Source organism: Ursus americanus, chromosome 2 (assembly GCF_024610735.1).
Source record: "Ursus americanus isolate L20-20 chromosome 2, mUrsAme1.1.p, whole genome shotgun sequence".
NCBI classification, from domain to species: domain Eukaryota; kingdom Metazoa; phylum Chordata; class Mammalia; order Carnivora; family Ursidae; genus Ursus; species Ursus americanus.
In genome coordinates this window covers 37,468,761-37,748,675 of record NC_142128.1, presented here as the reverse complement: position 1 = coordinate 37,748,675, position 279,915 = coordinate 37,468,761, and the positions used below count along the sequence as shown (strand labels likewise).

General features: G+C 49.1%; 11 protein-coding genes, 3 long non-coding RNA genes, 1 other non-coding gene and 1 pseudogene across 32 annotated transcripts; 9 read left to right on the top strand and 7 right to left on the bottom strand.

Annotated features, from left to right (window-relative positions):
- The first annotated feature begins 10,136 nt into the window (after nt 1-10,136).
- On the top strand, nt 10,137-11,075 carry OR2C1 (olfactory receptor family 2 subfamily C member 1). Its single transcript, XM_045784564.2, has one exon. It carries the CDS (start codon nt 10,137-10,139, stop codon nt 11,073-11,075), a length of 939 nt encoding a protein of 312 aa, XP_045640520.1.
- Nucleotides 11,076-14,735: 3,660 nt separating this feature from the next.
- LOC148110546 (uncharacterized) lies at nt 14,736-23,120 on the top strand. The gene is made up of 4 exons (XR_015720793.1): nt 14,736-14,820; nt 19,463-19,539; nt 20,934-21,055; nt 22,747-23,120. It is a non-coding gene; the product is annotated as an uncharacterized LOC148110546 (long non-coding RNA).
- LOC123783668 (zinc finger and SCAN domain-containing protein 32-like) lies at nt 17,338-28,357 on the bottom strand. The gene is given in 5 exon segments (XM_087871219.1): nt 17,338-18,788; nt 18,790-19,483; nt 23,684-23,849; nt 26,300-26,774; nt 28,260-28,357. Coding segments are annotated over 4 exon segments (1,446 nt in total). The 5' UTR covers nt 26,723-26,774; nt 28,260-28,357; the 3' UTR covers nt 17,338-18,625.
- A 231-nt stretch (nt 28,358-28,588) lies between these two features.
- Nucleotides 28,589-37,213, top strand: ZNF174 (zinc finger protein 174). Its single transcript, XM_045784561.2, has 4 exons — nt 28,589-28,610; nt 29,057-29,693; nt 30,744-30,966; nt 34,022-37,213. The coding sequence occupies exons 2-4, from the start codon at nt 29,286-29,288 to the stop codon at nt 34,606-34,608; spliced, it is 1,218 nt and encodes a 405-aa protein (XP_045640517.1). The 5' UTR covers nt 28,589-28,610; nt 29,057-29,285; the 3' UTR covers nt 34,609-37,213.
- A 10,798-nt stretch (nt 37,214-48,011) lies between these two features.
- Nucleotides 48,012-56,383, bottom strand: ZNF597 (zinc finger protein 597). 2 transcript variants are annotated; one of them, XM_045784479.2, is made up of 4 exons: nt 56,106-56,383; nt 55,922-56,007; nt 54,935-55,061; nt 48,012-53,043 (listed from the first exon to the last, which is right to left on the bottom strand). In XM_045784479.2, the coding sequence occupies exons 2-4, from the start codon at nt 55,952-55,954 to the stop codon at nt 51,932-51,934; spliced, it is 1,272 nt and encodes a 423-aa protein (XP_045640435.2). In that variant the 5' UTR covers nt 55,955-56,007; nt 56,106-56,383; the 3' UTR covers nt 48,012-51,931. The 2 variants fall into 2 exon arrangements, with proteins under 2 accessions (XP_045640435.2, XP_045640434.2); XM_045784478.2 differs by having other exon boundaries at nt 56,178-56,382.
- Nucleotides 56,384-56,589: 206 nt separating this feature from the next.
- Nucleotides 56,590-93,093, top strand: NAA60 (N-alpha-acetyltransferase 60, NatF catalytic subunit). 4 transcript variants are annotated; one of them, XM_045783855.2, is made up of 6 exons: nt 56,590-56,732; nt 86,300-86,415; nt 88,915-89,044; nt 90,398-90,494; nt 91,505-91,739; nt 92,794-93,093. In XM_045783855.2, exons 2-6 carry the CDS (start codon nt 86,306-86,308, stop codon nt 92,948-92,950), a joined length of 729 nt encoding a protein of 242 aa, XP_045639811.1. In that variant the 5' UTR covers nt 56,590-56,732; nt 86,300-86,305; the 3' UTR covers nt 92,951-93,093. The 4 variants fall into 4 exon arrangements, with proteins under 4 accessions (XP_045639811.1, XP_045639812.1, XP_045639810.1 ...); XM_045783854.2 differs by lacking the exon at nt 56,590-56,732 and adding an exon at nt 70,118-70,274; XM_087871096.1 differs by lacking the exon at nt 56,590-56,732 and adding an exon at nt 70,129-70,274 and having other exon boundaries at nt 86,196-86,415.
- Nucleotides 93,094-98,584: 5,491 nt separating this feature from the next.
- C2H16orf90 (chromosome 2 C16orf90 homolog) lies at nt 98,585-100,072 on the bottom strand. Its single transcript, XM_087871115.1, has 3 exons — nt 100,012-100,072; nt 99,160-99,513; nt 98,585-98,742 (listed from the first exon to the last, which is right to left on the bottom strand). Exons 1-3 carry the CDS (start codon nt 100,055-100,057, stop codon nt 98,585-98,587), a joined length of 558 nt encoding a protein of 185 aa, XP_087727241.1. The 5' UTR covers nt 100,058-100,072.
- Nucleotides 100,073-104,630: 4,558 nt separating this feature from the next.
- On the top strand, nt 104,631-134,665 carry IFT38 (intraflagellar transport 38). Of its 7 annotated transcripts, XM_087871059.1 has the most exons (15): nt 105,304-105,452; nt 108,006-108,054; nt 108,137-108,248; nt 109,169-109,253; nt 110,331-110,510; nt 113,371-113,466; nt 115,960-116,043; nt 118,225-118,358; nt 120,646-120,787; nt 122,831-122,903; nt 123,771-123,848; nt 127,848-127,955; nt 130,270-130,325; nt 130,563-130,619; nt 133,660-134,665. In XM_087871059.1, the coding sequence occupies exons 3-15, from the start codon at nt 108,148-108,150 to the stop codon at nt 133,804-133,806; spliced, it is 1,341 nt and encodes a 446-aa protein (XP_087727185.1). In that variant the 5' UTR covers nt 105,304-105,452; nt 108,006-108,054; nt 108,137-108,147; the 3' UTR covers nt 133,807-134,665. The 7 variants fall into 7 exon arrangements, with proteins under 7 accessions (XP_045639887.1, XP_045639886.1, XP_045639889.1 ...); XM_045783931.2 differs by lacking the exons at nt 105,304-105,452; nt 108,006-108,054 and adding an exon at nt 104,631-105,135; XM_045783930.2 differs by lacking the exon at nt 108,006-108,054 and having other exon boundaries at nt 105,297-105,452.
- A 2,406-nt stretch (nt 134,666-137,071) lies between these two features.
- On the bottom strand, nt 137,072-169,828 carry NLRC3 (NLR family CARD domain containing 3). 2 transcript variants are annotated; one of them, XM_045784024.2, is made up of 19 exons: nt 169,521-169,828; nt 157,526-157,617; nt 156,995-157,056; nt 156,563-156,746; nt 154,717-156,466; nt 153,692-153,778; nt 150,982-151,065; nt 150,407-150,490; nt 148,853-148,936; nt 146,930-147,013; nt 146,164-146,247; nt 145,586-145,669; nt 144,995-145,078; nt 144,467-144,550; nt 142,413-142,496; nt 141,919-142,002; nt 141,219-141,302; nt 140,711-140,794; nt 137,072-140,406 (listed from the first exon to the last, which is right to left on the bottom strand). In XM_045784024.2, the coding sequence occupies exons 4-19, from the start codon at nt 156,720-156,722 to the stop codon at nt 140,316-140,318; spliced, it is 3,096 nt and encodes a 1,031-aa protein (XP_045639980.2). In that variant the 5' UTR covers nt 156,723-156,746; nt 156,995-157,056; nt 157,526-157,617; nt 169,521-169,828; the 3' UTR covers nt 137,072-140,315. The 2 variants fall into 2 exon arrangements, with proteins under 2 accessions (XP_045639980.2, XP_087727166.1); XM_087871040.1 differs by lacking the exons at nt 156,995-157,056; nt 157,526-157,617; nt 169,521-169,828 and adding an exon at nt 147,483-147,566 and having other exon boundaries at nt 156,563-156,752.
- Nucleotides 151,020-153,700, top strand: LOC123783347 (uncharacterized). Its single transcript, XR_006777187.2, has 3 exons — nt 151,020-152,881; nt 153,022-153,125; nt 153,499-153,700. It is a non-coding gene; the product is annotated as an uncharacterized LOC123783347 (long non-coding RNA).
- On the bottom strand, nt 163,917-163,989 carry TRNAK-CUU (transfer RNA lysine (anticodon CUU)). The gene has a single exon. It is a non-coding gene; the product is annotated as a tRNA-Lys (tRNA).
- A 3,061-nt stretch (nt 169,829-172,889) lies between the features above and the next one.
- SLX4 (SLX4 structure-specific endonuclease subunit) lies at nt 172,890-193,793 on the bottom strand. 3 transcript variants are annotated; one of them, XM_087871034.1, is made up of 15 exons: nt 193,706-193,793; nt 191,207-191,911; nt 189,571-189,795; nt 187,374-187,563; nt 186,286-186,498; nt 184,393-184,601; nt 183,975-184,291; nt 183,180-183,420; nt 182,628-182,716; nt 181,586-181,732; nt 180,764-180,933; nt 177,517-179,762; nt 175,379-175,478; nt 174,437-174,853; nt 172,890-173,996 (listed from the first exon to the last, which is right to left on the bottom strand). In XM_087871034.1, the coding sequence occupies exons 2-15, from the start codon at nt 191,547-191,549 to the stop codon at nt 173,606-173,608; spliced, it is 5,298 nt and encodes a 1,765-aa protein (XP_087727160.1). In that variant the 5' UTR covers nt 191,550-191,911; nt 193,706-193,793; the 3' UTR covers nt 172,890-173,605. The 3 variants fall into 3 exon arrangements, with proteins under 3 accessions (XP_087727160.1, XP_087727153.1, XP_087727162.1); XM_087871027.1 differs by having other exon boundaries at nt 193,623-193,765; XM_087871036.1 differs by having other exon boundaries at nt 189,571-189,792; nt 193,623-193,765.
- On the top strand, nt 180,927-188,922 carry LOC148110545 (uncharacterized). The gene is made up of 2 exons (XR_015728166.1): nt 180,927-181,443; nt 183,892-188,922. It is a non-coding gene; the product is annotated as an uncharacterized LOC148110545 (long non-coding RNA).
- A 19,882-nt stretch (nt 193,794-213,675) lies between the features above and the next one.
- Nucleotides 213,676-218,824, top strand: LOC123783346 (cytochrome c oxidase subunit 7C, mitochondrial pseudogene; annotated as a pseudogene).
- Nucleotides 218,825-232,744: 13,920 nt separating this feature from the next.
- Nucleotides 232,745-235,813, top strand: DNASE1 (deoxyribonuclease 1). Of its 2 annotated transcripts, none has more exons than XM_045784034.2 (9): nt 232,745-233,064; nt 233,515-233,662; nt 233,992-234,107; nt 234,235-234,318; nt 234,496-234,611; nt 234,751-234,863; nt 234,935-235,089; nt 235,333-235,429; nt 235,549-235,813. In XM_045784034.2, exons 2-9 carry the CDS (start codon nt 233,516-233,518, stop codon nt 235,600-235,602), a joined length of 882 nt encoding a protein of 293 aa, XP_045639990.1. In that variant the 5' UTR covers nt 232,745-233,064; nt 233,515; the 3' UTR covers nt 235,603-235,813. The 2 variants fall into 2 exon arrangements, with proteins under 2 accessions (XP_045639990.1, XP_045639992.1); XM_045784036.2 differs by having other exon boundaries at nt 232,757-233,064; nt 233,992-234,080.
- On the bottom strand, nt 235,740-279,488 carry TRAP1 (TNF receptor associated protein 1). 4 transcript variants are annotated; one of them, XM_087871052.1, is made up of 19 exons: nt 279,332-279,488; nt 257,865-258,029; nt 256,610-256,692; nt 255,318-255,458; nt 252,762-252,833; nt 251,185-251,345; nt 249,925-250,034; nt 249,338-249,411; nt 248,380-248,535; nt 246,569-246,689; nt 246,258-246,327; nt 243,723-243,870; nt 241,758-241,943; nt 241,221-241,359; nt 240,565-240,650; nt 239,951-240,096; nt 236,285-236,357; nt 236,076-236,187; nt 235,740-235,992 (listed from the first exon to the last, which is right to left on the bottom strand). In XM_087871052.1, the coding sequence occupies exons 1-18, from the start codon at nt 279,405-279,407 to the stop codon at nt 236,116-236,118; spliced, it is 2,079 nt and encodes a 692-aa protein (XP_087727178.1). In that variant the 5' UTR covers nt 279,408-279,488; the 3' UTR covers nt 235,740-235,992; nt 236,076-236,115. The 4 variants fall into 4 exon arrangements, with proteins under 4 accessions (XP_087727178.1, XP_087727179.1, XP_045639984.1 ...); XM_087871053.1 differs by lacking the exon at nt 236,076-236,187 and having other exon boundaries at nt 239,951-240,109; XM_045784028.2 differs by lacking the exon at nt 236,076-236,187.
- Between the last annotated feature and the right edge of the window lie 427 nt (nt 279,489-279,915).

Here is a 279,915-nt window from a genome sequence, read left to right as displayed (position 1 = left end):
GAACATGTGACCTGGGAGTTAAGCCAAGTGTTCTTATACATGGCATTGGAGCATCATCCATAAAAGAAAAACACAAATACACTGGACCCTGTTAAAATTTTTTACATTTCCCATGAAAGGTACCATTAAAATACTGAGAAGACTGCTTTGGGAAAGAGTCTTGTAGTTCCACAGAAGGTTAAACATCCATATGAGCCAACAGCTCCCAAACTAGGTATGTATCCAAAAGAAATGAAAACACAGCCACATGAGAACCTGTTCACAAATGTTCATAGCAGCATTATTCACAGTAGCCGGAAGTGGAAACAAGCTGAGTGTCCATCAGAAATGAAAGGAATGGAGTACTGATTTATGCCATAACATGGGTAAACCTTGAAAAACATGATGCCAATTGAAAGAAACCAGCTACAAAGGGCCACATACTATATGAGTCCTTTACATGGAATGTTCAGAATAAGTAAATCTATACAGACAGAAAGTAGACTGGTTGTTGTCTTGGGTACAGGTGGGAAGGTTCGGCCAAAATGGCAATAGCTATGAAGTTTCTTTTAGTAATTATGAGAATGTTCTAAAATTGATTATGAAGATGGATTGTACAACTCTATGAATATACCAAAGTCTATCAATGGCACACTTTAGGTAAATAATATTGTGTCTGAATTTTTCAATAAAGCTGTTATTAAAAATAAGGATAAAAGGGCAAGCTATTGACTGGAGAAAATATTTGCAAATCACCTAACTGACAAAGGACTTGTATCTAGAATATATGAATAAATCTCAAAACTGAACCATAAGTAAAGAATTCAATTTTATTTTATTTTTTAAAAAATTTTTAAAAAATATTTTATTTATTTATTTGACACAGAGAGAAGAGAGACAGCCAGCGAGAGAGGGAACACAAGCAGGGGGAGTGGGAGAGGAAGAAGCAGGCTCCTAGCAGAGGAGCCTGATGTGGGGCTCGATCCCAGAACGCCGGGATCACACCCTGAGCCGAAGGCAGACGCTTAACGACTGTGCCACCCAGGCACCCCAAGAATTCAATTTTAAAGTGGGCCAAAGACATAAACAGTAATTTCAACAAAAGGATATACTGATGAAAAATTAGCAAATGAAAGATGTTCAACATTATTAGCCATCAGGGAAATGAAATTAAAACCACAATGAGGGGGCGCCTGGGTGGCACAGCGGTTAAGCGTCTGCCTTCCGCTCAGGGCGTGATCCCGACGTTCTGGGATCGAGCCCCACATCAGGCTCTTCCGCTATGAGCCTGCTTCTTCCTCTCCCACTCCCCCTGCTTGTGTTCCCTCTCTCGCTGGCTGTCTCTATCTCTGTCGAATAAATAAATAAAATCTTTAAAAAAAAAAAACCACAATGAGATATCACTACATACATGGCCAAAATGGGCCAAAGAATGGCCAAAATGAGAAGTAGTAATGACACCAAGTGCTGGCAAGAATGTGGAGCAACTGGATCACATACCTTGATGAAGGTAATATAAAATGATACAGACACTCTGGAAAACAGTTTGGTAGTTTCTTATAAAACTAAACATGCAATTACCATAGGAATTGTAATCTTGGGCATTTATCCTGGAGCAATAAAACATAGCAGCCCAACTCTTTGAAGAAAATATATGGGTAAATCTTCATGACCTTGGATTTGGCAATGGATTCTTAGGTATGACACCAAAACCAAAAGCAACAAAAGAAAAATTAGATAAATCGACCTTATCAAAATAAAAAACTTTTGTGCTTCAAAGGACACTATTTAAAAAGTGAAATGACAGTCCACATAGAGAAAATTTTTGTGAATCATATGTCTGATAAGGGTCCAGTGTCCAAAACATATAAAGAACACTTACAACTCAACAACAAAAAGACAAAGAACCCAATGAAAAAATAGGCAAAGGACTTGAATAGACAGTTCTGCAAAGAAGATACATGTATGTCTATGGACGTGTAAAAGGACATGAAATGATGCCTCAACATTATTAGACATGGACGAAATGAAAATCGAAACCACAGTGAAGTACCACAACTCACCCACTAGGATTGCTATATTTTTTAAAAGGAATATAATAGGTATTGGTGAAATACAGAGAAACTGGTAGGACTGTAACATGGTACACCCTCTGTGGAAAATGGTTTGCAGTTTCTCAAGAAGTTAAACATAAAATTACCATATAAGCCAATAATTCTACTCTTTGGTATATACCTGAAGGAATTAGAAACATGTTTCTAAACAAAAACTCATACATGAACGTTCATAGCAGCACTATTCGTAATAGCTGAAAGGTATAACCCACCCAAGTGTTCATCGACTGATGAACGGATAACCAAAATGTAGTATATTTATACATTGCAATATTATTGATCCATAAAAAGGAATTTAGTATTAATACATACTACAACATGGATGAACATTATGCTGAATGAAAGAAGTCAGACCCAAAAGGCCATATATTATATGATCCCTTATGTATGAAACATCTGGAACAGGTAATTCCCTATAGACAGAAATGAGATTAGTGGTTGGAAGAGGATGGGAGCGAAGGTAGAATGGGGAGTATCTACTTAACGGTACAGGGATTCTCTTGTGGGATGATGAAAATATTCTGGAACTAGACAGTGCCAATGATTGTACAACCTTGTGAATATAATAAAAGTCAGTGGATTTAATCCTTTAAGATGATTAAACTTATGAATTTTGTGAATTTTATCTCAGTAAAAACTTGAAAGACACTAAAAATCTTTTTTATTTGTATATTTGTAATTGTAAAGGAATTCATTCTTACTGTGCTTATCCGAGCAACACAGAAGGCCATTTCAAAGCAAGTTTAATTATTTCGTGGCAGGGACTGCTGCTTGACTACTCAACATCTACTCTCCATTTCTTAGTAATACAACCCTTACATTGTTGGGGCTGCAAGATATGATATGATATGTATGATATGATATGATATGATATGATATGATATGATATGATATATGATGTGATATTTGTGATCAGGTAAAAACTACATTTCCCATCCTCTGCAATTAGATGTTGTTATATCTAAATCCTAATCAATGAGATGTAAAGGAAGCTATTTGATGGAACTTCTAGGATAGCTTTCCAAAAGAGGCAAAAACATCTTCCACCTTCCTTGCAGCAGTGGGGACATGATGACCAGAGCACCTGCCACCATCTTAGACCACAGGCAGCCTGGAGGACAGAAGCCACTGATGAGGATGGTAAGCGGGAAGGTAGAAGGAACCTGGGTTGATGATTGTTGACCTGCTACCACACTAGATCCTGTTTGTCTATCTCTGAATTTGCTTTGTGTGAAGGAAAAATACACCCCCTGGGTTTTTAATAAAACAATTAATTTGGTAAAAAAATAAAATAAAAAAAAAACAATTAATTTGGATCACTACCTCATATCACATACAGTGATGAACTCTGAAAGAATTAAAAATTTAAATGTGAAACATAAAACTATCTGAAGAAAATAAAATGGGATTTATTTGTATATTAGAGATTGGGAAGAATTTTTAAATGCACAAATCAACTTAAAGGCAGAAAATTATTAATTGGAATATATCAAAATTAAGGATTTTTGTTCAAAGAAGTTCAGCATAGGTTAGGGGGAAATATTTATAATGTCTATAACCAACACACAGAAAAACTAAAAGCAGGCAGAGGATTTGAAAATACAACTTATAGAATAAGAAATTTCAAAAGCCAACACATCTATAAAAACTATTCAACCTCACTAGTAATCAGAGAAATGCAGATTAAACTGAGGTACCGTTTTATAGCCATCAGACTGGCATACTTTAGAAAATGTGATTATACTAGGTGTTGTCTAGGATGAGGGGAAATCAGAAATCTTCATTTCTAGGGGCGCCTGGGTAGCGCAGTCGTTAAAGCGTCTGCCTTCGGCTCAGGGCGTGATCCTGGCGTACCGGGATCGAGTCCCACATCAGGCTCCTCCGCTATGAGCCTGCTTCTTCCTCTCCCACTCCTCCTGCTGTGTTCCCTCTCTCGCTGGCTGTTTCTCTGTCACATAAATAAATAAAATCTTTAAAAAAAAAAAAAAAAGAAATCTTCATTTCTAGCTATTGGGAGTTGTAGACTGCATCAACACATTGGCAGAATCAGAGAATGCTCATATGTATATCCCTGTTGCCCAGCAATTTCCCTCTAGAATATACATACATACGTACATACATACAGACAGAGAGACAGACCTGTGATAGACTCTTATCCAGGTCTGTAAAGGGATATGTACATGAATGTTCATTGCAGCATTGTTTGTGGTAGTGGGAAATTAAGACAGGCTGTATGTTCATCCCTATGAATGAAAAATAAAATATGATAGATGTGTATTCAGTTTGAGAAATACTGAAGCAAATGGGCACATAGCAACATGGTTGTGCCTTTTAAAACATAAGTGAGAACTTTGTAGAAAAAAGAAGTTAAAAGAAACAGAATGAAGTCTATGGCAAATGCCGTGGATGTCAATGTAAAACACTCACATATGTAAGACACATGTTTTACAAGGGTACAGTTAGACCCAGGCACTTAAACACATGAGACACAGCCTATGAGTGTGGAGTGGAATGAGAGTGGGGATTGGGAATAAAGTATAAAAGTAAATAAAATAAGATTAAATTAAATCAAAACAAGAGAAGTCTTATGGAGTCCAATGATAACGGTTTGTGTAGTATTCCATAGAGGTGCCATCATTTACTGAATTCCCCATTTTTGTTCATTGAGATTCTTCAATATTTCACGAGTGTGGACTTTGTAGTAAATCAGACTTTGTTTACGTTACTCTGCCATATACTAGCTCTTTGCCTTGGGTGAGTTATGTAATACCTCTGAGCCTTAGTTTCTTGTAAAGTGGGATTAATACCTGCCTGATGTGGTCGTCGTGATAATGTTTGTAAACTTGAGCATGGTGTCCAGCACATGCCAGCAAGCAGTGCTAATGATTGTGAGACCCTTTCCAGAACCAGACCTACGTGGTAGGGAGCCCTGGTCAGCAGGGGTCGTGCCCATCCTGCTCACCCCTAGATCCCACCAGCACGTGGCACACGTGTACCCTCAGTGTCCAGTCCTTTGAATGACATGGTTTCTAAGTCAGTTTCTGGGGTAATTTATCTTCCATGACATCTCATGACCTGATTAGGTTGCCAGTCACCTTTTATGTATTTATTTAGTATCATTTGTAAGTAATTGCTCTTCACACAGCATGGTGTCAGTGTCTAAGGTTCTTACCCCTGACTCATGGTTTATGTTAGGGCCGGAGATAGTGGGAATCCCTTCTCCCCCTTCCCTCCCAAAAAACACTCAAGGATGGCATCTCCCAGAAGATGAGCCAAAAATACTTACTTCTTCTGCAGGATGGCTGGTTTATGCCCAGTGAGGAAACAAACACTGAAGTCACCACTGCTTAACACTAAGCATGTCATATAATCACTTCCTGCTCAGTTTACTCATCTACTGAGTGGCGATAAGACCACCTTCTCCAAATGCCATAGAAAGCATTTTAAAGATTTTATTTTATTTATTTTTTTAAGATTTTATTTATTTATTTGACAGAGAGGGAGACAGCCAGCGAGAGAGCAAACACAAGCAGTGGGAATGGGAGAGGAAGAAGCAGGCTCCCAGCGGAGGAGCCTGACGTGGGGCTCGATCCCAGAACGCCGGGATCACGCCCTGAGCCGAAGGCAGACACTTAACGACTGAGCCACCCAGGCGCCCCTAAAGATTTTATTTTTAAGCAATCTCTACACCCAAAGTGGGACTCGAACTCACAACCCCGAGATCAAGAGTCCCATGGTCTACCAAATGAGCCAGCTGGGGGCCCCAGAAAGCATTTAAAAAACTGAGTTAGATCATATGAAAGTACCTTGAAAAGGATAAAATAATATCACTGGTAATTAGTTAAGGAATGTGGTTATTCTTATTACTTTTCAATTATTAATGTACCTTTGGGGTGGGCCTGAGGTGAAAGATGGAGTGGGTTCTTCAGGGACAGCCTTTTCCCCGTGTGCTGGCCACGCAAATGCTTTGTGCCAATTACCTGTGGGGGATGCATGTGCCCCCTTGGGCTCTGCAGAACGAGCCAGAGCCAGCGGGGCTTCCAGGTGGCAGAGCCAGGGCTTCTCAGATAGCCAGGGCCAGCCCCAGGGTTAAAAACCTGTGCTTGCGACTAGTGGGCAGGAGAGCAGCCGCACAGCTCAGCCTCCTTCCTAATTTCTCCCTCTCCTATTTGGTCCACCAGGGACGGCGTGATGGATTTGGGAGAGTCCTGAAGCCAAAGGTATGTTTCCTTGAACAATCCGCGAACTTTTATTAACAGAGACTTCAGGGTATGTGAGAGGCAAAAAGGGAACAAAGTTGGGGAAAGGAGAACGAAAGAGAGAAATGAATGTCTTTTTAAAGGAGCTGATTTTGGAATCTTCCCACAGAAGAAGGGTTGGAAGTGACATGGCCTTAGAGCCCCAAGCCCATTTGTGACCTTCTCCATCAGCTGAGAGAAGAGATAGGAGGAGAAAATATTTGAACTGTGAAGGGAAGTTTTAAAACTACAAATGACTATGAGTCTGCTTCTTCCTCTCCCACTCCCCCTGCTTGTGTTCCCTCTCTCGCTGGCTGTCTCTCTCTCTGTCAAATAAATAAATAAAATCTTAAAAAAAAATAAAACTACAAATGAGGAACTCTAACAAAGTCATTTGTAAAATGGTCTAGGAGAAGAGCTGGGAAATTCTTGATCTGATGAGAATAAAGAAAACAAAATTCTTCAGTGTGCACTTGAGTCCTAGGAACAGAATCCTCAACAGAAGAATGTCACGGAAGACTTGGTTATAGTCCAGTGCCTTCAGGCATACAAATCTCTAGGAACACATTTCTCTCTTGCCAAGGAAATTTCCGATGTTTTATCATGCTGAAATCTTAAAATGTCCTGTCATAATTTCTCTTGCTTTTAATTTAAGCCTATTTTGCTTTAGGAAAATACCTGTTGTGCATTCACACATCTTTAAAATCCCCTCATTGTTGTGAAGACATTATCTGGAAGAGAAAGCAAAACCAAACCTCCCTTTAACCACTTGTTAAACTAACTAGTCTTGGCTGTTCTCCATGAGAACTATTTCCTCCTGCTCCCTCCTCTGTAAAAATCTGCACACGCTCCATGTCTTTTAAGCCATCAGGCAAATCAGGTAAGACCTTCCACTGAGCGTCTGCCCAGGCACTGCATGGCAGAAAGCTTCCCTCCTGGTCCCCACGTCAAACACTCTGCTTTCCCTTTGGTGACACCCACTGCAAATTGCTGTCGCCTTGCAGAGAGATACAGCCTGGAGAGTTATTCCTGGAACACCATGCTTATCCAGCCATTTCCATTCTGAGTTTGTGGTGTTCGGTTGGTGTGCCTGTGTGATACGTTTAGCTCTTCTTCTATTTTATGAGATCCAATGCTTGTTAGAACCGCGGCCACCTGAGCCCGGCTCATGATCCACGCAGCCAGGATTTTTGTTCTAACAGTGGCATCAGAAATAAATTTTAAGGGAGCTTGGTTGTCTTCCCTGATGTGAACATCAAAAGTTAAAGTCCCCTTCAGACAGCATTTATTCCCTTAAGTTCTCTTTATTTCTTAAATTTCAATATTTTTAAACTGTGATGCCCCTTAGGCATTACAATTTCCATAAGTTTAGTTTGAACTATGTCACCTTTTTGGTTTACTGGTCCTATTTTACCTCTTTTAAGATTCAAACTCCCTTATCTCTCATTCTTGAATTCTTAGATTGGGGGATAAAATTCCTGTTAATCTGATCAAATACCTTAAACTTTCTGCCTGGAGAGATTGTGATTGTATTTCACCTCAGACTTCATCCGTCTAGACAAAGTTTGTTTTGTTTTGTGGTTGTTGCCTGCCATTCTGCCTCAATGTTACTCTCCACTGAAAACCCCATTTCCCACTCTGACCATGTCCTTAAGAAAGATTAACTTAGAACTTCCATGCATGAGAGTCCGGCACAAACTGAGTTCTCAAGAATATCACTGACAACCATCTCCCACATAAGTGAAATACTTAAAACATATCTAAAAACTTCTCTACCAGGATTGGGAATTTAGAATTGGGCTTGTTTCTCTGCTTTTCATGATTCACCTTCCCTTTACTGCTCAGGCTAATATTAAAGCAAGGCTTGGATTCTGAGAATGTGGTGTCACAAATGGGGAGTGCCGGCAGCTCAGGAGCTATTTCCATGACAGGAGTCAGCCAACCCCAATTCCAGATGTGGCACCTAATCCACGCATGGTCAGTTGAGAGTTGTGAAATTTAGAGGAGGAGCAGGCAGAAAACTGGGCGAAGGCGGGCAATCACAATATCTGGGATTCTCTTTGAGACACAAGTTGTGGCTGTTTTTCTCAACATCCTGAACATTCAAACCAATTCACAGGCAGGCCAGGATGAGAACCATCTATGCAACATAAAAGCCATTCCTGAAACTCATTCTGTACCCAAGTAACCTCCATCTGGATGTCCCCCTGCTAAAATTGCCCCATAAATGGTACACCCTTTGCATTCAATATTGTTCCCTCTAGGCTTCTCTTAAAATGCAAGTAGTGCTGGATCAATTTAACATTCCCAAATCATGCGAGAAATAGGAACCAAGGGAAGAGACCATTTGAGGGAGGAAACACCCTGAAGAGCAGCTGAGTTGCTGAATTCAAACTTGAAGTTACAGTCACGTTGGCTTGGGAAGTTTGTCAAGCTCAGGCCAATAATCTAGCTGGTCTGGCATTTCCTTCTGAACTTTCTGGTGACGGAGGTAGATAGCTTCCCTCTCGGGGTATAGTTTTTCCCTTTCCGCTTTGGCCGGTTTGTTCCTGGGCTAAACAACATTTCATATGCATAGAACCTGTCTGAAATTCTGGCATCCCTGAGCTGCCACAAAGCACCAGCCACCCAAATACCAGACAGGTTATGGAAGGAAATGGGCAGTGTCTACCTGTTTCTTTCCCCTACATGGATACAAGGGGAGAAGCACTTCTAGAAGCCAGAGGTATGAGACGGATTTCAGAAAGAACTTTGGAACTGAAAGTTGAGCTATCGGATGGTAACTCAGTTCCTCAGCATCCTTAGGTTTTAAATGAAAAGGATAAGTAGTTAACTCCATTTGAAGTATAAGGTAGAGGCGGCCTGAAGGAAGGATGAAAAGTTCTCTGAAGAAAAAAGTTCTCTGAAGTCCTTATCATCCCTGACTTGGTAGAGGGACACTATTGGCCCATTATTAACAAGGCCTAATTTTTGTTTGTGAGATGTTAAGAATTACAGTTTAGACATGGGGATGGTGGTCATATACCTCAAAGGATCAAGGATATCCTCTGAAATCTTCCAGTTTCCTTTACTAATAAAGGGTACCCACTAATTGTTTTAACCCCCTTTGGATAACTGCTGTTTATTTCTTTAGCCTGTTCCACCTCAACTTACTTAGGCTTATGTGAAGTTATGTCTATCCTACATTTACCTCCTCTTAACTTACATGTTTATCTTCTATATTTGGTGAATTATTCACTCTTTCCACTTTCTTCATGATTTAATAGACTCCTCATGTTCTTCCTCAAACTTCATCTTTCTAGACCAACAGTTTTCACCAGGGATGGGAGGGATTTGGAAGAGAGGGGGAGATGTTTATCAGAAACTTCTGGAGAGCTTTTCGAAATAGAGTGAGTCTGCTTCTCCCTCCCATGAGCATATCAAAACCTTGGCTGGGGAAATGTGTATTTTAAGAATTTCTACATGTAATTGTAATGGTCAACTCCCTCTACCTTGTTGTAACCACTGTGCTGGACTGAAGATACCTCATCTTTTTGTTCTTCATAAGGCACTTCTTTCATTGCAGCAATAACTCTCGTTTGACATTCGATGGAATAAAGTTTCCATTCGTGTGAGACTGACAGTGGTTGAGGATTGCAGTGAACATTTGCAGTCACAAAAATTAAATTGGTACTTACACATGATGCCCAGAAAACGATTAGCCCCTCTGTGATGCAGAGCAGCCTTATCTCATTTGCTTTTTCACTTGCTTTTCTCTCAGTGGTTTTCCCTGGACAGATTCCTCAAGTGACTGACAGCAACCAAAATGGCAGGGGCCAACAACAGCTTCTCGGAGGACTTCATTCTGATGGGTGTATCTGACCATCCCCAGCTGGAGATGATCTTTTTCATAGTCATTCTTTTCGCTTACTTGCTGACCTTGGTTGGGAACTCAACCATTATCCTGCTTTCCTGCCTGGATGTCCGGCTCCACACCCCCATGTACTTCTTCCTCAGCAACCTCTCCTCCCTGGACCTTGCTTTTACTACTAGCTCAGTCCCCCAAATGTTGATCAACTTATGGGGACCAGATAAGACCATAAGCTATGGTGGCTGTGTGACCCAGCTCTATGTTTTCCTCTGGCTAGGGGCCACTGAGTGCATCCTGCTTGTGGTGATGGCGTTTGACCGCTATGTGGCAGTTTGCCGGCCCCTGCACTACACCACCATCATGAACCATCGGCTCTGCTGGCTGCTGGCTGCCATTGCATGGTTGGGTGGCTTGAGCAACTCTCTGATCCAGTCAACGTTCACTCTGCAGCTCCCATTATGTGGGCACCGGAGGGTGGACAACTTCCTGTGTGAGGTGCCTGCCATGATCAAACTGGCCTGTGGAGACACGAGTCTCAATGAGGCTGTGCTCAACGGTGTCTGCACCTTCTTCACTGCTGTCCCACTAAGCATCATCCTGATCTCCTACTGCTACATAGCTCAAGCAGTGCTGAAGATCCGCTCAGCTGAGGGACAGAGAAAGGCCTTTAATACATGCCTCTCCCATCTGGTGGTGGTATTCCTCTTCTATGGCTCAGCTATCTATGGGTATCTCCTTCCTGCTAAGACCAGCAACCAGGACCAGGGCAAATTCATTTCCCTCTTCTACTCTGTGGTCACACCAATGGTGAACCCTCTCATCTACACTCTAAGAAACAAGGAGGTAAAAGGGGCACTATGGAGGCTGCTGGGAAAGGGAAGAGAACTTGGCTGAGAGAAGGGGAAATTCCATCATCATTTAACTCCTTCTTCTTTCTTCTTTCTTCTCCTTCTCCTTCTCCTTCCTCCTTTTCTCATTCTTGTTCTGGCCTGATGAATATGAGGAGAACCAACGCTAGTACAACCAAGATATGTTCCCAACAACCCTAAGCCACTAAGATGTGGCTAGAGTTATTTCTAATATTCTATGCTTATTTACTAAAAATCCTGTGGACTACAGGTAACAATAGATCTTAGGTATGTCTCATCAATGGCTCAGAGGTTGTTGACTTAGTACAGATCTAGCTCACTGTCCTTGTACACATGTTATTTATTACATGTAATAAATATTGTTTTTTATTTCTAGAGAATTATGTACTTTAAAAAGCAGTTCCACTTGCAATATCTTTTTATAATGATGCTCTTATTCCATAAAATCAAGCCAGACATGATTAATCCCAAATGAAAACTCAAACAATTCATCTTTGTACCCTATCCATACCCCCATCTTTCTCCATCTCTCTTTGTCTCTTCTCAGTATTTCAGTCTGTCTACCCATACTTCCTTTTTCAAAAAGATTTTATTTGTTTATTTGAGAGAGAGAGATAGAACAGAGTGAGAGAGAGAGAGCACAAGCAGGGGGGAGGGGCAGAGGGAGAAGTAGACTCCGTGCTGAGCAGGAAGCCTGATGAAGGGCTCGATCCCAGGACCCAGGGATCATGACCCGAGCTGAAGGCAGACGCCCAACTGACTGAGCCACCCAGGTGCCCCTGTCGACCCATACTTCCTATCCATATGTTCCTCTGTCATCTTGTTTACCCTCTCCTTTATGTCTACATGCCATTTTCTGCTTCATCTAATATTTAATGAGAAAAAAGAAAGACTATTTTCCTTTAAATTAAACCTATTAATTTAAATTTCCATCTCCAAAGTCCCAGCCATGAGATTTGCTATCAGCATTTGGATATGTTAGTATGATTGGTGGATTATGGGATGCTCTGAGACTCCTAAGTAAGTTTAAGATCCCAAGAAAGATCATCATCTCCATAAAGCATGTCCCCTGCCTCCAGATCTGGTTTTTCAGTCTTAACAGTCCTGGAACACAGCAATCAGTCCAGCACACCATGAGTCACCTTGAGGAATGTAGGTATTGGAATTAGAATGCCAATATGTGATACAGCACATTATTAGAATTGCCGTGGGACTACATACCTACTACCACATTTCATGTACTCTTTCCTTAGAGAAACTGGATTAATATAAGTTGCTTAGCAACTACATTTCCAAAGAAAAGGAAATCAATAGATCTTAGGACTATTTTCTTTCTTTTTTTAAAAAAAGATTTTATTTATTTATTTGACAGAGACAGAGACAGCCAGTGAGAGAGGGAACACAAGCAGGGGGAGTGGGAGAGGAAGAAGCAGGCTCATAGCGGAGGAGCCTGATGTGGGGTTCGATCCCAGAACGCCGGGATCACGCCCTGAGCCGAAGGCAGACGCTTAACCGTTGTGCCACCCAGGCGCCCCAGTTCTTAGGACTATTTTCAAAACAGTGTTGTACTTTGTGTCCCCCACAGCACCTAAACACATGCCTCATACATAGCAGATGATCAATAAACATTTAGTGAAATGAATTAATTAACAAGCCCCACAAGTATCCCGTTTTCACACTGTGAACTAAAACTGAAATGAACGATTTTTATGTTTACTACTTTGGAGTTACCCTGTCCCTTGGACAATGCCAAACACACAGGGACAAATATCCCCCTTTCCACATATCTATAATGCCCCATCCAAAGAAATCTAGTTATATTATCATTCTGAATTGGTTTTTCCAGCTGTAGACCAGAGCCATGACCTATATTCTCAATTTTCCACTCAGTAATATTTCAAGTGTGTCTCCAGGACTAGCCAAGTACTGGCATTATCTTGGTGCATTTATCAAACTTCAGAGACTCACAGGTTCAAAATTTTTATTGAACAGCACACTTAGAGTAGATGAAGTTCTCAGAAGGTAGGATCACAATGACTAAACTCCTAAGTTAATATATAAACCAGAATGACAGTGGATTAATTTATGAGAATTGTAACTACCAAGGAAAATGAACAGTCATATCCTCTAGGCAAATCATTTAAATTACTAAATAACTTGGGAGGAAATAAGTGGAAAATAAAGAGGGAATCCTTAAACACTTTGGAGTAATGACGAAGTCCCTATCAAAAATACAGAATATTCTAAATCTAAGGTGGAGTTAGGGGCATAGGTAAAAACGGAATTGGAGGAGAAAAAGCTAATTGCCATACTGGGCTTCTTCCCACAATCACTCTGCTCTCTGTCTCTCTTTCCTAACAATGTAGCTGTCCAGTTACTGTGCTCTCTGAGTAGGGAGGCAGCAGATAACTTAGAAAATTCATGACGTGAGGAGCTAAGACGCATTTTGATGTACTCTGGAAATAATGAGATATGGTAGCTAGTAGATCTGATCTCTCCAGCACTCCCTTTCATCATCTGTAAAATGAATGGAATACATGGCAGGAACATTAAAAGGATGAAATAAATAATGTGTGTGGGAGTGTTTAGTGGAAACTGCTCAGTGTTATATTTAATCAAAGTGGAATGCATTCATAGGGAGGTTAATCAGTCTATTTCACTTCCCACCTCCCTCCATTTATGTTCTGATCCAGTATACTCCTTCACTGCGCAACCAGTGTCATCATAAATGATGGATGGATGAATGGGCCGGATTAAAGGCAGAGAGACCACAGAGGAGTCTGCACTGTTACTTCCCTCAAACTCCACATCCCAATCTATCAGCTCCCTCTTCAAAATATATCTAGAATTATCTCAACCAAGGATAACAAAGACACATAAAAATTAGGAAAGTATTTCAATGTCCACCAAAATGGAAATGATTGAAGATTCAATATGTTCTGGTACATGACTAAACGCAGCAGCCTAAAGATAAAAGGTGAGTTCGGTATATTGAAATAGAAAACCTTGAAGATAAAGTAAATGGGCAAAATTGCATAGGAAGGTACAGAAAGATATACACAAAGTAAGTTATTTCCTCTGGAAAGAGAGAGCAGCTTGGGAAATAAGGAATGCGGAAACTTTAATACGAGAATGGTTTGCGGTACGCACGGGATATTAAAAACTGAAACAGGAAAGAAAACACTGCGTTGGAAACTCTACTTCTGTCATGATTGTCACTTAAAAACGGTCTTGATTTCCTCTTCCGGAGGATGAAAAAGGTAATACTACTGACTTCATAGGATTATTGTCTGGATTACGTTTTATGGACGTGTATACAACTGCGCCTAGCAAACCAAGAGCGTGACGGTCTTTGACTACTGCCGCTATGACATCTGTAAAACCCTCGGAGCAACACCTGTATTGGAAGGAAAACCCATCCAAGTCAAGAAACAGAAGCGCCTGGCCAACGGAAGAGCAATAACCAACAGGAGAGAGTTAACGAACACCCATAGCCCGGACCCGGGTTCTCTGAAATACCAGGATTTGGCCCCAGAGCATGACGCGGAGAAGATCCTGTCGATTCATTGGTGAGGAGGACTGTTGATTAGCGGAAGGCGGAAACCAGAGAAAGAGGTTCTTCTGGCTGGGCTTGCGTGCTCCGCCCCGCGCGTTTCCGGCTGAGCCGTTGCGCATGCGTCAAGGCGTCTGAACAGCCCGGCATGCCTCGCGGCAGCTTCCGACCCAGTGCGTTGGAGAAGATTGAGCTGTTGGAGAAGATGGAGCTGTTGGTGAGTGACGTGTGTGAAGCTGACTTTTCCTGCTGGGAAGGCACCGAGCGCTGCGGCTTCTCCCTCTACCCTGCAGCTGTGGTCTTCCGTCCCGGGACGCGAAGACACCGAGTGGCCGTGTGCCGAGACCTCGCCCCTCGGGGGTGGGGGTGGGGAGGAGGTGGCCGGCGCGCCACCTGTCCCCTACGGGGCACCCGTCCGTGCATTTCCCCCCGGAGAAACCTTTGAAGGGTTCCGAGCCTCCTGCCCTTGCGATTTACGCCGATGAAGCACTCATGCACTGAGGCCTGTTGTCTGGGAAGAGCACGCAGACCCTGCCCTTGTCCTCAAGAGAGCTCCCAAACGAGTGGAGAAGTCAACCCACCAGAAACATCTTGGTATTAGGTGGAGTTAGAGAAGGCGCTTTGCGAGAGAGTTAGAGACAGGGCCGAAGAGTTCAGAGCATTCGGAGGCTTCAAGAAGGCGGTAGTGTTAGTGCCAGTACTCATCCTGTGGGGGTGCTTGCCTTTCGATGGTGCTCTCCTTCAGGATATAAAAGTTTCCTTCTTTCTACATTTCTAGGTTCAGGTGCCCTTCCTTCCCTGGCTGGGAGGGATGGAGACTTGCATTCCCCTTGTATTCAGTGAATCGAACCCTGAGAAGAGTTTAGGTAGGAAAAGTTTGTGGGTCAGGGTATTAAGGCTTGAAAGCCCAGAGCCTGTTTGTTCCAGGACCTGAGACTAGATCACCTGTGCAGGTTGGAGAATATGCATAGAGTAGTGGGCAGTGAGGCTGGAGTGGTTGGTTGGGACTTGAATGCCAAGGACAGCCTTGTAAGCTTGGAGTTCTTGGCTTATTTCAGTGGCAACAGGAAGTCTCCAGGGCTTTGGAAAAGACTAGTTATACAATTGGATCAGATACATGGAAAGTCAGGAAATCCAGATCTGCTCTGTAGGAAGACTAGGTGGAGAGATGAAGGCTTTTACAGCAGCCTGGTCTAATGACATGTCCTTAGACAGGGGTTCCTAACCAAGGAGGATTTTGCCCCCAAAAGGCATTTGGTAACAATGGAGTCAATTTTGTGGTCACACCTCAGAGGTGCTGCTGACATCTAGAGGGTGGAGGCCAGGGATGCGGTTACATGTCTCCTATCATGCACAGAGCCCCCCCCCCCAATCCATCCACAATAAATACCTGTGTGGCCCAAGATATCAGTAGTGCTGAGTTTCAGCGATCCTGTTTAGAATGGTAGTAGTGGAAATGGAGGGAAGACAGATGTCAAGAGACATATCAAACTGACCAGTTTCCTCTTCTTTTGTAGTAGTGTGCATTGGGCCAATCAGGAAATCCAGACATTATTTGCAATACTCAGTAAATCTCAAACTTCTGCAAAAACTCCAGAGGTGCCACTAGAATGGCCAAGTCCATGGAACGTACTGAGCCGCTTCCTTCATCTGCCAGAGCAGGGCTGCACAAAGTTCACTCTTTGAGGCATGGCCCCTACCACAGTGACTTAGGTTACCTGCTAGGGTCCTGTGTTCTCCATGAGTAATGATCGCTCAGTCCTGTCTGCCAGGAAGCCAGCCAAGGATGAGTAACAGGACTGGGAGGCTGGAACTAAAATAGGGAAAGCAGACATTTGCGTGTGACGAGGTCAGTGGTGAAATGGGCATACTCGAGCCCAGGGTCTCAGTATTCCCCATGCTGTACCTGCAATGACTGGTAGGGTAGTCCCCTCCCAGGGGAGGCTGAGAAGAGGTGTCCAGAGGAAAGGAAAGTGGGGTCAGGAGGCCGGAGGGATCCAGCTCCTGTTTTCGCTGCAGGCACCCATCTGCCATCTTAGACTAAAGAACCAGAACACGAAGGGGCGGTGATCTGTGGCTTTGGCCTTCTTCTTTGGGTAGTGAGAATACTGGATCTTCCTTGTAGGAATGGTTAGTAATCTTCGGCAAGGAACTGTCCATTGAGAAATTATATCAGTTAGTTAAAATGTTTCAGTGAGGGAGGGATGTATAGAAACCATATGGAGTCTCAGTATTTCATATACAGGAGGTAAAACTGGCTTCTTACAAGACATGTGAAGGGCTGAACCATACCAGGAGGGTGTCCTATACCTGAGAGGAGATCTAGAGGCTGGGAGGTGTTAGGTTTTATACAGCTACTTCAGATTCATTCTCCAGTGCCTAGTGCAGTGATCAGGCTGTGTGAATCAACGACAGGTAGGCAGTCAGGTATCCGCCATAAGTGCAGGGAGCAGCTACTCCAAATGGAGTTGGGGGAACACAGCGAAAAGTTTGGATTAATCACGACTTGGAAGAGAGACCCTGCCTGGCTGGTCACATCTTGGGGGTGTTGGAGCTGGCTGGTGCTGCGCGACTGCTGCTGGTACTTCCGAAGGTCTGGTGAGGTGATTCTACTTCATCGACCACATTGTATCTGGCTACTAAAGAACCTGGAATAGCAAAGAACCAGGAAATACAAGGCTCAACTGGAGGAAACACTGAAATAGATTCTTAAGGACTTGCCTTCCTTCCCATTCTTCCCCAAAATTAATTTTTTTTTTTGTTTTGAGGTAGAACATTCTTATTTGTTCTTGTTTAATTCCTCAAAAAGACTGAAGCAGAGACCATGACATTGCTTTCACCATAATTAGACAATGTACTAACAGCTTGTGTGCACAGGCCAGGAACCAGGACGACGTGCCCAGGTTTTACCACGTTAATCCATGGAGATTTCACAAAAGCTTGAATATCTGTTCAAAATTAATATGACTTAGATTGGTTTTTAGTGCTCCTGACACCCCATTCCTTTCTCCCACACCCCTGTTTTCACCATATACCTGTGATGTTCCCTCTCAGTGGAAGTGCAAACCTCTCCAATCCAATTCTCCTGCTCCTTTCTATGTTCTCCACTAACACAGGCTCTACCCATGGATTCTTTTGGGAACCTGTGGGCACCTGCATGAGGATAAAGTTTTAATGGAGAATATTAGCACCAAGGGCCAAGAGAGTGGAGTGAGTAGCACCTTTATTTTCATTAGAAATAGTAATACTGGGGCGCCTGGGTGGCTCAGTCATTAAGCGTCTGCCTTCAGCCCAGGGCGTGATCCTAGAGTCCTGGGACCGAGCCCCGTGTCGGGCTCCCTGCTCTACTGGGATCCTGCTTCTTCCTCTCTCAGTCCCCCTGCTTGTGTTCCCTCTTTCACTGGCTGGCTATCTCTCTGTCAAATAAATAAATAAAACATTAAGAAAAAAAAGAAATAGTAATACTTATAAACCTGTAGAAACTGTTAAATGTAACACACAAGAAACTAGGAACCTGGGTGGGGGTGATACAGAGGAGAATCTTAGAAAGAGGAACCCAGATGTCACACTTGGTCTGAGATTAAGTCACTTAGAGTAGTGGTACGCTGTGGCTTAAGCTGTCCCTCCTGCCTTGCTCTCTTCTGGGTGACCTACTCTGAGGTAAGACATTCCTGAGAGCAGGTGCCTAGAGGTCATTCACTTCCAGATATGCTTCCCATGAGGAGGGAAAACTTTTTCTCTGACCTGCCCCAGAAACAGTTCCCAGACCACTAGCCACCCATTCTCTGTTCAGAACAAGGTTGCCCTAGTTTCCTGGCAGGGCTTTGGATCCTGTGTTCAAAGCAGATGGAAGTCCTGGTGACACAGGACTGTGGGTCACAGGCAGACCTAGAAAGAGAGCTCGGCACCCTTATGCTGATTCCTCTTCCTGCTTGAGATCCACTTGTAAGTCTCCTGCTGAGCCATGGACTGGCTGGCAGAGGCCTCCACAAGCCGATGGAAGCTTTCAGGAGAGACTCACACTAGGGAATTGATCTTTTGGCTTTCCTACACCCTTGCAGCATGTGTCCCTTCTTGGGGTGTGAGTGTGTCTTCTCTGTGTGCCCCCGATGGTGGATGAGGACAGGGTTTTTGGGGAAGCTTTTCTCACACCAAGAGCACGTGTACGGCTTCCCCCCAGTGTGTCTTCTGGTGGGCACGGATGTGGGAGCTGTTGTTGAAGCTTTTCCCACGGTGCGCACAGGGGTGCGGGCTCTGCGCAGTGTGGACTCGCCGGTGAGCGCTGAACTGGGAGCTGTTGTTGAATCTCTTCCCACAGACAGTGCACTGATAAGGCTTCTCCCCGGTGTGGGTCCTCTGGTGGACAATGAGGCTGGAGCTCTGGTTGAAGCTTTTCCCACATTGCCCACAGCGGTAGGGTCTCTCCCCTATGTGCGTCCTTAGGTGGGCAGTGAGGTTGGAGCGCTCACTGAAGCCTTTCCCACATTCGCTGCACTTGTGAGGCTTCTCTCCTGTGTGGATTGTCTGAGGCCGAATGAGGTAAGAACCTTGGCTAAAGCTTTTCCCACACTGCTGGCACTTAGACATTTTTTCCAGTTCAGGGACTGGCTGATGGCGACAGGGAGAGCCCTGAGAGCAGTCTCCCCCACTCAGGACATGTGCACAAGCCTTCTCCCCGGCACGGAGTGTCTGCTGACTCCTCCTGTCCTCGGACGGGGGTCTCCCCTCACGCTCCCCTGGAGAACATCTACGTTGCTCTCTTGGGCTCAGGTTGCAAAAAATTTCACTAGACTCTCTCCATAGATTCTTCGTCACTTCTGCTTGCCCTGAATCATCCCATTTCTGATTCTCTTTTTTAGCTTTGTTCTTGATCTCAAGACCTGAGGGAAGAAAAAGACACGGGACTGTGGAGAAAGAACAGAACAAGGAGTTACAGGTAAAGCATCATAAGGGAGAAATACCTAAATGGAATTCTTCATGGGATTCAGCCATCTTGCTAAGTCATAGCCTAATTTCATTTTCCAATTGTAGTATATTCAAGCTCCAAACCCTGTGGTCCTGGGGAAAAAAAACCCTGGATTCCACCTTCTGTTTTTGTATACTGTCTTTCTATTTTCTTTTCTTTTCTTTTCTTTTCTTTTCTTTTCTTTTCTTTTCTTTTCTTTTCTTTTCTTTTCTTTCTTTTCTTTTTTTTCTTTTCTTTTCTTTCCTTTCCCTTCCCTTCCTTTCTTCCTTTCTTCCTTTCTTTCTTTAAAGATATTATTTATTTATGATAGAGAAAGCAAATCCATGCACCAGCGTGGGAGAGGGAGAAACGGGTTCCCCACTGAGCAGGGAGCTCGAAATGGGGGCTCAATCCCAGGACCCCAGGATCATAACCTGAGCCGAAGGCAGACGCTTTACCAACTGAGCCACCAGGCCCCCTATACTGTCTCTTTTTGGATGTTCAGGCAGTGACACATCTGAGGCCGAGAGGCCAGCGCTGTGTCATCCGCTAGTCTGTCTTCAGATTTCACCTCTACTCTTGACGGCCTGGCCGCTGGCAGCTGAATAACAACAGGCTACCCTGAGCTCGGCAGAAACGAGAAGAAAGCGTGTTGCCAGGACGTGGCCGGCACACGCTCAGCTCAGGAAAGGAAGGTGATGCTGGAGCAGAAGGGAAGGGGAGAGAGTTGGGCTGGAGGCCCATGGCAGACTGAGGAAGCCGAGGAAGGGAGCTGCACGGGGAACACGCCACGTACTCTGTGAAGGTGGCTGGCGGATGCAGACCTGGGCTCTGATGGGCAAGGGGAAAAGCCTCAACACCGAGAGGCAGACTCCCTGGCCTAGAGCAGGCCGTGCATCAGGGCAGTGAGCACGCCAACAACAGAGGCCGCTCCCTCCTGATAGCTGGGCTAATGGGCTCTGGGGGACTTTCCTGTCCCTTGGCTGTCAGAGTCAGGAGTCCTACCAGCTCTGGGTGGGAACAAGACTGGCAGGTCAAGTCTCCCACCTTCCCAGCCAGGATCCCAGAAGTCCTCTTCGTCCCCAGCTGCACCATCGGCCCAGACCCCTTCTCCGACCTCTGTGGGCTCCCCATTCTGCTGACTCAGCTCTCCAGACTCCGTAGCCCTTCCCTCTTGGCCAGGAACAGCACGGCTTGCCACCTTGGGTGCAGAGACCCAGGAGCCGGACACGGCATCCACTTCCTCATAAAGGACACAAGGCTTAGGCACACGGCCTGCCCTCACCTTGTGGTACCTCGACCGCAGGCTGTTGAACTTGGTGCGACACTGCTCTGGGGTGCGCAGAAAGCCCTGCTCCCACAGTCGTTCTGCCACCACCCTGTAGGTCTGGCTGTGCTGACAAGTCTGGAGTTTCTCGATGTTGAGCATCCCAGAGGATGGCCAGGAGCGTCTCGGTCTCGTCGTCGCCCCAGTGCACACCTGCTGCCAGGGGCCAAGGGACACACGGTGAGTCCACAGGGGCCTGCACACCACTCGGCAAGGTTAGCAGCTCAGGAAGTTATGTGCGGGTTTGTCCAGCTCTGCCACAACCGTGTGCTGTCATCCCAACCGTGTGCTGTCATCCCGGGGAAGCTACCCCACTGTGGGCTTCTTTCCTAAACACTGATGCTCAGTGTAGTGGAAAGGGCATCATCTCTGACGGAGAAGGGGCTGTGGCATATTTACCAATGCTGCCCTCGTGTTTCTCTTTATCTCGAATCCCACTCATTTGTCCTGAGACATGACTCACGGAAGCGTGGTGCTCGCCTGTGTGCAGTTGGGGCAGTCCCTGAGGTGTGTGGCTCTAAGCGTCTGACGCTCTCAGAGGGCCCGCTACCTCCTGAAGGCCTGGGTACGCAAGCACACAGGCACAGTTCGAGTGCGCGCTGCCCCTCAGGACCGCTCTCCGCTGTGCGTGTGGGCACGTGTGTGTTGGCATCTCCCTGGCTGCGGGCTGTCCCCCAGCCCCACGCTCTCCCTCCCACACTCTGTCCCCACTGTGTTCCGTGTCTCGCCCCTTCCTTGTTCCTGCTCGCTGTCACATGTACTGTCCACCTTGGCCTGAGCACTCTGGTGTCTTGCTTTCTCATTCTTGCAGTCACTGTGTGTCGCGCCTACTCTCGTCCTGTTCATCTCCCTTCCTCTAGCCAACAGTCTCCACTCGCTCTGTCTCCCTCCTTCTTTCACAGGTCTTTGGTCTTTGTCTCTCTCTGAAGAAAGGAACACAGTCTGGCCCTGAGGGAATGGGCATCGTTACCCGAGAGTGATGTTAGTCATTCTGAGTGACGCCTCTGTTGAGGGCCCTCTGTGTAGGGCCAGGGCGTGTGTCCTTCCTGACAGAGACGGCTCTGTCCTCCCACGTGACTGGTCCCTGGAACAACACCGGGGGCTGCTGCTGCCTACAGAGTAGCACCGTCCCAGCCTGGCGTGGGGCAGACAGGACCGCTGGCATCCCACCCGGGCAAAGCGAAACGGGGGGGGTGGGTGGGTCAGGCCTCCAAGGGGAGCACAGGGTAAGCGCACAGCCACGTGGACAGACAGCAGTGCAAGGGAGGGCCAGTGGATGGACCGCATGATCTTTCCAACATCTCTGGTAAGAATGGGCTCAGGGGTAAGAGTGAAATGGGAACCCTGGGGACAGCAGGCGTCAAGCACAGCTCACTGGGCCCCAGCTGCCCTACACACAGTCTCCCGGTCTCAAAGAACCCTCCTCTGGGAACGGTTCCTAGGTGCCTGTGCCATCAGCCAGGCTGGGGAGAAACCAGCCTCTGGTGGAGGGCGGCTACCACAGAGCAGGGGACGAGGGGGGTCACAGGCCAGCAGCACTGGTAACCCGTCAGAAACGCATATTCCTGGGCCCCACCTGCACCCACCATATCTGGAGCTCTGGGGATGTGCCCCAACGCGCTCGCCCCCCAGATGAGTCTGAGGACCACCGCCAGCGCCAGTGGCCTCTGTGTGGCGAGACGCTCTTTCAGCAGACTGTTGGCATAACAGCTGTTTATTTAAAAAATAAAAACTTGCTTCATTCTAAAGCAGTATATGCACATTACAGGAAAAAAATGTTTCATGGAGGGGGGAAGCTCTGAGCCCCACCACCCAGAGATGACCCTAGTACTAAAAATACCACAGTAACTCAAGCCTTTCGTTTTTTTCAGGCCAGCATAATATATTCCGTCCCAGAAATCCATCTGCAAGAAGGAAGTGGTTCATTTTGTTACCTTATTAACGGAACCTCGGGGGACACATGCAAGTCTGTGATCCTGAGGAGGTCACAGTACTAGGGATCGGAGCAGCCCGAAGCCAGGCTGAGCAGCAGGAGCAGAGCTGGGCACACGGTGAGTCCTGCCTCCTTCACATTCAACCCCAAAGCTTCAGAAACCACACACCAGAGAACAGTGATGTTCGCAAGGATTACAAAGAAAGAAACACCAAGGTTTATACTGATATACTCATTGTTTCATCTGCTTAAGGAAATAAAAAACACTACAGCAAATACACCTGTTAAAAACAATTAAAATTAACAATTTCACCTCCCCTCTCTCGCCCCCTCTTTAAAAAAAAAAAAAAGTTAAGCTGGATGAGATAGGGGCTTTGTCTCAAGTGCGTGAAGAGCTGGTTGCAGGTGAGGGCAAATGTGTGGGTGTGAATGTACCTGGTTTAGAAGTAATAGAATTAAATTGCCGTGAAGGAGAATTAGGGCTACACATAAGAAATCTCCACCCTGGGGCGGCTGGGTGGCTCAGTCGTTAAGCGTCTGCCTTCAGCTCAGGTCGTGATCCCAGAGTCCTGGGACTGAGCCCCGCATCGGACTCCCTGCTCGGCTGGGAGCCTGCTTCTTCCTCTCACACTCCCTGTCTTGCTGGCTGTCTCTTTCTGTCAAATAGATAAATATAATCTTAAAAAAAAAAAAAAAAAAAAAGAAATCTCCACCCTATCTAAGTGCTGTTACCATCAAGTAACATTTGAAATCTTGTGTTGAGGGTATATTTCAAAAGCATTTAATGTGGATCCCCACAGCCTATTCAAGCTCAGACCCGCCTTCCTCCCCAGCCCTCCTCCTCTGCCCTCCCAAGGGCAGAGACCTCGGCTTACCTTCTGAGTGTTCCCCTGCTCTTTGTTGTGACCTCCGTGACCCCTCCAAAGTGCTTTCCTCTGGATGAACCCCCCGTTTCAGGTGGCATTTCGGGAACTCTCTGGCTTCTCCCCACAGGGCTGTCTTGTCATTGAGCATTTTCCAGTCCTTCCCAGAATCTGGGACCTGCAAACAGACCCCATCATCTGTCACTACAAATTCTTGCCTAAGGGACTGTAAAACCTGAGAGTGGCATTAGGAAACCATGTGAGACATAAGGAGACAGAAGGAAATGTTCTCAGACCCCTGTAAGAAGAAAAAAAAAAAAGATAAAATTTGGTCTCACTCACGTGGCCTGCAGTGATTAAGATCATGAGATGCAAGCACCGAGCAGAGGTGACGTGGCCAGCGCTGAGTGGACACACGTCTGCAGCATGCGAGCACTGCAGCCTTGAGTGGGGAGCACCTCTCCTCCACGTCCGGGCCTCGCCACATCTGCTCAGCTCGCCCAGCATTAAACAGAGCCCTCACATGGGCCCCTTCTGTGTTCACCCTGCAGTCTGCTCCCTGACTCGGTCCTGTGCTGCCACATCCTGATATCACCCTGTGCCTTCCCAGAATGCAGCAGCTCTTGTAAAGCGTAAGCTCACGCTGTCACTGTTGCCGCTGCAGCAGCTGCCACCACCCGCAGGATGCAGTGCCAAGCCCTCCCACCTTCCCTCCTCGACCTCCCACCTTCCTTCCTCGACCTCTTCTGGGTGTCAGAGCCAATCCTTGCTTCTCTGCCAAACAGGCCACATCCTCTCCCACCTGAGGCTCCTGACACAGCTCCTCCCTCCCTCCAGCTCAGCTGTCCCCTCAGAGAGGCCGTGCCCACTTCCTGTCTGCCTGCGGTCCTAGTCCAGTACATCTGTCTGCTCATTCCTGTAGAGCACTTATCCCAAAGTTGCTTGCTTGCTTTCTTTCTTTCTTTCTTTCTTTCTTTCTTTCTTTCTTTCTTTCTTTCTTTTTTTTTAAAGATTTTATTTATTTAATTGACAGAGACAGCGAGAGAGGGAACACAAGCAAGGGGAGTGTGAGAGGGAGAAGCAGATTCCCCAATGAGCAGGGAGCCCGATGCGGGGCTCAATCCCAGGACCCTGGGATCATGACCTGAGCCGAAGGCAGATGATTAAAGGCTGAGCCACCCACGCGCCCCAAAAGTTGCTTTCTTCCTTTGCTTGTTGTCCATTTTCCCCATGGAGGGTAGGATCCTGCAGGCCAGGGACCACGCCTGTCATGTTCACTGTGAAATCCCCAATATGTGGCACGCGGCATTCATCTCAGAGCTACTTGTGTCTTTCAGAACCACCTGCATCCCCTTCCGTCCCAGGCTTCTAACTGGTCCTTCAAGTGACCAAGTGGTGGTTGCGCGAGGCAGCTGGCGTCCTGAGAAGTGCTATCAACCTGCACTGCCCCACTCACCTCCACTTCTTGCTCTGCCTTTCACATCCCAGACAGTTTCAGGGAGCTCTTTTAACCCTTACATTTCTGTACCGTTAGCATTCCTGTTAAGAGCTTGGCTCTGAAATGCTGGGGGCCACAAGGGAGAGACCAACCCCACAGAGAGAGGGCAAGGAGACCTGGAGCAGAATGGCTGTCAGCATGTAGGGGCTCCCGCTATTCACCTGTCCAGTCTCTAACTCCATACATGTGCTACTGCTTGCTCTTCTCCACTCCCTCCTAGGTGTTATTAATTGTTTCAACTCCCTGGATCCTTCATGAACTTCCTCAGCTTGGACCCTAATGTGTCCCCACCACATGGCTCTGCCTTCTCCACATTATGTCAACACCACCCTTCCCCTGCAGCCCGAGGACATGTCTGCCTCCTCACTGGGGACACCAGCATCTCCCATTCCAGTCATGCAGTCTCCGCACCCAGGGCGCTGCTTCCCGTTGACCACAGAGGAGCTCAGCCTACAGCATCCCTCTGACCCACTCTCCTTTACTCTGTGCCTCTCCCAGACTTGGGATTGGGATCTTAGTAGCCTCCTTCCCACAAATCTCCCACAACCAAAGCCATGTTCCTTTTCTTCTCCTGTGCCTTTCACACCTCCCTTCTCCCAAAATGTACAAGATCATTACACTGACCAGCTGTCAGACCTAGTCCCTAACTGGACAGGTGCCGACTTTGTGAGACTCCTCACTATCCCATACTGACCCCTTAATCCTGGCGCAGGAGCGGCTCTAATACAACTCTATTTAGTGTAGAACACACAGCATCTGCATTCAGGGAATCTTCCATGCAAGAGACACTGGGTTTTAATTCACTAACTCTAGTTTTTCTGATTCCCTGGGTGAGGGATAGTTGTCCTTTCCCTGGCCTTCTGTGGGGAGCTATTCTGAGTTTTTACATTTGTATTAGGGACCCTAAACACTCACTGAATGTATCAGTGTCTACGTTATAGCAGCAAATGAGAAATTCTACCCATAAAGGAACGGCAGGGGACCACCCCAAGCTAGGTCCTAGTTTCTGGTGGGTGACAGAGGCTACTGTGCATTTCTCAACTTGGCTCCTCTCCGCTAACCCAGATTCCTGTGCTTCTCACTCAGTTCTTCATAACGAAACTCACCAGGTTCTGAATGCCTTTCCTTACCTATTGCCCAGATCCACTCTGTACGTCCTCAACCAGAGCCACTGCGTCCTCGCCATTTTCTGGATGTTGCTCTCTCACCCAGGTCTGGATCTCCTCTGGCAAGATGGTCAGAAACTGCTCCAAAACCAACAGCTCCAGCATTTGCTCTTTTGAGTGTGTCTTAGGCCTTAGCCACTGACAACAGAGTTCCCAGAGCTTGCTAAAAGCTTCGTGGGGGCCAGCTACCTCCTGGTAGGAGAACCGCCTGAAGCGCTGGCGGGAAGCTTCCGAGTGAGGGTTGGTGCTGTTTAGGGCTGATTTCTGTCCCTGTGAGCAGTCCTTGCTTGGGGATGGGTATGCCTGGGGACTCCTTGTTGCAGCCATGATTTGCTTCAGCAGACTGGCTGACTGGCAGCCACTTCTACCCTGGAGAACAGATTCCATTTCTTCTCATATCACTGGGAAGCCATTCTCCTGGACACCAGTGAATGTCTTCCTGGCATTAGAGAAACATGAGAATATCTTAGTGGTGCACAATCACAGCTGAAAAAGACTCTAATTGGAAGGGAAGCTACAGGAAATGGAAAAAGACAGCATAAAGTGATCTCATATTCCTTCCCTCTGCTTCTCGTGATGTACTTTCTGTCCTTTTCCTTTGCTCCCTCTACAATCCGAGAATCTAAAGCACTGGAAATATCAAAACTGTTTTCTCCACAGCCGATTGGTATTTGCTCATGAATTTCCCAAGCTACTTTCACAGTGTAGTCCAGCTGTTCTTTCTTGTGTTCCCCATATGCCTGGATCTTGTTCCCTGCCCTTCCTCCCCTCAGTAAGCCAAGAGCCATCTTCCCAGTTGCCACCTTCTCGTAAGGTGCCTCTGGATTAGCCTCTTATCATTTACCCCCTGCTCTCTACCACCACCACCACCGCCCCCCCCCACACACACACAGAGTGTGGATGAGAAATGACTGGCTTGCTGTATGCTTTTATTTTCCAGTATTCCTTCCTACTTTGAAATGCATCTTCTTCCTTTGTGATTGAGTCCCTCTAAACTCCAGTGGGTCTGGTGGGGCTATTCATTATAGTACCCTTCCCTCCCACCCCAGGAGCAGGCATCTGACATAAACCGAGCCTGTCAAAATTCTCTGAGGTTTTACCTAAGGTGGGGTGTGAGAAGTTCCAGATTTCCTAGGAATTGCTGAATTGGGAGGATGTAAGACTGGAGCTACCTGTAATTGTGTCACTCAACATTCCACTCCTCCACCAAAGGGGTGAGCCTCTTCACAGAAGTAAAAACAACCCCCCCCCCAAAAAAACTTTTAAACAAATGCATTTGGGTTATTCTTCTTCCAAAGTACTTGAACTGCTTTCACTTATAATCTCTTTACATATAATGCAGCCCAAGAGGCTAGAGATTGAGAAATGGAAGGCATTACTGGTAGCAGTCCTTTTTAACAAAAAAGGAGAATCCCACGGCACAGCTCCGCAGCAAGGCCCAGGCCTCAAAGATGTATGCCATGCCTCAGATCTTCTACATCCGGCTCCTTATCCAGATGAAGAATAGTTTAGTAAATGCTATACTAGTTTCATGCGGAAGTCGGAACTTGTGCTCCTCTTGACCCCTAACATCCCGTCCATAGTTTGAGAATACTGCTCTCGTGTTGCACTCTGGCGAAGACCCTGGCGCTCGGCAGAAAGCAGGACGAGGATGGGAGCCGGGGTGGTTCACGTTTCGCTAGGCAGAGATGCCCTGAGTCGTGCCGGCTCCCTGGGCACGAGGGTCAGGCGCTGGGGCGGAGGCGGCGTGGGGAAGTACCCGCAAGGTCACGGCCCGCAAGGAGTCCAGGGGGGACCGGGGCGTGTGCGGGGGGCGCCCGCCCCTGTGCCCACCGCCCTGGAACGACTCCCAGCGGCGAGGGGTTCACAGGCCGGCATTGAACCCAGCTTCGAGCCCGTGGCCGCGAGGAAGCGGAGCACTCACCCGAATCGCTCAGCCGCCGGTCAGGGAGTCACCCCCTGGGCACTCCCTCCCCTTTCCACCGGCTCTAGTCCACCCGCCGCGCTTGTTCTCGAGCAGCGCCATTGGACTACAGCTCCCGCCGTGCACTGCGAAGGCTGGTCGCCGTCCCTCGCCAGCATCGACAGACTCAGCAGCAAATAGACGCGAGAGACCGTCCTCTAGGAGCCAATCCCCCAGGAGAGGGGGCTGGCCCTCCTGTGCCATACTTCCCCGCGTCATTCCCCCTCAGCCAGTGGGAGTGTCCGCGACGAGCGGCCTCGGCCCCGCCCCCAGCTCAGGCTCCCGGGTTCCGCGTCCCAGGTCCCCAGAGAGGTGAGTCCGCGGCAGGTGGGCGCGGGGCACTGGCCTGTCGACTACGCTGCCGCCCCAGGCGTCAGCCCGCCGGGCTCCCACGCAGTCTCGAAGTGAAGCCGCGCGCGGGGGAGCCGCAGCTTCGCCCAGCTGGGGGGCCGCCGGGGCGCCCTCTGAGGCCGTAGCGGGCGGGCCTGCCGGGCGTCGGGAGCGAGCGGCCGCCGCGCTTCGCCTGCCCTGCGGCGAGCGGGGGGGGGTCTTCCGCGCGGTCCGTGCTGCTAGCCCCGCAGCTCCTGGCGAGATGCTCGCGGTCGGCGCCGCCCGGGTGCCGGGGAGGTGGCGCAGGCCACCTGTGTGACAACTCGAACTTTTCCTGGGGTTTCCCGACCGCCAGTTGGGTCACGTTGCGCAATTCTACTGAGACGTCGTGCGTTTGACGATGAAATAAAAGCAGGATTTTCCCCCAGTTCCTTTCAGGACGTTATGACTTTGCTCCATTTGAGACAGTTCAGGAAACTGCCAGAGGGACAGACTTTCCCCACGGTCAGGCCCTGTGTTGTCCCCGGGAGCTTCGGGCCTCTGTATGTCCCGCCCTCCCCAACATCTCGCTGACATTTAGAGAGACTTCTGCGGAACCATGAGCCCGAAGGCTTGAGCTGCTTCCGGGGAGAGAGAGCCCGTCTCCTGAGCCCCAAGATGGCGGCGAAGATGGAGATAACTTTGAGCTCTCAGTCCCACATTCAGGCTTCCTCCAAGCCAGAGAGACACATAATAACAAAGCTGGAAGACAAACGGGGACCCGCTCTGCAAAAAGACCGCCCCGATCCTGAGCTCTCCCGCCAGAGCTTTCGACGGTTTTGTTATCAAGAGGTGTCTGGACCCCAAGAGGCACTCTCGCGGCTCCAGCAGCTCTGCCGTCAGTGGCTGCAGCCCGATCTGCACACCAAGGAACAGATTTTGGAGCTGCTAGTGCTGGAGCAGTTCCTGAACATCCTGCCTCCGGAGATCCAGGCTCGGGTCAGACATCGATGTCCAACGAGCAGCAAGGAGATTGTGACCCTGGTGGAAGATTTTCAAAGAGCAGCCAAGAGACCAAAGCAATGGGTAAGGAGGGCCCTCTCTCATGGTTGCCAGGAATTCTTTTTATCTGGATAGTATCTGGTCTCTGGATCCCTCCCTAGTTAGTCAGAGTCCAGAAATGGGCCCAATGGCTTCAAATGTTGCTTCTGGCCTCTATTTGGGAACCCTCCCTGGGAGATATAAGAGGTTTTCAGAAAACCCAGGCACTGGCACTCCAGTGGGAAAGTAGAGGATCAAGTAAGGTTCTTGCATTTTTGCCCACACATCTCCCCACACGCTTTTCTCCTGATGGTTTCCTATAGTCAGGATTCTTAGCAGGCAGGGTCATCTTGTTGGGTAGGAATTTGATTTGGGGGGGATTTCATGGTGGACCTTGCTTCAGTGCAGTGTCTTCCCTTTGGATCAGGAAGTTGCAGCTCACTTGGCCATTATTTCTTCCAACCCCCACCCTCCAATTCAGACCCCATTCAGGGCCTAGGCAGGAAGCAAACAACCATGTGCTTTGAGGAATGGAGGCAGTCAGGGAGCAGGGTGGGTGGTCTTCTCCTAGCCCTACTACTACTGGGATCTCCTTATCAGGGAAGCCTTGGGCAGAGCAATTTATTAGGTATGTTAGTATTTTCGTGGACTCATCATACTGCTTCCCGATCCAACAGGGCCTGTTTCCAACAGAATCTGGCAAGTGGGTGAAATAGGGTGGACGTAGGGTGAGACATAGGGTGTCTGGATGGACATAGGGTGAGAATCTGCTAGGCCAGTGTCGTGACTGACTCTGCTATCTGTGCCTTCTGTCTGATGACTTTGAGGCCCTGAGAAAGACCCCCATTTAGGGTCACCCAATCAGGAAGTCTTGGCTGATTTGAAGCAGCCTCCATGGATTAGGATTAGTCTCCCTAATCATTCTGCACGTCCTTTCCTTTGGTACCTTTGAGAGTTTTCATAGTCTCTCAAAGTTGGCCTCCAGGCTGTTGTCAGGAATTCCCAGGGTAAAGGGGTCATCACAGAGCAGTAAGAAGTCAAGGTGCCCCCAGTCAGTCCTCAAGCTGTGCTCTAATGCATGGGGCTTGTTCCTAGGTGGCCGTTTGTATGCAGGGGCAGAAGGTGCTCTTGGAGAAGACTGGATCTCAGCTTGGAGAACAGGAACTGCCAGACTTTCAACCTCAGACTCCTAGGAGGTATCCCAGGGAGAGCCCTCTGGAGGAGCCTTCCCAGGTGGGATCTCAAGACCAGCTGAGCTCTCATCATTGGGAAAAATCCCCACTCCTCCAGGAACCAAGCCCCAAATTGGCTGGCACAGGTAAACATTCCATGCCTCTTCTCTCCCTCTCCTAAATTCTTTACCTCCATCAGGACGGCTAATGGTTCTGAAACACCATAGACTGCATATTGGGTTTTTTAATGTTTGATGTAACAGTAGATCTTTATTTCCTAATGAATTTCATTGATTAGAATGGTAGTGATGGTGTATATAAGAAGTATGGTTTTATCATTTTCTGTTAATGACTTTTTGACAATCTGTTAATGACTCAGTGACATTGCATAACAGGATTAACTACTCTCTCCCCTTCAGAGCTTCTTGTAGTGAAGACAGAGCCACATATGACCACTGATGAACTTGCGTGCAAACCGTGGCTGAGTTTCGTCACTTAAAATGGTTCCAGGTTGGGAAGGGGCCTAGAGAGTGCAATACTTTAGAGGAAAAGTCCTGCTCCGTATTATTTTCTGCCTCTTCCTCCTCCTCTGCCATTGTATGTGCTTCAAACCTGGTGTCCATTTCCCCATCTGTCTGTGGTACATTGCCAGTCATTGCTGGCCCTACTGTACTCAGTCCTATCATCTCTAAGACTGAATAACAGAGACACTTTGGCCAGTCTTAGTGATGTGAGTAGAGGGGATGGTCAGCAGGTTAGAGAATGTTACCAGAAGGCTGGAGCGCTTTGATTTCCTTAAGAATTGCTACATTCAGTGAAACACTTCAGTTTGGTTATTCCCGGAATTTAGGAATGGAGAAGACCTGGGGTATTCAGTGGAAAAGCACTGTGACCCTGGCTGAGCTCCTGCCCCATAACCTATGGGCTTCGTGGTCCTGAGCACACACACTCCCTTCTGCTTCATTGCAGGCAGCTCAGTGTGCATGCAGGCTCTCTCTCCTTTTATTTGATCACCAAAGGTAGATTCTCATGTTCCTCACCCCTAAGTTCCAGTAAAGCCTTCCTTCAGAGCTGCACTGCCCAGTAAGTTGCCATTCTCCACATGTGGCTATGTAAATTTTATTTATGGAGATATAATGCACATACCATGAGATTCACCCCTTTGAAGTATATGTTTCAGTGGTGTTTAGTACATTCACACACTTGTGTGACCATCCCCATTTGTCTAATTCTTGAAAATGTTCATGACCTCAAAAAGAAACCCAGACCCCTTGGCAGTCACTCTCCAGCGTCCCCTCTCCGGCCCCTAGCAACAACCATCTGCTTTGTCTCTGGATTTGCCTATTGTGGATATTTCAGAATCATATCTGTTGTGCTCTTTTGTGACTGGCTTCTTTCACTGAGAAGGTTTTCAAGGTTCATCCATGTTGTCACATGTGTCACTCCTTCGTCCTTTTTACGGCTGATACTACGTTATATGGACATTTTGTTTGTTTATCAGTTGATGGTCATTTGGGGTGTTTCTACTTTTTGGCTGTTAGGAATAGTGCTTCTATGAACATTTGTGTACAAGTTTTTGTGTGGACTTATGTTTTCCTTTCTCTTGGCCGTATACCTAGGAGTGGAGTTGCTGGGTCAGACAGCAGCTCTATGTTTAACCTTTTGAGGAAACACCAGACTGTTTTCCAAAACAGCTGTGCCATTTTACATTTCCACCAGCAATCCCTGTGAGGATTCTGATTTCTCCAGTCAGCACTTGTCGGTGTTTCAGTTACAGCAATCGCATTAGGTGTGAAGTCGTATCTCATGAAGGTTTTATTTCCCTGATGGTGGATAATGTTGAGCATCTTTTCATGTGCTTATTGGTCAGTTGAATATCTTCTTTGGAGAAATATCTATTCAGATCCTTTGCCCATCTCTAAATTGTGTTAGTCTTTTGTTGTTAGAGTTCTTTATATATCCTGGATACTTGACCCCTACGTATAATTTGCAAGTATTTCCTCCCATCGATGGTTGTCTTTTCACTTTCTTGATAGTATCCTTTGAAGCACAAATGTTTCTAATTTTGATCAAGTCCAATTTATCTATTTTTCACTTAGTTTGCTTGTGTTTTGGTGACATATCTAGAATACCATTGCCTAATCCAAAATCACAAAGATTTACACCTATGTTTTGTTCAAAGAGACATTGGCTTAGCTCTTCTATTTAGGTCTTTGATCCATTTTGAGTTATTTTTTGTATGTGTTGTGAGGCAGGGGTCCAACCTCACTCTTTTGCTTGTGGAAATCCAGTTGTCCCAGCACCCTTTATTGAAAAGACTGTTCTTTCCCCCATTGAATTGCCTTGACAACCTTGTTGAAAAGCAGTTGACCATAATTGTTATAGGCTGCTTATTTAAATCTGAATTAAAATTTAGTAAAATTGGATAAAATTTAAAATTCCGTTTTCTCCATCACATTAGCCACATTTCAAGGACTCAGTAGCCCCATGTGGCTAGTGGCTGCCATATTGAATAGTATGTGCGCGTGCCCATGTCCGCACACACACTTCCCACGTGGCAGGAATCCTGTGGGATAACACAGCTGAAGATCCTCCAACTTGCCCACAGACATTCCAGCTTGGTTCTGTCCTGATCCTCAATCATCGTGGTCAGATATTGCAGAGTTTCTGAAATTAGGATACATGTCTAGCTCATATTGCAGTTTGTAACCCTAATGCTGTCACGTTTGTAATGAAAGAACATACCACATTTGCTGGGTTTCCCATTATTTAAAGAGCCAGTGGTGATCATTCCGTGTCCATGTGAGTGAGTTGATTTGCAGTGTTGAAAGTTCAACTCTCTCCTTTCTTTTCATTTAGTTAATTGACACTCAGGTCTGATGGGTTTGCTTTTCCTTATTTCTTTTCCCTAACCTTTTCCTAAAGGTAGGAAGGAGAGATGGGGTTGGAGAGCTTGGTTCCTAACTTTGATATAAATTACAGTCACCCAAGGAGCCTGTTAGCCACATAGATTTCCAGGTTCCCCATTCTGACTCAGCAGCCATGGGGATGCAGGGGTAGCCTACTTGTGTAACAGGTGCCCCAAATGACTCAAATGCAAGTTGCCAGTGGAGGACCACACTTCAAGAATATTTCTTGGCTCTTTTGCTGAGCTTCTTTCTTCAAAGCCCAGAAAATGAAACATATTCTTTCTGATTATAGAGGCCCCCAGAATGAAAAGTGACAACAAGGAAAATCCACAGCCAGAGGGGGCTAAAGGAGGAAAGCCATGTGCAGTGTCCCCTGGCAGATCCAAAGGGAATGGTCTGCAGAGTCCTGAGCCGAGAGGGGCGAATATGAATGAATCCCGCTTGACACGGAGGCAGGTCAGCCCCCCAAATGCTCAGAGGCCATTTGCTCACTACCAGAGACACTGCAGGGAACTGGAATACATCAGCAGCCCCCTGAGAGAGCTGAAGAAAAGCAAAGGAAGCAAAAGGAGCCTGAGCAGTCGTTTGCAACGTCTTGGTCACCAGCCAACCCGCTCAGCAAAGAAACCTTACAAATGTGATGACTGTGGGAAAAGCTTCACGTGGAATTCGGAGCTGAAAAGACACAAGCGTGTACACACAGGGGAGAGGCCCTACACATGTGGAGAGTGCGGGAACTGCTTTGGGCGCCAGTCAACCCTGAAACTGCACCAGAGGATCCACACCGGCGAGAAGCCATACCAGTGCAGCCAGTGTGGGAAAAGCTTTCGCCAGAGCTCAAACCTCCACCAGCACCACAGACTCCACCACGGGGACTGAAAACAGGGCTTCGTTTTCTCTGTTCAGAAGGAAGGCAACTGTGTTTCTCCTTCCCCTTACTTGCATGTAAATCACAGACTGTCTGTGTGACTTACAAGGAAAGCAAGAAGTCCCTGAGGAATGCCGGTGCATGTTTGGCTGCTGAGGAGTCCCAGAAGACACCAGGGGGGTCGTGATAGAGCAAAGAGATTGCAGGTCTGGGTGTTGGGTCACAGAGAACCGGGGTTTCGCTAAGACAATCCGGCCAATCCTGCAGGTGCCCCTGCCCCTTTATTTATCCTCTAAACATGTCCAAGGGTAAATTACATACATACTTAATGTACTTGCTATCATACCAGACAATCTTAATCACACACACACTTCTTTAATAAAGATCAGTGATCCACTAGAATTTCAAGGCAAAAGTTAATTGGAATATAAATGCCCTAATATTCTTACTATAATTCCTGGCTGTTCATAACAACACATGAAGTGAGAGTTTGAACGTGTTTGTATGAGGAGAGGATTTCCAAGTAAATAGTGCTTTTACACACACACACACACACACACACACACACACACACACACTCACACACACGGAGGGATCTATTTATATGAAAGGACCTTTGATTTAGGAAGAAATCTCCACAGCTGCCGCAGCCCTCACCCAGACAACGGGAAAGCGACAACAGGAAAAAAGCACGTAGCGTGTGTAGACAGCTAAGGACATGCCAAAGGGACCCTTACTACTCTCCTTACTCACTTAGGCTGGCAGCCTTAAGAATAACAAAGTGATTGGGGTGATGAAGTGTTACAGAAATGGATTATTTCAGTACATTTACTTAAACTCATTGAAATGGGTTAATTTTATGATAATATAAATTATATCTCAATGAATTTTCTTAAAAAACGCAAAATATATTTGTATAAAATGTAAAAGTCCTGGAATGAGGCCAGAGAGTTGATCAAATTCCATCCTTTCATTTGCTCAAAGTAAGAATCCAAACCCAACCAGTATCGTTTTCAGTCAGCCAGAGCAAGCCAGCGGCCCTCTGAGTTCAGAGAAGACCTCCGGTAGCTGGGTGCAGTGCCTCCAGCAGGAAACGGGTAGGCGGCATTCTTGCTAAAGCATCAGTATCCTCCAGTCATTGCCAGTCATCTCTGGGCTGTGTTCTCTGCTGCATCCTCACCCCCCAGGGCTCTGCACATGCTGTTCCCTTTGATTTTAGGACCTGCCACCCCCATTGCTTCCTCCCTCCCCCATCTCACAGGAGCGTCCTACTCAGCAAAATCCTCTCTGACCGTGCCGGGCTGACTATACTGTGTCACTCCCTCCTCCACTCCACATACTGGTGGTGCTCAACCTGGGAGCAGATTTGCCCTCCCCCTTCCTCTGGAGGGACATTTGGCCATGTCTGGAAATGCTGTTGGTTTTTATGACTTGTGGGGAGGAAGGGTCACTCCTGGCCTCTCGTAGGTAGAGACCAGGGATGTAGCTAAACGTCCTATAGTGCACAGGACAGCCCCACAGCAGAGTTACCTGGCCCAGTGTCAGTTGTGCCAAGATTGGGGAGCTGTACCGTACACAGTAAAAGCTCTTTAGGGACAAGAACCTTATTTTTCCATCATTTTAGCTTTTAGACTAAGTCCAAGCCCAGCCAAGGGAAATACATGTTCATTCAGGGCTCGGTCCTGCCTGAACCAGAGACCCTGGTGACAGTGTGTTGAATGCAGCTGACAAAGCCTCTTGTCTTTTGGGCAGAGAGAGACTTAATGGAAGCTTAGTGGCCTTTAGACTACGTCACAGTCCCCTTCCCAGCTTGTCTTTATTACTGTGCCTGCACCTTACCCTCGCCCGTCTGTCACCTCTCACCGGTCAGGGTCTCTTGATTCCTCATTTGCTCCCACCTCATCCATCTTTTTCCGGGACAGTTTTGCTGTCACAAGACCCTCCTAATCATGGTTACGTCTGTGTCAGTTTCCTCTTGTCGCTATAACATGATCACAGACGTAGTGGCTTCAAACAACACAAACATAATCTCTTAGAGTTCCAAAGGTCCGAAGTCCAAAATCAGTTTCACAGAACCAAAATTAAGGTGTCCGAGGGGAGAATCTGTTTCCTTGCCTTTCTTGGCTTCCAGTGGCCACTTCCTCTATCTTAAAGTGCATGCCTCCTTCCTCTGTCATCACATCACCTTGTCATCTGACGCTGACTATATAAAGGGCCGTCATGATTATATTGGGCCCGTCCAGATAATCCAAGATAATCCCCCCATCTCAAGATTCTTAATCACATTTGCACAATCCCTTTTGCCATATAAGGTAACATTCACAGGTTCCAGGGATTAGAATGTGAACGTATTTGGGGGGCCAGATTCAGCCAACCATACCTGTCTGTTGAATCAACTTGGTTAGTGAAAGATCTCTCCTAAAAGCAAATGAACATAGATACCCACTCTTCTTATTTATGAGTTGGGATAGGAACTCTTCCTTAAATGAAACCTTTGTTTGGTATGTGTTGAAGAACCTGTATGTGGTTTCTCTCTTCTGAACAAACTAACTGCTGAATCTTAAAGTCTTTGGGTATCTGTTCAACTGTGGTCCTTGAATAAATGTGACAAAATTACCAATCTGAATATCACTCCTTCCCAAAAGGTTTTCAAGCCTGTGATGCTACCTCGCCTCTCCTAGTCCAGTTTTCCTCTGGCAGATGAGGCTCAACTCCAGGCAAGGAGTCTGAGGGAGTCTGAGGGCAGGAAGAAGGCGCCCAGCCACATTTGCAGGTGTACTCAGTTCGTCAGATGTAGGATTGTCCCCGTCCCCCTTGCCCGTGCATGGTTCACCAGAGGGCCTCCGCCCAGACCACTGACTTGCAGGCTTGCAACTAGCTACCCCATATAAGAAATACTCTTTCTCTTCACCCATGAGCAACCTGTAAGGTTTACCATCTTTTCTTGGTTTGGCCTGTATTTAGCCATGGAGGGGGATGACTCCGACTCAAGTTGTTTGGTTCCCTGGTGGCCCCCAGTGAGACGGGGAGAGGGAAACATCATGCACAATGGGGAATCTGGACCTCACAGATGTCCCTGAAAAGCATTTTCCACCTACAGTAGATAAGGACTTGTAAAACCCTTCCCATAATACTGTTACCACTCCTGACAGAATTAATGACTCCTGAATACCATCCAATACACAGTGTTGAAATTTCCCCCAATGTTTCCAAAAGAAAAATGCTGTTTTTATAGCTTTATTGAGATCTATTTCACATAGAACGTTCATCCATTTATATAGTTCAATAATTATATTCACAGAGTTGTGCAGCCAGCACCACAATCTAATTTGAGAACATTTTCAACACCTAAAAAGAAACCCCATCATATTTAGCAGTTACTCTGCATCCCTGTGCCCCCTTGAGCCCCCTCTTCACTCAGCACAGTGTCTTCAAGGTTCAGTTGTGTCATAGCAGGTGTCAGTACTTTATCTTTTCTGTGACCGAATAATAGTCCACTGTGTGGATGGACCACTTCTGTTTATCCATTTATCCAGTGGACATTTGGTTGTTTCCATTTCAGGGCTCTTGTGAATAGTGCTGCTGTGAACGCGTGTACAAGTTTTTCTGTGAATGGGGCGCCTGGGTGGCTCAGGCGGTTAAGCATCTGCCTTCTGCTCAGGTCATGATCCCGGGGTCCTGGGATCGAGCCCCACATCGGGCTCCCTGCTCAGTGGGGAGCCTGCTTCTCCCTCTCCCTCTGCCTCTCCTCATTGCTCTTGCTCTTTCTTTCTCTCTCAAATAAATAAATAAATAAATAATTTTAAAAATCTAAAAACGTTTTTCTGTGAACACGTATTTTCCTTTCTCTTGGGTAAATACTAGGGAGCGGAATTGCTGGGTCATGTGGTAACATTACGTTTAGCCATTTCTGAGGAGCTGCTAGGCTGTTCTCTACAGGGTCTGCACCCCAGCTGCCCACCTGTAGTGTGTGAGCGTCTCAGTTTCTCCACATCCCGGTCAGCACTTGGTATCATCAAATTGATTATAGCCACGCTAGTCCGTATGAAGTGCTGTCTCACTGTGGTTTTGGTTTGTGTTACCCTGATGTTGGGCATCTTTTCATATGTTTACTGGCCATTTGGGTATCTTCTTTGGAGAAATGGCTATTCAGAACCTCTGCTCTTTTAAAATTCACTTGTCTTTTCATTGTTGTAAGAGTCCTTCATAGATCCTGGAATCAAGTCCTTATCAGATATAGAGCTTGCAGATATTTTCTCCCATTCTTTTGTAATGTATTTTTGTACAATTACAATACATCTTTTAAAGCAGCTGTCACCTGCCAAAATACAAAAGTGACCAATATGGTCACACTTCCTGTATTGCCGGTGAAATAGAAGTGTGAGAAACCGTCTCCAAATGTCACTCTCTAGAATGGTTCTAGAAACTTGTCTTGGACCAGATAAGGGCAGAGCCAGCTAGACAAACCCCAAGGACCTACCTTGTCCTGGGGGTGACTTGGACGTAGTCAGATCTGAGGCAGCTCATTAGGCCGGAGGAGTGGACTTTGTGCCAAGCTAAGACGGAGGCATGGCTTTGTGCCCAGCTCTGTCATTCTCCAGCCCGGTAACCTGGAGGCATCCAGGCCTGTTTCCTCTACTGGAAATGGGAACACCTGCCCTGCTTCCCACACATGATTGGTGAATGAACGTGTGTACGTGAAAGCACTCTGTGTCCTGGACGGCATCATACGAAAGGAAGGTGAATTATGCATCAAGTAATATGGAGCTTCTTGAAGTCTCCTCTCAGCCCTTCAGATCCTGAAATGAGCAAAGAGGCTGCAGGAATTTGAGGAAGGAGAGGTCTTATTTCCTGGACTTGGCTTTTTTTTTTACACATTATCTCATAGGAGATAATGTCCTGAAAGGGAGAAGAATTTCTCCAGAAGGCTGTTTGTGAATAAAATTGATGTCCTAGAGAGAGGGGCCCCAAAGCAGAGGCACCCCCTCTTAGCATGGCCCTTCATGCTGCTCTTGGCTTTTTCTTTTTCTACTGTAGTAAAATATACATACGGTTTACCACTTTAACCATCCGTGACAGTACAGTTTGGTGGCAGGAAGCACATTCACCCTGTTGTGCAGCCCTCACCACCATCCCTCTCCAGAACTACTACTTCCCAAACTGACACTCTGTCCCCATGAAACACTCCTCATTCCCCTCCCCCGGCACCCACTCTTCCACTTTCCGTCTCTGTGAGGTTGTCGACTCTAGGGACCTAGTGTAAGTGAAGTTACACAGTAGTTGTCCTTTTGCGACCGGCTTCTTTCACTCAGCATCATGTCCTCCGGGTTCGTCCATGCTGTAGCGTGCATCAGAATGTCCCTCCTTTTTAAGGCTGAATAATATTCTACTGTACAGATGGACCACATTTTGTGTATCCATTCTTCTGTTGGTGGATATTGGGGTTGTTTCCATCTTTTGGATATTGTGAATAACGTGTTCCTTACTTTTTGCAAATACGTAATTTTCAAAAACCCAATGAAAAGTTTGCCACAGGGCCACAGAGCCTCGTGAGAGTGGCACCCTGCATTAGTGTTCCTGGAGTAGCTGCAAGCAGGAATTGGGCCAAGGTCTGGGGCGGGGGGGGGGGGGCTTGCTCTAAAAGGAGGAGCAGAGGGTCAAGGTCAAGGAGAGAGACCGGGATGGCAGAGGGAGGGTGTCCCTGACAGGAGCAGCTTTAAGCATCTTTTGAACACCCGAAAACAAAGGTTAAAAATTGGGGCTACCTGGGTCCCACTGTGAGATGTGAGGATGTCTGGGGGTAATGGCGGGGGGAGGCCACCTGCACTGGGGACTCAGGTTTATCAGCAGAGGACAGGAGGTGTTTGCTTTCACCAGCTGGGGGTGGGGGCTGAGTCGATGGATTCTGAGCCTGACAGTCCCAGGAAATGGCAGAGCCTAGGAAGTAACGCAGCAGAGAAGTACAATTCATGTGGAGCGTGGGTGTTGAGGCCAAAGACCGTGTCTGGAGGAGGAGTTTAAGGCACTTGCTTTACCTTTTGGAAAACTTTAAGAAGGGAGTGATGGGAAACTGTTCAGGGTAGCCAGGTGTTTTAGTCTGTTCGGGCTACTGTAACTAAGTACCAGACTCCATGGCTTACAAACAACAGACAGGATCTCTCACGGTGCTGGAGGCTGGAAGTCCGAGATCAGAGGGCCAGCACCCCCAGGTCGTGTTCGGCAAGAGCCCTCTTCCTGGCTCATAGTCGGCATCCTGTCACTATGCCCTCACATGGTGGAAGGGGTGAGGACGCTCTCTGGGGTCTCTTTATAAGAACAATAATCCTGTTCATGAGGCTGCACCCTCATGACCTAAGAGCCTCCCAAAGGCCCCACCTCCTAATACCATCATCTTTGGGGGTTCAGATTTCAACATACGAATTTTGGGGAAGCCTCAAACATTCAGACTGTAGCACCAAGTGTGCGTGAACTTTGGCTTTGGACAGACTTAGTTCCAGTCCTGACTCTAGATCCCCTCTCAAACATGTTTCTTCCGCTTTGTAAGGTTTAAATGAGACTCTCCGAGTTGTGTGCTTCCAGTGCTGTGTTAGTTGTCTCAGGTTCTGAGGTGCTGGACTTCGAGCCGAGCAGGCCTTTACCCCTGGGGCCTTGGTTGCTTCTGTGAGTACCCTGGAGAGGGGATGGGCAGGGGCAGGGCTATAGCCTCTAGAATGCCCCACACAAAGGCTTTGTAAACATCTGTCCATCTGAACTCTTCTGAATGCAGGGAAGGAGCCCGCCATGGATGGTGTTTTCAGGGTGAAGGTGAAGTAAAGCATTTGAGGACACAGAAAGCTCTGGATAGCATGCCCCTGTCTATCCACTTCTGAGGCATATATGGCACCAAGCAGATGCTTCCCTGGGCAGGAAGTACTGTTCTAGAAGAGGACAGGAAGAGTCCTGTCTGACCCAGGATTTGGAAGAATCAGAGGTCATGGAGGACACCAGAATCAGAGATCTGCCCTCAGGAAGAAATCGGAGCTAAGGAGGAAGTTCTCTCTGATAGAGAAGTTTGCTCTAGAGAGTAAGGGACCTCCTGAGGGAGGCAGAGGGGACGGGGTGCCTAGTTCTATCCCAGAGGTCTACTCACCCTGGGGGAGCTGAGGGGCTGATTGGCAAGTGTCACTCCCAAGGCTGACTTGCATCTGCTCTCCTTTCATCTTGATTTTCCACTCAGGGCCAAGCTCTTCCCCCCAAACCCCAGAGAAAACCCTCCCACCCCATTCTTTGAAACTACGTGACCTATTTTCCCTTTGCAACCGGTGGGTTATGTGGATGGAAACTGCCTAAACCGGGACACCCATCTTTTCTATTGTTTCTTTATCTTGCTGGGAACTGCATTCTTCCATTAACATCCAGCTTATTTGATTATTTACTTTGATTTATAGTATTGAGCAAATTCTGTAGAGATTAGTTGCAAATGCTGTTTTAACAGCTCATCTTACAAGAGACTCTACTCTTTGTACAGAGAAGACAAAAGCAGCTTTACTATCAGGTCTGCACACAAATAAGCTGGTAGCGGAAATTATTTTCATGTTTTTGATATGTTATTTGGTATATTAAATTTAAATGTATTGCATCTGTAAAATACATATTTCAACTTCTTTTACTTCAAAGTTTATTTTTTATTTATTTTTAAGATTTTATTTATATTTTAGAGAGAGTACAAGCAGGGAGAGCGACAGGCAGAACAGGCAGGAGGAGAATCAGGCTCCCCGATGAGCAGGGAGCCCGATGTGGGACTTGATCCCAGGACCCTGAGATCATGACCTGAGCTGAAGGCAGACACTTCACTGACTGAGCCACCCAGGTGTCCCCAAAGTTTATTTTTTAAATTGAGATATAATTCAAATACTCTAAAATTCATCCTTTTAAAGTATATAGTTCAGTGCTTTTTTTGTATATTCACAAAGTTATGACCAGATACGTGACTATTTGAGAGAGACAAGTGACTGCTTCACACGGAGCTAGCTGATAACACAGCTAGCATGCTGCTGTAGCGGACTTCACGAGACAGCTTGGGAACCTGGGAAAGGCAGTGAGCCAGGAGCCTGATGACCCCGCTTCCATCTGTAGTGTGCAGTCTTTGAGCTCAGTAAAATCAGGGGCTTAGACAAAATCCTCTCTAGTTTTCTTTTCAGTTCTACTCTGAGCTGCCAGTCTATACCTGGAAAGTTTGGTTCTGTCCGAGTAAAGGTGACCCTCAGAGCTCCAGAGTGAGGATTCTTGTTGGAAGCCTTGGAGACAGGACCCTGGGGGGAAGAGGAAGGCATCTGTTCAGGGTACCCCACCCCACCCCTCAAGGTGGGGAGCTTATCACCCATCGAGTGTTTACTCTCTCGGTCTCTTCTGGCCCTTCCCACCCAGCATCCTGGCTTCCTGGGCTCTCTCTGCAAATCCTCCATCAGGGTTACCACCTCTTTTCACCCTCTGGGCGCTCATGCTGAACCCAGGGTGGATCTCTCAGACAGGACAGTTACAAGCACTGCAGCAGCTTCAGGATCTGCTCCTTGGGAGACATCTCTGGCGCTACCACTGATGGCACAATCCCCGATGGTGGCCAAGAGCCTCCTTGGCCCAGCTACCTCCTCATGCCAGAGGGTCTGATGCACTGACAGCAGTGTTTCAGGACCAAGATCATAGGTCTGTGGGTAGGATTCCCACCCCCACGTGGCATCTTTAATCAGAAGGCTTTCTAGTTCTAGGGGGTGGGGAGGTCCAGGGCACCCAAGTTTGCAGCCATCTTATGGCTCAGGGAACAGCCTCATACCAGCTAGGACTGGACCTGGGAAGGTCACACCCTGTATCTCTGTAGGGTGTGGTTAGGCATCTGGGTTCTCCAGTTTCTGGCTGTTTTTCCCTGGAGACAGACAGTACATGGGAGCAGGGAAAGCCTGCTACATAGGCGGGGTCAGCTGACACATTAGAGGCCTGTGTAAGGTTCTCCCTTAGAAACAGCCTCCCCCGGCCCTGTGTCCTTTCCAGAGGTCTCCAACCAGTGGACTCCCAGTCACTGTTCAGCTCTCAGAAGAAAGTGGGCTCGCTGAGCTTCTGGGCCTGCTGAAATACCTCTCCTGGCGCAACACACCTCTCCTCTATAGCACTTAGCACAGCTGCAGCGTCACTCGTGATTAACTGTCTCCCTACGAAGTTAGAAAACCCACAGATTAATGAGGAGGCAGGATAACCTCTCTTCACAGAGCGGCCGCCATCCAGTCACCCAATCCAGAAACTTCCAAGTCCTCTCTTACTCCCTCCCTTCTCCCCGGCCAAATCGTTACTTTTGCCTCCTGAATCTGTCTTGAAGCCACTGTCTCTTCCTCATTCCCAGGACCCCACCTACTCCAGGCCCTCTTCTCTCACTTGCTCCAGTGCCACCCTCTGTCCCAGCCTGCACCGCAAAGCAGGGTACCCTGCCCGGCCTTCCCGCCCCACGACGCATCAGAGGGCCCCTCACCCAAGGCGGCAAGCGCGGGGGGGGGGCGCAGAAGGCGGGGGATCGGGGAGCCGAGAGCCGGGCACGGTATCTCCTCTAATGGGCCCGGGACGTGGTCCGCGGAAAGGGTGGTCCTCGGCTCCCCCAAGGACGAGTGCACAGGCCCCTCCCGTGAAGCAAGGCCCGGCCGGCACCTCCCAGGTGGACCCATTGGGCACAGGCAACCACAGGAGAAGCGGGCAACAGTGAGGGACGGAACTTCGACAGGAAGTACCCTGTCCATTCCTCTCTGATTGGGCCGTCCGGCACCCCGCCCGAGGGAGCCTCGCCTCCCGCTGCCGGTCTCAGCTGTCAACGTGAAGCGGCGGGGGGGGGGGGGGGCGCGCCGTGGAGCTCTCTGGGCGATGTAGTTCCAGCCCGCTCCGCCTCCAACGTGGGTGGGAAGGTTTGGTGCGGGTGATCGCTTGAGACCGTTAGCCTCAAGCTGAAAGGCTGTCCTGGAGGCTTGCTCGTTAAGTTTGTTCGCTCTTGTGATAAATATTTATTAAATGCCTACAACCCAGGCACCATCAGGTGCTGGGGTTACTATGGTGAACCCAGACCATGTGCATGCTTATTAGAAAGCCCAGTGTTGGGGGGGAGGGGAACAGACATGAATCAGATAATTGCACAAACAAATGTAAAACTGCAACCGTAACTATTAAGGAGAAAACTTAAGCAGGAATCACGTGGTGGGAAATGACTGGGGAAGGCTCTACTTGAGAGAAGAAGGTCAGGGCCTCCGAGGTTTCTCCTGCTAGGACAACCATTTGATGGCAGTAATGATTCCTCAGAGATGTACTTCATAGCATCTCCCTTAACCCTTACACACTCGAAGGTAGATGTTATGATTATTCTTTGGGCCTTCGAGGAGACCCAGACTCAATCATTTTCTGAAGTTAGCACGATCACAGGTAGCTGGACTTGAACCGCACACCTTCAACAGTGAACCTGAGACTTCCACCCTGTCTCCTCCTACTTTGTACCACACCCTGCAATCCAGCCCTGTTTTCTGCATGTGGGAAACGTGGATGGTAACAGTGGTGAACTAATCCAGGAAAAGTGCTCAGCACAGGAGGGCCAGGCACAGAACAAGCCCTTGATTAGTATTGGACGTTTCCATCACTACTCTAATTGCCTCTCTCTACTCTGACTTACCTGTTACTCAGCCCCCATCCTCTCTTCTTTCTGCAGTATCCCTTACAGTCACCTCTTCTCTTCCACTTTGTATATGTAATTTTGGTGGGGCTGACCCCAACCGCAGCTCCAGGAGAGTGCATGACAAGCAGGCCTGGCCAGTCTACTCCATTCCCCCAGCCACAGTGGTTGGTTCAGAGATGGGCTCATGAGCCACATCAGTCAAATGAAACTTAACTTCTAAGAGGAATGTGGAACTGTTAGCCAAGTTCCCTTTTGTTCCAGAGTGTTCAGGGTGACAATAGTTCCCCTTCTTGTATTTTCCTGGGCAGCCTAGCGTACAAGTGTAGGACCATTCTGCCCACTTTGGGTGCTTACCCCTCCCCCACTGAGGGGATCTTTTAGAATGGGAACAGTACTGGCAATAATGTTGTCAGGCTAGCTACCCTCTGTGCCAGTGACCTGTTTTAATCACTAATGCTTTACTCACAGCAGGTTCAAGGCAGTAGGATGTGTAGACCCAACTCTTTAAGCTCTCCTTATCTGTTGTATTAGCTCAACACAATTCTATTTGAAATGCATGGGGTGACTGGGTGGTTCAGTTAGTTGGGCGTCTGCCTTCAGCTGGGGTCTTGATCCCAGGGTCCTGGGATCAAGCCCCACAATGGGCTCTCTGCTCAGTGGGGGCTGGATTCTCCCTCTCTCTCTGCCTGCCACTCCACCCGCTTGTGTTCTCTTTGTCAAATGAATAAGTAAAATCTTTTGAAAAAAATGAGATACAAACTACATTTACCTCACTTCCTTCAAATGTGGCTTATAGCAATTGTGCCTCTTTGCTAAATTATTCCTTCCAAGCAATAGAACATCGTAACATTTTTATCCCGAGAACTATCTTAGTCAAGCTTTTTGCTAAATTCCTTACAGCTTTTCTGAGCCACTGTTAAACCTCCTGTCTACTTGTAAATGACAGCACTAACGGCTATTCCCTTTCCTCCTGCCTGTCTTGTAGCTGTATCCAACAGTATAAAAGTGACAAGAGCCACAGGAATTTCATTCTTTAAATGCACAATTTTAAGCACTTGCCATGTGTCCGTCCCTGCCCCCACAGAGACATTAAATCACTGGTTGTATAATTACTATTCCAATTTTGTAATGGTAGATAGGAATGCAGGTGTGTGTGTGTGTGCGGTGTTCCAGGTAAAAGGAAAAGTATGTTCACGGTTTCTGAGGAAATAAAGAGCTTGGTACATTTGATGAATTGAAAAAAAGGCAGTGCAGATGGAGAGAGAGAATAAAGATAGTAGCTGGGGTTGGCAGAGTAATGGTTAGAAAGGTTATGTTGAATATTTTGGATGTTTATCCTAAGGAAAATGGGAAGCCAGTGGAAGATGTCAAGTTGGATGGTGACATGATCAGGTGTGTTGGCTGCGCTGGCAGAGAACAAGTGATGTGCGAGGTTAGAGGGCTATTTCAGTCGGCCCCAATGGTGCTGTTAAGAATGGTGACAGTGGAGAACCAGTCAGGTCTGAGAGAGAATTTTTAGGCAGAAGCCACAGGACTTGATGGAATGGTTGAGCGAGGAAGAGGGAGTGCGCTGGTAGCATGATCAATTGTGTGTTTGTGGCGCCACATGCTGGAGGCAAACAGATCAAGAGCTAAAAGCTTAAAAGCTTAAGTTCAGTGTAGGGCATGTGTTTTGATGCCTCAGACATTCAAAAGCAGATGTCTCACAGACACTTGAATATAGGGATCTGGAATGCAGGGAGAGAAGAAATGTGGGCGAGACATAAAGTGAGGTCTTTGTAGTCATGGAAGTGGTGAAGCTCTCTTGGGGGGGGACCCCGTACTCAGGTCAGCTGAGGATACAGTAAGCAACAGAAGCATGTTAAAATTCGGCTGCGAGGCGCACAGAGAGCCGACGAGGAGAGTGGCGCTAGTTCTAGAGAGGGCAAGTCGGAACCACAAAGTGTCCCTCTCAACAAGCCAAAGGTACACAAGCTGGGCGAGCCGGCAGCTTCGCATTGCCAAAGCGGGCTTCGGGCCTGGAAGGCAGCGCGGGCTCCCCCCGCCGCTGGCGCGCGGTCTGTGCCTAGCGTCGAGAGACGGAGATTCCTCTGGCCCCCAACAGTCATACCCGTGGTGCAGAGGGCAAGACTGGAGGGACCCGTCGTCAAACGCTCTCGGCCCCATCGCCCAGTTTGTGGAGGCCGCCCCGCGGTGGGTGCCTGGAACGGGCTGTGAGTCAGTTCAAGCCCACCGCCAGAAGCCCACCACCGAACGGATCCCAGCCGCCCCAGGAGCGCGCAGCAGTGCTGCGCGACGGGGTCGCCGGAAGTGAGCGCACCACTTCCGGTTCCCAGCCCTGTGGGCCTTTCTAGCGCTCCTCATCTCGCTGGCATTCCCGCCGGCCTGCAAGGCTGGCTGCGAAGCGCTAGCCTCCGCGTCGCTCCGGAGCCGCGCAGAGCCTTCTGGGAGCCGTACGGCGCAAGGCCGGCTACCACCCCCGGCGCTGGGCGGGTAGGGTAGCACGCGGGCCTTTGCCGCACTGCGTGGCCGCAGGCGTCCAGCCCTCCGTACTGCGGCGGCGGAGCCGGGGTTGGAGGGGACTTCGAAGTCTGGGGCTGCCTCACGGGATTGCGCTGGAACTTTCTTCTACGTTTCGGGGAGCTAACGATTTGTACCCGCCGAGATCATGCATTCACGCTCCATACCCACAGCCCCGCCCGTCTTCAAAATTCGCTGCCATCCAAAACCACTAGCGTGTAGAACAAGTTCACTTCATTGCCATCCTCAGACAATAGCATTTATTAGATGCCATACCGCACATAAGATAAACTTAATCACAGCCTAGTGAGAGCGTGCATTCTAGAAATAAGAGGGATGAGAACACACCGAAATCGGTAAAATCAAAACATTAGACAGTACAAGTGCACATAACAAACATACTTCTGAGGTATCCAAACGAACTAGAGATTACAGCATATTCTCAGGGTTATATATACATTTATGTTATATCCCCAGCCTCCCCAGGGTGTTAATGCAAGGAGGGATGTCAAAAAATAAAAGACAAAAAACCGTAGTCAAATGGGCATGAAAAGATGAGTAATGATCATCCTGACATCAGATCAATAGCTCTCTCAATCCACAAAACTAAAGCAGATGAATATACATACTTCAGATGAAGAGCACTGTTCCTTTTTTAACGGATGGTCAAAGCAAAAACACGTTACTGCTGAAATCCTATAAGGATAACGAGTTCAATGAACCATTCAAAATAGACTAATTAGATAAGCTATAATTTGTCTTGTACACATACTCAATAAATTGGCACATTACTTTGAGCAAAATCGGCGGTATCATGCTGCAGTCATCAGAACAATGCCACTTAATTATATGGAATCTCAGAAGTCAAAGACTCAAAACACCACTTACTGTGAAATCTCACTTGTTTTCACTCCCTGTATACTGGGCTAGTCATCTTCTGTGTTAAATGGGGAGATGTGAATAGCCTATTAACTACTGCAACAAAGCTCTAAACAAAACCATATTGAGTCCAACTCCTTCCAGATTAACGACTAAATCCCACAATTTCTTTAGTTGAAAATATAAACTGCTGACATCTGAAATCTGAAATAATGCTGTTTGTATCAATGATGGCTGTTAATACACCCTGTTAATACACATTAAGTAACTGTTTGATACACATTTTCATCTATGCATTAACAACTGAAAGCACATTTGTTCAAAAGTCAATTTCTTCAGTACAAAGTTCTCACCCTGCATAGTATGTCAACATCCATGCTGCAAAAGGCAGTGAAGCAACCGTTCATAACAATAGCTCTTGCGTTTCTCATCCCTGTATTAACTTTTATCCAGTATTTCTTAATACTAACATACTAGGCTAATATCATTGAGTTAATGACAAACTGAAATCTAGCTTCATCGGTTGACACTGTAAACAGAAAGGTGAAAAAGCCATCATCATAAAAACAGCATGGATCTCACTGGTGGACTCACACCTTCCTCCGACTTTTTGGGCTCAGAGCAGCTTGAATTGCATCCAGCAAATGTATTTAGGTGTAAGTGCACAATAAGGCAACACTTGAAAATATGCCTCTTTTACAGTAACTGACACTCAAAGTTTTACTTATATTTTTTTCTGCATACCAGTTATTAACAATGGTTATTATACCAAAAAGGCATCTTAATTAATGTTAATGGTTTTATAAAAGTGCTATTTTTCTAAATCTCTTACGGAGGTTTGGCATAATCTTATAAAATCTGGAAAATAAAGAAAAATGTAAAACCTGAATTTAATTGTGAAGGAAGCCTCATCTGGGAAGGTGACTTCCCATATTGAGGTACAGAAGAGCATTTACGGCATAAATTCTCACCTTCCCGCATACTGTCATAGGAGCAAAGGAAAGCATGGCAGCTCCCATCTTTTATGTCAGCCCCATTCTGTCCAAGGTAGTCTTAGATAGTCTTCCTTACTTTCTGCAGTGGCTGTGCAAGTAGGGGCCTCTTTCCCAATTTCATTCCCTGCCCTGCAACTCTGTTCAGGCACTGAAGGCAGAAGCAGGAGAACTGGTGTATAGTGCTTTCTGGTATTTAGCAAAGATTATTAGATCCTAAAGATGGCTGATAAGAAATCTAACTAGAAACCATCTTCCTACACAATTCTAAGCTCCCCAGAGCTCTGCTGAAGAACAACCTACAGATGACCTCACTTCTTTAGGACCCTAAAACCCCAGCAGACTGGTGTCTCATATTGAGCGGAGACATCAGAAAAAAGATTCTAGTATGACCTTGACATTCAGAGCACAGGGTCTCAACTGTGGTTATGCAAACAAGAAACAAGAACAACAAAAAGGGGGAGATTGGGTGAGCTGGGTTAGTCTCCATTTCCCTTACTCACCAGGAGTATTTTCTTGTCTCTGAACAGTGTTAAGAGCTTACAGCAGTAGCCAGCATCTTTTTGTATATTGTTCCCAATCTGCTGTTCTGTAGAAAGACCGCATCTTCCAGGTACTACTCTCCTAAAGAGGCCTATTATTGCTCACGAGGTTTCCCAGTGATAACCACGCTTTAGTCAATGCTGTACTTCTATACTATTTCAGTAGAGTTAAGACATTCTCACATCTTGATCAAAAGTCCATTAAAAACTGGTTTTGCTAACAAGTACACAATCAATTTTGCTTTAAAGAGAAACTGTGTATGCATGTATATTTACAAGATTCCCTGGTTCTTTAACATTAGTGACCACTCCATTCAAAACCATTTTGCTCCTATATTTACATGTAACAGCGGTATCTAAAGACCTATATTGTCAAGTAGTTTGGTTAAACTCTTAATAGTTTTCTGTATGTATTTTTCTTTGGAGATCAGGAGGAAATTTTTTTTAACCAAAATCCAACTAAAACCATAAGGACTGTATTCTGTAGAGTTTGCGATCTCTGATCTGATCATAGGGATGGGAGTTTGAACTGGAAGTCCTGGAGAATCTCTCTATTGCTTTATTACCACACACGTTAAGTCAGGCTTGGGATAAAGCAAAAAAGGCAATGAAAGGGTTCCAGGATGCGTGTGCACAAGGTAGTCTCCATGATGACCACCCTCACCCACCCATCATCTCAGCCTTCCTGGCTGCTTGCAGTCTGAACACAAATGCAGACACATAACAGGGCTGAAGAATGCACAGCCTTCAGTGTCAGAGAGACCCAAGGTTAAATGCCAGCTTCAGCACATGCCTATTTTTGTCTTAGGCAAGATACTGTCTTTACCTCTGTGGGCTTCAGCTTCCTTGTTTATGAAACAAGGATAGCCCTTTCTCTGTCAGATTTATCCTGAAGATTAAATTAGATAATACACACCTAAAGCATCTAGCATGTTCACTAAACAATAGTTCCTGTTATTCATAGAAAGGCAGGAAATGTGCTTTGGTCGAGACTTAGAGGTAACTCCTTCCAGAGAGGAGCAAATATCTTTCCCTAGATCAAGCCCAGGCACCAGAAAAGGCTTCAGTCAGATTGCCAAAATTCCTTGCAAAGGAGTCACAAAGGCCAGTGGCATCAGATCTGAGAATGGAACTCCATGGATTCTAATAGCCGTTATGACACCAACTTGTCCACCTATTTGGGAACTTTTCACACCAGGCACAAAAGCTTCTAAACCACATCAGAAATTCACATGTGAAATATCATCTCTTACAAATGTTACATTTAGTTATAACCCAAAAAAGTATAAGATAGAAATAGACAGATTACTTTCCTAGATACTACATCTGCAGAACTGGCAAAAAGAAAAAAAAGGAAATTCTCCTTCTTCTAAAACTTACTCAGAAACCACATAACAAAATTAAAAGGACTTCTAGGAAGACTTTCATTTTAATGAAAACTGAATTTAAAAAAAAGTTCCATATCATTCTGTGGCGCATACAAATGGAATGTGAACAGTGAGTGAGTTACTGAGTTATAATCCTGGCTTCATTCACTAGCTGTGACATTGATTATGCCTCCTTGGTTATAAAACAGAAATGATAGTGCCTAAAGCAAGGTTGTAGTGGAGACTAAGTGACATGTGACATGGAATGCATGTAAAGTGCCAGGCACATAAAGGGTAACTGGTCCCCAGTTTTCAGTATAGATACTGACAAGCACAGCATTAATGAAAACTTGCTATATTTACATGGTGGTTTCCATATGGGTTTGCTGATGAACAACGAGATGCATATTCAACCTGAAACTTTTCCCACACATGGTACATTTAAAAGGTTCCTCTCCTGTGTGGCTCTTCTGGTGGCATGCAAGCTCTGAGTCCAAAATAAAGCTTTTTGCACATGTTTTGCATTTATGGGGCTTTTCCCCTCTATGAATGCTCTGATGGGAAATAAGCTCAGAGACACGAAGGAAGGTCTTCGCACACTCGGGACATTTTAGGGGTTTGAATTTTGAGAACAAAAGTAAATTTTCCCCACAGTCGTTGCACTGTTCAGAGTCATCCTCATGGCCCTGCTCGGGGAGGACAAGGTGTGAGGGCTGCCCAAAGTACTTCACACAGTGGGTGCATCGGTACTGGGTGGCTGACATGTGCGTTTTCTCATGCAAAGCAAGATGTGTTTTCTGACCAAAATATTTACCGCAGTCAGTACCTTCATAGGCTTTTTTGGCAGCGTGGGTTTTCTGATGCTGTGACAATGCTGGGAGCCACATAAAACCTCTCCCACATATGCCACATGTGTGGGGTTTCTCCTTTATGTGGATATTCATGTGCCGAGACAGATGTGAGTGCTGGCGGAAGCTGCTGCCACACTCAGCACACTTATAAGGCTTCTCGCCAGTATGGATCCTCCTATGTGTCCTCAGGTTGGCTCTATGATTGAAAATCTTCCCACAGTCACCACATTTATACTTTTTCTCCCCTGAGTGAGTTTTCTGATGCAAAACAAGGTATGAGTTATCACTGAAGCTTTCATCACATTCAGGACACTTGTACAAATTTTTGGCTTCTTCCCCAGGAAATTCAAGAATTTCAGAAAGTGCTCTGGTTCCTAAACATTGAGATAGTTCTAGTAACGGGGTTTGGTTTTCAATGGTAACTAATAGGCTTATGAACCTTTTCTTGCAAGCAGGAGCTCCACCTGATACTTTCCTTTCTGGGTCTCCAACTCCAGTGTGAGATTTTTTTGGGTAATAGACAAGGGGCACAGTGATGGAGGAGCTTTCTGGGGCAAGTTCTTCAAATCCCGTAGACTCTAGATTTAGCTGTTGAGAAATCTCAGTCTTGCCTTCCCCTCCTGTTGATAAAAACAAAACAAAGCAAAACATAGACAACACCCTCAAGTGGTACTGGGAAAAGAACAAGCTAGTTACACAAGGACCAAGAATCTGTAGATGGCTTATCCTAGAACCCAGACACTCATACTATACAAAATCAGGCCAGCAGGCTCTACTGACTTCCCAGAGGATCTAGTTGTTCGTGATCCTGTGAGGGGAGAAAGCAGAAAAGAGGTGTAACTAAGCTAGGGTCTATAGGATAGGAACTAAGGGCAATCTTGGTAGATGCTGTCTAGAGGTTTCCAGTTAGTCTCCCGAGTCTCAGGAACTTTTCATCATTTAAGCAATCTTAAGTGACTACTGAGCAACCACAACTAGAATAAGAGAGAAAGAAAGAGAGCAAGTGAGTGAGTATTCTACCTAGCAGAGAAACAATCTGTTATTAGAAATAGCTTTATTGTCACCAGGAGAGTTCTTCAAAATTTCTTTATCTCTCCTGGAGGAAAGATCAAGGTAGAGCTGCCATGCACACAGCAGCCAAATGATAACTGGTCTCACTGGACGGCTGACAAAACTTAGGCTGCCAAAAAACATTCTTTTTAAATATTTGTCCAAATATTCTTAATTTGTAAAGCCAACATATCAATATAAAAGGGGTCTTTCCTTCCAGAGAAACAGCCTCTGATTGCCCTAGCGCACTCCCTAGCAAGGATTTCTGGGCTGCAGCGTAGTGTGGGAATCCAAATGATACCCAGTAGTTATGCTGTCTTGAGGAGACCAAATTCAGGGATGCCAGGATGGCTAGAATTTGATAACAAAATACTGGGGACAAGGCAGGTGCCCAGGCAGAGCTCTGGACATCTAGGTAGGGCCCTGTTAAGACTTGGGCTGAATATTAATCTGTAAGTGCACATGAGGAAACTACCCTAGACTGGGAAAAGAACCATCAAAAAGAAACACACAGAACAGTCTTCAGAGTTCACATCATACATAGTTCAATAGTTCATGTTCCTGTCAGCCAAGATGGAACACACAAGGTATCGGGCAGTATCCTCAGAAAGACATTGCCTTAAAAGCAGGTCAGATGGGCCCTAGACTGAAGGCTGCTCTGAATACACCCTAACAAAGCAAAAAGCAAGCCCTGAAAGGATCATACTGATCTCAAGTAACTGAAATACAAAGTCCAAAAATATTTTAAAAAATACAACAAAAGCGAACATCCAACAACATAAAACCCACAATGTCTAGCATCCAATCAAAAATTATCAGACATGTATAGAAGCAGAAAAATATGACCCATAATTAGGAACAAAATCAATTTACAGAAACAGACCCAGAAATGACACAGAGAATCAAACTAGTAGAAACAATGTTCGGATAGCTATAACTATACTTCTTATGTTCAAGAAGGTACAGGGAAACATGAACATGATGAAGAGAGAGGTGGAAAATATGAAACATGAGTTATGATATAGTTGCAAGAGTCAACCCTAGTCAGAGACAAACTCTACTCAGGCGTGGGAACATTTCTGCATATAGTTCCCCTTACGTGAAAATGGCATAGCACCCCCTTAAGAGTAAATCAATTTCGAATCTTTAGTAGATGATAGTAACCTATAGTCATGAGGTTTTGCAAGTAAAACTGTGAACTGACTTTAACACATATTTGGGAAGATTATTGGGTATGGCCATGTCTTATGCAAAACCACAGTCACTGTACTAGATAAGATTTTTTGTCTTTTAGAAATCATCTCCTTTGAATACTTCCCTGTCATGCAAGTTCTTGTCATATCCACATAGATCACCCAGAGATAGGTTCCATGCCCCCATACCAACATGTGAATGACACATGAAATCCTGTTGCTAGAACTGAGTAAAGTTCCAAAATCCAGGAAAAAACAACTGCCTTACCCATCAAGGCCATATCCTCGAAACACTCCTGTGTAGTGTCTCTGCTGAAGGACCTCTGGGCAGGGTGCAGACTCACATACTCCTCTTGAGAAAAATACACAGCCAGATCCTCAAACAGCATTGGCCCCTGAAACAACATGAGAGCCCATCTCAGGACAAGAGGCCCCAAGGCCACCCCCTCACTCAGTTTAGGAAGACTGAGAAGAGCTAGAAATACCAGAACCAAGGGAGAAAGGGGCTTGGTGTAAAAGATTCCTGAGTGCTGGGGACTGTGTATAAATGGGTTCTAAGGGTGGTAGTGGAAACTGGGAAGGGGTAAAAATGGACATAATTTCTGAAGCAGTGGTATAAGGGCCAAGACGGTGAACTGTAAGAAGTTCTAGAAGAGAGTTCTAGAAAAGATGAGGGAACTCTCAGGGAGAGAAACCATTAAATACAGATGCTCTAAGGGAAAGAAAACTGAGCAGCCCAGGAAGAATCATGAAAAGGGACAGGGGTTCCAGTGTTCTCCTAACATCCTTCTGCTTGCTAGTCTCTCTCCTCCCTGCACATGACACTCACTGCTAAGCTCTCTTTAGAATCATGTCCAGGCTTAGTCCTCCTTCCCTTAGTTTACCAGTCTTACAAACCAACAGAACCTCAACGTGATTAAGAATCGCCTGGGGGTTTTGTTTCTGTGCTTATCAAAAGGTGTGGGATGTGCTTAGAAATCCGCAAGTTTGAGCAGCATTCCAGAAAGCCAATAAATTTTGAGGTACTCTGATAGCTTTCTCCAGTGGGCCCTGCTCCCGGTTGGTGGTTCTGAAAGGAAGAATGTGATAGGCCATTTCTCCCAAGTGCCTGGTCCAGGGACAAAGACAGCTTGATCAAAGGGCTATTTGGGGATCAGGAGCCCTCCCAACGAGACGGGCCCTCTTCCAAAGGAGGGCAGGCAGAGGCCGGAAAGTAGCGACAGGAACTGGACCCCGAGAAGGAACCTGGTCTTACCTGGCCGCCGGTTGTCGGAAGCGTGGACGCCATCTCAGGGGGTGGGAGTGTCTTCCTCAAGTGGCCACACTGACTTCGAGACAGATCTAGGAGGGGAGAGAATAATCCTCAGAGGGGCCAGTTTGGCTGCAAAGCCCCCCCATGCACTCCCAAGGCTTCCTCGCTTTCCCAACCCCTTTAAAACCTGAGCCGAAGGCTCCTCTCCACAGGCCAGCCTCTGAAGGGCCGACTCCTGGGCCGGCCAGGTACCACCTACCGCTCCGAGACTAGTGATGTTAGAAAGTCTCCCGCTACCCGGGCAGAAAAAGCAGAAGGCGACGCCCGACTGACACTCTAGACCGAAAGCACAGCTACTGCTAGGCTCCCACGCTCCTCTAAGCCGGAGCTGCCGGGAAAGCCGCCGGAAACGGCCCGCCCCCATGCTTTCATGAAGCTCTGCCCTGTGATTGGCCAGCGCTATTCCAAAGGGAGCAGTCCTTCTAGTGTGTTGACCAATCGAGTCCATTAACAGAGGGCCGATGATTCGCTGGGCATGCTGGGAGTTGTAGTTTTCCTTCCGTCTCTCAAAGTAAGTATTTCCGGTTCCGCTGCCTGGGTCTCCCGGGTGAGCTCCTGCCCGCTTACCTGCAGGCAGGTAAGTGAATAGGTAGGATGTGAAGAGGTAAGGTGACCCCGGAAGGACGTTATGTTTCAGGGAACAAGGAAAGCGAGAAGACAGGGAGACTCCGAACCCGAAGGACTATTGGCACCGAAATGTGGGTTCGGGCGGCAGTGCCCCGTGCGCTCAAAAAGTGGGTCCGACCAGGGTGAGGTGAGTGGCCAGGAATGCAAGTCCCAGTCTTGGCCTGAGCAGCCAAGTCCACTGTATTTTGGGCGGACTGTGGGGCGTGGGCGAAAAGGGGTGTCTTCTGCGTGGACAGAGTTCAGATCAGCTTCGACCAGGTTGCTAGTCTCTGACCCAGTGCATTCTAGATGCGTTGTGCCCTGCGGCTGCAGCCGAGCTGAGCCAAATCAGGCTCAGAGCCACAGCGAAATCTCAAGCGGGAGTAGAGCCATTGGCTTGCTTTGCGAGACGCCTAAGCTTCACATTCGACCTGTCCCATTGCCACATATTTTACACTTTACTGACACTGGGTGTCATGGTGTATGGATTTGGAATTTAAAATTGAGTTCATTGTCAAGCTTTGCCACTGATTGCTTGGGTCATCTTGGCCAATATACAACTTTGCTTTCCTTGGCTGCAAAGAGTTCCAAATGCTTCTCCTCAGAGGGTAGTTTCAAATAAGTTGTCAGTTTACAAAGGTGTCAACTTACAAAGGTGAAAAAGCAAGGATGATAGATATACCTTAATAGAAAATACTGGGTAAGTCCCAATATATTTTCTTATTCTAGTGCTAATCATGTGCCTGTATCTAAAAGGTTACTCAAGAAATGGTTGCATGGTTATTGAAACAGTGTTATCAGAATTGGCAAAATAAGTAGTGGGAACGGGTGGAATATTAGACAGGACAGTTTCAGTTGCAAGTAACAGAAAACCCAACAAAACTATGTTCAAAAGTAGGGCAGGTACAGATTGGTTAATTCAGTGGCTCAGTGACATCATCGAGGTCCCAATGCTTCCATATTTCTCCTCCGCCATCCTTAGCATGTTGGTGAAAGTGACAGTGGAATCCACATAATACATGCAGACGTGCATTGTGCCAGATACCCATCCTAAACCAATCATTATCGGGTAAAAAGACGATACCTACTATAATTGGTTTTGACCAACCATGGTTCACCCCCTGGCACTGCAGGAAGGACCCAGCCTCCCCTCGCCAACTATCTGTACAAAATTAGGGTTCTGTTGGAAAAGAAAAAGGAGGAAGTAGAACAGATGTCAAATAGTAACTAAGAGCATCTGCCACAAGTGACATCTGTTGACAGCCAAGAGCTAGGCCTTCTGAGAATGGGTCACAAAAGAGGTATCTAGGGGCCCTAGGGAGAAGGAGAAAGGTGGGGAAAGGACAGATGGAAGAATGATAAGGAAAAATTTCCCCACAGGCTAGACCAATCCAAAGCCTAAATGCTGAAGAAGACCTAACAGCCTGGTACATGGAGGTCTAAACTGAAAGCACGTTCATCATCAAATCATGGTAGTGCTCAAGCAGTCATCTAACCCCCCCCCCTTTGTGCTTATATATAATGCTATTCTTACATCAAGGATATCTCTTTTAGGGCTCAGATTCTCCTGATTTTGATTTTTGACCCTTTCACCAAGAACAAGAGGCTCTTGTAGCCTTTTCCTTTGAAATTTGGTCTCCTAATAAAGAAATAAACACAGTTTCCGATAACCAGAAGTGAAGCCTGTGGTATTAACTCAATGGATAACCAGATAGAGAGGGTCATCTCTGAAATGGGAAAGGAAACTAAACCTTCCCTTGACCCTCTAACTACCAAAACTAAGCAAGTAGATCAAGAAGGGAGCTTGAAAGATTGATCTTGCTTGAAGTAAAGAGATGAGATACCAAGTTCAAGACCAAGATTGAAGGAATAAGACTGAATTATATGCCTACCTTGGTTTTTTAAAAAAATCAGAGATGCTTGACTATATATCCATTTTATGTTCAAGTCAAAGATTTCTTTAAAAGATTTTATTTATGAGAGAGAGAGAGAAGAGAGGGTGGGGAGAGGAGCAGAGGGAGAGGGACAAGAAGACTCCACACTGAGTGCAGAGCCAGATGCGGGGCTCAGTATCCAAAACCAAGAGTCAGACGCTTAACTGACTGAGCCATCCAGGCACCCCTCAAGTAACAGATTTTGAGAGTCAAAACTAAAAAATCCTGGGGTGCACGGAGACTGCTTAAGTTTCTCTCTCTCCCTTTGCCCCCTCCTCCCTGCCCTGCTCCCCCACTCTCTCTCCCTAAAAACAAACAAACAAAACTCAAAAGTCCTTTTGCTACAGCCTTCTGACAAGCTTCTTCATTTCAGCTTTTAACATATCAATAATAATACGTATGTATTAAAATTCTTTCTGTAGCCAAAGATATGCTGTGTCTCTGAAGATCACATTATCTTTTTAAAAATTAAAAATAACTTTTTATAGGAGCGTCTGGGTGGCTCAGTCAATTAAGCATTCAGCTAGGTCATGATCCCAGGGTCCTGGGAGGGTTGGGGCTTCCTGCTTGGCAGGGGGTCTGCTTCTCCCTCTCCCTCTGCCCATCACCCCCTCATGCTCTGTCTCTCATTATCTCTCGGTGTCAAATAAATAAATAAAGTCTTTAAAAAATAACTTTATTATTAGAAAAGCAGTATATGTGCATTTTAGAAAGTTAGAAAATACAGATAAGAAAAAAATAGAAAATAAAAGCACACATTCTTATCATTCAGAGATTACCAATGTTCCCTTTTAAGTATAGATATTTCTCCCTGGTAATTTTAAACATAATTTCCAGAACAAATTGCTCTCTACATTTGGCGTTTTTAACATTCCCAGACAGTACTGCTTTTCAGGGTCTGTGCCTTAAAAATAAGTATGTCTCTGGTTTTTACAGCCTTTGTATCTTTCGTGAGATGTAAATACCAACGAGAAATTGGCAGGCCCATATCAGGATGTACCAGAAGAGTATAGATAAGCAAGATTAGCTTTTTCTCCCAACTTCAGCAAGAGGCTTTTCTCGCAGAAATCCAGTTAGGATTGTGCTCTCTGGGCAGTTAGGAACCCTGGCTCACTAGTATCCAGTCTCTAATGAAGGGAATGATGGTTACTGGTCATGCCTGCAGGACTTCCTGTCACAGCAAGAGGCTCTCAGGACTTTGAAGCTAGGATTACCTCTAGCTGGGCAGGAATTCCTTCATCAGAGACTCAAAAAAGAAAGAGGAAGAAAGATAGAGGAAGGGAGGAAGGAGGAAAGAAAAGAAAGAAGGAGGAAGGAAAGAGGGAGGGAAAGAGGGTGGAAGGAAGGGAAGAGGGAGGAAGAAAGGAAGGGAAGGAAGGAAGAGAGGGAGGGAGCTAAGGGTCCTAACTTGTGCCTCCAATACATTAATCCTATGACCAGGAAGTGGTTTTGCTCTGTGTCAACTCTAACAGAATTCCTTCTCAGTCACTGAGGTTAGAAATGCTTCCAAAGGAAGATTCTGGATCTACTGATACTGATTGATTCTTGCAAATAGAAGCTGTAAGCAGAGGCTCCTGGAGGATGATAAGATCAGAGCATGCAGGTTGGCGAGTAGACAAGAGCACGGCATGCTTAGACAATTAATTCCCCACCACCACCCCCCGCCAAGGGACCCTTCACATTGAGCCTTCTGAGATCAGGGGTTTAACTGTCTGAAACGCTTGGCCCAGGAGTGAACAAAAACAGCACGGCATAGCCAGGAGGGAAGTGATGGCCTTGCCTCTTTCTGCGCTGCAGCAGACAGAAAGGCTGTACCTGGAGGAATGAGGCACGGAGCCAGCCCGAGCGGGGAAAAGAGTTGCAGAGAGTGAGTGAAAGCCTGCTGTGTCTTGCTGTGGGTGATGCGCTCACAGTCAGAGGAAACCTACTGAAATGAAACCCATTTTATTAGTCAATATTTTTTAAAGATTTTTTAAAAATTTATTTATTTGAGAGAGGGAGAGAACACAGCAGCGGGGTGGGAGAGGGAGAAGCAGACTCCCCACTGAGCAGGGAGCCCGATGTGAGACTCGATCCTAGGACTCTGGGATCATGACCTGAGCCGAAGGCAGACATTTAACCAACTGAGCCACGCAGCCTCCATTAGTCAATATTTTTTAAATTACTAATACTGAATGACAGAGGGGGATAGTAAAACACATGCTTTTGCTTTGCTGGTAGATGGGTAAAGGAGCATATTATTTTATAAAGTATTTTATAAAGTAATTTGTCCCTAGTGTGTATAGCATGAGTTTTAAAACTATTCATACCATTTGATCTTGTAAATCTAATTACAAATATCTGTCTGTATTAATTGGGCATCTGATTCCATTAACTATACACAGAGACCCAAAATAACATTGGGTTAAACAAATAGACATCTATTTTTCTCTCACATATAATTCAAGCCAATATAACAGCTGTGCCCTGGAAAGCTGCCAGGGACCCAGGCTCTTTCTGCTTTGTGCTTCACTGCCAGTAGGGTATTTTCTCTCATGACTCTCAGACTCCCAGTCCAGCATGGCTTACTATCATGTCTCAGTTGCAGCCAGCAGGAGGAGGAAGAGGAGGGCGTGTCCCTTTCTTTTCAGGGCAGAACTTGGATGTTGCACCTGCCACTTCAGTTCACATCCCATTAACTAGAACTTAGTCACATTGTCAGAGAACCACACCTAACTCAAGGGAGGCTAGGAAACAATATTTGAGTAGCCTATGCCCAACTAAAAAGCACAAGTTATATCATGATGAGAAAGAAGAAGGAAGTAGACATTGGAGACAACTGGCGATCAGTGCCATGTTATCATAAGGAAATGTGTTGAAAATAGAAAATCATGAAGATGTTTATTGCAGAGTTATGTATAGTAGAGAAAAACTGGAAATGACCTAACGTCTAAGTATTTTTCCTCTTTCTCAGGAGGAAATATTACAACCAATTAACATGTCATTTTTTAGGAGTTTTATTTTTTTAATAGTATTGTGGCACATTCTTATTTTATTTATTTTATTTTGTTTCCGAGATCAGACGAGATCAGGCGCGTTCAGGGTGGTATGGCCGTAGACTATTTTATTTTGTAATATTTTATTTATTTATTTGACACAGAGAGAGAGCACAAGCAGGGGGAGCAGCAGGCAGAGGGAGAGGGAGAAGCAGGCTCCCCACTGAGCAGAGAGCCCGATGTGGGGCTCAGTCCCAGGACCCTGGGATCATGACCTGAGCCAAAGGCAGATGTTTAACCGACTGAGCCACCCAGGCGCCCTATCAGGAGTTTTTTTTTTTTTTTTTAAGATTTTATTTATTTATTCGACAGAGACAGAGACAGCCAGCGAGAGAGGGAACACAAGCAGGGGGAGTGGGAGAGGAAGAAGCAGGCTCACAGCGGAGGAGCCTGATGTGGGGCTCGATCTCATAACGCTGGGATCACGCCCTGAGCCGAAGGCAGACGCCTAACCGCTGTGCCACCCAGGCGCCCCCCTATTAGGAGTTTTAAACAACGTGGGGAAATACTAACATTAAAAAATTTTTAAGGGATCTCTCGCTGGCTGTCTCTATCTCTGTCCAATAAATAAATAAAATCTTTTAAAAAAATGTACTGAAGAGAACAATAAGGAGACATGCAAATGTTCAATGATCATCTTGGGTTGGTGAGCAAATGGTAATTTTTTTCTTCTTTATGCTCTTATATATTTTTCTTATTACGGTGAGTAGGTATTTCTTCCAAAACTAGTCTGGAGTTGGACTGCATGGGTTGAAATTGCTCTCAACAGCTCTAACATCTTGGATTCATTACTTGACCTCTCGAAGTCTCAGTTTCATAGCTGCCAAAGAGGGACAATGAGTGTAAATACCTCAGGTTCTACCTCATGTCGTTGTTAGGATGATTAAATGAGATACTACATGATACAACACTCTAGCATATAAGAAGTGCTCAAAAGTATGAGCTTTATCATTGAAAAGATTTTTAGGGGCGCCTGGGTGGCTCAGTTGGTTGGGCATCCCACTCTTGATCTCGGCTCAGGTCTTGATCTCAGGATTGTGAGTTCAAGCTCCGTGTTGGGCTCCATGCTGGGCATGCAGCCTACTTAAAAAAAGAAAGGTTTTTATTTTTATTTATTTATTTATTTTTAAAGATTTTATTTATTTATTTGACAGAGATAGAGACAGCCAGCGAGAGAGGGAACACAAGCAGGAGGAGTGGGAGAGGAAGAAGCAGGCTCATAGCAGAAGAGCCTGATGTGGGGCTCAATCCCAGATCGCCAGGATCACGCCCTGAGCCAAAGGCAGACGCCTAACCGCTGTGCCACCCAGGCGCCCCAAAGAAAGGTTTTTAAATAAAAGTATTAATCAGACACATCAACAAAGTCCAGATAGAGCTTCCTGCAATGACATGTTTCCCAAGAACTTGGAAGAAGGGGAGTAAGGCTGAATGCTGAGAATTAAGCTGAGAAAATTGAGATGAAATCAATTTCTGCAGAAATAACAGGTAACTTTAAGCAAAGCCTGGATAGTTAAGCAAGTTGTGATTTGTGGGTCTGAAAAGGAACGTGTTTACAGAGGGGCCTCACCTGAGTGGAACCAAGAGGAAGAAGAGTCAGTAAGAGTCTGGCACCCTCCTAGCGCTGCTCAGGCAAAGGAACGTTGAACGAATGGGACAGTCATTCCTGACAGAGAAGGCTCTGCTGTGTCGGACCAGGGCCCGAGTAAAAGATCTCCTTTAAAACTCTGTTTCCCTTCCTTGTACCCCTGCTCACCAAGGACTTCCTGATTAGTGATCTAGCTTCCCAGGAACCCTAATAGAGGAAGGGGCGTCTGGAGCAGGGATAGGAGTATTCCAGTGACCCTTAACCATTATAAGCCAGTCTTTGGCTTAAGCCTCAGTATTTTGTGAGTCTGAGCAGTAAGCCCAGTCTCAGGGTGTACTGACAATATAACTGGAGAACCAGACCCTGCCAGTAGGCTGGCCTGACCCTCCCAGACCGGCTAAGGGGCCACGTGGTTGCCCTCGGCTCCCTCTGTCTTGGTTCTGTTGCAGCAAGTAAGATCATCCTTGGTGACCTAACAGATACACTTGCAGCATTTTACATCAAAAGGGAATTTCTTTGGAAGCAAATATTTGGTTCTTGGTTGTAGTGGCTTTGATCCATGCAAACGTTAATAAACCCTTTAGGACCACGAATCAAAATAATCTCCCCCACCTCAAGCCAGTCTCGTGGAGCCTTTTCCTCCTCTGGGAGTGCTCTCAGGGTGGTCTAGAGCCCTCTCAGGCCAGGCAGATGCTGGTCAACCATCTACAGTGCTTGCCATGAAGGGGCTTGTTCATGGTCTATTTCTGACACCCTGGAAAAATGTTTTCAGGGTCTTCCTGGAAAGCCTGCCTTTTGAAACCCAGCTGTCCTCCTGGGTGAGTCAGGAAAGTATAGGCATCGTGGTCTATAAAATGGGGACAAGCATACCTACTTCTCAGAGTTGGTGGGAAGTATACAGAGTCCCTCAGGAAGGGCTGTGACGCAGGGCATAGCACATGGCAGACACTTAGCAAATAGGCATTCACTCATAGTCCGTTCTAAAAGTCCCACTGTCCTGTGTGACTGCCTCTGTGGAAACCCTTATCAGGCCATCTTGTAATCATACATCTGCCCAAAGGCAGAGAATACATCTCAGTCACCATTTGTACCCACAGCCCCTGGCACAGTGGCCAGGTCTCTTGAAGAGAGGGTAGAAGGAAGGAACAGAATCCCATATCTAAGCTCTGACCACACCTCACTCACACTTGCTTTTTATTGGTGAAAATATCATATCGCTTGTGCATGTAAACAAGATCTCCGAGAGGATTCCAGGATCCTGGCAATAGTGATTATCTGGAGAACTCTAGCACTCAGAGTCAGAAAGAGGAAAACTTTGCACCATATCTCCTTTTGTTGTGCTCCTGAAAATTGGCCATGGGTATGCATACTTCTAAAAAAAGTTTATGTGAGGGGAGCCTGGGTGGCTCACTCAGTTAAGCATCTGACTCTTGATCTTGGCTCAGGTCTTGATCTCAGGGTTGTGAGTTCAAGCCCTATGTTGGGCTCCATGCTGGGTATGGAGCCTGATGTGGGAAACAAAGGCAAAGAGGAAACTTAGATTTCCTTGCTGCTTACAACCCACTGACAAGTCCTTGAAACAGGCAGAATGACTTTCCTCTAGAAACTCAACTGCTTTGATGTTGACACCTTGGTAAGGGCAAAAGGCAATCTTAGCCCGGCCTCTCCCCTGCTCCCCAGGATCCTGTAAGTCTACTTTAACATACGCAAATTCCTTTGGACACTTCCTTTATTTCTACCCCCCAAGATATATGTTAGCAATCGTCCTCCAAGCCTATGGCCCACTGATATACATCTGAAGGGTCTCATGACTGAGGTTTTACTAAACAGTAATAAATGACTTTTTCCGAACAATAGCTAGCCCCCTCAGGGTCCTGGAAACCTTGTTTCCAAATTACCTTGGAGGCTTGTGCTATCCCTAACCCTCTCCCAACTTGAAAGTATATAATCGGCCACGGCCACTCCTCGTGACCCCAGTGCAGATCTTTCTGCCTAAGGGTCCTCTCCCTGTGCTTTAATAAAACCGCCTTTTTGCCCCAAAGGTATCTCAAGAATTCTTTCTTGGTCCGTTGGCTCTGAACCCCACCACTTCAAACCACATCAGAACCTACTTTTAAAAAAATAAGATGAAGAGTTTGTGTTAGAAAGTCCCCCACCCCCAGTTAAGCCCAAACGAAAATATCATGTTGGGCACATCTGTAAAAATCATATAAAGAAGAAATATAAATGGTTAATAAAAATAGGAACAAGCGATCAAACTTACCAAGAAATACACATTAAAATTATGAGATCTTTTCACCCAGACCCAGAGAGGTAAGGAATAATAATAGGTTGGTGAGGATATATGCGACAGAAGCTTTCTCACTCTTGGTGTCAGAATAAACTAGTAAAACCTTTGGGCAGGAGTTTGTTTCCAAATTGAAATGTGGTCAATTAAAAATAATTTGGGGGGCACCTGGGTGGCTCAGTCAGTTGAGTGTTGTGTGGTCTTTTGAAACCCAGCTGTCCTCTTGGAAAAACTCTTGGTTTTGGCTCAGGTCACGATCTTGGGGTTGTGGGATTGAGCCCCACACTGGGAGTCTCCTTGGGGTTCTCGCTCTCGCTCTGCCCCTCCCCCAGCTCTCTCTTTCTAAAATAAATAAATCTTAAAAAAAATAATTTTAACCAACATTCTAGGAATTGTCCTGAAAAAAAAATCTGCAATGTGTGCAGGTTTCTCTATAAAGTTGTTACTTGCAATACTGTTTATAACCTGAATGTGTGGGTATTGCAGGGGAAACCTTGATTGCTGGCCCCTGTTATCCTCCTCCCCAACCCTAGTCCATCTATTGACAGAGTAGTGAGTAGGGCCCTAGGTAGGTGGTATCACCCACGGTTGGAATAAGAGAGTAGTACCCAACTTTGTTCCTCTATGGGCCAGATGAGACCCCAGGGACCAGAAGGGAGAGGTGAAAATTTAAATGCCTTAATTTCTGGAGAGATCTTGGCCTTGGAGATTCATAGAACAGTGAATATATATTACTTCCAAAATTAGCAGAGTAATCAAGCCAGGGCTCGGGAGGGGCAGAACCAGCCCATGTCGGTGGTGGCTTGCTGCTCACCCGGCCCAGAGAAGCCTGGTTAGCTCCCTGTCTCCAAGGCTGGGAGAGGGTTCTGCATCTGAGGCGGCAGGAATCGAGGGTTCCCCTGGAAGTGCTCCCTGGAGTACTGCCTCTGCTTGGCAGTTTGGAAGGCGGCCAAGCTACAGGAGTAGAGATTGCTGGCTCTCTGCAAGGGTAGTGCCTCTAGGTTTCTCCCTGCTTGACCGATGGCCATGAGTAGGCAAAAGAAAAATAACAGTACAGCAGAAGAGGCCTTGCAGCCAGGGGGAGGAGGAGTGGACGAGTGCTCAGAACAGGCAGCTCCTGATGAAATAGAACTGGACGAGACTGACGACCACACTACCCAAATCACTGAGCCGAGAGACCTTTTTTTTTTTTTAAATATACCAGAGCCTTGGATTGACTGATTGATTGATTGATTGATTTTTATTTCTCAGAGAGAGAGAGTGCACAAGCACAAGCAGAGGGAGCTGCAGGCAGAGGGAGAAGCAGGCTCCCCACTGAGCAAGAACCCTGATGTGGGACTTGATCCCAGGACCCTGGGATCATGACTTGAGCGGAAGGCACCCGCTTAACCGACTGAGCCACCCAGCCATCACAAGGGGCTGACTTTAATTGGTTAAACCAATTAGGGACCATTTTGGGGGTGGAATGGTTTTTTTTAAGAGGACAACTACCTTGAATAATCCTTGTAGTAACATGTGGTACCTCCTTGCCCTGAGGATAAAAGAGATCCTGTGTTAGAAGCTTAACGCAGTGCTTGGCAAATAAGTAAGCCCTTGGGAAAATATTTTCTCATTTGGTTTTAAAAAGAGTGTTTTTAAAGTTTGAATGGATGTATATGCCCTTCTCTGTTTTGGCAGTTCATCCTAAAGTACTGTGCATAGAACCCTGGAAACAATAGAATGTTATACCTCTGTCATCACATAGGGCGGGCTTCTCAAACTTTAATGTTTCAGTGTTTCAAACTTCCAATGTTTTAAGGTTTCTGAATCAGCTAGGGATCTTGTTAAACGTAGGTTCTTAGTTAAATGCAAATTCTGATTCAGTCTGGCTGCGGTCTGAGGTTCCATTTTTTTTTTTAAAGATTTAATTTATTTGACACAGAGAGAAACACAGCAAGATAGGGAAAACAAGCAGGGCAAGTGGGAGAGGGAGAAGCAGGCTTCCCGCTGAGCAGGGAGCCCGATGTAGGGCTCTATCCCAGGACCCTGGGATCATGACCTGAGCTGAAGGCTGATGCCTAACGACTGAGCCCACCCAGGTGACCCTGAGGTTCCATATTTTTAACAAGCTCCCAGGGCGGCTGCTGCTGCTGCTGCTGGACCACAGACCACACTCTAAGTAGCAAGGACATAGGGTAGCATTTCACTTCTCCTGTGTTACTGAAGGGGTTTATCACTGCATCCATTTTCTATGGATGGGAACACCGGGAAAGGGGAGAAAGAAGAGGAGGAAAGCAAGCAATTTCCTTTTTTTAAACTTCATCTCTTTATTAAAAAAAAATTCAAACCTGGGACGCCTGGGTGGCTCAGTCGGTTAAGTATCTGCCTTCAGCTCAGGTCATAGTCCCAGGGTCCTGGGATTGAGTCCCACCTTGGGCTCCTTGCTCAGTGGGGACCCTGCTTCTCCCTCTGCCTGCCGCTTCCCCTGCTTGTGCGCTCTCCCTCTCTCTCTCACACAAATTAAAAAAAAAAAAAAAAAAACTTAAAAAAAATTCAAACCTGTATATTTTGAAGGAGTAATGCAGCAAATACCTATGTACCTGCCAACCTAGCGTCACCAATTGGTAACATTTATGCTATTTGGTTTTAAGGGCATGACACAGAAATTGCCTACCTCACTTTCATTCTTGTCCATTGGTAATAAGTTTGCCATACAGCCTCACCTTGATGCAAGAGAGACTGAGAAATACAAGCCTACCTTGACAGCTATTTGCTTGCTGTAGGGGGCGGGGTTCTGTTACTATAAGAAGATGTGATAAAGCAGTTATTGGAGGAGAAGAAAGACTTGTGGGACAATAGACAGTAGGCAGCAGTTAGCCACCTCTGACACATTGACCCCTTAAATCTTGTAACCAGCTGTTCTCCTGGAAGTGGATTTTGAAAAGATCCGAGCTAAAGTTGCAGCCCATTTCTAGAAAGTATATAGGGCTTCAAAGTGCATTTTACACACCCACCTCATTCTTGATGACTGTTCTGCCCTCATTTATCTTGCTGTACTGTGTGGATCTCTCTAATCAATCTGAAAGCTTTTTTTTTTTTTTTGCAACAAGTTTAGTTTATAAATAATTTAATAATGAGGCACTAAATATAATTGTGTGGAGTCCTCAAAGTGTTCTGTATGGGCTCAAACACAGTTCACCACAGTATCTTTGGTTACAATAGCATGTCTGCAGTCCTTAAACATGTAACAGTGCAGAGCTGTAAAGAGTATTATATCGATTTTCATTTTGTTCAGGTGTTATTTTCAGCTTTCTTAAAAGAACAGGAACTTACAGGAACTGTTACAAAAAGGAAATATACAGGTTGCTTTATATAAATCAGGATTCCATCAGCCTCTATACGTATTATGTAGACAATAGATTATTCCTTGTTGTTTTATATTGCCTTGTTACATTACTTTTTTTTTTTTTTTTTAAGATTTTGAGAGAGAGTAAGTGAGAGCAAGAGCACAAGTGGGAGGTGGGGGAGGGGGCAGAGGGAGAGGGAGAAGCAGGCTCCTGCCCCAGCAGAGTGGAAGTGGGAAGTGGGGCTGGATGGCAGGACCCGGGGATCATGACTGGAGCTAAACGCAGACCCTTAACCAACTGAGCCACCAGGCGCCCCATATTACTCTTGATCTATTTATACCAGTTACTTTTAAAACCTCTCATCTCTTTACTTTTTCCTTTTAAAAATGTTAAAAAGAATATGCTTTTAACTTCCCTAAGATAATGTTATTTTATTTAGACTTTTGATCTGTGATGCTTATTCTCTTGGATATGAATTAAATCCTTTTAGGGTGGATCATTCTAGGCTTTGTTGTAAGCAGGTCCTTCTTATTCCATCCTTTGGCTGTGTGGACCACTTTTATCTGAAGGCAAAGAATACCCTGCTTTATTATTATTATTTTTTAAGATTTTATTTATTCATTCGACAGAGATAGAGACAGCCAGCGAGAGAGGGAACACAAGCAGGGGGAGTGGGAGAGGAAGAAGCAGGCTCATAGCGGAGGAGCCTGATGTGGGGCTCGATCCCATAACGCCGGGATCACGCCCTGAGCCGAAGGCAGACGCTTACCTGCTGTGCCACCCAGGTGCCCCTAAATCCCTGCTTTAAAGTTACTAGAAGATGTTGCTCAACTCGGGTTTTCTACTAACAGAACTTGAGTTCAATCTTGTGATACAGACCCTCCTGCACCTTGAGTGCGACCGACCCCTACCCATTGGCACGGCGACAGCCGTCCACAGCCTTTGTGTGGAGACGGACTGCTGTCGGCCGCGTCCACGCCACCACGCTTCCCCGGGTGTACGCGCCTCCGGGCACCGGGGATGGTAAAGCCGGAGCCCCGAGTCCAAGCGAGGGGAGCGTCAGCCCAGGCAGGACTGGAGGGAAGGGAGCAATCCCTGTCTCGGGAGCCCCCCGCCCGCGCTCTGCGTATGGGGCACTCAGCCGGGCCCAGAAGGTCCCACCCGGGCGGCGCCGCAGGCGTCCCCGGCCGCCAGCGCAGGAGCGCTCGTCCTGCCGCCCGCCTCGTCCGCACGTCCGCCGGGCCTCAATGGAGGCCTGCCCGCTCGTAAGATGGCGGCGGCGGCGTCGGGTAGCGTTGGCGGCGTCCCACGTGGGGGCCGGTGGCCAATGGGCTTCCGGCCTGCGCCGCCGGCCCGGCGCGGGAGGCGGAAGTGCCGCGGGCCGCCGCCTCCGTCCCGGCTGCGGCCCCTGCCGGTTACATAACTCGTTTCGGGCTCCGCGCGGCCCCTCTTCTCGGCTGCCTGCGACCCCAGGATGCTCTGAGCCCCACGACGGCGTCCGTTGCCGCCGGCTCCCGTCCGAGGTGAGGTTCCCCCGGCTCCGGCCTGCGGTGGGGCAGGGGTCATGAGGGAGGAGGCAGCCTTCCGGACCCGGGCCGGACCGGGAAGGCAGGGGCCCGAGTCGGCCGCTGCGGGGCGCAGGACGGCCGGGGCGCGAGCCATTGGGCATGTGCCCAGACGTGCCCGCGGGGTGACGAGGGGGCCGTGGAGCTCGCGCTGGCCGAGACTGAGGAGGGCCCGCGGTGCGTCCGCGGGGCGAGAACGGACGAGCCCCCCCCCCCGCCCCCCACCCCTTTGCTTGGGCGCCTCCCGGCCAGGCCCCAAGACGAGTTGGTCGGGAAATTTGGGATGAGCGGTCAGACTGCCCCTCGTTTCCTGCCGGGTCTCCCTCCTGCTGAAGGGCCTGGCCTTTTCACAGGTCAGCGGTTAGCCTGGCCCTGCCTTTGCTTTGGTACTTGTTGCGCGGATTGTAGTTATTTGCCGACTTGTTTGCTCTCCTGTGAACTCTTCAAAGCCGGGGGCTCTGTCTTCGTCGTCTCCGACTCTTCCGTCCTCAGCTGTACCTTTTGCTTTTAAGAAACGTCAATTCCTTACGTTTCTGGTAGTTTACAGACTGGCCACGCAGACCCTACGACAGCTCTGACCTCCTCCACCAGATCGGGCACTTCTGAAGGAAGCCCGGGAACCTGTAGCTCCTGTGGTGTGTCCCCGTGGGAGAGTTGTGAGGGAGGCTGTGGGCCTTCTCTGGACCACTGACAACACATATCTTTGTGCCCAGCGGGTGCCAGAGCCCACGACCTGGAGGTGCTCTGCAGTAAACGTGGGCATTGGCAGCTTCATTGATCTGTTTCACGCTGCCAAGTCCTGAGCTGTAAGATTTTGTTACTCAGTTGTCCTGATGGAAAAGGATAGCAGCCCCACACAGTAGCTCCCTACAGCGCCCGAGTGGTTGTTAATTGGAGTGTCAGAACTGGAGAGAACATTGCTGGTTGCGGAAGTGTTACCAGAGGACTTAAGGCAGAAAACCTCTAGTTAATGATTAACTGAGTGATCCAGGAAGGGTAGGTGACTCCAGGTCATCTACAGAAATACCACAATCCCTGTGACATCTTGTGATGTAGAGTAAGTGTGAGAAGTTATTTGTTTGGCCTGCGAGGTAGGAAGGAGGGGCGTCTTGAGCGTCATTGAATTAAAAGGGGTTGGAGCAAAAACAAATTCTCTGTCTCTCAGGAAAATCTCTGAATTGCCTTAAATTTGGAGAAGAAGGGAGTAAACGCTAGAAGAAACTCAGGAGTGGCTGAAATATATAAGCCCCCGTCATCTTTCCAAGTGGACAGATCAGTCATGGCAGTGCACATAGGTCTTCACTTAACCCCGTTTTAGGACTTTGTACCAGTCAGAATCAGTGTGCAGATCGACCCTGGAGAATGCAGTGTGCCTGAGCTCCTTCTCCTTTGGGCCACAGTTTGCTGCAATTCTATCTCACTGAGCTTGCAGACACGCTGGGATTCTATGAAGACAGTTAAAACCTGTACAAAACAAAGTTCAAGGCATGGTGTGGTGTTGACAGGCCTGAGTAAAAAATACAGGCATGTTTTTAAAAGGTCTGTGTGTATCTTTCACCTCTCTGTAACTTGCAGTGACTCTGTCATTTGTTTATTTTAACCACACCCACTCACAGACTTCAGATATGATTTGAAGTTGCTTAGCAACAGCATGCCTCAGTCTGGGATGGAAGAAAATTCCTGGATGTTAGGAGATTTGAGAGATAAAAGATACATTTACACCCGAACTGGGGTGATGCTGTCATTGCTGAATGGGCACTTGGCTCCAAGACTGTCTGAGCCTCAGTGTATGATTAGCAGCATTTTGGTTTCTACCAGCCTGAGGTGTGTTTAGACCAGATGGAAACAGCATCCTTACACTGCAGCAGCCACAGGTAACACAGTGTAGAGAAGAATCCTCAGAGCTCTGAATTTAGGCTGGCACATGTCTTTGTACTGCTGAAATAGCCCAGAGGTCTCAGCTGTTGGTGACAGCTCTCCTACCTGAATAGAGAGCTGGCTGCCTATCAGGCAGTGTCTTCTCTTAAATGGTGGCTCCTCCGTGTCTAAGTTTTATCTCCATTATCTTCCTTCGACATCTCTTTCTGGAAAGAATCCACAAAGCCCTCATGGTTTCTCCATCTCTGTTCCTTGTTTGCAGAAAGCAAGCTTGGGGTATAGACTCCATCAAAACTGTTCTTGCTTATGTCCGTGTGCATTGCTTTCAAGTAAATGCTGATCTGCAAAATAATGCTGGATCTCGTGGGTCTCTTATTGGCCAAGTTCAAATACTGATTTTTTTTCCCCCAGCAAATATTTTTTTTTTTTAAAGATTTTATTTATTTATTTGACAGAGATAGAGACAGCCAGCGAGAGAGGGAACACAAGCAGGGGGAGTGGGAGAGGAAGAAGCAGGCTCATAGCGGAAGAGCCTGATGTGGGGCTCGATCCCACAACGCCAGGATCACGCCCTGAGCCGAAGGCAGACGCTTAACCGCTGTGCCACCCAGGCGCCCCCCCCCCCAGCAAATATTTGTGTCTTTGATAATATCAAGATCAGGCCTTCTTCCCTAAATCCTTCTTTCTTAGCATGACTTCTGATAGGAGCTAGCTGGCAGCCCAGTTCTGGGTTAGCTGAAGTCCTTACACCACTGATTAAAGAGAGACCCATGCACTGGAAAACCCAGTGAGCAAATAGTAGGTTAGTATTCCGCTGTGAATCTTAAGGCATTTGCTCAGTGCTCGTGGAATGATAGGAAGGAGGTCTGAACAGGGACCCGGGGCTTTCTGCTGGAAGTGGTTTGGGGTCCAGGTCAACAGTTGAACCAGTGCTCCCTGGAGCCTGAGTGCCCCACTGTGGAGGCCAGCATGCATGTGACAGTCAGCCAAGGTGGCCACAGCACTGAGCTAAGCTAGATGGTCAGGTAGAGAAGGAGTAACACCAAATGAGGGCTGGTCCCTTGTTTGTCCTGTCAACATCTCAGACTCCCCATCTCTTCACCTGAGATCAGCTTCCTGCTCAGGCAGGGCCCATGTGGCAGGAAGGGGACGAAAGTACCTATGAATGTAATAGTGTAGAGATTTTTAAATGTCTCTTCAGATTGTAAGAATGATTACCCATTTTGCCTCCAGATGGACTCTTAGTGCTAACTTTTACCCCATGGCCTTGGAATAGCATGGCATTTTGTGTACTGATTTAAGAAGTAAACCTTCTAAAGACAGATTGGCAGTCGTAAAGAAGCAAAGAGGAGATGGTTGTGGAAGGGGACATAGAACAACTGTCTGAGAATGTCTTTGTTCCCTTTGCTTCCGCAGGAACACCAGAAAAACATAGTTTGTCACCTTTAACAAACTGCATTAAACAAAAATTCTTACAGTTCTATTTCTTGTTGAATAGTTACTGTTAAAAATCAAGTTGTGTTCCTCTTTTTTATTTCCTGAATTCCTGAAATATGATCTGTTTGGGCAGCAATGTATTGAAATTTGAGCCCATCTTAAAGATGACCGAGAAGAGAGCAGTTTCATTATATAAAACAACCTGTGAGTAATTGTCCCTTAGGTACTGAAAAGAATTCTTATCTGGAAAATGTTGATGCAACAATATTTACACCTTTTCTATAGTGTTCGTGGGAGTGCTAATGGGTACTTGCTTCAATTTTCTTTCTCTTTGAAACCCCTACTTCTCTCTTTAAACTCTTCTGAAGGGCTTGCTAGTTCAGAGAGTCACTGCTCTTTCTAGTCTTAGTTTCAGATTACTTTGTTTCTCCTCTGGCCTCCCATTTTTAACACCTTTATTGAAGTATGCCTACAGAAAAAAGTATGCTGCTTGACAAATGGTCATGGCATGAGAGTACCTTTATACCCACCACCCCAAAAAACCCTTCAGCCCCTTACCAGCCAAGCCCTCTCCTATTTAAAAACAACAACAACAACAAATCATTAAGATTTTTATTTATTTGAGAGAGAGCTGAGTGAGAGAGAGAGAGAGAGCAGGAGCGGGGATGAAGGGACAGAGGGAGAAGGAGAAGCAGGCTCCCTGCTCATCCAGCTGGGCTGGATCCCAGGACCCTGGGATCATGACCTGAGCCAAGAGCAGATGCTTAACCGACTGAGCCACCCAGGCGCCCCCAAAAATCATTTTCTTGTAGGAAACACCAGAAACAGTAACAGGCATTTTACTGGGGATGGGGTAAATAGGGGAACCTTAGTTTTGCTTTGTATTGCATATGACTTATTTTACTGGGAACATGTGTTCATAGTAAAACAGAAAAGTTTACAAGAGCATTTCCCTCCTTCAAGAAGAGGGAAGTGTTTTTATCTTATTTTAATTTAAAGTAATCTCTGCACATCACATGGGGCTCACGACCTGGAGATGAAGAATTGCAGCTCTTCGGACTGAGCCAGCCAGCCGCCTCGGGAATGTTTTTTTTTTTTTTTAACTTTTTTTTAAATGGGCATCTAAAACTTGTAAATATTTTAAATTGGCTTTTATAAAGCCACTTAAATTGTTGTTTAATCATTACATGGGAACCCTTTACAATATGTTTACAAGTCTGTTTAGCGTCCTTATCCACAAATACCTCCTTTTTGCTTCATTACAACTTTGAATCTGTGTTTAGAACATTTATTTCTGATGTCCATGCACAAAATGCCACACTATTCCAGGGGTCTGGGATTTAAAAGTTAGCACTCTGAGAGACTATTTTGGGACAAAATGGGTGACCATTCTACTTATAATTTGAAGAGACACTGTAAAACTTCCACGTTGTTACTAATTAAAAACAGCCCATGAGATAATTTTCATAAAAATGTATTCATAATTTTCTCATACCACCCGAAAGCCTTGTTTTTTTCCTGAAAACAAAAAACAAAACTGAAATAATACAGAAATGAGTGATGAACACAGACATCTGCTGTAATTCCAGAGGCAAATGCTGACAGGAGGTTGAATTACTTTTTAAAAATAATAAGTTTAACCTCATGATCAAGTGTTAATTTATACCAAATTTGACCTACTTTCATAATTAACATCTCATCTGAAGGATCTTAAACGCAAAACCAGAGAAGTAGAGATGACAAACCCATCGAACAACAAAACCCAGCTGAGATGGACATGGAAGAAAGGCGGGGAGGCCTGGCCTGCTGGGGGCAGTGGGGTGGGGGGGCAGTGTCTCTGAAACCCAACTCCCCTGTTGCTTTACTTTTTCCTTTCAAAGTGAGTAGCTGCCTGGTCCCCGTCACTCACTACCCCCAGCAGTGCTGAGGGCTGCTCGCAGCTGCCGGAGTTCTCTGTGACACACACTCCTGGCTGAGTTTGAGCTCTAGACAGGGTACAGTCTCGGCTGGTAGTCAGGACTGCAGATTATTACATATGTTTTTATTCCCACCTCCTAAAAATCTGATTATTTATGGGTGGTTTTGTTGTTAAACCAAACTAGTTGACCACTCACTGGATCTGAACTGGGAGCTACATTCTGGGTGCACCTTGTGAGGTAGCCTCCTACCAAGATCCCAGCTTAGAAAGCGGAGGGGCAAACAGGCTTCTTCACCAAGCTGTCCTCGGGCCCGTCGGGCCCACGCCCCTGTGGTCTCCAGGCCCTGTGCTCTGTGTCTTTCAGCACTACGGTGCGAGCTGGCAGCGGAGGCTCATCTACACCCTCATGTTCTATTCTGGGAAGGTGAAACACTCTGGAACTTTCCGGCAAGGGGACCATGGGGTTTGCTCACGGCTCCACATCTCTGGCCCTCGGTTCCCATGTCCCCTTTTTCTCTCAGCTCGTATCCTTGTCTAATCTTCCTGTTTGTCCTTGTCTCACCCCAGACCTGGGCTTTCCTTCTCCATTTCTGACACTGGCCAACTAAGGCCACAAAAGGCAAAGAGCCCTTCGGCTGCCTGCCCACAATCCAGTCCTCTGACTGTGTGGAAATTCGCTGGCCCTGACGCTGTGATGAGGGTCCTGAGAGCAACCAGAGGATTCTGTGTGTGTTGACCAGTGTTAGTGCAGGTGCCTTCCCAAGCGTTGGGGGTTGGCAGGTGGCACACATGCACAGTGGTCTCAGCATATGCCCTCCGCATCTGGTCATTTTACCTTGGATGTGCGGTAAAACAAAATGGAAAAACAAATTTAAAACAAAATAAGATCTATGTCATCTTGAGGCACAATGTAAAGCTTAAGAGCTGAGCTCCAAAATGCAATGTCCTCCTTGTACTGCACAGAGGCCTTTGTCTTTGCCTTCTCACCCTCGAGAACCTGAAGGAGGACCCAATTGTCAAGTGCAGGTACCCCAAGTTCGCCGGCCCCTGGCAGGGAACTTGGCACCTGACTAGTGTTTACCATGCAGCCAAGTGCTCAGATCTGAAGCAGAGCCATATGTTTGACGACCATCAAAGGAGATACAGCACATCACTGTCACCCTAGCAGGCTGCCTTCTGCCCTTTCACAGTGTCCCCCACCACATCTACTTTCTGATTTCTGTCACTTTTGATTGTTTTAGCCAGTTTTAGAATGTCCTACAAATGGAATCCTCCAGTAATATCAATTTGTGTTTGAAGAGACTCGTATGTGAGAATTACAGGCTCCCCTCAGAGCATGATGAGGTAGGTTTTAAGAGGAAGGCTGTTTGGAGCCAGAGTGCTGGGTGCTTGCTTCTTGTCATCTTGTAAATTATTCATGTTGCTCCTACACTGAGGTTTTAGAAGGAGCCCAGGCTGCTGTGGAGACGCTCGCTCCCCCACGAGCAGCTGCCCGTGTGAACAGCTGAGCTGTGAAGAGGGCTCCCTGTGTCCCTCAGTCTCCTTTGAGCCCTATAGCCTTTTTTACTGCTGTGCAAGGCAGGCTTTTGTATGCATCCTGCCTTAGTTTTCCTTTTGTTCCCCATCCATCCTAAAGGCAAGAGCTTAGAGCTCATTACTGTTGGATTTTTCGAGCTGATAAACCTGGCGTCTGCAGAATGGCACATTCCTGAGAGCCCTGTGTCTAGTGCTTGGGCCGTGGGCGAGTATGTGCTGATCTTCCCTTGAGCCTCACCTGAGAAGAAGCCTGGAGTTTGGGGAAAGACTAGGGTGGTACTTCATCATGAGTGAAGGGAGCTGAGGTTTCGAGAAAGGGAAGGACTCAGTTGTGAGCTTGAGAGGGTTTGGGCAGGAAATTCCTGAGGGAAGCTGCCTGCTTCCCAGGAGGGGAAGCTGGTGGTGCCTTGTTGTGGGTGTGCTGGAGCAGAAGTTGGGCTGAGGATGGGCACAGGGGATAAAGCAGGAAGGTGGTGGCACATGGGGCGTTGCACGTAGTTGTGTGGAAGGGAAACAGGTGGCGGGAAGGCCTGTCCAAGAGGGGGTACAGAGTACCCAGAGGAGTGGGTGTGTGGGCAGGAGGAGATGTGGCGCTGGGCCAGCAATTGGGGTGGCCCTTTGGAAGAGGCCATCTCATTTCATCTCTCAGCGATAGAAGAAAGAAGAAGCACATACAGGCAGATGTCTCAGTGGTCACAGTGACCCCAGCATCCTTGCAGGTTCTGAGAGCACGTGGAAGACATAGCACCCAGAGTCTAAGTGGAGGGTGGCTAACCTCGGCAAAGAGAAAGGACCCTTTGAACCAATGGGAGTGAAAGAAGAAAAGGAAGGAAGGTTCTAGGAATGATAGAGGGTGCAGTGTGGTCATGGCTGGACTGAATACCAGATGTCCTATGAGGGCGAGGGAAGAGGCCAGAGCACCTCCTAAGACATTAAGAAGATGGAGTGATTTTTAAAAGTTGAATGTGACTTGTGTGAGACCAAGAAACAATGCCTTTGAAGAAGGAAGAGGCCCTGTGGACCTGGGGTATCAGGGCACAAGGGGAGGGGTGTCCAGGAATAGGGTAATTCAATCTCCTTACTTGGGGTGGGAGTGGAGTGCCCTGTGGGCCTCATGACAGTGCTGGGAAACCCCTCCAGAAAGTGGAATGATTCCATTCTCAGCCCCCAGCACTTGGCAATGGAAGGGAGACGGAAAGTGTTCCTGAGGATGCTGGGGACATTTTGGTAGCTTTTCCTCCATTTCACTCTGTCCCTCTGGCTGAGCACGTGGAGGCAGTGCCCAGATGTCCAGACATGACCCCTTCCCGCCACCTGGGAATCCTCAGGGAAAAGTGGCCTTTCGTACAGGGACCAGGGGGTCATTTCAGCACAGAAGGAAGACAAGGTTTGCAGACAGCCTCCTGAGGATGAGGTTGGGGAAGGAGAAAGGGTAGAGCAGATGAGCAGGCAGGCCCTTCATTTGCATCTTGGAGAATCTGGTTTCTGTCCTTCCGGGAAGTGCTTCACTCAACCACCTCCCCACCCAGAGGTCGTGGGCAGGATGCAGACCCAGGAAACCCCGGGCAAGAATTCTCACAGAAGCATGAACCTTTGTAGCTTCACGTTTTAACTTTGAAGTCTAAGCGAATTTCGGGTTCCCTGTACAACATGCCCCTACTGTTGTAGTGTAGATGTGTCTGTGTCTTTGTAGGAAAATGTCCTGAAAGGTGGCCTGCGTGTCTGAGACTTGAGTGCTAGCGCTCAAGGGCTCAGAACTGAGGCTGGGGCTGAAGCGGCGGGGAGGGGACGGCTGTGCTCTGGCTTCACCCGCTGGCTCCTGTTCTCTAGTGAATCATCAGAATCCTTGTCCCATAAGCCCTAAGAGTAGCCCGTAGCAATAGGAGACTGGCACGTGGTAGAAGGTTCTAGATGGGTAAGTGGGGATTCCTACAGGTGCCAGAGGTGGGTCCCCTGGCCTGCTCCCTGTGACCCAGCTGCTTGCCACACCAGCATCTCTTGTGTCCTGCCACCCTCTCTGTAAACTTGGCCTCTGACACCGGTGCTTCCCATGGGACCCGCGCCAGGCTCTCCCTTTCCCTGCCTTCCTGTCCTTTCTCCGCCCGCTGTCAGCTGGGCTGTGACAGACTCGGCGCTATAAATGCTGCATTTTTCCCTTAGTTAAAAGTGACTTGTTTCTATTTTTAAATCAAGGGTTTTGAAAACATGGAAGTACTTTTAATAGGGATGTGAGAATCCACAAATAGCTGTGCCTCTTGGAGCCCAGTGTTTTTCTTGAAAGTCAAACAGGATCCTGTCCCTTTGGTCAAGAGCCTTGTCCCAAGGATACTAGGGAAAAATTTATAAATCCTTGGACATGAGACGCTCATTTATTATAGATCTCTCCCTTTGCTATCGGCTCAACGTAGAAGATTTTTAAAAAAATCTTTTAAAAGCAACTTTATCGAGTTTAGTATACATACGACAAAATGCACCCAGTGAGCTTTAACATGTGTGTATATGTGTGTGTCCGTGTGTGTAACCATCTACATAGAGAACATCCCATCCCTTCAGAAAGTGCCCCCCCCCCCGCCCTTGCTCCCTGGCTGCTCGGATCCCCTGGTCGGTCTGTGACCATCCAGACCCTGACTGCTGGCTGATGTTGCCAGGTGCCTATGCTCGTTCTGTCCCCTGTGCTGGAGGGTCTGCTGCGAGCACGCTGACGGTGTCCTGTCCTGCGCCTCCTTTCTGCCGGAGCTCAGAGCACATTCGCTGTTTATCAGGAGCACAGTAGGGCACAGCCAGTGAGACACCTGGAGCTCTGCCGAGCGCAGCGAGGGCAGGCAGTCATGGCACCCCATTTCTCGGGCTGGCTCGAGCCCATCTTGCAGCAGATGAACAGTCTAGCGAACTGTTCCTGGAAAGAGGAGGATGTGGAGTTTCCTGGCACAGGTCAAACATCGGAGCCGAAAGTTGATTTCGGATTCATCTCGTGATTTGCGGTTTGTGTTGATCTCTTGGCGGAGGCTGGGGGGAGTCTGAGCGTGATCTTCCCTTTCTCAAAGGCATTTTAAATTGCTACCCTGTGAAAACTCAGTAGACAGCGCAGACATTCTTGGCTAAGACTTGATAACTTCCTCTGATCACTTCTTACACAGCGACAGATTTTTTCCTTTGAGTATGAAATAATTAAAATTGGTCCAAATCTGGAGTAAGCTACCAGGTGGGCCTTGGTGGACTGACGGTTCTTCTTCTCTCTGTGTCTCCTGCCAGGCTCCCTGATCTTCAGCCTTGTCTTCCCAGGGATCTCCCCACCCCACTCTGGCCCTATTGGGGGTGGCACAGATGCATGTGCGTGCATGTCCCCACACCCCAGGTGGCAGGGTCCAGGCCAGCCGCCCATGGGCACCAGCCTGGGTCCCTGTAGTTAATTGGCAAGCTACAAAGCTTCTGACTCTTTCTGGAATCTGCTGTGACTGACTGTCTTCAAAAATAACTTTTTTCATCCATTTGTTTACCAAAGAACAATCACTCTAAGGATTTGTTTTTAACAGCTTTATTGAGATATCCACATGCTGTACAATGCACCCGTACAGAGAGTACTACTCAGCATTTTTAGTGTATTCACAGAGCTGTGCATCCATCACCACATTCAGTTTCAGGACATTTTTACCAGTCCAAAAGAAGCCCCCCCCCATAGCCCCCCCCCTCTATCCTGCCAGCCTCCAGCAACCACTCGCTTACTGTCTCTCTGGATTTGCCTGTTCTAGACATTTCATGTAACTAGAATCATAAGATATGTGGCTTTTTGTGTCTGGCTTCTTTCACTCGACATCACATTTTCAGCATTCATCTCCGTCGTAGCAGGTATAGGTTTAAATGCCCGCTGTAGTGTATTGGTTCGGTCGTCCATTGACAGTCCATCGTGGACTCCCACTCCACTCCCTCCCTTGCTCCGCTTAGAAGTGGGATCGTGTCCTTGCTGGGATGTTGAGGGTTTTTGTAGATGATCCTGTTGGGCCACATGGACTGGCAGGTGGTGATGTGTTTTGGCTTGTCCACCAGGATTTTCCCTGAAGATGGTTGCAACAGGGAGGGGAGGACCCCCTTGTCCCTGGAGCCTTCTCTGTAAAGACTGCACTGAGGGACAGGGCTTGGCCTTGGATGCTGTGGGGTTGTTGACTTTGACCCAGAGGCTCCAGGTTTTGGCAGGGACTTCCTGCACTTGCCAGTTTTTTTGGCCCTGGAGGGAAGAGGAGGGGGGAGGGCGTCGCCAGCTCCTAAAACAGTGCCCTGTGTCCTGTCGCTCCTTAAAACATCTGTGGAGTTTGAGATTTGGTTCACTTGGGTCCTGAGCAGTATTCCCAGAACCCATAACCCTCTGAACCAGGCGCCTGACCCACCCGAGACGGAGAGCGCAGATTCGTGAACCAGCTGTGGTTTGCCGAGAACTCACTCTTCCAGTGAGGAGGTGTGCAGAGGCCGTGGTGGCTGCTGCAGCGTGTGGCGCTGCTTTCTAGAGCTCAGGGTGCAGGACTCCAGAGACGTTTAAATCAGTCACTTGGCCAACCTGCCATCTGTACCCGAAACTCAGCCTCTGGAAAAGTGGTTGGTGGTTTTGGTTGGTGGTTGGTTGGCTGGTTTTTAATTGGGAACATTTTCTCTTTTTTTCTTTTCTTTTCTTTTTTCTTTTTCTTTTTTTTTTTTTTTTTTAGAGAAATGCACTTTATTTTTTTAAGATTTTATTTGACAGAGAGAGAGCGCGAGCACGAGCTGGGGGAGGGGCTGAGGGAGAAGCAGACTCCTCACTGAGCAGGAAGCTCGATGGGGAGCTCCATCCTGATGAGGAGCTCCATCCCCGGACTCTGCGATCATGACCTAAGCCGAAGGCAGGCACTTAGCCGACCGAGCCACCCAGGTGCCCCGGGAATATTTTCAAACACCCATTTGGCATACCTATCATCCAGTTCAACAGTTATTAACGTTTAGGCCTTTTTGCTCCAACTAAATTAAGTTACAGAATATTCTGTCACTTTGCCTCTACATATCCAGTGTACATCTCTTAAAGAGTATGGACATTTTTTTGCATAACCGCAATGCTGTTCTCATATCTTACAAGATTAATGAAACCTGTGGTTGTTGCTTTTAGCAATTCTTTGTGCGTGTGTTGTGCCAGAGAACTGTTTTTTTTTTTGTTTGTTTGTTTGTTTAAAGATTTTATTTATTTATTCGACAGAGATAGAGACAGCCAGCGAGAGAGGGAACACAAGCAGGGGGAGTGGGAGAGGAAGAAGCAGGCTCATAGCGGAGGAGCCTGATGTGGGGCTCGATCCCATAATGCCGGGATCATGCCCTGAGCCTACGGCAGACGCTTAACTGCTGTGCCACCCAGGCGCCCCCAGAGAACTGTTTTTTAAAGTGTCACAGGTATCTCTCTCTGTCTCTCAAATAAAGAAATAAAATCTTTTTTAAAAGGTGGGGGGGGAGCGCCTGAGTGGCTCAGTCAGTTAAGCGTCTGCCTTTGACTCAGGTCATGATCTCAGGGTCCTGGGAGCGAGGCCCATGTAGGGCTCCTTGTTCAACAGGGAGTCTGCTGCTCCCTCTTCCTCTTCCCCTCCCCCTGCTTGTATGCTGTCTCTCTCTCTCTCTCTCTCTCAAATAAATAAAATTAAAAAATAAAAATAAAATAATGACGTGTCAGAGGTAAACTTTGGATTCAGAACCCAGCTAAGGGGACTGGGGGCAGGCTTCCTTCCGGTTTAGGTGAGCCTGAACTGGCTGGGTGCCTCCAACACTAAACAGCAGATGAGAACCACCTAAGTTAGGAGTTGGAGGAAAACTACTTAGGATGTCAATGTTAAAGGTCAAGGGAATGTCCCAGGACTGGCCAGACCATGCCAGTCACCAGTTGGTGGGCACCAACAGCCCACGTTGATGGGCACTTCCTCTTCAGTTCCCAACCCTTTGCAATCGGCAACTCATTCCAGCCTCAACACTGCCCTGTGGGGCCTGACCCTCTCTGTTTTAGAGGGGACTCAGAGACTGGCTAGTGACGGGTGAGCCAGAGGCAAGGCCAGGCTCAGTGTCTCAATCCATCCCTTTTGTGGAAGAAGGGATGGTTACCCTCGCTTTGGGGGTTGTGTGGAAACCTCCAGGGGAGCAGCACTTTATACCTGAATGTGAAGAGCCAGGGTCCATCTTGCTCTTGGTCGAACCCCTCTAACCCGTACATTCATGTTCTTGGCTCCAGATGACCGGGAACCACATCCTATCCAGTGACCACTAGGTTATGTTTTGGACAGAGGTGACTGATAAAACTCAGAACTTGCCATTTTTGGTTGACCAGTCCCATTTCCCAAGAGGTGGCTGGCCACCTGAGAGGCATGAGGTCCCTAAGATCACCCCAGAATGTTCTGGGCCACAGGCCACATCCTGGATAGCAACAGGGACGTGGGCTGGAGTGGGCAGCCGTAGGTGGGGGTGCTGAGGCCTGGCATGGCCCCGCTGTTCAGGAATCAAATAGTGGAGCTGTTGTTGACCCCGGGGATCAGGCTGGATGGGGTCTTGTTTTTGAACGTGCGTCTCAAGAAAGAAGGAGGCACGCACGGGAAGGTCAGATTTGCCTAGACTGAGGTTAGTTTCTGTTGTTTGGTTGGTGTTTTGGTTTTGTTTTGTGTTTGAAACTAAGAAGTCACACAAATACAGCCCAGCAGCTGGGGCCTGCCCTATCCCAGCAGGCCTCTCACTTTAACTTTTGTGATGGCTGTGTCCCTTGTTTAGTCAACACAGCTGGCTGTCTCTGCCCTGCCCAGAAAGAGGCTTTTGTCTGGGTCAGCTTAGCTTTCTGGAGTTCCATCAAGATCTTGTATCCAGAGATGAGCTCTGTCCCCTTCTAAGTGGAAGGTCTCGGGCAGGGTTCCTTTCTACAGAGGCGGTGGTACCTCAGCTACTGCCAGACCCTGGGCCTGTGGGGGCCCACGAGGCCTCAAGCAGGAGCAACCACTTGTCCTGATGAACATCCCATTCCGTCCCCCTCAGAGCCCCGGGGGAGGGCACCTTGCGCTGTGGGGAGGGCCATAGGAGGGGTTCCCACCTTGCAGACCCCACATAGGCAGTGCGCAGGCACTTGGGTGAAAACATGGAGGGAGGGGGAGAAATCAGGTCCCCACTCATTTCAGCTGTTGAGCCAGTGCTGTGCAGAGGGACGTGTCAAGGTGGCATGGTCCCCACCCCTGGGAGTTTGGTGTGTGCTGGAAAGACAGAACCCAGTGTGGCCCCAGAGCCACAGAGCTGCAGTACGTCCACTCCTCCTGCCCTCAGCCAGCCCTCAGCTGGCCCTTGGCCCGACTGCTCAGCAGCACGTGGTCCTTGGGGCTGTCAGCCCATGACCGGCCCTCAGAGGAACCCTTCTTGCTGTGTAGAGCCTGCTGGGGTTGTGTCTAGGGCTTAGGCTCTGAGCAGCTGCCCTCCTGTCCCGGTGGTCAAGCCTCAGGGTGGATTTCAGCCCCTGGCAGCTGGCACATTAGGACATGTCCTTTCCGGAGACCCTCCTGGAAACGCCTGAAGTGTCACAGGAACCAGGCACTAACAATGCCAGGGCAGTCAGAGCAGGTGACCTTGAAGGATTGTCACAGGCACTTACTTGGGCTGGGTGAGTGGTCAGGGCTGAACATCTGGGTCCCTGAGACCTTTGGGCGTCACTGGGACTGTCTCGGTGCACACTCACAGAACCGGTTTCTAGAGTAAGCTCAGTTAGTAGGTGATGACCAGCCTCTCTGGGGTCCCGCCACCCCCAACATTTGTTATGAAAAAGTTCAAACACGCGGAGAAGTTGAATGTGTGGGCAGTAAGTTCCTGTATTGTGTCTTATCTGCCTCATGGATCCCATGGCGAATAGCACTGTGTCGTGTTTGGTTCCTAAGTAGTTGGAATCTCTTCAGCCGGTTAAAGTTAGTTTCAGACCTCACGGTGCCTCACTCCCAAGACTTCTACGTAGTTACACACTTCCTTGTCCAATACCATCAGTAACAGCTTCATAACATCATCGGTCCAGCCTGTGTTTACATTTCCCCAGAAGTTTATTTTGACTTGTTCTTTTTCCCAGTGGGGGTATACACATCATATTCGGTGGTAGGTCTCCTCGCCTCTTTTAGTTTGCTTTTTGCTTTTTTTTTTTCTTTTTTTTAATGACCTTGGTCTTTTGAAGAGATCAGCCCAGTTGTCTTGTAGAATGCCCTACATTCTGTGTTTGAAGCCTGTGTGCAGTTAGGCCTGGAGGCTCAGTGGGGTCCAGGCCCAGGATTTTAGGTGGAAGCCAGAGTGATTAGCATTGTTCACATTGTGCTTAGAGGTTGGGCTCGAGGGGCTGCTGGACCTGAGTTGCCAGGCTCGGCTTTCTGGAAGTCAGTAAATCCTGGGGGTGCAGGTGCTTTGTCGGAGCCCAGCCTTTCCACTTGCATTCCTTTAACTGAAACAAAGAGGCTGCTCCAGCAGGAGCCTGGACTGAACAGACTCTCCTTATTTAGAAGAGTTGTTAGCAGGGTGCCCGCCCGGCTCTCAATCTCAGGGTCATGAGTTCAAGCCGCATGTTGGGTGTGGAGATTGCTGAAAGAAAAATAAGAATGCAGGATCCTGTATTAAATAAATAAATAAATGAATAAATGAAATAATAATATGTTTTAAAATAAGAAAGTTATTAGCAACTCATGACCCTTGATTGGAACTTTGGTGTGTCTCATAGTCTCTCTTCCTGCCCATGAGTCTGTCTGCTGGGTGGGGGAGGAGAAGCAGCCGAGTCAGCTAGCACCGCTTCTGCTGAAATCCAGCCCAACCATGGCCCCTCCACCAGGCTGCCCCAGAGGGAACCCAGGTCGGGATGTGGGGTGGAGTGTGGGGGGGTGCTCTCTGCAGCAGCAGAGAAACAGCAGCGCAAGGGAGATGGGAGACGCGAGACCAGCCGGGGAGGAGCCAGGCTCGGGTGGGGCACCCCCTTTCCTCGGCTGCAGTGTGGTGGTGACTCTGCCACCTGTGCTTGGGGCTGTTGTGAGAGAGAGACACGGCCCATGCAGTTACTGAGGAGACGTCTGTCCATGGGGGACAATACTAGCTTCCCTGTCTTGCCCGCCTCGCAGGTTAGCATGAGGAGGAGGAAGAAGTAGCGTGAGGTGACAGTGCCCGTTCGGTGGGCTGGTGAGGGGGCGCGGCCACCCTCCTGACGCCGCCTCCCTCTCTGCAGGTGTGAATGACAGAGGTGGTGCCATCCAGCGCCCTCAGCGAGGTCAGCCTGCGCCTCCTCTGCCACGATGACATAGACACCGTGAAGCATCTGTGCGGCGACTGGTTCCCCATCGAGTAAGTTGAGCAGCGGCCACTGTCCCCATTTGTAGCTTGGAGGGGTGGAGGGCGGGTGGGAGGAACACGCACATAAGCTCAGGTGCCAGAGCCAGAAGACTTGCTGTGACAGCCAGCGCGGCCTGGAGGTGCTGTGGTGGCCCAGGATCACCTTGCCTGTTATTGGACCTGAGGCCTCAGGCCCTGACTGCCGTCAGCCTCTTTCCACCTCACCGCATCCCTCGTGCACGAGTTCCCCAGAAGGCCTTTCCTGAGAATCTGTAGCTGAAAAGATGTGCAGTGCAGTGCTGTTGATAATTCAGAAAGTTGAGAAGCAGCTTAAGTAATGTAGCAGTGAGGACTTGGTTCCATACACTGGGGTACGTGCCTGCAAGTGCTCGCTATTCAGCCAGGGGGGTCGAAGTCTGTGGGAGAGGTGTATTTGTTGATAAGGATTTTTTACATGAGATAAGAAGTGGAAAAAGACTAGAAAACAGTGCGTATCCCAGTCTTGCTTTTATTTAAGAACATGTACAAGATAAAAGCTTGTGGGGTTATGTACCGTGTAGCAGGATGTTTTCAGTAGTTTGAGGCGGGCAGATTATCAGCGGCTACAGTTTTGTCTGTCTTGCTTCCGTAATAGGCACATACAGCTTTTGTAGTGGGGAAAATAGGTGCAGACTTATTTTACAAACTGGCAGTTACAAGATCAAGAAGTACTCGGGGTGTAACGTACACCATGCCGCCAAGAGTGAGCACTGCTGTAGAGGTTATATGTAGGAAGCTGTTCAGACAGTAAATCCTGAGTTCTCATCACAAGAATTTATTATTTAAAAAGAACACAAAAAAAAACCTTGTTAAAAATGAACTAGATCCTGCCAAGCATCGTATTTCCATGAGTCCTGGCCTGAGACTGGTGGTTTAACCTGTTGCAGGCAGGGAGGGAGGGGACGGGCGAGCCTCACGGCTCTGGTGGGATGTGAGTCGCCTCAGCCTCTTGGGGATGTGGGCCAGCAGCGGCTTTACGGGTCACAGAGGGGCCCTGCTTCCACCAGCAGTCCTGCCGCCGCTGCCAAGTAGCCCAGTATGTGCTCGGATCAGACCCCGCCGAGGGCGCCTGTGCCTGGTAGAGCCACACAGGGCTGTAGACTCTGCCTCTCCTCGCAGCTTCCTGCACCTGAGGCCTCAGGTTCCAAAGACAGAGTGAACTGCAGTCCTGTGGGCTCTGTGGTGGCAGCTTCATGTCCCGACTGCTGTGCCAGCCGAGCCCTCTGGTGTAGTGTGAGGAGAACTAGGGAGGGAGTGCGGGTGATGCTCAGGCCCTGAGCATCTGTGGGTGGTCAGTGGCCTCTGTGGAGCAGAGCCACGTAGGGGACCTGTCTGCCATGTCACTGAGAGGATATGGTGCCTCCCCCAGCTCAACAAAGGCATCTCAGGCTAACCTGTTAGGTCTACCTCAAGCTAAAAAAACAAATCCACACACCCCTAGGCCCCGAGTGCCCCTGCCCTCCTGACCATGTCTCCTGGCTGTGGCTGAGTCTGCCTTTTCGTTACCGTCCAGGGGCTTTGTACTTACCATTCTCTCCCTGCTCCCCTGGGGGGGGGGGTCTTGGCGAACAGCCCCTAGCCACCCTGGCTACACTCTGCCCTTGAAGGTTTGTCCCCATCCCTGCCCAGGGAGGTGCAGTGAACTCAAATGCCACTCAGCTGTGAACTTAGCTCTCCCCACACCCCAGTCTTCAAAAGGATTCACAGAATTCTTGGAAATCACCCAGATGTCTGTGGGCCATCAAGGGCCATCAGTCTTAACTCATCCAGCTGTCCCTTCACATCCTGCTCTCGTAGAGAGAATGTCCTCAGAGGTTTTTTTACTCTCATCTCTCATGTAACGATAGTAAAATCATTTTTCCCGGGGCGCCTGGGTAGCGCAGTCGTTAAAGCGTCTGCCTTCGGCTCAGGGCGTGATCCCGGCGTACCGGGATCAAGTCCCACATCAGGCTCCTCCACTATGAGCCTGCTTCTTCCTCTCCCACTCCCCCTGCTGTGTTCCCTCTCTCGCTGGCTGTCTCTCTGTCACATAAATAAATAAAATCTTAAAAAAAAAAAAATCATTTTTCCCATCAGAAATTCCCAGTCCCATCTAGGGGTGCCTGGGTGGCTCAGTCAGTTAAGTGTCCAACTCTTGGTTTCAGCTCAGGTCATGATCTCGGGGTCGTGAGATCAAGCCCTATGTTGGGCTCTGCACTCGCCCTAGAATCTGCTTGAGTTTCTCCCTCTCCTTCTGCCCCTCCCCCCTCTAAAATAAATAAATAAACCTTTAAAAAGGAAACACACATTTTTAAGAAATTCCCAGTCTCGTCTAGACAGATTACTGCTTTAAGAAAACCCTTTGGTGAGTCCGAGTGGTGGACAGACTCCTTATCAGCCATGGACCAGTGGGCAGAGTGTGGTTCCATTGTGTGAAGCCTGACATTAGCAGGGCTTGACCTCTGTGGGTTCACCTCAGTTTGTTCTCCTCAGGTACCCAGACTCATGGTATCGTGATATCACCTCCAACAAGAAGTTCTTTTCCCTCGCCGCAACCTACAGGGGCGCCATCGTGGGAATGATAGTAGCCGAAATAAAAAGTAGGACCAAGATACACAAGGAAGTAAGTACGTGTGGCGAGGAGTTGGTGGTCCTTGTCGCTGCACGGTCCTGCAAAGGCTTGTGACCAAATCACGCTGCTGCTCTCTTCTCTGGCCCTTTCTTCTAGGAGCCCAGACCGATTAGGGGACTCATATCCAGTTGGTTTCTTTCTGGGTATAGGTGATTCAGTGAGACATGCATTGAACAAGAGACCTAGCTGCAGGCTTCATAATGACTGTTATTTCAAAGTAGGGAGGAGTGTAAATGATACACTGAGAACCCCCAAAGTTGTCAGGGGCTCTGGGAAGATCAGTGGTTTGTAGAAACTGCTCATAGTGCTGTGGTTGGTTGAAGGACATGCTGGGTTGCAGGTAGAAGTTAGTGAAGATAGAGTTATAGTTTCTTTTCACCCAGTTTCACAGACCTCTCCGAGATCTATGTAGGAACTCCCAAGAGTCTGTGGGCCTCATGTCAGCAAGCTCTGCTCTGAGTGTAGAATAAGATGCGAGGTCATAGCCACAGACAACATTGTTCCACGTGGTTCTGGGTCAAGATTCTGCCTAGTAATTTTGGTCATCTTCACAACTGAGTAGTGTTTGTCACGTGGGTGTTTACTCCAAGGACAGGAAAAAACCCACTGACAGCTAGCAGCTGGTTCTGACTGTTCAGCTTCAGGTTATTTCTTTGAAATAACAAGGAGGACATCTCCCTTTGAAAGACCAGACCCACTCAAGTACACCCCATTTTGCCCGTAATTAGATTCTGGCGAAGGTAGTTTCCTTTCAGAGTGACTTTCTGTCCCAGCTTCCTCCTGAGCTTTTTTCTTCCACTTCGTCCGCACCATGGTCAGATTCAGGAGCCTCCCAGGCTGGAATTCCATCTCCAGAACCAGGAGGCAGGCGAGGGGTGGCGCGGCACGGCGCTCTGCCTGACGTGGGCAGCACAGGGCGGTGGAGGGGCTGCTTGGGCCCCCACTCCCGTGACTCAGAGACCGCTTGGGGGCAGCGTAGGATCCTTGAAGCAAACCTTTTCAAACTTCATCTCGTCCTGAGTGTCCAGTACGTGTCCCATGGCACAGTCGCTTCCCCGTTACCGCTCTGCCTTCACCCCTTGTCAGGTCACCACACATCTAAAGAGGAGCGACATTCTGTGTGTCCTTAGTTTAGCTGTTTGTGCCACAAGGACCTGCACCCTGTTGTTTCCGTGTGGGTGTGCGTGTGTGAGGGGATGACTCTCCATTATCCTTTGCTCTGTCCACTCCCACCTCAGCCCCCCCACCCACGTGTCATAGTTGAGTCAGTGGGTAAGATGTGCCCTGTGTAGGTACCAGGTGCTTCAGCCATTAACTGGCCTTTATGTCTGACTTTTTCTTCAGGATGGAGATATTCTAGCCTCCAGTTTCTCTGTTGACACGCAGGTTGCGTACATTCTAAGTCTGGGAGTAGTGAAGGAGTTCAGGAAGCACGGCATAGGTAAGGGGCACCGAGCTCGTGGGGTTTGGCAGATGTGCTCCAGCCACCATGTCCAGTCATTTCCCACGTGCTGATGACCAGCCCATAAATGTCCCTCATCCCCCTGTCCTGCGGGGATGTTCAGCCTCCCACCCCTCCCAGAGGTCTCCCTGCCCCACCTCCACTCCGTTGGCCTTCAACCTGTGCCCTTTGCACCTTTCGTCAGGTCTCTGGGCAATGTCCTTGTTCCCAAATCTGACTTGATCAGATTCATAACGCTCCCAGATGTCCTCGTCAGGGAATGGGCACCTCTTACCACACCTGCCACCACACACATGGCTTATATTTGGTCACAAGATGTTCTTGATTAAGAGTAGAAAACATAATTGAAAAACGGTCCCAGGGACGACTGGGTGGCTCAGTCGGGTAAGTGTCTGCCTTTGGCTCAGGTCATGATCCCAGGGATCAAGTCCCACCTTGGGCTACTTGCTCAGCGAGGGGCCTGCTTCTCCCTCTGCTTACCTTCCCCCCTGCTTGTGCTCTCTCTCTCTCTCTGACAAATAAATAAATGAAATTTTAAAAAAGAAAAAGAAAAATAGTCCCAGCTGCCATTTATCACATGTTTGTTGCATGCAGGGAGCTGTGCCCAGGCCTTTCTCCAAATTCCCCCCCACTCCGCCGCACAGGCAGCAGTCTTCCTGTGTGACCCAGGCCTGTCTGTTCTACCTTTTCCCGGGCTCACATTTGCTCTTTCTGCTGTGTGAAAGGTTAGTGAGTCTCCACCACAGGCCCAGCCCCTGCGAGGGAACTACCTGGTCCCCATCTGTGGTTCCAGACGCCCGATGGTGTGCAGCAGATGAGCTCCACCTGGCCGTGGGATTTTTAGGGGCTTTGACAGGGCGGTTATGGGAGTTCCATCTTTGATACAATGGCAGGGAGATCTGTAGGGATCTCTGGCAAGGTCACGTCCCTGTCTGCTTCATGCTCCCTGCCTGCCCTGCTGTGTGTGACTGTCACCCCTTCTCCTGCAGGTTCTCTTTTACTTGAGAGTTTAAAGGATCACATATCAACCACTGCCCAGGACCACTGCAAAGCCATCTACCTGCACGTCCTCACCACCAACAACACAGCAATAAACTTCTACGAAAACAGAGACTTTAAGCAACATCACTATCTTCCCTATTACTACTCCATCCGAGGGGTCCTCAAAGATGGCTTCACCTATGTTCTCTACATCAACGGCGGCCACCCTCCCTGGACAATCCTATATCCTTTACTTCTGAGGGGTGAGGGATGAGGCTTCCCAACCACAAGGGTGACTCGCAGGGGCAGGGCCCATGCGCCAGATGGAGCCACGTTGCCTTCACATGATTCACGAGGCCAAGCTCACTGGACACGTTTTTCCTGACCAGATGGTGTTGTGGGTAGATGTGGTTGTACTCAGTGTTCCTCAGACTTCAGCTGGCATGAGGTGTGAGTTTTAACCCTCTTGGCCAATGATCCACCCATCCAGCAAATACTGATTGAGACCCTCCTGTTCTAGGTGCACAGGAGAGACAACTGCGAACCAAACAGATGGGTCCCCTGCCCTCAGAGGGTCTTGTGCCGGCTGGGGAGAAGACACACAAGGGGAGCAAAAAGAATTGCTGGCTGTTTGGAGCGCTTGGGTTCAGACCTCCCTTCCCTGAGGACTGTGTGCCCAGAGCTGTGTCCCTCCCCTGCTCCCTCCTCTTTAACCCTCTCTGGGCTGGGACAGGAAGAAGGGAGGCCAGGAGACTTCCTGATAGAGGGTGTGGCCCCTGACACTCTGTGAGAAAGAGCGAGCAGGGAGTGAACTGAGTGAGGCTAGGATTTAGCCACATCACAGGGGAGTAAACAGGAGGGAGAAGTGTGCCCCAAAACCCTACAGGCCTTCCAGTCCCTGTGAAGATGGGACCCCCTCCTTGTCACGGGGACAAGGCCCTGCCGTCCTAATGACTGAGTAAGGGAGGGAACTGGGAACACTTGCTCTTCCAGCAGACCTGTCACCCTGGCCCCCAGCCCCTGTCCATCAGCTTTGGTCCAGGTGTCCATGTGCCTGAGGCCTCACCCAGAAGTTCCTCTTGCACCGTGTGCCGTTATTTTGCAAAGTGGACGCCCCTCCGGCTAACGAGGCTTCTCGGCACTCCACAGAGGCTTAGCAGGCTTTGGGTCTCCTTCAGAAATGGTGTGGCATCTGCACGCAGTCCTGCAGATGACCGTGTGGGCCCCTGCTGACAGTGCCATCCAGGGGTGCGTGGGCAGGCGAGGCAAGTCGGAGTCTTCCTTAACGGAGCCCCACGGACTACATTCAGCAGTTGGGCTCCGCACTAGCAAACCTGAGCCCCTGCTCCATCCCGCACAGGATCTACCGCCAGGCCCACAGCCTGCTCTGCAGCTTCCTGCCGTGGTCCGGCATTGCCACCAAGGGTGGCATTGAGTATAGTCGGACCATGTGACGCCAGCTTGGCAGCTGCCGTCAGGCCCCACCCTTCAGCACCCCGCAGTACCCGCCTTCCTGGCCATCTGACTTCTGTCATCTGCAAAGGAGCTGGTGGCCCCTTGCTGGGCCCATCGGCCTGCCCCACCTGCAGGCCCGGTGCTACGCGGGCTCGGAGCAGAGCGTCGCGGGGCACACCTGGTCTCTGACAGGTATGCTGGGGCAGGTGGTGTGGGGAAGAGGGGAGCAGAGCCCAATGGGATGATGGTACCAGGAAAAGAAGACTGTGGCACATTCAGCCATGAAAACAGAAGGGCCTGAATGGGCACTTGCTGTGCAGGGGTGTTGGGAAGTAGTGCCAAGAGCTGAGGTAGCCTGACTGACTTTCAGAAGCTTTAGGAAGGAAAACAGAGTCCTTGAGCCCTTGGCCACGCTTCTGTCTTTTCACTTCCTGAACTACATTTTAAAAAAGGATGCATTCACATGGTTCAGAAATTGAGAAGGTACCAAAAGATCAACCCCCAACCATTCAGCTGCCCTCCTGAGAGGCTTCTGGTGCTTCTGTGTCGTGGCCGAGCTCCCAGGTCCGCTCTGACAGCAGCAGCTTGGGACACGTGCCTGGTAGACTAGAGCTTTGCTCAGATGCAGCCACTTACGAGTGCCATGAGTGCCACAGGGAGCTGATCTCTCAGACCTCCGAGCCGCAGGGGGTCATGGGGACTGCAAGGCCCACCCCCTAGTGCACGAACACAGCCCAGAGCAGTTTAGTGGTGGGGGTAACTCACGCAGCCATACTCCATGACCACCTGGGCTGGAATCCCTCCATCTGTGCTTTGATTTCTGTGGGGACTGGGAGGGACTCTGGGCCTGGAGGGCTTGTGCTCCAGGCTAGGTTGTGCAGGCTAGCGCAGGACATCTCCCTGGGGGCCTTCACCCCTGCTCCCCTCTTCTTTCCCGCAGGCTCTTCCAGCCCTCCTTCCTTTTCTGGTAACCTCCGGAAACCGCCGCCTTGGCCTGCGCCCTGGTCCCTGCCTCCATGAGCGTGTGCACCAGCCCCACTGGCCGGCAGGGGTGTGGCGGCATTCACTGTGGTCTGTTTCTTCCTCTGCCCCCTTCCCCTGACTGCCCGTTCCTTCTAGCTCTTTCCTCCAAACCCGGAATGAACTTTTGCTGGAAGGGAGGAACCCAAGTGTTATGAACAGACCTGACACTAAAGACAGAGGAGCCTCAGAACAACGGGGGTGGGGGGGGGTTAAAGGGAATGCCAGATCCTTGTCCAAAACCAGCCCACAGAAGCCTGGGGTGTGGGGAGCAGCCCCTGCCTCTCTGTGAGGGGCTGTCACATGGTGGGCAGACCCCGGAGGCTTTTCACCCAAGCACAAAGCTCTGGGGCCTAGACCGTGACATGGGCAGTCAAGTCCTCCAGTGGCCTCCTGCTGAGGGCTTCATGCTGTCCTGGAGAGCACGAAACTGCCCATCAGATGGCAGATGTTGGCTCAGCTGAGCTGCCCTCTGGAGCTGGACTGAGAACAGGTGCCAGTGAGGTTCCCGGGGGCCCCCTCCCCAGCCGCCCAAGTCCATGAGCTACAGCTCCAAGATGCAGACAGGAGGAAGCTGAGAGTGCTCTTGATCGAGTGGGGCCTGGCTTTTGGGGCGGGGAGAGGGGAGCTGTCGCGTGCCTTGCAGCCACTCAATCCCCAAAGGCAGAGACAGGAGAGGCTGTCAGTGCCAGGGAGTGTGCGTGCGAGCATCACCGTGCAAACATCACTCGCTTCTGGCGTCACCCTCACCCCCATTCCCCAAAGCTGCTTGCTGCCCGCCCTGCCCTCCGGAGTAGAGGGGGTTGGCAGAGTCATGCCCAGTGTTGCTGCAGTGTCTCGGAGCCATGGCCATGGTGTGCCAGCCTGAGAGCAGGAGGAGAAGGGGGAGCAACCGGGCAGGGGCCCGGAGTGACTGCCATGCTTCCCTCCCTCAGAACTGCACAGCCTGGGGCTGCCTCCACCCTCGGGGTGGGAGAAAGGTGTTCTTGAGAGGAGGGCGAGCTGGCCCTGAGAAGCACTTTTCCTCCTTCGACCACCTCCTGACTGGTGGTGCCTCTCGGGGAGAGGTCCGTTTCTTGCTGACCTGTCCCCACTCTGCACTGACCTTGGCATCATGCTGAGGCCCAGCTTGGTGTTCTATCTCATCTGAATCAACGGTGATTGTGTGATTTTTATTTCTGCCCCAAGGGGTAAGGAAGAGTCTTCTGGAAGGTTTTGCTTGGACATTCATAATCGAGCTCAGAGGCCTCGCCCTGCCCCTCTCTCCCTGCCCCCAATCACTGCAGTGTCCAGCCCCGTGTTGAACAGATTGTAGTGTTTTGTCCCATTACAAATAAACAGACTTTAATTGGTCACATCTTGTCTTTCCAGTGCCAGCCCGCCACACTTTGGGCCCCACCCCTGTGGACTTAGCCCCCAAGGCTGAGGGCAGCTCAGGAACTGCTTGTCTGCCGTCAAGTTCCAAGGATGGCTTCCAGTGAAAGGGCCAATTGTTTTGTGTAATTTGCCAAAGAATGCGGTCATGGGGAAGAGGTTCTAGAGCTGAGCAGCACAAGCAGGTTCTGAGATGGGAGGTCCTCAGCAGCTGCCTGCTGCTCAGGGTCTCTTGGCAGCTCTTGGCCTTAGCTGAGGCCTGGTTCTGTCAGGAGGCACTGTCCTGGCTTAGAGAAGGTTCCATAGAGGACTCAACACAGTTGTCAGGTGGGGGCTCTGGACCGCAGCATGGGAGCCCAAGGCAGGGCGTCAGTGTGTCCCAGCCCATGGCTGGGCCAAGCCCGGGACCAGGTGCTTCCACCAACCTGTCCTTGGAGCTTCTGGCCACTCTGGGGGAAGGGGGTCATGTTTGTCACTCCATTGGGCAGATGAGGAAAACTGGTTCAGGCACTGTGAGTTACCCCACAGCTGTTCAGCATGTGAATGGTGGCCAGAGAACCCAGCCCAGGTCTGGACCCCTCCAAAGTCCGTGTGTGCCGCTCTCCAAGGGTCGGACATCATCCAGACAGCCCTCCCTGGGGGACAGGGCCTGAGGCACCTGCAGAGCTGGGTGTGTGGGAGCCCTGGGGGTGGGGGTGGGGGTGATACTCCCACAGGGAGCACCGAGCAGCATCCCTGGTGCTGGCAAGTGACACTCAGGTTACTTAGGCTGGAACATCTGTTTTCACTGTGCCGATGGGTCAGCTTCAGGAGTAAGTAGCTGACTCCCTGGGGCCCTTGCCCAGTTGTGTGGCTGAGTATCAGCTTGCGTCTGGGAGGATGGGGGTTCTGGTTGAGCCTTGCCCCGAACACAGCTGTGCCTTCCTGGGCTGGCCTCCCCACAGCGGGCCTCAAGGACACAGTGTCGCAAGGGCTGAAACTGACCCCTGGTGGCCTGGTGCAGTACCCTCCGGCTATTGAGAGGGTGTGGTTGGGGGGTGCCCCAGGGTGGTCAGTGCACATTTGCACGAGTGTCTGCTTGTCTGGGATGTTCCTTCACATCAGCTCCCAGTCCCCAGGACGCTAGGACTGCGGCTTCACTCTCAGCCTCTTCTGAGTGTTTTTCAAGAAAGTCTTGGAAGGTTGAGGGGGAAACTGTTTAGAGGTCAGCCTAGAGAGTTTTCTTTGGATCCAGCCTGTCTGCTGCAGCAAATGTCTCTCCCAGGGAAGAGCTGGGACTGAGGGATCCACTCCAAGAGGGCCCAGAGCTTGGCTGTGGCTGCGCCTGTGGTTCCCTCCATGTGGCCTCCCCTGGACTGGCTTGGTTTCCCATGATGTGGGTCTGGCCTCCCCCAGCGCACACACTGGAAGCTGCCAGGCGTCCTTCAGGCCAGAAGTGACACCATGTCACTTCCCCCACATCTTATGGTCAAGCAAGACCCTGAGCCAGTCCCAATTCAAGGTAGGGGGAGGAGAACTACACGAGCCAGAATACTGGGACGCATGCATTGGAGGCCACCACAGTGGCTGCTGACCACAGCCTCGGTATCCTGAGATCTGGACTCTGGAGTAGTCTGTGCTCCCCTCTGAGCCTCACAGCCTCATCCAAAAGTAAGGGGACTGGGCCTTGAACTGTGTACAAGGACCACATACTGTGGCTTCTGGCAAGGTCTCAGTTCTGTCCGGTGGTTGGGACAGCCTCTGCAACTTCTGTCTTCGTTCTGCCTGGCCTTGGCCTTCTGGGGCAGTACGTATTGTGGTAGAGGGAGGAGACACCCTTTTTGTCGCCCCCCCCCCCCAGTGGCTTGTCTGTTGGACCCGCTGAGTGGCTATGTCCCTACTCCAGTCCCAGCTGGAGCAGTCAACACATGCTCTCATCAGTCCTCCTCCTAAGGCTGCTCTCTGGCTGCTGCAACTCAGGCTCCCACCACCCAAGGACACAGCCACACTTGTAACAACCTGAAAACCACCCAGGGATCAAAGTTTCCAGAATCTGCTGTCCCAGGGACCTACAAAATGTCCAATTGTGAGACCAGGGTACAAGGGCAGGGAGGGGGCCTGAGGGATTATTCTCCTCCATCTGGAAGGAACCCAGCTGTCCAGAGTGTCCTTAACATCATCACATGTGATCTGCCAGGAGCCCCTCGTGGGGCCAGCTTAGCCTTAGCCTGACCTGGGCTGCCAGGACTGGAAGTCAGCCACACAGTGAGGGGCATTGAGACAAACCCAGGTCATCCCATCCTGTCCCCCCTGGGCTGAGGTCTAGTGATGTAGAGCAGGGGGTTTCAACCAGTGATTCTGCCACCCCTTCCCCCAGGAGACATTGGACTCTGGAGACACTTGGTTGTCACACTAGGAGATACCTTACAGTGCACAGGACGGCAGCCACAACAAAGATCCATCCCCAAATGTCAACACAGTCCAGGTTGAGACACCTTGGTACAGAGGAGTCCAAGCTGAGGGTGCCCGGAGTCCAGGCTAGCTGGGAGAAGGGCTGTGCCCATGCTGCTTGGAGGGACAGGGCAGCAGGGGTCCCCACGGGGCAGTGAACTCAACCAAGGACTGAGTGAGTGGTGGCATGGGGTTTAGGCCAACATTTCTGCCCAGGATGAGTTTGTCCTCTGCTGCCTTGGCCAGAATGCCATGCCTTGCATTTAGGTCTGTTGAGACATTGTCCATCCAGGACGACTTCCAGGAGTCTGACCCAGAGGAGGATGTTTGCTCCTCAGCCAACACTGGGAGTGCCTTGGATCCTCCCTGGCATCAACCTGGAACTTTGCTCTCAACACAGATGGCAGGTGCTCAGAGAGGCTCTTTCTCTGCATTGACTTCACCACAGAGAGACCCAGGGACAAGAAGGTACGGGCCTTGGCTTTTATTGAAATTAGACCTGCGGGCTCCCCGGGCTCTTGGAGCCTAAATCTCCACTCAGTCTGGCCTACTAGGTACAAGTGGCTGACCTGAGCTGGAACAGGCTGCAAGGGCTTCTATTTTTTTTTTCCGTTCTTCCCACAGGACTTCCTCCTTCCTCCCCGCCTTGAGTCTTCCTGAGGCTGGCCCAAGCTCTGGTGCTGGGCAGCTGCTGGGGTGTGTCATTGTGGGGTGACTGCTGGTAGGGGCTGAGCCCTTCCTGTCTGGACCTGCCTCCTCCTGAGCCATCCTTTTCCCTCCTGGGACAGCCAGTCTTGGCACTCAGATCCCTATGGTCTCTCCAGAGCCCCAGAGCGGGTTCTCTTGCACAAAGGACATGTGGACTCCTCTGAGGCCCCCCAGGACCTCTTGGGCCTGAGCCCCAAGCCTTTGGAGGGACTAGGCTGGGAGGGGACACCCTTGGCTGGGTCCACGCTGGAACTGGAAGCTGAGGAAAGTAGGGGGAGACAAGTCACTCAAAGGGACCCAAGTGGAGGCTTCCAGGCCGTCCTATGAACCCCCCCCAACCCCCAGAACCTGGCATTCTTCAAAATACGAAGGGAGGGACAGTTCTGAAAGCCCATGAGGGAGGGAGGGAGGAAGAAGGAAACAGATGGTTCAAGCTGGAAGGACCCTTGTCTATTGACCCCCTCATTTTATAAATGGCCACACTGAAGATGGGGAACAGCAGAGGTGATGGTGGGGAGCTGTCCAAGGTCCCTCATTGAATGCAGAGGTGGGACAGGAACCCCCGAACCTTGGGAGTGAAGAAGGGCACATCTCGGTCCATCTGAGTCCCCAGCCAACCCTTCCCTGAGTCGTTCCCTCCTATCCCCAGCCCTGCCTCACCTGGACAGGTGCTCACCTGTATTTCCGAGGCTGTCCCTGGGCACTGGAGCTTCTGGAAGGTGTGAGTAGTGGCTGTTACCTGGGCCCAGAGTCCCCTGTGGCAGGTCTAGGGGCCAGGCCATGCCCTCAGGCCGTGGGAGGCAGCCCCTGGCCATGAGCCGGCCCAACCAGTGGCTCTCACACTGGCCCGCAGCCTGCATGTGGCCCGGCAGGTAGAGAGCCAGGCCCCGGAGGTGGCGCAGCCGGAAGTTCTTGGGCTTGCTTCCCTGGACACTGGGGCACTGCTGCTGCTGAGCCCCCAGCCCCCCCTCATAGATGTTGGGTGGTGTGTCGGGGTGGCTGGGATGTCCTCGGGCCCAGCTCACTGCATCTGCAGAGGGGAGAGCAGGAGGGTGGTGGCTGGCAGGCCGCAGCAGCCAAGAAGGGAGAGCACAGTCATATGCTCTAAGACTAGCTCGTGTGATGGGCTCCACTCGTGGCTTGCTGATGAGCCTCGGCCTACCTTTCCATCAAATGGGCTCAGTCCCCTGCCTCCCACCAACCCCCACCCAACATACTACTCCTCTTCCCTTTCCCAACCAACAGGAAGGTCTGAGAAGCCTGAGACGTGACACAAAGATCTCTTTCAGGATTTCAAGCCCTTTCTACCACTCCTTTTTGCCCCCTACCCTAGAAAGAGCATTCCGGTGTCAGTACAGAAATTGCACAGTGGGTCCGGGATCACACAGTCCAGGGTCACACAGCCTAGACCGGTGGCCATTCCCCTCTCCCAAGCATGCATGTCCCTGAGACCACTCTGGTGGCTTTGGGCCCAGGTCAGGATAGGAGGGCATCTCTCCTCCTGCCACTCCTCCCTGCAGCCCGGCACCTTCTCTTATGCGCAGCTCAGAGAACGCACAGACCAAGGCTTCCATGGAGGGCCAGTGTGGTGGGGGAGGAGCGGCTGGGCCTCCTGTGCAGCAGGGCTCTGCTCTCCCCCCGCCTGGGTCTGCAGGTCTCCCATGGCAACCAGCTCTGTGATGTCAAACGGAAGACTCCCAGCCTTCCTGGACCCCCAAGTTTGGGAGAGGATGATATCTAGGGCTGGGGCAGGGTGGGTGGAGAGCAAGGGAAGGGGGTGGAACACTAGGGGAGGTCCCTGATCCTCTGGCTTGGGACAGGCCACATGAAACAGACTCAGCTCTTGCAGGTTGGAAAGTCACTCCCTGGGTGAACTCTTGAGGTCTCAGTTGGCTCCTCCATGGGTGGGAAATGAGGCTTTAGGAACAGACTTGGTGAGATCTGAGCCAGTGCTTTGAACCTGCTGAGAAGGTGGTTCTGGGTCGCTGAGCAAGTCACTTAAAAAATTGCACTGTCCATTGCCTTATAAGTAGATGATGGAGTATCATGTGGGTCATACCAAGTATAAGGATGTGGAAGAACTGGAGCTCTTGTGTACTGCTGAGGAGAATGTAAAGTGGTACCACTGCTTTGGGAGAGTTTCTTCAAAAGTTAAACTTTCACCTCTCCTCATTCATAGATGACAGGCTCTCATATAGGGAAAACATTAATTCACATGTAAAAACAAAACCTATTGGAGCTGATAAAAACCAGTAAAGATAAAAAGGTTCAGCTCATTAATTAATAGGATATAAGATCAACACACAAAAACTAATTGTATTTTTATGTACTAGCAAAGAATAAAACAGGAATAAATTTAAGGAGGTACAAGACAACACTGGAAACTACAAACTGCTAGAAAAAAGGAAAGACTTACAGAAATGAAAAGAATACTGCCCCCCAAATCTTTTGGATTGGAGGCTTAACATTGTTAAGACAGCAACATTCCCCAAAATGATCTATAAATTCAGTGCAATCCATATCAGAATCCCAATAGCCTTTTAGACAGAAACAGGAAAGCTGATCTTAACATTCATGTGGAATTACAAGCCAAATAACCAAATAATCTTACAAAAGAAAAGGTTTGAAGACTCCTTTTCCCTGATTGCAAAACTTACTATAATGCGACAATAACCAAAACAGTGTGGAATGGTATAAGGCTAGACATCTCAAACAATGTAATAGAAAAGAGAGTCCAAAAATAAAGTCATGCATCTATGATCAATTGATTTCAACAAGGCTACCAAGACCATTTAATGTGGTAAAAATAGTTGCTTCAACAAGTGGTGCTGGGATAACTGGATAGCTACATATGAAAGAATGAAGTTGGACCCCTACCTCACACCATTTACAAACATTAACTCAAAATACAACAAAGACCTAAATGTAGGAGCTAAAACTATTTAAAGAAAACGTAGGGGTAAATCTTCATGACCCCGGGTTTGGCGGTGGTTTCTTAGATATGGTAACAGAAGCACAAGCAACAAAAGAAAAAATAGATAAATTGGACCGCATCAAAATTGAAAATTTGTGTGCTACAAAAGACACTATCAAGAAATGAAAAGACAGCCTACAGAATGGGAGAAAATATTTGTAAATTACATATCTGATAAGTACAGTGTCCAGAATATGTAAAGGACACCTATAAACTCAACGAAATGGCAACCCAATTTAAAAATTAATGAAAAACTAGAAGACATTTCACCAAAAAAGATATACAAATGGTTAACAAGTACATGAAAAGATGTTCAACATCATTAGTCACTAGGGAAATACAAATTTAAACCACAGTGAGATACTACTTCACTCCACAAGGATGGCTATTAAAAAAAAAGGAAAATGATAAGTATTAATGAAAATGTGGAGAAATTGGAACTCTTGGACATTACTGGTGGGGATATAAAATGGTGCAGCCACTGTGGAAAACAGTCTGGCAGTTCTCAACTAATTAAACACAGAACATATGACACAGTAATTTCACTCTCATGTACACACCACAAAGAATTGAGAACAGTTTTTTTTTTTTTAAAGATTTTATTTGGGGGAGAGCACAAGCAGGGGGAGCAGCAGAGGGAGAGGGAGAAGCAGACTCCCCACTGAGCAGAGCCCAACATGGGCCCTGATCCCAGGACTCTGGGATCATGACCCGAGCTGAAGGAAGACGCCCACTGACTGAGCCACCCACGTGCCCCAGTATGATTCCATTTATATAAAACTCTAGAAATATGCAAATCTACAGTGACAGAAAGCAGAGCAATGTTCCCCTGGAGTAGGAGGAGTGGGGCACAAAAAAACCAGGGGTGATAGATTTGTTCTGTCTTGATTCCCAAACTATATCACAGTATAGGATCAGAGGACTGCTACCCTTTAGGGACATGTTGAGAGTTTGCCCCAACTTAAAGCAGAACTGGTGGGCTTCCCATGGCCTATTGTGTGCACACAAGTCTGGAGTTAACCAACACCTGGCCCACAGCAGCCCTGAACTGGGCATCACATCCAGCACAGAGCATTGGTTGGGGGCGGGGTGGTGGTGGCAGGAAACAGACTACATGGCCTTTCCTCAAAGACCTTTCACCGAAGTGAGGCAACTTCATTCATTCATTCGGCCATCAGGTATTCCATACATTCTGGGACCTACGGAATGCCAAATACTATTATGGACGTGGGGAGGGTATCTGCTTTCAGGAGCTTGCTTGTTCAGACCAGAGACAAAAGAAGAAAAGCAAACGAGCTGTTTCCAGATCACACTGGGAAGAAAATAAAACAGGGTAACATGACAGGGAGGGGCTGGGAAGCATCTTCTTTGGTGTGGGCAGTCCAGAGGCTTCTTCACAAAGATCTGAAGAAGCTGGGAAGAGCACTCCCGCCCAGGGAACCGCGTGTGCAAAGGCCTGAGGCAGGAGGATGGTGGGTGTGTTTAAGGGAAAGCAAGCCGGAGCAGATGGAAGAAAGGGAGTAAAAGAAGACACAGCTAAGTGGTTTGAGTCTGATTTGAGCTGCAATGGGAAGCCATTGAATAGTTTTTGCTTTTTTAAGGGTTTTTTTTTTTTGTTTTGTTTTTAGTCATGCTTATTGAGATACAATTTCAGATACGGTAAAATTGAGGGGTTTTTTAATGCCTAGTTCTATAAATTTTGGCAAACACCTGCTGTCATGTAGTTAGCACCACGATCAAGTTATAGAACAACTCCATCACCCCCCCCAAAAAAATTCTTTTGCACCTAACTCCTCCTGGCAACCACTGATGTTTTTTGTCTTTATATTCTCATCTTTTCCAGATTGTCATATAAATGGAATCATACAGTACGTAGCCTTTTGAGTCTGGCTTCTTCCACTTAGCATAACGCTTTGGCCTTCCGCCATCGTTCTGTATATCAGTAGTTTGTTTCTTTTTTTATTGCTGAGTGGTAACCCATTATGTGGATATACCACAATTTTCTTATCCATTCATAAACCGAGAGCCACTTGAATGGTTTCAAGTTTTGGGAGATGATAAAGCTGCTATTTGTGTACAGGTTTTTGTGTGAAACTCAGTTTTTGTTTCTCTTGGGCAAACACTTGGGAGTGGGATTGCTGAGCCATATGTAAAATGTCTATTTATTTTTATAAAAAATTACCAGTTTTCCAAAGTGGCTGCACTGTTTTACATTCTCACCAATGATGTGAGAATGTAAAGTTCCTCCACATCTTTTCAAACCCTTGGCACTGTCAGGGTTTTTGTTGTTGTTTGTTGCTTTAACCATTCCGATAACTGCCTAGTGATACCTCATGTGTTTAATATGCATTTCCCTAATGACGAATAATCTTGAGCATCTTTTCATTTGCTAATTACTTGCCATATGTCTTCTTTTGTGCAGTATCTTTTATTTTTTTTGTCTACTTTCTAATTGGATTGTTTTATTGAGTTTTGAGAGTTCATTATGTACTCTGAATACAAGTCTTCCTATCACATATGTTTTGTGAATATTTTCTTCTAGGCTGTGGGCTATCTTTTCATTTTCTTAAAAATGTCTTGAGCAGTTTTAAATTTTGTTGAAGTCCAATTTATTTAAAAAAATTTTTTATTAAGATTTTATTTGAGAGAGAGTAAAAGATTGCAAGAGTGGGGAGGAGAGGAAGAAGCAGACTCCCCGCTGAGTAAGGAGCACGACGTGAGGCTCCACCCCACGACCCCGGGATCATGACCTGAGCCAAAAGCTGAAGGCAGACGCAGAACCAACTGAACCACCCAGGCGCCCTAAAAAACTTTTTTTTTTTTTTTTAAAGGATCATACCTCTGGTGTATTTAGGAAATCTTGCTTAACATAGTCACAGAACATTTCTAAGCTTTCTTCTAGAAAACTTAGTTTTTTTAAGTTTTACATTTAGGAAAGGGCGGAGGTTCATTTATTTGCATATGGATTTCCAACTGTCCCAAAACCATTTGTTGAAAGACTATTCTTTCTCCACTGAAGAGCACTGCCACCCTTGTCACACTGACCAGGTGCGTGTGGCTCCAGTTCAGGACTCTGTGGTCCAAGCGTTTGTGTGCGTGTCTCTTCGCCAGGGGAGGGCGGAAGGCGGCCAGCGGGTGGCAGTCCCTCCTCTGGGCCCGTCCTTCCGGGTCGCCACACTTCATTCCCCCCCACGCCCTTCTCGGTCGCCAGCCTCTCACCGTGGCTACGGGACAGGGAGGACTCCTAGGCGAGCGCCCAGCTGAGCAGGCCACGTCTCGCGCGCAGCTCTCCCCCCGCAGCCACTCTCTCCTTCCAAGGGCTCACGACCACGTCCCCGCCCCAAGACCTCGGTTGCCAAGATAGCTGCGGGCGACCGAAGACTCGGGCCGATTTCTGGCCTGTCGTGCAGCCCGAGAGAGCTGCGCATGCGCGGTCGCCGCCGGTCAGCCTGGGTCTTCGCTTCCCAGGTCCCCGGCTTCCCCTCTTCATGCCTTTGCCGTTTCTTGGGAGCCTAAGTCGCCGGCGAAGCCAGCGAGTTTACCCACGCCAGGGAGAAACGTGCTAGGCACAGGACCCAGGAGGGAGACCCGGCTTCGTGACATTATCGTACATTTTAGGGAGCTGAGGAAGAAACGAGAAGCAGTATGTAGAGCGCCTACCACAGCGTCAGGCACATAGTAGGTGCTCAGAATGTGTCCGCCAGTGCCAGACGTATGTTTGCAAAGTGTGTGAAGAGGACCCAGATGCCGTGACGCTCGCAGCCCCTCGGCATGGTCAGGCTCCTTTGGCGTACCCCTGACACCCCAGGCTGCTCGCTCCTGCGCGTGCGCACGCGCGCGACCGGGCCGCTTCGCCTCCCGTGCTGTTTGGCCCCCGCCGCGCGCCGTCTAGGGCTCCGTGCGTTGCCATAGAGCCCGTCTGCGCTGAGGGGCGAGCTGCCCAGACGCCGGGCTGCAGGGGATCGAGAGCACCATGTCTTTCCGCGACCTCCGCAGTAAGGGGGCCCTGCCCGCTGTCTCCTGCGGGTCCACAGCCCGAGTCCCCCCGCTTGGGCCCTTGCGGCTCCGGGGCGTCCCTGGCCGCTGCCGCCCCCCAGGCTGAGCGCCCCCGCCCGTTGTCAGCCCTGCGACCTGGCGGGAGGTGCTGTGTGTGCCCCTGGCCACGTGTGGTTAGGCGGCTGAAGAGCCGAGGTGTTAATTTTGTCTAATTTTAGGTGATCTGTATGGCCACATGGGGCTGCTTGCTACCGTGTTGTTAAACGCTGAGACCGCTTTCGAGTTGGGTTAGTGTAAGATCTCAGAGAAACGAACAAAACCGAGGAGCGACTGCTGCAGGATAATTGCGGGTGGCTTTTTTTTTGAGTTTTTACGGTCCGCCAGGGAGTTCCTCTTGTATGGGTGTGCGTCGTTTCATTGACTCCTCTGAACTACTGTGTGTTCTGTGTTTAGAGAGCAGGAACCGGGCAGGGAGGCCAGGGAACTCCGTCCAAGGACCCAGGCAGTGAGAGCTGGCGCTGGGGTTTGAATTCGGTTTATCTGACTTCCAAAGCCTGCGTCCTCCCTAAAGGGATTGTCGAGGAGAAGGGAAACCAAGTGCCTTTGCTAGGAGAGTGGGGACGTGGAATGGAGATAAACGAATTAGTTACTACTACTGTGGGGGCACCTGTTAACACACCAGGCGTTTTACATTCAATATCTGATTTTCGTCATTTGTACTGTGAGGCGGGCAGTGTGATCCCTGCATGAAATACTTGGAGGCACAGAGAGGTCAAGTAACTTGCGTTAGGTCACGCAGCTAGAACTGGGTGGAAAGCATGGTTGGAGCCGTGGCTCTGTGAGTCAAAAATCCTTTGCTTATTATGAGCTTCATTTTGCACATCTGAAGCTGATTGGCTAACCAGCACCTCCTGCATAGATGTAGCAGGTGATTGCCAATTTGGTGTGATCCCAGCGTGTCTTTACTGCCAGTTTTCTAACGAATTGCAGGACGTTTCACCATTAACGATTACTCCTTTCAATTAGGAATCGTCTTTTTCTACCATGTAAATCTAGGGAAAGAGGCATCACATTTTATTGACACACCTAGTAGCACCATAGTGTGAATTATGCCCTCTGGGATTTGAAGGTTCTTGGTGACTCTGTGTTGTAGAGAAAATTCTCTCCTCCTCAGGGCCCAGGCCAGTGTTCTGCTAGGGGACACTAAATGCAGTTGTGCTGGAAGGAAGGTGTAAGAAAGGGATTTCTGAACGTTTTGACCTTAAATGAATGCCATACATTTGTGCAGTTTATGGTAAGAATCGTAGTCAAATTGTCCCCATTTTGCAGAATTAACAGAACTTGACTACTACTTAATGGGAAGAAGTATTTAGGCAATGCCTGGCTGTGTGGTGGGAAGTCTGCCGCTTTATTGACCATCAGTTTATTCACATTTACCAAAAAACAGTGACAGGGCCCTCTGTGCCCCTGCTCCTTTCTTTGCTCGTACTTTCTGTTGCCTGGTGAGATACAACCTAATCTCCAGTGCCCAGGTAGCTTTTCTGTGAATGTTGTTGAGATGTTTTAAACCTTCAGGAAGAGCAAGGACAGGCATTATATATAGCCAGAAGCGCACTGAACGTAGATCTTGGCATGTTGTGGAAATGCAAAACGTGTTTCTTGTGTTCATTTTCCCATTTTTCTTAAAGCTTAGTGACCACAACCTCCGGTTTCAGCAAGTATTAGTATTATTGTTTCTTGTTCTGGTTTATAAGAAAATCTAAATATTGCTGTATGGTTCATCTGGTCTCTTTAAGATTTCTTTAAATACAATGCAATTAACATTTAAAATTTGTTATTAAGGTCCTATATGCTCACTAAAAAAGATAAGATGGGGTGCCTGGGTGGCTCAGTTGGTTAAGTGTCGGCCTTCTGCTCAGGTCATGATCCCAGGGTCCTGTTCAACCGGGAGCCTGCTTCTCCCTCTGCCCCTCCCCCTGCTTGTGCTTTCTCGATCTCTATCAAATAAATAAAATCTAAAAAAAAGATTAAAAAAGAAAACTCCAGAATAACTCAGGTGAACTTCGCCCTACCACCATCACCCCTAAACATAACCATCGTTAACACTGAACATGTATTTTTTTTAAGATTGATTTATTTGAGAGAGACAGAGAGCACGCGCCCGTGCTTGTGAGGGGGCCTGGGCGGAGAGAGAGGCAGAGAAGCAGACTCCCTGCTGAGTGTGGAGCCCATGCAGGGCTTGATCCTGTGACCCTGAGATCCCTGAACCAAGATCAAGAGCCAGAATCTCAACCGACTGAGCCACCCAGGAGTTCCAAAGTATTTTTTCTTTATAACATTTTATAAAACCAGGTATTTCTCATTTTGAGTGGTAAAGAGAAAGATATCCAAGAGGGAAATGCCATACCAAAGAGAAAAATTCTATTCACAGCCAATCCCTAAACCCAATTGTAATCTACATCTTCCCCCTTTTCCTCCCATTGAACTTAAATGTTTTTCAGGAAGGAGATTATGTATTGTAACGTTCATCTCCTTTTTACTTTCCCTCTTAGAGACTTGATCAATAATCCCTAAAACTGTCAATACGTTGGGAATAAAAAGGTAAAGCAAGGAAAGTATCTAAGTAAATAAGTAGTTGCTCTTTGATGGGGAACTGACTGAACTGTATTTTACCTTTGGACAGATTTTACAGAGATGATGAGAGCCTTGGGATACCCTCGCCATATCTCTATGGAAAATTTCCGCACACCGAATTTTGGACTTGTGTCTGAAGTGCTGCTTTGGCTTGTGAAACGGTTAGAAATGTACTTTATTAAGGTCTAAGAATGAATGCTATATTTTATTCAATAGGCACCTATTGAAACTGGATACTGTGGTGAAGCAAAAGGAAGAGTTCAATAAATTTTGAGTTTGACAGACTCATTTGTAACCTTTTCAAAATCAGTTGAGTATAGAGAGTGCTGTGGGAGAAGGGAATATACCAGACAATGGTAAAAGGAGATATCTCAGTTAGAAGCTGACACTGGGCACTGGTCCAAACTCCTCTTCACGCTCTCACTTTTGTCAGGGAGTGACCAGGATCTCTTCATACACTGTAATGACTATACTGAAGTAGAAATCATTTAGATTCAGATTTCATTTTCTGTGAAAAATTAATATGATTCAGGGTTGGCGAACTTTTCTAAGGAGATCCTAAATATTTTAGGTGTTGCAGGCTACATAAGATCTTTGTTGCATATTGTTCCATGTGTTTTGTTTGTGATAATCCTTTAAAAATGTAAAAACCCTTCTTAGCATGCAGGCTGTACAGGAAGAGACCAAGGGCTGCAGTCTGCTGACCCCTGGTGGGTCATCAGTAACTCGAAGAACTCCAGTAACTCTGCTGCTTCTCAGGCTAACCCTGGGTCAAGGTTAGCCGTGGGTCAAGGGCTGTCAGCCAGAGTGATAGTTCTAATTATTTTAGTTAAGCTTTGAGGTCTGAGATAATTTTGTAAACTGAGCCCCAAATTTGATTTTTGAAATCACTTAAATTTGTTCTTAGGTGAGGATTTACACCCTTGGGTGCATTTTATGCTGCTTTTTTAGTCTCTCTTAATCTTCTTACCTTAGCCAGGGACTCAGAGAGCTTTCTGTTAGAACCTCTCAGTTGCCTACTTTCTCTTTTGTGGACTTTGAATTTATTAACTTGTCTTCTCTTTCTCTCTCTCTCTGAAAGATACGAACCTCAGACCGACATCCCTTCTGATGTTGAGACTGAACAAGACCGCGTTTTCTTCATTAAGGCCATTGCCCAGTTCCTGGTTAGTTGACAGTTATTTGCTGGAGTTGGAATATTAAGTACATGACAGATGAGTCCCAGCTGGGGCTGCTTTCACGTTTCTAAGCCCATCCAGTCACCAGCTTCCTGTGGAGGCATTTCGCCAGCACAGGTTTTTGGGGTTTTGTTTCTAATTCATTGTTTGTTAAGAATTCTAGGGGCGCCTGGGTGGTGCAGTCGTTAAGCGTCTGCCTTCGGCTCAGGGCGTGATCCTGGCATTACGGGATCGAGCCCCACATCAGGCTCCTCTGCTATGAGCCTGCTTCTTCCTCTCCCACTCCCCCTGCTTGTGTTCCCTCTCTCGCTGGCTGTCTCTGTCAACTAAATAAATAAAATCTTTAAAAAAAAAAAAAAAAGAATTCTATTTAGTTAGTTTAGATTAGGTAATACACATCATGTTTCAAAATTTTTTCTTAATTGTGAAACGGTATAGAGTAAAATGACTTTTTATTCTGTCTGCCATTGACCCAGTTCATCCCCAGTTTCATCCTCCAGAGTTTCTTTCCACATAGACGAGCAAACACAATATACATGCTCTTCCCTTCCTTTTACACAAATGGCAGTGTACGGTATACCACTGCTTAGAATCTGGCTTTCTTCACTCAATGGTACATTTTGGAGAACTTTCCAAATACATATCCAGTTTCCTCATTCTGTCTTATACCTGAGTAGTATTGCTTTCATGAATATACCATGATTTATGTAATTTATGTAACATAGGTGTTTAGATTGTTTGTGACTTTTGCTCTTTGGAATTGTGCTGTAGTGAATAACCTGTACATATCATTTTGTGACAATATCCCTAGGATAAGTTCTTAGGAGTGGAATTGCTGTGTCAAAGATGGGTGGATATGTAATTTTATTGTCATTTACCAAATAGCTCTCCGTCAAGATTGTATCAGTTTACACACCCACTTGCAATGCTTGAGTCACTTGGAAGTTTGACTCAGTACAATCAGGTTATTAAAGAGAGATTTTTCAAATTTACCTACATGGGATTCGATTTAGATTTTACATGGAAAGGGCCTTACACTATTTTTTTTTTTCTGTCTGAAAATAGGCCACCAAGGCACATATAAAACTGAATACCAAGAAGCTTTATCAGGCAGATGGGTATGCGGTGAAAGAGCTTTTGAAGATCACCTCTGTCCTTTATAACGCCATGAAGACCAAAGGGATGGAGGACTCTAAGATAGGAGAGGAGGACGTCAACAAATTCAAGTTTGATCTTGGCTCAAAGGTAAGGGCAATGAAAGGCTCCCAGTGTGGGATAGTGTATTTATTTCTTAAACTCTGAAATGGAACATGTCACATACTCAAGTCATCGCTTCTTTCCTTACTCCTTGACTGAGAGCAGTTTGTCGGTTCTATGCTCACCAGCATTTGGATACAAACAGAAGTCACAATAAATTAATCCAGCTACTTACTGAAAGCCCGCTATATGCCAGGCACAGTTTGGATGCTGGGGATACAGGCATCCCCAGCTGGGGAACAGCAAGACAGAAATCCTCTGTTAGGCTCAGTGGGGGAGTCAGACTAAACCACAAAGCAGAAGGAATGGCAGGTCAGAGGTGATCAGTGTGTGGGGCATGGTAAAGCAGGGCTGGGGCAGGTGTCTTTAGCAGTGAGATGGGATGGGTGACTCCTTCAGCAGAGATCCGAAGGAGGGAAGGAGCAAGCCATGCAGCGGAGGGGGGAAGGTATCCTCTGATAAAAGTATGCTTGTGTGTTTGAGGAAATGGGGGGGGCATTCGAGGAGAGTGTGAGAGCTCGGAGGGGGGCGGTGATGAACCCTGCCCTGTGGTGCCTGCACAGCCACTGTAGAGAGATTGACTCTGAGGTGGAAGATCATTCCTTTTTGAGCAGAGAAGTACATGATTCGAAACTTCATATTAAAAGGATACTTCTGGCTGCTGGGTTGAGATAAGACTGATGGGGGGTGAGGGTGCAAGCTGACCTGTTAGAAAGCAAGAGATGACAGTGACTTTGCACAGAGCTGTTGGTGATGTCAGGTGCTCAGCTGAGATGGGAGAGAGCCGAGTTGCCAGGTATCAGAGGACTTGATGAAAGCAGCCAGCCAAAAATGAAAGTTAAGTCTTTAATCACTTACTATGATGGTTTGGTCAGAGGGCTAAAAGCAGAGGAAGCGTCACCCCTCCCTCCTGCCATGCTGTTCCTTTTTCTCCCAGGAGATGGCACACCCGTTAAGGGGTTGTCTCCTGAGAGAGCTCTGAACAAAAGGCTCTGGCAGTTTTATGCACCCTGAGGTGGGGGAGGACTAGGTGTGGAAGAGTGTCCTCAGGTTTTCTCCCCAGCTCCCCCGCAAGGAGGCCGAGGCAGAGGCTCTAAGAGGACTTCAGCCCGCCATGAAGAGACCTGGGAGTGAAGGCCCCAGGGCTAGGAATGCACATAATGAAACACGAGGGGGTCAGAGGCTCTGAGTCCTTGACTGCCACTCCTTCAGAGCCTGCAGTGTCCTGCTGTGCCTCAGCCGGTGTGAGCCTGGGCACAGGTCCCCCCATCAGGCCAGCCAGGGAAAACCTTTGTGATCACCTGTGGTCCAGCTGGAGAAATCACACCTAGGTTTTTAACCAGGAGCCAGACGACTCAGTGGAAAGAAGTGGCCAAGGGTTAGAACCTAATTTGAACACATACTTTGTGGAGTTGGGTGTTGGTTGAGAGAAAACAGACCATGCAAGGAAGATCCTGCAGCCACACTGTCTTCTAGAACTTTCTGTGATGACGAATGTGTTCTCTGTGCCATACTGTAGTAGCCACTAGCTACCTGAATAACCGGATTCCAAATTTTATTTAAATTTAAATAATTTAATGTTGAAAAGTCCATGTGTGGCAAGTCCACACTGTTTTAGCCATCATAGCTCTGAAGTTTTTGGTCTGAGCACCTGCACAGGTGAAGTTGCCTTTACTGAAGTAGAGGGGAGTGTGGGGAGCAGGCCTGGTGGGAAAGGCAGGGAGTTTGGGTTGGAACACGTTCAGTACGACATGTCCAGCCTCAGGTCATAGAAAGCATTACAGCCACAAGCTTAGGATGGAGTGTGAGTAGAGAAGAGTTCAGGGGACTGAACTCTGATGGCCTCCAGGGCTGGGAAGCCGGGGAGATGGTGAGCCTCCTGCAAAGGAAATGGGACGTTTGCTGCTATGAGGTGGTTTGGGGCGGGGGAGCTGGAGCTGGAGGGAGTGGAACCCTGGAGGACTAAGGAAAGGGGAAGAAAGTCAGCAGCTGTGAATGCAGAGGGAGACCTGCTGCTGGTGGTTTGGAATGAAAGAGAGGTGGGAATTGGAGAGAGGAAGAGTGAACAGAGCAAGGAAATGTTTGGGTTCTCTGGAAAAGTTACCATATGCAAGGAAGTGGGGGTGACCTGCGAATCCTAAGAAAGCAGCTTGTGCTCAGGGCTAGAGGCTGGCCTCTTCGCAGCATAGCTGCCACCCTCGCGGGAGCGGGCACTACCATGGGGCTGTGTGCAGGTTAACTCAAGGGAGCCTCAGCAGCCCTGCGCCGTGCCGTCCAGGGGTGGAGAGCCAGGGGGCAGCAGGGTTCTGCAGTAGCAAATGTGTCTCTCAGGTGCCCCTCTGGTCGCCCTGCTACTGTCAGGGTCCTCTGTTGTGACCTTGTCCAAATAGGAAGCCTGTCACCTTCACCCTCCTACAGTTAGTTCCTGGTTAAAGATTATAGTCGACTTGAGATTTGGATTTTCAAAGAGACCCAGATGTCCTGGGAGTGCTCCTCCCCAGGATGTAAATATGTGTCTTGTGGAAAACATGTTCAGTAGTCCGGTATCCTGATGGGAGGCAGGAATTGATATAAACTGGTTGTTTCTTTTTTTAATTTTTTTAAAAAGATTTTATTTATTTGAGAGAGAGCGAGCACGCACGAGCAGTGGGGAAGAGCAGAGGGAGAGGGAGAAGCAGACTCCCCGCTGAGCAGGGAGCCCGATGAGGGACTGGATCCTGACATCGTGACCTGAGCCGAAGGCAGACGCTTACCTGGCTGAGCCACCCAGGTGCCCCAAACTGGTTGTTTCTGAATGTCTATTAAAAACTTGCCACTGAGGTTTCTGTTTTTGATATTTTCCCTCCAGATTGCAGATTTGAAAGCAGCCAGGCAGCTTGCTTCTGAAATCACCTCCAGAGGAGCATCTCTGTATGAGCTGCTGGGCAAGGAAGTAGAGTTGAGGGTGAGCCGTGTTCAAATGCTTACATACTTCCTCAGCTAAGCATTTTTCAAGGTTTTCTTTCCAATTTTGCTTTTCCCTGGCCTTCTCATTTCATCACACTGTACCTGATTAAATGAGATAATGTGCAGGGAGGTAATAGTGTTAGCTGCTCTTCCTGCTTCTAGTGGCCGCTGGTCTGTGTTTAATAGCTTTGACTTCTGGTTCAGGAATGGCAGTTATGTAGCATGTTGCTGGAACTTTCCTCCTTGTGCCCATGGCAGACTTTCCTGGTCATGGTGTTTTTCCTGGAGAACTTAACATTTCTACAGAGTGCTTTTCTGAGCCCATGGTTCCCAAACCTTTCTCCTGTGTGGAATCCTGTGGGGACCTGTAAAAACTACTGAAACCTGGCTTCCATGCCGGTGTCATTGGTTTGGAGTGGACCTGGGCATTGGGAGTTATAAATCTTTGGTGATTCTAATGTGCAGCAGAGTTGGGCAGCCCATGACCTAGGCAGTCACTACCCCTCAGTTGAAGTTGATGTCACCATTAAAATTTATTTGCAATCCTTGTTCTGGTCAATGCCAACCGAGAAGAAAGCTTCATCTACTATGTTTACCGAGCTGTTTAATAAGAGTATGGCTCCTAAAACCCCTGTAGAGCTCCTGTAGTCCTTTTAAATCACCTGATATCTAAGCTGTCCCCCATACCAGTGAATCAGAATGTCTGGGGGTGAAAGCCAGTCATCCAACCTTTTTTTCCCCCAAGATTTATTTATTTGAGAGAGAGAGAGGGAGGGACAGGGAGGGAGAGATGCACGAGCAGGAGGGGCAGAGGCAGAGGGAGAGGGAGAATCTCAAGCAGACTCTGCACTGAGTATAGAGCCCAATGTGAGGTTAGATTTTGCAATCTTGAGACCATGACCTGAGCTGAAACCAGAAGTTGGTCGCTTAACCAACTGTGCCTCCAAGGTGCCCTCCAGTCATCCAGCTTTTAAAGATCTCCAAGTGATTCCAATGTGCAGCAGAGTTTGGGACCCACTGGTTTAAGAAGAAATGGAGTATTGTTTAATTCTTACCTGTAAGGATTAATGCGTTTGAAGTATACATGCTCACCTCTAGTGTTTTTAAGTTAAAGTCATCGGATTCATTTTATTCCAGTCAGGTATGTCAGCCATGACCTCTTTCTCACTGCCTGGCCTGTGTTCTGGCATCACTCCTGTGGTGTAATGGTATTTTTTCCTCTGGCTTTTCATTTCTGCCCCAGGAGTGGACTGGAAGCCGGGGACTGGGGTGCCAGCTCACCATCGTTGATACGTTAGTCTGGTGGTTGCCACCTGGTGACGGGCAGCTGAAAAGGAACAAAACCGCCACTCCTATCTAATAGCTAATTTAGATGACTAACAAGGCAGCTCCAGGCTTTCTGTGTTTTCTCTTCATAGTTGTGTGCGTGTATTTAGCAGTCTTAGAGACAGACCTGTCAAGAGCTGGTTACTTGATGAATGCCACGGATCTGTGGCTTCATTGTGAGACTTCAACCAGGATTCCACTGGGGACTCTTGGCACCATCCTCTAATGAACTGAAATAATCAGTGGCCAAAGTGTTGCCATTGGGGCCATGAATATGGTGCTTCTCAAATTCTGTATATACCTGTGATCTGAGGAAGATCCCCTAACCGTACACTCAACCATTCCTGGAGGACTAGCACCAACCACAGAGAGGCAAGGCACCATGCTCTGGGACCTTGAGTAGGTCATAATCCCTGCCCTCCATTGTTTTCCACCCGTGCGGGAGCTGAGGGGTACCGTGGAATAAAGGAAGCCCAAGATAGAGTTTGGGAAAGTGCTGCAGGAACCTCATAACTGCATTGGTGTTGAAATCCCATGTCTCAGAAGTTCCTAGCACTGGTATGATAGGCACAGATGCCTCCCTTGATTGGTTGGTGGTTGGTGGTTAATGCTTGGGGCAGGGCCAAGGTGACTCCTCTCATTGATTGCAGTTGGCAGTGACAGGCAACTTAGAGGAAATTAATCATAGGAAAGATCATAGGAGCTGGCGGGGGATTCAGACAGCAGGTTGAGCTGCCCTTGGTTTGGGGTTCACCTGAACGAATATAGGTAAAGAAGCAAATTTGGGAGAAAAAAATGATGGGTGTAAGCTCAGTTTTGCCCCTGGTGTTGTGGGGATGTGGGGCCTGTAGATGGGGAAGGCCTGGGGCACTGGACGGAGGCCAGGTTGGCAGTAGAATTACCAACTGAGGCCTGGCTGGCTCATTTGGTGGAGTATTTGACTCTTGATCTCAGGGTTGTGAGTTCAGGCCCTGTGTCGAGTGTAGAGAGTACTTAAAGAAAAAGACGTTTGGAAGAGGTGCTAGAAGAAGTGGTTTTGCATCAGAGATGCACCCTGTAATGGAACTTTAGAGAACTAGTCTCTAAGCCATATCCAGATCTGGGATTGGTTTTGAGAATTCCTTTTCCAAAAGTACATGTAATTTCATTTCATTGTTTCTCATAGAAACTGAGAACAGAAGCAATTGCCAGACCTCTGGAAATCAATGAGACTGAAAAGGTGATGAGAATTGCAATAAAAGATATTTTGGTAAGATTATTTGCTTTTATTTAATGTTTTTGTGCCTGGGACTTGAAAATACTGATTTATTCCCTGCCTCCTTAAGACAGAACAACCCTCGGCCTAGTGACAGAGAAGGGGTATGATTGTGGGGAAATGGAAAATGCGGAGGATATTCTAGGGTACCTAGGTTACTTCTGTTTTTTTCCCCTTGTTACAAATGTGAACAACTTCTCCCTAAAAATTTGTCAGTTTTAGTAATTTAATAATTTGCTTAAATTCTTCAATAATTTTCATAAGTAATGCTCTATTTAATGGACTCTTCACACCTTAATCACTTCCTCACTGCTGGGCATTTAAGTGATTTTCAGGTTTTCCTTTTTTTTTTTTTTTTTGGTGCTGAAACCTGGGCATGGAGATTTCTTTCTCTCTCTTTTTTTAAAGATACATTTATTTCAGAGCATATGAGCTGGGGGAGGGACAGAAGAGAGGGAGAGAGAATCTCAAGCAGACTCCGTGCTGAGTGCAGAGCCTAATGCGGGGTTGATTCCACGACCCCAAGATCATGGCCTGAGCCAAAACCAAGGGTTAGACGCTTAACTGACTGAGCCACCCAGGTGTCCCAGTGATATTTCATATTTGAGGAGCACATACTTTTAAAAAATTGCTTGTATTTTTGAAGTCAGATAAATTCACTAGGTTTAATCTGACTGATTCAGAGAAATAGTTGCCATCAGCGTGAGTCGTTCAGAAACTCACCTTGTCTTCCTGTGAGAGTGAACTCGTGTCTCTTGTGGGATTTTTAAAGCACTTAGAGGAAATAGATAGTGATATGATTATTTTCATGATAACATTTTGGAAATGATTAGTGTATTTAGTTGAAAAAAATTCAACCATAAATAATGAAAGTGGTTGCTTCCAAGTATACACTGTCTTTGACGGTAGCAGAGAGTGTCTGGGCTCCTTCGATGACTTCTTTATGGACCCATAGCATCTCAGAGACCTGCAAGTTAACGGTCACTGAGCCTTTGTGGGGCACGACACATTGTGCCAAAGTACTGGTGGGGAACCCATGTTGGGCATCAGGAGCTTAAGGCGGAGTCAGAACATGAGAACTTGGAAGGCAGTCACACACTCAGCTGGCTGCATTCCAGACACGGTTCCTAACGGCAGGTTGCACTGAGCCACAGGCCCAACCTGGCCAGCTTTCCAGATGAGATGAGTGTGAAGACCGTGTATTCATTCTGATTATCCCTTGTCAGATGAACTTGCTCTTGTGACACAACAGGGAGGCCTGTGGGTTTTGTCTGTGATCTCTCTTCCCCTTCACTCTCTTTCTCTGCCCCTGCTGCCCATGCTCCCTCCAAAAGCCAGGCCACGGGGTGCCTGGATGGCTCAGTTGGTTAGGCATCTGCCTTCGGCTCGGGTTGTGATCCCGGGATCCTGGGATCAAGTCCTACGTTGGGCTTCCTGCTCAGCACAGAGTCTGCTTCTCCCTCTGCCCCTCCCCTCTGCTTGTCCTCTCTCACTCTCTCTCTCTCTCTCAAAATAAATAAATAAAATATTTTTAAAAAAACAAGAAAAAAAACCCAAAAGCTAGAGCCACTGAGGGAGCCGCTTTCTTGCTGACGTCACGTAGTGGTTTCTCTGCTTGAGTCTGTAGTTGAGGTGTACTTGCCAGTGGGAGGGAAGAGGAACCTTCTCCCTCAGTCCCGGCAGGCAGTGGTTGAGGCTGGGACCACCTCATGTTTCTTTTTGTCCCCTCCTAAATAAAGCCATACTTGTGGGTGCATATGTTCTGTGAGGCAGGTATACGTAATGAGGAGAGTGAGCTTAACATGCGAATAAAGGCACACGGACAGTCGACAGTGGTATGGAAGCCGTGTGAGCAAGTGAGCCGCGCCAGAGACCGGGCCTGCTCCCCTCAGCTCAGGACACTGTTCTTTCCATCTTCATTTGTTTTCCTGGGCACAAACACCCTCTTCTTATGGAAAAAGGATGATCATTTTTTCTGGGCCTGTGTGACCTCTGGTCTGGAAATAGTTGGCTGACTGAGTGATGGCTTGGGGGAGGGTTTGCTTTCTGTGTTTACTTTGCTTTTATGTAGTATGATGTCGCTGTGCCTGAGGCGCTGTGGAATTCCTCTCTTCCAGGAGTCAGGTGGGGGTTCCTCACTGGCACATCGTCTCATTCATTTCCTGTTCAATGCAGGCGCAGGTGCAGAAGACTAAAGATCTGCTCAATAACGTGGCCTCTGACGAAGCGAATCTAGAAGCCAAAATCGAGAAGAGGAAATTGGAACTGGAAAGAAATCGGAAGCGGCTCCAGACTCTGCAGAGTGTCAGGTAGAGATGAGAACCCGAGGCGTGGACGGGAGTTGTCCTCAGAAGTTAAAGCAGGGTGAGGCCGTGTGGTCAGTGGCGGCAGCCCCTCGGGCATGAGGCCATCTGGACAGAGAGTGTGAGGGCCACGCACACTCTAACTAGCTCTGCCAAATTCATTGTCTTTGCTGCTTGCAGTATGCCTGGGAAACTGCTCAATTCTGAAACCTGCTTTTCCCTCTGAACCTCCTTCCGGCTTTTACAGCTTCTTGGAATGCAGGGCAGAGTAAGTGAATCTAGATGGTGCAAGTTATGCCAGGCTCGAGGTGGAAACAGAAGCATACCCCCATTTCTTGGTCTGAGTACATTTTAGACCTTTATAATTCTTCACCAGTAATTCATCTTTCTTTTGACTTTCCCTCTCAAAGTACTTTTTTCCAGGGAATATGAATGGACAGTGGTGGTGCACAATGCCTTCCTGGTCTTTGGAGCCTTTCAAGTGGGTTCCTCACATTTTCTTGGAGTCTTTCTCTCTCTCGTTTTGCACCCTCCTTCTCTTGCTACGTCTCTTTGTATTCTTTCTCCTGCACTACTACTCTTCTTTTTCATTCTCCCTTTATTTTTCTCTCTTCATCCATCTGTGTAGCTGCTGCATCTGTCTGACTGTTGTGCTCTTTGGAGGTACTGGTGACTGGGCCACAACCTGGCTACTGTCCTGATATCTGTGGGAAGGCAGCCCCTTGGACATGAGTAACCCAGGGAGCACCAGCCGCAGGCAATCCCATGCCCCTTCCACCTTTGGAATGTGGGCCACCTGATACCTGTGTCTCTTTAAAAAATTCTGGCCCTTGGGCATAAATTCATTTTTGTTAAGCCTCATGGCCTTTCAATAGAAAAGCTTCTGTGTTTTGCTCTAGTCCCAAAGATTATTTATTATTTTTTAGTGTATCCATCTATATTTTTAAAAGAAGAGAGTTTCTCTTTAAGATCAAAAATAAGGGAAAAGAATAGACTCAGTAAACCAGTTGACAGGTTTTTGTGTTATGGTTTTGTTATGGTTTTAGATTTTATATTGTTTTATATATGGTTATAGATTTATATTGTTAAAAACTTAAGTTTCAGGGCGCCTGGGTGGCTCAGTCAGTTAAGCCTTGGACTCTTGGTTTCAGCTCCAGTCATTATCTCAGAGTCATGAGATAGAGCCCCACATCCGGCTCCCCATTCAGCAGGAGTCTGCTTGAGGATTCTCTCTCTCCCTCGTCTTCTGTCCCTCTCTGTGCGCACTCTCTCTCCCTCTCTCTCAAAAAAAATAAAGTTTAAAAAAATTTTTTTGCTTTAATTTGTAGCGACCTATGTTTCCCTTTTTTTGGGGACTGAATACATTTTGGAGCATCCAGGCAACAGAATATTGTGCTCAACTAAGATAACGCATATATTTAACTTCTTGATTTTGTGAGGTGTAAATGATACATGATTACTTTTTAAGTCTTTATTAAAATCCAAGACATGTTGAGTAAGAAAAAAGACTGCAAAGCTTCATTGAAGGTAGTATACTTAATGATGCTTAAAAATACATTCCTATATGTATCCATGCATAAAAAGTCTGGAAGGATACTTATCAAATATTAAGTGCTTATATCTGGTGTTAGGATTATGAGTAATTTTTAAAAAGATTTTATTTATTTGAGAGAGTGAGCGAGAGAGAGAGCGCACGAGAGGGGGGAGGGTCAGAGGGAGAAGCAGGCTCCCCGCTAAGCAGGCAGCCTGACACGGGACTTGATACCAGCACCCCGGGGTCATGACCTGAGCCAAAGGCAGTCGCTTAACCGACTTGAGCCACCCAGGCGCCCCGGATTATGAGTAATTTTTACCTTAGTCTTCATACTTCTGGGATTACTTGAAATTTTTACAAAGAGCTTTTGATTTTTTAAAAAATGTTACTTATTTGAGAGAGAGAGCGAGCAAGAGCCTGTGCACAAGCGGGGGGAGCGGCAGGCAGAGGCAGACAATGAAGCAGGCTTCCTGCTGAGCAGGGAGCTCAATGTGGGGCTCAATCCTAGGACCCTGGGATCATGACCCAAGCCAAAGGCAGATGCTGAGCCACCCAGGCGCCCCAAGAGCTTTCGATTTAAAAAAAAATAAGTATGTTCATTTTGGGAGGGAGGAGAAAGGAAAATTAATTTTAAGCAGCTACAAGAACTGTCTTCAGGTAAAAGCTTTCCACAACAAAGTGTGATGGGACCTGGAACTCAGGGTACTAGTTTCAAACTTCTGTATGTTGGTTAATCTTTCACTTTTTATTGCATTCCAGGCCAGCCTTTATGGATGAATATGAGAAGATTGAGGAGGAGTTGCAAAAACAGTATGACATTTATCTAGAGAAATTTCGAAATCTGGCTTATCTGGAGCAACAGCTTGAGGACCATCATAGGATGGAGCAAGAGAGGTTTGAGGTAAGTGCTGAGCCCGTGTCTCTGCACAGACCACGCCTTCTGCTGCGTTCCTTAGTACTTGTTGACGTGTCACTTTGTAAATATCATTGTGGAAAAAAAAATCTGTGAATGTTTTTTCTCCCCGATCAGGTCTGAGGATTGCTCCTGTGATTCTTTTGTTTTGCTGTTAGCATAGCCTGGACTCCAGGGTCGTCAGCTCTCTGATGGGTTTGGTCAGTTAGGACTGTAGACAGGCCCGACACGTGACCAGTGTCGTTGCACAGGATTCCGCTTAGAAGGGCCTGTGCTTGCCTCAGTGCCGTGCTACCACTGACCTGAAATTCTTCACAATTTTTAAGTGCATTTTAACTTACATTGAGTCCCACAGAGTAGGTAACTGGTCTTGGGTAAGGATCTAAAAACTTGCTTGGTCAGTTCACTGAAAGATTTTCAGGGGCCCTGGTTCATTGAATCATTCAAACCGGTTTATCAGAGACTGCTTTATAAAGAGGAAATGCAGTTTATTGATTATTGTGGGAAATGTATATGACCCAGAGCCAGAAATCTTACAGGCTCCTCCCATCCCAGTGTTCAAGGCCATTTAGGAAAGAGTGTTTCAGGTACCATGAGCTGATAAATACGGAATTCAGAGCAAAGGAAATTGGACCAAGTTACTATCACTTTTTAAATTGCCCTTATCCCTTGGGGATATTTCTGCTTTACCCAAGAATGGTGGCTTGGAATCTGTGTTCATGATGAAATCAGTGTACAGTCTCCCTTTCTCACACTGTCCTTGACAGCTTTTGGGTCTGAAGGTTACACTAGCCTTCCTACAAACCTGGGTGTTTGAATGAGGTGAAGCGGTTCTGTGGTACCGGAGGCCTGGCTGGGGGTAACTGCCGCACTCCTGTGCACGCGTTCCTTTCGGCAAGGAGCTCGTTGCCGCCACTGCTCTAGGGTAGGGGCAGGCTGCGGAGCAGCAGGGGTGCAGGACAGGCATGTTCTGAGGGCAGTGAAAAGAGCCTGGAGTTCAGGACATTTTAGATGTTAGGTATCTGGGAAAGAACAGAAAAGGACCAGTGAAGGTAAAGTGAGCATGTTGTGGCCTCATGGGAGTCCGCGGCTGTGTGCAGAGAGTGTTCCGGAGAACGGGCCTTGGGATGCGTGTTCCTCCATCCTTCAGCAGCTCCCCTCTCTCTCCTGTGCTCACACCTGCTCTCTACGCTTATGGCGCCTGGCCCCTAGGGCTGTCTCATGCATGAAACGGTGCTCTCTTTTTAATGTTTAGAACAACAACAAAAATTTAAAAGCCAATCTCCTCTCCCATTCTCTCTTTTTTTTATTTTTTAAAATTAAGAAAAAAATTTTATGATGCTCAGTTAGCCACTATATAGTACATCATTAGTTTTTGATGCAGTGTTCAGTGATTCGTTAGTTGTGTGTAACACCCAGTGCTCATCACAACACGTGCCCTCCTTAATAATACCCATCACCCTGTTACCCCCCCAAAACCCTCAGTTTGTTTCCCAGGGTCCATCTCTCTTTTGACAGTATTCAGGGCCACATATTGTAACCCAGCTGAAGCATTAGCTTTTTTCCCCCTAGGAGTTAGACTAGAGTTTATTTTTTTCTCTTTCCATCCTGATCAGTCTCACCATTTAGCATCTTTTGGGGCTGGAATTGTGCAGAGCTTTAGTCTTTAGGAGCAGGAGGCCCGTGCTGTCCCACAGTTGGTGCACCTGTCCCTATGTGGACATCCCATGGCGGCACACGTGCTCACACATGATGGCCTTTTACCGTGGTGTTCCGTTTTCTGCAGGGCTTGGAGGGCCAGCTGCAGGCTTCTGGCTGCCCCCCTCTCTCTGGGCTGCGGGCTGCTGGCGGAGACGGGGTGCTGGCGCCCGGCCCTGCTCGTTGCTCAGGCAGTGATCGTTCTCTTCGTGTGGCTTAGCTCTTCGCTGGTTCTGCAGCACAGACTTAGCCCTACTTACCCAAATGCTAGAGAACATAAAACAGTCCAGGAAAGGGTCCTCTCCTCTGAGTCTTGTGTTTGCTGTTCCACAGGAAGCTGAAAACACGCTGCGCCTGATGCAGAACAAGCTGAAGGAGGAGGAGAAGCGCCTGCTCCGGAGCGGAAGTAAGGCCGGGCTCTCAGACGGGGCTCTCTCCTCCGGGCGAGCTCGCTAGCCTTGAAAAAGCTCTCCGTGTATTTTATTTATTTTCAAAAGGCAGTTTTCTCACAAGTTCTGTATCAGGTACCGTTTTAATTCACTCAAGAGGTTAAGAGGCTGGTTGTAATCTGAGTAACATGGAGTAACAAGTAACATTTAAAGCACTTTGGTTTTCTTCTCACCTAAAATTCTGTTTTCCTGTTTAAATGATACTGTTAATTTGAATTGCGTGTAGTATGTAACTCTGAAAGAAAACTGCAGCTCGGAGGTCTGTAGGGCTCCTTATTTCAGGGCAGACTGATAGAAGGCAAGTGTCATAATGTGCGCACGTGAACGGGTCACTTGCTTAGGGCGAGTCCCCCTACCTATACCCGTCGTCGGTCCCCCAGTAATCCAAGATGGTTCAGTGAGGCTGCTGTCTGTAGGAAAGTGGGGGTTACCTATATAGAGGAGCTCGGCCCTGGGGGGACTGTTGTCTGTGACTGGTTAGCACATTTTGGCCTCGGGGGCGGTAGTGGCACACGGTCTTCATGGCGCGTCTCAGAGTGCCTCCTTCTCTTGCGTATTGCTCTCTTTTTGATGATGAAATATTTTACTCTCTTGTGCTTGAGGGTACTGTACCTGGGACTTCAGGCATGTGTGTGTGCACGCTTTCTCTCTCTCGCTGTCTTTCTATCTCTCTTCATTTGTACTTGTTCTATGCCTCTCTCTCTCCTAAATCTCAGGAAACTCTGGAAGGAGAATAGGGGCTGCTGGAAAATCCTTTAGGGGCAAGTTTAGGGAATTGCAAGGGCCTCTCTAGCCAAAGCAGCCCCTCACCTTTATGGTTCCAGGTCAGCCAGGAGAGCCTGAAGCAGCCCTAAGTGATAAGCCTGCATGGAGTTTATCCCTTCCCGAGAGGCCCAGCACAGGTAAGAGCCCTGACTGGTTGGCTGCACCGTGCTCCTTTCCCGGGCCAGCATGTAAGACCTTTCTCACTGATTTTGCTTTATTCTTCTGAACTCACACTTTAGTTTTGTGATCCATAGGTTTGGGATCTCTTGAAGGATGAGCGTTCATAGGAGCATCTCTGGTTTAGCTTTTTTGGAAAAATGATTTCCAGTTTAAAGCAGCTGAATGAAGGATAGCACTTAATTAGCTTGGGGTGGGTGAAGAAGTTAGGAAAATATGAAGAAACATTCTCAGTTCTGTTCATCCTAAAGTTCGTAAGGTGTTCTGTCTTTCTTGGTTTTGCTAGATATGTGGGAACGTTGCCCAGAGAATTGGGACTGGGGGGGAGATCTATAAAGGAAGACTTTCTGAAAGACTTCCCTGAACAGAAAAACCTAATAGGACAGGGACATGAAATTTGGGGCAAGAAGGAGCAAAGTCCAGGAGCTGGAAGAGATCGTCGTGTTTATTCCACTCTGCAGGCAGCTGACTGAGTGCAGCAAAGCTTTGTGGAGTATCTCTTCTGGGTGTGAAGGGTTCGTTAGTGGACAAAAAACAGGGACCTTTGCTTTAACCAGTCTACTTGCCATTGAGGAGACAAACATTGAGCAAGCTGTAAGCAGAAGGAGAAAAATGCGCCAGGGGGCGGCAGGGAGTAGAGCAGAGAAGGGGATGGAGAGGGTGGGATGGAATTGCATTTTAGATAGGAGGTCAGGGTAAGCCTCATTAGGAGATGCTATTTAAGCAAAGCTTAAATAAGTGGATCTGGGAGGAAAGGCAGTTTTGGGGAGAGTCCTGGGAGTCTGTAAGAGGGGTGGGGACCAGAGCCGCGTGAGGCGATGCGTTTTACTGAATGCGTGAACGTGCAGGACTCGAACTCAGGCAGGACAGATGAGCTGGAAGATGGATCTTGTGCCGAAGGGCTCCCACCTGAGGCTCCTGTCTTCTCTGTTGAGCAGGAGGTGAAGTCACCACGTTTTCTTTGTGGGTTTGGAGGAAGGGACTTGAAGGAGAGAGAGACAGTCTGAGTGCTTAGAGATAGGAGAATGCCCTAGGGGCCCCAGAGATTAAAAAGGCCAAGTATTTTGTTCAGATGCTCAGTAATAGAAGTAAAGGCAGCCTTCATTTTCCCACCATCCTTTTAAACCTCATTGCTGGTGGTAAATTCATAAAATGACCCAGAAATTTCTAGAAAGCACTTTAGTAACCTTTCTGTGGTTTAGTTTTTATGGTGTAGTGGAGAGTAGATGTCCCTGCATTTAACACTTACTTACTGCTGCATGTCAGGCATCGTGCCAGCACTCGGCACACAGTGATGGATGAGGCACTCAGGAAGCTCAGAATCTAGAACTGTGTCCCCCGGTACCTAGCCACAAGCCATGTGTGACTCTTGAGTACTTCAGGTATGGCTGGACCAAATTGAGGTTTGCTGTTTGTGGAAAATATACACCAGGTTTTGAAGACTTAGTATGATAGAAAAGTAAAATTACTCATGAATATTTTACATTGTTTATTTATTAAAATGATATTTTAGCTATATTGGGTTAAGTAAAACATTACTAAAATTAATTTACCTGTGTCTTTTTACTTTAATGTAGTTACTAGACAATTTTAAATTCAACTGCCAGCAGGCATTACATTTCTGTTGGACTGTGCTGATCTCAAAGGAGACACAAAGACACTGCCTGTAGTTTAAATGGGTATGAAGTATATCTCATTGTGGTTTTGATGTGAATTCCTCTGATAGCTAATGAAATGAAGCAACTTTGCTCCATTTGGCCAATCATATAAATCTTCTTTGGAGAGATGTCTATTCAAGTCCTTTGGACATTGTTAAATTGGGTTATTTTTTTATTATTGAATTGCAAGTGTTATTACGTATATTCTGGATACCAGATCCTTATGTGATTTGTGATTTGCAAATATATTCTCTCATTCTCTGGGCTGTCTTTTAACTTTCTTGGTGATGGCTAGCTAAAGCAAAGGACAAAGTTTTAATGAGGTCCACACTATCAGTTGTCCTTTTGTTACTTGTGTTTTTAGTGTCATATCTAAGAAACCACTGCCTAATTTAAGGTCCCCAGGATTTATCCCTAGGTTTTCTTCCAGGACTCTTAAAGTTACAACTCTTATTTAGATTTCTGATCCATTTTGAGCCAATTTTTGCATGTGGTGTGGGGTAGGGGTCCAACCTCATTGTTGGGCATGTGGCTATCCAGTTGTTCCAGCACCATTTTTTTGAAAGACTGTTCTTTCCTCTTTGAATTTTACGGGTGCTCTTGTGTGCCATACTTTATTTTTTTTTTAGACTTTATTTGAGAGAGAGAGAGTGAGAGTGCTGAGCAGGGAGCCTGATGTGGAGCTCAGTCCCAGGACCCTGAGATCATGACCGGAGCTGGAGTCAGACACTTAACTGACTGAGCCATCTTGGTGCCCCTGCCATACTTAATTTCAATGCATCACTGATAACTCAGTGATTTCAGTGTCAAGATGCATTAGTTTAGTGTCTTGGCTTGAGTTTGTCAGAAGAAATCATGTTGAGTCTGAGAAACGTGTGTTGATACCTTAAAATTCATAATACTTGATTTATATGGCATGAGGTAAAGATATAATGTCATAATATTCCTGGATGAAATAAAAAGTAAGCAAAGTTGAATAGCGATTTCATTTTAGAGTCATGAATTTGTGTTAATATTTCACCATGTTCTCTGTATAGGCTTTTTGGCTTTTATAAGGTAGTAGTTTTCAGATAGGCGGGGTTGCAGCCCATGCAAGGAGCTATTCCTCACACTTGTCCTGGCTCCCAGGTTTGCCCTTCCGTGCTGGAGAGCACAGCTCTTGCCTCTACGGTGAAGAGAGCAGAGCACTTTCCCTTGGAGCGTGGCTAGGTGCAGCTGCCATTTCATTACCCCCCATGGCAGGGCCTAATCAAACCCTTTTCATAGATGCTTAATTCCTGCCCTTCCAAACTGACTCCTGACTCAGCAGAGTCAGAACAGCAACTGCGAACTCCTTCAGTTCCGTCCTTCCAAAACTAGTGTCTCTCCCCGGTTGCAGGGAATTGGGCTGGACAGTGAATTTTCTCTCCATTGTGGAAACTCCCCTTCTGTAGGTTCACTGTAGGAAATGTCCAACCTGACTCCAGGAGAGTATTTCAGAAGTTAATGTATAAGGCTGTTGCACTGAGAACAATCTCTCTTTATATATGCCTGTAATGGAATTCTCTCCCGGAAGCAATATCTTGGGTACCAGCTCTCGTTGTCACTCACGAGGCTGCCATCTTTCTCCGGCCAGCCGAGCTTGGCTGTTCCTGGCCTGCTCTCCGTCTCGCCTGTGGGCTTGTTTGGCGCGCTCACCTTTTCAGTGGCTCCGCTTCCTTGTCTTTGTTGTCCACAAAGAGCTCGAGTTGCGGTAACACCACCTAACACTGAACAGAGAGTGGTTCCAAACACCAAGAACTTCCCGCTATCTTGACAGCTGGCTGTTCAATTTTTAGTTTCACCTGCCAGAGTAGTGTTTCTTTTTTTTTTTTTTTTTTTTTAAGATTTTATTTATTTATTCGACAGAGATAGAGACAGCCAGCGAGAGAGGGAACACAAGCAGGGGGAGTGGAAGAGGAAGAAGCAGGCTCCCAGCGGAGGAGCCTGATGTGGGGCTCGATCCCATAACGCCGGGATCAAGCCCTGAGCCGAAGGCAGACGCTTAATGACTGCCCTACCCAGGCGCCCCTCTAATTGATATATTCTGACCCAGTTTTGTCTTGCTTTGGAAGATTGTTTAAAAAAAACAAATCGGTATATCATTGTCTGCATTAACTCCTAGGTAACCACAGGCAAATCCTGAGAGTCTCATAAAATCTAATGCACTAAAAGTAAGGCTGAGAAGTGCGGATAGTTTTACACAAGAGCCGTGTGGATAGAAGCTGTTTTAGAGGTAACAATGGAGCCGCCCTTTTGTTTTGCGTACTTGTGTTTTCCCAGGTAATGATGACTCTGACATTGACATCCAGGAAGATGACGAATCTGACAGTGAATTGGAGGAGAGGCGGCTGTCCAAGCCGAGGACGGCCATGGAGGTGCTCATGCAAGGTACTGCCGCCGCTTTCGCTTGCCCTGCTCCCTGTGCCCGGTCACAGAACACTGCCCTCTTGTGTATCAGGATTCAGCACTTAAACTGCTCAGTGGTCACCTTTGCTGCTAATACTCTTACCTGTGGTCCTAAGAATAGCCGATTTTTCTTTGTGGCCTGGGATTTCTCACAGAGGCCACGGGAGTACACGGCCTCTGCCACGAGCTGTATTCTACCCTTTTTTGGGTCCAAACTGCTCTTAGTGCAGTAGCATCGCCTATAATCAGAGAACTAACGCACAGAGAAGGGACTCGCACAACCACCTTGCCTTTTAAAAAATCTAGTTTCTGCTGTTTCACTGCTACAGACTCAAGCAATAAAGTCTGTGGAGCACATGTGGGTGTTCCCCGGGGGTCTTCTTCGGGTCCCGCTTTCCACCCTAGAGGGGTCCTGTCAGTGGCTTGGGGGTGTGTCCTTCCAGATGGCCTTTCCACGCACATACGGTGAAATACAGACACAAAGGTCAGCTGAGACATTTTTTAACCTAAATGGGACCAGACTTTGTGTATAGTTCTGCAACTTGCTTCTTCAAAAAAATTATTATTAAATATATTAGAACTCCTCCCATATCAGTAAACTAGAAATCTGCCTGATTGGGGCGCCTGGGTGGCACCGCGGTTGAGCGTCTGCCTTCAGCTCAGGGCATGATCCCGGCGTTATGGGATCGAGCCCCACATCAGGCTCCTCCGCTATGAGCCTGCTTCTTCCTCTCCCACTCCCCCTGCTTGTGTTCCCTCTCTCGCTGGCTGTCTCTATCTCTGTCGAATAAATAAATAAAATCTTTAAAAAAAAAAAAAAAAAAAGAAAGAAATCTGCCTGATTGTTTCTGACAGCTGTATAGTATTCCATAGCATGACTGTACCCATAATTTACTTGGGCATTCCCATATTAAAAAATAATTTTAAAAAGATACTTATTCTTCCCTCTTTTCCTTGTATATCCATCTTTCTGCTTATCTGCACTGTTTGTACCATTAAAAGTGGGATTCTTAGGTCAAACCTTATGTAAATCTTTGTTTCAATAGACAACACTGAATTGCTCCGTATTTGCCTTTAAACACCTGTTTGCCATCTGCTAATTTTTGGAGCAGTTTGCATTTTTATATACATGGTACATTTCAGAGGTAAATTATCTTCACTTTATATTAAGTTTTGGTGCTTTTTTTTTTTTTAAGGTTTTTTAATTTATTAGAGAGAGGGCATGAGCGTGGGATGTGGGGTGGGCAAAGGGAGAGAGAATCTCAAGCAGACTCCACACTCCATGTGGAGCCCAACGTGGGGCTTGATCCCAGAGCCCTGAGATCATGACCTGAGATGAAATCAAGAGACACTCAACAAGTTGAGCCACCCAGGCGCCCCTTTCCTTTTATTTTTTATTTTTTAACAGCTTCATGATATAAATGGAGGTTAGGGGTTATGGCCCCCATTCTACACATGGGAGCTGAGGCTCTGAAAAGGTATGTGACTGGGGGCACTGGTGCTCCTAAATTCTGCTGACCACCGAGCCTGCAGAAGTAAAATCTAAGAACTATAAATAAGGCCTTTAGACAACACAAGGTTTGCATTTTATCTGACCAAGGGAAGTCTGTAATTAGCTCTTGTTGGTCACCCCAGGCCTGTCCTGAGCGAGCTCCTCTCTGAGCTGCCCTCACTGCCTTTGCCCTGCCGCGTGGACCTGGGTCCCGGGTGCTCCTTTCTCAGCCTTCGTGTGTGAGGGTAGCTGTCTGCCTCCCGCCAGGGAAGGATGGCTCCTGGGTGTTTGCAGAAGTCACAGCCAGGCAGCCGTGACTTCCAGAGGAGAGTGGAGAATCACAGAGATAATGTGGGTGTTTTGAAAGATGAACTGATGGTGACCTTAAAAGTTTTCCTCTTTGGAGCTCAGACATAGATTCAAATACAAGTCGCATTGGTCTGTGCAGGGAGACTGCATGTCTATTTTCGGCAGGTAGCGGAGCTGTTCTGTCACATAGATACTCAGAGTGGGATTCAGTGGTTTTTCTGAAAACATGTACAGGATGCATATTTCGTTTCCTGGTTTCTGAGTTGTGATTATATTTTCTTGCCCTTTTCCTTTTTTTTCAAAGTGGAAACGTAGAAAATCCATTACCGTTTGTTGGGAGTTTTGGTTATTTGGATGCAACTTAAGTAAATTCTTTAATTGACTCTTGTCTTCCCCAATTTTCTGAAGGAAACAAATCTTGAATGCCATTCCTTGCATTTTTGTTTTTCCTTAAACAAGCTTTTCATAATTTCTTCATGCTTTGGTTCTCCTCAGAAAGACCCAGCAAACGCATCGTGGGCACAATGCAGGGTGGAGACTCTGATGACGATGTGAGTCCTGACCAGCTCCCTTTAGCAGCTCTGTTCTTCCTGGTCTCAGGCTGGCTTCATAGACTAGCTGAGCCGACAAGCTGAGTGTGAGGGGCTGCCTGGGTGTGCGCCAGAGTTTGGCCTCCCGAGGAGCTTCTCTGCTTCTTGATGACTCTTTTCTTTTCAAATGAATTTGCTTGCCCTCCCCCCCCCCCTTTTTTTCCTTCTCACTGTTCTTTCCATTCTCGCTTTCCAAAGATGGAAGCAGCACCAGCTCTCTTAGGTAAATGCAAGACTTCCAGCTCCAAGAAGCAGGTTGGTTTTCTTTTTATCTCATGTGTGTGTTTGTGTGTGTGTGTGTCTTAGCTGGCTCAGGGCCACCAGAGAGCCTTCCCCAGCAGTGATGCCTCTGTCTCTTGGGCAAGAGCCATGCACAGCAGGCCTACAGTGAACGGTGCAGTTGCCTAAAGGTCCCTTGCAGGAGAGGAGGGTTGAGTGCTAAGCCAAGAGACGAGAAAGGTCATCAGGACTTTGAAGAGTAACCTGGAAAAGACGGGAACCTGCTGAGGGCCCGTGGTCAAGACCATCCCTCTCTTCAGTTCCATTCGGGGGAGGAAACAGGAAAAGGAGGCTCTCTTGAGACAGGGGCCTCAGAGAGGCTGGGCAGGAGGCTACGACATCAGGCTGCTGGCACCTTGAATGTCCTTGAGGTAATACTGACTGGGAAACTGACTGGAATGAGGCCCTGCTGTCAGGGCTGTCCCATCCATCACCCTGGGCCTGCCCTCTTTGTGGCGGTCCCTGGCAAGCCTGTGAGGCCCCAGAGGCAAAGGGTGACTAGGCTGACAGACCACAGACCTCCTCATCAGGTCGTTTGCCACATGTGTCTGGAATGTGGCATTAGTGGCTACGTAGGGATAGAGCATGAGCCTGACTTCTTGTACAAAAGATTCCTTTATTTAGTGCCAATAGTGTATTTTGTGACCGAAATCCACAGAGGGAGCAGTTACTCAGGTTTGCTGGCCCCGATGCACAGAGAAGATCGAGCCTTGAAATCACAGAAGGTAGTCTTAGAGAAGCAGAGAAACCACCTCAAACATTTTCTAACAGTTAGGGGTGGGTGGTTAAGTAGCTTCTTCGCATCCATCGTAGCCATTCGAGGCAGGAATAAGAAGTCTGGCGTGGGTGCTGGGGATGCCTGGACGGCACCGTCTGGTCCTCGTCTTCCGATCTGCTTGGTTGTGCGCATAGCTTTCTCAGAACGAATGCCCGAGCGACAGCGGATATCTCCTCTGTGCCTCATGTTGCTTGTTTGTTTCCGGGAGGCTGCCTGCACACATCCCCCAGGCACACGGGCTTGTACCTCGTGTGCTCACTCTTCCACTTGACAGGTATTTACCGAGTGCCTGTTACGTATGTGTAGGTGTTACAGATTATAAGCAATACACCCCTGCCCTTAGGGGGCTTACATTCCAGCAGTAATCAGCTGGATACATCGGGTCACAGTGGCAAGAAGAAAAATAAAGCCGTTCAGGGAACAGAGTGACAGGGTTGAAGGAGGAGACTGATGTCTTTTGATCAGTCAGGGAATGTCTCTGTGGTGAGGTGACATTTGGGCAGAGGCCTGAATGGAAGGAAGGGTGTGGTGCAGGGAGGGGCATCCAAGGCCCAGGGAGTGGGGCTCCTGCATTGGAGGCCCAGAGATGGTGGTGTGACTGGGATGGAGTGGGCTGGGGGCAGGAGCAGCAAGAGGCAGTAGAGGCCACGCAGCGCTTTGCAGGATGTGATGAGGACCTGGAGTTTTCTCTGAGTGTGGTGGGAAGGGGCCGGAAATCGTGAGCCCAGCAGTGCCAAGAGCTAACTGGCATTTACGAGACACCAGTCAGGAGGCGTCTGCACTAGTCCAGGGGTGCTGGCAGCTCAGCCTAAGGTCGTGGCAGCAGAGGTGTTAGGAAGTGGTCAGATTCTGGATGTTTCTAAGGCGGAACCATGAAATTTTGTGAATTGGACGTGGGATGGGAGAGAGAGAAATGGAGGAGGCCTCATTTGTGTCCTAATGGGCTAATAGTATACATAGAGTTTGCATTTCCCCGAGATGGGGCAGGCCTGAGGAGGGGCTTGGAGAGCAGAGCAGGAGTTTGGTTTTGGACATGCTACACATGCGTTGCCTGCCAGCCATCCACGCGCTGGGGTTGAGTAGCTGGTTGGAGTTCACGTCTGGAGTGCAGGGGTCAGGTCTGGGCTGGAGTTGAATTTGGGAGCCGTCCTAATTAGATGGTCTTCAGGCCACAAGGATACATGTGATTGTGTGGGGGAGAGAGTAGAAAGGGAAGAGGAGGCCCAAGGCTCTGAGCTGAGCCGAGTTGCAGAATCAGGGAGATGGAGGGCGTGGGGGTATGTGAGACCTTGTAGATGCCAGAGTGAGGTGGGGTGAGCCCTCAGAGAGAAGGGTGCCCTGCAGCCGAGTGGCTTTCAAGGAAGGAGCCCTCCTGTGCCCGATGCAGCCTGGAGGTCACAAGACACCTGAGACTCACCCACTGGATTTGAATCCACTGGATGTTTCCGTGGATGGCAGGTGAAGGCCAGCTGAGTGTGTTGAGGAGGCAGTGAGAGGGGAACCAGCAGGGTGGAGGGTTCAAAACTCCTTCAAGGAGTTTCGCTGTTGGGGGGGTTAGAGGAACAGGGCAGAGCAGCCGGGGAGGAAGGTGGGATTAACTTTGCAGTTTTTGTTTTGTTTTGTGTATTTAAGAAGAAGGAAATTGCAGCATGTATGTATGCTGGTGGGAATGATCTAGTTAGAGTGGCTAGCCATCTTGGTTTACCTGGGACACAGGACTTACAGTTGTAAAACTTGGATCTAGGTGATGGAGAGAGTGTTCCTTTTATTTCGCTCCTAATTGCCTATTTCTTGTGTGGCTTTCCATCCATAATCTGGTAAAAGGCAAAAACCAAAAAAAACCCAACTTTCCTAATCTCCAAGCCCCACCCTCCTTGCTGTCCCCTGGTGGGTGTCTGGGCCCCCAGGGGCAGAGCGGCGGCCGGTGGTGAGCTGCGGTGCAGATGCAGCGGTGTTGCCGAGCCCTCCGAGGGAGAGCCAGCCCCTGCGGCAGCAAACATGGCTACACGCTGGTGTCTGAAGGCCACTGGGTAGCTGATCCAGATATGTTTGTATTTCTGCCAGCAGTGTGAGACGTGGGTCCCCCTCCCTCGCCCCCACAGCCCGACTGCTGCTCCGCCCAGCTCTTCCTTCAGTGGGGGCGTTGCTCATTACTGAGCTGCTGGTGACAAGGGTCTCGGCTGACAGAGCTGCAGGTAGCGCGACGGGCCCTCAGTTGTCTTTGCTGTCTTCCTGTAGGAGGACTCCGAGGACAGTGAGATTGACATGGAGGGTGATGAAGAAGACGACGATTTGGAAGATGAGAGCGTTGCTCTCTCGCCAGCTAAGCCCAGTCGCAGGGTCCGAAAGCCTGAGCCCTTGGATGAGAGCGACAATGACTTCTGACCCTCTTGCTCAAGGGACCGGCCTGATTGAATCCCTCAGATCTATAGGTAAAGGGGAAGTTGGAAGGTTAGGAAGGAGACCTATTTTGTTTGCTGAACCAGCTGGACTCGTTCATGATGCCACACCTAGTTGTTCTTTAGCTGCCTCTGTGTTACTGCAGAGGCCTTCAACGAGAACCGAAGCAAGCCCCAAAGAGGATGTGTTTTCTTGCCTTATTTATCTCCTGAAATTTGGGAAATGCATGTGTTCTAGAGCTGCACGTGCGTGGGACAAAGAGCTGACGAGAAACGAGGTTCGGCGCTGTCAGGTCTTGGCTATCGTCGTTGTGATGTGTTTCGTCTCCGCGTCAGGGTTGGGGGGCGGTGGGGACGGACGTGGGGCTGGACACCCGGACTCAGTTTAGGAATTGTGGGGGAGTGTCTGACTCCTCATCTGTACAGTTGTGGACATTTACTGTACATTGGCTTTTAATTCTAGCTTTTATTTCGTTGTCTTATTTTCTTCTGTGTGTTCACAATACCGAGCTTTCAATGTATTTTACTAAAATGTTCTGAATGAGAGCTAGCTAAGTTAGATGAAAACCCACTTTGCTTAAAGATCACATAACAGATGCTCCGAAATATAAATGCTCCATTTTCTCTCAGAAGGTTGACATTCCTGCTTAGGAAAACAAATTAAAGAAGTGTTAGTACAGGTAACTTGTGTTTCTGACTCTAAAGATGAACCAGAATGCATTCGGTTGAGTAGCACTAGAATAATCACCCTGATGTGAAATGAGAAGTGACAGGTGCAGTTGTTTTGTTTTTCTGATGTGGAAAACACAGAGCAGTTTTCATTTATTTTTCAGTTATAAAGTCAGAAAACTTCTGAAGTTACTTAACTCGTAATAAATGTATTTAATTCTGTATTTTTATATCATTAAATAAGTTTTTCTTGAAAGTATAATTACGTTGTTTATTTGCACGTATAACATAAATAGGAGAAGTTCATAGGTTAACTATTGTACATGTGAATTTTTAGGAGACGGTGTGACAATTATTTCTATCATCTTTGCTTTTCTCTGTCTTTTCCTAATTCCTACATAAGAGATTACCCCCTTTTTAAACATTCAGCTTTCAGTTAGTTCACTAGCGATTTGAGATGTGCTGTCATTGAAATGATGCGGTAAAAGGGAAGTGGGAGTGTCGGAAGCCGTGCCAACCCCCTCAGGTGCCGTGGCTTCTGAGCTTCAAAAGTCAGTGAGTCTTCTTAGATGTTCTAGTTTTGGTTTCCCTGAGTCTGACCTGCCTTACATTAAAAAAAAAAAAAAAAAAGAAGAAGAAGAAGAAGAAGGATTTCTGTTTTCCTTACGTGATGCTTTCTTCTAATGGGCATTACCACGGGAGTGTGGCCCGCGCCGCAGGTAACCCTCCACAGATAGAGGCGCCCATGCGGTGGGCGGTTTGTTGTTTCACCTCTGCCTTGGTCATCCTTCATGCCTTGGTTACCTGACTTGCGCAGTGTCACCACAGAATGGCCGTTCCTTACTTGAGCAGCTTCTGTCCGCCAAGGAGCTTCAAGCACCTGACTGTAGTTTTTACCATCTGTCTGTCACTACCGTGACAGACGCAGCAGTCAGGTGTGTGCAAGTGCCTTTGACCTCGTGCCGTTGGTTTTGGCCAAGCATCAGAGCAGACTCGGGCCCCAGAGAAGACTGTACGATTAGGTCAGTGAAAAACCAGTGTTTAGATCATTGTTGATGGTTGTTATTGTTTTAAACTGTGTAATTAAAGGACCTCTTAAAATGCTTTATGACATGTATATTGACAGAAAATGTAAAGGGATTTTTTAAGTCCTTAAAGTCCAAGGACTTGCAGTGGGGAGTCTGAGGAACTGTTGCTCTTTGAGCTGGGACGGCAAGAAGACCTGCGGGTGCTCTTTCGTTAGCGTTTTAAACTACAATATCCATGTCAGCGATCAGAAAGGAAGGGGAGTCGCTTGACGATAGCAACACGCTGTGTAAGTATCCTAGCTGCTGGATTGGCCCGGGGCGGGGGGACTCTTAGGTGCTGGAACCGGGACTGGCAGGCTTGGGAGAGAGCTGAAACTGCACAGAGCAGAAGCCCTTCCTTGCAGTGCGGGTGTGACTGGAACAGGGAGGGCAGAGCACTCAGGAAGGGATGTCATCAGGGAAACATGCCATTGATGGGAAACTCGTGTGTCGCAGACACAGCGTTCTGACTTTACACCTCTCTTGGGCAGTCTGGAAGGATTAAGCAATAGTAACATAGAAAATTAAGTTTTTAAAAGTTACGTTGTTAATTCTAAAAAGAACAATAAATTACATAGAGAATGGCTCAGGAGTGATGAATACTAATAAAGTCATAAGATAAACACAAATGATTTAAACAAAAATCGTACTCTAATAACTGTTGGAAGGATGGAGAAACAAAGAGTGGGGATGTAAACAGAAGGACATCCAAGTGGCCTTTCCCATATAGAAGTCAATAGATAATCTCTTAAGATGATAAGAAATAGCACATGTAGGACATTGAGTTTGGGGGGTAGGGGTGTTCGGGGAGGGGAGGGACAAGACAGAGACTGCTGTTTTCCTTCATAAGCCTAGTAATTTTTGGCTTTTTAAACTATGTGTTACCATGAATGTTATTTTGATGAATTTCTGGAAAGGTAAATCTATAGTCAGGAAGAGGGTAAGGGCTAGAGACTGAGGTTTGAGGGTCATTTTCCTATGAGATTCCTCAGGGGAGAACATGTGCGATCGGAGGAAAGCCAAGGTTGAAAGCCTGAGAAATGCCTGTGTCTCAGGGGCAAAGGACACAGGGAGCCAGAAGAAGAGACTGGGAAAGTATTTTCTAAGTTTTCTAAAGTGGTTGTATTTTATTTTAATTATTAGGAAAAAATGTTTTATTTTCCAAAGAGTGTTGAAGAAGAGGGGTAAGGAAAAGGTGGGAGGACTGGAAGGTTGTGTTATGGAAGCCAGAGCAGGGGAGAATCTCCAAAGAAGGGAGAGGCAGCAAGTGCTAAATCCTTGTTGTAAATGAGCTTGAGTCAGAGAGGCCACTGAAATTGGCAGTTAGGAAATCTCTGGCGACCTTAGCCAGGAGCAGTCAGATAGCCAGTGATGGGTCGAAGAGCGGTTCGAATTTGAAGTGAACACAGTATTGACAAGTGTTCAGAAAGGTGGGCGGTCACAAGAGGAAAGAGGGCATGGCCAGGGGAGGGACGTGTGGTTGAAGAACATGGTGGAGGGGCAGGGTAGGTTTTGTTGTTGTTGTTTTTTTTTTTTTTAAAAGATTTTATTTATTTATTTGACAGAGATAGAGACAGCCAGCGAGAGAGGGAACACAAGCAGGGGGAGTGGGAGACGAAGAAGCAGGCTCATAGCGGAGGAGTCTGATGTGGGGCTCGATCCCATAACGCCAGGATCACGCCCTGAGCTGAAGGCAGATGCTTAACCGCTGTGCCACCCAGGCTGGTATTTGGCTCATGTTTTGTTTTTTGAGAGGAAAACTCGAATGTGATTTTTTAACTGGAGGGAACGAATTTGTGGAAGGGGAGGGCTTGAATCTGTAAGAGAGTGTGTAATTGATGAAGCAAAGGCTTTATTTGTTTTTTGAGAGGAAAACTCGAATGTGATTTTTTAACTGGAGGGAACGAATTTGTGGAAGGGGAGGGCTTGAATCTGTAAGAGAGTGTGTAATTGATGAAGCAAAGGCTTTATTAGGAGTCCTTCTGTTTAAATCCATACTGTGTATTAAAAACATATGCACCAGATTACCAGCTGGGTTCATGCCACCATTTTTTTGTTTTTTAAGATTTATTTATTTGAGAGAGAGAGAGACAGAGCCCAAGCAGGGAAAAAGGGGCAGAGGGAGAAGCAGACTCCCCACTGAGCAGGGAGCCCGATACAGGGCTTGGTCCCAGGACCCTGAGATCATGACCTGAGCCGAAGGCAGAAGCTTAACCAACTGAGCCACCCAGGCACCCCTGACGCTATCATTTAGAGTTAGGTGGCTTTGGTTGATATCACGATCTTTTACACCTGGATTTCTATAGTATCTGTTGTAGATAAGGCCCCAAAATAATTTTTTGACTTGGGCACCTGGTAGAGTACCCAGAATATGGAGACATTGCCTCCGAAGTTGGGCCCTGGTAGTCCTCAAATAAGGATGGCTGATCCTGGCTAACAAAACTTGAAACAGCGAGCTTTGAAAGGATCCAGCTATTTCTAAGTGATGTGTCCCGGGATAAAGCTCAAGAATTTTAAGGACTATAAATCTATGACAAACAAGATAAAATTCCCAATATTTGGTGTCCAATAAAAAATTACCATAATGAGAAAAATCAAGAAACAGACCAAGAAATGACCCAGAAATGACAGATGATAGAATTAGTAAAATGGGACATTCAGATAGTTTTTAACTCTCCTCCTTATACTGAGATGGTGGAGGGAGGCTTGAGCAAAGTAAGATAAGGAAAACATAAAGCTCAGAATCTGGAAATTAAAGAAGTGAGACAAAGACCGTGCAAACCAGGATTGAGGCACCACAGAAGTGAACATACCGACCGTGAAGACACAGCGATAGGAACTGTTCACAATGAAAAAAGAGAAGTCCCACTGCGCTGGCTGTGGGTTTCTTGCCTCAGCTGTAGATCTTTTGTCCTGCCCTCTGATGATAGAGCTGTTCCTTGTAAAACCTCCCTGCTTTGCCAGCCGGCAAGAGCACAGGCCTTGTCAGTAGGCCGCTAGGGAGATTTTGGAGAAGGAAGGGGCTCTCCTTCCAATTCTGGTGTGGCTTGCTCTTCGAGTGCTGGGGGGGAAGCATGATTTTTCTCATGGCCCCTGAGGTTTCTCCGGTGCTGGATGCCTGCAGGGTCCAGCTTTCCGCACCATTTGGTACCACAACTCTTGTTCCGTCAAGTTCACAACTAGGTGGACATTGCCCGATGCCGCACAAACCAGCAGACAGTGTAGCAACATGTTGAAAGTACCATGAGCCAAATACCAGCCAAAAATTCTATACCCAGCAAAAAAATCTTTCAAAACCAGCAATCCAAATAAATATGACACAAGACCCGCATTCAGATGTCCCCGGTTTCCAAGTACTTTTCTCTACAGCGGATTGTTTTTCTTCAGTCGAGGATCTAATCAGAGATCTTGCATTATGTAGTTATGCCTCTTTAATCTCCTACAATTTAAAATAGTCCGCAGCCTTTTGTATTTTACATGACATTGATATTTTTGAAGAGGTTAGGCTAGTTTTTATTTTTTATTTTTATTTTTTTGCAGAATGCCTCTTGATTTGGGTTTTGTCTGATTGTTCCTTTCTGATTAGATTCAAATCAGTATTTTTGGCATGGTGTGTCCTTAGCGCGTCACATCAGGGGTACGTTATGTCCATCCGTCCCATTATTGGTGATGTTAAGTTTAGTCACTTTGTTAAGAAAGCATTCGTAACTATCCCTTCTAGGGTGAGATTTTGAGACCGGGTAGATACCTTCTTCCTCGCTAGGCTTTCATGCATGGTTTTAACATCCATTGAGGATTCTTGCCTGAATACTCATTTTTAAAGGCATGTTTAGAACAAAAGTGCTTCCTGTTCAAACTTTAAAATGATAATTACTTTATGATCTTTGTAAGCATTTTTCTTGGTTATTTAGTGGATGAGAGCTGTGGTGTCCATGGGGATCTTTTTCCCTTCCTGACGGACAGACGCCCGAGGGAACCTATACCACGTGGGGGCTCAGTTTGGTCGCTTCGTGGAGAAACTGCAGGCACAGTAGTGGTTTGGGAAGCCCAGTGTGGAGCAGCGTCGTTCAGGCATCCACACTTAACGTGCTGTTGATAACCAGTGTGCCAGACCCCACATAACGTATGCCAGACATAATCTGTGCCTTTGAGAGATTTTGCGATGGATAAAAGACGGCAAGAACCTTGGGCAACTTTTTTAGTCTTTGTCTCCAGAATCCTAAAGCCTTCATTTCTTTTCAAAAAATTCTCATAATTTTTCCATTTGTCTCTAAGGATCATTCTCCTAAAACCTTGTAGTCTTCTTGAGAAAAGAGGTCCCTTCTGTCACCAATGCCGAATTGATCCTCTATATATAGGCTTGAAGATGGCAGCTTGTTTCAGAGTGAGGGGGATGATTGTAACCAGTGGAGAGGGCAATAATAATAAAAGTTAGGGGCCCATGAAGACCTCGGGTATAAATAAGCTCACACCGGCTTCTTACCTGCTGAACTTTAAGGCCTGTGTCCTTGGTGGAGACCTTCCCTTCTCTGTGCCATAGCAGAGAATCCATCTTACCCCTGCCTGGACTGACCCGGGTCCAGGAGAGGTGCTCATGGCCTCTTCAGCAGCACCTTTCCTGCCTCCTTGCAGGAGACCAACTTTTGTGTGGGTCAGCATCATTCCCAGACCACAGAAAGGAAAACGGTCTTTCCGTTCAGAAGCTTCCAGCTGTTGCTCTGCCTGTCCTCCTGCCAGGTCCACCAGGAACTTGTTTGGCTCACATTTCAACAGTGCATGAAGGAGCATTTGTCCTGATAGCCTCTGAGATCATCCTGGCACCAGATTCCCCAATGTGATTTCCCTGGAGACTACAAGAGAAGGAGTAGGACAGGGCTTGAGAGATGGGCTCAAGGCCTAGAGGCCTGCAGGTTCTCTTGAGTAAAGAGCACAAAATGCAGAGCTCCAGCCAAGACTTTCATGCTTCCAGGATCCCTCCCACAGAGAAGACCCAGAATGGCTCCCCCTTATACCAAGTTTCCCCGCAGAACTGCAGAAAGACCCGGGAGTCAGCCAGCTCCGAGAATTGGGCGGAAGGCAGAGCCCGAGCTGGGAGTCACTCTAAGGATGAGCAAGAATGACAGGGAAGGACAGGTGCTGCTGCGCCCCACTCACTTGATGTGCTGGAGGCCATGGTTTCCAGACAGTGCGGTGGCAACGCAAATGGCCCCGTCCATCCCCAAGGAATTCTCTTGAAGACTAGACAGAGAAAAGATGGAGATACCTGTGAGCCATTTGGTACATTAGAACGCGCCCCAGGAAGCAGCACTGCGTTATCCTTGGGGGTGGGGGGGGCGTGGAGGAAATATGTGGTTCTGGGCCTGATTTGTCCACAGCAAGGGGGCGTTTACCCCTGAGACCTGTGTCTACAAGTAGCCAGGTGGTCCCATCCAAGTGCCGTGGAAGATGGAAGACAGAAAATGCAGACGTTAAGTGTCTCAGCTCTGGCGCAAGCTGGACAGAATGGACGAACTCATGTGCAAGGGGGACACTAGTCATCGGGGTTCTTTACATTCGGAAGGAAGCAGCTACAGAGGAAATTGAGAGCACCTCATCTCGTGGGGGAGGGTTCAGCAGAGCAGTCTGCTGCTCTGGGCACAGGTAGGTCTCTATAGCCACTCACTTGAGTCTTCGGAGACTTGAGTTCACCTTCAGAGCATTGGCCAAGGCTTTGGCTCCAGCCGCCCCGATGGTGTTTCCTCGTAAGCTGTTAGGAAAGATATGAAGCCTAAGGCACAGTGTCAGCTGTGGGGCGCAAATAGCACCCCTTCAGATGAGCATGGGCTGCTGGGTAGAGGCAGCACGGACTCAGCAACTGTGGGGGTGAGGTTGCTCCTTTCTCACTCCTGGGCGCAGAGTGGAGATCGGCTCTAGGGAGCAGGACACACAAGGAGGGGTGAAGCTGGCCCAAACTGGGTGGTTTTTTGGAGCCCATCCCCAAGAAAGGAAAGCAGGGCTGAGACGAGAAGTAACACTTCATCCAGCGGTCCCCACATGCTCAGCATCCCAGGACCACAGGAGCAGGGAGCCCCACTGAGGTCAGTGGCCAGGGACCCCACACAGGACCTCGGGACGTGTGCAGCCTGGGCAGGGCGGGGAGAGCAGGTTCTCAAGGAGAGGAGGCCCAACAGTGGTGACTCCTAGGGGAGAGCTGTGTGGTGGGAATGGGGATGCTGGGGCATGCTGGAGCTAAGGGACACTATTTAAAAGATTTGTGAGTTTCCATGTAAATTGACATTTTTTTTTCTTTCCATATCTTCATTTTGAATCGACAGCTTGGTTTCTTTGGACAAGAGACTATAGCCAGAGACTGGAATACTTACTCGAGAATCTCCAAGGTTCTGTTCACAGCCAGGGCGTCCCCTAGCGCCTGGGCCCCCCGGGAGCCAATGGAGGCCACCTGCAGACTATAGGAAGAGATGTATTCAACGCGGACAGGCGGGGCCTCTCCAGCCTGCACCCTGCCTGGCCCAGTGTCCATGGGTACTTGTCCTTCCTTTTCACCATTCCTGGACTTAGGGTTGAAAGTGGCAACACAGCACTGAAGGTTGTTGGCCCGTGATCTGTCCAAAGAGCGCTGCGCCCCCTGCCTGCACTGTCTGATGCCTAGGACAGGGATCTGGATGCTCCAGGTACAGCAAGGAGAGGTGGCCTCCGGGAGAGTTTGAAGGAGAACGCTCCCCAAGTCCCTACTTCTTATTTTCCACATGTTTGATGTCTCGATTGCTAACATTAGGAAGATCAAACACACCTTCCTTGACTGGAAAGCAAAACCAATGTGTAGTGTGAAAGCACGGCCCGGGGCCGGCTCACTTACTAGAGAGCAGTGAGGGCCGTGTTGGCCTTGAGTGCGCTGGCCACTGCAGAGGCGCCTTCATCCCCGATGGCGTTCTCCTGTAAACTGAAGGCAGAGCGCGACCCCTTGGACCATCTAGATTTCATTCAGACCACACACACCACGCACTAGACTCCCAGGGTTGCCTTGGGGATAACCGCCCCCAGGGCCTACTTAACATGCAGAGAGCTCTGGGGTCTGTATGAACCTGGACCATCAGAAGCAAACAAGAAAAGGGGCACATGGAAAAGGGACAGAAAAGGGTGTGCCAGCCAGAGAGAATTCAGTCAAGGCCCTCAATCCCTGGCCATTCTTGCTGGTTTGGGTTTTACATCATTTTTTTTTCCTTCCCTTCCACATCGGGGTAAAGTAGTAGGTCCTAGAGCAGTCAGTGGTTAAGAGTTTAGTTCATGTGGGCATCGGTGTGTTTAGGGGATCAGTTTGCATTAATAATTTTAATAGACATTTGAGTGTGTATTGTGTCTGCACAATTGTACAGGCCCAGGTCTGTCTGAGGTGAGGAGTTGTGACTGAACGAGCAGGCACCAAAGGCCACATGCCGACAGCACGGAGGACCCTGTGGGGTCTCCCACCCCCGTGTGGTCTCAGAAACTGCCAGAAGAAATAGGTTCAAACCAAAACTTGAAGAATGAGATGGGGGAGGGGGCCTGGCCCATCCGCGGAACCCAAAGAAATCGAGTTGAGTTGCTGGTGCGTGAAATGAGGCCGAGGGGATACATAGGAGGCAGGCCCTTGGGGCTTGCTTTGGAAGCCATGCAAAGGGTTGCCCTTCACTCTGCAGGCACTGGGCAGCATTTAAGTGTCTCACCCAGGACTGGGACAGATTTACGTTTTGGAAAGCTCTTTGGTCAGCAGTGTGAGAGGACAGACGGCGTGTAGCAGTACCGCTGCGCTGACGCAGGTGAGTGACGCCGCTGGCCAGGGGTGGGCAGAGGGAAACGGTGGGACATTGGGAGGAGAGCCGCAAATGGGAAGCGAGAGCTTAGGCGGTGTTTCTAGCTTGCACGACCGGCCAGTTCCGATTACGAGATGGGGATGGAGAAGCAGGCTTATGGGCAGGTAGTTTGGGCAATTCGAAGTTCCCGTGAGGCACACAGAGGGAGATGCTGAAGGGGAAGTGATGACATGGGTCTGGATCTCAGGAGAGAGGTCTGGGGGGATAGGCGTGGGGGTACCAGGGCTTTGAAGGCAAGGAGTCCGGGAGAGGACAGCTTCTGGAAGAGAGAGATCACTCAAGAGAAGATGGCCTAGGACAGAACCCTAGGGAACACCAGGATGTCAGACAGAAGAACCAGCCAGAGGTAGGATATCCTGGTTAAAGACAGAGTTACCCTTCAACCCAGCAGCTCCACTCACGGGTGTGTAGCCAGCCACAAGAAGTGAAAGCACATGCCCACACAGAAACCTGTGCTCGAACATTCACAGCAGTGTCACTTGCAAGAGACAAACAGTGGGAACAACCCAAATGTCCATCACTAGATAAGTGGATAAACCCAGTGTGGTCTAGACACACAGTGGACTAGGATTCAGCCACAGGAACGAGTGAAGCTCTGATTCATGCTGCAGCCCGGGTGACTCTTGAACACATGACACTCAATGAAGACATTGGTTGCGAAGGCCACCTGTGGCATGATTCCATGTGAATGAGACGCCCAGTGCAGGTGGCTCCATAGAGACGGAGCACATGTGTGGTTGCAAGGGGCTGGGGCATGGGGGCAATGGGGAGGGACTGCTAATCGGTCTGGGGTGTCTCCTTAGGGTGATGGATTGTGGTGATGGTTGCACGACTCTGCGAATATACTAGAAACCTGTGAATTGTGTACTTTATATGAGTAATTTTTGTGGAATGTGGATTATATATCATTAACGCTATTAGAACAGATGAGAACAGACGTGTGTGCTGGCCTCAGGGCAGAGGAAGCTGTGTACTGAGGGCCTCTGGCCCAAGCCGTGTGCCTAGTGGGCACCGAGGTCTCAGATGTCCCTGCTGCAGCCCCTGTAGAGGCCCCACTTACTCGAGGCTGGTCAGGCTCCTGTTGAGCTGTAGTGCTTGTCCCAGGGCCTTGGCGGCACCGGCCTGGATGAAGTTCCACTGCAGGCTGGGCAGAGACAGACGGGTGTGACATGTGGCCCAGGGCAGAGCCCAGGATGGTCTGGTGGCAGGGAAGGAGTCCTTGCAGGACAGGGTTCTGGCCACTGATGGGCAGGTCTCCTGCAGCCCACCTCAAGTTTAGTCAAAAGGGGTCAACAAGCACTCTCTGGTTAAGGGTGGACACAGGGACAAATAAAGATTCTAAATGGCCCCTGCGTGAAGCTTGTGACACTTGGAGGCATGACATGGGTGCCCACCTCCCACCATTGGCCTCTCTGTTGATCAGCCCCAGGAAGCAGAGCAGGGTGCAGGGCACAGCTTCCTGGAGGCCCCTGAGGCCATGTTGTGGAAGGTCCCCAAAGCCAGACTTGTTCTCCTGCCCGAGCCAGTGGGATGGTCCTGCAGCTCTGCAGAGGGGACGAGGGGTGGGGTGGGGGTGCCAGAGACTCACTGAAGGGACGTGAGGGCCTGGTTTTCTCTCATTGCCACTGCGATGGCCTGGGCGCCCTGGTCGTGGAGGAGGTTGGCTGTCAGGCTGGGAGGAGGGGAACGGGGTGAGTAAGCAGGAGGTAGCTGGCCGTGGAGCCCCCATACTTGCTCACCTGGGAATCCAGCTCCCCTCCTGCCTGAGGATCAGCCTAGCTCACGTTTATTGAGCACTGGTGTATGCCAAGCACGTGCCTTAGGCTGTTGTACCGAATCCTGACAGGCGTGTGGAGAGGGGGCCCAGGTTCAGCTCAGGTTCCAGGACAGATCACCCCCCTGACCCCTGTACTGCGCTGCCCCTGAGACCTGGGGGGAAGGGGACGAGGGGCAGGCAGTGTCCCCACCAACCTCATCGACAGGTAACTTAGGATGTGGGAGTGGAGAGGTTGCCACCAGAGGCCGGGACTCCTGGCTATCCCTCCCCAACCAGGTCCTTCCCAGCCTGTAAGGTGGCAAGGCCATGAGGGTCTGCTCTCCCCCGTCCCCAGGGTTCCAGGGAGGCGAGGCCCTCGGCTGAAGGCGGGGAGGAAGCACAGGCTGCGCCCCACTCACGTACTCCAGGTTCTTCAGGGTGCGGTTGATGCAGAGAGCTCGCGCCAGCTCCCGCGCTCCCTCTGAGCTGATGGAGTTTTCTCGCAGGCTGGGGAGAGAGAAGACCCTGAGCTACCAACCAGACGTGTGGGGACTCTAGGGGAGAGAGGCCCCGGCGCTCAGGCCTTTCGAGCCCAAGGAACGTCATGTGGGACCTGGGCCTCCTGAGTGATCAGGGCTGAGGTGTGAAGAGCCTCCAGCAAGCCAGGCACCCACGGCTAGCCAACCAAGCATCTCCCCTGCAGGACCGCCAACTGTGGGACCCGTCAGGAGGAAGAGGAGACAGGCCCTCAGAGGTGAGGGGGCTGGGGTACCTGAAGGGAGCAGCAGAACTGGGGAGCTGCGGGCCCCTGCTGTCCCATGCCCTTTTGAGAGAGCAGGCAGTGTGCGGGATGCCAGGCCCCAGAACTAAGCTGCCCAACCATGGATATCTTCAGAACAGGCCCGCAGTGGGAGGTGTGGGCTTTCCTTCCAAGTCCCAAAGTCCTGTCAGACCCCTTGACCAAAGGGAGACCCCAGTTGGAGAAGGAAGCTGGGACTTACTTGAGGCTGATGAGGGTCTGGTTGGCACAGAGGGCCCCCATCAGTGCCGCCACCCCCGCATCACTGATGGAATTGCTCTGCAGGCTGCAAACAGAGAGCGAGGTATGCTTGGGGTGGCCATCCCAGGACCCACAGGGAGCCCCTGCTCCAGCCTGGGGACTGTAGGTGTCAGGTTCAACAGAGCTGGGGAACCCCGGGAGCAGTTGCCACCCCGCACTGCTCTGCTCATCATACCTCTTTCCCGTCCCCGTCCCCCACGTTCCAGACCTTGTAGGTCAGGGCAGGTGGGTCTCTCATAATCAGCCCCAAAGCTTAGACTCTGCCTTGGTTTGAGCGGCTCCAAATAGTCTGGGATTGGAGTGTGTGTTGTGTCTGCAGCCCCCGGAGAAAGTGGCACAGCTGAGTCTCCCCACTGTGGGGGCAGCACTGAGCTCCCCCACCCCCCACCAAGGCCGCTGCAGCCAACACCCTCTTTAGCCACCTGGGCCAGCTTTTCGAGGGCACTCCGTGCTTGTCACTCCAAAAACACAACCAACACCCACCTCAACCGTCTAGGGAAATGGGGCTGGTGGGGTGGGATGGCACTGAGTTGAGTATGGAGAGAGACTGAGATCACAGTATGCCCAAGGTTGGTGGTGGGTTGGGTTCTGGCAAAGCCGTGGTCTTGACAGCCTTCCTCCAGGACCCGCCCACCTTTTAGATGGGGAAACTAGGAGAGTCACCCTGTGCCCACGGCCACTCCTGGAGGGTGGTCAGGCAGACTCACTCCAGGCTCTCCAGGCCCTGGTTCACCTCCAGGGCCATAGCCAGGGCCTCGGCACCTCCATCACCGATGCTGTTACTGGAGAATCTGCAAGAGATGAGCCGAGGGTGAGCTGGTTTTCTGGAGAAGCCTGGCAGGGCGGGGCGGGGACCTGGGGTCAGGGAAGCGCTCCAGGGCCGTGCTTCCTCTGCTGTGTTAAGGGTGCCCAGTGCACAGCCCGTGCAGCTCGAGTCCGTCGCCGGTAACCTCTGCAAGTGACTCCCTACGGCCTATAAGAGATGGAGGCAGCAAAGTACTTGACTCCCTAGCAGGGAGCAGGCCCAACTCTTGTGGTACTTTATGTGAAGGTAACCAGGAAGTGCTGGGAAGGCAGTAAATTTAAGGCTGAGACAGTCCCAGTCCTGGGAATCTGTAGTCCAAAGCCAGCTATCTGGCACCCATGCATCCATCCGTCTGTCCGTCCATCCATCCACCCTCGTGCTCAGAAATATTTATGATGGGCTAGGCATTGTGCCAGTCACTGAGGATGCAGATTTGGCCTTTCTGCATTTCTCACATGAGCTCCTTCAGACTCCTGTTCTGTTTCAGGGTATCTGCCATCTGCTGGGCTCCCACAGGCCCGATGGTATTCTTCTGTAGGCTGTGGGAGAGGAGAAGGGTCTTTCAGCAAAGCCGGCCACAGCCATTCCCACTCCAGGGCCAGTCTGGTTCAAGGTGAGAGGTCAGAGACTGCTCAGGTGCCCTCTCCATTTATCACAGCATCGGCAGAGTGGTTTCTAGGAAAGGCGTGTGGATTGTTGCCAAAGTGATGCCAGCAGATTAACATCATTCTGGGGCGGGGGGGGCGTCGGAGGCAAGGACACCTGGAGCCTCCCTCGTCAGAAGCTGGGAAGCAGTGACCAGAGGACACGTAATATCCAGCAACCTCTCGAGTGGCGACTTCTACATACGAGTCCCACTGGCTCCTCACCCAGTCAACCCTCTCAACACTCAACCATCTACCTCCCTCCAGACTCACCAGCAGCCTGCCACCCAACCCTCCCTCGGGCAGACCCTCTGTTCAGGCCCTTCTCCAACAGCTATTCCCTTTATACCACATCTGGAGGAGGGAGATGTTACCAGGAGCCCCTGTGCTCACCCTAGGAGGACAGGCAGGGCAGGACCTGTCTAGCATAAGGCTAAATACATTGTAAGCAGTAGGGAATTTTCCCCGGTTCCAAAAAGGAAAGAGCCCGCTCTTTCCCTTGGAGTGTTCTTTGAGAAAACTTGCAAGGGTAAAGCTGTCCCTTTGAGAAGGATGTAAATCTTTTTAAAAGCTAAATAACCCTCTTGCCAGATTTACAGCCTATAGGGACCTTGGAGCCCTGTCTTTGAAGGGTACACGTCAAGGAAGAAAGCACGACTCCAAGTTGTCATAAAGATAGGAGGAGTGTGGTTTTGCCTTGGGATAAAGGTGATTAGTTACACAGATGGCTACCCCAGCTACCAAGCAAATTTAAGAAAAACTATGTGCAACAAATGGTGCTGTCCAGTCATCTTACTTGAGGAAACTTCTCTTGAGAGCACACATATGGTGGGTTGTCTCTGCTTGGCTGGAGAAAAGGGTGAGATTTGTCTTTGCCGTCTTGTTGGTAGGTAGCCAATGATGTGCACTGCAGTCTAGTTGAATATTCAAAGAACTAAGCTGTTTCATTCTTTACTACATTTGTAGAGAGGATTCTCTGCATTGGCAGAGGCTTTATTTTTAATTATTTTCCAACGTCTGTTCTGTGGAAAAGCAGTGGACATCAAGATTTCCAGCGGCCATCCAGATGGGTCAGAAAGCCTCAGGACATCTCCCCAATCATCCCTCACAGAAAACAGACAGGCCCTTGGAGGAGGAGAGCAGAGAAGAAGGGGTCTCTGCTGGTCAGCATGTCTACTTACTGCAGCACAGAGAGGGTCCGATTGGCAGCCAAGGCCTCAGCCACGGACCTGGCACCATTATCTCTGATGGCATTGCTCTGCAGGCTGTGGAGGCAAGGAAGAGTGCGTCAGCAATGGTGTGCGTGGGGGTGCCCAGTGGTGGCCTTAACCTCTACTGCGGTTTAGCAAGGCTCAAGGGATGAGGCGAGGGGTGGGGGGAGAAGCTGACTGCTACGTCCCCTTACTGCCCACCACACAGGATTTGGGAACAGTTGGTTCTTTCCAGTGCTGCTCTGCCGTTAGGATTCCCTCTGGGTCTCTAAGCATTTGTCTATTGACTGGGAACAAGGTGCCCATGGTATCTGGATAATGATAACTAGGTTATCAACAGTCTTAATTACAGCTAAAAGCCACAGCATCCAAGTGTTGACAAGGATGTGGAAAAATTGGAACCTTAACATACTGCTGGTGGGAATGTAAAATGGGGCAGACCTTGTGGAAAGCGGTCTGGCAGTTCCTCAAAAGGTCAAACAGAGTTACCATATGACACAGCAAATTCCACTAGTAGCTGTCTACCCCAAAGAAATGAGGACAGGTACTCAAATGCTGGTACGTGAATGCGTGCAGCAGCATTATTCACCAGAGCCAAAATGTGGAAACAACCCAATGTCCATCAACTGATGAATGGATGAATTGTGATCTGTCCATACAATGGAATATGACTCAGCCATAAATAGGAGTGAAGCCACTGACACCTGCCGCAATGTCGATGAACCTTGAAGACATGATGCTTAGTGAAAGAAGCCAGGCAAAGGGGTCTTACTGAAGGATTCTATATATATGAAATCTCCAGAGTAGGTAAACAGAGACAGAAAGCAGCAGTCCCTGGTGGCTGCCAGGACAGGGTGTGGGGAGGAGGGGAGAATGGGAAGTGATTGCTAATGGATGCGGAATCTACTTTTAGGGTGATAGAAATATTTTGGAACCTGATAAGGTGATGAATGAACAACTGTGAGTGTGTTAAGTGTCACTGAAATGTATACTTTAAAATGGTGAATTTCACCCCAATAAAAATGAATAAATGGAAAAACAAATGACAGTACGCATTCAATTAAGGATGGATACAACTATAGGCCCCTAAGAGCACAGCAAACTGCATCAAACCATAAGAATATTCTGGAAGATGGGCTTTTCAGTGTCCTGGAAAACACCTCTGGGGAACATTCTGACACCATGGCCGTGGGAGTTTCCCACTCGATGGAGGACAAGAGGTTTTCCTCATAGATTATTTTGCCTTTCCTCCTCTGTACAACCCCATCCTCCTTCTCCTCCATCCTCTGACTAGGCTCTAAACAGAAGGACAATGACCAGGGAAAAGCTGAAGGACAATGACCAGGGAAGAGCTGAAACCTGAAACTTGTGTAGGATACTAGATCATGTGGTATCCACCTAGATGGGAGCCAGTATAGCATGCCCGCCATTTTGAATCATCTCCCACTCCATGGTTGGCACCTGGGAGAGGGTTTTCTGGGTCCTCTACTGATTACATCGGGAGAGGGAGCAGATGGCACATACCTCAGAAAGGCCAGAGTGCGGTTAATCTTCAGAGCATCTGCCAGAGCCTTGGCGCCTTGAGGTCCAATGGAGTTACTGCGGAGGCTGGAGGAACAAAGAGAAAAAGAACTCGTTTGTTTGTTTGTTTGTTTGTTTGTTTTAATGCAATTCCCAGGGAGGAAAAAAAGAACATAAGTTACCCAACCTTTAAATCTATGCTTCTTGAAAATAATGTATTGGAGTTTAGAATTTCATGTATTGGAGTTTAGAATTTCATGTTTTGCAGAGACCTTTATTTAGGTGAACAAGTAAGGAATTTCCCAGGATGGCCCCATGTGATGGGGAGAAGAAAGCAGGCTCTGAGGGACTTGGCTCAGGCCAGGTATAGAGAGCTGGGAGAATAATGTCAGCCTCAGGGCCAAAATCCCGGTGCCTCCCCGGGCTGGTCCCAACAGCTGAGGAGGAGCCAGGATTTTGCTTGCTCAGCTGTCCTTCCACCCCACCCAGGGGAGAGTGTGGTCTAAGGGACTTCATGGATGGCTCACAAGCTGTCCGTGGCCCAATGGGGGAACGTTGGCTTTATGTGTCCTACTTACTCCAGAGCAGTCAGACTTCTGTTGACCAGGAGGGATCTGGCCAGAGCTTTGGCCCCTTTGTTACTGATCTGGTTCTCAGCCAGGCTGCGCAAGGAGAAGGAGAGGAGTGGTTACTGCAGGTCCGTAAATCTCATTGCCTCTTCCTCAACACCAGGCTTGTGATCCAAACCTCTCGGTTTCACCAGCATCATGAAGGACACAGGTGGAGATGAGGTGAGCCCAGAGTGGAAGTGCCCAGCCCAGGAAAGCCTCTGAGCCAGGTAAGGTAGGGCCAGAATGGGGGACAGACCCTCACACTGGCAGAGTCACGGGGCAAAGTTTGGCCAGAATCTGGCGCAGAAGCTTCTGCACCAACGTCTCGGCGGAGAGCCTGGGCAGTTACAGAAGTCTCCCGCAGAGACCCCACCCAATGGTGTGCTGCAAAAAACAAAATACAGAAACACTGACGTGTAGCGTCGGCCAATTTCCATGGTGTAAATACCCTCACCACAGCCAATTTCAAGCACTCCCAGCTTGCAAAAGTTCCTAAAACTTTAATAATCCGCTCTCACGAACTGGTGGCCAAATTCATAGTTCTCACCGCTGGCCCCAGTCCTTTTTCTAATGCAAGAGAGGAAGAGGGTACTTATTACAGAACTAATTTGAAAGTAAAACAAAAACCAAAAAAAACTTGTGTCTGCCCTGAAAGGGTAATTTCAGGAATAAGCTGGTGGATCATGTTGCTTCATGGACACGGTTTCGGAAATGGTGGCTACCGAGCTTCTTTACAGCTTCTGAGGCATTTAAAACTATGGAGGACCCGGGAGGTACAGTTAGAATCCCCAGTGCTTTTCAAGCTGTGTTTCAAGGGCCCCTGGTGTTCCTCAGAAAAGCCTCAGGAGCCCCTAGAGGCTGAGGGGGAACCAAGCACCCCTCTTCTTTCAATTCCAGCAGCTTCTAGCTGCGCATCTCTTACTGGAGTCCTGCCTGATAGACCACTTTTAAAAAGGGTTATGTTGCTTAAACTTTGAACATGAGGACCGCCTTCTGTATAAATGTTCCTGAGTTCTAGAACGCCTCTGTCCCCCCCTCCCCGACTTGCAGAACGTTTCAGAAGTAATATTTCATGAGCCATGTGTGTATTCTAAAGGGTGCCTTGGACATTTCACACAGGGATGTGGCCCATGAGGACCAACTACAGGGAGGTGAAGAAGAGCATGTGGCCAGAGAAGAAATTTTGGGTTTTTGTTCAGAAAATATTCTGAGCGTTATCTAGACTCCTTTATGCAGAACACTGAATGTTGACTATTTTGCTGAAGGCTCCCATGAAGGAAAAAATAATGAAAAGTTGTTGTTATCGTGTTTCTTTCAAAGAGATTGCATTTATATCTCTGGCTAACAAGACAGAATCCTGCTGAGAATGGCTGGCCCTTGCACAGTGCCCCTCCTGTGCCTGGCCCGTCCTCACACTTCCCTTGCATTAACCTGTGGAGCTGCTCGACAACCCGAAGAGGGAGTTAGTGTGCAGGAAAGGGTTAACCTCACCCCCAGTTCCTGAAAGCAGACCTCTGTTTACCTGGGGGCCTTGGGCCCCTGCAATAGCAGCTTGACCCTTGGAGGGGCTTCCCTTCATGCCCAGCCCCCCACGAAAACTCTGCACACAAGCCTGGGTGAGCCTCGCTGGTGGGAATGCTTGGTGCGTGCTGTCACACGTGGTCACCGGGGGAGGGAGGCACTGTGTATGTAACCACCCTGGGAGAGACAAGTGAAAGTCTGCCTGGTCTCCCTGGAGCCCGCCCCACACGAACCTTCCCTCTTTGCAGATTTTCATCTGTATCTTTGGTGTGCCGAAGCACAGGTGTGGGTACAAGAGCTCTTCCGCGTTCTGTGAGGAGGGTCAGGGAGACCCCTGGACTTACAGGTACTGTTTTCACCCCATTTTTACCCTGTTTAATCAGAGAGGTGACAGTACAGGGCACACAGGGCCCACCGCTCTCACTTCTGTCCTCAGTGACTTCTTTTTGCTCCTGACTCATTCCACGTTTGTTTTTGTTTTCTCAGATAAGGATGATTTCAGAACCTGGAGGGAGGCTTACGTGAGGATGAAGAATTCCTCTCTGGATCCTATGCTCCAAACTCCTCTCCCTAGTTCCAGCCACCCTCAGGTCATCACATCAGTTCAGCTCCAAACCCGGTGTTACCCAGACTCAGAAATGTTATCACAGGAAGAGAGTTCTTCTGCCGCCAGCATATAGACTTTTGTCTAATTATAATATTAAAGATGCAGTGTTTAAATTGTATTTTTTGCACTCATTTAAATAAAAGTTCAAATTTAAATTCACTTTTTAGATTAAAAACTTTAAAATTTTATTTAAAGATGTGATCGCATTCCTCTGATACTGTTTTGAGGGCCAGCTCTGAGAGGAGCTTAGAGAAGACCCAGCCTGGCACCACATCAGAACATAGAGTATTCGGAGACATGCTTCCATGTCCATGAGAGCATCTAACCCTCACCCTGTCCTTTCCCTCTTCTCACAGATGAGGCACCTGAGCCTCTGGAACTTTCTGGAATGGGCAGAACAAGCAACGTGCATCCTGAGCCACATACTTCAAAGGCACCTCTCCTTGAAAACACCCCTGGCCGGTTGAGCAGAGAGGAGGATGGGAAAGGAGCCCCAGACCCTATGCAGCAGGTGGGCACCCCGGATGGGGTCTCCTGGGTCCGCGTTACCTGATCCTCTGAATGCGACAGTCCTTCCCACTCAGCACGCTGCCCAGCAGGTCCATCACAGGGTCCTGGAACTGGTTGTTGTCCAGCCTGCGGAAGGCAGGGCAGTGGTGAGTGGTACCAGCGCCCGCCGGCATCATGGCTGCAGAGGTGCCCAGGCTGACGTTTCCGTCGCCATGCAGCCCCTGCCGTGCGGCTCGGGTCCATGCCAGCACACCCACCATGCTCAGCATTTTCCTATGAGGGTGGACTCGGGAGCTCAGTGTTGTGAGCCCTAGGATTCCTATCCAGAGGGGTGTCTTCCCAGCGGCCTAGCACACCCTGTGAGTATGTAGGACACGGGTTGCTAGTTCTCCTGAGGACGTGGCACCTGCTCTCAGGTCCGGAACAGCCCTGGTCTTACAGCCTTCCTAAGGTCCAGAGCACTGGGTGGACGCTGGGCTGGGGGCAGGATGAGTGGGTGCGGCCCCTGTCAGCACTGGGATGGTTCACAGGGTGTTGAAGGTTGACTTGTGTTCCTCAAAAAGATAGGTTGGTGTTCTGACCCCCCCCAGTGCCTCAAGAATGTGACCATATTTGGAAATAGGGTCATTGCGGTTGTGATTAGTTAAGATGAGGTCATTCTGAGCAGGCTGGGCCTGTAGCCCCACATGCCTGGTGTGCCCGTCGGAGGGAGCACTACGCGAAGACAGACGTGGAGGAGGAGTCCGTGTGACCACAAAGACGGGAGTGATGTGTGGACAAGCTGAGGATGCCAGCAAACAGCACCCGCTAGAGAGGCAGGAAGGATGTTCCCCTATGGGTTTCAGAGGGAGCTCAGCCCTGCTAACACCTTGATTTTGGACTCCGGCCTCCTGAGCTGTGAGAGAGTAAGTTTCTGACGCCTTAAGCCGTCCACGTTGTGGCCCTTCTTTACGGCAGCCCCAGGATGCTGATACAGGGGCGCGTGCTGGGGGAGGGGGGGAGGAACCTTCAGGGCCCCGCCCTCTCCGCCCACACACCTGGCACACCCCGACCCCGGTGCCCACCTCAGGCTCCGGCAGTAGAGCAGCTGGGGCAGCAGGCTCTGGAGGACGCCCTTGCTGAGGCACAGGGACAGGTTGGCCTCCTGGGCGCAGGCATCCGACACCTGCAGGAGATAGGCCAGGGCGGCGCGGTGCTGGGGGCTGGTCAGCCCTGCCAGGCCCCCGCTCCGCATGGCCTCCTCCACGCTGCGGGCCAGCTCTGTGTGCTGCAGCTCGTGCAGGCAGTGTAGGGTGTTGACCGCCCGGGCGCAGACGGCTACGTCAGGGCGTAGGCAGCCCTGCAAGAGCTCAGCCACCTGGGCCCGGTAGCCCTGGTGCTCCCCCTGGGCCAGCAGGGAGCCCGCCAGCAGGGCGTTGACCCTTGGAGACAGGAGTCCTGAGAGGAAGCGCAGGAACACATCCAGCCGCCCGTCCTCTGCCTGCATGGCCCGCTGGGCCGCACTCCGGAAATGGGTGAGGAAGCCGAGGCGGGGCCAGGACACGCCACCCTCGGTGAAGAGGTCGAAGATGGCCCTCTTGGACGCACTGTAATAGTACGCGGCCGCCACGAACTCCTGCAGGGACAGGTGGGTGAAGCAGTAGGCTGTTGAGGAAACCAGGGTTTCTTCCCGTCGCAGGAAGCAGCCACACAGGGCACTCTGCAGCAGAGCGAGGTCCACGCCAAACGCCTTCAGGTCCTGCTCATAGAACACGTACTTCCTCCGGACCAGCCCGTGGAAGGCCAGCCGACCCAGAGTCCCCACCATCTTGCGGCTGCTGTGGGCCACCTGCTCGATGCGAGGACTTGCCTTGCCCTTCTCCTGCCCATCCCCACCGAGGGCCATCCTGAAGTACCAAGAGTAGAGCTCGCACAGGGTCCTTGGAGTCCACAGCGCCGAGTCCTGGGGCCCCGGCTTGGTGCGGCTCAAGTGACCCAGCGCCGACCCTGCGAGCCGGCAGAAGGCCGGCACCGTGCACATCAGGTACAGGGCCCTGTCTGCCTGCACCTGCCTCAGGACCCAGTCTGAGAGGGTGTGGTCCTCGGAGAACATCTCCTCCAGACACACCTTGATCTCCTCCTCGTTAAAGCCCCGGATCTCTGTCATCCGGTCCACCAGGCCCCCCGGGATCTGGCCAGCCACGCCAGGGCGGGACGTGACCCAGACAGAAACTTCTGGGAAGAGGTTGCCTCGGATGATGTTGGTGATCAGATGGTCCACCTGGATCTCCTTCTTGGGGTCCGTGCAGGCCACAGTGTTGGAGAAGTCCAGAGGCGTCTTACATTCATCCAGGCCATCCAGGATCAGGAGGATTTTGGGTAGGGCTGCTGCCGCCAGGCCAGACTCCCCAATGTGCGGGAAGACGGAGCGGATGAGTCTGTCTGCAGACAGCTTCTCGTAGGTGTTGAGATCTCGGAAGGTCAAAGGTAGCAGTAGGGAGAAGTCCTTGCCGACCTGTCCCCGGGCCCAGAGGTGGACAAAGTTCCTCACCAGGGTGGTCTTGCCCACACCAGCTACCCCGATGGTGATGGAGATTCGGGGTGGGATAGACACCCGAGACAGAGGCAGGAAGAGTCTCTCCAGGGCGATGGTCCTGGCTGGGTGCCAGCCCCCACGTGTGGTCTCCACCTGCGTGAAGTCATGTTCCTTCAGCTGCAGGTCTGTGAGCCCCTCCACCAGGAGGAGGCTGGTCAGCCTGGGCGAGGGGCCGCCCAGCTCCGGGCTGCCCTTCACCCTATTCAGCAGGGCCTCCTGGCACTTCTGTATCCTCGAGTCTGTGGGACAGAGGCCAAAGGGGAGGGCAGGGGAAGATGGGGGAGGGGAGGGAGGGGTGGAAGGGGAGGGCCCAGGGAGACCCTCCATATGCCTACCATCACCGTGTGGCGTCCTGTCCAGGGTCTGTGGGGTCTGGGAGCTCTGACTGCTCTTCCCGGCCAGCAGGTCCACGAGGACTTTCACTTGCCCTGCTGGGGAGCCAGGGCCTCGGCCCTGGCCTGCCTCCCCACCCGTCCGCACCTCCTGCTTCCTCATGGAGTCCGGGATTGCCACCAGGAGCTGTGAAGAGAGGGCCTGAAGTGCTCTCTGCCGTGTCACCACCCTGGCCTGGGACAGGTGAGTGAGCCTCCAGGGACGGGGAGGCACCCACTCTCTGTCCTTCCCCAGACTGCTGGTGGCCCTCGGTCTGGTCTGCAGGAAGGGCTTGGAAGGGCTGTTTGTTTCCCGGACAGTGAGAGGAGCCCCTGACGCCAGGAGTGTGGGTCGGATGGGGGGGCCTGGGCTGGAACCTGAGCTCTGCCACTTACTGGCTGTGTGACGCTGGGCAGGCCGCCTGAGCTGCTTGTGCGGTGATGTCCTCATTTGTGACCTGGAAATAGGAGGTTAAGGGCAGGTCCGCTCACACGAAGGGGCGAATGAAGGAAGCCAGTCTGGGAAGGCAACTTGGCAAAACTATGGAGATCGTTGGTGGTGGCCAGGAGGGGAGGGGTGGATAGGTGGAGCCCAGGGGCTCTTAGGGCAGTGAAGCCACGGTGCACAGTCCTACAGTAGTGGGTTCGTGTCTTGGTGTGCTTGTCCGAACTCCTACGATGAACAATGCCAAGAGCGTTGCTGTTTTTCTCAGTGTTTCCCTGGGGTCTCCTGACCCACAGGCAGCACTGCCTTCCGCAGCCACGAGGTAGAGCTGTGCCTAGGCACCACCTCCTCACCTTCCTTTTCCTCTCCGAGGATTTGAGTGGATCCCGTAGCCAAGGCTGGCTGCCCCCATGTGTCCCTCCCTCAGCTAAGCTGGACACCAGAGGACCCCAAGCCCACCGCCACCCCCTTCCCCTCCTCACCTGCAGCAGGTGGGATGTCCATCCCACGGCAGCCCCTCCGCCTGGCCCCACGAACTCAGGGGGTGGGGGTCGGCCATCCCTCGTCCACAGTTCTAGGAGAGAAAACAGGACAGAGCACTGGCAGAGGTCCCAGCTATGGCTCCAGGTGGCAAGAGCTGAGATGGGTCTGACCCATACCTCCCAGCCCTCTGCTTCTCTGGGTCTCAGCAACAGTCACTTACGAGGGGTCAACTGGCTCCAGCCCCAAGGGTGCAGCAGACTCCCTGACCTTATATTTACATTGGGCTTTCCTGGCATTTTAACTCAGGGTGAACCTTTTTACCTGGAAAATGCTGCACAAAGCTTAGCGACAAGTAAAATAGCATTTTCCAGCCATTCTGTTCATAGTGCCGCTGAAGAGCTAACTAGGACAATGAATTCAGGGCAGGTGGTGTCCAGCCCAGCTGGGGGACTCGGAGTGCCCTAGTAGAAGGCCAGGGTGAGACCACGCTCCTTATTCTTTCTCACATCCTCTCGCTGTTCTCACTCTTTTGTTCTTCTTTTTTTTTTTTTTTTTTAAAGATTTTATTTATTTATTTGACAGAGACAGAGACAGCCAGCGAGAGAGGGAACACAAGCAGGGGGAGTGGGAGAGGAAGAAGCAGGCTCCTAGCGGAGGAGCCTGATGCGGGGCTCGATCCCATAACGCCGGGATCACACCCTGAGCCGAAGGCAGACGCCTAACCGCTGTGCCACCCAGGTGCCCCTCTCTTTTGTTCTTCTAAGTGTCAAAACCCAAGTAGAGAGCAAACCAGATGGGATTTGGACTGAAATTGTGTTAATGTGTATAGGCTGGTGTGGGTGTCATTGGTCTTCCTTTAGATCCTGCAGTGAGAGTGTTCTCCCTCATGTGGATCTTGCCAATCCTATTTGTATCTAGATATTTTAAAAGATTTTTAAAATTTTATTTATTTATTTAAGAGAGAGAGCCAGAGCGAGCACAGGTGGGGGGGGCAGAGGGAGAGGGGGAAGCAGGCTCCCTGCTGAGCAGGGAGCCCGCCACGGGGCTCAATCCCAGGGCCCTGGGATCATGACCTGAGCCGAAGGCAGAGGCTTAACCCACTGAGCCACCCAGGCGCCCCTAGATATTTTTAAATAGCTTTGGTTGTTCTTGTGAAGTCTGTTGGTATAAAGAAGACAATTTTTGTCTATTTTATCTCCTATCCGATCAACATATTAAGTATTCACATTAGTTCTCGTCATTTCATGGTTAATTCTTTTTTTTTTTTTTTTTGGATTTTATTTACTTGAAAGAGAGAGAGCGTGAGAGAGAGCACGAGTGGGGGTGGGGGGAGAGCAGAGGGAGAAGCAGACTCACCGTTGAGTAGGGAGCTCGATGTGGGGCTCGATCCCAGGACCCTAAGATCATGACCTGAGCCAAAGGCAGACACTTAACTGACTGAGGCACCCAGGTGCCCCTCGGTTAATTCTTACCGCAATGTGAATAAGTTCATCTATTTTCTAAAACCACAGCACTTATCCCAAACGATTTTCCCACATTGGTCAGACCCACTGCTTCCCGCACACAATGGTGAAGGATGGCAGTCGCACGAGGCATCCTTGTCTTATTTCCAGCCCAAGCCTGCAGGCCTGACGTTTGTGACGATGTCTGATTAGTTTTCCTCTGCTCTTGAAAAAGATTCCTTCAGTTCCTTGTCTCCTATCACCATTCAAATAACATTACATGATACTGAAGGCTGCCTGTGTTCCAGACATTCTGTTAAGCACTTACTTCATTTCACTTCTTGTGACAACTCTCAGTTGCATTCTCTCTCCCATTTTATGGATGAGGACATCGAAGCTCAGGGAGATTAAGTGATTTGCCCAAGGATACACAACTGGGGAGCATTTGAGTTGCAGGAGAAACCAAGGCTTCACTGACACCAGCCTTCATGCTGGATAATCGACTGCCTCTTATAGTGCGTTCCCACATTTTAAAAAATGAGGCATGTCTGTTAAATGGGCACATACCTTTTTAGCAATATCGATACAGCCCCATGATTTATTTCCATTCACTCCTCCGATCAGCAGGTATTTATAGAGGGCCTGTGGTGTGTCCCAGGCACTGGGGGGTGTGAAAGTGAACAAGTTAAACAAAGTCCCGACCCTGTGAGTGTGGCCGGGGTGGGGCGTAATGACCGTAAAAAAGAAGACAAGGAAAGGAGCGAGGCCTGTCTGCTGGTGACGAAGCGCTGTGAACGAGACACGCGGTGCGCATGGCGGAGCGGGATGGCGGTCACCGTGGCCGGAGAAGGCCTCTGTGAGAAGGCTGCTTGTAGAGTGAGAAAGAGTCAATCCTGCCAAGAGCTAGGGAGATAGCAAGCGCCGTGCCCTGCGTGTCAGGGGCGTGGAGAAGAGCACAGATGCTGGAGCGCAGTGAACGGGCGAGGGGACTCACAGGCGGTCGGGAGACAAGGTCAGGAGGTGGTGGAGACCTGCTCACTGGCATAAGCAGTTTGGATCTAAGTATGGTGGGAAGCCCCTGGAGGGAGTGACATGACTGATTCGTAGCCGGTCTCTCCTTCAGTCTGTGAGCTACACTGACAGATGGTCTAATATTGAGCCAACCTGAGACTCTTCAATACCGTCTTCCGTTTACACAAAGCTCTGTAAAACAGGCTATTTCAGATTAGTGGGAATGGTGTTGGGGCAAACTGGCCAGCCTATGAAAAACATTGTTGGAGCTTGAATTCATAGTGAGCATAAAACTTGATTTCAGTTTCTTTTAAAAGTTGTTTTGAGGGGGTCCCTGCATGGCCCAGTCAGTTAAGAATCCAACTCTTGATTTAGGCTCAGGTCATGATCTCAGGGAGTGAGATTGAGCCCCACCTCCGGCTCCAACTCTTTAAAAAAATAAAGATTTATTTCTTAGAGAGAGAGTGTGTGCGTGAGTGTGTTGGGGGCGGGGAGGGCCAGAGGGAGAGAATCCTCAAGCAGACTCCCCACTGAGCACAGAGCCTCATGCAGGGCTTGATCTCATGACCCTGAGATCATGACCTGAGCTGAAACCAAGAATCCAACAGTCAATCGGCTGAGCCACCCTCTTGCTTTCAATTCTTGAGTGTATACCCACAAGTGGAATTTCTAGGTCGTGTGGTAAGTCTTTTTTTTAACTTTTTGAGGAACTGCCAAACTGTTTTCCACAGCAGCTTTATCATTTTACAGTCCCAACAAAAGTGCATAAGGGTTCCCATTTTTCCACTTTCTCACCAATGCTTGTTGTTTCCTGTGTTTTTGATAGGAGCCATCCTAATGGACGTGAGGTGGTATCTCATTATAGTCTTGATTTGAGCATCTTTTCATGTGCTTAATGCCTAGTTGCATATCTTCTTTGGGAGAATGTCTATTGAAATCCTTTGCCATTTTTTATGTCTGGTTGTTTTTTTTGTTGTTGAGTTGTAAGAGTTCTCTATATATTCCGGATATTAATCCCTTATCAAATATATGATTTGCAAATATTTTCTCCCATCCTGTAGGTTCCCTTTTACTCTGTGGGTAGTGTCTTTTGATGTACCAGTGTCCAATTCTCATGAAGCCCAATTTGTCTATTTTCTCTTCTGTTACCTATATATACCTATACCTTTGGTGTCACATCCAAGAAATAATCGCCAAATCCCATGTCATGAAGATTTGTGCCGTTTTCTGCTAAGAATTTTATTGTTTTAGGTCTTACATTTAGGTCCTTGATTGTTTTGGAGCTTATTTTTGTATATGGTATTAGATAAGATAGGTAAGGGTCCAACTTCATGCTTTTGCATGCGGATGTCCAGTTTTCACAGCACCATCTGTTGAAAAGACTGTCCTTTCCTCGTTGTCCTTTCTCATTGTACGGCCATGGCACCCTAGTCAAAAATCTTTTTACCATATAAGTGAGGGTTGGATTCTGCGCTCTCTATTCAGTTCTGTTGGTTTGTATGTCTGTCTCTGTGCCGGTACCACAATATCTTGATTACTGTAGCTTTGTAGTGATTTCGAAATTAAGAAGTGTGAGTCCTCTAGTTTTGTTCTTTTTCAAGATTGTTTTGGCTGTTCGGAGTCCCTTAAGATTCCATACGAGTTTTAGGATGGTTTTTTCTATTTCTGCAGAAAATGTTATTGAGATTTTAATAGAATTGCATTTGATCTGTAGATAGCTTTGGATAGTATGGACATTTTAATAATACTAAGTCTTCCAATCCATGAACATGGGATGTGTTTCCATTAATGTATTTCTTTAATTTCTTAGACCTGACCTCATAGAATGAGTTAGGAAGAGGTTCCTGGGTGGCTCACTTGGTTAAGCCTTTGGCTCAGGTCACAATCCCAGGGTCCTGGGATTGAGCTCCCTGCTCCATGGGGAGCCTTCTTCTCCCTCTCCCTCTGCCTGCCATTCCCCCTGCTTGTGCGCGCTCTCTCTCTCTCTCTCTCTCTCTCTCTCTGCCAAATAAATAAAATCTTTAAAAAAAACACCAAACAAGTGCCCTCCTTAATACCCATTGCCCACCTAGCCCATTTCCACCCACCTCCCTCCATCACCCCTCAGTTTGTTCTCTATCATTAAGAATCTCTTATAATTTGTTTCCCCCTCTCTCTTCCCACCCCTTTCCATATGTTTATCTGTTTTGTTTCTTAAATTCCACATATGAGTGAAATTGTGTGGTGTTTTTCTTTCTCTGACTTATTTCACTTAGCATGATACTATACACACACACACACAGCACATCTTCTTTATCCACTCATCAGCTGATGGACATTTGGGCTCTTTCCATAGTTTGGCTATTGTTGATAATCTGCTATAAACATTTGGGTGCACGTAGCCCTTGAAATCTGTATTTTTGTGTCCTTTGGGTACACACCTAGTAGTGCAGTTGCTGGATGTGGGTAGTTCTATTTTTAACTTTTTCAGGAAGCTGCATACTGTTTTTCAGAGTGGCTGTACCAGTTTGCATTCCCACCAACAGTGCAAGAGGGCTCCCCTTTCTCCACATCCTCGCCAACATCTGTTGTTTCCTGTATTGTTAATTTTAGCCACTCTGACAGGTGTGAGGTGATGTCTCATTGTGGTTTTGATTGGTATTTCCCTGATGATGAGTAATGTTGAGCATCTCTTCTTGTGTCTGTTGACCATCTGGATGTCTTCTTTTGGAAAAGTGTCTATTCATGTCTTCTGCCCATTTCTTAACTGCATTATTTGTTTTGTGGGTGTTGAGTTTGATAAGTTCTTTATAGATTTTGGATACTAATCCTTTATCAGATATGACATTTGCAAATATCTTCTCCCATTCCATAGTCTGCCTTTTGGTTTGTTGACTGTTTCCTTTGCTGTGCAGAAGTTATTATCTTGATGAAGTCCCAGTAGTTCATTTGTGGTTTTGTTCCCTTGCCTCTGGTGATGGGTCTAGTACGAAGTTGCTACGACTGAGGTTAAGGAGGTTCCTACCTGTGTTTTCCTCTAGGATTTTGATGGTTTCCTGTCTCACACTTAAGTCTTTTGTCCACTTTGAATTTTTTCTGGCCTAACTTCACAACATGCACAGACTTTGCTCTTTTACCACTCCGTCTGACCCCTTTTGGTTGTTGATGTCACAGTGTTACATCTTTATACATTGTGTGCCCCCAAACATAATTTAATGAATTTTAAAAATTCTTTAGTCTCTTTTCTTTAATTTTAAAAAAATTTTTATGTAATCTGTACACCCATTGTAGGGCTCAAACTCACAACCCCGAGATCAAGAGTCACATGCTCTACCAACTGAGCCAGCCAGGTGCCCCTTCTTTAGTCTCTTAAATTGTGTAGAAACAAAATTTGGAGTTATAAACCAAAGTTACAATAATACTAGCTTGTGCACTAGTTTTTTTTTTCTGTGAAGTCTGCTAATAATCTTATTGAGGATCCCTTTATGTGATAGTTTACTCTGTCTTGCTGATTTTAACATTTCCTTTTTGTCTTTGTCTTCTGAACGTTTGGTTATAACGTGTCTTAGTAAGGGTCTCTTTGAGTTAATCTCACCTGGAATTTGTTGAGCTTCCTGGATATTTTATAGTGTATTTTTATATGGAAAAAAATTAAGGTATGGAGAATTAGAATACCTTTTTTGGGCGGGCGGGTAGTAATCAGATTCCATTTTTGTCTGGCCATATAGGCCAAAAGCTGGAAATAATACGACAGTGTGATTAAGAAATTGTTTTTTATTTTGTAAATCTGTTTTCTTTTCTTTCTTTCTTTCTTTCTTTCTTTCTTTCTTTCTTTCTTTCTTTCTTTCTCTTTCTTTCTTTCTCTCTCTCTCTCTCTCTCTCTCTTCTTTCTTTCTTTCTTTCTTTCTTTCTTTCTTTCTTTCTTTCTTTCTTTCTTTCTTTCTTTAAGTAGGCTCCATGCCCAATGTGAGGCTTGAACTCACGATCCTGAGAACAAGAGTCACATGCTCTACCAACTGAGCCAGCCAGGCACCCCTACTTTGTAAATTTCAATTGCTTAGATTTTGCTAACAAACATTTATTGCTTCCCCATCTCATTTAACTAGATTGCTTACAGAATTAGAAAAGTAATACATGCTCATTAAAAACACTTAAATGATATAAAAGCAAGTAAAGTATATACTTCATTTTCATTCCCTAGGAGTAGTAACCTTTTCTGGTTGATGTTTTGTTTTGTTTCATTTTTTAATTAGGTGCTAGTGCATTAGGGAAAATGAAAGAATAAAAGGTATCAGGGTTGGAAAAGGAAAGAAAAACTGTCACGAGTCACAGTTGACATGATTGTATACATTGAAAATCCAAAAGAATCTACAATTGATTAGAACTAATACATGAGCTTAGCAGGGTTTCTGAACACAAGATCATATAGTAAAAGATCATGCGTAAAAAGATCGTATATATTTCTGCTTATTAGCAATAATGAAATTGAAAGTAAAATTTTGAAATATTTTAAAAGCAAATGTCTAAGAGTAAATTTAGCAAAAAATTTGCAAGGCCTCCACACTGAAAACTACAAAACAATACTAAGAGAAATAAAGAAAACCTAAAGGAGGGATTTACCATATTCATGGTTTGGAAGACAATATTGTTAAAATGTCAGTTCTTCCCAAATTGATCTATAAATTGAATGACTTCTTAATCAGAATTCCAGCAAGCTTTTCCGGTGAGGAAGGGAGGGTAGAAATTGGCAAGCTGATTCTAAAATATATATGTAAAGCAAAAGACTCTGGACTAGCCCAAATCATTTTGAAAAAGAAGAACAAAGCTAGACGACTTATACTACACCATATGAAGGCTTAGTCTAGAGCTGTGGGTATTGGCACAGGGCAGACAAATAGAGCAGTACAACAGAGCTTCCAGAAACAGACCCACACGTGTATGGTCAGCAGATGTACAGCAAGGGCTCCGCTGCAGGTCAGCGGAGAAAGGATGGTCTTTGTATCAAATCGTGCTGCTCCAATGAGATATTCTTACAGGAAAATGGACCTTAACCACCCTCCCTCCCACCATACACAAAAAGTAATTCACGCAGGATCATAGATTTAAATGTGAATGATAAGACAGCCAAGCCTTTAGAAAAACTACAGAATACTTGCAGGAGCTCGAGCTAGGTAAAGACTAGATGGAGCACAGAAGACTAACCATGAAAGAAAAGAGTAATATATGGGGATGCATTGAAATGAGGGGTATCTGTTCAACAGAAGACAGTTTTAAAAGGGTGAGAAAGCAAACTGTGGACTAGGAGATGTCTCCAATACATTTAAAAATCAGTAAGAGACAGCCCAGTTAAAAATGAGCCAAAAAATTGAAGATACGTCACAAAAGATAATATCCTTGGTCATCAGAGGGGCACCTGGGTGGCTGAGTTGGTTAAGCATTAGACTCTTGATTTCGGCTCAGGTCATCATCTCAAGGTCGTGAGATCGAGCTCCGCATCCGGCTCTGTGCTGGGTGTGGAGCCTGCTTAAGACTCTCTCTCTCTCCCCCTGACGCTCCCCCCCTTAAAAAGAAAAATTTTTAAAATAGTGAAAAAATATATATCCTTACTCATCAGAGAAATGCAAATTTAAAATCACTTTGGAAAAATGTTTAGTAGTGGTAAGACTAAATATGCCTACTTTTGTGATCCAGCAATTCCCTGCTTGGGTATGTATATACGCAACAGAAAGGAGTGTTTATATCCATTAAAACATTGTATCAGAATATTCTAGCAGCTTTATTCATAGTGTCCAAAAAAGTAGAAACAGCCACTACCCATCAACAAGAGAATGGGATTCCTTTTTTTTGGTACATTCATACAATCAAGTCACACTCAACAGTGTGCTGACTCTCGCAGACATGTGGAGAGAATTGAGAAACATACTCAGTGATTCCACTTACGGGGAGTTCAATGTCAGGCCCAACCTATCTGAGGCCTTCGGAGTCAAAATAGTGGCTGCTCTTGGGATAGGTTCCGACTGCGGGGGCCTGTGGGAGTTCTGGGGCACTGGAAACCTCTACACATTGATCTGGGTGATCAGCATGATGGTTGATGGGTACGGACGCACAGGTGTGTACATACGTAAAAATCCATGGGGTTCACTTTACTGTCTGTAAGTTATAGCCCAATTTAAAAACAGTTATGCTAGCAGCCATCTACATATGCAAATGTGCCTAACCCAAAGGAAGCAATGTTATTGTGGCCTCTTAGTGCATGAGGCCAGGACGCTAGGGCCTCTGTCTGGCTCTTGGTGTGAGTGATGTCAGGGCACAGCCCAGGGCTGGACTCCAGAGGCGCCCACGAGTGACAGACGGCTGCTGCTGGGGCAGGGTGGTGGTGGCCGGGAGCATGAGGGGACCATGGTGAAGAAGGGCCAGGCTCAGTGCTTCTCCGCTCTGGCAGGACAGTGTCTGGAACACTATTTTTTTAATTAAATTTTTTATTAAAATATGCACAGCATAAAAATTGCCATTGTAACCATTTTTTTTTTAAGATTTTATTTATTTATGTGACAGAGAGACAGCCAGCGAGAGAGGGAACACAGCAGGGGGAGTGGGAGAGGAAGAAGCAGGCTCACAGCGGAGGAGCCTGATGTGGGACTCGATCCCGGAACGCCAGGATCACGCCCTGAGCCGAAGGCAGACGCTTTAACGACTGCGCCACCCAGGTGCCCCATTGTAACCATTTTTTAAGTGTACAATTCAGTGGCACTAAGTACATTTTCAATGCTGTGACTTTCTCATCGCCCAAACAGGAACTCTGCCCCTCTTAAGCACTAACTTGCCATCTTCCTCCACCCAGCCCCTGGCACCCACCCTTCTACTTTTTGTCGCTATGAATCTGACTATGCTAGGGACCTCATATAAGTGAAATTGTATAGCGTGTGTCCTTTTGTGTCTGGCTTCCTTCACCGAGCGTGCTTTTCCAGGTTCATCATTGTTTTAACATATATAAACATTTCATTCCTTTTTAAAGCTACATCATATTCCATTGTATAGATAGACCACATTTTGTGTATTCATTCATCCATTGACGGACATTTGGGTTGTTTCCGTCTCTTTTCTCTTGTGAATAGATGCTGCTGTGGACATGGGTGTACAAATATCTGTTCAAGTCCCTGCTTTCAGTTCTCTGAGCTACGTATGTACTCAGAGGCGGAATTGCTGAATCATACGGTCCTTCTATGGAGCACGATTTTTAAAAAGTGACTGCTTAGCCCAACCACCTAGAGATGTATTTGGTGTGAGGTAGGGCCTCAGCATGTTCGTAGTTTAAAGCTACGTGAGTGATTGTAAGGAGCAGCCAGAATTGAGAACCGCTAGACCAGAGAGGCTGGGCAAGTGACAGAGGAAGGACAACAGCAGGCAAGAGTGAGGGGACAGGAGACAAGACCAAGTGTGTCTGGGAAGGTGGGAGGGGTGAGGTTCCCCCTGCCCCCACCCCGCAGTCCCATCAGCCTCTCCATGTTGGAAACCAACACTTCCTCTGAATCAGTCACCTGTCTTTCTTGCCCTGCCGACCTCAGGCCTGGAGGTGCCAGATTTAGCAAATTAAGATACAGGACACCCAGGAAAATTTGAGTTTCAGATAACATCTGTTCTTTCACTATAAGTATATCCCAAATGTTACATGGGATATACTTATACTTTAAAACCCAGGGCCAGGGCGCCTGGGTGGCTCAGTTGGTTAAGTATCTGCCTTTGGCTCAGGTCGTAATCTCAGGGTCCTGGAATTGAGTCCTGCATCGGGCTCCTTGCTCACTGGGGAGCCTGCTTCTCCTTCTCCCTCTGCCGCTCCCCCTGTTTTTGCGCACACTCTCTCTTTCTGTCAAATAAGTAAATACAATCTTTAAAACCCAGGGCCAACATCGGAGGCTGATGAGAGAGCTCCCCCCATGGGACAGCTACCTGGCCACTTGTGTGAACAGGCCCTATGTGTAGCCCAGATGCTGCCCTGCAGGGTGGAACTTGCCCCAGGCCTCTGAGTGGAGTGTTGTCTGGTTGCCACATGTCCACCAGGGATAGTCAGAAAGGTCTTGCCCAGTGTAAACACACTCTAGTGAGAGTGGAGGCCCCGCCAGCCACAAGGCGGGAAGACAGAGGGCGGCTGGGCCTTGGGCTGCCTTGGGAATCTGAAGGCCAGAAGTCGGTCAGTATGAGAAGCTCTGAGCTGTCATGGGCAGAGCCAGGCCAGATAGATGCCTGGGGCCCACTGCCTCTCCCCCAGAGGACAGCTTCCCTTTGCCCATGCATCCTCCAGACCTCGTCTGTGGGGTAGGATGCAGCGGAGGACCTGTGCTCTCTGGTGTTGCTGTCACTCAGACCCTGCGACAGCTGAGCTTCTGTCTCATCCCTGAGAAGACACAGGTCCCGATTTACTGATCGCTCTGCCAACAGGTCCTGTCTTGTCCTGCGCTCCCTCCCCAGGGCCTTAGTTGTAGCCAGCTGTGGCCTGTGCATGACAGCCAGCCTCTCTCTGCCCACCTGCACTCCACGGCTGTAAGCGCCCCACAGTGCTGACCTCCTGCCTGAGCTGCCCTTCCCTCAGGCCACAGCCTCTTGGGTGCTCCTCTCTTCCGACTCCCTGCCCCCACTGTGCCTCCCAAGGCCCAAGAGCGCAGTTCTCAGCCCCCTTGACGTAGCCCGGGTCCATGGCTACAGACCACTGGAAACCAAACATCCTTTCCCAGAGGTGGGAGGAAGTGGTGCCTTTGCCACAGGAGACGGCCCTCCTGCCACTGCACTGCCCCTGGGACAGAGGAGGGGCAGCCAGCCTGTACCCCCACCTGGGAGCCAGCCACAGGGTGGCCTGTGATGGCCAGGAGTGAGACCCCCGCTCAGGGAAAGCCTTGCCCCCATTGAGGAGACCCAGAGGAGCCCTGGGAACCCAGGAGCCTGGCCACGGGGAGGACCCCACAGCCAGCAGCCACCCCTGGCGCAGCTCAGTGGCACCTCTTTTGAGAAGGCCTCTGTGGTTACTGTCTCTCAAAATGACGAGCCTCATCCCCATCCAGAGGTGTGGCTGGAAGAGACCCCCCGGGGCTGCTCACCCCGCATGGGGGTGGCGTTTGTGCTGGACCCCAGCCAGCCTGCACTGCCTGCCCTTGGCCCTCAGGACCCTGAGGCAGGTCTGGTACTGTCACCCCCATCTTACAGGTGGAACGGGGATGCCAGGAATGGAGCCTGGGTCTGCAGATTCCAGGTTGCACTCCTGGGCTGCACCATTCAACCTCCCTTCTGTCTGCCTGCCTTTCTGGTTACTTCCTGCTCTTTCTAGCCCATCACTGGTACCTGGAGAGCTGGGCTTTGTCCCCTTGGCCCATCGTGGGCTGTCCTTGGGCACATGTTTGTTTATTCCACACAGTGACCTAGTCCTGCTCAGCAGCTCCCAGCACCCATGGAATATCTTCTCAGCACCCACTGCCCCCGAGAGCAGCTCAGGCCCTAAAAGTCACGGTCCTTCCTGCCAGCAGTCTCTTCTTCCTCCCCCATCCTGTACTGAGCCAGCCTGGGCTTGACTTACCCCCTGGGCTTCGTCGTCCTAGGGATGCCAAGACTGGGGGGCTGGGGGTGCTCCATCCCGGTGCTCCCAGGCTCAGCCCTGCTCCAGTGGACGGAGGCAACTGCGTGGTGGAGGGGTGTCCTGGGATTCTCTGTGACCAGTCAGCTGGGCCACGAGCCCTCAGGATCTGTGCAAGGCAGGAGCAAGGTCCCGTGGCAAGGGCTGGGGAGGCGCTGACTGTGCAGGGCAGTGGGGTTGCAGCCTGCCAGCTCCTGCAGTCCCCCAAGCCCACCGGCTGTCACGGCAGCTGGGGCTCCTCACCTCTTCCTGTGCCGGGCTCCACCTCAACCCTCCTTCCTGTCTGATTTCAAAAGCCAACAGCCTCTCAGATCAATGAGCCGCAGCTGCCCGGATTGGCCCTGTTACCACCCTGTAAGTTAGAGAGGCAGGGGGTGCCTCCAGGATCTGGATTTGAGGACCCCTGCAGTCGTCATGCTCAAAAGTGAGGTCCAGCCAAGGCCCCAGAGGAAAACAGTCTCACCACCAGCAGACCTTTGCTTTCGGGGGGTGCTGGGGAAACTAGACTGGCTGCAGGGACATTCAGTGACTTGCCCAAGGCCACACAGCAGGAAGCTGGCCGCTGTGTTTGGAGCAGAGTCCTCTCACTTCCAGGCTGGCACACTCTGCTGTGGCCATGGCCCTCGTCATCCTGTCTAATCCCCCATGCTTTCCTCTCTCTAGCACCCAGCAGGCAGCTGCAACCCAGCTGTACCCCAGTGTCTTCCCAAAGGCAGGCCGGCAGCACCCTGAAACAGCAGAGTGTGGCAGTTCCCTCTGGCCCCGGAGATGGCCCTCAGCACGTGGGCGGCGCTGAGAGCAAAGGGGTGAGGGGGAAGGGCATGTCCAGAGTAGACAACAGGAGAAGCATGACAACAGAGGAAAAGTACAGGACATCCTCCAGTGGCAGGGAGCAAGCCCCTTAATGTGGAGCCATGGAGACAAGGTGGGAGCCAAGGGATGGGTGCCTCAGTTTCCTAAGCAAACCAACTGGGAGCCATTGATGGTTGTAGAGCAGGAGGGTAATGGGTTCAGATGATGTGGCAGCTTGTGGATAAAGGGCAGTGGGAGGGGCCGTGTGCTTCTATCAACCTGTTCTCCAGAGCTCTGTGCAGGTGATGGAGGAGAGGGGAGCAGAGGGAACCGAGGTGGCAGATGAGAAGTACTCTGTGCAATGATACCCTTCTGTGCCCCCCTCCCTGCCTCCCTTCCAGCAGTGCCTTCAGAGGCCCCCGCAGCTTGCCAGGTGCGGGGGGAGAGGCATGGGCCTTGCCCTCGAGAAGCCTGCTGAGGCTCCTGGCCATCAGAGCACGCACCGTAGCCGTGGCTGGGACGTGCAGCGAAGGCGTCTGAAACCAGGCCGCCCACAGGATGTTGGAAGCCGCAGGGGCCTGGTGGGTATCCGTCACATGAAAGAGGCCAAGAGGCCTGCTCTGCTCCCCCCTGCACAGCTCAGGGAGGGGGGATCCTGCGCACGGGAGGCAATAGTCCCCTCCGTGGGGGTCTCAGGCACTCTCCCCTGCAACTTTGGCCTCTGCCTCGCATGGATGGCCCATGGCCAGACAGGGCTGGTCCATGGGCTCCCTCTGCCGGCTCCTCCGTGAGAGGCCTGGAGGCCTTCCTCCTAACTCTCCTGGGCATTTGTCTGTTTGGGGCACAGTCTCCCACGGTTGTTCTCATGCTGGGCTTCTGTCCACCCAGAGCTGTGACAGCCAGACAAGCAGTGGTCTTGGCCCTTCCCAACTCAGAGACAGCCCGAGCCTTCCTGCCTGCAAGGGCAGGGGCTTTCCTGTGGGTTGTGCAGGTCCCCGGGGGCCCCCTTGCCTGGGCCCTGGTTGAGCTGGGCTGTGGCTCTCCTGTGATTGCCTGAGTGGCCGTGGCCTGGCCGGCCACAGGAAGGGGACAGGCCTGGGAGGTCTCAACACAGCACAGCAAAACATGGGTGTTGCGTGGCTTTCCACAGCCCTGGGGCTCAGCATGTTCTCCTCTTGTGCTAAGTACCCCTCACCAGGCTGGGCAGAGATTCTGGAAGGAAGCGCCTGTGCAGCACGAGGCTCACTGCAGGCCCCACTCCTCCAGCCTCACCCCAGGTGCTGGGATGGGGCAGCTCCTCCACACCATTTTCCTTCTCAACCAGTGAGCTGGACCTAATTTTCCAGTTGCCGAGTCAGTAGGTCTGGCTTCTGTTGAAAGGTCAAGGACATTGCCAATTCTCTGGTTGTGGGGATGTCTTTAGTGTGGGGCTCATTTTTAACCCCTTTGCCTGCTTTGCATATGGGCTTGGGCCCTGGCTAGGCCCCTGCTGGCCCCTGGGGGCATGCTATGTGCACCCGACCTGGCCAAGGCCCTCGGCCACCAGGCCTCACTACCCAGCCCCCCACCTCTGCCTGGCCTATGGCTTTTTACCTGTTTCAACCCCTTCCCCAACATCTTATCAACCTGTGAGGGCTCCCAGTACACCCAGAACTGCTCGTCTGAGTCCAGGGTCTCCACAAGGAGCCAGCGAAGCCAGGTAAGGACTCCCGAGTAGCCTCCCACCTCTCAAACCCCACCTCACTTCCCTAGAACAGTCCATGCTAGGGTAGGAGAGCAAGTCCTTGGTATAAGAAACACATGGTACCTTCTAGACCAGGCCAGACTCCATCTCCAGTCTCATCTGCTGTTAGCCGTGAGATCTGAGCCCTGGCATCCCGCCATTCCCTCTAACCCCTGCCAGTGGGCAGTGTGCAGTGTCTGCCTGGTCCTAGACCAGGACACACACCTTGTGTTCAAAAATCCCTATTTCACCTCCCTGGATGCTACGTGCACCTGAGGCAGCTCACCGTCCCCCTCTTCTAGGAGGCTGTCCCTTGAGGCCACCTGAGCACCAACCCTCACATCCAGCACAGGGACAGGCCAGAGTCTGGCTGAAGGCTAGAAGCACCAGCTGATTTCTGGCCTCTCTCCATGGGGCCCAGCACACAGGACAGAGCGGGCGTTACAAGCTCATCCTGTACAATGCAGATTCTGACTCAGTGGGTCTGGGCAGGCCCAAGCCTGTATCCGTAACAATGCCCGTAACACTGCTGTGTGACCTCACTTTGAGCATCAAGGACTGGAGCTCAGTGCTTCGAGCGACTGTCTTCATGTGGGCCTATGGACTGACAAATGTGCACGAATGGATGAACATACATCTCTTATCTACCAACCAAAGGGACATGAAGAGCCAGCAGGCCTGGGTCACCCCTTGCAATGAAGGACAGGCACAAAGCCCTTCTGCAGACACGGGTATGGGGGCAGCAAGGGAGCTGTGGGTGAAGCTCCCAGTCAGCTTCCCTCATTATCTTTCTACAGTGTAGCATCTGGAAGATTTTTATAAAGCCTTTTTGTTTTTATTGCACATCATAGAAAATGGACTGCACTGTATTTAAAACAGACGAGACATTCACAAGGATGTGGACACCCCAACTTTTCTTCCTTTCTGGCGTCAGCTCTGCTCCACACTGCTCCTGAGGCCGGAGACAGCCTTACCACACACTGACAAAGCCAGTTAACAAAGAACATGTGTATTCTGGGGACTTCAGAGCTGTGCTGGGCCCTGCTGCACGGCCCGTTTTGGAGACTGCTGGTGACAAGGACAGGTGTCTGGGAGGGACAGCTGGGCCAGGAGAGCACCTGAGGCGTGGCAGCGCGAGAGGCTCGTGGTGTGCTGGTGGAGGCTGTGATTACGGCCCGAGTGCTGAGAAGGAAGACGGGGCAGGGGCAAGCTGGCCCCGGGCATCCACCTCAGGACAGGGACACTCTGTGCCTGACACGCCCCGCCCTGGGCAGCTGGTGGCCGCCCGCGGCCCTTCTGAAGCACCTGGGGGCACGGCAGGGTTAGAGGGAGACACACTGGGCGCCAATAGACGGAGGGGCGTGGGGGCCACGCGCCAAACACAACTCCAGGAAACGGAGTTGGGGACAGCCAACCCAGCTCGGTGCCGTGGCCCCTCTCGCGGGGGGCGGATGCGGTCCCCAGGCCCAGAAACGCCATGGAGGCCTGGCTCGCTGCCGGGGACCGCGGCCGCTCACAGGCTGCCGACGGCCAGAGGCGCGGAGGGGCAGACCGGCCCGCCCGCTCGGCCCGGCTTCTTGCCCACAGGCAGCTGCCGCCTCCCATGGAGCCGCTCCTTCCGGGTCGCCGCGGTGGTGAAGGTGATGCAGTGTGCGTCCAGGAAGTCCAGCAGCTTGGCCGTGGCCACGCGGATGCCGTGCTGCTTCAGCTCGGCCTGCAGCTCCGCCAGCTCGAAGGGCTGGTATAGTAGCACCTTGCGGTAGAGGGCTGGCCTGGAGCGGATGTAGCGCCTCAGGGCCTCCTCCGTGGCTGCCGCGTGGACGGCCACCTGGGACGCGCTAACCTCCTCTTCGCCCTCTTCACCCTCTGCGCACTCCAAAGCCGCTCCAAACTCACAGGAAGAACTGAGAAAAACCAGACAAGACATTTTGTGACACTCCTCTCTCCAGCAGCCCAAGACCAGGAGCCCCTTTGATGGGAGGAGAGTGTTTCTGTGTCCCCTGCAGGGCCCGACACCGGCACAGATGGCCTCCCTGGGAGGCGGGAAGCTCCAGGCTGCCATGTTCCTGGCACTCCAGCTGCCAGCCCGAGCCACCTCTGACCCTCGGCCACGGTGCACTGCTAGCAGCCGGCCCCCCTCACGAGAGCATCCAGTGGGGCGAAGACATGGGAGCGCCACAGGTCTGCTCAGGAGGCTCACAGGTGACTGCCCTTCACCCCAACTCAGTTTCCTGCAGTTCAAATCCAGAAGGCAACCTCAGCGTGAGGCCTGGCTTATGCCAACTCATGGACTGGGGGTCAGAGGACCTATGAAGCCACTGGCCCTGTCCTCCCATCCCATTACCTTTGCGAGCTAAAGGAGCTGTCACTGCTGTCCACAGAGGAGGCCACCGATTCCTGGGACGCCGGGAGCTGGGCGTCCCCATCAGGGTCTGGATGCTCCTCGTTGGCCTGTGATATGCCCATTGGAGGGATGCTTCCACCAGGCTGTTTCTTTTGATGTTGGGGGCCCTTGGTCTTAGTGGACCCCTTGGACCTTTGGGGAAGAGGGCCAGAAGTGGCCTCCAGCCGGGCATGGCCACAGGCCCTGGGAGCCTTGGAGGACCTGCTGGTGTGGGTCTGGCTGTGCGGAGCCTCCAGAAGCACCTGCGAGGACTGGCTCTCATTCTCTGAGTCGGACTCCAGAGTCTGGTGAGTGTACTGGAATATCTCCTTCAGTTTGAGGACCATCTGGCGTTTGGGTAGAGGGCGGACCCCAAACCTGAGTGGGGAAACAGGTGAGCTTCAGCACAGAGCAAACAGTTCTCAGCAAATTAATGGCTTTGTGGAAATGAAATCTTAAATGCCTGACTTTTGTGAGCATTCAGAGGTGTCTATTCTGCATACCAACCGAGCTTACTCTGAAGAATACTCCAGAGGGGCCATCCCAGGTTCGGCGATGGTGGTAGTGGTAAGAGTAGCATTGATTGGGATGTGACAGTTTTGATATTCTTTTAAAAAATCAGGTCTCCTTATTCAGACTGTTAAGGTCACGGCCCATCTCCATCCACAGGATACATGGACATCTATCAACTGATGGGTACCTGGAGTCCCAGCTCTTAGCTTCTCAGGGACGGGTAGTTTGGGGAGCAGTGTGTGGAGAGCCAGCAGTCACACATGCTCCTGTCCCCCAGCGGCTCCCGCTACCAGAGTCCCATAGCTGGTCCTTCAGCTCCCAGCCTCACTAAGCCTGGACCCATACAGGGGGGAGTGGACCCCTGAGCAAGTTTTCCAGAACACCACCCACCTATCCAGTTCTTTCTTCAGTACTGGAGTCTCCATGATGGAGTACCTTGGCATGGGCGTTATGGGCACTTTCGGGGGCAAGTTCTTCCGATTAGCACCTTCTAGGTAGAACAAAAGAAACATGTTTCAGCACAAGGGACCTGGATTTACGTCTTCGGAGCTCAGCAGTAGCACAAAGAGAAATAGTGCGTTTGAAGAAAGCCCAGCCACCACTCTGCTCCACTCCTTCACCGTTTGACACTAGAACTGTCTTCCCATTGGAAAGCATCACACAGCACATCACTAGGGCCATAGCCTCGTGCAGTGCTGATGCTCTGGGAACAAGTCAGAAAGCAGATTGGTGGCTGTCAGGGGCTGGGGGGAGGGGCACCGGAGTGACTGCTGATGGGTACGGTGAAAATGTTCTGGGCCTAGTGGTGATGGCTGCACAACACCGTTATGGTACTAAAAACCACTGAACTGCGTGGTATGGCTTTTGTGGCTACCATAAAAACCAAAGTTTTTGAGCTATTATTCACATACCATAACGTTCATGGGTGGCATGGGGGGGGGAACGGATGGCATGGGAGGGGGCATGGGTGGAAGGGGGGGATGGGTACAGAACACTGTAAATGTACTAAAAGCCACTCAATTGTCTAAAGGGTGAACTTTATGATATGTGAATAATAGCTCAATAAAGCTGTTATTTTAAAAAAGAAATCGGTATTTTAAAGATGAACAACTTAGAAATCTATGGACTTTGGTTTTTATCCTTTTTATGAGCATGGAGCCCTTTGAGACTCCAATGAAAACAGGTGATCTTCTGAAAAAAGCACAAAATTCTTTATATAATTTTAGAAAATTTATCACCTCCTGGAAGCCTACCTCAAGTTCAGACTAAAGTCCCTGGTCTGAAGTCTGGTTCTCACAGCACCACCTGGGAACTGGTTAGAAATGCAAATTCTTGGTCTCGGCTCTGGGGTGGGGGCTGGGCACGGATGCTGGAAGCAGCTCTCCAGGCAGTTCTGATCCCCACACCAGGCTGACAGTGTTGGTCAATCATGCCCAGCTGGTCTCAGATTTTGGGAGGAAATGGAACACCAGGCCTTTCCGGCTCTACCGGGATCTGCCTGCCAGGGGACTGGGCGTGGGCAGCAGCAGCTCAAGGGGCTGACCCTGGGGACTCTGATTCTCCCTTATGACTGACATGAGCTGGGAAACTGCACCCTCCGTGGGCTTGGGGGGTAGCTGAGGAAGGACCGCGACTCACAGCCAACCCCCCACCCTCACCCCATCTGCTGTTGTTTTAATTGCGATGAAAATTCACATAAAATTTTAAAGTGAACGATTCAGAGGCACTTAGTACGTTCACAGCGTCCGAATTCACTGCAACCACCACCTCTGGCTCCAGAGCGTTTTCTTCAGCCCCAGAGGAGCTTCTGTACCCAGCACACCCCCCCCCCCGCCCCCGTCCTGACAACTGCTCGTCTACTTTCTGTCTCCACAGATTTGCTCGCTCCAAACATTTCAGAGAAATGCAGGTACAGGCTGTGTGGTCTTCCGTGACGGAGGTCTCTCACGGAGTGCCATGTTTTCGAGGGTCACCCATGAGGTAACACGGCTCAGTGCTTCATGCCTTCCCTTCCTGTAGCAGATTACACGCCGCTACGAATGCACCACGTTTTATCGATCCATTCATCAGCCGGTGGACACTTGGGCTGCTTCCCCCTTTTGGCTACTGTGAGTACTGCTGCTGTGACCCTGTGTCTGTCCCGATCTCGGTGCGCTCACCTGGGGAGATGCTGGGTCCTAACAGCAACACGATGTGCGACTCTGTGAGGAGCCACCCTTGCCTGATTTTAAGTGCACCGCAGCTGCTTGCTTTGGCCTCTCAGAAGCGCTGGCCGAGTGTTCTCGAGTGGGGTCCACCGATGGGGGTTTTGAACAAGGGCCTGGGGGAGCCATGGGACTCAGGCAGGTTTAGGAAGTGGCTAAGCAGCACATCTGAGAGCAGGCTAGTTCTCCTTCTGCAGGGAAGGGGTGGGGGGGCTCGCCCCAGCCCAGCAGGCCCTGCAGCCCCGCCGCCCTGTCTGTCTCTACTGCCCCCTCCAGCACCTCAGTGTGAAACAGTGTGACAGACAACTACCTCCCTCTACTCACTTGGCGTCTCCAGCCCTTCTGAGTTCTGTGCAGCAACATCAGCGCTCCGCGTCTGGGCCGGAGGAAGGAGCTCTGGAGACTTCTGTTCCTCTCCATCCCAGTCGTCCCACAGAGTGGAGTTCAAAAAGCTTGGCCTGCTGCTCCCAGGCGAGCCGGCCCGAGGGGACTTCTCTTGAGACTTTGTCTGGCCGGAGCAGCTTCCTCGGGCGGGGGTGGCACCCGGGAGGGCTGGGGAGCGGCAGCCGCTGCCAGCCGGAGCCTCCCCGGCCTTACTGCCCGGACTTCTGGTGCTCAGGGGGCCGGTCCGCTCGAGGTTCAGGTGGTCGATGGGAATTGGTGAGAGGGGCTCCACGTGCCAGTGGCAGTCGTCCACTGCAGTCGGAGGGTCGCCGTCCAGCAGGGGGCTGCTGTTCACCTGCCGGGAGGCTGCCTCCTGCTCATCTTCACTGTCCTCCACCTCCACCACCTCACTCGCGATGGCCTGACTCAGCAGCCTCGGCCTGAGGGGCGAGCACTTCCGGGGCTGCCCGGTGAGATCGGCAAGGCCGCCGGAGACGGAACAGGGAGCCGGAGAGCAGTGCTGGTGGCGCCCGGGGTGGGGCCTGGAAGGGCTCCTGCCGTCGGGGCTGCTTGCATGGACGGGGACCAGGCATGACAAGGACATTTGGGGCGTGATGACTGAAAACTTACTTGTGGCTTCGGGCCCACCCCTGTTCTCTAACAGGGTCCAGGGCTTGACCTCAGCCGTGTGATCTGCCGGAGCCCTGGACCTGAGGCCTGTTATCTGCGTCTGTGAGGAAGTGTCCCGGCTTCTGCTGGCCAGTGGCGTGGCGGGCACGAGCCATGAGGTATCCGTGGTGCTGTCCTCCTCGGGGCCGCTCTCGGGGTCACATGACAGCCGAGGGGTCCCTCTGCCCCCCACAGAGCTCCGGTTCCCTGCTGGCCCCTCCTCCCCACCCTGCAGGGAAGCCTCTCTCCTTGCTGGGCTTTGGGAAGGTTCCTGATCTGCATCGACGTCGATGACAGAAAACAGCTCAGAAGACTTGGGGCTAACTTCTAGAACTTTCCTTTCTCCCAGGGGACCATTAAAAACTGACTTTATTTTGGTTTGTTCTAGCTCCAGCTCTTCATCTGAATCCAATAAAAGGATAATCTCATCTTCTCTGTTCTTGCTGGATGGAGTATTCTGAGATCTGGAGCTCAAATGGCCAGGTTTTGACCGGGTTAGGTCAATGGATGGAGACTTTTCAGGGGAGATCAGAACCCCTTTACTTCTGCATTCCAACGAGAAACCACGTTCTTCACCCTTCTGGAGGCCTGGATCTTTAAGTAATGTGAAGAGGCTCCTGCCCCTCCTCTGCTTTGATGGGGGGTCCTCGGAGGCTGCCGTGGAAGCTCTGCCCTGTGGCTGCAGCCCTGGCGAGGGTGACTCACCCCTGAGATGAGGACAAGGGTATGGCCGGCTGGGACTCTGGCCCCCAGGGGGCTGTGACAGGCACGGGCGCCACAGTGGTGCCTGCCAGCGAGCAGGGGTACAGGGGCTCCCTGCCCCCTTTCCCGAGAAGGTGCCGTTGCCCTCCTGGAGATGGCTCGTCATCTGGGATGGTCCACGGCATCTTCTGGGAGTTGACGAAAATGGCCGGGCCTCAGGGGCATCAGCTGAGCACCAAAACGCACCTTCCTTTCTCCCTGCCCCACAGCCCCCAGAAGGGCGAGGAGAGCCGAAACGACCCAGTGCTTCCTCTGGGGACCCTGCTTTCTCTTCGTCCGCACACTGGCCCCTGAGTGGCAGGGGAGTGGACTGTCTCACACTCTTCCATTTGGCTGGGGCCTCTTCTCTTCCCTGACCAGACGATTCCATCTGTCCTGCATTTTCTGGCTGTTCGCCAACCTGACCACTTGCTAAGATTTGCACAGACACTGGACCATCGTCCCCGAACTGGTCAGTTTCTTCCTTGATCTCTGGAGCTCCTTCCCCCCGGAGCAGCTTTCGCTGGGTGGCTGCAAATTCATAAATTTCTTCCATTTCTGCTTCATTCACTTTTTCTCTGTCTTCTTCATGGCTCTCAGACTTCAACAAAGCCTCTGCTTCTTCCTCTTCATCTATCCACATGGACCTCAAGAGCTCTTGGAAGTTCTCTGCGCGGCTTTCACAGTCCTCTTCTTCCTTCTTCCACAGTCTGTCCTCTGAATCCATCTCATCAGGCGCTTGTCCGCACAGAAGAACAAGCTCACTAACACCAAACCTGCAAGAGGAAGCGCCACGCGTCACTACCCTGCAGGGGCAGTAGCCGCGCCCCAGTGCAGGGAGCATCGCAGCGTGAGTCCTCACAGGGAGGATAACCGTGCCTCGGGCTTGGCCCTTCCCCTGCTCTCTTGCAGAGACGGTGCCCGTGCTCACAGCCGGGAACACCCCAGGCCGCTGAGCTCCAGAAGAGACTCGTGGACCTTTAGGGCAGGGTTTGCTAACTCACACACAAAGGGGTGCGTCGGGCTGAGCTGAAGGTGGTGGTGAAGGAAGGAATCGGTAGTGCTGTAAAGCCAGAGAGTGTGCTACCCTGAAAGGACCTGACGCTCTGAGACAGACGCAAACCCCGAAGACCAAACCCGTCCCAGTCAGCCCGGGCCGAGGGGTGCAGCAGCCTGTTGCCTCCCTGAAGGCTCCTACACTCAGGACCCCAGAGGCCGAGCTGATCCCTTCCCAGGAGTGCACCTGAGGGATTACAGGGCCTTGGACAAACATGGTTTTATCCCAGGGGCCCTCAGCCCTGTCAGGAGATAGAACACCCTGTTTCGCTGAGCCAGCAGCCGCCTCTCCCAACACACCGCGTGGACAAGCTGAGTGCGTGCAAACCCATGGGAATTACACTAGGCGTTACACTCCTGTTTACACTATTTCCTGGGACCTGAGAAAGAACAGCCGCCATTCAGCTTCTGTGGCCGAACGACCAAGGAGTGGCAGCGTCTGGGGGCAGCTGAGGCTGAGGACCGCCCCCTCATCACACCCAGGGAGCTAAGAGCCATGTGACCCGGCGGAGGCCGCCTCAGCCAGTGCTGGACTCTCCTGCCAGTGTCCATTCTGGCCCGACTGCCAGTCACTACGTCCTGGGCAAGGTCAGCACTGAGCATAAACCCGGGGTTAGCAGGTACAGGAAGGACTCAGCCCTGACCCTCCTGCGAGCCTCCTGTGAACCGAGACGTCGGTTCACGTCAGACACCGGGAGGTAAATGCAAAGAGCAGTCGGACCTGTGGGCCAGAGCGCTCAGGTCGGGGGCCAGCCGGGCCGGCACGCCAGGGTCTGCAGTGTACAGGTAATGCAGGAGTGCCCAGGTGGCCTCGGTGCTCACGTCACTCAGCAGCACACGCTGACCCCGCAGATCACCGTCCTCCGCGGCGAAGAAGCCTTCACTGTCCACCTGGGGGCGAAGTACAGCACAGAAGGTTTACGACTTCACAGATGTGACACGGGGCCACACACAGGGTCCAGCAGGCTCCGTGCGTCCCCATGCCTCCTCGCAGCCCTTCCCCAGCACCGCCATCAGCCAGGGTCGCGCCAGTGTGCTGGTCAGGAGCTCTGCCGTCAGGCCCTAAAACTTCTCTGTCGGCAAAATCAGACTGTGGTGGAGGGTCAAGCACCCAGCCGGTTCCCTCTTGACAGACACATCGGAGGCATGAGAGCTTTCTGGTGGAGACCAGCAGCACTCTCCCGGATCCCCGCAGCACGACATTCAAGTCTGATGCATGTCGGCACAGGTCAGCACAGAAATGTCTGTCAGCGGGTCGATTAGGACTTCATAATTACGGAAATAGAGGAAAAGGGAACTGTTCTGCAGAAAATGGATTTTTATTCAACCGATCAAGAAATCCTTAGCTCATCTCCTCCTACCACTTCCTAAGCTCAAACGTGTGTCTCCCGACTGAAACAGGTACACTGAGAGGGAGGGAGGGAGGGAGGGAGGGAGGGAGGGAGGGAGGCGGGTGCACGGGGGCGGGGGGGGGCAGGAGGCCAGAGGGGAGCCTCCAAACGCACTCAGAGCGGGAGGGAGGAGGGACGGGGTCCATACTCACATACTGCATGAGAAGGGGGCATCGGGCATAAAGCACGAACTTGTGGGCGTAAAGCACGTCCCCGCTGTCCGTCTGAAACTGGACGTCACTCAGGTGTGGGTTATTGACCATGGCTCTGAAGTCGGCCAGCAGCAAACCGAGGGTGAGCTGGAAGGAGGGGAGCAGACACGTCTCACGGCGAGTTCCCCAACTTCAGGGGTGCCTCGAGCCCCTGTCTGCAGGGCTCCCACTCGGGTCCCACCTTTTGTTGCCCTGAGGCTCTCAGCAGTACAGACTAGCACAAGGCTAGCTTCTTTCTCAGATTCTCCATTACACTGAGCCCCCTGGCCTAACATGGGGGGGTGGGGGTGGGGGGCAGATGAGCAAGCGGAGGCATGATGGCCACAGCAAAGCTGCAGCCGCAGCCGGGCTGAGCGCTTCACAAGCACCGTGTGCGGCCCCGATGTGACAGGCAGGGACCCTGAGCCCACGCCATTCAGGTACCCGGCTGAGAGGAGTCTCGGTCCTTTTCTGACTATGTGCCCTGGTCATCAGGTAGACCTTGGGGTGAAGTTTGGCTGATACCGATATACTAGCAGGATGACGTCCACTCTTAGGAAAACCCAACTTCCAAGCCAGCGTCACCGACGCAGAACGTGAACCCTTAGTTGGAGACCAGGCGGGACCAGCGGAGGCACACAGTTGGTCCTGAACGAATGAATGAAACTTTGGGGCATAAGGCCACCTCATAGAGCAATGGGGATTCCTGTGGGCTCTCAGGACAAAGCGGGATCCCAAGGCTTGGCTACTGAACCCCCAGAGTTCAAGGACAGAAGGGACAAAAGCCTCATGGCAGAGCCCTAGAGGGGGACAGTTGGCTCCCGTGGGCTCTTGCCTGGCTTAGTTCAGAGGCTGTCGAGGAGGCCAGCGGACTCGTGCGAGGCTCTGGAGGCCGGCTGGGAGCTGACTGCACAGAGCACAGGACGAGCTCCGGTGGCCAGGACCACAGAGCCGGGAGCAGGGCCAGGCCGTGCAGCCCACAGTGAGGAGCCCCGGTGCTTACCGAAGCCTGGCTGCTGCTGTCCGGGGGCTTCTCCTTGGGTGGCAGGACAAACCCAGTCGGTGGAAGGCCAGTGGGCAACACATCCATCCCTGAGAGAAGGATTCACAGGTTAAAAGAACATCACCTCCTGGCAACGTCAGTCTCCAGGAAAGAGCATCAGGTGTCAGGGAGCCGACCCCAAAGGCACCCTGGAGATGCTCTTTACCTAAGGGCTTCTTCGCTGCGTGAACTACCCGCTGAGTTTTTCCCCGCTCCCCCGGAGGGACAGAGGTAGTAAAAACAGTCTGCACGATCACTGGCTCTGGGCAAGGGCTCTGTCACTGGTTAAAGTTGGAGGAAATTGTGATGGACTCACCCATGTGATATCTATCTTTGAGGAAAAAAAGGAAAGTACTTACAGACACTGCGTTCTCCCCATCATATGGGGACAAGCCAGGGAACCTGAGATCTGAGCAGCTGTCCCCAGGCCACAAGGACAGCTGGTCACGGCAGCCATAGGGAGGGAGGGCTGGGAGGGCAGGGCTGGCCCATGGGTCCCATCCAGCGTCTCACCTGAGGCCCCTCCTGAGCTGGCCGGGCCCCCACTGCAGGGCCACGGGGTGGCACTCAGCCCCTCTCCCGCCAGATCCACAAGGTCCTGCAGGGCCTGGTGCTCTCTCTGGCTGGCAGAAGGTGACAGGTTCCTGGGGCCATGGCTCGCAGGTGGAGCACTGCGGAGAGCAGGTGGCGTCTGCACACCCAGCTCTGGCTGGTCAGGCAGCACCGGCAGCAGTGTGGGCTCCTGGGTAAGACCCTGAAAGAAGTCAGGAAGCCAGGTGACCATGTGGCCACCACAGCAGCCACCACACAGAGGGTCCCTGAGAGCGCCAGCCACAGCCCAGAGCAACCCTGGGAAGCTCTCTCCCATCACCATCTATCAGCGGGCTTCTCCGTCACAGTGAAGGCCATGCCTGTTACATCTACATGGGCAGAAAGGTCCCTGTGGGTGCTGTCCCCCTAATGTTATCTAAATGGCATCGAGCATGCAGTGACTCCAGGCCCACCTGCAGTAGGCTTGTGTGGTTCCTGGGCCCCACCACAGGTGGATTATACCTGCCACCTGGGGGTGGGGCCCTGGACTGCTTTTCAAACAAACCCTCCAAGAACAGGATACATGTGGGAACCAGTGGGCCTCCCTGTTCTTCCCAGGAGAGCCGTCTGTTGTCATACAGAGAAATATGCTACAGCCAACACACCTGACTTTCTGCCCTTCCTTACTTTTCAGACTTTCTGTTGATGCCCAGGGCTGCCGTCCTGACTGGCAGCCTCTGCCCTGAGCCCCCCGTGTGCCTAGAGGGGAGGACCCACCTTGGCGGACCGCTGGGGCACCATGGGAGGTACCAGGCTCGCGGTGTAGAAGGTTTCCAGAGCCCAGGCCCCCGTCAGAGCGCTGCCCTCCCACAGAAAGTTCTGCTTCCCTCCAGGCGGCCGCAGATGCCGGCTGGCCTTTTCCAGCTCTTCCTTTAGGATCCTGCTCGCAGGAAGTGGCGGTGTGCTGGACAGCTCCATCTCCTCCGCAAAGAGCTGGGCCACTCGATCCTCTGTCTGCCTCCCTGTGGTCTCCGGGTCCTGGACCAATAACGGGGGAGGGCATGCAGGTGCTTTCCTCTTACGGCTCTTCTTTTCTGAAGGGAAACAGAAGCACAGGGTCGATGACAGAGCTGCCACACACCCTGAGGCTCAGCAGCAGTGTGGTGAGGCTCTGCCAGCTGGGGGCCACACCTACCTGCCCCCAGTCTTATCCTCTCAGAGAAAGCGCTTTCCAGTCTGAGCACCGTAGGCACGGCCTCCTGCTCCATCTCAGACCGGGACAGAGCCATGGCCACCAGTAGGTCCTCAGATGGCGCCTCAGGCTCCATGACCTTCCGCTTTTTCTGCAGCTCCTTCTTGTTGGTGGCTCCCTTCCGCTTCATACCTCCAACGTGACTGCTGGAGCTTAAAAGGCAACCAAACAGAAAAGTTAGCAAGGCCAGAGGTGTGAGGGCGTCCCTGCTGGACGAGAGAGGCCTGGACCCTGGAGCTACCAACTTCTGCCCATCGATACTTCAGATGCCCCTCAGGCAGTCCTGGTGGCCACGCTGGGGAAGGATCCCTTCCCCTCCTGCAGGGGCCTGTGGGCATTGCCTCTGCCCAAGGCCTGAAGGAAAGGCCTCCCAGCTTCAACCACCACCATGGTCAGCCAGCCTGGAGGTCAGTGTACAGGAGCACTCATTTGGCTTGGAGATTTGCTTAAAGGATTTTTCCAGCTGGAGAACCTAGACTGCCTGGTGAACCCCAACAGGCGGAGCAAGAAACAGGAGGGCAAAGGCAAGAGAGAAACTGGGAGCTCAAACCCAGCTGTGGGGGTGCTCTGGAAAGCGCTCTTTGCAGAAGCTCATGCTGTCCCCTGGGCCCGGGATGGCTCGAGAACCTCAGGTATCACCTTGGAAGATCTAAGCAAGTCCTAATTCAGGTCAGCTTCCCGGGAACCCCACATCATAACCACAGCTCCCCAGAAGGCAAGGAGCCGTTCCAGCATCTGACTACCTCAGAGTTCAACACACCCTAGACTTGGCCTTCGGACAGAGGAGGCTTGAAGCCTCGGTGAGGGTGTCCATTTAGTATAGTTTTCTACTTTATCAGCCTTCTAGAAGGACACACACACATCTTGTTTCTCTTCTCAGGTATTGAAAAAGCAGATATATTTCATCTGAGTAGGTGGTTCCCATCCAGTCCTGGCAAAAGGTAAGCAATAGCTTAGATAATGTCTATGCTAGGGCCTTAAGGCTTCTAATTCTGAGATGCTAGTGCTGATGTGCTATGATATAGACAGGCTCACCAGCTAAGAATCCACCTCTGTCCACCCCAGTCTCACCATGGGCCCAGCTCAGATGCCTGTAACCTGTGTGCAAGGCAATGGCCAGGACAAACAGAGCCACCACCCTTGGCCTTCCCTTTGCTCTGGACGGCTGTCAAAGGAAAGAAGTCCCAAATCTACAGAAGTCCAGGGCCTCCACTAGCTCGTTCCCTGTAATGCACCGTCCACAGCACCAGGGGCAGTTCGGAGAGGAGCTGAGCTGCTAGTGTGCCTGTGATTTGCACGCCTAGGACTTGTTCCCAGCTAGGTAGGAGCAAGGCCTCCAATTGTAACACCTAAGCATTTAATTCATGCACGTAAAAAAAAAAAAAAAAAAAAAAAAAAAAGGCCTGTGGTTCTGTCTTGTCAACTCTGTGAACTATGCTGAGTCCTGTTCCGTGAATAGTAGGAGACTTGGGCCGCACGGAGGCGGAAGCTATGGCACGCTTCAAAGGAATGGATGAAAGGACCAGATTCCTCACTGCTCCAGAGGACACTGGTAGGACCGCAAGCATGGGAAAATCTCAGGAAGGACCTCAGGAAACCAGTCCTACCAATCCTTTCTGCAGACACACCCACATGGACCATTTCAAAGCCTTTGAGGGTACAGCATCTTTCTCCTCCTCCGTCCCAACGGAGACCGTGCCTTGATTTCTCCTCAAATGTTTCATTTCCAGAATCAAGGAGGGTTCTAGGGCTCTACTGTTCTCTAACACTACAAAAGGCTTTAAACAGAAAAAATCAGAGTATTTCTCTGATTTTTCTCCTTTCCATTTGCCTCACCTCGATGCCATGGTGCCACAGGCCCCGTCAGGCTGAGCTGTCTGCAGCCGCACGGCCTGGAGCAGAAGCTGGGGACCAACACCCATCTTCACTGCACACTGTTTCAAGTGGCTGATTCGGCTCTTTGGGGTGAGAAACGGCTTGCCACAAATTGGACATTCGGGGATCCGAGGTGTGGAGGGTGTCAGTGCCTTTTCAGCCTCATCCAAGCACCTGGAGGAAGACAATAAACACAGGAGAACCCTCTCCCTGGTAACATGCGACCATGTCAGCATGGACAGGCTGTGGGCCCCAGCCTGTTCTCCACACAGCCTGCAGTCAGCCTCCAAACCCTACATTTTGGTTGTGTGAGCAAAGGTGGCTGAAGAGAGCAAGGACACATCAGACAGTGGCAGTCCCACTCCCACATCAGACAGTGGCAATCCCACAGTGGATCTCTGCCCCAAAGAAGTGAGAGCAGATACTCAAACTAATACGAGAAACACATGGTCATAGCAGCTCTATCCACAACATCCAAAACGCAGAAAAAATCCATAGCCATCAAAGGATGACCAAGACGTGGTCTATCCATGTGACGGTATTATTCAGCCGTAAAAAGGAATGAAATTCTGATCCGTGCTCCAACCTGGAGGAACCCTGAAAACACTGAGGAAAGGAAGCCAGATACCAAAGGCTATGTCTGTATGATTCCACTTACGTCCTGACAGAAAAATCCGCAGGGACAGTACATCAGCGGTTGCCAGGGGCTGGCAGAGGGAAAATGGGGAGTGAGTGCTAACAGGGACAGGTTTTCTTTTTGGGGTAACAAAAATATTTTAAAATCGATTGTGGTAATGGCTGCACAATTCTGTGACTATAATAAATAAAAGCCATTGATAGAATTGTTAACTTTGAAAGGACGAACTGTGTAACGTGGGAATTCTCTCTCAATAAAGCCATTTAAAAAACCAGTAAGGACAGGCTGACACCAACACTGAGGTGCTATGGTCACGGTCAGGTGTCTCAAGATCCCCACCACAGATTCCCCCAGGTCTGTCACACCCATGGGAAAGGTGACCACAGAGAGGCGACAGTCAAGCTGCTCCTACCGGTTCACATGCTGCTCCCTTCGTGTCACGTTCATGGCTGAGAGGTTCTTTTGACAGATCTGGCAAAAGAACAGACCCATCTCCTCCAGGTTAGCCTCATGGGTGGATGCTTGCTGTTGCCCAAACTCCTGCTGCAGGGCCAAGGCCACTGCAGCGTCGCTCTGTGTGGCAGGAAGCCCGGGCCTGGACCCTGTAAGGAGGCACAGTGTCCATGAGGATGAGCTCACCATCAGACGTCTGCTCCGCCGGTCAGAGCTCATAGCGCACAGACAGCAGAGGGAGCGCGGAAAGAGCAGACCCAGCACCGGTCAGTGAGGGAGTGAGGGGGATGCAAACAGGGCTCCCGAGCATACTTCTCAAACAGTAACATGCGGAAGAATCCCAGGAAGCTTGTTAAAATGCAGGTTCTCATCCCAGTGGTCTAGGTGAAGCTTCCGGAGATTCCCCATTTGGGACAACTCCCGGGCCAGGAGACGTCGCTGGTGCAGGGCCACTGTCTGAGTGGCAAGGTCCTAGAGAACGCGCCTTTCATTTTTCCCATTCATGCCGAAGTCGTCTACCTCAGGCGTTCCAGGTTTACAAGGCTCCTATTCCAGGAAGTCTAGGTTCTCTCTACAAAGCTCAGCCTTTCCTATTCCTGTCACCTTTGGTGGCCCACCCTAGAATAACTAGATCAAAGTGAAATGCCCTTCTCTCTTAAAACACAGGTCTCCTTCCCAGCATCAGACAAAAGGACTGACTCTAGTCCGGAGGTGGCTCCCAAAGTGGCCGGGCCCACCGCTGTGGCCCTGTCACATGTGATACTGCTGGAGCAGACCCTCGGCATTCACAAGGAGATGCTGAGAACTTCGTAAATCCCCAGTTCTCAAATACTCCTGTGGCCTACCACTCTTTCACAGAAGCCAGAAAAGCATCACACTTCATTTTGGTGCCCTATTTTTTTTTTAAAACAAAGAAATAGTGTCTCTGTCCCGAGCACTGAGCATTACTGGGTATGCTGTGAAGATCTATGGGAACAGCTAAGTTACGTGTAGGGCAGGTGCTGAGCTCGTGTTCTGGCTGAGCACCCCACTGGTGCTGCAGGGACTGATGCCATGGCAGGTGTCCTATCACTGCCTGTGTGGGCCTTAGAGGTCGCCTGAGAATCCTCGGCGCTCCCAGGGTGCAGTCTGCAAATGCAGGACCAGGACACTACAGATTTGTTAGTTGTAGGGCCATCCATATGGTTTCTGCCTATTTTTTCCCCTTTGGTGTACTTTCACCAGAGATGAGGGCTTATGTCGTTTGGGGTAGATAGAACCAGGGATATGACATGCCTCTGGGGTGGTACAATGTGCCCTGCACAGCACCTGCACCATTGGTGCCAAGCTGTCTTCACCTGGGACCGCCTGGACCTCTGGTTTACTCGCCTGTGATGCACCCCAGGGGCTACGGGAAGTGGTTACGTGACACCAGGATGAAACAATCAAACAAATCTAGAAAGTGGGAAATTCAGAAAGAAAATTGTCCTGGACTCTTCTGAAAGTTGGTATCATGAAAAAAAAACAAACCAGGACAAGACAAGGGGACTGTTCTAGAGTCTAGACTTTAAGAGACCACTGAAGTGTGGCATATGCAGTGTGGTGTATGTGGGACTTACAGTTCTGGCGGTCCTTGCTCAGAAAAAAAGAAACCAGCTATAAACGTGTCCTTGGGACAAGAGGGGAAATTTTAATATGAACTGGATCCTAGGCAATATTAGGGAATTAGGTGTGACAACAGCACCATGATCATGTAGGAGATCTGCTGGGGGAAGCATCATGATGTCTGGAACTTACTTTCAAATGGTATAGAAGAATCATATATATTTGGAGATATAAAAAATGTATGGCAAAATGTTAACAATTGTTAAATACAGGTTAAGGATATGGTGATTTATTGTAGTTTTTGTTTGTTTTTACCTTTCTGTACGGGAAAATTTTCATAATAAAAAGTCAAAATAAAAAGAGGAAGAGGTACCTTGTCAAAGAAGCTAAGTGCAAAGTGACCCAAGGGACCCTTCATTCTCTGGCTAGACTCAGTGAAGTGGCTGAGGTACAGCACCGGGCAGAGCGCCCACCCCCCACCAGCAGCTCAAGGAATGCGGGTTCCTTCCTGCCCCCCTTTCTCCAGAGTTCGAACTCATCCCTGATGGGAATATACAAAACTCCCATCGTACCATTCCCTGCCGTCATCTCCTCTGCAGGGCCTTCTGGGGCGTTTTCTTCAAGTGTAGCCTCCAGAGAGCACCCTTCCGAAGCATGCTGCAAGCGTTCGGGGTCTGCTCTCTTGAACTGCTGCATTCGCCGTAGGACCAACTCTGCCATCCGGGGTTTGGAGGGACTTGGTGCCACCACTGTCGGACAGGAAGGAGGGGGCTGGGAGCTGCTGTCCGGAGAAGCTTCTGGCAAAGAGGAAAACATTCACAGGCATCTGTTCTAGCTGGAGATACGAAGACTCTTCCATCAGATACAGGTTAGACCCAAGTTTCAAGGGGTCCTTTACCAACTAGTTTAGGTTTAACTCTCAAGTATAAGTAGGACTGATTACTGGTAACCTCACCATTGGAGGTAATATAAATAGACCTGTCACAAATACATGTGACAGGAGGGAGCACGGGGAGTGACTGCTAATGAGCACAGGGTTTATTTTTGGAGGGACAAAAATGTTCTAAAATTAGCCAGTGGTAACGATTACACAATTCTGTGACTACACTAAAACCACTGAACTGCCCACTTTAAAAGGGTGCATTTTATAGAATGTAAATTCTTTCTGAAAAGCTGTTATTAAAGAAATATTAATGACAAACATTTTTATCTTCCTAGGTTATAAGTTCTCTAACTTGGTGTCCACAGATGGCCTCTGGTGGGGATTCATGAAGCCCCTGCAGGTCGGTCAATTTCGCAGGTGTGTGTGGGGGTGCAGTTTTCTGGGGGAATCATGCATAGCTTTCACTGTTCCCAAAGGGGCCTGAAGGACCAATGATGTTTCAGTAACACTACTGCAGCCTTACAACAGTCTCTGAGAGCTAATTCTTTATCACTATTCCACTGAGAGATCATGCTGACCACATAGTAAAAATACCATTTCAGATCAGGAAGTGAAGGTGAGAAATATTTAGAAACAGAACACAGGAGCCCAACGACCCTATGCAAGGCTGGTTCTCAGTTCTGCTCGAAGACACACGTTAAACGTGGCACAAGACCGAGGGCAGCGGGGTAAGAAAATTGCTTCAAGCAAACAAACAAAGGAAAAGAAAGGAATAAAGGTGTTTGGAGGAGAAAGGAAGGACCTGAAGATTCTCCTGGGATTTAAGCCTATCTGGCAGCTTCCTACTGCCTTCTAAGCAGCCTTACCGACCTGGCCGGCATCACTGCAACTTACCCTCTCTGGAAGGAATTCAAGAAAATGAGAGAAGCAGCATTATTTTCATGGTCACATAACTTGTGTCAAATACATAATGTAAACATTAATAAGAAACTCTAAAAGGGCAGAGGGCCCCAAACATAATCATGGAGAAAATTCACACAGGGGTTATATTTTTTTATGACCATTGTTTAAAACAGGAGTTGGCCAACTATGGTCCTCAGGGGGCTGCCTGTTTTGTTAATGAAGTTTTGCTGAAACGCAGCCCATGCATGTGCTTACACATTGTCTAGGGAGTTGAGAAGTTGCAAACAGGGACCAGGGCTGCAGAGCCAAAATAATTTACTGTCCGGCCCTTCTCACAAAGTTTTCTGACCCCTGGTTTAAAACAGTAGTCACCTCTGGTTTCCTCTTTGGAAACGTCCTGGCAGTGGTTTTGGCCCAGTTACCTGTCTGGGTGTTCTGCACACTCTCCTGGAGCACAGCAGGAGCAAGCACTCTTCCCTCTCCATTCTCAGGGGGAGCGGGTTCACTCCTCTGCCACTTGGGCGCCCCTTGCTTTTTAGTCCTTGGGGCTTGGCTGCCAGACTGAGTCGTCCTCTCCCTGGGGCCTTGAAGCGTTTTGCCCTTGGTAGCAGTTGGTTTGGTCCTCTTTGGTTTGCTTATCTGAGTGCTGTTTGAGGCCTTTTGTGTCTTCTTTTCCCCTGACACTTCCTTGGTGACATTCTTTTTCACCCTTTGGAGAAAGCTGGCACAGAGTTCCTTAAAATCATCATCTGACTCATCCATCATCTGACTAGCTTTAAGGCTTGCAGGTGGTCTTCAGAGGTGTGAGGTTTATCTGGGGGCCCGAGAAGGAGCCTAGCAGGGCCTTGCTCAGACTTGAAGCTCCATTAAGGCTCCTCTCTGCTTCACACTAGGACACCTGGAGAGTTTGCACAGTTGAGCAAAAAGTAGTGCTTTCCCCTCCATAAGGATTTAAAATGCCTTTCTTCAAATTGAGCCCCTGTTAAACAGCATGTTTAAAGTTCAGATCTGAGAGCTTTTGTTGTCCAACAGATGCCTCTGAGATAGGATACATATGAACTTCACGCTCAGGTGATTCTCCAAGATCTCCACAGTGATAAAGCACATTGGTTCATTTAACGTCACATCTGTGGAAAACCAAAAGCATCTAAATGTAATTAGACACTGCATTTTATGCCATTTCTTCCAGGTAGGTACAAGAGGATGTGGAGTATGGCCAAAGTCCTCAGAGTAACAATATCTGTGTCAAATACTCAGGTACAGCCTGGTTAACACAAACTCATGGTATTACAGGATATCATAATACCACACAGGGGGAGGGATCTAGAAACCCATCAAAGAAAGAACATGAGCATCTTGGAAGAGTATTGTTTTTACTGAAATCTGGGAAATGAATCCCATGAAGGGCAGTCACCACGGAAACAGGATGATGGCCAAATGCAGAAAAACTCTTTCTTAGGCCCTATCAACAGGCAACTTAATGTGCAGGGGGAGGGGGCAGCCAATGGAGAGAATACACACTTGAACGCTTGGGAAGAAATAAGACAGGAGCACAGGAGGCTCATCCATCACTAATATGAGCAATGCTTCCAAATAAAAAAAGGGCCACTTTTCTCCACCCTCTCTCACTTCAGCAGGAGCTGTCCAAACTCAAGTGACTGGAATGGTGACCACCGCAAAGCCTGGGTCTTATGGGCATTATTTACACTGGCACCGTTTAGTGTGATTCAAAATTCAAAACTGAATGACCCAGTGACAGAAAGTGCAATCTCCTCGGCGGGAGTAGTCCAATTACCTATTTTTCCGGAGCTTCCAAGTGGACCTCCTCCACTCCCATTATTTTCCATCATCACACACTGTTTTCACAATCGCACATATCACAAATTACAATCATTTGTGATAACATTTATTGAATGCTTACTGTATGCCAGGCACGGGTCTAATTGCTTTACAACTCTAACTCATGTAACCCTTACCACAATCCTATTCCTTAGTGTCTTCTGTCATCCCTCTACAGCAAGGAGTCAGGCACAAGAGTGAGGAACTGGCTTAACTTGAAACAACTTTTGAAGTGGCAGGGCTGGGATCAAATCCAAGAGGGTGGTCCTAGGGCATCAGCACCTACATTTTTATTCACTTATTATCTGTCCCCTACTAAGCTCAAAAGTTAAGGAGGGCACAGACCCATCTATTTTATTCCATATTCTCTTTGGCTGATTAGACACCTGATTTGTAAAATAAATAAATAAATAAATGCTCGACATTTGTTCAATCACTCAACCGCAAAGACTTTGGTACAGTGGGAGAGGAGGCTGCAGTCAGCGCAGGGATCGGTGTCCGGGCGCCTGAATAGAGCCCGTGGGACATGGGAAGCTAGAGCAGATTCCACACTCCCCACGGAGTCTCCACGGGGCCTGTGACGTTAGCCCGACAACAGCCCACCTCCTATACATGCTCGCTCAGTATTTGCCGAGGGAAGCAGCAAGTTTCCGGAGGGCTGGGGACTTGCGTCTAAACCGCTCGGTACCCGCTGGGGCACCCGGCTCGCAGCAGGCGCGCAATGAATGAGTGGGCCGTGCGGGTTGGACCCTCCCGCTCCCCTGACCCGGTGACACACCGCAAGCGGGCGGGGGCTCGGGCTGGAGGAGGGCTGCCAACGACTCTGGCGGCTACAAAGCCAGGCGGCGGCTTCCGATCGCCAGCCTGACCCCCGGGCCGTGACCCCGTGGGTACCCGATCCCCTCCTCACCCTTCCTCCCTCCAGGCGGCCCCCGCCCCCTCCACCCGAGCGCGGCTCCCGCCTCTACACCGCGGGCGAGAAAGGCTCTTCTCCCTCACCCTCGACAGCGAGAAACGCCCCAGGTGACTGGACCTCCTCTCCAGACTACAGACTTCTAGCCCTAAAGCCCGACTCCTCCTACCTCCGGGGCCGCCGAGGCACCTTCTCAACGGAGAGCCTTGCGCCTACGCATGCGCCAACCGGCGCCCCCAGCGGAGGACAGCGCCCGCGCACGCGCGGAGCGTCCCGGGAGTCCCGCTTCCCGTCGTCCTCCGCGGCCCAGGCGCGCGGCTGGGAGCGTTTCCGGCCGGCTCGAGGCGGGGCGCGGCTGAGAACGGCGCTCGAGGCACTAGTGGCCACAGGTGTGTGCGGCAGCCCGCGAAGTCCGCTCAGTGTTGAGGAGCAGGCAGGGTGAGTTTAGGACACGGCCGCGGTATTTAGTTGCACCTTGGGTTCACCGCGGTTCCCGCAGGAAATGTTTGTGGAGGCAGGGATGGCTCCTCGGAACGCACCTGCCGGAGGGGGAGGGTCTTGGAGACGCGCCGAGCGCGGCCGGTCGGGGTGGGAGAACTTCCTGGCCGAGGTGGTAGCGGGTGTACGAAGGCCGGGAGGTCGGGTGGTGGTGGCCGCATGAGGGAACAGCGGCCGGCTCTCGGCGTTGGCTGCTGCGAGCGGTCACGTGCAGCCAGAGGGGTTCGCCTCGGGCTCCAGTTTGAGGACCTCCTAGCTGCCGGTACCGGGGGTCGTCGGGAGACGCGGGCGCACCCGAGGAAGGATCTGGAGAGGCAAGACTGGAGGCCGAGGGAGCCATTGGGAGAAGGCTGTAATCCGCAGAAGTGAGCGTGGCCCAGAGTGGAAGTTGGAGGGGAAAGCATGGAGAGGTGCTTAGGCGTTCGGATTAAGATTGTAGCTTTTGGGCTTGAGCGTCTGGAGTGCGGTGTGCTTCCATTTACTGAAATAATGAACACCGGAGGAGTAGCTTTGGAAGGACAAGCGTACGTTCAGCTGGGTTTTCAAGACGTAACACCATTAAGATTCGCCCTATTAAAGTGTACAATTCAGTGGTTTTTCGTACATTCACAGGGTGCAGATACTCCTCCTTCCGCTTTCCCCTCTCCCCAGCACCCTGGCCCCAGCAAATCACTGTTCCTGTGGATTTACCTATGGTGTTCATTTTATATAAATGCCATTGTGCAATATGTGGCCTTTTTTGGTCTGGCTTTTACTTAGCACAATGTCTTTAAGGTCCATCCATGTTGTAGCATGAATGGGTTCTTCACGTCTTTTAGTGGCTGAAAAATATTCCCTTGTCTGGATATTCCACATTCTCTTTATCCGTTTATCAGTTGGTGGGCTTTTTGGCTATTACGAATAATGCTGCTGTGAACAATGTTGTAGGAGTTGCATGTTTTTAGTTCTCTTGGGTATATACCTAAGAATGTAATTGCTGGGTCATACTACATTTAGTTGCGAGTGTTGAGTTTCAAATGCTAATAGGACTCCCAAGAGCTTTTTCTGTATGGTTTTGGAAGCGTAAGTTGCTTTGTAATATGGTTTCCAATATTAGTTCAGTAGACAGCACAAGAGTAGTGGCAACACAGTGGCATGTTTGGAGTGGAGTGTCTCATTTGTACTTGCAGGGTTTTCATTTACAGAGGTGACTGGGTGACCACATGGAGAGGCCAGTGCCATTGGAAGAATTTGTTATATTTCCAGATAGAAGAGGGTATGCCATGCCATGCTACATGGGGCCACAGGGAAGGTTTTGGTGAGGAGGCAGAGCAGGAGAGGGGAAAGCCTAGGTCAGAGCCTTCATTCCTTGAGAAAGGTAAGGCAATCCAGAGGAAACAGTTTAGGACTGGCAAGTTTTAATGATTCTGGTGGGCTTTGGGCTATAGCAGTGGTCTCTAGTTGCCTGATCCCTGGCCCTGGGATGATTTACGGGTAGAGAAAATACTGGTTTGGTCTGTGAGCATTAAAGGAGTTGATTGGTTTGGATGTGAGAGGCTGCTCCCAAGTAAGTTGATTACCATCTTTAGGAATTAGCTAGCCCTGGGAAGGGCAGTCTCTCCCCACCAACAAGGTTTTTTAAGATGTCAAAACATCATAAGATATAGAAAATTTTAAAAATGTGATTAATACACATGGCTGGGTTGATATGAAGGCCAGCTGTACAGGTGGTGCTGATTTTTCTCTAGTTGGATTGGAAGTGCAGGGCCTGAGCCCAGTTTAGGACTCAGATCTCTTAGAGGCCTGGGGAAGAAAACTCTTCCCTGTGCAAAAAAATCTGGCCATATTATTCTTTTAAGGAAAATTAGCTAGTTGAAGTATATTTTAGAGAAGGGAGTGCTTTTTAGACCTTAGATTCTCAACTAAATTACTTGGGGAATATGTTAAGCTGGAAATGCTTGGATACCACTCTTTGAGCTGCTGAATAAATTTTGGGCAACCCTTCCAACCTGTATCTTTTGAAAGTTTCACAGGTGATTTCTGATGATCTTTAGATTAGATACCGATGAGCACTATACTTAATTGATACCTGCTGATTGAATCCTGTAGGCTAAGTGTGAAAGAGATGACAAAAGCTGGGTGAGAGATTATTGGGTTTTAGAGTTAGACTTAGTTTCTCCCTTCAATGAACAAAGTTCTGGGGCAGCTTTATCTTTGGCCCAGGGTGAACCATGGGAGCTCCCTTGACCTGGACCCTGTTGTGACGCATCTTCAGCAGAAGCTCTGAGGTTCATACTGTTCCGCTGGAATTAGGCGGGAGTAGCCTCATGTGATGAAGCTGAGGGGCGTGTCCAGAGACAATGTTACTACGTCCATGTTACTTCATTGGGAATTCCACATGTTGACTGCCAGCCTTTGTGGCAGAACTGCACTACTAAAACACTAAAGCCAGGGACATGAAGTAACATTTAATGTATTAAAAGGTATGTTTAATAAAGCTTACAAAGTTTACCAGAAAGAGAAAATGCTTGCAGAAGTGTATGGAAAATTTTAGACACAGTGTAAGGAATGTTTTCAAAGCCCTTAGGAGTAGATCATTTTTGGGTCCAGAGAAAATAGGCAAAAGTTGAATATGCTGATTATCACTTCCTTACTCTCCTGGAATGTTTCCTTTTTGGAAACTTTGGGCATCTTCCACTGAGTTAATGTTTTCAACAGTTCTTTGGAAGAAGTGAAAGGCCCTTGTCCCAGGTCTGTGGTTTGGTTATAAATCACAAAACCAAAACCTGCCCAGCACCCTCTCATTTATCTTGGCAGGATTTGGGGAGAGAGCAGATTGAACAAGGGAGAATTGTCTGTTTCCTTAGTTCTTTGGTCATATAAACTTTCATTTACTGTTGTATAATCATGTTTCCTACACTGCTAAAATTGTTGAAATCAGATGGAAGGACTGTTTACATTTCAGAGTGTACAGAAGATATTCTGGTTTATGCTGTATTTCTCCCAGTCTACCACTGTTAACTTTTGTGTGATTTAGTTCTATTAATGTTGTTAGATGAGTTTAAGGGGAGATTCCATGCAGACGTACTGGCCTTAACTGCAAAACAGCATTTTGCCCAATAAAGTTGATAATGGCATTTGTAATTTTGCTGTTAAAATTAAGTCCTCTTTCACTTAATATTGTTAAAATGGGAGTACTGTCCCAAACGATCTGTAGATTCAGTGTAATCCTTGTCAAAATCCCAATAGCCCCCCTCTTTTTTTTCCCCCCAGAAATGGAAAAACTGATCTTAAAATTTGTGCGGAATTGTAAGGAACTGTAAATAGCCAAAATATTCTTGAAGAAGAACAAGGTTGGAAGGTGCACACTTCTAATTTCAAAACTTACTACAAAGCTACAGTAAACAAGACTGCACTACTGGCTTATGAATAGATATGTGTATATATATCAGTGGAATAGAGAGTCCAGAAATAAACCCACGTGTTCATGGGCAATTGGTTATTGACAAGAATGCCAAGGGACTCTTGACTGCTCAGTCATTTAAGCGTCTGACTTCAGCTCAGGTCATGATCTCGGGGTCCTGGCATCAAGCCCCGCATCAGGCTCCCTGCTCGGCGGGGAGCCTGCTTGTCCCTCTCCCTCTGCCTTTCCCGCTGCTTGTGCCCTCTCCCTCTCTCTCTTAAATAATCTTAAAAAAAAAAAAGTCAAGATCTTTCCTTGGGGAGAGAAGAATCTTTTGGATGAATGGTTCTGGGACAACAGAATATCCACATGCAAAAAAAAATGAAGTTGGACCCTTTATATCATATACAAAAGTAAATTCAAAATGGGTTAAAGACCTAAGTGGGAGAACAAAAGCATAAAACTTTTAGGAGAAAATAAATAAATCATGACCTTGATTTGACCATGGATTCTAGATATGATAACAAAAGCACAAGCAAGGAACAAAAGACAAAAATAATTGGACTTAATAAAAATGTAAAATGTTTGTTTATCAAGGACCCTGTCAAGGGATGGGAAGGACAACCCCCACAGGGTGGGAAAGAACATTTGAAAGTTGTATCTGGTAAGGGTCTAATATCCACAGTGTACAAAGAACTCTTACAACTCAGTAACAAAAAGATGATACTCACTTTGAAAATAGGCAAAGGACTTGAGTAGACATTTCTCCAAAGAAGAGATATGAATGGCCAACAAGCGCACAAAAAGATGCTCAACATCATCAGTCATTAGAGAAACGCAAATCAAAGCCACTGTGAGATACCACTTCACATCCCATAGGACAGCCTTGAGAAGGAAATTCAAAAACCCCATAAATCCCAGAAAATAAGTGTTGGGAAGGATCTGGAGAAATTGGAGGCCTCGTACATTGCTAGAGGTTCATAATGGTGCAGCTGCTGTGGAAAAACAGTTTGGTGGTTCCTCAGTAGGTTAAACATAGAATTACTATGACTCGGTAATTCTGTTCTTCAGTATTTGCCCAAAAGAATAGGGAAAAAAAAAAAGTTTAAACAAAAACTTGGGCTCCTCCTAATAGCCACAGTAGATGCCCAACAGTAGATGAATGGATCAACAAAACATGGCATAGACCTGTGGTATATCCAGGGGAATGAATACATGTTACGATATGTGTTTGCTTATTTCTAATGATTATACTAATGGTATAATTAAGTTTTGGTTATATATGGTGCATGTATACACCGTATAAATGGTATAACCTTTTATTTTTAAAAGTTTGCCAGTTCTTTGATGAAACCAGAATCCTTTATCAGTTCTTAAGGGAAAACACTCAAGACTGAAGGCTGGTTCTTCACTTTAAACAATTTTTTTTTTTTAAAGATTTTACTTATTTGTCAGGAGAGAGAGCACCAGCAGGGGGAGCGGCAGGCAGGGGGAGAAGCAGGCTCCCCGCTGAGGAAGGAGCCTGACGCAGGGCTCAGTCCTAGGACCCTGGGATCATGACCTGAGCCGAAGACAGACGCTTAACTAACTGAGCCACCCAGGCATCCCTCACTTTAAACAATTTTTTGTGAAGCGTAATATACAATAAGAACATAAGTAGTATAAAGAATATTGATAAACAGAATATTGATAAACACAGGTGGATCTACTGTCCAGCCTAAGAAATAGAACATTATCTTCAGTATTTAAAAAAAAATATTTAAGTAATCTCTACACCCCATTCAGGACTTGAACTCATGATCCCAAGATCAAGAGTCACATGCTTTACTGACTGAGGCAGCCAGGTGCCCCTATCTTCAGTATATTTAAATTCAAATTTCCCTTTACTGCTTCAGTTAATACTTCTTGAGTCAGCAGATTGGTTATAAATATAAGGAAAATTCATAAGAGTGGCTTTCAGCAAATGTACATTTATCACATGTCATACTCATTTGTACACATCATTTATCACATCATTTAGTTACATTCATGTAACTGGGTAAAAGCATTTCAAGATTGGAAAGCTCCACATAGTTAAGTTTTTTTTTGTTGTTGTTGTTTTGTTTTGTTTTGTCTTAAGATGTATTGACTTGAGAGAGAGTATGTGCACAGGGTGGGTGTGGAGGGTGTGGGCAGAAGGAGAGAGAATCCCAAGCAGACTCTGCACTGAGTGTGGAGCCGGATACGGGGCTCGATTTCCTGACCCTGAAATCACGACCTGAGCTGAAACTGAGTCAGATGCTTACCAAACTGGGCCACTCAGGCACCCCATTAGTAAAGGAAACTTTTAATTTGGAACCTGAACGTGGCTGCAAATAAATACTGAGTTTTGTCTGTGGGAAGAAAAGAACATTTATGAGTTATATCCTAGGCACATTCTTTGGCCTTTTCCATCCATCATCTTCCTTAATCCTCTGAAAAACTTTATGAGATAAATATTATTGCACTAATTTATTAATGAGGAAATTGGCTCATGGTAAATAATTTGCCCAAGGTCACAAAGCTAACAAAGCAGATCCAGGACTCCGCCCAGATGTCTAAATGCAAACTGACCACCTCACCCAATTATCTTCCTTCCCCAAATCCCAGGGAACCTGGAGTTTACATTTGGGGGATTGGCTGCTATTACATCTTTTCTCTAACCTTGATGGGAACTTCTAGTCCATTGACCCTATTGCCTTTTCTTCTCCCCATCTTTATGCAGCTTGTGGACCATTATGCCTGGAATATTCTTACCGGTACCCTGCCTTAGTCCCCTTAGTTTTAGTCTTGTCCATTGAAACAATAAATATGCCTTTTCTGTCTCTTAATCTACATGTTTCTCCTCAATCCTTTATTTTCCTTCTGTCTGCTGAGGGACATTGACAGGTTGATTTGTAGAGTCTTTCAGTTTGGATTTTGCTTATTAAATTTGCATTACAGCTCAACATGTTCTTCTGTCCTCTATAATTCCTCTAAATTTATAAGCTGGACCGAAGAGGCTTTATCAAGCTAGGATTTAATCCTTTGGCAAGATTATAGATAGTGTTGTATTCACTTACTGGGAAGCATCTAATGTCGGGGTGTTGGCTTTTTAAAAAAGAACAGCCATCCGATGCTCAGTGGCTAGATCTGTTACTTCATTGGAGATTGCATGATTAGTGATACTCTAATTATAATTTTGTTTTCATATATTAGCTGGAGTCATTTTAGAAGGACAGACTTCCCCTTATGTACTGGTTGGTTAGTCTAAGCTGTAGGTCATATAGAAAAGGCAGGATAAATCTTTGATTCCTTTATCTAGTTTTCAAAGTAGTTCTCTTTCATCCTCAGAAGGTGACCACTTAGTTTTCTTTTTTTTTTAAGATATTCTTTTTTTTTTTTTTTTTTAGATTATTTATTTTTGTGTGAGAGAGAGCTTGAGTGAGCACACAAGTGGGGGGAGGAGCAGAGGGAGAAGCAGACTCCTCACTGAGCAGGGAGCCCGATGTGGGACACAATCCCAGGACCCTCGGACCTGAGCCAAAGGCAGATGCTTAACTGAGCCACTCAGGCACCCGAGTTTTCTTTTAATATATCATCATCAGGGCGCCTGGGTGGGGCATGTGGTTGAGCCTCCCACTCTTGATATCAGCTCAGGTGGTGATTTTGGGGTGGTGGGATCAGACCTGCATCAGGCTCCACACTCTGCGGCCAGTCTGTCTCTCCCTCTGCCCTTCCCCTCTGTGTGCACATGTTTTCTCTCTCTCAAATAAATCTTGAAAATAAAGTATCATCAATTCATGGATTTTAATTATTCAGTGGGTTTCAATTCATTGAAGTTACTGTTCTTATTAAAGCCTGATTAATCCCATCTTTGGTCATTGAGAGCCTCTAACTTGGCTCCTGAGTCCTTTTGACACAGTCCTAGCAGTCATTGAGAGTGTCCTTGGTATCTGGTGTAGGGGAAGCAAAATTTTACCTCTACCCTCTTAGGGTTCCATTGGCTGGGCCTGGGAGTTAAAAAGACATAAGACACATCAGGAGAAAGGCATACACAGTTTTTTAAAGATTTTATTTATTTGTTTGTTAGAGAGAGAGAGAGCAGGAGAGGGGGGAGGGTCAGAGGGAGAAGCAGACTCTGTGAAGAGTGGGGAGCCCGATGCAGGACTCGATCCTGGGACTCCAGGATCATGACCTCAGCCGAAGGCAGACGTTTAAGCGACTGAGCCACCCAGGTGCCCCAGGCATACACATTTTTGTAACACAAATTTTATTTTACTTTATTTTAAAACTTTTTATTAGTATGTGGGCATGAGCTGGGGAAGGGGCTGGGGAAGAAACAGACTCCCCGCTGAGCAGGGAGCTTGATGTGGGGCTCAATACCAGGACCCCGGGATCATGACCTGAGCCAAAGGCAGACGCATAACTTGACTGAGCCACCCAGGCATCCCTGTAACACAAATTTTAAATGACATGGGAGCCTTCATGAGGAATGAAGACCCAAAGAAATGATGAAACTTACTTGCTTTTGTATTAGATTGAATGAAGAGACAGTTGTGAAAAAGTGACTAAAATATATGTTTTTACCTTTCCCAAAAATACATTTGGCTTTTCTCTTATGTAACAGAAGTGATTATAATGCTTTTATTGCCCTAACTGCACGTCTTATGGGAGAGTAGAACTTGATTTGTGCAGAACCTAGCATCATCCACAGTTTGTTGTCTCATAAATACTTGGGGTGTTGATAAGGAGTGGTGGGGGGAGGGTGGCAGCAGGAGAGGGAATGGTTATCCAGTGACCTCTTGCTGCTGCCCCTTTGTGAATGTGATGAGTGGCTGTGCAGTGAGCGCAGAGTAGTTCCAGGCCTTAGTTCTGCCCCTAGTCTGTGTAGGTGGCACTTAGGGGTGTGTGTGTGTGTTTCTTTTCTGTTGTTATAAACAATACTGCCGTGAACATGCTTACCTCTGCCTCCTTGCTCACATGGGCCAGTGGGATTTTCACCCTTCATGGGCTGTTGCCCACTTGCTTGGAGAGCAGAGCAGGAGGACCCAGGAGGCTTTAGTGCTTCTAGCCTTGCTTCTTGAAAGGGACCTGGTGGTGCGTGATATATATTCCAGAGTGGAAGAGTGTGAGCACTGGCCTGCTGAGGGGCTGCTTATACCTGATGAGCATAACTGAACTAACTCAGGACCTATTGATGCAGCTTATTTGAATTTGGAGAGAGTTCAGTGTTCTCAACTCCCCATACCTTCTGAGACCCAGAGGTAGAGGTCAGGAATCTCCTCTAACTGTTGCTTTCCTCCGTCCCCACCAGCCCAGGGCAATTGGACCCTCCTGAGAAGAAATGTCGTATCTCCCAGTAGCCCCGTATCCTGAAGTGCTGAAATGAATTTTCACCATTGATGTGTTTGTTCTGCAAGATTCTCCACTTGTGGGGTCTGGAGCTGTGGTCAAAAACAAGAGTCATCTGCCATTGAGGTGTATGGCTAAGTGTCCCTTCTAAGATTGTACAGTAGGTGGTTGTGACTATTTTTATGAACCTATTGGGCTAAGCAAGGTCCCTATTAAGTATAACACAGAAAAGAAAGGGAAAGGATAGGTGAGAAGGAAAACAAAGGAGCCCCCAAAAGAGGTGTGGTTTAGGAGTCATCGAGTGCCACTGTCCGTGATGGCTTCAGCTATCCCTTGGTGGTCTCTGGGCCACAGGAAGCAATCCTGGACGTGGTACTCTTCACCTGAAATAACTCCTCTCAGCATTTGTTCCAGTAAATGGCAGACGTGCCCTGTAGCAGAACATGCCAGGTGAGGAGCTGTCAGCAGGCTAATCACAGTGCTCTTTGATCGGAGAAGGCTCTTCCGCCAAAGCTGTCACTTTGGTTTGGCCAGGTCTCCTGTGTGTGCTCAGAGAGTCTCAAACTGTCCCTTAGGCACACAGAACAGGGTAGAGGATAAATTAATAATCAGAAATGTTTAGAATATTTGCCCGCTGTGTTTAGTTCTTTCATTGAGAACATTTTCTGCAACAAGTGGTGTAAGGAAGGGAAGGTGTTTTTTGTGTTTATTCAGGCCAGCATGTATTCATGGAACCCCTATGTTTGTGAAAAGGTTGAGTGATCTGGCTTATGAAAGAACTGAAAACAAAGGTTTTATGTTGAATTTTTGGTCTTTGTACTTTATGATAAACTTGTGCAGAACTATTTAGTGTAGAAATCAGCTGAAGGTTAGCTAGATCCAGTTCTTCCTCAGGCGAGCCATTTTCCATAGATCCTGAGGAGGCTGTAACTCGATCTCTTAATAAATGTGACCTTTAATATCAGTACGACTGTAGACTACTTACATGAGGTAGTTGACTCTTACCAACAACACAAGTATCACGCCATATTGTAGTGTGATCCCATTTCAGTTTCATTACAGAACAGATCAGTATGAATTACAGAGGTGTTTGCTTTGTCTTCCCAACAGAATTGACCCTTGCTTATATGCCAGATATTGTCATGAGCAGGTTTTTTTTTTTTAAGATTTTATTTATTTATTTGACAGAGAGACAGCCAGCGAGAGAGGGAACTCAAGCAGGGGGAGTGGGAGAGGAAGAAGCAGGCTTCCAGCGGGGCATGGAGCCCGATGCGGGGCTCGATCCCAGAACGCTGGGATCACGCCCTGAGCCAAAGGCAGACGCTTAAGGACTGAGCAACCCAGGCGCCCCAAGTAGGCATCATTATAACTGACCATGACTCGGTTATTCTGGGTTCCAAGTTAATTGGGAACAAAACCAGCTACCCCATCTCAGCTTATTGGCTTGTGCTGAGACACTGTGTGTCATGTAACAGGGCTCACCTCCCTCTTCAGGGAGGACCCAAGTGCTACGTAGAGTATTTCTTAGACCTGCTAGCTATACGTGGGATACATCTTATTCTTACTTGTTCCGGGATGAGGGGAACCACAACGCATCAGTGTAAATGTGCCCTTAGAGAACTCCCATGGGTTTGGAGGGCCACAGGATTCCCATAGGTGTGCCCCGAGCTTCAGCAGCCAGGATGGAAAGCCATTGCCCCATGGCCTCTGAGCCTCCATCTGTATTAAAATAGTTGAGTGGCTCTGTTGGGTCCGAGCACAAGCCCTTTCCCAGTGCTGGTCCTTGGATTATTTTGCATTATTTGCTGGGTTGGCCCGACCCATTTCAGTAGAGCCTCATCTTTCCAGGCCAACTCCCATCCTTTGCTTTCCTGCTGCAAGAAAACTTGGTCTAACCTGCTAATAGTTAAGAAATTGTTTTCTTATTGCTGCTCCTCATTGAAAGTGAATTCAGCTTGTCCCATGATGCCTAGATTGGCGCTTACCTCCCCTAAGGCCCATCTCTGTTTTGTGGGCCTGTGTTGTTTTATTCACCAGGCGTGTTGTTGCTACTGTGTACCAATGGCCTGAGTGCAGTTAGGATCCATAAATCTCTCCATAAACTAATCCTATTAAATGCTGGCTGCATTGAAGGAATAGTTTCTGAAATCAGTGTTTGACAATTCTTCTGACTCCAGGACAGCTCTTCCCACCTTGTGTTATTTCCCTGTTCTCTCCTGTGAACTGGCTGGCCTGTGGTTTAGTCTATATTTTGAATCTCCTCCCAGCTGCCTTTTATCACAACCTCCACTGTTCTGGAGAGCCCCTTAGGGCTTGAACATCTTCACCTTCTGATGTAAATGAAGTCAGTTCCTGAGGAGCAATTTTAGGAGCTGATGCTTTCTGGCCTGTTTCTATCCTAGGTAAAAATCTCTAAGCCAGAACTGGAGCTGGGTAGGCCAGTGGTAAGCTTTTCTCTGAGTGACACCCCACTCTCAGTGCTGGGCTGGAGTGGGGAGGGGAGGCAGCAGCCTGAGGTCCACTCAGCTTCTTGCTTGGATCTACCACCTCACAAGCTGAGACAAAGGTGATCAGGGCCCCAGTTCTCTCAGATCATCCTGCCCAAGGTAGAGCCTCCCTTCCATGAGTTAGGGGCTGGACAGAAGAAGGGAGTTCCCCCCTTCTTTACCTCATTCACCTGAGACTTGGCTTCAGGAACAGGTTGCTGGGCCCAGATAAAACTCTGAGGTACTGCTCTTCCAGGGAAGATAGCCCCTCTGGCTGGGTGCTGTGTTCTTGATGGCAGTAGTCTGGAGAGGGAGTGGGGTCTCCACTTGCTGCTGAACTGAGTTGGGGGAGGAAAGGAGCAGTCTTGGTTCACATACCTCAGACTCATGCCTTTCTTACCAAATTTTGCATTTCCATGGGTGCTCTTAGTTGCTGTTCACCCTTAAGACCATTTCCAGATACTTTAGACGGTTGTGTTTTATGGCTTTCATCAGTTTTACTGGGGAGCAGGTGAGCATATCTCTTCCTGTTGTCATGCCAGAAGTCAATCTTACCCTCATTTTAGTTTTGAAAAACTAATAGACTGTATTTTTAGAGCATATTTAAGTTTATTGAGAAACTGACCTGAAAGCACAGTTTCCATGTACTCTCTCCCCTCGCCCCCACTACATTTTCCTCTAGTTTTAATATCCCACAGGGGTTTGCTACTACATTTATTAGAGTTGATGAGCCAATATTGATGCATTAACTAAAGTCCAAGGGGCTCCTGGCTGGCTCAGTCGGTAGAGCGTGTGATTCTTGATCTCGGGGTTGTGAGTTTGAGCTCCATGTTGGGTGTAGAGATTGCTTAAAAAATTAAAAGTCCATAGTTTAGGTTAGGGTTCACTCTGGCTATTTTACAGTCTGTGGCTTTTGACAAATATATAATGATAATATTCCATCATAACATATCATGCAGAGTACTTAAGAATGCCCTAAAACTCTCCTGTGCCCCACCTGTGCGTCCATCCCTGCTTCCTGGAGCCTCTGGCAACCGTTTACTGTCTCTCTGGTTTTGCCTTTCCCCACGTATATGGTTTGGATCATGTAGCATGTAGCCTTTTCACATTGGCTTCTTTCACTTAGCAATACGTGTTTAAGGTTCCTCAGTTCATCTGTTTGTCCCTCCAACTTTGTGGACAGCAGTTTGGCCTGTGTCCTCCCCTCTCGTGGACCCAAGAACTGATTGTCAATCCTGTTTTCTACTACTTGGTAGGATGGGGTGGCAGTTTCCAAGCTCCTTGCGTGTGAAACTGTACACCAGAAATCCCATTGCCTAGTATACATTGGTTCCCCCTTATCTGTGGGGGATACATTTCAAGACCCCCAGTGGGTGTCTGAAATCACAGATAGTACTGAACCCTGTATATGCTGTTTTTTCATTTACAGACATACCTGTGATAAAGTATAGAAAATAATTTGACTTTATAGGCAGGGGTTTGTTTCTGCGCTCTCTATTCCATTGGTCTATATGTCTGTAGGCTCGTTTTACACGGTTTGGTTACTGTAGCTTTGTACTAAGTTTCACAGTCGGGAAGTGTGAGACCTTTATCCTTCTTTTTCAAGATTGTTTTTGGGTATTTAGGGTCCCTTGAGATTCCATACAAATTTTCAGATAGTTTTTTCTGTTTCTATAAAAAGGATTATTGAGATTTTGGTGGGGAGTGCATGGATCTGTAGGTCACTTTGGGTAGTGGTAACATCTTAATATTAAGTCTTCAGTCCATGAAGACACAATGTCTTTGCATTTATATATGCCTTCTTTGATTCCTTTCTGCAGTGACTTGTACTTTTCATGTTCATATTTTGCCTCCTTAGTTTATTCCCAAGCATTTTACTCTTTTTGATGCTATTGTGAATGGGCTATTTAAGACTGCTATTTTAAAGCCTTTGTCTAGGGACGCCTGGGTGGCTCAGTTGGTTGAGGTCATGATTCCAGGGTCCTGAGATCGAGCCACACATCAGGCTCCCTGCTCTGCGGGGAGCCTGCTTCTCCCTCTCCCGTTCCACCTGCTTGTGCTCTCGCGCTCTCTCTCTCTCTCTCTGTGTGTCAAATAAAAGCTTAAAAAAAAAAAGTCTTTGTCTAGTAAATCTGATGTTTGTGTTCCTCAGGAATGATTTTTGCCAATTTATTTTTTGAATAGGCCATATTTTCTTATTTCTTTGTGTACCTTTTTTTTGTTGAAAATTAGGTATTTGAAAAAGCAGCCACCTCTACCTGTCCTTGCAGACTGGCTTTGTGCTTAGGCAGTACCTTCACTGATTGGTGGACTTGATCTGAGCTCAGGGATCAGACCAAGGTGAAAGTTTAAGGTGTTCCCTGGGGCTGTGTTTTGCCTGAGTCTGTGTGTGACTTTTTCAGTTCCTCCATATACACAGCTGGTTTTTTGTTTTTGTTTTAGATTTTATTTATTTATTTATTTATTTATTTATTTATTTATTTATTTATTTATTGAGGAGAAGTGGAGGGAGGGGTGTAGGGAGAGGGAGAGAGAATCCCAAGCAGACTCCACGGTGCAGGGCTTGATCTCATGACCCCAAGATCATGACCTGAGCCGAAATCAAAAGTGACACACCCAACTGACTGAGCCACCCATGTGTGACCCACAGCTGTTTTTTGAATCTTACCTTCCCAGAGTCTTGTCTCCAGCTTCTCTTTATGGCCTAGATTGTGTATCATATGTCTTCACTTACAAAGTGAGTAATGTTGAGGATCCTCACTGTTTCTAGTTTGCTGAGTTTTTTTTTCTTCATTGAATGGGTGTTGAGTTTTCTGAAATGTTTTCTTTTGCATCTATTAATATGATCACATTTTTTTCCTTTGGCCTGTTGATGTGGTGATTTATCTTAATCGATTATTGAATGTTGAACAAGCCTTTCATACCTGGATAAATTCCACTGGGTCATGATATGTAATTCTTTTTATACATTATTTGGATTTGAATTGTTTATATATTCTGGAGGGTTTTTTTGTTATCTGTGTTCATGAGAGATATCAGTCTGTGGTTTTCCTTTCTTATAAAGACTATCTGTTTTTGGCATTAAGGTAATGCTGACCTCACAGAATGACTAGGGAAGTACTCCCTCTACTCCTATCTTCTGAAAGAGACTATAGAGAATTGGTATAATTTCTTCTTAAATGTCTGGTAGAATTCACCAGTGAATCCAAATGGGCCTGATAATTTCTGTTTTAGAAAGTTATGGTCGATTGAATTTCCTTATTAAATAGAGGACTACTCAGGTTCTCTGTTTCTGTGTGAATTTTGGCAGATGGTGCTTTCAGGGAATTGCTCCATTTCCTCTCAGTTATCAAATTTGTGGGCATAGAGGTGTGTGTAATATTCTTTCTTTATCCTTTTAATGTTCATGAGATCTGTAACCATGTCTCCTCTTTAATTTTGCATATTAATAGTGTGTGTCCTCTGGTTTTCTTAGTTAGCCTGGCTAGAGATTCTATTGATCTTTAAGCAGCTTTTGGTTTCTTGAATTTCTCTCTTGATTTCCTACTTTCAGTTTTACTGGTTTCTGCTCTAATTTTTATTATTTTTCTTCTGCGTATTTTGGAATTAATATTCTCTTCTTTCTTTTCCTAAAGCGGAAGCTTTGGTTACTTTTTAGATCTTCGTTTCAAATACATGCATTCAATACTATAAATTTCCTTCTAGGCACTGCTTTCAGTGCGTCTCACAAATTTTGGTATATTATATTTTCATTTTCATTTAATTCAAAATATTTCTTAATTTCTCTTGAAATTTCTTCTTTGACCTATGTATTATTTGGAAATGTATTGTTTAATATCCAAGTATTTGGGGATTTTCCAGCTATTTTTCTGTTGTCAATTTCTAGTTTAATTGTGGACTGATGGTAGACATTGCATGATTTTCATTCCTTTAAATTTCTTAAGATGTGTTTTATGGCCCAAACGTGGTCTGTGTTGGGGAATGTTCTATGGAAGCTTGAGAAGAATGCACATTCTGCTGTTGCTTGATAAAGTAGTATCTACGTGTCTTTTCTATCCAGTTGAATGATGGTGTTGATGGTGACCTGTGTGTTGAACATAGGTCAGCTGTGTTCTCACTGATTTTCTGCCTGTTGGATCTGTCCATTTCTGATAGAAGGGTAGTGAAGTCTGCAACTGTAGTGGTTTCATCTGTCTATTCATGAAGTTCTATCAATTTTTCCAATGTGTATTTTGAAGCTCTGTTGTTAAATGCATACACATGAAGGATTATTTTGTCTTCTTGAAGAATTGATCCCTTTGTCGTTATGTAATGCCCCTCTTTATCTGTGATAATTTTCATTGTTCTGGAGTCTGTTCTGTCTGAAATTAATATAACTACTCCAGCCTTATTTTGGTTAGTGTTAGCATGGTGTGTATTTGTCCATCCTTTTAATCTGTATCTCTATATTTAAAGTGGCGCCTGGGGGGCCCAGTTGGTTAAGTGTCTAAATCTTGATTTAGGCTTAGATCATGATCTTGGTTGTGAGATCCAGTCCCACGTCAGGCTCTCTGCTGAGCATGGAGCTTGCTTGGGATTCTCTCTCTCCCCCTCCGTTAGTCCCTCCCCGCCCCCTGCTTGCGCTCTCTCTCTTAAAAAAAAAAAAAAAAAGTGGGTTTTTTGATGACCTCCTATGGTTAGTTGGATAGTGTTTTTTTTCTTTTTTAAGATTTTATTTATTTATTTGACAGAGAGACAGTCAGTGAGAGAAGGAACACAAGCAGGGAGTGGGAGAGGAAGAAGCAGGCTCCCAGCGGAGGGCAGGGAGCCTGATGCGGGGCTCGATCCCAGGACCCTGGGATCATGCCCTGAGCCGAAGGCAGATGCTTAACAACTGAGCCACCCAGGTGCGCCGATAGTGTTTTTTGATCCACTGATCTTGGGGGTCATGAGTTGAGCCCACAATCGAGAGTTTCATGCTCTTCCAACTGAGCCAACCAGGTGCCCTTGACAATCTCTGTCTTTTAAATGTCTTTTAGACTATTGACTTTTTATTTAATTAATTAATTGATTTTTATTTAAATTTTAGGTAGTTAACATACAGTGCAATATTGGTTTCTGGAGTAGAATTCAGTGATTCCTCACTTACATGCAACATCCAGTGCTCATCATAACAAGTGGCCTCCTTAATAGCCATCACGCTTCTAGCCCATCTCCTACCCACCTCCCTCCATCAACCCTCAGTTTGTTCTCTGTCATAAAGAGTCTCTTATGGCTTGTTTCCCTCTCTCCTTTTTTTCTTTTTCCCCTTCCCGTATGTTCATCTGTTTTCTTTCTTAAATCCACATATGCGTGAGATCATAAGGTATTTGTGTTTTTTTGTTTTTTTTTTAAGATTTTATTTGGTATTTGTGTTTTTGACTGACTTATTTCACTTAGCGTAATACACTCTGGCTCCATCCATGTTGTTGCAGATGGCAAGATTTCATTTTTTGATGGCTGAGTAATATTCCATTGCATATATATACCACATCTTTATCCATTCATCAGTTGGTGGGCATTTGGGCTCTCTCCATGGTTTGGCTATTTGTTGATAATCTGCTATAAACATCGGGATACACACACCCCTTCAAATATGTAATTTTGTATCCTTTGGGTACATACCCTGTAGTACAATTGCTGGATCAAGGGTCGTTCTATTTTTAGCTTTTGGGGGAACCTCCATACTGTTCTCCAGTGTGGCTGTACCAGTTTGCATTCCCATTAACGGTGCAAAAGCGTTCCGCTTTCTCCACATCCTTGCCAACACCTGTTGTTTCTTGTGTTGTTAACTTTAGCCATTCTAACAGGCGTGAGGTGGTATCTTATTGTGGTTTTGATTGGTATTTCCCTGATGATGAGTGATGTTTAGCATCTTTCAAGTGTCTGTTAGCCATCTGGATGTCTTCTTTGGGAAAGTTCTATTCATGTCTTCTGCCCATTTCTCAACTGGGTTATTGGCTTTTTGGGTGTTGAATTTGATAAGTTCTTTGTAGATTTTGGATACTAACCCTTTATCAGATAATGTCATTTAAGTACCTTCTCCCATTCTACAGGCTACCTTTTAGTTTTGTTGATTGTTTCCTTCGCTGTGCAGAAGCTTTTTATCTTGATGATGTCCCAATAGTTCATTTCTGCTTTTGTTTTCCTTGCCTGTGGTGATGTGTCTAGTAAGAAGTTGCTACGATCGAGGTTAAAGAGGTTTCTGCCTGTGTTTTCCTCTGGGATTTCGATGGTTTCCTGTCTCACATTAAGGTCTTTCATCCATTTTTTATCAGGAAAGGATGCTGTATTTTATCAAATGCTTTTTATGCCTCTATTGATAGGATCATATGGTTCTTACCCTTTCTTTTATTAATATGGTATATCACATTGATTTATGAATATTGACCCCCCCCCCCACAGACCAGGAGTAAATCTCACTCGTGGTAGATAATTCTTTGAATGTACTGTTGAACTCGATTTGCTAATATTTTATTGAGAAATTTTGCATCCATGTTCATCTGGGTATTGGCTTGTAATTCTCCTTTTTAGTGGGGTTTTGGTTTTGGAATCAGGTAATACTGGCTTTGTAGAATGAGTTTGGAAGTTTTCCTTCCATTTCTGTTTTTTGGAACAGTTTGAGAAGAATGGGTATTAACTCTCCTGTAAGTGTCTAGTAGAGGGGTGCCTGGGTAGCTCAGTTAGTTGTGTCTGCCTTTGGCTAGGGTCATGGTCCCAAGGTCCCGGGATCAAGCCCCGTGTCAGGCTCTCCCTCCTCAGTGGGGAGTCTCCTTCTCCCTCTCTCTTTCTCTTTCTCTCTCAAATAAATAAATAAGGTCTTTTAAAAAAATGTCTGGTAGGATTCCCCCAGGGAAGCCATCTGGCCCAGGACTTTTATTTGTTGGGAGATTTTTGATTACTGATTCAGTTTCTTTGCTGGTTATGTGTCTGTTCAAATTTTCTATTTCTTCCTGTTTCAGTTTTGGTAGTTTATAAGCTTCTAGGAATTTGTCCATTTCTTCCAGGTTGCCCAGTTTGGGAGCATATAATTTTTCGTAGTATTCTGTTATTTTTTTTAAAGATTTTATTTATTTGAGAGAGAGCAGGAGCACAAGGGGGGAGGATGTGCAGAGGGAGGGGGAGAAGCAGGCTCCCCACTGAGCAGGGAGCCCAACACCGGGCTTGATCTCAGGACCCCAAGATCATGACCTGAGCCAAAGGCAGATGCTTTACAGACTGAGCCACCCAGGGGCCCCCATAGTATTCCCTTATGACTGTATTTCTGTGGTGTTGGTTGTGATCTCTCTCATTAATGATTTTATCTATTTGGGTCCTTTCTCTTTTCTTTTTGATAAGTCTAGCTAGGGTGTTATCAATTTTATTAATTCAAAGAACCAGCTCTTAGTTTTGTTGGTCTGTTCTACTGGGATTTTTTATTTCTATATCATTTATTTCTGCTCTCATCTTTATTATTTCCCTTCTTCTCCTGGCTTTAAGCTTTATTTGCTGTTCCTTTTCTAGCTACTTTAGGTGTAAGGTTAGGTTGTATATTTGAGACTTTTCTTGCTAAGGAGGTAGGCCTGTGTTGCAGTATGCTTCCCTTTTAGGACTGCCTTTGCTGCATCCCAAAGGTTATGGACTGTCACATTTTCATTTGCTTCCATGTCTTTTTAAAATTCTTCTGTAATTTACTGGTTAACCCATTCATTCTTTGGTGGGATGTTCTTTAACCCCCATGTATTTGAGGTCTTTCCACATTTTTTCTTGTGGTTGACTTCCATTTTAATAGTTTTGTGTTCTAAAAATATGTATGTAGACCATTGACATTTAAAGTGTTTATGGATACAGTTGGATTAATAATTGCCATAATTGTTACTGTTTTTTATCTGTTGCCTTTAGTTTGGGTTTTGTATCTCACTCTTTTTCTGCTTTATCTGACTTTAATTGAACATTTATAGACTACATTTTCCCACTCTCTTAGCATATCAATTATACTTAAAAGGAAAAAAAACCCTTCTTTTTAAGTGTTTGCTCTTAAATTCACAGTATGTATGTACAACTTATCCAAGGGCTCTTCTAAATCCACTTTCAAATACTATACCCTGTCATGGTTAGTGCAGGTACCTTATGACAGAATGTCCCCAGTTCCTTCCTCCTGCCCCTTATGACATCATTATCATTCAGTTCACTTGTACAGAAGCTACAATTATTGTATACATTATTGAAATTATTATTTTGAGCAAACTGTTATGCATCAGGTCAATTAAGAATAAGAAAAGTAGGGGCCCCTGGGTGGCGCAGCCGTTGGGCGTCTGCCTTTGGCTCAGGGAGTGATCCCGGCATTCTGGGATCGAGCCCCACATCAGGCTTCTCCACTGGGAGCCTGCTTCTTCCTCTCCCACTCCCCCTGCTTGTGTTCCCTCTCTCACTGGCTGTCTCTATCTCTGTCAAATGAATAAATAAAATCTTAAAAAAAAAAAAAGAATAAGAAGAGTAAAATATTTTACCCCCATTTATTCCTTTGCTAACACTCTTCTTTGTGTAGATTTGTGTTTCTGATCTGTGTCTGTCTCCTTTCTGAAGAAATTTTGTAACATTTTTTGATAGGTACGTCTATCCTGTGACAAATTCCCTTAATTTTTGTTCATCGTATAGAGTCTTTTTTTCTCTTTAGCTTTTTTTTTCCTTCAGTACCTCAGGTATTTCCTCCACTCTCTTGCTTGAATGGTTTCTGATGGGAAGGCCAATATGCCGCTTATTCTTGCTTCTCTGTAGGTGAGGCTTCTCCCCCACTGCTTGCTTTTATGATTTTCTCTTTGTCTTTGATTTTCTGGCAAGCTTGAATGTGGTATGGCTAGGTACAGATTTTTTATAATTTTTATATATATTTGGTGTTCTGTGGGCTTCTGTGGTTTGCCCTCTACTATTAGTTTTGGAAAAGTCTTAGTCATTGTTGGATCACATATTTCTTCTGCTCCTTTCTCTCTTCTTCTGTTTCTGCTGCAGGTAGACTACATCTTAGATATTCTGTTCTGTCCTTTTCGTTCATTTTTCTTTTTGCTTTTCAGTTTTGAAAGTTGTATTGGCATTTCCTCCAGCTCATTGTTTCTTTCCTTGGCTGTGTCTAGAGTTTTGATGAGTCCATCAAAGTGTTCTTTATTTCTATTACGGTGTTGTTGTGGGTGTTTTTTGTTTTGTTTTGTTTTTGGTTGCCAGCATTTCCTTTTGATTCTTCCTTGGAATGTCTATCTCCCTGTTTATATTACCTGTCTTTGCATGTTGTCCACTTTTCCATTAGAGCTCTAGCATATTAATGATAGTTGCTTCAAATTCCTTGTCTGATAATTTTAGCATCTCTGCCATATCTGGGTCGGGTTCTCTGCTTGCTTGGTCTCTTCAAGTCTGTTTGTTATTTTAGTATGCTTTGGGATTTTTTGAAAGCTAGACACAGTGTACTGGGTAAAGGGACTGGAGATAAATATGCCCTTGTGTGAGGTTTTATGTTTACCTAGCTAGGAGTTAGGCTGTGTTTACTGTTGGCTATATCAGTAGGTGTCAGAGCTTAAATTTCCTCTGGTGTCCTTGTTTTTGTCTCTTCTTTGTGTCTGAGTTTCCCTAAGGATTTCTTAAGTAAGGTCTGAAAAGTGCAGTTCTTTAGTTGTACGCCCCAGTTATTATACAGGAGCCCTGTTGATGTTATTAGAAATGATCTGAGCCTGGCTGGCTCAGTTGGTGGAGCGTACGACTCTTGATCTCAGAGTTACAGGTTCGAGCCCTATGTTGGATGTAGAGATGACTTAAAACTAAAATCTTAAAATTAAAAAAAAAAGTGATCTCTTTGTGGTTCTGTGATTAGGTCTCAGTCTTTAAGTGAACCTGTGGCCCTGGCCTATGACCTTCACACGTGTTGTTTGGTTTTGGGTTTTGCTCCTCTTTTAGGTGAAACAGGAAGGTGGAGAGGACTGGAATTGGACATTTTCCTTCCCCTAGGTCTGATAGGTTTCGGTGAATCTCAGTAAGCTAGGCTCTGGTAAAAACAATTTCCCTTGAGGACAGGCCTCGTTAAGAAAAGAATGCTCTCGGTGTATCTCAAAGTGGCTCCTCTTCCCCTTCCCCTGCATGAAACCTAAGGGGTTTTGTTCTCTGATCTTCACTGTGAGAATGTGGCAGATAAAACTAACAGAAGTACGGGGATCCCCTAAGAATGGGCCCTCCCTAAGTTTTATTAATTTGTACTTGTCCGAATTGAACCTCTAGTGATTCATCACTTACACTTTGATTTTTCTTGCCCTGGTTTCTGCCCCACGCATCTGCTCCAGTAAGCTGTGATTTTCTCTGTTTGCCTGTTCCTCTGATTGTTTGGACAGTGTTTTATCCTGTGACTTCAGTTCTCTCATGGATCTAAAAAGAGTTGTTTTTCAATTTGTTTAGCTTTTTTATTTTAAGGACAGTAGTGACCGCTTCCAAACTCCTTACATGCCAGACTGGAAAATGAAAGTTCGTTACTTTCATTTTTGAAAGATATTTTTGGTAGATTAAGAGAATACCTGGTGACACCTTTTTTTCCCTTTCTTTCAGTGTTTTAAAGATGTCATTCCATTGTCTTCCAGCTTATAGCAGAAATCACTTATTCTTACCTTTATTTATCTATACATAATGTGCTTTTTTTTCATGTTTATAAACCGTTTATTCATTTCATTACAGTGGGCAAGTTCCCCGCTGAATGCACAGATAGAAGTGAGGTACCCTTGGCTTAATGCAGGAGCAAGCGGCTTACGTGGGACATACTGGGCGTCAGGCAAGGAGGAAACACCAAGGTTTCGGAGTCAGGCCCGGCCCAGAGCCAAGGGTGGACTCATGGCCCGACACCGACCGCTGCTTCCTTCTTACAGCTGGGCACCCTGCAGGGCGTGTCTTCAACATTACATCATTTCAGTGATGTCATGGGAACAGTTACTTTTTTTTTTTTTTTTTTAAAGATTTTGTTCATTTACTTTACAGAGAGCGAGTGAGCACAAGTAGGCAGAGCGGCAGGCAGAGGGGGAAGGAGAAGCAGGCTCCCCACCCAGCAGAGAGCCTGACAATGGGGCTCGATCCAGGACTCTGGGATCATGACCCTAGCCAAAGGCAGATGTGTAACCAGCCGAGCCACTGTTCCCCAAGGGAATAGTTATTAAACTGAGACCGTGTCCTGGTGCACGAACTGTCGTTGCTTTGTAAGTCACATGCTAGCATGTGAGCAAGAATTTTAGAATCCTTCAGTAACCGTGCGCAGGAGTGGTTATACCTCTGTATTTCTCCCTTAGTGCCCCTTGCCCGTTTCCATTCCTGCTTGAATTCCCATCTGTGAGCCACATACCGTAATGATGAAAGTCTCAGATACACAACAAGTCTTTCAGATGACAAAGCTGTTTCCAAAGCAGCATCCTGTGCAGTCTGTGACATTGAAGAAAGTGTCTCTGGTTAGCGATCTTCTGTGAAAAGAGTCATCCACCCCTGACAATGCCTAATGGAAAGCATAATTTGGAAGACAGATTTAGGAAGTAGAATATGGATAAAAATAGGAAACACTTTTACTGTCTTCTGTCTCTGTGCCTTTCACAGAACTTCCAACAGTGCTGTGCTGGGACAGAGCATCCGGAGGGTCACAGCCTCTGTAGTCTGTGGGAGACACTGCGAGGTGGGGCCAAGGAAGAATTTGCCATTTTCAGTGAAAAACAAGTGGTGGTTACTAATTATGATGACTTTGTACTTTGGATCTGGTTTTGTTGCACCTTTTTTTATAGTAAGATATGAACTGCTTAAGAAATAAGGGTGTTTTAATTAATCCATTAAACGGATGTGAAAGGAGCATTTTAAGATGTGCGGTCTCTTTGAAAAATTGATCAAACTCTTGAATTCAATATACTCAATATATTTGTAAATAAACTTACAGCATGAAAAAAAACCAGGAAACAAACTCCAGAAAGCTATCGTCTGTGTGGACTGGGCCAGTTAAAGACCAGTTCACAGGTGGCCTCAGTTGAAGGCTGCAGAATTGTTGTTCACATAATTACTGGAAACCTACTGGAGTCCACAGCTGACAGTCTGCAAACTGCTGGGTAGAACTCAGTCTCTATGCCTGAGCTGGTCAGAGTCTAGCTTAAACCTGATGCTAATCCTCGCCGTTGGGGGTGCTGAAGGAGAAGGGGCCTCTCTTCCTGGTTCTGTGTGTTCTGCTTATTTCTGCTCTATGGCACAGGCTGGCACATAGGACACATGGGAGCTCACTCCAGTAAGTTTCTGCAGCACCTTTTCAGGCAGTTTCCTAGCTGCAAATTCAGCAGCACCCCTGTGGTGCCAGCCCTGATATCCTCTGTGTGTCTGGAAGGGGCAGGCACTGCCAGGCAAGTGCCATGGGACCCCGGCTGGCCTCCTGGAAGCTTTCCGGTGAGCTCATCAGCATCTCCACACACAGCTTCCCAGCTCATTTTGTTGGCACCCACTTAGGTGGTTGTCAGCCTCCAGCTTTGGCAGGGGGTGGCCCAGTGAGCTTTTCACCATCCAGTGGGCTGTGACCACCCACCTCCCAGGTGTGAATCCTTCCCTTGAGTACCTCCCTTCACCCTGCTGTATTCTGTAGCGTTCTCTTTTGTTTCCTTTCAGTTAACTCCTTATAAATAGTTACTAATTCTTTATACTAAACTTCCATTATTTAAAATACCGTGTGGTTTCTGTCTCCTGGCTGGGCTCCAACTGATACACCTGGCCATTTCCTTATTGAATACTGGACAGTGTGAATTTATGTTGTTGGTTGCTGGGTTTTTTTGTATTCCTTCAAATAGTGTTAATCTTGGTCTGGCACATGGTTGAGTTCCTTGGCATGAGTTGATCCTTTAGAGGCTTGCTTCTGAGGAGTGTTAGAGTGGGTCCAGAGCTGCCTTTGGTCTGCAGCTAATTTAGCCCCATGGTTAGGGGGATGCCCTTCTGAGGATTCTGCCTCATACACAGTGAATTAGGAGGCTTTTCCATGGTGGTTTGTGGGAACACAAAAATAGTGCCATCCCTGTGTGAGCTCTGGGGATCGTTCCGTCTGCTCCTTTCCAGGGATACCTGCCCTGGACTCCTCACGTAGTTTCTCTCACACAGTTCGGATTCCTCCTCAGCTGAAGTCTCAAGGGGACCCTCTGCTCTGTCCACTGTGCAGCCCCTCCTCCCCAGCACTCTGCCCCACACCTTCTAGCTGCCTCCTTGCCCTCCTGTCTCTTCCACTGAGGGAGACTGCCAGCTGTGTCTGAGTTTCCCCTCCCGGCACTGTAGCCCCGAACCACCTTGGCCGTGGCTGGTGCGGTCACAGGGCTCCAGCTGTTGGTGTCCCTTCTCGCTGGGATCTCCACTGTCTGGTGACTGGAGATGCATCACATCGTCTCTTGTCCAGTTTTCCTGAGTTCAGGGGCCCTGGTACTCTATCTTGAATGAGTACGTAACCAAACAGTTGAAACAGCCTGTCAGGAACTTGGTGAAATTCAGAACAGGTGGGGCTCCCTGGCTAAGCCGATGACACTGTTAACATTCCCTTTTTTTCTTTTATTAACCAGTCACACTACGAATGGGAACCAGAAGATGGTACAGATTGGAAAACAGTGACATGGTGGCAGCCTGGGGTTGGCCCCACAGCAGGCTCACCTTTACCACCTTGTGTGGTTGTGTCTTTGCTGGGCCGAGGTGATCGCGAGGATCAGCGCCTCCTCACAGGAGCTCACGTGAGGAAAGGAGCTGATCACCCATGAACTTGCATGGGCAGAGTCCCTGGCCTGCTTCCGTGGCCCACCATGACTCCAGCAGTCTTCACACGACTGGGAACTGGACCGACAAGGCCACCTCAGCTTCTGCCTGAGGCCCTGTCCACAGCTTCAGCTGGGTCGAGACGGCCGGTGGTACCACTGCTGCCCTCCTGCGCTTCCCCTCTGAGGGAGGGGCCCTGATCCCTGGCTGGCAGCTGTCATGCAGGCAACAAGAGGGGAGCCTGGAAAGCCAGCCTTGCTAGGTGAGTGGACATGTTTTCTGAAGTGGTATAGAAGTGGGGTGGGAACCAGTGCTGCTCCCCAGAGCCTGCAGTTCCTGAGCAGGCAGAGGTCTCTGCAGCTGCCTTTCCTGTTCTCCACCCAGAAGCACCTTCCTGTTCCCACAGCCAGGACTCTACCAGCCTCAGACCCTTCCCTGGGGGTGGTGCCCAGACCTCTGAGGGGAGAGTGGTGGCAGGGCCCTGAGTCTTCTCACATTCAGGAGTCCAGGAGAGGCAGGCCCTCTGGGGAGCCCCATGGCTCGGTTGGGGTCTGGGGCAGGACAAGTGCATCATCCTTCACTCATGGCAGACCCAATGAGATATCTGTCCTGGAGGCCAGTTAAAGGGGAAGGCTGAGGCGCTGAGGGAGGATGGTTTATTGGGAGCCTTTTCATGTGACTGAGCCCCACAGACTCTCACTGCATGCATCTGTACCCCCAAGGGAAATGTTAGTTACCTGAACATTCCAAAGCTTCCTAGGGAAACACCAAGGGGAGCTTGGGGACTGTGGTCTCCTCCCACTAGCAGAGCCACATTGCCTTAATGTCGTACAGCCTAAGGTCCAGAGATGCTTAGAGAATGGGTGAACAGAGGCTGGGAATAGTGGACACAGTGATGGGGGAGGTAGGGAAGACATGGGATCAGCCCCCCCCAGCTGGCCCATCCATGAAGGATTGGGCAGAGTTAGAAAAGACACTGTCACTTAGTACTCAGACCTGAGGGTCAGTGGTGAGAGCTTCAGTGGCCAGTGTGTTTTGGGGCTGCACCATCATATGGATGCTGGCTCCTGGGACCACTGGTTCTTGTGAGGGTCCTTCTGGGCTCAGGCATAGGCAACTCCCTCCTCTCCACAGAGATAGGCCCACACCAGCTACTCTCTGGAGTCTGCTCTCTGACAGTCCTCAACCTCTGCCCGGGACTTCTGTGACAGGATAAACTGGTCCTGTCTCTTCTTTCTGGCTGTGCTTTACCCAAGTACTACTCTGATGGCTCCTTAGCCCACAGAAGGCTTTCCCTCCCAGTAAGAGCTGTAACATTGGTGGTCCTTTATCACCCTTGGTTATATGTCTCCATCCCACAAGGATTTGGGACGTGGAGGCTGAGGAGCTTGGCCTGTCCCTTCACTCATTCATCAGAGATGACTGGGTCAGGCCCCCTTTGTGGAGATGCTCACACTTAGATGAGGACAGCCAGAGCAGTTGGAGAGGGTGGAGAGCATCTGAAGCCAGTGTTCTGTCAAGAAGGCCCCTCTCCGATGTTCATCCTTTCATTCAGCAAGTAGTTGGTGAGCACCCGCTGTGGGTCAGGGCTTGTTTAGGTGCTGTTACATAAGCCCGAGCTGTCACTGGACTGCATCCCATGAGACAGAATGTACATTGTTAGATGTGATTGGTGGTAAGACAAAAATAAGGATAGAGGGACAAGATGTGTTAAGTAGGATGCTATGGTAAGGTGACATCTGGGACGAGGCTTGAGCGAAGGAGGGGCAAGCTATGTGACCATCTGGAGGCAGAATGCTCTGGTAGACAGTGCAGAGGCCCTGAGGCAGGAACCCATTTCGGAAACATGGTTGAAACTGTCAGCGTGTAACAGACTAGTGCTTATAGATAAGCCCCGTAGCCAGTCCTAGGTAAAAAGCATAGCAGTTACTTGCACTTCTTATAAAAAAAAAAAATAGCATTGCCCATCTGGCCTAGAGGGCAGAGTCCCCAGAGAGGAAGCAGGCCTGGAGCTGGCAGTCTGCAAGTCCCAAGGCTCCTTCTCCAGGAGCAAGGTGGTAAACCTCAGCTGAAGACACATGATCCTGTCCTCTGAGAAGCTATGGAATGAGCTTCTAGGATATAGAATTGCTATGTCCTGCCGCCATCTTCATTGTAGGACTGGGCTGGTAAGGAGAGATACCAGAGGGTTCAGGGTTCAGACAAGGACACAGAGGTCTTCAGCCCCAGAGACTCTTGGTCGGGCAGAGGGACATGGTCTGTGTTCCTTCTGGCTGTTGCTCATTGGTTGGCATACCTCTGCACAGGTCACATATAGCTCAGAGATGTCCATGCAGCCTGTGCTAGCCAGAGCAGCTTGCTGAGTTTTCAGTCCACATCCTTTCCACACACCGTGCCTGACATTGTGTCAGTTTACCAGGTACCCTGACAAACAGGACTGGAAAGGGTGACAGACCCACCAGAGACTATGGTACTGGAGTTGTCAGACACGGACTTTAGCTAATTAACATATTAAAACAAAGAGATAAGATGCAGAGCTTCACATTGAATTCATAAAAAATTCAATGAAAAATCTGAAACAGGAAAGTATGATAAATTTAAACTTCAGTAAGTGGCTGTAACAGTAGGTTAGAGGCAGCTGAAGAAAGGATTAGTGAACTGGAAGATAGATCGGTAGAAAATACCCTGTAAACACCACCACGACCAGCCCACACTATCCTGTGAGCGTCCTTGGCCCCGGGCCCCCAGGGCCGTGCTTGTCTCTTCTGTAGACCGCCAACCTTGGGCAGGGGGGTTCCCGCCGAAGAGGGTTCTTTGTGCTTGGAGAGACTGGAAGGTCTTCGGAACTTGGAGTACATGTTTCAGTGCAACTTTGTTGGAGATACTCCTGGCATGTTGGGAGTCCTGTCAGTAGAGCTTTGTGGTGCTAATGAAATCTTTGGGGGCCTCAGATTCATCGTCAGGAACACAAGCGTGTTTGTATTTATGGTCTTGGGCTAAACATCTGCTAACCTTGCAACGTAAACCTTAGAAACTGCCTTTTTACACTGTTGTCTTTTTGTTTGCTTCTCCCTTGAATGTGGAGTGCAAAAAGGTAGCATTGAGGACTGATGGATTGGGGAAACGGAGGCCCATCTGGTTTGCAAGGGGCCCGCACACACTCTCAGGCCTCACATCGCGGGTCCTGAGTGCCACCTGTTCCACTGATGGGATGGGCATGGGTACTGGCACTGGCATAGGCACAGGCAGGGGTGAGGACATGGGGGCTGGGGCTGCTGTGGAGCATGACAGACAGTGTTTGGATCGTAGCAGTGTTGCATGTTGTTCTGAGAAGTTTTCCACCCTGGGTTAATGGTTTGTTTATAATGAACAGAAATAAATTCATGAGGGATGGTGAGGTAAGGCAGGCTCATGGGCCAAGGCCAGCATGCTGACCTACACAGGTTGTTTGACGCGGATTCAAGCAATGTCATGGCAAAGACATCAGACTTTTCTCTGAAGGAAAGGGTGGAAGCCCCTTGTCTTCTAAAATGCTCTGTGGGACAGTGAACACCCTTCCCAAGGGGAGAGAAGGAATACAGGTTGAGTCTGGCTGAGGGGAGGCAGGCCTGTAGGGCCATGACGCCGTGACTCCTGGGAGGTTCTGGTCAGCTCGAACCAAGTGCCCAGAGGCCACTTGCATGCCCCAGAGTGTACCCTTCGCTTCAAGACAGGAGGCCATGCTGGGTTTCTGGAGGGTTTATGAGGAACAGATGTTCTTTTAGCCAGGAGGGTGCTGAGGGAGGTGGGGGGCAGCAGGTGAGCACGTAGCCCCACTGTGTTACGCATTTGTCAGTGGAGGGCCTTCTGTGTTCAGGGACTGGTTTAGTTTGGTGGACAGGTTGGACGAGGTCTCTGCTCTCGTGGGGTGTGTGTTCGGTCTAGTGGCTGGCCTTAATCGAGTGTAAACAAGGAAGAGCAAACACGTTAAAGAACAAGGAAAACAAGGGCTAAAAGTCACAAAAAAGATGCTACTGGGACTACATTGGTGGTAAGGATTGTTGGGGAGAGGATGACCTCCCGCAGGGGTGATGTGTGAGCTGAAACCAGAATGACAGGGCAGCCAGCTGTGCAGCGGTGCAGAGGCCCGGAGCTAGAATCGCTTCCGCCGTCATCTCGAGAACTAGGAGAGATTGACGGCGGGTTGTGAGCAGGGGAGTAACACGGGCTGACGGCTCAATCACAAGATGTGCCGGGTGCTGTGCGGAGACTCGGATCCTGGGGGGATTTCCAGAAGTAGGGAGACCGCCGGTGGGCTTTGCATGTGTTCGGGGAGGACTGGCGTGGTGGCTGCAGGGCCAGAGCGAGTGCATTTGGGGTGGCGCTGAGGGAAAGCGGGGAGCCAGGTGAGTCTGACGTATCCGAGCATCTCAGTGGAGGCGGGCGGGGGCATCCAGGGACGCAGTCTGCCGTCTGGTTCCTCCATAGCAAGTTTGTCAAGCCCACTGGATGTCAGTGGAGGTGTCCCGGCCGCAGCCAGGATGGGGGACAAAGCCCCATCTCCGAGGAGAGTCAGGAGTGTTTCCTGGGCAGGCGGAAAGCCACCGTCCCTCTCAGGGCTGCCGGACTTGCAGGACCTGACAGCTGGTCACCGTCTCCCAACCCACAGCTTCTGACAGCTTGAAATCCCATTTCCTCACGCTCCACATCCAGCATGCCACCAAGTCCTGTCCTAAGGCCACAGCGCTCTCCCCGCCTCACCCTCCCTTCCGCGTCAGCCACCCTTGTCCCTTCTCCTGGAAGCAGCCTGCTTGGCTTCCCTCCGCCCGAGCCCAGCCCTGCTCCTCACGGTGACCAGGGGCACTTCCTAACATGCAGACCTGGCACTTAAAGTATTTTGAGTGAGTTCTTTTTTAATATTAACTTCTTATTCATTTTTAAAATTTAATTGTGTGTGTGTGTGTTTTAAGTAATCTCTCCACCTAGTGTGGGGCTCAAACTCATGACCCTGAGATCAAGAGTCACATGTTCTCCTCACTGAGCCAGCCAGGCGCCCCCAGCTTCTTACTTCATTTTTGGATGATGCCTTAGATTCAGTTATGGCTTACAAATTTTTTTTTTTTTTTAAAGATTTTATTTATTTATTCGACAGAGATAGAGACAGCCAGCGAGAGAGGGAACACAAGCAGGGGGAGTGGGAGAGGAAGAAGCAGGCTCACAGCAGAAGAGCCTGATGTGGGGCTCGATCCCCGATCGCCGGGATCACGCCCTGAGCCGAAGGCAGACGCTTAACCGCTGTGCCACCCAGGCGCCCCGGCTTACAAATGTTTTGATCTATAGAATTTTTTTAAATTACAGAAAATTTCAACATATTCAAAAGTAGGGACTAGCATGCTGAACCTTCACGTGCCCACCGCCCAGCTTCAGGGCCACATTTTGAAGCAAATCCCAGATAGCATATCATTCCACCCTTAAATATTTCAGTGTGACTCTAAAATCCAGCGATCAGCAGCTTTTTTTGCTTTAATAAAAACAGCTTTTTGCACCGAAAAAAAAAAAACAAACCTGAAATCCAAGGATCATTGAAAGCACTTCCACAATGGCATGATCACACCTGAACGTTTAGTAGCCGCCCGCCCCGGCGAGACTGCGGCTTCGGTTGCAGACGCCGTCATAACATGACTGTCACAGTGCAGTGAGCCACGTGCGTTTTTTGGTTTCCTAGTGAATGTAAAAGTTATGTTTATAGTATCCTGTAGTCTATTAAAATGTGCATTGCCATTATGTCTCAAAAACAATGTACAAACTTTAAAAATTACTTTATTGCTATAAAATGCTAACCATCATCTGAGCTTTCCAGAAGTCATAGTCTTTTTGCTGGAGGAGGGTCTTGCCTCATGTTGGTGGCTGCTGACTGATCAGGGTGGTGGCTGCTGAAGGTGGAGGTGACTGTGGCCGTTTCTTAAAATAAGACAACAGTGGAGTTTGCCGCTGCGATCGACTCTTCCTTTCATGAACGATTTCTTTGTAGCAGGTGATGCTGTTTGATAGCATTTTACCCATGGTTAGAAAGTCTTTCAGAATTGGAGTCAATCCTCTGAAACCCTGCTGCTACTTTATCAGCTGAGTTTACAAAATATTCTAAATATTTTGTTGTCATTTCAGCAGTCTTCAGAGCTGCTTTCCCATGAGAGATTCTGTCTTCAAGGAAGCACTTTCTTTGCTCCTCGTCTGTTTAAGTTTTATTATGAGATCGCAGTGATTCAGCCCCATCTTCAGGCTCCATTTCTTCTTTTTTTAATATTTATTTAAGTAATCTCTCGAGCCCAGCGTAGGGCTCGAACTCACGACCCCAAGTTCAAGAGTCGCTCACTCCTCCGCCTGAGCCAGCCAGGCGCCCCAGGCTCCACTTCTGACTCTAGTCCTCTTGTTTCCCCCACATCTCAGTGACTTCCTCCACGGCAGGCTTGAGCCCCTCAAAGTCATCCGTGAGGGTTGGAATCAGCTTCTTCCAAACTTCTTATAAGGTTGATATTTGATCTCTTCCCATGAATCACAGATGTTCATGGTGAATTCTTTCCAGAAGGATTTCAATTGACTTTGCCCAGATCCATCAGAGGATCACTGTCTAAGGCAGTTATAGCCTTACAAAATGTACTTCTCAATAATAAGATTTGAAAGTCGAAATTACTCCTTGCTCTCTGAGCTCAGAATGGGTGTTGTGTCAGTGGGTGTGAAAACATGAATCTCATGGTCCGTCGCCATTAGAGCTCTTGGGTGACCAGGTGTGTTGTCCATGAGCATTTGGAAAGGAATCTTCTTCTGCGCAGTAGGTCTCAGCGGTGGGCTTACTGTTCAGTAGATCATGTTGTAAACAGATGTGCTGTCATCCAGGCCTTGCTGTTCCGTTCCGAGAGCACGGGCAGAGTAGATCTGGGGTCTTCAGAATGGTAAATAAACGTGGCTTCAACTTCAAGGGACCAGCTGTTAAATTAGCTCCTAGCGAGAGAGTCGGCCTGCCCTTTGCAGCCGGGCGCTGACTTCTCCATTCTAGCTGTGACCGTGCTGGATGGCATCTTCTTCTGTTGTAAGGCTCTTTGTCTAGGTTGGAAATCCGGTGGTCATTGTAGCCGCCTTCATGAATGATCTCCTTGATGTTCTGGATCACTTTCTGCAGCCCCTGTGTCAGTACTCACGGCTTCATCTTGCACTTCTGCGTTATGGCTTCTTCCCTCAAACCTCACGGATCACCTCTTCTTGCTTCGTACTTTCCTTCTGCAGCTTCCTTACCCCTCTCGGCCTTCACAGATTTGAAAAGAGGACCTGGCTCTGGATCAGGCTTTCATTTAAGGCGTGTTGTGTCTGGTTCGATCTTCCGTCCAGACCATTAAAGCTTCTTGTATCAGCAGTGAGGCCGCTGTGCTCTCATTTCTGCGTGTTCATCTGGAGCGGCACTTTTACTTTCCTTCAAGAACTTGTCCTTTGCAGTTGCTGCTTGGCTGACTGGTACAGGAGGCCTCGCTTTTGGTCTGTCGGCTTTTGATATGCCTTCCTCACTAAGCTCAATCATTTCTAGCTTTCGATTTAAAGTGAGAGATGTGTGACTCAGTCTTCCTTTCACTTTCTAAAGGCCACTGTACAGTTAGTAACTGGCTTGATTTCAATACCGTTGTGTGTCAGGGAGTAGGGAAGCCCGAGGAGAGGGGAAGAGAGGGGGGAACGGCCAGTCGGGGGAGCAGACAGAATATGCACAACACTTTTAAGTTTGCTATCTTAACATGGGCGCAGTTTGTGGCACCCCAGAATTACAGTAGTACATCAAAGATCAGCCATCACAGATCACCATAATAAATACAGTAATAATGGAAAAGTTTGAACTACTGTGAGAATTACCCAGATGTGACGCAGACGCGGGGAGTGAGCAGTGCTGTGGGCAAAGCGGTGCTGACTCGCCTGAGGCGGGGCTGCCCCAGACCTTCGGTCTGTGTGAGGTGCACTAGAGCAAAGAGCTTTAAGCCCACATGCGCTTGAAATTTCCTCAGTTACCAGACCAGTGTTCTAATGTTCCCGATGGCCTCTTAAGTGATTTGTTCACGCAAACATTCATTAATTTAGTTAAGGTTTCTTTTTTTTTTTTTAAGATTTTATTTATTTATTTGAGAGAGAGCAGAGTGAGAGAGCACAAGGAGGGGTGGAGAGGCAGAGGGAGGAGCAGACTCTCCGCCAAGCAGAAAGCCCAATCCGGGGCTCCATTCCAGGACCCTGGGATCATGACCTGAGCCGAAAGGCAGACGTTTAACTGACTGAGCCACCCATGCACCCCATTTAGTTATTTTTTTTTTTAAAGATTTTGTTTATTTATTTGACAGGGAGAGAGACATCCAGCGAGAGAGGGAACACAAGCAGGGGGAGTGGGAGAGGAAGAAGCAGGCTCCCAGCAGAGGAGCCTGATGCGGGGCTCGATCCCAGAACACCTGGATCACGCCCCGAACCGAAGGCAGACGCTTAACGACTGTGCCACCCAGGCGCCCCTAGTTAGTTACTTTTTTAAGTAGGCTCCACACCCGGCGTGGAATCCAGTGTGGGGCTTGATCTCACAACCTTTATTTATTTATTTTTTTAAAGATTTTATTTATTTATGTGACAGAGAGACAGCCAGCAAGAGAGGGAACACAAGCAGGGGGAGTGGGAGAGGAAGAAGCAGCCTCCCAGCGGAGGAGCCTGATGTGGGGCTCGATCCTGGAACGCCGGGATCACGCCCTGAGCCTAAGGCAGACGCTTAACGACTGCACTACCCAGGCGCCCCGATCTCACAACCTTTAGATCAAGACCTGAGCTGATACCAAGAGTCAGACACTTAATCAACTGAGCCACCCAGCCGCCCCAAGGAAATGTTCATTTAAACAATTGAGATTCATTGTTTAACCAGATCCATGTTGCATTAGTAATAGATCTATTTCATTTTAATCTGTAAGTTCCTCCTCTCTCCTCTTTTTCTTAAAATTTATTGATGAGACCATCCTTTGTCCTGTAGTCCCACAGTCTGGATTATGCTGTGTCTCCATGGTGCTGATGACTGATATGCCTCTGTCCCTCGTAAGTTGGTCCTGAGGTCTAGAGGTTGCATACGTTTGTGGTGGTTTTGGCAAGCTGCTTCCTCAGTGCTGCTGTGTCCTCTGTTGGTCGTCTTCCGTGAGTTAGTGACTGTGACGGTCAGGGCCTGCATCGGGCTGCAAACTGCTGAGTCTCAAATTCTGGCGGTTCTTCCGTGCTTAGCGGGACGACGCCGATACAGAGAAACTCCCCTCACTAACCACTGGGCAACTCGGTGGTACCGTTTACATAGGAAAGGCAGGGAAGTTTCTTGATTTTTGACTGTTGGCCACTTTGCAGAGTAATGGCCTGACTCCCTACCATCTCCCAGAGGCGACCGAGCACTGTTCCACACCAGTATGCATGCAAGCAATAAACGCAGTTGAGATTGCAGTCGTTCTCGTTAGCAGTTTATAGAATTGAGAGTTTGTGAGAAGACAGCTGTTCAGTCTGTTGTAAATGGTAACGGCCAGAAGAGAGGGTATATTCAGTACAGGAGCCTGTAGATACAGTAACTCAGGGATATTCATTATGTCTGGATTAGACCCAGAGCTTCCCAAACGTTCCCAGTTCAGAGCACCCCTACGTCAGGTTCCATAATTATTCTAAGGGACCACCTATGCCAAAAAACCTCACAGTTCCATTAATTAAATAGGTAAGTCTAAACAACTTAAGTATTTATATCCTAGCAACTTGGAGACATTTGGAAAAGTAATTAACAGTCCCTCACTTACAGTGGTTCGTCTTAGTTTTGACTTTACAGTGTGTAAAAGCGATATGCATTCATTAGAACCCATACTTCAAATTTTGAATGTGGATCTTTTCCTGGGCCAGTGATCTGTGGTAGGAGCCTCTCGAGACACTGGGCAGTGGCAGGAGCCCCAGCGCCTGGTCGGCCACGCGGTCATGAAGGTAACAGTCGATACCCTTGGCAGCCATTCTGTTTTTCACTGTCAGTACAGTATTCAGCTAATTACATGAGATATTGAACACTTTATTATAAAATGGGCTTTGTGTTGGAGGATTAGCCCAACTGTAGGCTAATGTCCGTGTTCTGAGCACGTTGAAGGTAGGCGAGCCTAAGCTATGGTGTCTGGTAGGTGTATCAAGTGCATTTCCACTTACAGTGGAAAGTTGTGGTTATCGGTGTGGTTACAGTGGTTATCAAGATATAACCTTTATTGTAAATCCAGAAGATCTGTACATATGAATTTGAAGAAAAAATATTTTCAGTAAGTCCCAATTACTTAGGAACGGAATGTGTGTGCCTGCTGGGCACTTTTACAATCTTGGAAGCAGAGTGGACGCTGCTATTGTTGGTGCCTGTTGCACACGGATTTTCACACAGTGGTAACATTTTCAGTAACTGCCAGAAACCTAGCCGCGCAGAGACCTGCAGCCATGGAAAGGAACGGAGCAAGAGAAAATGTTGAAACTGTGAGCACCTTAAACACAGTGTCCAGCAATGCTGAGTATCGCTTTTCCCCTCAGAAGCTACGCGTGTCTGCGGCGCCTGCAGGGTCACTGTGTGGCCAGATGGGCTTCACGTGCCCTGTGGCGACCACAGCTGTGTGTCCTTCCCATTTCTGTGGCCATCCTCGCCCCACGGCTGCATGTTGGTGTGCAGTTACCCCCACCCCCAGAGTGTTCTGGAACAGGGCACGGGGTCTTGTGGCGTTTACTGTGACATGAAGCCCAACACGCTGCACAGAGGCGTTCCTTGGCGCCGTCTGTTGCCAACCTTAGAGCTTATTTTTTCTTTATCCTTTGATTTCAGTAAACCATTGTGATATGCAGTTTCTGCTTCCTGTCTCTGGTGTAGGTTTAGTTTAACCAAAGAGGGTGTCCATCTTTCAGGGTTGATGTAAAAATAGCTCAGCCCGATCAGAGGTGGTGGTCTGCTGTCAGCGCTCATTTCCCTGCTGTCAAGACTGTCAAGGCTGACAAATGCTAGAAGCACGAGGCTTCCTACCTTTCCCTGGCATCTATTCTGTGTCTCCGTTGTGGGGCTGGGCGTGGGAGGAGTGTACCCCTGACTCCCCACAGGTCGTGTTGAGCTTGGCCATGGCAGAGGCCAAAAGACTGTCAGAGGTGGCAACCCGTGAATGGTGAACTGGGGCCTGGGAGGCATCGTGTATTTGCTCCTGTGGAAGTTTCCACCTTCCACCATTTATAGGAGCTTGCCCTGGGTAACTGCAGGCCTGTGAGTGTAAGGAAAAGCGTATGTTGTACATGGAGTTTGGGGATGGCTTGTTACATAACAAGAGCTGATGTTACAAGTGGAAAAGTCCATGAGAAAAAGGTAAGAGAGTGACAGAAACAGAGCATTTGAGAGGGTTACTATTCTTAAGGAGATGTGAGATGTGTCTTCCATGGAATGTTATCCATTGATACTTAAACCCAAGAGGAGAGTAGTGACAGTTTTACCCCCATTTTATAGATGCAGACAGTGAGGCTCAAAATGAGTGAAGATGCGGGGCTCCTGGGCGGCTCAGTCGGTTAAGTGTCTGCTTTCGGCTCAGGTCACAATCCCAGGGTCCTGGGATCGAATCCTGCATGGGGCTCCCTGCTCAGCGGGGAGCCTTCTTCTCCCTCCCCCGCTTGTGCGCGTGAGCTCTCTCAAATGGAAAAATCTTTAAAAAGGGGGGGGTGAAGATGCAGCGGGTGAGCCTGGTGCGGGCCCCAGACCCCCGACTCCTGGTGTTAGCTCTTTGTGGACTGTGTTGCTTCTCCCGCAGGCCCAACTCTGAGGGCAGCCGACACTACAGCCGCGCACTGGGCCTGGCTCTTGGTTCGAGTGGGGCCCACAGTCAGGACCTGGGAGGGCAGAGACTGTGCCTGGGAGCTCTGCAGGGCACAAGGGACAACATTTTGCCCAGAGTGGCATGCTGACAGCTGCCTGGAGGGACCAGGCAGCCGTGGTGGCAGTGCCACCTCTGCCCCCTGTGGGCAGCATCCCATGTTCGGTCAGAAGCGGGGCTGGCAGCCTCCGTCTGCGTTTGCTCCCAGGCTTCCCTAGAAGGGTCCGGCAGGCGGGGTCTGGGAAAGGAGCACATGGAGGGACGGGCTCTAGGCACCTGCGCTGAACACACCCACAGTCTTGTGTACCGGCCGGGATCTGCATTTTGATGTGTTTAAAAACTCAGGGATTGAGGGGCGCCTGGGTGGCTCAGTCGTTAAGCGTCTGCCTTCGGCTCAGGGCGTGATCCCGGAGTTCTGGGATCGAGCCCCACATAGGGCTCCTCTGCTGGGAGCCTGCTTCTTCCTCTCCTACTCCCCCTGCTTGTGCTTGTGTTCCCTCTCTCACTGGCTGTCTCTCTGTCAAATAAATAAAGTCTTTTAATAAATAAATACATACATACATTACATACATACTCAGGGATTGAAAACCGGAGAGGCAGCAAGCAAATCTTTGGTCAGGTTGTGATGGGCGTGGCAGTTTGGGGGCCAGGCCACCTGTCTGCACCGGAGGGACACGTGGACTGACTAGGGTAACAGCCACAGCCGTCTGTCAGCAGGTTTTCATTATCTTGGGCTCCTGGTCTTGTTGCTTTACCTTCTGACTGGTTTTTCATCCCCTCTGCCACCTCCTGCTCTGTTCCCCTCAGATCTGATCCGCACCTCCCTGACCGTTGCCTTGGGGCCACCCCTGCTCCTTGTCCTCCAGCCCTGCACCCCGTCCTTACCAGGGTGACCCTGGCGGCCCTCTCACTCACGGGGCTGTCCTTGGAGACCACAGCCCCTCCCCGATAGGGAGATCCGTGTCCTGATCCCTGGAATCTGTGAATGTTAGATGGCAGAAAGAAGACTTTGCAGCTGCGATCAATTCAGGGCTCTTGAGATGGAGAGGAAGTTCTGAGGGTCTGGGAGGATGCTAAATCCCATCCCATGCAGCTTGTGAGAGGGGCAGAGAGAACTGACAGAGCAGCGTGCCAACGAGAACAGAGTGGGGTGACTTGGAGCCCCCAGGAGCTGGAGATGCAGGGGACCTCCCCTCGTGTTGCTGCGGGAGTGCAGCCCCCGTGACACTTTGATTTCGGTGCCGTGAAATGGATTTTGGTCTCTGGCCTCTACGGCTCTTAGAGAATACATTTCTGTCAATTTAAGTCACCAGCTTTTTAGTGACTTGTTTCAGCAGACACAGAAAATGACTAGAAACGGGACAGTAAAGGATTCCAAAATAGAAATGACTGGCATGAGACCCCGCCCAGAGCCTCCAGCTGCTTGATGGTGTCCTGTGACCCAGTCACCTGGGTCACCTCAACCTGGAGCATATGGCCCTTCACCCTAAAGCTCCCTGCTGCCTTGCTGGCAACTGAGGTGGCCCGCGTCCCGCCGCTTCCTGGGGCCCACAGCACGTGCTCCGCAGGGAGAGCCTGACATCCAGTTCAGTGGCCTGCAGCCCGCACTGCGGACCCGTGAGGAAGCTGGGGTTGGGCCTCAGAGGGGATGGCAGGCTTTGACCTGTGGCTCCAAGGTCGTCTCCAGACTGAACACAGCCGGGCCCGCCCACCCGCTCACACCTGCTCCCTCCCCATCTCTGGGAGAGCAGCATGTGTGAAGGACACGGGCACCTTGGCCCTTCTATTAGACTTTAAAACCAAGAGCAAGTGTTATCAGGTGCTCTTTTTATAGCAGCAAGAACCCATGCCTGTTGAAATAGTCGCACGCCAGCCATCCACGTGTGTGGGAAAGCCACACAGGCAGCACCATTGTTCTCCGTCCCCCAGCTGATGCCCTGGGAAAGGTCACAGCTGCCTAAACCTTTAAAACCCCAGGGGAAAACGGACATTACCTGTGCTGGGACTCAGCTGCCGCTCTGCATGAGTCTCTCACCCGCATTTTTAAATTCACTCCCCTTTGTAAATTATTTTTTCATAAAGCAGGGATAGGAGAGCGTTGACACAGAACGGAGAATATCAATTCCTGATTCTTCTAAGAATTCCCATCATCCTTGTAGAAGCTGACCTTCTGGTGAGTGTATGGTGCCCCAAGGGCAGTGTGACACAGGGCCCATGGAAAGTGGGGGCCAGGCCCAGAGGCCTGTCAGGGTCCCTCCAGGTGACTGGCCGCTCTGGGAAGAGCCCTTGCCAATCCTGGCTGGGTGGGTGCGTGGAGCAGGGCAGGCAGGGAGCCGGTGTCCCCCCAGCAGAGGGCCAGGCACCACCTCAGGCTGGCGACTCTTACAGGGGCTTGTCTTCTGGAGGGTGGAGGAGCGAGAAGACCCCAGGGTCCTTCACTTAGCTGTCTGGCTCTCCGGACACTGGGGAGAGGGTTGAGTCTCACCCCGGCCTGCTCAGCACTGCCCACAGAAACAGGATTTACTCAGCCTTGGGCTCCACCAGCCCCATGTGGTCAGACTCAGGGGAGGATGAGGCACTGTCCTAGTTCCAGACTCACACATAAACATCTCTCCTGTTCCAGAATGAGGTGCGCCAGGCTGATGGGGGCACTGCTTGCCCTGGCCGGGCTGCTGCATGTGGCCCTGTCCCTGAAAATCGCAGCCTTCAACATCAGGACTTTTGGGGAGACCAAGATGTCCAATGCCACGCTCTCCCACTACATCGTGCAGGTCAGTCCAGGCTGGTCTGTCCCTGAGGAACCCTGGGCGGTAGCTGTGGGGATGGCAGTCTAACAGGTCCTGGGAACCCTGGGCCAGCAGTCAGTCCTGAGGGCAGCCACAGATGGGAGTGATGAGAGCCTCTGGTGACAGGGAGGAGCTCCGCGTGCTGTGCCATCCATGGCTGGCAGCAGAGTCGCAGGCAGGAGCATCAGGCCAAACCATGACATGCAGGTGCCCCAGGGAGCAGCTCAGCCTGTGGGGACCTGCAGCAATCAGGGGCCAGACCCCCCGTGTCCACCAGACTGCCCTGCTTAGCACCACTGTGGCCCTGTCCACAGATCCTGAGTCGCTATGACATCGCCGTCGTCCAGGAGGTCAGAGACAGCTACCTGACGGCCGTGGGGAGGCTGCTGGACATACTCAATCAGTGGGTGATGGTGGAGGGCCTGGGGAGGTACAGCACAGTGACCCTCCCCCCAGGGCACGGTACCGTTGCCTGATGGAGATAGGCGCCTTTGCTGTAGGCAGCAGAAGGGTTCCCTGGGGGCCCCCTGACGTGCACGTTTGTCTCCTTGATCCAGGGATGACCCCGACACCTATCATTATGTGGTCAGCGAGCCGCTGGGCCGCAACAGCTATAAGGAACGCTACCTCTTCTTATTCAGGTAAAGCCCCGGCGCCTAGAGATGGTGGCCTCGAGGGCAGCCGTCTGTCCTACGGGGAGGAACTGGAGGCCACACAGCACGGGCTGAGCGCGAGCTCCGGCCTGGTGTGCGCCGTCCACCTCAGCCAGGCTGCGGGCGGTGTTCCTGGTCCCAGGCTAACCGCCTGACCTTCCCCAGACCCGACCAGGTGTCCGTGAGGGACAGCTACCAGTATGACGACGGCTGCGAGCCCTGTGGGAACGACACCTTCAGTCGTGAGCCCGCCATCGTCTGGTTCCACTCCCCGCTCACTGGTACATGCCCCTTCAAAGCCCTGGTCACCCCTCGTGCTTGGTCTGACGTTGAAGTCACTGAGGGAAACACCCCCTTGGGACTGGCATGTGCCCCCCCCCCCCCCACCCCTGCCGCTGAGTAGGACTGCCCTCTCCACAGCGGTCCAGGAGTTCGCCATCGTTCCCCTGCACGCAGCGCCCCTGGATGCGGTGGCGGAGATGGACGCACTCTATGACGTCTACCTTGACGTCCGGCAGAAGTGGGACCTGGAGGTGAGTCCCCGGCCCTGGGCCCTGGGTGCACGTGCCGTATGCCCAGGCCAAGCGGCTGCTGTCTCCTGTAGGCCATCATGCTCATGGGCGACTTCAATGCAGGCTGCAGCTACGTGGCCCCCTCCCAGTGGGCCTCCATCCGCCTGCGCACGAGCCCAGCTTTCCAGTGGCTGATTCCTGACACTGCAGACACCACATCCACATCCACGCACTGTGCCTATGACAGGTAGGAGGTCGCCTCCGGGAGCAGCCTTGACTCCTAGCTCCAGGTTCCCAAAGCCTGGGTCAGTTTGCCTCCTGAGCTGCGGTCAGTGGGCAACAGTCTGGGGCCCTAGTGCCCTGGGGTAGGGGAGGTCCTCCCAGTCCCTGATGGGCTCCACGGCACCACCCTGTGACCTTTACCAGACTAGAGAGTGTGGGGCAGGGGTTAGGTGGCCAGCCACGAGGCTGACCTTCTCATGTGGGGCAGGATCGTGGTGGCAGGAACGCTGCTCCAGCACGCCATCGTCCCGGACTCGGCTGCCCCCTTTGACTTCCAGGCTGCCTACGGCCTGAGCAGCCAGCTGGTAGGTGTCCTTCCCTTACGTGCTTCAGCTCTACTGGGGCTTCCGGCTATCTGTTGTCTGCAGTGACCTCAGAGAGCCAATCAAGAAGTACTGTGTCCCCACTGCACGTTTCCCCACAGACCCAGGCCATCAGCGACCATTACCCGGTGGAGGTGATGCTGAAGAGGGTCTGATGTAAGTGGGGCCTGGGGCCCTGACCGGCGACCTCTACAGCTTACCTGTGCTCACAGTCAAGCACTGGGGGGAGGATTTCTCGAGCATGGGGGTTGTGGCAACAGCACTCTCCCTACCTTCTCAGTCCAGGCACAAGTTTAGATTAACATATGCTTTTAATAAAGCCTGAAGGGGGTGTTGTCACTAGTCGCACCTAGTCCTTTCTCCCTGGCTGGTCTCAGGCTGCCTCTTTTCTTCGTCACCTCCTGAGCCCTAGTCCCTGCATGGAGACTGGGGGTCTTCACACTTCAGTGTCGCTCCAGGGCCTTGACAAGCAGGTGGTTCAGGCGGCCCACCATGGGGCGGGGGTCATCGACGAGCCCGGCAGCGATCATGGCATTCTCATAGATCTGAAAGGCAAAGGTAACCTCATCAGTGGGAGGACAAGGCCCTGCAGAGTACTACTCTTTTCAAAATGGGGTTTTAGGGGCACCTGGGGTCAGGATCTCAGGGTCCTAGAACTGAGCCCCATGTCAGGCTCCCTGCTCAGTGGGGAGTGTGCTTCTCCCTCTGTTCCTCCCCGGACTTGTGCTTTCTCTCAAAATCTTAAAAAAATAAAACCAGGTTTTAGAGGCAACAGGTGTCCCACTTCAACAGACGATGCAGGCTCACGGCCGTTCTGCTCGTCCCCAGGAGACTCACCTGGTCAACCAGTAGCTGGGCCAGGTCAGGCTCGCTGTCCCTCAGCTGACTGAGCTTCTTGATCAGCGTGTGTCTACAGCACAGAAAACACCAGAAAGCACAAGGGCCTCTGTGTTATGACTTTTCTAAGGCTGGGGTTATCTGAACATTCAAAAAAGTATAGTAGGATGGTCTGGTGTAAGAAGAAAAAGCACATAATGTTAATTTCAGATGACATACTGAGAAAACCAGGAGAATTAAGAGATTTGATTAGCAAATGCAGGAGGTACTTAATCCATACATTTAACAGATTAATAGATTGTTAGGTATAAATTCGTAAACATGGAAGACCAGCCAGGAGAAGAATTCTCCCAGGTGTTTCAGTGTACTATAAGGCTAAAAGCTGGGGCCCCTGGCTGGCTCAGTTGGTAGAGTGAGCGACTCTTGATCTCAGGGTCCTGAGTTCAAGCCCCATGTTGGGTGTAGAGCTTACTTTAAACTATAGCATTAAAACACCGATAGCACTTTGGGGTGCCTGGGTGGCTCAGCTGATTAAGCATCGGCCTGTGATCCCAGGGTCCTGATGAGTCCCAAGCTGGGCTCCCTGCTCAGCCAGGGGTCTGCTCTCCCTCTGCCCCTCCCCCTGCTCTCTCTCCAATGAACAAATAAAATCTTTAAAAAAGCCAACATCTCCGTGCAACAGAGACCACATAAGCGTAACAAGAGGGAGGGTAACTGGCCAATCACCCAGAACAATACTGGACTTCTACTGGATTCCTTAGATCAAAACATCATTTCAAAAGGAGAACCTTGCATGAGAAGTACATTTCTTTCTGCACAGAAGACACCATAAGTCGCTGTCTGACCCTACTCATACACAACCTATGTCAAAATTGAGAAGTCTGGTAAAACAGAAGGCACCGGGGAAATGTGTGCCCACTGCCAGATGACGGTGGGAGTCTGTAAACATGGGCGTGGACACGGCTGTGAGACACAGCAGCCCCCGCCCTCAGCACCGCGTTCGGTAGGAACACTCTAGGAAAGTCACCGGCCAGTCTGCGTGCGCGCGCTGGCTCTGGCAAGACACACCTACCGTGGGCCGCACGGGGGACCAAGGTGCAAGGGAAACTGAGCCCTCCCGGTTCTTCTGAATTCTGACCCCGATGAACATATCACCAATTTTAAAAGCAACTAAAATTTAAAAATAGTCTCTGGCAACAGAAATGAGCACAGCTACCTCACAGAAGCACTTGCGTGCCAGCCTGAAGGAAAGCCCACGGGCCAGTCCACGCCTCCGCCAGGCACTCACAGCTGGAAGCCCCCGCGTGTCCGGATGGCAGCTCCTGCGTGGGGCTGCCCCATGCTGGCTGGCGGGCCACGAGCCAAGTCCACTCGCTCACCCACTGACTCCGTGCCTAGACATTTGGGTCACAAAGAGGAAAAGGAACCTCTCTGCTCTCCCCAGCTGTCTAAACAAAATTTAAGATTATAAACCAACAAGAAAAAAGTATTAATGATTAAAAATAGTAATTAAAACACGCAGGGGCACCTGGGTGGCTCAGTCGGTTGAGCATCCAACTCTTGGGTTTCTGCTCCGGTCATGATCTCAAGGTTATGGAATCGAGCCTCTGCTGGGCTAAGCAGGGAATCTGCTTGAGATTCTCTAGCCCTCTCTCTTTGCGCCCCCCACCCCATGCCCGCTTTCACTCGCTTCTCTTAAAACAACCATACAACAACGTAAGACCAGACTCCAGGAGAAAATAACACCAAATGGGCTGTAGTGACTGTGGGAGAGCACAAACCTAGAGGTGTTTGCTTTTTGCCCTTTTCTCACATTTTTGGTAACTTGTTGATGTATTATCATTTAAAAATTACTGTAGGGGCACCTGCGTGGCTTAGTAGGCTAAGCAGCCAGCTCGGGGTTTCGGCGAAGGTCATGACCTCAGGGTCATGGTATCAAGCCCCATGCTCAACGCAAAGTCGGTTTGAGATTTTCACTCCTCCTCTCTAAAATAAAACTTATAATTATTACTGTACACAAGATCCCCCCCAAAAAGTCTTCATATATGTTAGAAAATGAAATTTCAAAATATCCAATAAATAAAGTACATCAAATAAAGATGTGCAACAACTCTACAATTACCAAAAGACAGAATAGACATAAAGATGCCAGTTCATTCAAAATGGACTTGAAGCCAGTATCCTCTCAGTCAGAAGCCCAACTGTGTGGGGGGGTCAGGCTGCCTCGTACAAGCACAGACCTACAGGAAGGGAGATACCCTTGAAGGGAAAGGGGAACCCACTGAATACAGTCTTGCAGGGAAGGCCGTGCGGTGCAGCCACCTGATGCTAGACAGGCCGCCAACACCGGTCAGCAGGGAGAGGACAGACCTGAGCGGTCACGGTGCAGGCGCGCGGGCGTTCATGTGGAGTGAGATACGACAGCTCTCCCACATCCCAAACCAATTTGAGATGGACTAAAATCAGCCCAAAAAGCCAAAAATGTTAAAGCTTTTAGACAGAAATGTTAGGAGAATACATTTAAGACTCTGATGATAAAGATTTCTTAAGACCTAAAAAAGCACCGAATACAGACTTCTAGCGTGGGGGGATGGGTGAAGGGGTTGAGCGGCTCAAACTTCAATTGTCAAGTCAGTCACAGGACGAGAAGCACAGCACAGGGAACCGGTGACGGGGTACGCGGCCTTCTCGTGGTGAGCACGCTGTAATGTCCATAAACGTCAAATTGCTATGCTGTACGCCTGAAACTAACTTGACACCGTATGTCAGCTAGACTTCAAGCAAAGTAATGAGTGTTTAAAAATTATGATTTCATTAAAATAACTCATCAGAACACATCTTTAGGCAGATGAAAAAAACTGGAAAAAGACTGGCAACTGAGAAAGCGTATATAAACAAACTACAAAACGCAACAGGAAAGAGGACAGTCTGAGGAGTGGCTTGAGAAAGCCCAGCTGAAGGACAGTGAGCGCTGGGCTTGGGGCCTCCGCTGCCAGCTGTGTGCGGGCAGCGGGCACCTCCTTGCCCCATGGAGGACACCTGGGCAGGTGAGCCTCGGGGAAACACCTGCCGGGGCCGGAGCGGACAAGAGTGTTCAGAGCAACCTGTTCCCAGCAGCCCCCAAATGAGAACGACCCACAAGTCCACCAAGAAAGACTTTAATCACAGCGCTGAGGCAGATTCCTGCCTGTTACTCCGCCCTGGACACGACCCCCACCTGGCCACCCTCCCCAAGCACCGTCTATTGCCGAGTGAAGGAAGCACGACTTCAGAAGCACACACCCAGGGATTCCACTGACAGGCCACCCGGAAGTTTCTCCAGGATGCACGACGGACTGTCAGACTAGAGCTCCGTGAGGAACTCTAGGTCTCTACAGAGAGGGCTGTGGGGCCGCTGAGGAGGGACACGCCCCCACCAGGGCATGGGGACACCTGGCAGCCAGCACCAGGGTGTTATAGAACCTGCCATGGGGTGGTGTGGGTGGGTGTAAACTGAACATAGCTGGATCACACAGGTGTTGTCTTTGTAGTCAACCAAACTGCATGTAAGCCTTCTGCCCTTTTTAGGTGTCAGACGCAAGCAGCACATTCATAACGATAAAGGACTCCTGGGCAGGGGAGAATCATGCGCGCCGGTGCCCTGGGCCCAAGGGGCCGGGAACCTACCTGGGATTGATCTCCAGCGTGGGCTGCAGGAGCTGAGCACGCTCCTCCTGGCTCTTGGCCAGCTGTTGCAGGCGCAGGAAGTGCCGGGCGGCCCCCATCTCCAACACGGTGATCATGGCAGGGTGGGTGTCCAGTCGAAGAGTCACCTACAAGCAAGGCCTAGGACCCGGTGAGGGAATAGCTGGAGGCAGGGGGCCCCCGGGCTATAAGGTCTTGACCAGGTCGGAAGCTTCCCCAGGTGACACCGGAGGATGCAGGCCGCCCAAGCCGCTGCCACACAAAGTTCCTGGGACAGAATCCTGACAGGGGACTCCCTCCTCCCGTGTCCCTCAGAGCTACCGGGTTCTCCTTCCCGCAGACAACGCTCTCACCGCCCCTCCCCCCATGGCTCCCTCGGGCCTTTCTGTCCTCCGGCGCACCTCCTCCCCTCAAGCATTCATGCCCCCCGTCCCTGTGGGTGCACGTGTAGGAGCGGCAGCAACATGCCGGTCTCTACCCCAGATCAGGGCTTCGACCGCCACCGGGAAAAGGCACACGAGGCCAGCAACTCAGCCGGCGGCTGTGGGGTCACACAGGGCCATGGCGGCTGGGAGGTGGCCCATCTCTGGCCTCACCTTCACATTGGTGACACGTGACCCCAGTGCATTTCTCATCCAAGCCATCAGGTCCTCCGTCTCCTTCTCCGACAGGCGGTCACCAGCTACAGGAGAGCAGAAGGGAGTGAGCTCTGAGCTATCGGCCACTCCCACCCCATGGGATCCCACCGCGGCCTGAAACGCTAATGCCCCACTACCAGGTTTCAGGAAGGCTCCCTCCCCTGCCCGCTGGCCACCAGCACAAAGGCAGAAGCGTCCCAAAAGGCTCCTCCCCTAAAAGCAAGCAGGTAAAATCAGACCTCATAAAGGACATTTTCGGGGGCACCCGGCTGGCTGAGCCGGTAGAGCATGCGACTCTTGCTCTCAGCGTCACAAAATCAAGCCCCATGGTGGGTGTGGAGCCTACTTTAAAAAAGGGCATTTTTGGTTGCCTGAGGACCCTATAACTTTGTACGGGTTTTAAAAAGATGATTTCTATCAGGAAACCAAGCCAGATGGAATGAAGAGGTCCCAGGATCTAAACAGAAAATGTTCCCAAAAGCTTCTTTTGTGCAGGGTGAGGACCTCAGATATAAATGAACAAAGACGACCCCATATGAACAGCCCCCTGGGCCCGCCTCCCCAGCCACCCAGGCCACAAGCGAGGCCTGGGCCCAGACAGGAGGGAAGCTGACCTGAGGACCCATCCTCCGACTTCTCCTCCTTGTATTGATCAACAACGATGTCCGTCTCCACAGAGATCAGCTTCTTCTTGTCAAACTCACGAAGGTGGAGCAACGTCAGCTCATCAAACTGCTCATAGCAGAAGAGAACCTGCAAGGGCCGGAGAATGTCGGCGTCGGGCCTCGAGAAGTCTGCCCGCAACAGGGGAGAGGGGTGCATGAGGTGTGGGCTGGGTGCCGTGTCCGGCAAGGCGCACCAGAGACCCTGGCACTTCCTGAGCCTTACGGGGTCCACCAGACGACCCTGAGCAGGGCCCGGGCTGTCACAGAAGTAGCAACAGTGACTCTACAGAGGAACCTCACGTCACCTCCCCGAGACACACACTAACGGCAGCTCGGCTGGGCCTCTGGGCCCCTGGATGTCACCTCACGCTGCTTGGCTCTCCGATGTCCCGGGCCCATTCAGCCACTGTCCACTAAGCAGAGACCCTACTTCAGGGGCTCAAACACTGATTATCCTGTCCTGGCCCCGGCCCATCGCTCACCCACCTCCATGTTTTTCTGCTTCATGGCTTCGTAGTAGGGCGAATGCTCAGCCAGGTGCCGGCTGGGGGCGCACAGGTAGTAGATGGTGCGGGTGCCGGCCGGCATGCGGCTGGCGTAGTCCGGGAGGCTGGTCAGCTGCCCAGCAGGCAGGGCTGAGGACTCGTACCGCAGCAGCTTTGCGATGTCCTCCTGCAGACAAAGGCCAGCTCCACTTGTTCCAGATCCTGCTCTGAAAGCCTCCCAATCACCTGGCACAGACCTCGGAAGCCTGTGGCTATGGGGAGGAAGGGCTCTGGCCGGTCTTACCCTGGGATGCCGGGCCCAGGGACAGCGCTCAGCCCCTGGGGGCTGTGGGGACTCTGGTGGTATCCGTCAGGTCCCACTTCAAAAGTTCGGGGGACCCTGGAGAGAACCTTCACCCCATGTGGTCCAGGGCCCTGCGGGGAAGGGCATTCCGGTCCTGTCCTAGGAGTAGCCAGACACTGTCTGTGGCAGAGATTTTCCTGGACCCAGCATCCTCTGTCCATTCTAGTCACTGACCCTGTGTCTTGGCATGTGGACACAGTGTGGAGGCCACATTCCCAGGCTTCCCCACAGCATGAACTAGCCAGAAGTGGGGTACAAACCATAGTGGACATGTACTGGTGGGGGACGGGGCTCCGTCCTCTTCCGTCAACTGAAGTCAACATGCCTGCTGGTGTCCTATCCTCTCAACGTGGGAGCTGCCTGCTAATGACCAAAGAGTGACAACAAGCAGGGGCCTGGGTCCCTGACGCCACCAGTCTGGATGTGACTTGAGACCTAAACTCTGCCTAATCCACACCACGGACTTCTCCTCGATTATCCAGCAAAGACATGTGGGGAGAGAGGGTCACGGGGAAGAAGGGAGCTGTTCAGAGGCAACATCTGATGAAATGGCACGATGGGGATGCAGATGCCACCCAGGTGCTGTTAACCAGAAACACGTAACTGACAGCACAGGGAAATTCAGACAGGCCTGGACCAGGAGCTGGAGGAGTCTGCGGCCAGCCAACAGCAAGGCAGGCCTGAGTCCAAGCCCCACGGCCTGAAAACCCCCAGGGAACCGCAGATGCTGGATCACCTCCTTCCTCACCTCCTGCTGTTCTGGTGCAGAAGATAAACCCCAGGCCTGGGAGTGCCTGCTTAATGGGCATGGGTGTCTTTTTTTTGGGGGGGGGGGGGGGAGGATGAGAACATTCTGGAACTGGATGGTTGTGGCTGTACGAATGCATGAAGGACCACTGAACTGTTCACTTTTTAAAAGGGTGAATTTTGGGGCGCCTGGGTGGCTCAGTTGGTGAAGTGTCTTTGGCTTTGTCACAATCCTAGGGTCCTGGGATAGAGTCCCACATCAGGCTCCCCGCTCAGCGGGGAGTCTACTTCTCCCTCTGCCTGCACTCCCCCTGCTTGTGCTTGCTCGCTCGCTCTCTCTCAAATAAAATCTTCAAATAAATAAAAGGGTGAACTTTATGGTATGTGAATTATATGGCAACTTAAAACTGACAAAAATGTTTATGGGATGCTCATATCATTTTTAAGTAATTAAACTCCACTCTGACTCCAGGGACACCACAGTAAGGGATTTCCACCAATCACACTGCCCTTCCCACCCCAAGAACCAGGCACCTTGCCCTGTTCCCTGCCTCTTGTGATCTCCAGAGCAACCCAAACTCTTCTGGGAGGAGACCAGGCATGCCCACCTCCTTCCAGCATCAGGCCGGGAAGAGCTCAGTGCTGCAGGACACAGTAAGGACGCTCTGGGAAGCAGTGTCAGGCCTGCTGTGTCCCCCGACAGAGGCCCAGAGACCAAATGCTGCCTCTATTGACCCCTGCGTGGCGTCCAGCTGTGCCACAGTCATGTCCCGGGAAGCTCAGGTTTCTGGACTCCACTGGATTCCTCCACAGCCCATGGCAGCCCAGAGAAAGGCCCAGAAACCCAGACCCTACCTTGACTTCCTGCTCAGCGGTGGTCACAATGCCCTCCCTCACGAACAAGCCATAATCTTCAAAAAACTTGGCATATTTTTCAGCATCTTTTTTACTCTGGTCAATGAAGAATTTTATCAGCCTCTGCTGTAGAAGGTTCCGGAGCTTCCTACAGAACAGAAATGCATTTATCACACACAACATCTGTGAAATACAAAAGGTCAGAAAGGCAAGAAAAACATTCATTCCCACTAAAAGTCAAAGTGAAAATGACACCATTTTGATGAAACTACAAAACGTGAAGCAAAAAGAAAGGGGATCCCTGACAAACCCTAGTTGGGGAGACGCGCCCCCGAGAGGCGGAAATGCGAACCAACCCCCCTGTGGAGGCCATGGCCTCGGTTCCCACTGCAGATCACACCGGAGACCAGAGTCAGCAAGCTTTATGGACCCGGCTTTGCACGGGGGCGCACGGAACAGCCCCCCTGCTGAACGGGGAAGACTGGGTTGAAGGAACGTAAAAAGCTGCCTGGCCAAAGAGCCCATCGTCTAATGGTTCTTAGGATGTGAGAAAGTGCCTGTGCTAGAAGAAATGCAGAAAAATCCCGACGCGGACAGACAGCAGGGCGCAGTGCGTGTGCGCCAAGACTGTCCTTACTGCCTCCTGTGCGCCGCAGTGTCTCGTCGGGACCCACACTGACGCGGCAGCATCCCCACGGGCACAACCAGCTGTACAAACTCGGACTTTGGGCGATCGGGGTGTTTACTGTGGCACCGTGTAGTGGTGTAACACTACGAGTGGCTTCATCGGTGGAATCAAGGGTATATTTCACTCCTGATATTTTGCCTTTCTTTTACAAAAGCGAAATTACCATGTTTCTGTAATAATACAGGGTAGGGGTAAACAGTCTCACGTTCCCCTAAGCTCTCCCTCTTTGCTCCTGTCCCCAACCCCTCAGTCCCTCAGCCAGAGGGCGGGATGGGACAGCACTGAGGCTGGGGCAGCCTCAGTGGCTAGGACAGGACGTCGAGCCCCAGGAGGGTGACCATGCAGCCTGGTGTGGAAGGTCAGAGCCCAGGAGGTACGGGGGGCACCGGCGTGAGGGGAGAGGGGTGGTCACAGCAAGCTGATTACATGGCGGGGGACTGGTCACTGCCCCACGGGTTAGGGATGACAAGGCAGATGGCTCAGGGTCAGAGGGAGCACACACGGGAAGGGGCAAGACCAGGATGTTCCAGGGGTGCCGGCTGGTCATCCGTGAACTCGCCACACACAGAAACAAGCACTGGTGTATGTACACACATCCACACACAGACTTCATATATTCCTTAGCTGACTATTAAGGGGGCCTGGGAGAAAGGACACCCCAACAGCAATGGCATCCCTAGGGCCCAGATCTCGGCTTCTCAATACCATGTTCCAAAGGAACCACGGCCCCTTCACGGAGTAAGTGATTCTGGGGTCAGGACAAGATGTAGGCGAAAAAGGAGGAGAGCCTGGAACATCTTGTGCCAAAAGCGAGGATGCTGAAAGCAAGGTGGGGCTTGTCAAAGGGCACAGGAGCCAGGCTGGCCGGACTCCGCCTGCTGGCTACACTGGAGGCAGTGTGGGCATCAAGATGCATGATGACAGTAAGATCAGAAGCCACTGAACAACATGGCAAGTCAGTTCCTACAAAGAAATTTTAGGTATTTAAAAATGAACACATACTATAATAAAGACACAAAGTCTGATGAAGTGGGGCACCTGGGTGGCTCAGCTGGCTGGACGTCTGCCTTCAGCTCAGCTCATGATCCCAGGGTCCTGCAATCGAGTCTCTCGTCAGGCTCCCTGCTCAGCAGGGAGTCTGCTGCTCCCTCTGCCCCTGCCCCTCCCCCTGCTAGTGCGTGTGCACGCACGTTCTAATAAGTAAATAAAATCTTAATAATAGTGTATTAATTCCAAAGGGGAAAAGAGTAACAGGACACGGAGACGCCAGGCAGACACCTCCTTCGTCACATGCCAGGTGAACATCGCCAGTAATGGGACGACAACTCCAAAGTCAGGCCCTGCGTGCCGGGCTGCAGTCACTATGCTGCTCCCGCCCCTGAGCACCTGGATTCAAGTCCAGGTGCACCCACTGCCTGGTGTCAGCGGTCTGTAACTGTTTCTGCAACTATGAGCTGGTGGCCCCACCCAGGCTGCCCAGGAAAGGCTCCCGACGGTGCCAGGGGAGCGTCAGCTCTCAGGAAACAGTAGCTATTGCTACCGTCAGGGTGGGGAGCTAAGAAATGCAGCCACTTCAGCCCACAGGGATTCCAGAGCGACCTCTCCAAAAGAGGATCATCTTCACGCCATTACTGACCTTCTGGACCAAGGTCAGATTCCTCCTGGGATCGTCATCTGAGGCAGAGGCGGCATGCCTGGAGTGGCCCCTAAGATGGCCAAAGGAGGGCGCATGTCCCCACACACGGCCCCCAGGCTTGGTCCTGCTGCAGCACCACACCTGGCTCTCGACTCCTTCACACTCGCCGGGGCCCCCTAGGGGCCGCCCGGGCCCTTCCTCGGCCGCTTACCTGATGAGCGCGCTCTCCTGCAGGAGCTCCCGACTGAGGTTCAGGGGGATGTCCTCACTGTCCACCACGCCTGAGTGAGACACGGGCCGTCAGGACCCTCGCGGTGCCCGTGGCTCTGCCCGGCCCTCACTGCACACCCCTCCGCCTCCCCGGGGGCCTGACACAAAGTTAGACCATGCACGGGTGACAGCAAACTGGAGAAGGACACAGAGGGGAGACTCAGCAGGGCAACACGTCCGGCCCCTCCAAGTCCTGCTGATGCCAGAGCTCACACACACAGCCCCGTCACAGCAACGGGGTCAGTGCCGTACCGCGAACGAAGCGCAGCCACTTAGGCAGGATGTCGGTGGCCTTGGTCTGGATGAGGACCTTGCGGCTGTAGAGCGCGATGCTGGAGCCCAACTCCCGACTCACATCGAACATGGATGGTTTCTGGGGGCGAGGAGAGAGCAGTGTCGAGGAGCTCTGAGGACGACACTGAGAACCACCCCACGGAGGCCTGTGCCGGGGAGTTGCGGGGGGAGTGTGAGGACCCAGGGGAAGATAGAGGCCAGGCCACCCTCCGTTCAGAAGCCCAAAGCCCAGGGAGGAGCCCTACGCGCTCTCAACGGAGAGCACGGTGTGGGCCCTCCCTGGGCAGCCGCGGATCCCCCAGCCCGTTCCCGCTGGAGGACATAAACCACAACCCGCAAGTGCCCGCGAATAGAGCCAAACCCGCTAGGGGCCCGGGGTCAGCAACTAATGGCCACGGGCCAAATCCAGCTCATCACCTGGCTGGGGTAGCCCCAGAACGGCTTGTCCACTTTCATTTTTTTTTTTTTTTTTAAGATTTTATTTGACAGAGCATGAGCAGGGGAAATGGCAGTGGGAGAGAGAGAAGCAGACTCCCTGCTGAGCAGGGACCCTGATGTGGGGCTCCATCCCAGGACCCCAGGATCATGACCTGAGCTGAAGGCAGACACTTCGCCAACTGAGCCACCCAGGTGCCCCTTATTTCTTTTTTTTTTTTAAAATATATTTATTTATTTGAGGAAAGAGGGACAAAGGGAGAGGGAGACAGAATCTGAAACAGATTCTCTGCTCAGCACAAAGCCCGACTCGGGGCTCGATCTTGGGGCTCGATCCCAGGGCCGAGATCACGACCTGTGCCGCAAAACAAGATTTAGACGCTTAAGCGAATGAGCCACCCAGCCCCCCCCCCAACAACTGGTACGCTTTTAAATGGCTGTGAAAGAGAGCAACAAAGAATGTTCCACAATATGTAAAAAATACGTGAAATCCAAACCGCAGGGTCTATGCAGTTTCCTAGAACACAGCCGGGCTCATCTGCAGCTTAGGGGCGTCCACGCTAGGGGGGGGCAGGGCTCCAGGATGTGCACAGCCCGTGAAGTCCAAGCAAGTCACAGCCGTCCCCCGACCCCTGCTCTAAACCTGCAGCCCCCACACACATCACACTGGGATCCTGCTGAAATGGAAACGGACGCAGGAGGTCCTGGGGACACTGAGATTCTGCATTCCTCACAAGTCCCGGGACAGGCTGGTGCTGGTGTGCGGAACTCACTCAGGAGTGAGGGTCTCAGGTGCTTTCCAAAATGGGGAGCCATGGGGCATTACGAGGGCAGCAGTCAGAAAAGGCCAGGAACCTCTTCCAACCCCCGAGCAGGTTTCCCTGTTGCAGGATTCATCAGAGCCTTCACCATGCTGCTGTGAGCAGGGGGTCAAGTATGGAGTGCCCACCAGCTCATGGGAGCACCACGGAGCCCCATTTAGCCGCACAGGTGAGGCGCGCACCGCGGACACAGGCCACTCGCATGCTGCTCTGAGGGACTCCGCGTGGGTCTACAACAGCCCAGGCCTGCGCGGCCAAACGTCTCTGCTCTAGGCCAAGATGGCACGTGAAAACCCCCCTCGCTTTAACTCCCTGTGCTCACCTACCTGGAGGCATGATTTTTGCTTTTGCTCTGATGCTACCAAGTTAATTTTTGTGATGTTTGTGCTGACCTGTCACCATTCAAGGCACATGCTACAGGCGCTGGAGAACGCTATCGCCATGGGGGAGGCGCCCGCCCCAGCAGCAGCAGACAGGCACTGGCAGCCCTGCCCCGCGCCTGCCGGGCCTCACCGTGTCCGGCACATAGAAGATGCTACGGATGTTGAGAGGTGCGTCCGTCCTGTAGTGCAGGGTGTAGCGGGGCTTGTCGTGGGCCTGAGCGACGTAGCGGTAGAACTCCTCGTGCTGCCACTCACCCACATCCTTGGGGTCCATCATCCAAACAGCCTGGAAAGGGAGATACATGAGGACGTGGTGTCTAAGATGTGTCCTCCCAACAACCATGCAGAGCTGGGCCACTGGAGCCTGTGGCCCTGGGCGCAGGCAAGTGCGCCCCCAGGATGACCCAAGGACCAGCCCATGGGACACACCAGGGCGGTGGGCTCAGATGCAAACCCCCCCGTCTTCAGCCCCACCCACTCCAGTGTGGGGAGGAGGGGTGCCCACGAAGACACACAAGAGACTCTAGAACAAGGGGCCCCTCCCCAGTACAGGGCATTAGGAAAGACCAGCCCAGAGGGTCTGCAGGTGCCTGGAGGACATCACAAATGCATTAACGAGCGAATGGACAAAGAAACATGGTCGAGCCGCGGAATGTGACTCCACTATAAAAAAAGAACAGAGGACTGATGCGGGCTCCAACTCGGATGAACCCTGGAACCATTATGGTGAAAAGCCAGACAGCCCACAGTGTCTGATTCCATGGACATGAAGTGTCGGGGCTATGGGGGCGGGGGGGATGGGGAGTGACTACTAATGCGGGCAAGCTCCTTTTTGGGGTGAGAATGTTCTAGAGCAGACTCTGGCTCTGTGAACACACTAAGGACTGCTGAACTGCACACGGTGCACGTGGACAGGACGCAGAGGTGTTGGGACCTGCCTGCACCTGTGCACCTGGCCTTCCACGAGGGACCCCCCCGCACTGGCACTCGGACAGCGCCACCCAGCCCCAACTCTGTTTGTCCAGCACTGGAATGTACCAACCGCTCCCCACAGCCCCCCGAGCCCCTCAGGAAGCCGAGGGTCTCACCTGCAAGGTATTAATGTGCCTTCCGTTGAGGTACAAGGGGAAGCTGACGAAGTTACTGTACTTTGTCACCACATCTTGAAAAGACAAAAAACGCACCAACAATGAATACAAGAAGCTTCTGGATACAAAAGCTCTGGAAGTGGCTGCGGGGGTGACACAGCGTGCCAGGACGACTCCATACCAGCAGTGTCACAGGTATGAAGCCAGGCCACGGCATGGCAGGTACACTGTCCTGCCTGTGCAGGACACCAGAACTCATACGAGAACAGGTGTCTTGAGGCCCAGGCCACCACGAACCCCCACACCTTCTTGGTGGCATAAACATAGTCATGTGGGTTAATGTTAATCCTGAAAGCACTCGGCACCTCGGATAAGCATTCAGTCAGACCCGGATGAGACCACCGGGCTTTGGGAAGCATTTCATAACACAGTGGGGACGGGGAAAGCACCATGTGCAACCACCGAGGGCAGAAGACAGAACAAAACCTGACGGCACCAGCAGGCCCAGGCGACCAACCCGAGAAACGCCCGCCCCACCGTGCTGACCGGGCGCCACCGCGCACACATCCCCCACGGCCCAGGCTCACCTCGAACCCGGGCCTCGCTGGCAAACTCTCTGCTGTCTGACTTGAGGTGGATGATGATTTTGGTCCCGGTTCTTACTCCCGAGGCTTCAGCGATTTCAAACACCCCAGAGCTAAGATGTGGGAAAGGGAAAGCCAGTTGCACACAGTGGAGCTGACGGCTCCTACGCTGCCCGTCCAGTCACTCTTCCTGGGACTGTCGCAAGCAGGGCCCAAACCAACACACAGAGAGACAAGCCTGAGCGCCACCATTTCTGAGCCCAGCTAAGCCCCCATCCACTGTCATCTCCAACAGGGTGCATGGCCACAGGGTGGGGCTCCCCCATCACGACCACCACCTCGTGGCCTCTAGGGTCACCTGAAGTGGCCCCGATGCCATAAGACACCGGGCAGAAAGAGCAGATGACAGCGACCACCTGTAACTCAAGCTAAACACCCCTCCCCCGCCCCATGTTTCTGAACCTCTGATGGAGACCAGGCAGAGAAACCATTTCCAAAGTACAAGGTGGGGGGGGACGCACCCCCACAAAGTGCCTTGTCAAACACTGGCCTATTTCCTCTGAGCACTGCCTTTTCATTATTAAACAAGAAATTGTGGTTCTGACTGAGAGAGACAGGCTGGGGTCCAGCAGAGCCCCTCTCGCATGCACCGCTGGACCTCCACGGCAGACGGGAGACTCTGTCCGGGAAGGATTCGGAAATGAAGGTTTGGGCTTACTGAAGTACATGCTTCAGTCTGGCCAAAGTACCATTCTCCTTGGACTCTCAAGATTCTCCCGGAACATCCACCCATGGAGCGTGTGAGACACGGCCCCCGTGCAGGCTGCAGATCAAGCAAGCGTCTTTAAACGGCAGCTCCTCGGGGCTGAGCCAGCAGGGGAGGCACGGGCAGGCCCTGAGCCAGCCCAGGAACTCCCACAGAACAGAGGCCAGTGAGGCTGCGCCGGAGCAGGGGATGCCTGGTGCCCGGCCGGTCCTACAGCCATCCATTCACAAAGGAGCCCCGCCTGGCACAGGCCACGCTCCAGAGCACAAAGCTAAGGGACAGACAGCATGGACCACCTGGAGGGGAAAGAGTAACCGGCTCCCCCAAGAGTGAGGTTCGGACTTCAGGAAGGCCCGCTGGTACTCCTTCAGGAGGCTGTAACTTTCCACATGAAGCGCTCATACCTCCGCTGACCCTCGAGGCTCACATCAGGTACACTCGGCCGTGGCGGCCCTGGGGCGCTCCCTGGGTGTGACGTGAGGACCGCTCTCACTTACCCATCTGAGAGCCACTGGTAACCAGGGCTGCCTGGGTCCGCTGAGCGGGAATAGACCTCCACTTTGTCAGCCACCATGAAAGCGGAGTAGAAACCCACTCCAAACTGGCCGATGATCTTGCTGCTGGCCTCCGCCTGGCTCTGCAGCGCATCCAGAAAGGCCTGTGGTGGCGAAGGCTGGTCAGCGGGAGGGCGGCCCCTCCCCAGGCGGAACGGACGTCTGTAACTCCCCGTGTCCGTTCCTCTAGCGCCGGTGGGGAGTACCCTTCATCCTCAAGACAATCACGCTAAGTGCTTTTCCACCGCACGGTCCAGCCCGGGTGAAGTGACTGGCCCAGAGAGCCCCAGCTGCACAGCAGGGGGACTGGGTCTGTATTTCACTCAGGTCCCTAAGCCTGCCTGCTGGCAGCGGGCCTGTGGGCCACACTCCCTGGGCGTGCGGGGCAGCGGTCTGAGCGGGTCTCGCACAGATAGAGTGACCCGCCCCCCCCCCCACCCGAGTTCTCCTAAATGCGTCCTCTGCGTGTCTCCTAGATTCTAAGCTTCATGGAAAACAGTATACACCACATTCCAGTTTGATATGGTATCAGAAGGTACTTAATTTTTCTAACTCGTGTTTATCAAAATTTCTAAGATAAAAATGAAGTAAGAACGCACACACTCATTGCTATGACGCCGTCTGTGATGACAGAAGCATTGGACGTGGCCCAATATGGTGGCTGCGGACAGCATCAGGCTATCGAGCACTGAAACGGGGGCTAGTGTGCCCGAGGAACCAAGTTTTAAATTACATTTAACTTAAATTCAAACTGGCACGTGTAGCTGGTGGCTACTATGACGGCAGACTTTTCCTTGACAAAAACAGAACCAAAAATGTAATGGAGGGAATAACAGCTATGGCATGTAGTTTCTTAAAAGTAGAATTTCTGCAAGTCACTTCGGACCAAGAATTAGACTATTTCAAGCACTTTTGTCACTTCGTGGTACCATTTTAGGCATCACTTAGGCTCACAAAACCAAGGAGAGGCACACAGGCAGCCTAGAGCCACCAGCCTCCAACTCGCTGCTGGCAGAGGTCCTGTGACCGCCCGCCCCTCGAGGTCACATGGCAGCCACGACCCCCAGGGCGCTTCCTCCCCCACAAAGCCGCCCATCCACAGACGTGGCCTATTCTCGTCAACAGTACTAAGGATGGAGAGGAAGGACATCTACATCTGCTAGGCCCCCTCCACCTCAAGCAATCGCTGAGTGAGGGAGAAAACGCAGAGGCAGAATGGTACATTCCAGACTCTGACTTTGAGCCTGGGGTCGGCCAATTTCTAGCTATGGACAAAGTACTCATTTCCACCTCTTCATCTATAAGGAAGAGAAACCACGTGAGGTCCTGTGAGGGGTAAAGCGCTCCCACAGCGCCAACACAGAGCTGGCACCCTAGAACATTCCTGCTGTTGCTGGTGCCTGGAGGCTGCTGGGTCCTGCCCTCTCTGGTTGGGGCAGCCTTGAGGACAGATCCTAAAGCCCTGAGGGGGCAGCAGCTGTAGCACCCGAGGAAGGAGTAGTGGGGGGGGGGGGGCTTACCTTTGACCCCGACCTGGCGATGGTTCCTAGATTGGACACCAGTTCTTCTTGTGTCATCCCGATGCCAGTGTCCTGAGGAGAGAGGCACACTAAGCTCCAAGGCCAGCACCCGGGAGCCAGGATGGACATGGGCAGACAGTCCTGGGGGGCAAGCGGCCTCAATTACACGTGCCAGGCAGGACCTGGAGACGTCACAGCATACGCTGTCAGAGAGACCAGTTCTAGTCACGGGGGCCGGGCCGCACCAGAACCAACCCCGCTAGGAGAGACCCAGAGAGCCAAGAGACAGAAGAGACTCCAGAAACAGAGCTGCACAGACTGTGTCCCCTGATTTTTGACAAAGGTCCCGAGAGAACTCGACCGGGGAAAGGAAAGCAGATGGAAAGTCTGAAACCGCACCCGACCTCAGTCCCCCTCACGATCAGACACAGAGGACGCGTGAAGACTGCAGAACTGCTACACGAAAACACAGGGGAAAATCTGACTGTGGAAGAGGCAGCGATTTCTTACATTACTAAAAACATAGAACACAGAAGGAAAAAGTGATAAACTAGACTTCATTATAATTAAAACCTTTTGCTTTTCAAAAAACACCAAGAAAATAAAAAGGCAAACTACAGACTGGGAAAAAAATATTTGCGAAGTGTGTATCTGATATGGAACTTACATCCAAAATATACGAAGAAGTCTTACAACTTAATTAAAAAAAACCAAACAACCTGATTAAAAGTGAACCAGAAATCTGGACATTGCACAAGGAAGCTCTGGAAATGGCAAACACAGGACAAGATGCTCAGTACTGACTGTTAATCATGAGGGAAATGCACATTAAAAGCTCAGCTGCAGGGGCACCTGAGTGGCTTAGTCAGGTGGGCATCTGCCTTCGGCTCAGGTCACAATCCCAGGGTCCTGGGATCAAGTCCCGCATCCAGCTCCCTGCTCAGCAGCAAGTCTGCTTCTCCCTCTGCCTGCAATCCCCCTGCTTGTGCTCTTTCTCTAATAAATGAATTAAAAAGAAAAAAAAGCTCAGCCGCTGGAATGGCTGCAGTCTCCACAGCCAACAGTAACCAGCGCTGGCAAGGACGGCAGCAGTGACTTCCCAGCCACCAACAGGAAAGCAAGCCAGGACACCCACTGCGGACAGCCTGGCATCTCTGTTACACACGTTGTCCTGGAGCCAGCAGCCCCACTCCTCGGCATTCACCCAAGAGAAATGAAAACGTGTCCTCGGAGGCTTTATTCCTAACACCCCAAACTGGAAACCCGAACGTGCATCACGTGGCGAGTGGACACTGGAGAAAAGGGAAGCAGCATGGCTACACGCTGCACCGGGGGGATCTCACAGCACTCTCCTGAGGGCAACGAGTCAGACCAAACTCTGTTTCTATGCAACTCTAGAAAATGCACACCCAGGGGCACCTGGGTGGCACAGCGGTTAAGCGTCTGCCTTCGGCTCAGGGCGAGATCCCGGCGTTGTGGGATTGAGCCCCACATCAGGCTCCTCCGCTGGGAGCCTGCTTCTTCCTCTCCCACTCCCCCTGCTTGTGTTCCCTCTCTCACTGGCTGTCTCTATCTCTGTCGAATAAATAAATAAAATCTTAAAAAAAAAAAAAAAAGATTAAAAAAAAAAAAAAAAAAAAGAAAATGCACACCCAAAGGGGCAGACAGCACAAGAGTGGATGACGGGCTGGGAAGGGAGTGGGGATCTGGGGGGAGGAAATCATGATGGCATCGCGGTCACCAGAATGTGCGCACTTGAACCTGAATTTCACTGCGTATAAATCTTACCTCAGTAAAGCTTCTTAAAATAACAGCATAAAAGGTGCACACACGCAGACCAGAGGACACGAGCAACAAGACGGCACAAGAGCCCCCCTCCAGCACCATGCCAAGCGGCCAAACCCAGCTCCCTTGGCAGAGGCAGGAAGCCCAGGTCAGGAACGTCTGAAGCACGTCCTTCCACCTTGCGGGCCCCCGTTCCAGCCACCGCCCCAAGACCCTGCAGCACCTGTCCCAGCAACATGGTACCCCTCAGGACCACTGCTTGACGAACCCCCCACATTTGTCTTTCTGACCTTAATATTTTCAGGTTACAAGAGCCCTAAGTATTGCTTCATCTAAAGCAAGACCACTGATCCAAACAACGGGGTGCGATTAAAAATAGTACCACAGGATATTTGATGACACGGGGAAATATGCATTACGAGACGAAAAGTACAGTTAAAAATGTAAAGAGAGAACACTAAAAATAACATAGCCTAACGATGTGTAGATATGTAAATAAATGTACAGACACCAAAAACCTACGCTAACACGGTAACAGTCGTCAGCCTCACATGACAGGGTGATTTTAAACTTGCTTCCTTTCTGTATGTCTGTGTTTTCCAAATTTTCTATATTGAACAAGCGTTATTTTCATAGTAAATTAAAACAAGAGTCAACAACGAAGACAGTGCATCACCTGGAGACTGGAGATGGAACAAAAAGGCCGGTCTGGCTCCCCTGTCCCAGGAGTGAAAAGGGCCGGCGCCCATTAGGACACTCAGGAGGAGGTACCTGGATGGTGATGGTGCCTTTCTCGGCGTCCGTCTGTAAGTGGATCTCCATTTCTGGCAGCGTCTGGCCTTCAGACAGCAGCTTGTGACGCAGCTTTTCCAAGGCGTCACTGGCGTTGGAGACCAGCTCCCGTATAAACACCTACGGAAGCAGAAAGACGACACTGGCACGGCCGGCCGCCCCGGTCAGCGGCACCTGCGGCGTGTGTTCATGGGGGAGAACTGCCAAAGAATATTCAGTTTTAAGCATAAAGACCTCCCACTTTTCTCAGAGACGGTTTCTCGAGGGCAGGTCCCAAAATGACTCAAGGCCTAAGGCTTCTCCCTGACACAGCTTTAAGGAGTCAACTCTAACCTTGTTGCTCCGTCCTGAAAATCAAGCAGGTGCCAATCTATTACGTCAAGCCTGAAGAGCCCCGTGCCACCACTTCTTGCCCGACTCTTGCCCAGGGATGTCCAAATATCCCCCAACACCTGTTTCTTCTACCCCTTGAAGAAAGACTCTCTGGCTTCCTTTAACGAAGGCCTACCACGTTCAGGGGAAGAAAGGGCCACACGGCCCAACTACCTGTCTAAGAAGCACCTTTCCCTCAAACAGACCTTCCTCCTGCAGGTGAGGGAGGAAGCTCGGTGATGTGACCCCAAGAGGACAGAAGCTGGAGATCACAGGGATACCTGAATATGGTACGCAGCAGTACAAGACTGGAAAGTATTTCCTAAAAAGTCCCTTTTAACTTTGGAATTTTGTGCTTTACCTAACTTCCTCAAAATTCCCCTCTGCAGTCTAGCAATAACGAGCATGGACACAACGGACCATTTGTTCTCGACTTCTCCCACAGCCTGTCGCTCCTCACTGCCTTCCAGCCCCTGCTCTGGTCCACACGGGGCTGGGGGGCCTTCCTCCCGCAGCCCTGCCGTCCATCTAGTGGTCACCTTGTGACCCAGTTACCTGGTGACCACCAGCCAGGTGACACGGTAACACAGGGCCTCCAAGCTTACCTCCACCACCACAGAAGTGAACCCCAGGGACCCCAGGCGGGGGAGCTTCTAAACTATCAGCAAAAATAACTCCCAGCATCAATCTAGCACAAAGAATCATCGGGCCTATCTGTCCGTGAAACCCAAACAGATTTTAGTAAAAATACTCTTGCTGGTAACTAAGATCCAGACCTGTCCAAATTTAATGAGTTCTCACAGCTATTACACTACCTGGCATTTCCCTAGAGTAGCGTAAAAATCATTTTTTCACAAAGAAACCCTGCTAGCACTGGGCGCGATGAGCAGATACCGCACCTCTTTTTCTGAGTACAAGGAACGGGCAACAATGTCCAGAAGCTTCTTTGTCTCAGCCTGGAACTCATGTTTGGAAACAGAACCTGGTAATGAATCACAGACACAAGCAATAAAGTTTACTTTCTATTTTTATGGAAAAATAGGCTATGTAACATTCAAAAGAATGTTTCAGGTAATGAATTCTAAACATTTCTCAAGAGTGAACAAAAGGGGCGCCTGGCTGGCTGAGTCAGTAGAGCGTGCGACTCTTGACCTTGGGGTTGTGAGTTCAACCCCACGTTGGGTGTAGAGATTACTTAGAAATAAAATCTTTAAAAAAAAAAAAAAGTGAGGGGGCGCCTGGGTGGCACAGCGGTTAAGCGTCTGCCTTCGGCTCAGGGCGTGATCCCGGCGTTCTGGGATCGAGGCCCACATCAGGCTCCTCCGCTATGAGCCTGCTTCTTCCTCTCCCACTCCCCCTGCTTGTGTTCCCTCTCTCGCTGGCTGTCTCTATCTCTGTCGAATAAATAAAATCTTTAAAAAAATAAATAAATAAAAATAAATTAAAAAAGTGAAAAAGAAACTAAGTCGCTGGGGCTCTCAGGTAGGAAGTGTCAGAGAGGACAAGCCAGTGGCCCCCTCTCTCCACAGCAAGGGGCAAAGGCAGCCTCCCCCACTTCCGCCTGCTGAGACCCATCGCCTTGGGGCAGCTACCTCCAGGGCCTGTCAGGCCGGCACTTCCCAACGATGTGAGAATCGGACCGGCTCTAACAACCAGACCCTAGATTCTACTCTTCAAAACCATGGTTTCCAAATTATTTAGAAAGCAAATGGACAAGAAAAATCTCACTTCTTAACCCTAACATCAAAGACTGTGTTGTCCTCTCATGTGAAAGCCAGAAATGGACCCACTTGAGGACTGGCTCCGGAGACCGCTTTTCTAGACTTCTGAGTTGACAGGACGGCTTGAGAGTGCAGTCCTGCATCAGCACGGCCAATGCTGGGTTTACATCCTGCTTCCATGATTATTAGCAGATGTGCCATGAATCACCATTCAGAGAAGGTGGCCAGCCGGGAGCTCACGGGTGACCACCAGAGGGGGCAAGACACACCAGGATGGCAGTCAGCAGCTCCTGGTGAAGCCGGAAACGGAGGATGCTTTGTTTGGGGGAACCTTCCCTCCGACTAAGACCTTTCGTCTGAAGCAAGTGGGTAGCTCTATCAATCACTGCTCTGCCTCAAGCACTTGCCCTCACGGGCCAGCAGCACACAGTACCCTGCACGGTCTCGGTGCTGCTGATGATGGAGTGGGGGGGCTCCTCCGTCTGGTCCTCCGCAGCCTGCGAGCTGAAGAGCCGTCCAGCATGGAAGCTCGACGCCAGGCTTCGCCTGGGGCTCCTGGACTGGGCCGGGGTCCGCCAAGGACACAGAAAGGGTTTTCCTAGAAAGACGAACATGCAGAAAGAACATTTAGAAAGACGTCAGAAACGTGTCTGGTGGGTCCTGCAAACGCTGACGTGGAGATTTCTAAGGCAGGCCATTGCTCAAAAGCCCCAATGTCACCCAGGAGAAATCGAAGTGACAGAATGCTGAGCAGCTGGTGGGTATTTCAGACAAGATCGAGAGCACTCGGGATGGCAGGGCCGTACGAGCGGCAGGCACTTCAGTATTCGGTTGGTAACATATGCTCATACATATCAACTTCCAAGAAAGAACCCCAACTCGGGGGCAGAGCTGCGGGAGGTGGGCAGAGGCCTTCATCACCACTAACCACATGTGGCCCCGGAGAGATCCTGCACAAACCCACCAAACTCGAACGTGCCTTGGTGCTCACGGCCCCCCTAGAGCCCCAAGTAACACACGCCAGCCTTCCTAACCCTGTGACAACCATGAAAAAGAGGAAAAAAATATAGCCCTAAGTGAGATCCAAATTTTTATATTAATGTTATGAAACACTCTCACCATGTTCTAAAGAGACCTCAATTACTGTTTACCTTTTTGTCCAAAACTGTCAGGTTTTTTTTTTTATAAGAGCATTTTATTTTTTAAAAATATTTTATTTATTACAGCAAGCAAGCGCAAGACAGCACAAGCAGGGGGAGCAGCAGGCAGAGGGAGAGGGAGAAGCAGGCTCCCCCACTGAGCAGGGAGCCCAATGTGGGACTCGATCCCAGAACCCTGGGATGATGGATGACCTGAGCCGAAGGCAGAAGCCCAACTGACTGAGCCACCCAGGTGCCCCCAAAACTGTCGGTTTTTAAAAATTAGTGTATTTAAAGACTGAAAACCAGCGAATGATCTCCCCTACCTTGTAATCAGGAAGAGGGCTCAACACTGTCTCACGTCAGTTTTCTGACTTCTTGCTCAGCACAGCAGACTGAGGAACGCCTGCGAGGGAAGAAGGTAAACCCCTCCACCCGACACTGCCGTCTGCAGCCCAGCGTGGCAGACAGCCACCCTCCAGTCCACCTGGCAGGACGGAACCCACCCTTAGCAGCAGCCCCTCAGGACAGCATTGCTCTGACTCCACGACCACAAAGCCAGGACTGGTGTTGGTTTGGTAGGTGCTTACTGCCCAAGACTTTCAAGGAGACAGGTCAGACACTGCAAGACACCCACATGCAAGTCCAGACCCGCATGAGCTGCACTATCCGCTGTGTGCGACATAGACATACGTCCCAGTCAGAAAGGAATGATTCACAATGTCCAGAAAGGACCTGGAGGTTTCAAAACAACGTATCAACTTCCATGTTCCTACAAAATATAAAAACTGGCCTTTCCTTTAAGCTTATTCCTGGATTTACAAATAACATGACCTTTGCCTTTACCTCTATGCACAACACCTTAAAAACATCTAAATAAGGGCGCCTGGGAGGCTCAGTTGGTTAAGCGTCTGCCTTCAGCTCACGTCATGATCCTGCAGTCCCGGAATCGAGTTCCGCATTGGGCTCCTTGCTCAGCAGAGAGTCTGCTTCTCCCTCTGATCATCCCCTCTCTCATGCTTTCTCTCAAATAAATAAAATCTTAAAAAATTTTTAAATGAAAACAAGAACACATCTCACAGATTATTCCATTTCAGTCCAGAGCTCATTATTCTTTTTAACGAACAAGTAATATTCCACCGTAAGGGTTAAGTATTTAGCACTTAACTGATGGATGTTTAAACTGTTTCTAGTCTTGTGCTGTTAAAATTCTGTTCCGTAATGCCAAAGAATTATCTGCTGCCTGTTACCCTCCTTTATGGATGAAAGGAGACGATGCAGAAAGATAAGCACATTTCACTGCTCTGTGCACAAGAAACAGAAACTTGTGAGGTGGTTTCACATGGCTGCCGGAACGGAGCAATACACGCTGGGTGGCCAACAACTGCAGAAACCCATCCCTTCATGGCTCTGGAGGCCAGATGTCCAAAATCAAGGTGTCAGCAGGGCTGGTTCCTCCCGGAGGCTCTGAGGAATTCCATCCGCACCTCCACTAGCTCAGGGTGCCGCCAGCAGTCCTGGCATTCCCTGACTCGCAGCTGCCTGGCTCCGATCTCTGCCTGTCTTCACTTCCCGTGTGTGTCTTCCGTGTCTGGATTTCCCCGTCAGACACACCAGTGACACTGGGTTTGGGGCTCCCTCTAATTCAGTACACGCTCATCTTTATTTGCATCTACAAAGACTCCATTTCCAGATAAGGTCACATTCACAGGTTCCCGGGATTAGCACCTGGACGTATCTTTTGGGGGCACACAGTTGAAACCACAAGAAGCTGATTACCTAGAAAAGCTGTGTGCTGTTTCCTGGGCTTGCTGTGGCCAAGCACCACAAACTGGGCAGCTGAAACCACAGAAATTTTCCATATCAAGTTCTGGAGGCTAGAAGTCCAAAATCAGAGTGCTGGCAGGGCTGGTTCCTTCTGAGGCTGCGAGGAAGAATCTGCCCCGGTCCCCTCTCCTCAATTCCGTAGCCTCAGGTGTGCCTTGGCTTGAACACCGTGTCTTCCCTCTTGCATGTCAGATTCTGTGTCCAAATTCCACCGTTTTATAAAGACACGGTCACGTTGGACCAGGGCCCAGCCTAATGGCCTCATCTTAACTTGATCAGCTGCAAAGACCCTATTTCCAAATAAAGTCACACTGACAGGTCACGGAGGTCAGGATTTCAACATTTTTGGGGGAGGCAAAAACTGAACCCATAACGGGTATGTGGGAACAAAAGAGAAATAGTGGGGGGGGGGATGCTGGGGACAGGAGAGCAGAGCTGAGGGGAATGTGACATTTCTGAGTATGTTCTTTTGTATATTTGACTCTCAGAACCATGGTTCTTTCTCGCACAAAGAGTAACTAGGAACACCTATGGGGTGTGGGGGACATTCAATGAGACAGAAACCGTAACAGATTCACATAGCTGTATTATGAACGTAAGCAACCTAAAGGACAAGAACTAAGCTAAGTGATTTCGCAAAATGGTGCTGTGGTTGTCCAGTCAGCCTCCGAGAGCACCGCATACAATTACTGCTGCAGAATCTTTGGACTTCTGAAACCGTTTCAGGCAGCTACTCGGATCAGGCAAATAAGTATCTTATGGGTCCTGAGTCAGGAGAAAGCAGTTACGGAACGGGGAGGCCCAGTGGCACCCGGAGCCCTGCACTGGAAATGTGGGCACAGCACGGACACGAGCAAGATTCTCCCTGATTTACAGACTGGGTGCCTGAACAAATATGGCCGTGTGTGTGTGTGCGCGCGCACACACGCGCGCTTATAGGGTTCAGAGGCCACGACACGCCAGCAGCAACGAGCACACCTGCACAGGGAGAACAACTGTCCCAGAACAGGCAGCTCCCAAGTCCCCATCTCCGGAAACACCTTGGTCCTGGGCGAGCAGTGCTGGATGGTCACCCTCCCCGGGACCCAGACACTGGTGTGTAAATGCCGTCCTCTAGGGCCGGAGAACACAAAGATTGTGGCAGAAAGGGAGGAAAGGCCCCAGGGATCGGGTGCTTGGAGTGCATAGGCTCCAACTGGAAGGCGCCCCCGAAGGCAAACTCTAGGACCGTCTGAGCAACGAAAGGAGGATGGTACGGACTGTAAGCTTTCAGCCAGCGAATAAAGTATCTGTTCGTCCATACTTAACTACTTATAAATAAATGGGGGAGAAAAGACCTCTTCCTCCCAGCGGAATTACAATTAACCAATGTATAAGGAATGGTGGAAACAGTCACATCGGGCAAGCACAGTAACAGCGGTGACAGGTAGAAACTGTTGATGGTTTAAATGTCGAGAACATTTGAAATCTCACAGTATCCCCCACAAGACATCCACTGATTTCAGAAAAAAACGGTCATTTGCCGTGAAGTAGCAGATACCTCCTGACCAAGTGACCACAGTCACTGTCACCAGGAACAAGACGGGGCAACATCCTGCAATCCTGGTGGCGTGGGAGGCCTCCCTTCCCTGGTCTTCTTGCCGAAAATGCATCTCAATCTAATCATTAAAAACACCATCAGACAAACCCAAATCTAGGGATATCCATGAAATAACGGGCAGTACTCTTCTAAAGTGTCACGATCCTGAAGGACACACACAGACGGAGGAACCATCACAGACCGGAAAGGACCTGCACTGTCAGGTCCTGGACAGAGGAGGACATCGGTGGGGAAACTGGCTCAATTCGAGTGAGATGGGCCCAGGAGTCAGGAGCACTGCCACTCCGGGTTCTAACCCTCGTACCACTGTGACGGAAGACTTTAGCATTAAGAGAAGCTAAGGGAAGGGCTCTGTACTACTGCAGGACAGCTCTGTGAGGCACGAAATACTCCAGAATAAAGAGTTTCAAAATAGAAAACAGCACTGTAAGGAACATTCTCGTCCACGTGTCATTTCATTCCCTCACGGGACATACATGGGAGTACACGTCTAGAAGTGGGGTCTCCGGGTCCCAGGTTATGTCCAGTCTACGCCACGGACGATGCCACCAAGTCACCATCCAGGGACTGTCGGCTCACATTCCAGCAGCAGCGTGGGTGTGCGTCACCTCACACTCCTGCCAAGACGGCGTCAGGGACACTTTGGACCTTTGCCTATCAGTCGGGTAAAATTTTTACTGCAGTTTCCATTTCATTTCTGTCACTACGAGCAAGACTGAGCACCTATCCGTATTTTTAAATATTTTCTATCTCCTTTTTCATGATGAACTTTTGATATCCTGTTTTCTTATTTTTCACACTGACTTGTAAGAACACTTCAGAGTTTAATGAAATTAGTCTTTCGTTTTTGTTTTTCAGTGGGCTGTCCTCGTATTATGATGAGAATGACCCCAGGCACCAGCACGCACCCTTTTCCCAATACAGAAAAGCAGCCTGGCACTGGGCTCAGCTGGCTACCTCAGTCTCCCCGCCACCAGCCCCCTCCCTGCATCCTTCTCTTGCTCGCCATTCCGGCACCTGCAGACGAGGCGGGTGAGGTCCAGGCTCCGTGTCAGCATCTCCAGGAGCACCTGGTCCTTCTGGATGCCCTCCATGAGCTCCCTGGGGAGGTTCCCCATCGCCACGGACATCAACCTTGGGGGACACTGTATCCGTGAACTGCTCCGCCCTGACGGTCGAGCCGCTGCAGGGGCTGCTGGCCCAGGGGTGGGCGTGGATGATGGTGAGCAGCTCGCTGTGGCAGCTACAGCGGTCAATCCGTCATAGAGCTTCTAGTACCAGCACAGCCGTGGTAGACTCCGTGAAGCTGACTTAGCCGGCCTAGGCGAGGTGCGCGGCCTTTCAAAATTAGTCCTATTGCTGAAGGCCGTCCTCACTCCCAGATTCAACACCGTTTTCCCATGTGTCACTTCCCCTATTCCTGTTGTTTTTCCCACTGAATACGATCTTTTTGGAACAATCTGTTATTCATGATGGGAGAAACAGAAGTCCTCCTCATTAGGAAAAAGGCACAAATAACCAATCCTTATTTCCAACCAGGGCTTCCAGACTTTCCATTATAATTCCAAAACTAATCAACAGCACTATGGAGAGCAAATGCGACTGCAAGTTAACGTTCCACAAGGACTGTACAAATAAACCAATAGTGCAGTCAATCCGCCCGAAGCAGATACAAACACCCTATCTACACCGTATCTCTCTTCGCGCTTCCTCTACACTCTGAAGGAAAAACCACAAGCCTCGGTGCCAGGCGGCAACATATGCGTGTTAATCTGTGTGGTGGTTTGGGGTCGCACAAAATGGGAACAACAGTTTGAATCTGACACACCACATGCCCCTGCCAATGCTCACGCTGTTTCCTCCGGCTGCAAGCACGTCCCTCTCTCCACCGAGCAGTTTCAGAGTCCAGGATGAGGTGCTCCCATCCCCAGCACCTCGTAACCACCTCTCCCTACTGTGAATTCACAGCACTTACTTCCTACACCGCTCGTTTCAAACTGCAGCTCTAAGCCAGCTTGTGGCGTATTTTTTTTTTTTTTAAGTAGGCTCCATGCCCAGTGCAGAGCCCAGCGCAGGGCTTGACCTCACAACCCTGAGATCCATAGCTGAGCTGATCAAGAGTCAGACATGTAACCGACTGAGCCCCCCAGATGCCCCTCTACTACTGATGTTTTGCTCACAGAGAACATGTCCCCACCCCAGAGCAGGAACAAGTCTGTGTTTCTAAGAAAGTATCAAACTCAACAAAAGCAAGAGTGCCCATAATTCTCCTACTTCTCCCTACCCCACGGCCTCTACTGCAGCTCTCTTACAAACCTGCAACCTTCATCACCACAATCATCACCACGCTCAGGCACAGGACACTCCGGCGGCCAAAAGACAGTGTCAGTGGTCCTGCAGGGCCATTTCTGACGAGGAAGCAAGAATTAAAAATGTAACTGCCTACGGGGTAGCCTGATGCAGGATTCGATCCCAGGACCCTGGGATCATGACCTGAGCCAAAGGCAGACACTTAACTGACTGAGCCACCTTTTTTTTTTTTTTTTAAGGATTTTTTTTACTTAGAGAGAGAGAGAGAGGTGTGCACCTGCTCAGGCAGAGGAGTGGCAGAAGGAGAAGAAAAGGGAGAGCAGCACACGCCTGGCTGAGCGGGGAGCCCACATGGGGCTTGGATCTCACAACCCTGAGATCATGACCTGAGTCAAAATCTAGTTGGACGCTTAACCAACTGAGTCACCCAAACGCCTGTTCATACTACGGTTTTGCTTCTAATAATGACATATTTTTTTTTAAGATTATTTGACAGAAAGAGAATGCACAACCAGGGGGAGTGGCAGGCAGAGGGAGAAGCAGACTCCTCACTGAGCAGGTAGCCCAATGCGGGGCTCAATCCCAGAGCCCTGCGATCCTGACCTGAGCCGAAGGCAGACGCTTAACCGACTGAGCCATCCAGGCGTCCCTTATGATGACATCTTAAGTACAATACTTTAAATACAGACACGCTTAGTATCTTAAGCCATGAGAAATACACAGACTGTTTTCCTGGAATTACATATCCCACATGGACAGTCTCCCTTTTTACCACATGTAGAACAGGTAAGAACAATCTAACGTTTTGTCTTTACTACAGAGTGCCACTTCCTGTACAGCAGGCTGAGTTACAGCCTCCAACCAACCCTCCTATGGATAACAACCATGAACTCAGGAACCACAACAAAAGGACCACCTAAAAGGTTTTGGAGAAATCAGCAAAAGCAGGCAGGTTCTGGAGAGCTGACACGTGGAAGAAGGGAAGAGCACAGAAAGGGGGCAGGTGGCTGATGCACCACAATGTATACTTTTTCTGGCCGGAAGAACCAGAGAAGAGATTAGGGTAACCATAAAAGGTGAAAGCTGGGGGGGGGTCCCAGAAAGGAGAGAGTCAGAGAAAGGGAGGCCCCAGTTCGGGGAATAAATTCTAAGTCTCTGGCTGACCCCCTAAATCATGCATGTGTGGGGCAAAATGCAAACAGCCCATTAAGGACAAAAGTATCAAACGGTTCTGTTTGCAGCTGGGGTACAACTAGTTTAATAGTCTACTTTAAAACAAGAACTACTCTTCAGAGGAATATAACAGAATCCAGAGACTCCACAAGGTAACATCCACAATGTCCAGGATGCAATAACAAGTTACTCTACATACAGAGGACAGGAAAACATGACCCCCGCTCAAGAGAAGGGTCAATCAATGGAGACTGGTCCCAAGAAGATCCAGATGTTGGAATCAGATGGTTTTAAAACAGTTATTATAATACTGTATGACCTACAGTAAAATATGCTCCAAATTAAAGGTATGCATTAAAGGGAAATTTCAGAGATATAAACTGTAAGAAAAGAACCAAGTGGAAATTCTAGGTATAAAAAATACAGTATGGAAAATGTAAAAAAAACAAAAACAAAAAACTAGAAGTCTTAAAAAATAACAAGAAGGCTTAAAAACCAAGTGGAGACACCAGAAAAGAGTCTGTGAACTTGAAAACAGACTAAAAGGAATTATTCAGTGTAAAAGAGAAAAAAAAAAAAGATTAAAAACAAATGAACAGGGTATCAAGTATAGACAGGGGGAAAAAAAGCTTAACATACATGTAACTGGAGTTCCAAAAGGAAAGGAGAAAGAGAACAGGGCAGAAAAAAATATTTGAAGAAATGATTGAAAATTCCCCCCAAAGTTTGTCAAAGACAACAATTTACAGATTCAAAAAGCTCAGTGAACCACTAGTAGGATAATTTCAAAGAAAAGCATCCAAGTACGTCATAGTCAACTGCTGAAAACCGAATAAAAAGAAAATCTTGGAAGCAGCCAGAGAAAAAAATACACATTACATGGGAGAACAATAATGTGAATGACAGCTAACTTTCCAGAAGACAACGGAACATCTTTAAAGTCTTAAACAGCAGACCTAAACAGCAGACCGCCAGGAAAAGAAATGCTACAGTTCTTCAGGTTGAATGGAAATGATATCAGATGGAAACCTGGATCTTCCAAGAAATAAGGCAGAGCATCAGAAACGGCAACCCAGACAAATATATAAGTATTTTTCTCTTACTTTCTTTAAAATATGTACAATAGGGCACCTGGGTGGCTTAGTCAGTTAAGCGTCTGCCTTTGGCTCAGATCATGATCCCAGGGGTCCTGGGATCAAATCCTGCATCAGGCTCCCTGCTCAGCAGGGAGCCTACTTCTCCCTCTCCCTATCCATCTCCCCACTGCTTGTGCTTCCTCTCTCAAATAAATAATTAAAAAAATAAAATATATACAAGAGCTTAAGCAAAAGTTGAAACATTGTCTTATGGGGTTTATAACAGATGTACATGCCATGCATATGACAACTCTCACATAAAGGATGGAGTACAGAGAGGAAATGCACTTTAATACAGTTGTAAGGCTTTTACATTTTCCATGAAATATTGCAATACTAATTGTAAACAGACTATGAAAAAGATGTACACTGCATTCATCAGACAAACCACTAAAAAAATGACATAAGGAGGTATAGCTTAAAAAGCATTAGATGAACTAAAATGGAATTCTAAAAAATATTTACTGATTCAAAAGTAGGCAAGAAAGGAAAGGGGAAAAAATGAGAGGAAACATTAAAACAATAGAGATAAATCCAACTGTACCAATAAATGCATTTTTTATTAATGGACTAAACGCTCCAATTATAAGGCAAGACCTAATGATATGCTGTCTACAAAACAATCACTTCAAATATAAAAACATAGGGGTGCCTGGGTGGCTCAGTTAAGTGTCTGGCTCTTGATATCGGCTCGGGTCATGGTCTCAGGGTCACGGGATCAAGCCCTAGGTCAGGCTTGTGCTCAGCACAGAATCTGCTTGGGATATTCTCTCTACCTCTCCCTCTGCTCCTCTCCCCACCTCACCCCCCGCCGCTTGCATGCTCTCTTTCTCAAATAAAATTTTAAATAAATAAATAAATATATATATATATATATAAATTAAAATATATATATATATATAAAAATACACTGAAGAGGAATGGACAGAACACGAGATAACATGCACAAAGTAGGCCTAGTAAGGGTGGAGTGGCCGTATTAATATCAGACAAAAGAGACTTCAAAACAACAAGTATTACTTGAGAAAAAGAGGGATATTTCAGAATAAAAGACAATTCATCAGGAAAGCTTAATCACAAATGTGTGTCTAATAACAGAGCTTCAAAATATGACATTAAAATTAAAAGACTTAGGGGCGCCTGGGTGGCTCAGTTGGTTGGGCGTCCAACTCTTTTGATATCAGCTCAGGTCATGATCTCCAGGTCGTGGGATCAGCTTGTGGTGAGCCCCGCACTCTGCGGGGCGTCTGCTTGAGATTCTCTCCCCCACTGCCCTCTCCCCCAACCTCCCACGCTCGTGGCTGCTCTGTCTCCTCTCTCTCGTTCTCTAAAATAAATATAAAAATCTTAAAAAAAAAACAAACTAAAAAACTAAAAGAACTAAAAGAAAGACAGAGCTAGAGATTTAATATCCCTCTCTCAACAACTGATAGAACGAGACCAAAAGAAAAAATAAATCAAGACACAGGATCGTCTGAACTACAGTATGAAATATTTTGACTTAATGGATACTCATGGAATACGATACCCAAGTGCAAAATCCAGTTATTTTTGAAAAGCATAATATTTGTTCAAGCGCACATGGTGTATTCACTAGAAAAGACCATAAAGGGGGCCACAAGTCTTAATAAATTTAGAAGGGCTGAAATCATACCAAGTAAGCTCTCTGAATACTGCAAAATTAAGTCAGAATCAGTAATAACAAAATATCTAGGAATACCCCAAGTATCCGGGAATTAAACAACATATACCAAATAATCCACAGGTCAAAGAAGAAATCAAAACGAGATAACTGAGTAAAAATGAAAACAGTATGTTAAAAGCTGCGGGGTCACCCACAAAAGCACATGGCAGGAAACTTACAGCTTCAAATGCTTGGGTTAGAAAAGAAGTCTAAAATCAATGATCTAAGGTTTTACCTTAGGAAAAAGTACAAAGTTAACCCAAATAAAATAGAAGGGAGGAAATAACAACACAAATTAATGAAACACAAACAGTGAGGAAAATTAAAGCCACAGCTGATTCTTGAAAAAGATCAACAGGAGTGATGGGTGATCAAGAAAAGAGAGAACATCCATCACTAACACCAGGAATGAAGGTGGGGTTATCATTACAAATTCTACAGACATTAAAAGGATAATAAGGAAACATTCTGAACAAATTCATAGCAAATATTTAACAACTTAGGTGAAATGGATAAATTCCTTGAAAAAAATTAAATTTATCCAGGGTGACAGAAGATGAAAGAGAAATTCCAAATTGCTTTATATCTAATAAAGAAATTCAATTTGTTTTCAAAAATATTTCCACAAATTAAATTCTAGGCCTAGAATTTTTACCAGTGAAATACATCAAACATCCAAAGAAAGCAATAACACCAATCTTCATAAACTATTTCAGAAAACAGAAAAAGAGTATTTCCTGAGAAGTTTTATGACGACGGCATAACCCTAATCATCAGTGTGCCAGAGACACTACACGCGCACAATAAAGAAGAGACCAGGGGCGCCTGGGTGGCACAGCGGTTAAGCGTCTGCCTTCGGCTCAGGGCGTGATCCCGGCGTTATGGGATCGAGCCCCACATCAGGCTCTTCCGCTATGAGCCTGCTTCTTCCTCTCCCACTCCCCCTGCTTGTGTTCCCTCTCTTGCTGGCTGTCTCTATCTCTGTCAGATAAATAAATAAAATCTTTAAAAAAAAAAAAAAAAAAAAAAAAAAAAGAAGAGACCGATATCCCTTATGAACGCAGACACGGAGCTCCTAAATGAAAAATTAGCAAATCAAATCCTCCAATATGTAAAAATGATGCCACATCATGACCAAATGGGTTTATTCCAGGGATGCAAAGCTGTTTAGCACTAGACCATCAATCAAATAATTTACTGCATGAACAAATAATCGTAGAAAAAACGGCACCAACGGCCTCTGGACGAAGAGCAGCTGAGAGTACGGTACTAAGCCAACGGCAGAGGGCAGGCCCTTCGGCGGGAGGCAGCAGCTGCCACTACATTCCAAGAGACTGTTGCCATTGTGGAACGTAGGCCAAAACTCCCAGAACTTTTCATTTTCCAAAGAAATAAGCAATTCAAATATTTACGTGAAATCTGACTTCAAGTATTTGCAACTACTTTTTTCCCCCTAATATTTGGGCCAAACACAATTTGTTTACAGCCAGAATTAGCCTGTGATTGCTAGTTTGCAAGCCTTTTCTCATCTTCTATCTTGAAAATGAAGCCCATGAGAAAGTTTACCAGAGAGAATGAGTAAAGCTTCAAATAAAGGCTCCTACTCCTGCTTGGTAGAAATGCATCAGGAAACAACTTTTATGGGGGCGCCTGGGTGGCGCAGCGGTTAAGCGTCTGCCTTCGGCTCAGGGCGTGATCCCGGCGTTATGGGATCGAGCCCCACATCAGGCTCCTCCGCTTCTTCCTCTCCCACTCCCCCTGCTTGTGTTCCCTCTCTCACTGGCTGTCTCTGTCAAATAAATACATAAAATCTTTAAAAAAAAAAAAAAAAAAAGGAAACAACTTTTATGGAAGCAGATGATCTTTTGACCGTGGGATAAACAGAGATTGGCAAATGTTTCTTGGAAAGGGCAGACAGTATGTATTTTAGGCCTTCTGGGCCCTGTGGTCTCTCATGCTCAACTCTGCCATCACAGCAGGAAAGTGGCTGCAAACGTGAAAGTTTAAGCATGCCTGGGCCCCCATAAAACTTTATTTACAAAAACAGGCCGTGGCCTCACCCAACCCAAAGGCCCTAGCTTACAGAACCTTGGGTGAACCACAAAGGAAAAGACTAGTATATCTGACAAAATTAAGAACTTCTGTTCATCAAAACCCCCCAAAAAAACAGACACCAGGATGAAAGTGAAGCAGCTAGCCACACCTGGGAGAACACATTTCCAACAATCATTACTGACAAAAGATAGTGATAGAAGATTAGCGCCCATAAAGAGCATATACAAAAATATATAGTAAGAAAAGGCAACCAATCCACAAGAAAATATTGAGGCAAAAGACATGAAAAGGATTTCACAGAAATGGAAACAAATGGCCAATAAACCACGGAAAGAAGAGGCTCAACTTTATTAGCAATTCATCAAAACAACTGAAATCACAACTGAAACATCATTTTGTAACCATCAAATTCACAAACGTTTAAAACGTCTAAAATCCCGAGTGTCAGTGAGGACATGGCACAGCGGCAACTCTCTCACACAGAGTTGGTGGAATGTACATCAGGACCCACACTGGAAGACAGTCCCAACTGCGTAGTAACAACGCATATCCTAAACCCAGGAACTCCACTCGGGCCGCACCCCAGAGAAATGCACGTGTCCGCGGGGCAGGGTGCCTAGACCAAGTGCGTGGCTGCCTCCACACTCCACACAAGCCACACGCCCGCACCCGCGGGGAGAAAGAGCTGCGGTATCTTCTCACGATGGAGGGTTACAGGACAATGACACCGCTACATCTTACAGATAATCCTGCACCACTGAGCTGGACGGTTAGTTCATGTACTTCCTGATGTGTGTCTTGTAATCAAACACACACAGTCACAAGATAGCATTCATCACTCTCCAGACGTGCAAAGATTATAAATTAGCCTGAAAATACCAAGGACTGGAGAGGGCTGTGGCGCCAAGGGGCCTTTCATACGTCGCTGATGGGCGTATACAGTGGCCTGTGATTTAAGCAGACCTGGGAACAGCCTCAATGCCCCTCGGGAAAGGGCTGAGTGAGGGGCACCCACACAGGAGACAGCACAGCTTGCGCAGTCAAGGGAAACGGACCCCGAGACGCATCGCAAAAACGGCCAGGGAGGCCTGACCGCATACCTGGTGCAGTGGGTGCGCACCCCCATGTCGCCCCAGGGGCTTTTCCTGGCACCCCTGCGCACTAAGGGTGGAAAGAGATATTTTTTCACTGTACCAACTGGTTCTGGAAAGCAGCCCTACTTTCTCAGTAACGAAAACTTGAAGGATTTTCCTCAGAAAACTACAACATTAGCCTTAACTCTGAACTCAATGCCGTCTTACCCATCGGACGAATCTCAATCTAAGACTCACAGTAAGGTCACACCTGACTTGACTGCTCTCAAAAGTGCCCCCAGCACCGGCCCCGGGCTCCTAGCTGTCCCCGCAGCATGCCAGCCTGCTCCTGCCTCAGGACCCTGGCACGGGCTGCTACCTCGGCTTGAGCCGCCCTTCCCCAGCCACCTTCCCCCCTTTCCAGGCTGCGCTTAATACCACCTTCCACGGGAGGCCTTCCCTGACCATCTCTCTATCAGGATCCCCTTCCTGCTTTGGTTTCTTCATAGGGCTTGGCACCTAACATTCACGTTGCATTTACTTGTCTCCACCCCAGCACCGTGGAGGGCCAGGATTCTTGTCTGTTTCGTCCCCAGGGCAGCACCCAGCACCAGAGGCAGTACTGGGCACACAGGACTCAGCTTAGATGATGAATGAACTGCTAGCACTACGCCACATGGGAGATGTTCTGGTGGGCTAACCCGGACTGCCTCAAGTCTGTCTTTCCCATGATGATGCTAGTCAGAGCAGGCCCTCAATAAACACGTGGTTATTTTCTCAGAAGGCACAGACACATAACTCAAAGAGCTTCACAGATTATAGGTCTAGATTGGTGACCCACCAATTTTGGTGGCTGGTTTTGAAATCACTGAATGCGGGTTAAACCAATATTTTTTTTTTTTTTTTAAATGAAATGGAGGGTTGCCTGGGTGGCTCAGTCGGTCAAGCGTCTGCCTTCGGCTCTGGTCTTGATCCCAGGGTCCTGGGATCGAGCCCCGCATGGGGCTCCCTGCTCAGCGGGGAGCCTGCTTCTCCTTCTCCCTCTGCCCCTGCTTGTGATCTGCTCACTCTGTCACATATATAAATAAAATCTTTTTTAAAAAATGAAATGGAAAGTATCACATGATAAAGGTATTTATGAAACTCTTTCAGCTAAACAGGTACACATACTTGTATCGCATACTCTCACATATCCTGTATATAACAGGTCACAGTACAAATGCATTTCTTACAGGGAGCTTATGACAACAGAAGTTAGAAATTTACTCATCTCATTTCAGCATAAACATTTCTAAGTTTAAAGCTTTGGGGTGGGTGGGGGGCCTGGGTGGCTCAGTCAGTTAAGTGTCTGCCTTGGCCCAGGGTCCTGGGATCAAGTCCCACGTCGGGCTCCCTGCTCTGCAGGGAGCCTGCTTGTCCCTCTCCCTCTGCCTGCTGCTCCCCCTGCTTGTGCTGTCAAAGAAACAAAATTAAAAAAAAATAAAAAATAAAGCTTTGGGTTCTAGAAAATATTTCTTTAAAAATAAGTTTGCTTTGGAAACTTAAAACTCCATAAACTAAAGGTACTTTCAGATCAGTGAAAAGGAGAATGCTCTCCCACAAAGTAGAAATACTATCCTGGAAAAACTGTAGTTCTTTACAATGTAGCCTCTAGCTTTTCCCCCTGAACATCTCCAATTATTTTACCAGTGTTTTATGCTGATACGCATGAAATTCTTTGCTTTTCAGTAAGTCAACACGGACAGTTTCATTCTTCAACTTTCACCAAATACCACAGGTTAGCTATTCACATCTGAAATTTCTCCAAACGTTTCATTCCTTAAGTTCTGTAATTACGTCTAACGTTTAAGTTTTTCAATGTTTTGAAGACTTTGTGTATTTTAGAGAAAGAAAGCGAGAGTGAGACAGCACACGCACGCACACACGTGCAGGGAGAGGGACAAGCAGACTCCGCGCTGAACACAGAGCTGGACTCAGGGCTCCAGCTCACAACCCTGAGATTGTGACCTGAGCCAAAATCAAGAGTTGGCTGCTTAACCGACTGAGCCATCCAGGCGCCCCAAGTTTTTCAATATTCTAGACAGAACGTTCCTCTTTCTACTTACATACCAAATAAGGAATTATACTCCCTCAAAAATTTCTAAGTTCTTACCTCTGGCATTCTCGAACATTTTCACTGCTTCCTACCTGTTCTAATCATTTATTCAGCTGTATTGATACTCTATCAAGAAACATCAACTCTCCAAATACAAAGAAACAAAAAGGGAGGGGTACCTCCTAAGAGTCAAAATATAGGACATAAAACCCACACCCTGAGCTTTAGTCACCCAAGGCTATTCCTGTCCCCACCAACAACCCCTCTTTCTCTTTTATTACTTATTTTAAATATTTTATTTATTTGAGAGAGAGCACACACGCACAAGTAGGCAGAGAGGCGGGCAGGGGAAAAGCAGGCTCCCCACTGAGCAGGGAGCCCAGATACGGAGCTCAATCCCAGGACCCCAGGGTCATAACCTGAGCCGAAGGCAGATGCCCAACTGACTAAGCCACCCAGGTGGCCCCCATCTTTCTCTTTTACAAAACCTGCCGCTAACAAGTTTTATAATCTAGTTTCCCAGCCCACATCTGGAAACTGGCAGAGGAGGGAACGTGGCCCCAGGGAGGCCCCGCCAGCTAAACAAGAGGAAAGAAGGCTAAGAACTTAGCAACACTCAAGTAGCAGTTCCACTTCACAGACGGAGTCGTCCTACCCAGTGGCCCTCAAGAGCCTGTGTGTTACCAGAGAAAACCGTAGACTAACACTCACAATGACCCTGAAAACATCAAAAGAGAAGGTTCAGTTACGTTCCATCTGAGGTACTTGTTTTAGAAAGACTTCTAATCTTAACGGCTAAAATGAAATGTTTTACTTCTTTAAAAGTAAGCTTCACAGAACATCCCCTCAGGCGCTCCATTCTCCATAAATGGGAGAAGACTGGCGTGTGTGAACCACAGTGGCCATGCACCACGCTGGCTACCTGACACATCCAGTTCCACTACAAGGATGGAGACCTATTTGTTAATAGTATTGCCATATAATCTTTCGGGTTTTTTTAATAGTGTATTCCTTTTGGCTCAAAAGAACTTTTTAAGGTTCTAATCACATGTCTTAATTATATGGCTGCTGAATAACTGAGCTACTCTCAGAATTAGTTAAGCCCATGACTCAGGTACACCTGAATTCAATTTCCCTGATCTGCGGGCATTCACCCGATGAAAAAGCAAGTGGGGATGATGCCCAAGTAGATAGCGGTTCTTTTTTTTATTTTATTTTATATTTTATTTTATTTTTATTTGACAGAGAGACAGCCAGCGAGAGAGGGAGAACAAGCAGCGGGAGTAGGAGAGGAAGAAGCAGGCTCCCAGCGGAGGAGCCCAATGTGGGGCTCGATCCCAGAACCCTGGGATCACGCCCTGAGCCGAAGGCAGATGCTTAACGACTGAGCCACGCAGGCGCCCCAGATAGCGATTCTCTAAGCTACAATTTTCATTGTCTGTAATTCCTAGTGGCTTCAGCAGCCATAGCAGAAATGAACACCCCAAAATCTATCTTTATTGAATGCTACAGAATTTCTTTGTAGAGTAAGCAAACAGTTTCCTAGTAGAAGTCAAGTCTTCCGTATCTAGACTGAACAAGACAGGATTTAAGAAAAATTCTAGCTGGCTACTTAAGGGCACCAAAAATGTAATTCAAGAACATCCTCTGGCTTTGAACTAAAACATTTCACTGGAGTGTGATGAACTGGATACACTGCGCTGACGCCAGGTCAGTACTCTGGTTTGAGACAGAGACCACCACCACTGCCCCAGTAAGTTTCCCTACAGAAATCACCTGTTACCTGGGACTGGACTTTGGGGACAGAGGGGAGAAATGTTTGTTTTCTCATCAATCCAACTCCATCCCCCATCCCTTCAAGCAGTGTTTGTCTAAATGCACAAGGGCAGCAAACACTTAGGATTTTTTTTTTTTTTTGCCTTAATTCTGGCCAACTACTCAGCAGTAACTAATAAGGCCTTCGCTAGCCTATTACATTTGGGTTGATCTTCTGCAGGTAACACGGCCCCTCTGGTACTAACCAAGCGCCTCACGCCCACAGCCCACGTGGTGCCTCTAGCACAGCCAGCCGCTCACCCTTTGCCTATGTGACTCGTTGGTGCTGACCAAGGCTCCAGAAGCATGGTTTATAGAGGTGGCAACGCCATTCGGGGTCTAAGCAGTTAAGGATCAAACCCATTATCGTTACGCTATGTTAGCAACGGGAAGAGCTGTTTCACGGAGAGTGAAATGTGCCCCACAAGTGCTGCTCCGCTCATTCTGCAGAAAGCCTGGGAACACCTGAAATTTGCCTCAATTCTCAAAGGCTGCAACACAAGAGGTGTGAGGGCATGCATTAAACAGCACGGGCCCCCAAAGTGAGGGCAGAGGGAGGAAGCAAAATAAATCAACAAAGGGTCCAGGTGGGTTCATTCTGGGAAATAAACTGGCAATGCTGGAGCCCTACAACAAAGGGGAGAACCCTGCTCCTCTGACTTCTCTGGTGCAGACTCCTCACCTCTTCCAAGTCTCACTTCTAAGCCAGAAAATTCCAGCAAAGGTTCCAGCTTACAGAGACTGGAAAAGGCAGAAGACACTAACTCGAGGCCCAAGCAGTCCTACTGCGGCTGCCTCATGATGGGGTCCTGGCGATGTCAACAGTAAGAATGAGTGTCCTCGAGAGTAGGACACAGGGCTCGGGCTGTGGTATCAAGGCAGTTACACAGCCACGTGAAATGACCAACCCACCACCCTCTCCACCTTGCAACACAATCATCTGCTTCTGGGTACCAAGCCTGTTGCTGGTTTTTCAGGCTGGTTGTCTTTTCTTTGGGAGGTGGTTTCTTGTTTGTCTACCGGCAAATCCATTACTTCTGTTACTCGTCAGAACTGGTGGAAAGGTTTGGTGGCAGTTTACATTTTTATTATGAACATTACATTTTCCTATTATCCAGGTTCTGACAGCCCTACTCCTTATAATAACCACCTTTTACCAGGAGGAATTACTCATTGGTTCTCAACTACCAGTCAACTTAAGATTCACCAGGGACAACACTGTCTGTAATCAGCCACCCACCCGGTCCTGAGGGCGTGCAGGACCTCACAGTGCCTGCAGCTGGGTTCTCCAAACACTGGCCCAGGTCTGGCACTGTGCCTGTCCTGATAATTACAGAAAATGGTCCACAAGTTCACATCTAACAGAAGAGAAAGGACATAATCTTCAGCCTCTTTCACCCTCACTCCCATACATTCCCATTTCTTGTCAAACCCAATCATTCAGTAGCGCTTCCCTACCCTGCAACTGGTGCTGTCAAGACTAGGCCCATAACCCTCTCTTCTGTGAGATCCACACGAGCAATCATCCACATGTTTCTGCACTCCCTGACTGGCCACACAGGCCTCCAGTATGGCCTAGTACACTGCCTAGAAAACACATACTCCCACTTAACCTCTGACCCAAATGTCAGGGTCACATCATCTTTAAGTCCCAGAGAACATTCAAAATATGCTTTTAATTTTTTTTTTTTAAGTAATCTCTACACCGAACGCGGGGCTCAAACTCATAACCCTGAGATCAACAGTTGCAAACCCTTCTGACTGAGCCAGCCAGGTGCCCCTCAAAATATATCTGTTGAATAAACTAAGTAATGAGCAAAAATAAAAAATAAAAACTCCACAAGCTGAGACTGTTCCACACCTCACAGAGAAGGTGGGAAGGACTGGGATGGTTACAAAGTCAGACTCTCAGATGTGAAGCCAAGCACATGCTAACATTTGGCAACGCTTTCTCAGCAACAGAGAAAAAAAATACAGGTGAATTCCGAATTTTCTGTAGAGGTGATTTCTCTTATTCTTCCCCCCCCCCATTGTATAAGATACGTATTTTCTAGGCTAAACTCACCCATCCCTCCAAACAACTGTACCTTCATGACTGCCCACAGAGGTGGGTAGCAAGGGCATCTGCAATATGTCACGCTTCCAAGAATAGGTTCTCAATCTTAGATTCAAACAAAAGACTGCATGGACAGAGCACCTTGATGGAAGTTCAGAAGGAGAGGACGCAGATTATTAAGGGAAAGACTTAAAAAATCAGAGAACAAAAACTGGCTGGGCTGAAAACTGGCCTGTCTTCCCAGTGGAAGAGACACTATGTACAACATACATGGTTGCAACATCTTAGAACATGAACAAAAAAGAAAAGAACCTTAACCTCCAGAGAAAGGTAAACAAAAAAACCCAAAAAACACCAAGTTAGCTACAAGAGAAACAATGAAAATAATATGACTGCTCATCCGTAACTCAGGCGCTAGAAAACAGCAGAGCAATCTCACTCTTTGAAGGAAAATTATTTTGACCTGGAATATAATACCCAGACAATGTACTATACAGGTATGGGGAAACATAAAATCTTGTAGACATGGTGCAGCTTAGAAAATTTAAAACCCAAAGACAACTTCTGCAAAACTAGCACAAGGGTATACTCTCATATGACAGAAAATAAATCCTAAAGAAGGAAGACGGTGAGCACAAGCAAAAGTATAAAACTTACAGTTGTCTTATCGGTTAATGCATGTTATTTTTAAAAATTGTTTAAAAAAAAAGGGACACTACACCAAAATTTAAAACTTAGGTAATAGAAAAAAGTGTAGGAGACAGGAAAAAGAAATTCATAGAAGATATACGAATGGCCATTCAACAAATGAAAACATTCTCACTAACCACGGAGGAAATGCCTTGATAGAGGTAGTCTCACTCCCTGCTAATGGGAATATAAGCTGATAAAGCCTTTTTGCACAGCAAGTTGGCAATGTCAGCTAACATTTCAAATATGCACAGCCTAAAACTCGAATTCTGAAATTCTAAAGAAATGCCATACACGAGCACGAAGATTTAAACACTCACCCATTCCACACAACACTGTAATGACAAAAACAAAAAATCATGGAAATCTTTATTACGTCCATTAACAAGACTCACAGCTAAGTAAATGACTATTCGTCCACAATACAGGAAAGTTGCATGCCCGTCGAAAGCCACAGACCAAGCTTACTGACGCCAGGATGTATTAGCTTTGCAGAGAAGGTCAAAAACAATTCAGGAGCAAACTGCATATACGGGTTAGGCATTTTCACATAAGAACAGACATCTGTCCACATGTGTGTAACTGTGCGCAGTCTGGAAAGAACGCTAAAACGTTCACCCACAGCTTCTTCCGAGGAGAGAGTAAGAAAGAAATTATGGTTATTCTTTTTTTTTTTTTTTTGGCCCCAACATTTATTTGAGCACCTACCAATTTCAGGTCCTGGGAATACGGGGGTCAAGAACCGAGTCAAGGGGCTGCACGAGGGCAGAGGCGGCTCTGCCTGGGTCGCGGCCGTGTCCCGGGCGGAGTGGGCACTCAAGTGTCGTGCCTACCGATGCTGAGGAAGTGACTTCCGCATCACCCCGGTATAACACGACTTGGGGGCGGGGAGCAATAAAATCGCCACGAAGCGGCTTAAATGATCACCCAGGTGAAGTTCGTTCCCACTACCCGAAACTGCCCTCAGCTGCAGGAGCGAGGAGCCCTCGACCTCTCCGCCTCAAGCCGGGCCGAGGGCTCGACCAGGAGAAGTCCCTGCAGGAGTCCCGCGGGCCAGGGCTCAACCCCCTACCTGAGGGCGGGTGGGGGAGGAAACCCCGGCAGCCCGGCGCCTCCGGGACGCTCAGCGCTCGCCGCACATGTGGCGCGTAAATCTCACAGAACCTCCGTGCCTCCCGGGAAGGAGGACGCGGACTCGGGACCTGGAGGAGGTCCGCCCGCCCACCCATCCACGCGGCGCCTCTTACCTGTCGGGGCGGCCGCCAAGGCTGGAGCCCGCAGGCTGCGACCCCACAGCAGCAACAACCGCAGCTCGCGCGCCATGTCTGTCCTCCTCAGCGCCCGTACATCACGCGCGGCGGGGGTGGGGCGGGGCGGGGCCTTCCTCGGGCGCGGCGCGCTGACGTCATGGTGAGCGCAGGGCTGCCCGGCCCGCCGCCTGCGTCAGAGAGTGGGCGGGGCCTCCGTGGCTCGCGCGGGGACAGCCGGGCCTGGGGGCGGGCCCTCCGTGACCTTGTGTCGCGTTGTCAAGGGCGACGGGCCGAGCGCGCGGGCCGCGGGGCACTGGCCTGCCAGCTGGGCCTCACGTCGCGCATCCCTAAAATGGGACTGACGTTCGCAGGCACCCGGAGAGTGCGAAAAGGCGGCGCGCGGGCGGAGGCTGTTGACGTCCCCGGGCCACCTGCACCACCCAGGCTGGGGGAGAAGGGGAAGGGGCGGGCTTCAGACTGGACGTGTCCACTCCCAAGCGCGAACGCAGGAGCCGCCCCCACCAGCGGGAGGGGGATTATTCCTTCCCCGTCTCCTGCTGGAGGTGAGGCTGAGGTTGAGA

Excerpts from the sequence above, each read along its gene's own strand:
- TRAP1 (XM_045784028.2), bottom strand. The coding sequence starts at position 279,407 with ATGGCGCGCGAGCTGCGGTTGTTGCTGCTGTGGGGTCGCAGCCTGCGG. Across the intron at positions 240,097-240,564 it reads CACGTGTCACCAATGTGAAG|GTGACTCTTCGACTGGACAC; the intron begins GTGAGGCCAGAG and ends CCTTGCTTGTAG. Across the intron at positions 235,993-236,284 it reads CCCAGCTACTGGTTGACCAG|ATCTATGAGAATGCCATGAT; the intron begins GTGAGTCTCCTG and ends TTTGCCTTTCAG.
- NLRC3 (XM_087871040.1), bottom strand. The coding sequence starts at position 156,722 with ATGAGGAAGCAGGAGGTGCGGACGGGTGGGGAGGCAGGCCAGGGCCGA. Across the intron at positions 142,497-144,466 it reads AGGAGCCTGACCAGCCTCGA|TTTACAGGAGAACGCCATCG; the intron begins GTAAGTGGGGCC and ends CTCTGCCTTCAG. Across the intron at positions 140,795-141,218 it reads TCAAGTCTCCGAAGACTCAA|TCTTCAAGAGAATTCCTTGG; the intron begins GTGAGTGGCTAT and ends TTCTCTGTCTAG.
- OR2C1 (XM_045784564.2), top strand. The coding sequence starts at position 10,137 with ATGGCAGGGGCCAACAACAGCTTCTCGGAGGACTTCATTCTGATGGGT.
- ZNF174 (XM_045784561.2), top strand. The coding sequence starts at position 29,286 with ATGGCGGCGAAGATGGAGATAACTTTGAGCTCTCAGTCCCACATTCAG. Across the intron at positions 29,694-30,743 it reads CCAAGAGACCAAAGCAATGG|GTGGCCGTTTGTATGCAGGG; the intron begins GTAAGGAGGGCC and ends GCTTGTTCCTAG. Across the intron at positions 30,967-34,021 it reads CCCCAAATTGGCTGGCACAG|AGGCCCCCAGAATGAAAAGT; the intron begins GTAAACATTCCA and ends TTCTGATTATAG.
- C2H16orf90 (XM_087871115.1), bottom strand. The coding sequence starts at position 100,057 with ATGGAAGCCTTGGTCTGTGCGTTCTCTGAGCTGCGCATAAGAGAAG. Across the intron at positions 99,514-100,011 it reads TGAGCTGCGCATAAGAGAAG|ATGCAGTGAGCTGGGCCCGA; the intron begins GTGCCGGGCTGC and ends TCCCCTCTGCAG. Across the intron at positions 98,743-99,159 it reads GGACAGCCTCGGAAATACAG|CTTCCAGTTCCAGCGTGGAC; the intron begins GTGAGCACCTGT and ends TACTTTCCTCAG.
- SLX4 (XM_087871034.1), bottom strand. The coding sequence starts at position 191,549 with ATGATGGATGAGTCAGATGATGATTTTAAGGAACTCTGTGCCAGCTTT. Across the intron at positions 184,292-184,392 it reads GAGGATAAGACTGGGGGCAG|AAAAGAAGAGCCGTAAGAGG; the intron begins GTAGGTGTGGCC and ends GTTTCCCTTCAG. Across the intron at positions 174,854-175,378 it reads CTGAAGAAAGAACTGGATAG|GTTTGGGGTCCGCCCTCTAC; the intron begins GTGGGTGGTGTT and ends TTCCCCACTCAG.
- ZNF597 (XM_045784479.2), bottom strand. The coding sequence starts at position 55,954 with ATGGCGTCCACGCTTCCGACAACCGGCGGCCAG. Across the intron at positions 55,062-55,921 it reads TTCCGACAACCGGCGGCCAG|GGGCCAATGCTGTTTGAGGA; the intron begins GTAAGACCAGGT and ends ATGTTGTTTCAG. Across the intron at positions 53,044-54,934 it reads CGAGGATATGGCCTTGATGG|GAGGGGAAGGCAAGACTGAG; the intron begins GTAAGGCAGTTG and ends TTTTATCAACAG.
- IFT38 (XM_045783930.2), top strand. The coding sequence starts at position 105,431 with ATGTCTTTCCGCGACCTCCGCA. Across the intron at positions 105,453-108,136 it reads GTCTTTCCGCGACCTCCGCA|ATTTTACAGAGATGATGAGA; the intron begins GTAAGGGGGCCC and ends ACCTTTGGACAG. Across the intron at positions 118,359-120,645 it reads CAGACTCTGCAGAGTGTCAG|GCCAGCCTTTATGGATGAAT; the intron begins GTAGAGATGAGA and ends ATTGCATTCCAG.
- DNASE1 (XM_045784034.2), top strand. The coding sequence starts at position 233,516 with ATGAGGTGCGCCAGGCTGATGGGGGCACTGCTTGCCCTGGCCGGGCTG. Across the intron at positions 233,663-233,991 it reads TCTCCCACTACATCGTGCAG|ATCCTGAGTCGCTATGACAT; the intron begins GTCAGTCCAGGC and ends CCCTGTCCACAG. Across the intron at positions 235,430-235,548 it reads ACGGCCTGAGCAGCCAGCTG|ACCCAGGCCATCAGCGACCA; the intron begins GTAGGTGTCCTT and ends GTTTCCCCACAG.
- NAA60 (XM_045783855.2), top strand. The coding sequence starts at position 86,306 with ATGACAGAGGTGGTGCCATCCAGCGCCCTCAGCGAGGTCAGCCTGCGC. Across the intron at positions 90,495-91,504 it reads GTTCAGGAAGCACGGCATAG|GTTCTCTTTTACTTGAGAGT; the intron begins GTAAGGGGCACC and ends CTTCTCCTGCAG. Across the intron at positions 91,740-92,793 it reads CACCCTCCCTGGACAATCCT|GGACTACATTCAGCAGTTGG; the intron begins ATATCCTTTACT and ends ACGGAGCCCCAC.